The 288,358-nt window shown below is 36.5% G+C and overlaps 1 protein-coding gene and 1 non-coding gene across 2 annotated transcripts; both read left to right on the forward strand.

Annotated features, from left to right (window-relative positions):
* Positions 1-21,765: 21,765 nt before the first annotated feature.
* On the forward strand, positions 21,766-21,884 carry LOC112048086 (5S ribosomal RNA). Its single transcript, XR_008250938.1, has one exon. It is a non-coding gene; the product is annotated as a 5S ribosomal RNA (ribosomal RNA).
* Positions 21,885-50,173: 28,289 nt separating this feature from the next.
* LOC112048076 (uncharacterized) lies at positions 50,174-184,084 on the forward strand. Its single transcript, XM_024085445.2, has 7 exons — positions 50,174-50,394; positions 143,347-143,709; positions 152,718-152,835; positions 158,368-158,537; positions 173,343-173,414; positions 178,563-178,656; positions 179,467-184,084. Exons 1-6 carry the CDS (start codon positions 50,325-50,327, stop codon positions 178,628-178,630), a joined length of 861 nt encoding a protein of 286 aa, XP_023941213.1. The 5' UTR covers positions 50,174-50,324; the 3' UTR covers positions 178,631-178,656; positions 179,467-184,084.
* Positions 184,085-288,358: the final 104,274 nt, after the last annotated feature.

The raw sequence follows: 288,358 nt of genomic DNA on the forward strand, positions 1-288,358 counted from the left end.
GATTTCCATGGTTTTGCATTCGTTGGAAAGGTCTCGGGCTCCGGGAGTTTTATAGCTCAGAAAAATCAGGATAAATTTCAACGTAGGGTAGGGGTAGGGTAGGGGTAGGGTAGGGGTAGGGTAGGGGTAGGGTAGGGGTAGGGTAGGGGTAGGGTAGGGGTAGGGTAGGGGTAGGGTAGGGGTAGGGTAGGGGTAGGGTAGGGGTAGGGTAGGGGTAGGGTAGGGGTAGGGTAGGGGTAGGGTAGGGGTAGGGTAGGGGTAGGGGTAGGTAGTTGAAAGTTTACATCGATTTTTAAACGCGGACGAAGTCGCGGGCGTCCGCTAGTGCGTTATGAATGTATTGTATACCTACCTTTAGTTATTCCATTTCAGGAAAAGGGTTTGATTTTGGATACCAATTACATTATTGAAAGCCAGTTTCAAACACATTATTTTGTGTGATGAGTAGGTAGTAGAGTACAGTGAGTAAGTTACTTTAATTCGATTCGAATTTTGAGTTTGACGACAATATTTGAGCGTCTGTGATAAACATGTCTTTCCGATGAGAACCGAATAATACTAAGAAAAGAAGGACTTTGATTTTGAATTATGTATGTCATTATATTAGAGAAAAACCTTTACAATATCAACTATTAGCAACTAAAAAAAAATAAAGGAAATGAAGTGGAATCGCTTATATAAGCAATCAAACAAGGAGAAATGGTTCTCCTGAAAAACAAAATACGAACTATATTTCAGTAAAAAAATGTAGATCGATGTAAAAAGTTTTCCATGTAACGGAAAACGTAATAACTACTTACACTGGCATGGTGTCAGTCACCGTCACTCATCGCACACTGAAAATATAGAATTATTTACAGTGAGTCGCTATTAATTTTGTATCAAATAATGTATTGTGAATTTTACCTTTAAATTATTATAATGACTTTAATAGCGTTTCGTAGTTATTAATTTCAGACAACTAATAATTATTTCTTTTAATTACTAAATTACTTTGTGTCCATTTAATTATTATCAATTGTAGTAAAACGTTGGGTGTAAATATTTTCCTTTCCCTCAAACTAATGACTTGTGCCAGAATGTACGACAAAAGTCTAGCATTATGGTGCAGTTTTTTTTTTTATATAAAGGCTAACGTTTCTTAACTAGGTATAATATAGCCAGTCTGTAGATAACGGAGTTTTTCTAGTATGACATAAAGCATATATACTAATATTATGAAGCTGAAGAGTTTGTTTGTTTGTTTGCTTAAACAAACTTATCTCAGGGACTACTGGTCCGATTTGAAAAATTGTTTCAATTTTAGATGACCTATTTATCGAGGAAGGCTATATATACTCACGTTAGGGCCAATCAGAGCGAAGCAGCAATGACGAATGTTTCAAAATCGGGGGATTTTTCCTATCGAAAACTGACGCTGCGTGCGCTGCGTAAATGGTTAAAGTTTCGCAAAAATCATGTCTGACAGAATTGTTCCCCTTTCAAAGTTCTGAAAAAAAATCCGCGACAGTTCCTCCGGGATTCGTGATAAACTGAAATCCAGCTGAAGAGTTTGTTTGTTTGATCGAACGCGCTCAATCTCAGGAAATACTGGTCCGATTTGAAAAATTCTTTCAGTGTTCGATAGCCCATTTTTCGAGGAAGGCTATAATTATCTCCGTAGCGTAGGCTTATATATTATCTCCGTATTCCTACGGGAACAGGAAACACGGGATCTCCGTATTCCTACGGGTGTAAAACCGCGCGGTGTCAGCTAGTCATCCATAACCATGTAATACCAACCTACTGCGCTAATGAAACGGTAGAACAAAATTTATAATTTCCATAAGCGCGCTATGCAATGTGAAACCAATTAAAATTACACGCAACCCGTAGAAGTTTTGCAATCGTTCGCTGAAAACTTAGAAATATATGGCTCTTGTGTTCGGTTTTTGTAATTTCCGGGAGCTCCGAGATATTTGAACAATTCATTTACATTCCCCACCGATGTTTTTACTTGATTTATTTGTACAACGTTTTGATATTGTCGTTGAAATGAAAACAAATGGAGTACCTTGTCAATCGATACTAATATTATAAAGCTGAAGAGTTTGTTTGTTCGTTCGTGCCTTTTGTATGTTAGTTTGTTTGTTTGAACGTGCTAATCTCAGGGACTACTGGTCCGATTTGAAAAATTCTTTCAGTGTTAGATAGCCTATTTATCGAGAAAGGCTATAAGGCCGTATATATATATTATCCATATATTCCTACGAGAACGGAACAATACGGGTGAAACCGCGCGGCGTCAGTTAGTTAACATGGCATAAGAAAATGTCGCATTCCAGTTTCCCCAAAGTCACGGGGATCAGTATATCTTTAAAAAAGTTAAGAAATGTACTATTATAATTATGCTTTGTAATAAAATATATTATTCAATAGAAAAAAATCTTTTGTGTTATTGTAAAACCATCACAAAGATTGTATTATCTATGTTTGCATAAAAAAATCGATTGACAACCTCATTAGGCTCAATAGTAGTTTATTAAATAAATAAAATTAAAAGCTACTAAAGTAATATTAATTTACTCCAGTTGCATTAATCAGAGCGTATTTTTTATCTTACATTATTTGCAAAAAATCAAGTAGGTACCAGGCTATCATGGCCGTCTGGATATTACGTTTATTACAAAACCAGCGTCGAACTATGAATAATAATCAGCTTTAAACAATAAATATCGAGCGCTACTGTATTATAAATCAAACAACACTTAACCGCTGCACTGAATTCCGGGAGTAAAGTTGGGACAATCGGCCCTGGAGTAAGTTGTGAGATGTGAGCGGAAACATGTATTATGAAACATCTCTGGGGGCAGTACCAATTCACTGACCGACGGACAACATTATCTACACAAATATCTGTATTTATTTATAAAGAGCTTTTTATTAAATTAAATTTAATGAAAGTAAACATCATTGTTTTAACGTCCGTTTTTTCCGGCGTGAAACATCTGGACTGAGTTTCACTGCTAGATACCTTATGTTGTAAGGAGTTACAGGCTATATTTAACCCTCGTATGTCCGAAACTACGACAGTGTAATCGCCCGGATGGAACCCATAGAAGAAGTCCATCGGCCGATTTATCTATCATTAGAACTTGATTGATTTCCCAATGCTCAAGACGTGTACTCAAAAATGCATTAATAAGTAGGATGATTATTATGATCTAGGTAGAGCTGAATATTGTGTATTAATAAACATAAAACATCGTGATTTAATTAAAAGTTTTTCAAATTTGTATGCTATTTTGTGGCGAATTGTATGCTTATTTCAGCATTTTGCATCAATAACTATATATTTACAATTTGCAAATAAATAAATATGAATTTGAACTGATTCGACGACGACTTTATTATCTTTAATTAACTTCCCACACACTCGTCAGTATCTGTTAGTATTTGAATCAATTAATAGATCTACATCTCAATATCTCAACTATAACAGTCCAAGCCAATGTTCCAGCAATGTCTATCGCGTCTGCCTCCAACAAAACAAAAAAGCGCCAACAGTCATAAATCTCAGTCGAATATAGGAGTTGTATCTTGAAGTATAAGTACAATTAACGAAATTCCCGCATACAAATTAAAAGTTGGCATCCACCAAAACGCTATACTTTGCCTTTTCGCATGTGGTTGCTAGCGTGTGGCTAAATTCCCACTTATTTTCACTTGCGCCGCAACGATCCGGATTCCTCCGCTCGAAACTGGTTTAAACCGGCGCCAACTATTTCGAAAACTACCCCTTTGATCGGGCATTTGGTGGCCACAATCCTCGCTTTATGTCTAACAATTTATATAGTTTTATATGGCGTATTCTATAGTTGAGCAAAGTTAAGGGTTTTAATCATTTCGCCGGTAACTTGCTAGGAAGCCAAATTCGAAAACCGCATTGATATTTGTGAATTGTTACGTGAAGTTTTGAGGTTTAACTTTTAACAACTTTAAATTTATATAAAAGGCTGTATTTTTTAAATTGTCTTGTCTCAAACGGTGATGGAAAACATCGTGAGGAAACCTGCATACCAGGGAGTTTTCTTAATTCTCTGAGTGTGTGAAGTCTGTCAATCCGCATTGGGCCAGCGTGGTGGACTATTGGCCTAACCCCTCGCATTCTAAGAGGAGACTTGAGCTCAGCAGTGGACTGTTGGACATAGGCCTTTCCTAGAGTGTGCCACCACACACGATCCTCCGCCTTTGTCATCGTGCCACTAACTTCTTAATGTTGTGGGACCGTCAAGCTTGAGGTCGTCCTACAGTGCACTTGCTGGTACGTGGTCTCCACTCCGTTTGCCCCAGCGACCATCTGTATTCAACCTTAAATGTAATAACATTTTAGTAATACTTTGAACAGATTGCACTTCGATGAAAGCATGTTCCAATCCAATCAACGCAATTAGCTGAGAGCTAGGTATTGAAGATGACAGCATTATTGACTTTGCAGTAACATTAAAGGACGTTCAATGTCTTAATATCTCTTGGGGAGCTTTTGGAGATGTGTTAAGAGAATATAACTTTAGTTTTAGTTGAAGATAAAGTGTGTAGCTCGCATAAAATACATTTATTTTCTTTTACTTACTTATTTTATCTCACTGATTTGGTCACTTTCTCAAAAGTTTCTATAGATTACTTTAGGTACTTTCAAAATAGTTTGCGAATTAAAAATCAATAATCTTCCAATATGGCCATTATGTAAGTCTATTAGGGTAAAACAAAGCCTCGTTTGCCCTCCCCCCTTTCTAGTTACGAGAATAGCATGAAGCTTAAAATACTCTTCTTTCATACCGTAAATATATATTTTTTTTTAATTTTTGTTCAAGTCAATTTGATAAATGGTTTCTACTCTACGTATATAGAGTAAACTAAAAGAAGATTACAATATATAATGACTAGCGGGCGCCCGCGACTTCGTCCGCGTGGAAATTAGTTTTTCACAAACCCCTCAGGAACCATGAATTTTTCCGGGATAAAAAGTAGCCTATGTGTTGTGGCTATAATATATCTTATTACCAAATTTCAGCTAATTCGGTTCATTAGTCAAGGCGTGAAACAGTAACAAACATTCATATCATCAAAATCGTCAGTTTACGCAAATCTCGGGAAGCCATGGAATTTTTCGGGATAAAAAGTAGCCTATGTGTTAATCCAGAATAAAATCTATTTCCATTCCAAATTTCAAACAAATTGCTTCAGTAGTAGCGGCTTTATAGAGTAACAAACATCCAAACACTCATACAAACTTTCGCGTTTATATAATTAGAAGGATAAGATTATGTCGTAAAATTATGTGTTTACGTGTTTCATTATTGTGCCAATAAGAAAAAATAAACCTCCTATTTTACTACAAGAAAGCCAACAACAATGAAAAACAAAAAACAAGCATGTTAATAAAAAAAATTCAACCGACTTCCAACTCAAAAATTAACCTAAACTAAAAAGCAAAAAATAACATCTTACTTATGTGCTACCTTCTGATCAGTTTGAAGGCGGTGCCAAGCCAGTGATGTTTTTACACAATTTCTGTGGTTCTTTCAGAAACAGCTTTAATTAAAACATGACACTGGATTGGCACCGCCTTCAAACTGATCAGAAGGTAGCACATAAGTAAGATGTTATTTTTTGCTTTTTAGTTTAGGTTAATTTTTGAGTTGGAAGTCGGTTGAATTTTTTTTATTAAAATTTTTACTTTTTAATTTTTAGTGTTAGCACACCTACTGAGTGTGAACAAACCTACTGACTGTCTGACTGTCCTCCGTCTTGATCACCAAACCCCCTATGCAGTCACAATCCATATGGGTGGAAAGTTCTCATCAATATAAAATTTATCAAGTCCAAACACAAGGTAGCTACTGTGAACCGTCGAGGAGTTCCCTTAACTCTCCTTCATCTTCATCACCAGACCTCTAATACAGTCACAACCTATCCAGGTGGAAAGTTCTCATCAATACAAAATTATCAAGTCAAAACACAAGGTAGCTACTGTGAACCGTCGAGGAGTTCCCTTAACTATCCTTCGTCTTCATCACCAGACCCCTAATACAGTCACAACCCATCTAGGTGGAAAGTTCTCATCAATACAAATTTATCAAGTCCAAACACAAGGTAGCTACAGTGAACCGTCGAGGAGTTCTCTTCATTGTCCTTCGTCTTCATCATCAGACCCTTAATACAGTCACAACCCATCTAGGTGGAAAGTTCTCATCAATACAAATAAATGAAGCCCAAACAAAAGGTACCTGCTGTAAATCGTTGACGAGTTCCATCGTCTGTGCATCGGCTCCATCATCAGACCAACTCCAGACCTTCATAAAATTGTAGTGGTTTAAAATATCTTATGGAAACACTAACAAACGCACTAGCCGTCTCTACGATTTTCGAAAGTTCCCCTCGATTTCTCCAGGATGCCATCATCAGATCCTGACATGAAAAAAATGGGACCACCCTGGAATCAAACCCTTAAAAACAAAAAAAGAATTTTCAAAATCGGTCCACAAATGACGGAATTATCGCTGGACATACATAAAAAAAAAAAAAAAAAAAACATACAGCCGAACGTAGAACCTCCTTTTTGGAAGTCGGTTAAAAACAATGAATGGGAAACATAATGTCTAAAGTCGCTGACTAACTCAACCTAGGTTTCCGACTAAGCCATGTTTACAAAAAAAAACAATTTTCCTTTAAAATTTACATTGATTATCGCCAAGAAATGAAACCATCAAGGCTCGTAAGCCCGATAATTGGGTAAGTGGACTGAATTGGGTACTAGTTGTGGTCACGCGATACGTAGCCCGTTAAAGTCGCCTTTACACGACCCGATTTGCACTACTGAATAGATAGTTCGATTTTGAGTAGTGAGGCATTTGAAATAGGCACACTCCATAGACGCAAATTGACTAGGTTATTATGTATTAAGATAATTATTATGATAATGATGGATTCGTGTGAACTCTTGTGTCTTGAATTGCCTTTGGGTTTTCTTTTCGATTTAATAATTTTTGGGCCAGGTAACTACTTTTTGTTTTCGCGTTGACCATATTTAATAAAAGAACGCTACATAATAATCGTAATTTTGTGACATAGTATAATGTCATGTTGATACTTGAATCTACTAGAATGCCATTAAAAGCCGCACAGTTCACTATTCTTGAAATAATATTTTTTTCAAAGAATAATGTAAAATTACACAAATATCTACTAAACTAACTAATAATCAAAGAAAAAATACAAATAACAATAAGCATTTCGGATCTAAAATCTATATTCCCTCTCCTATAAGGAGGGAGGCCTGCAGACTAATTCACTAACTTTGTTAGTTGACATACACGAAATTTAGATACTATGTAACAAAATGTCATCCGGTGCCTCGGTGCGGTGCGGTGGATATCTTACAGTATGACATGACATTTCTCAATTGATTTGATGTTTATTTTAGCAGGTTGATAATAAAGACCAAAATAGTGCACAGCTGGTTCTGAAGTAGGCTTTTAAAATATGCTTTGTGTTTTTTTTAAAGTATTTAAAATGTGTGTAAATTTTACAAGTCGAAAACAGAACCCGTTTTGAAGTCGGTGAAAAAGTAGTGTGTGACCCACTTAACTCGTAAAATATTCAAAATTTCACAACCCAAAGGAATTCGGACAAGCTATACGTGGCAGATAACGTACGTAGTTTAATTTATAAGCAATTAAATTGAACACGCCACAATATTTACATACAAAATTGCATGTCATAGTGTCGTTCGGTAGCCGAGCTGAGGGCTATGTTGACTTTGCTCTGTATTTAGTAATTTAGATACAATTTAATCATAATTAATGTTTAAGTTACGTTCAAGTTTACATGAAAAAGGGCATGGTCAATTTTCGTCTATTTGTTGAAATAACTAGGTAATTTTTTTTAATCAAAAAAAAAATAATTTTTAAATCCTCTTATCAAGATCTTTCATTTGATGTATCACACAGTGAAGTTAGTAAAAGTTTTTTTTTCAACTTTCCATCTTACCCACCATAAGTGCCCCCCCCCCCCCCCCCCATATTCAAATTTTATCTAATCACGATACATCCCTGTATTTGGGTCACTAAAATTGATATGTGTACCAAATTTCAACTGGATTGGTCCAGTACATTAGGAGAAGACAGACAGACCTGAAAATGTGCGCGAGGCGGATTATAAGGGTTCCGTTTTTGTACTACGTACGTTCGGAACCCTAACAAACATTCTAAATATTTGTATTATTAAAAATATACTTATACTTTTTAACTGACTTCAATAAAATAAGTTTTGTATATTTCGTTGATTTTTCAAAAACCACTGATCCGATTTAGATGAAATGTTTTTGTTAATAATGCAATCTTAATTTTGAAGGAAGAGTTACTTTTTCTTTGAAAGAAAATATTTTAATTCTACTTCTTGTGTGATGATGGAAATGATTAGTTGCACCCAAGCGTCTTTGTCATTAATAAATGCATCAATTGTATGATAAATTGTTTGTGAGCTTTATTTTAATTCTTTCTTTCATTCTTCTTTCTTTCCTTCTTTCATCTTTCTCCGTCTCTGGATAAGCTCAATCACAGAGCAGTAAGACTACTATTATCGAGGCTTTGAAGGTATTAAAGAAACTCTAAATTATTATCATTAATTATTGTCATCAGTGACTTTGGTTCGTCTGCGGATCTCCTCATTTCTGATTCGATCACGCAGAGAAACTCCAAGCATAGCTCACTCCATCGGCTGCCTTCTAATAAGGCCCATAGTTAGCGACCAAGTCTCGGATCCGTAGGTCATCACTGGCAACACGCACTGTTCGAAGACTTTCGTCTTCAGGCATTGAGGAATTTTGGACGAAAAAGTTAGATAGCCCATTCATCGAGAGAGGTTATACATTATTCCCGTATACCTAAAGGAGCGGAAAACACGCGGGTAAAACCGCGCGGCGTTAGCAAATTACTATATAAAATTGTTGTTGATTGTATTCACCTGACTGGCGAGCTGTAACTCCGGCCACTTAATTACTGCGAAGTGAGAAGGTAACGAAACACAATTTATATCGTACTCAACAGACGTTAATTTTTGATATGTAAATGTGGGGAACAATTTACTATTAAATAACCGCGTCTGAAAAAGAGGGTAGTTGCGTGACCCTTGTATGGTCTGGTAGATGGCTCAAAGTATAGGAAAAAGCGGTTTTAAAAAAGTTTAAAAAGTACGTCTACATTCAGACTTGCGATAAATGCTATTATTATTAGAACGCTAGGTAAATTACAAAAATAGCAGTAGAAAGAAGTTGCGTATGTTTTTATTTCTGAAAATAATGATTTAGTACAATATTATTTAGTAAAATTCTGAATAGTATTTATTGAAACTAAACTATGCCGTGAGAGCCCAGTGGATATGACCTCTGCCTCCGATTCCGGAGGGTGTGGGTTCGAATTCAATCCGGGGCATGCACCTCCAACTTTACAGTTGTGTGCATTTTAAGAAATTAAATATCACGGTGAAGGAAAACATCGTGAGGAACATCAAACCTGCATACCAGTGAATTATCTTAATTCTCTGCGTGTGTGAAGTCTGCTAATCCGCATTGGGCCAGCGTGGTGGACTATTGGCCTAACCCCTCTCATTCTGAAAGGAGACTCGAGCTCAGCAGTGAGCCGAATATGAGTTGATAATGATGATGATGATGAAACTAAAATTAACTCATACTATATTAGGTACATCGTAAAATTAACTGGATACCATAAAGATGGTGGTAGAATGTAGGCAAAATTTGAATACCTAATGAATGTTTATCATGTTTATTGTTTCCAATTGGGATTATTTTCATTATTTTTATCAAATTCGCTTTCGCTTAATTCATAAGATCCTTACTTAAGCTCCACCCGTACTTTATCTTTGAAAGTGCTTCAAATAATTATGCTGTGAGTAAAAAGTTTCGAGTTTCTTCTAACTTGGGCCAGTAACGGTGGCTCGTGACCGAACCTCTAGATTGGCTCTAAAAATTCCCGATAAACTACAGCTCTTATTAACTAATTATTGTACGTGATGTGGATTTTTGAGGTGGTAGTGTTTGGTTTGAGGTCGATGTGCTTTTATTAATTCTGATTTAATGTTGATAGATTTCAAATCGTCTAGATTCGCTAATGGGAGCTGGTTACCCTTTTTAGGTGGTGTCGCTTTGTATTTCTAATGTTCATGACCATTATTGTTTGTATCACCATCATTATAATCATCATGTTAGACGATGAACGTCTATTGTCAGACAATTTGAGACTTTATCTTACAGAGAATGTCATACACTACATATTTTGAGACTCTTAAATTCTGCGATTAATGTAAGTATTTGTTTAATACTACTTAGTATATGATTGTAATATTTCCTTAATTAAACAAAATAAAAATATAAACTCTAGAGTTTCTTTTCTAGATAGAGTTACTCAACGGCAAAGCAGAATTGACATAGTCACTCTAAAACAAAAAAGTTACTATTTTACCGGAATATCAAGCCTTCAATTAATATTAAAAAAACACTTCTTTTTCTGGAATCTACAGAGAGACATAAAAGTTAATATCCGCCAATTCAACCTTAAAAGCGTGTAAAATAAAGAAGTAATGTTTGAAACACAGGACACTAACCGGGGAGGAGAAAATTAAATGGCGGCCGGACAATAATAAAAATGAGTGTTTGGGCCAATGGGGGCACTGTCAATTTGTCGGACCGGTCCATTGACGTAGATATTCCAAGATACACAATTCTCTCAAAGTATGTAATTCAAATGTACCTACCAATATGTTTTCATTTGTCGTCTATTCCTTCCTATTTACTCGTAAGTAACTATTTATAAGACTTTGGTGAAGTCCATGCTGGATATGAATGGATGGTTTTAGTTACACAAAGATAATAGATAGCTAAAAATAAAGCGTATGAAATTATGTAACGTTGCAATGCTAACTGGATAGCTGATAAATATTTAAAAATTACGAATGAAAATCCTTGACAGTTAATAATTTAATTAAAATAAAATACTATTATTACCTTGCATAAATTGCTTATATTATTATCTTACCTTCACATCGTCATGGAATTGAACGATTTTTTTTACTAATAAAAATAAAGTGTTCAAGTTGAAATGATATTAATTGATTATGAAACACGGCTAAAACTCACGTGATATAAAATTGGAGTATGCCCGACTAGTTTCGAACCCATACGGGGCCCTTAGTCATGGGCTGGTTCTTGCATCGCGGCACGATCCAAACTGATTTTGTTTGGATCTTGCCGCGATGCTATATCTCTCGATCTCGATCTTATATCACGTGAGTTTTAGCCGTGTTTCATAATCAATTAATATGAATAACACTCACGATAGTTTAAATTCTAAAAAAGTTGAAATGAATCTATCAGTTTTTGAACCTCGACGCTCAAACACAGAAAGACAATGTAATTTGGAACAGCCCTCTTTTTCATCGGAGGTTAAGAAGAGAAGTTTGTTATAAATTAAAAAAATCATAACAACGCCGTCTTCACGCATCAACAAATCGTTTCTTGTATCGGATCGTGTTTAATTTTATGCAGTGATACTACAAATTATATGGCCATATTCACAGGCTTAGCGAATCGTGTAATTTTTAGTGATTTTAAACTTATTTCGTGGTTGTTCATTACGAATATTATTTAAACGGGTACATACCACGGATAAAACGACGAGATTTATAATGTCGATATTTCGAACCAGTTGCATGGATAGTGGTCACAACGGGACTGAATATCGACATTAAAAATTTCGTCGTTTTATCGTGGTATGTACCTGTTTAAATAATATTCGTGTAATTTTTGACGAAAATAATGACACGTAGAGTGAACTCGCCGAACTCGGTTTTGTTACCTGCGCAGTGATATCACCGATGTCATGTCTTCGGTTTTATATGTCAACGGGTCGGTCGATATGAACACTGTCGTTATTAACGAACGTGCGCCATACGAGGCTCTGAATAAAACGCTTTCCAATGCACTTTTTTTTTGTTATTGTTCATCTCCTATTCCTTTCAACGATGGGGCGTTTGTGTGGGCTATCACGTTCATAAAGTTAATAACATTTTTTCTTAGGTACTTATCACTATAGTGAAAAATTCTTTGAGATATTGTCGACTAAGGTAGACTTGGATGATCTAAAATTTAGTAGGTAGATTAAGTGTCAGATTAAAAAAAAAATAGTCGTTCAGTACTGCACTTTATTGAGTTATTATTGCGTTGAATATATCTTTTATTAAATAGTAATTCAATAAGTACTCTTAATACTATGCTAAAATTAATCCTTAAAATATAGCTCCGGTTAAATTATACCATTATTAATACAAGGCCTAATTAAGTTTTATTATTAATTTAAAAAAAAAGCGTTAAGTACATTAAATATATCAATAATTTAGTATTCGAATACGTTTAATTTCAACATCATTTTAATTCAGGGACCAATGAGATGATAGTATTATGTTCTACTGATGATCTACCTAATTATTAGATACTTTTACCGTTTAATCCTAGAATGAAACTATTTAAAGGTATTAACTTGTGTTAATTGGCTCACTCTAGGTGTCCAATTTCATTCAAATCCAATAATTAAATTATTCTTGAACACAAAATAGGAATTATTTTAAGCATAATTGAATTACTATTAAAATATAGTATAGTATATTAGTAGTATATTAGTATCATTGTCATAGTAAATCTCTTTGTAACAGAGCTCGTCATGGGAAGTACCACAGCCATTCGCATGCTAGCCATTCACGGTCCGACATGCCCACATGCGCTGCTGGCATGACGTCCGGTAGAACTCGTCGCGTCGCGTCGATCGCGATATGCATGAAGGCTCGACTTAAAGCAACAAGTCTATAAATAAAAAAATAAAAATAAACCCGACTGCCTAACGCGATTAATAAATAACATTTTCCTAATTGTAGTTTTTTTTCAATATGGCTATGATATACCATTTTGAAATCATCTTGATGAGCCCTTAAATTTGATATCCTTACAGCAATATTCGTAATTTTTTTTCACCTCTAGTCTATACCGCCTCACAGTCGTATTGGGTTTTTTTTTAAAGTCACTTTCTACTCACTTCACAATCTAAGAATACTCGGGTTATTAAGACAAATGTAACGATATCTTAATTACGTAAATCTATTCAGCGGTTTGGAATATATGAGGTAATAAAGAATATTATATACATACATACATACTTACATACATACAAGATACGCGCAAAAAACATAACCCTTTTTGCAGTCGGGTAAAAATCGCGACAACACACGGTGAGTTTTACCGTACGTCATGACAGCAGCGCTGCAGGCATGTAGGTATATCAGGCCGTGGGTGTCCAGCATTATTGATGCTGCCAAATATCATTTCTTTGTCCCGGTTTGAAGGGCATGGTTGCCATTGTAATGACAGGCACACGAGACTTATAACTAGGAGTACGTCTCAGGATTTTTTTAAAAACAACAACTGATGAGTTGTTGTTGTTCAAAAGTGCTTGTAAACTGAGACTAGATTTATTTCAATAAATTAATTTTGATTTTTGTTTTGTTTTTGGATTACTTTGAAATGATTTTTTGATTTGGAGGACGATTCTACACTTACCATCTGGTTGGTACAATAAGGAATAATATTTTTCTCATTTCCCGAAATTCTTATATTAATAAAAAAAGTGTGATATTAACCGATATTGCTCCGTGATAAAATGTGGGTAGATAAAAAATAAACGTAATATGAATATGAATTTCCTTGGAAAATTACGTAGGCACTCCGACATCCACGGAGAGAGATCGTGTTTATTCCGGCGAGTTCTTACTTATTGAAGATGCCAGCACGTAATCCAGCCAAACAATTTGGCAGGGGAACTGGCGTACTAAAAAATAAGTAAAATTATTTGTCTCCACTTGAGACCGAATTCCGTTCGACAGGCTATTGGCAACTAGTCACATCGACTCGGCTATAGCTAAGGAGCTGGTGGCGGTTTCTATGAGATTAGTATTACTGTCCCGATGTACTCAGCAGAATATAGGGGTGAGGATTTTCACCCTCCTCCTAATAAGTTAGTCCGCTTTCATATTAGATGCATCATCACTTACCAGCAGGTAGTCAAGGGCTATCTTGTAGAGAATAAAAAAATATAGAAACAAACTAAAGTTTGTTTTAATACTGTCAAAATTATCAGTTGTTGGGCCACAAATTACATTAGAAAAAACCTTTTTAAGCTTTTCTCCAAGAAATTACAAGTAGCAAACGTAACTTTAAATTACAAGTCTTTGTAATAAAAAAAAAACAATTGCAAGTGAGTGTTTATGGACTTCGCAAAAATACTGGACATGGTTCACACAGCTTCAGAACTGATAACAAAAAATAACCAAAGCTTCTGATATTTTAAAATCCATCACACCAAATCAGTAATACAAATGAATGTTTATTTTCCGATAGCTCTCTATCTATAATTCTCCTATCCTTGTAGAAAATTAAAAAAGAGCTAGTTGGAATACTTTTGGAAACATTATTCGTCGTTTTATTGAGAAAAACTGGTGAAATTTCTATTAAAACTTCAGATCCTTGTCTTTGATCTGGCAAAACTTTTGGATCTTCTAATTTGTATACATTTTATATACAAATTAGAAGGCATCTTACTCATAACTTTACTTGTCCCGATCATTGACCCTTTCACAGATTCAGTAAAAAGGCAGCTTAACTGTGCAGGGGATCTGTTTTTTGCGAACCGGCTTTAATATCGAGTTTTATTACTTCATCCAGCGATCTGATCCGTAATTTCGATTAATTAAGTTCCAAAAAGCCTAATTACAGTCTGCATTTTATTAAAATTGCAGTCAAGTTATAATAAAATACATTATTATTTTAAAATATTGGGACATCTATAATATGCCCCATAATTATATAGCCTCAGTAGCTCAACGGTAAGAGCGGTCGGACTCATCACCGAGGGTGGTAGTTCGTCGCCGCCCCGTTGGTCTTGCTAGGAGTGGGTCTATTGTCGTACCCACTCCTAGCAAAGTCTTTCCCGACTAGTTGGAGGGGAATGGGAATATTGGTCATATTTAAAAGATATGCAAATATCTTTAAAAAAAAATAAAAAAAAAATAAAAAAAAATATCTGAATTATTTGTTAAATATCCTTGAAGCTCATAAATAAGGCTCCTTTTAGGCTCCACGAGCCAGGACTACCGCTTTACGTGCGTTACGTTCCCTACGTTACTGCGATACACTCAAGTATAACGCAGTCTACATTGTACTCTGCGATACACGTGAGTGTAGCACCACCTTATTTCCAAAGTTGCTTCTTAAACAGCCTCAATAATTATCGGAGCCTTATTGAGGCCTTAAACCCAGGAACTCGTAATTCAAAGCCGCATAGGCTAACCGAATCGAACTGCCTCGTTGTTCCAGTGGTTAGCTTATGTCCAGGAAGTCCTGGGTCCGAACCCTGTGTCGAATTATATGAGACGCTAAGTTTTTCTTTCTGCTAAGAAATTTTCAGCTGAAATTGTCAGTGTCAGAGAATATGTTAAATCTTCGGTTCCAGTCACTATGATTAACATCTGTGAGTGGTCGTCAATGAAATTGACATTATCACCCTAAGCAGCGCGGTGGGTTTTAGTTCCATATCCTCTCTTTTATAAGGAAGGAGGCCTGGCTCTATAATAGACTATTAAAATAGGCTGATAATGATGATGATAGGCTCACTGCAGTTTAATCTATATTAATTATTTAAGAGGGTTTGTAAGGTTGTAGGGGGTATTATCTGGATCTACTGAACCGATTTTGCAAAGTCTTTCACCAATAGAAAGTCACGTCATTAGTGAAAGTCATGGGCTACCTTTTATCCCCGTATTCCTACGGGAAAGGAAACAAATTTTTGACTTGTTGGAGGCTTCAGCCGTGGCTGGTTACCACCCTACTGGCAAAGACGTATCGCCAAGCGGTTTAGCGTTCCCGTACGATGTCAGCTAGAAATCGCAAGCAGTATTTCATCCTCCTCCTAACAAGTTAGCCTGCTTCCTTCTTAGATTGCATCATCACTGCAGTTAGCGCTTGACTGCAATCAGGCGAGATTGTCAAGGGCTAACTTGTAAAGAAGAAAAAAAAAATCAACGAGATGAAACCGCGGGGCATCTGCCAGTAAATCAAAATGATGATCATTCATTTCTAAGGTTCTGTATCATACAGCAATCTTTGTTCAGCCGCCTCGGGTGAGAGTGGATTCACTGTTAATACATGTGCTTGTTTACCCAAACGTTAATTGGGTCAGTCCTTGACTGGGGCGTACTTGTACTCGCAGCTATCACGTGACGGAAATGATCCCGGGACATTACGCGTCGGCACGCGCGGTTTGAACTCCGTAATTAATGCCGACGCAGCGAGCGTTCAGTTGACTTTCGAGGATCCTTTTGGATATTTTTTGATACTGAATATCTAATATGCGAACATTAAAAAATTCGCATATTTTAATAGTTTTATTCAATATTTCTATATTTGAAGCTGGTTAAATATTTCTAGAAAATAAGTTCTTTAAAATGGCTCATGTTTTGTGTTTATAAAATCGGGCGAATTCGCGCGAGGTGGGCAGTTTGTGCACTTTTGGCGTTATTTCTTGGGCAGTTGTGCAGACCAATGGTTATAGAAGAAATTTTAATAGTCAAAACAATTTTTTGCTGACAACCTTATTATATTGCTTAGAAATTTTATATACTATTTTTCATATAAAACAGTTAAAAATAAATTGCATTTTAAAATACGTAAAACTTGGATAAGTATACATAATCTAAGGGACACATTTAAAGATCTATTTACAAAAAAAAAAATATTATTTACCCCAAAAACAACTATTTTATTTAGAACACATGTTCCTTGAATTTATAATTAATTTTTGGTAAGAGTTATGGAAAATACTTCCCAGAATCCTGTAAGGTTAACAGACCCAAAGGAGATGGTCCTAAATTGTATGGAGTCCAGGTACAGTCATTATACCCTAGCGGAAATAAAAGAAAACATTTTTTTTTAACTATTTTTGACTATACAAATCTACGAATTTACTTTAATTCTTTCGAAATAATATTCATTATCTCCCAAGAAATGCAACACTATTAAGGGTAATAATGGCGGATTGATGACGTTTTCAATGCAGTAATCGATTTGACGTTTGCTGTCAATTGTCATATCATTATTGCTCTAAGGGCGCCATCCTGATATAACTCAAAAACTTGGGTTTTAATTTTATTTATTTCTTTTTATTTAGTTACATTTATTCACTTTAATAAATTTTAATAAGATCCTTGTATTTTTTAAACTTTAATGATACGGGGTACAAGAGTGGACCTTAAATGGACTATCTCCTTTGACTTATTACAAGAAAAACAAGAAACTGAACATTAATCCGAAATTGAAACTTTACAGAGACCCCACACCAGAACTATCAGAGCTTATATCGACAAAATGGCTTCCTGTATCCGTGGATGGGATGCATTATTTAGATATCGGCGATCAACTAACTGCGGGCACCCGGCCAGTTCATCAGTGAATGGCTTTTTGGGATCTGTTATAAACAACTCAGCAAAAATACATCATTTGATATTCTTTTTACTTTTTGCTACATTGTTACTTACTTGTATACTGAATATATTTTTGCCATACAATTTTGGTGTAATCATTATGTTACACAAAAAAATTTAACCGACTTCAGAATCACAAAAAAAACTAAAAAGCGAAAAATAACATCATATGTGCTACCTTCTCATCACTTTGAAGGCGGTGCAAAGCCAGTGACGTATTAATTAAAGCCGTTTCTAAAAAGAAAAACGGGATAGAACTGTCTTTAAATCCTAAAAGTTAACGATTTTATCGGATTTAGTTAATGCATCACTGTTTCATCACATGCATTTAATTTTCATAAAAATAACCAAATTTCCGTACTGCGGCGCTGTAATTTCAACACAAAATTACTAAACCGATTTCTATGAAAAACAAAATTTCTGCTCCGATTTTCATGAAAATTAAATGGGACTAATCTGGAAGTAAACTCTTTCAATCAAAAAAATAAAATAAAATTGCTGAAGAAATGACGAAGTTATGCGGTAACAAACAAAAAAAACATACGCGTCGAATTGAGAACCTTGTCCTTTTTTTGAAGTCGGTTAAAAATGTTAAAAAATTCAACAACTACCTACCTGATTTAACGCTTTACTGTTCAGTTTTGTTAAAAATTGTAATACCCGCAGTCATATCGATGTCCCTGATAGAATCCTACAGGGAGAAGAACAACAACAGTAAGAAATGTTTAAAGAAGCATCCTCCGCCCTCCTTAAGTCGTGTTCCTCACATACGAGGCTCGTTACCACCTCTATCCTTAACTTTGAGATTTACTGTGTCACGCCATCCTGTCCTACCTTTGGGTACCCGGAGAGATTGTAGACCGTGAAGTCAATTGTGGTACGGATCTGATCAAACCAACGCATCAGGCTGCAGCCTCGCAGCCGCTTATATTATATTGGATTTGAGGAATGTGCATCAACTATAGAAGTCTATACCAATTAAACAGTCGTGATAGCCCAGTGGATATGATCTATGCCTCCGATTCCGAAGGGTGTGGGTTCGAATCCGATCTGGGTCTTGCACCTCCAACTTTTCAGTTGTGTGTATTTTAAGAAATTAAATATCACGTGTCTCAAACGGTGAAAGAAAACATACTATATTTCAATAATCAAATTCAAAATTCATTTATTTTAATTAGACTTAGTTTATTTTTGAAACATCAAGTAATGTGATGATTTAATGGTGGTAATTAAAGTCGAAAATATGAGGATAGAAATATCCTCATATATGTTTTCGACTTTAATCAGGGATATATCTTTAAGAAAAGCTCAGACATTCTATCAAGGTATAACTTTATTAAATTGGTCCATAAAATTTTATCAAAAATTCTAGAGAACGAGGTATATTTTTCAATCTATAACTTTCAAAATTTATCGTAAATTTGATTGTTTACTTCTTAAAAATCTAGATTGGCCCCATGCCAATAAGATGCTTGCCATCCGTTACTTCCCTAATTACGGGTATATTTCACATCCTGGCCCGCGGTGGGGTCATAAAACTGTCAATGATATTTAAGGTAAAAATTTATGACAACATTCGATTTATTTGTTATTCTCAATTTAGTAGGTTAATGGAATAACTATAAAATAAGTTATCATAGCAAAAATCTAAAACTATATTTGAATTATAAGGAAAGAGATTGCATCAATATATATATTTGCCGTATGACTAACTTCTACTCAGTGGCGGATTAAAGGTCCAGAGCGCCCTAGGCAATCACTTTATCGGTGCCCCTGTACCGGCCATAAATGGCCATCAAAATACTATAAATTTTAACTAGTAGTTCTTGCAATTACGATGACATTGTATCATCAAACCCTAGACTTTAGTAGATCAGGACCCGTGTACTTACGCTAATGTGCGAATGAAATATGACGTTATTACTGTGAAGAAATCAAGAGGGACGACAGAACGAACATCGAAATTCATGATTCCTCTCTGCTCTGGCAAATAGGCCTTAAAGTGTTTTGACAGATGATGGTGTGTTATGAATATATCATTACAGATTTAGATTATAGATCAGCATTTAGTTCTTAATCGTCGATATGTCATTTTCTTTATTTGTTCAAAAATTCTGGGCTCGCGCGCCCCTTGTAACTACACGCCCCTAGGCACGTGCCTAGTTTGCCTTACGGATAATCCGCCTCTGCTTCTACTTCTGATTAACGGAGAACAGACTAATCACGCGGGTTAAATATCGAGATATCGTGGTATGTCTCAACTAGGTTCTACGCTTTATGTCAGGGATGACAAAATATATAAAGTAACACTATCAATCAATACCGTTGACTTACTTCTACAGGTCTACTAATTACAATATTGATTAAGTATAGCGCTGATACAATCAGATGTTAACCAGGATTAACTATCGTATAGCAGGGTACCCACGAGCGAAATCACGGACTTGCAACCACTAGTAGTAGGGTTAAAGACGTCTTTTATAGGTAACCAATACTCCCCTGAATAGGCAAGCTTAATGCGCAAAAGTTTAGTCCATATTTCTCCCAATTAAACAAATAGATTGTTTTGGCACAGAAACTAAATCTAAAAACCTTTGTCTGTTATTTAATCCGTAATGTTTAATAATTTAAAAAACCAGACCTTTGAAATCTTAATTACCGCACCAACACAGCATTAAATAAAAACTGATTAAAGATATAAATTTTGAAAAATCCGAAAATACAATATAACTTGGTCACGCTAGGTATTTTTGGAAAATTATTCCAATTAGTTTTAGATAGTTAAGTGGTGTATCTACCATTTGCGTTTTATCCATTAATTACGTGACACTCTGTATATAGGGGAAAAAAGATACAGCTTAAAAACGAAGATATCTCACTTTTGTTGCGAAGTAAATGCAGTAACAAGTTAATAGAGCTCTATATTTGGCACGGAGCTCTATCTTCGAGCAATATCTCCGCTCAAGGGTTATACGTTCGAGTCCCGAGTGGGCCAAACTTTAATTAAAGTTTTAATGAGCCGCGCGCCGCGTTCGTTTGTATTTGTACAGTGATGTTCTTGAAGAGACGCAGTTTCATATTTTGTGACATAATAACTGGCACTCCAGTTTTTATTTTTCACTTCAATTGCAAAATTTGTAGCAAATCAAAAATTATTATGGAATAATAAAGTTGTTTGCAGTTTTGGCATGTAATAAGAATTTAATTATTCATTAAAAACTTTTAGCATTTATCACATTTCACGATTGGATGTGAAACTTAGGACCCACTGTTATTAATTAATTGAATTTTTATTGATAATTTTCTAGAGGAAAGAAGAGCTAGAAGAAGAGCTCAGTACGTACTTCAGCCCTATCTCAGACTCGAAACCAAGATCTCATGATCCACAGCCACCTAGACTACTAGGCTACTAGACTACTCGGCTACTACTGGGCTAGGCAAATAGGCTACATCGGTAACCACGTTTATCTTTGGTTTGACTTGCTTCAATAGACTTAAAAATTAGTAGTCATGAATAAAATATATTGAATTTTCAATCGAAATGCATCAGGGCAAAAGCCAGTCAGGATTTAATAAATCTAGGCTTACGTTTCTCAGACTGCGTCTCCCATACATCATTCACATTCGAGCGAGTTCTCATTCAAGCGTAAATCTGACGTCATAGAAAAAAAATACAACAAAAGAAACTCCTTCAAATAATCCTTCTTTTTAATTCAACTCAAACCGAACTTCATTATTTCTTACAAAAACGTCTGTCGTGTTTTTACTATAAGCTGATTACGTAATAAGCCGATTAGCCTGAAAATACTCTGTCACGCTTCAAGAAGCGAAAATTACTGTATCCAATTGTAGGCCTTGATGTATTTAGAATAGGATATGAAATGCAATGGCAGTTCTGGTATTCAAATTTAGTGGTACTAAAAGTGAAGTGTTGCTACTTTGTGATAAGGTTCAGTGTGAAATCACACTTTCACAGATTTTAGTGAATAATCGTTTATCAAATATTGCTTATGTCGTCTGAAGTTCATGTTCGAGATACATTTACCTGAGAAGATCTTTACAGCTGGGATGGCAGTTTTTTGGATTCTGTAAAACTTTATACTGTTCGTTACTTTCAACAGACAGCTCGCCAACGTTCATACCACGTTGAACGCACCGGTTCTCGTCCGATCACCGAAGTTAAGCAACGTCGGGCGCGGTCAGTACTTGGATGGGTGACCGCCTGGGAACACCGTGTGATGTTTTGCTATAACTACAATTTTGTTCCACGGATCCTTTTTTTTTTTTTTTTTTTTTTTTATCGTGGGGAAATCCTCATGGATACCTTCTCGCCACGGTGAGGCAAGAAGGTTATGTCGGACTTCAACCGACTAAAACCCCACGGTGTTCCGACTCACCGCCTGATGACTGAGCCGCGGGAACATTTCATAAACTACCGCAACTCAGCCAGCGGCACTCGTAATCAAGCTCTCCTGTTGTGTCATTCAAATCGCTTCGGGAACACTAAAAACGTCCACAACTCGAGGATTTATATCCAGCGGGCGACAGATTCCCCGTATCTGTCACCCGGACGTCCTCGTCAAGGAGGCAAATGACGGTCGTGAGCGAGCCGCCTTCGTCCTGCTCTTCTACGGCGGATAGGATGACACGCCAAGTCAACCTCTCTTAACCTTTCCGCCGCCTCCTTCTGTGACATTACAATTTCACAGAATGAGGCTACAGCTTCCCAGGATTTGTCATTATTTGTCATGGCTTTTATGACGCCTGACAGAGATAAGTCTTGACCGATTACAGCCACGAGTGCCTCGCGTGGCTCTATCCAATTGGGACATTCAGCCAGAGTATGCTGTGCGGTATCAGAGGCACAGCCACACTCATGACACTCCTCGGTAGGCTCTCTACCGGCCACCCTCCACAGGTATCTACCGAAGCAGCCGTGCCCCGAAAGAACCTGTGTAAGGTGGAAGGTGACAATTCCGTGCCTTCTTTGTACCCACTGTTGGAGTACAGGTCGAATAGCGTCAATAGTCGATCGACCAGCACTTGGCGACATTAACCTTTCTTGCCACTGCTGAATAATTTTGGCGTGCGCTGTGCGCCTCCAATTGGTAACTGTTTGCGGGGAAACGTGTTCACCTCGTGATCGGGCATCCACCCTGAGAAGGTGTATCGACGCCAACGCACCTGCATCCAGATCCCACGGTGGCGTGCCAGCCAAAACGCAGGCAGCCTCGTAAGAAATGGTGCGATACGCCCTGATTACTCTGGACGCCATGACCCGCTGCGGCCTCTGCAACAGCATTCGGCTTTGAGCTGTCAGAGAGTAAACCCATATTGGTGCCCCATACATTGCCATCGATCGCACTACACCAGTGTAAAGGCGACGGCAGGCAACATTGGGCCCACCCACATTTGGGAGAAGCCGGCTTAAAGCCCCGGTGGTACTTATTAACTTTGGGACCAGGCGTCGAAAATGTTCCTCAAATTTCCATCGACTGTCAAGGACGAGTCCAAGATACTTCATCGTCGACTCAACAGTGATTGATACACCTCCAACGATGAGGTCAGACTCCACTGGAAGTGCCATCCTTGACCCATGAAAACATAGGGCCTCGGATTTGTTAAGGGCTACCTCCAACCCCAGTCGTCTGATTCTGGCGACTATCTGGGCCACACCAGCCGTCGCCAGTATGCGTGCTTTTCTAAATGTGCTGCCCCGGGCAGTAACCAGCGTGTCATCTGCATAGCACGTAACGTCGACACCCTGCATGTCAATATCCCGCAACACCCAGTCATACCCGATATTCCACAGAAGTGGACCAAGGACCGAACCCTGTGGAACACCGCATGACATCTCCCTTCGCATCCATCCACCGTCAGCTGGGTAGACCACTGCTCTTTTAGAGAGGTAATTCTCCACGATTCGCTGTAGATACCTTGGTATCGCGTGGTACCTTAAAGCTTCCCTGATGCAGCTCCATGGTAGGCTGTTAAAAGCATTAGCGATATCAAGAGATACAGCCAATACGACTTCACCATGGGAAAGTGCGTCTTCTGTCAAAGCCCTCACCCGAGCAATAGCATCGATGGTGGATCTACCTCGACGGAATCCAAACTGGTGCTCGCTGAGGTCAGGCCCCACCTCCTCTAAGTGCTTAACAAGCCGAGCTGATATTATTCGCTCAAAGAGTTTATTAACCTCATTCAGCAAGACTATCGGCCTATACGCTGAAGGTGAGTTAGCAGGACGACCTTCCTTTCGGAGCAGAACTAGTTTTCCTGTCTTCCAAGTCCGTGGGTACTGGCCATGCTCCAGACATGCGTTAAAGAGAGCTCTCACTCTAGGTTCCAGAGGACCCAAGGCCAATACCCACGCCTTGCCAGGAACGCCATCGGGACCAGGAGCAGTGTTTTTTGATCTAAGCCTATTTACCGCTACTTGAAACTCTGCCTCGGACACTTCTGAGAAGGATATTTCTCCCTCACTGGTATAGGATGTCAAGCGAGGCAGTTCTACTTCACCCCTATTAGGGAATAGCGTGTCCACTACTAACTCCAACTGCTGCGGCTGGAGAGTTTCTGTTAGTGGTGGTGCCCTTGGGCGTAGCTTACGTCTTATCATTTTATAGGGCCTACCCCAGGGATCGGCATCGAGACAGGCTAGCATTTCTTCCTTGGCTAAGTTTTTAGCTGTTTTAATAGCCACCTGGAAAGTAATGACAGCCTCCCGATAAACTGCATAAAGGCGATCTTCGTGAGCTTGATTACGTGTTCGCCGTCTCCTGCTCCTAGTGTATTGGCGTCTAGTTGCCACGCAGGATCTACGCAAGTTAGTCAGTTCCTCAGACCACCAGTATACCGCATCTCTCGGGGGAATAAACCCTGTCCGTGGCATAGCTACATCACAAACTTGCGTAATAGCTTGACCGAGCCACTCAGTTTCCTCCTCAACTGCTATTATTCTTGTAGGTGCAGGTAGCCATGCTTGTATCAATGCCGCCTCAACCAACGCATCACGATTGAGACGCTTCATAGACCAGCGAGGGCCATAACTCCGCAAGGTTTGAGTTCGAGTTCTTAATGAATCCGAATGGGAAAACACATCATACCTAATGTATCTGTGATCTGAGAGGGATACCACATCTTTAAAAACCCTCCACCCACTAATACAACGCGCCAAGTCTGCATCAGCAAACGAAACATCTACAATAGAGCCGCCATTTCGTCGCACGCACGTGAATGTTGACCCTCTGTTCAGCACATTCAAGCCTGTCAAAATTGCCCAGTCTTCGAGAGTTTCGCCAGATGCATCGGTTACCGGGGATCCCCACGCTACCGACTTAGCATTGAAATCTCCAGCAACAAGCACACGACTAGGACGGCTATTATTGATCGTTGTTCCGATCTCAAGCAGAAACTGCTCAAATTCGGCCAAAGTGCGGTTTGGAGAGAAGTACGCCCCGATCACAGACACACCACCAATTAGTGCCAAAACATACCCTCGACCTCTTACCACCCTTTCTATTGCTGGGGAACCGACAGCAGACCGACTCACGATTGCTACCAAGCCGTCTTTGTCACCTACCCAATCATCACCAGTTGGTACAAACAGTGGTTCTGAAACGACAGCAACGTCTATGAACCACTCTGCCATAGTCTGGAACAGAAGATCCTGAGCTGCGGCACAGTGGTTGATATTAGCCTGTAAAAATTTGAGAGCCATATCAAAACTATCCCACAGACATCGTAAAATCTTCGGCCGCACTTGTGGATGGACGGGCAGATTGCGAGGAGGCCCGGGTGCCATCGTCAGTCTTTCTACTCTTCTTTTTTGTGATAGTGCGCTGGTTGCAAGCACTACTGCCTCCCAAATGATTTGCGGGTCTGCCAGCATCTCCACACACTCTGCAATGTGGCGCAGCTAAACACCCCCTCGCTTTATGGCCCGCTTGACCGCAGCGATAACAAGTATCGCTACGGTCAATCTCGGCTGTGCATTGCACTTTTAAATGTCCTACTTCTAAGCATCTGTAGCAACGGCGGGGCCGTTCATCCAGGATCTTTATTTGGGCTGAAACCCAGCCTACCAATAGTCTGCCACCATCTGTCACTTTTTTTGCAGCTGACACTGGACAGCGCAACCAAAGCGTCCCTGAACCCGAGAAGCTCCTTTTTATTTCCCCAAACCGAATTTGTGTGACGGGACAACCTCCTCGTAATGCTATGGCATTTACCACATCATCGCTGGATACGGAGTCGTCCAGACCCGAAACGCGCATGTCAACGCATTTTATGGGTCTGGAGACTCGCAGGAATTCCTCGCTGATGACTTCCCTCAGTTTGTGTGCAAGAGAGTCTGCCAACAATTCACTCGAGGCTCCCGGAAGCTCTAGGATGCGCCCTCCAGTTGCCGCTTTCTTAAATCGCAGAGCAGTTATTCCGAGATCAGACAGGGCTATTTTTTCTTTAGCTTCCTTTAGCACTGTCGCATATGTAGCGCCTTTCTCCTCAGCCCCTGGTTGCAGTGTTATAACAACAGCTGCTGAACGCGGGGTGCGCAGCTTACGAGGCTTGTTAGCGGGCTGCTTGAATTCTTCGTTCATCTGCATTGATGGACTTTCTGGTGAACCACTTTGCTTCTTCTTCTTTTTTTTCCGTGTTACTTTCTCCCACTGTTCCTCATCACGTGAAGAAGATTTATCCGGTTGTCCTTCTTCAGTAGGAGGCATCTCCTGTGTGAGCTTCTGGCTACTGCTTGCTGTTTGTTCCGTCGCACCCTGAGCTCGTCTTTTTTTATCTCCGGCCAAAGGTGGACGCAAACGCTTCTCTGGAAGAAGTCTATCTTCTAAGGACGCCAGGCGGGCGTTAACCATATCTCCGACCTGAACCATTACAGTGTGACAGATTTCCTCCATTGTGGGCTGCGTCGATGTCCGTGCGGTACGACGGCCCTTTTCTTTCTTTTGCGAATGTGGTACGTGTTGCGGCTCCTCAGCTACATCGATAGAAGAGTGCGTAGTCTCCTGTTTGCGTACCTTATCCATTTCGACTTTGAGTAGAGTTAACTCCTTACGGAGTTCGACCATTTCAGCTTGCAGACGAACATTGTCAGCCTGCAGCTGGTGAGTTTCTTCTGTGATGGTGCGTGAGCTTAGGACTTCCACAGCCTCCTGAATAGAGGCGGCAGCATCCCTAAGATCACGCACAAATGTTCCCTTAAGGTTGGAGGACCTTCTGGCGATTTTATTTATCAATGCCACATCCTCCGTAACTCGCTTCTGGATTTGAGCTGCGGTCTTATTTTTGCACTGCAATCCATCTTCAGACCTTATTCGTCTGAACTCCTCGCGCTGAAATTCATCCACGACTGAAGCCTTCAAGCGCTCTTCTTCAACTTTCTTTTTTTTGTCTTCCTTTTTTTTCTTGAGGGCCTCCTTAGCTTTGGCCCAGTCATAATTTAATATAGTAGACTGGTTTCCTCTTCCTTTGGGCATTGGTGTCCCCAGCCTATCCTCGTCGGAAGATGCAGACTTATCATCGTCTTCTATACGAGGCCTTTTTACACCTTGCCATAAGCGGCTAGAGCCCGACGCAACCGCTGAAGAATCAGAGTCTGATCTGAGTCTACAGTTCATCATTATGATGCTGCAGTCTGACTCCATCATAACCTCAGACTCTTCCTTATCCTCTCTTATTTCTTTTGCTCCGTCCATCTCTTTCATATTCCTTACTTCTAAACCTAAATCCATTTCAACCACTCCCTCTCCCCCCTGCGCATTTTCAGTTTCAATCCCCCCCCTATTCTCCTCCTCTGTGTTGCGACAGTTGGCCCCCCCGTATACGATGGAGCCGATGCACTGGCTTTCCGGTGCACCAAGGGATTCCCCGCAAGCGGGACCCTCCCGGGTAGAATTTTTATCTGATCGCAATTTCATTTTGGTTTTTTTTTTCTTGTTTTTGGACGCCCTAGCGACTGAACTCCCATCAGCCATTCATCTCATCGGCGGGCGACAAACCTTGAGATTGGGGTAATTTTTTAAAGAGGTTGTCTTCCTCGCAGCCCCACGCTCCATGCGCGAGGCCCCCGGTTCTGCTCAGTGCAGGTTACGGGTTGCCCGACGGTGGCCACAGCCAACGCTCACGGACCTTGAAGGCCCGCAAGCCCGCCGCGCTGGGCGTTTCCGCCCATACTGGTATTTTTAACGAGGTTTCTTTCCTCGGGACTCTAAAGCCTCCCTCCTTATGTTGCCGTCTATCGCAGATAAGAACTAGGAGCCAGACGACAACCTACCAGCTCATAAAAGCGCCGCACCCCCATGCTAGTTTTGGTTCGCGCCGGGTTTCTCCGGTACCTCCCAGGCGTGGGAGGCGTTCCCCTATCCACCACCCGGGGACGCGCCCGATGGGGGACAAGCAACCCCACACGGGTGTTCCACGGATCCTGGGCTAATACGCAGACATTTAAGAAAATTCTCAGTGATATTTAAATATCGGTAAATACTTGTAAAAAGTAAAAAGTCCCGAAAACCTTTTTTGAAAATTAGAAGTTGAAAAGTCTGAACGTACGACCTGCGTCAGCATTCATTATGGAGTTCAAAACGCGCGTGCCTCCGCATAATGTGGGAACGTTTACAGTTGATTATAATTATAGGAATACGTATACCAAATTAAACGGCAACCCGAAAATGTAGCGATGTTTCTCTGTCATATTGTCTTTAACGACGCTCCGCGGTTTCGCCCGCAGAAGTCCCGATTCCTTAGGAATTCTTCTCAGTTGTGGGAACGTTTAAATATCAGCTGATTATACTCGTATTTGTAGGGCTAGGAAATACGTATACCAAATTAAATGGCAACCCGAAAATTAAGCAATTTTTCTCTGTCATATTACAGACACCACGATTACACCTGCCAAGTTCCCGATTCATTGGGAATTCTTCTTTGTAGTACACTCTTGGCAGAGTAGTCGAGGTTGCTACCATGCGTGCTATTTTCCCCACTTTTGACAGTTGGTTTTTTGCTCTCCGGCAATCCAAAACTCGGCAATCCAAAACTCTTTGCTAGTGAGTTTTGGATTGCCGCCTTCACTAGATCCCTCCATCGAATGGGAGATCTCCCTCTGGACCTTTCTATAACGAGTATACGGGGATAAAATATAGTCTGTTACTCGATGAAGATGTAGTTTAATGATGGTGAAATATTTTTTAAAATTGATTTAGTAGTTTTTGAGCTAAATCGTATATTAGTTAGGTAGAGTGCTTGCTCCTTGCTCTCCGAATTACGGTGTAGTAAACACCACATATTTCTCCCTAGGATAAAAAAAAACCATTATTTGGTACATAGGTACCTCTAATCCTTAACCTTACAGATTAATCGATTAACGAATGAGGCTTTTATAGGAGAATATAGTACATACACAAAAAGATAAAATACAGAACTCCATTTTTTGTGTCCGGCTAGAATAACCTACAAATAACTTATACAGAACACAGACCTCATCTCTAGTGTGAGTTTAGCTTATATTTTTTACAAGATCTTTGACTCAAGGAGGCCTTTTGTGAAATACGAGCCAGTTCGAACGCCTTTCGTGTTTTATGTTATTCTTAAAACAACATCAAAGTGAATAAACACCCTCCAAAAAATATAAAATTTAATTTACGTCTTTACAGCACATTCAACTTGCAAATTGAGTTATTATTTTGCAAGCTTTTTATTACATTTCAGTCCATCAAAATTTTTGCGTCTATTCGGTATTTTGGATTTTATGAAGTGAATATTTTTAGGGTGAACGACTTGATAATAGAACTTCCATCAAAGTTTACGATACTGAAGTCTATACCCAGTGGCGTGCATACGGTTTTTGATCAGGGTATGCACTAGTAAGACAGTTTAACCAAAGTTGGATAATGAGTATTGGATAAGCATTTATAAAACATTTGTTAGGATATGCAGTGATTTAGTGCTTGTATGATGTGCCCCGCCGCTGAACAACAAGACAGTTATAAATAGCGTTACAAATGCTTTTATTTAGACTCGGCAAGCTGCAGAGAGGTCTTCAACTTGCATTAGAGAAACTAATTAATCTAAATTACAGTTCACAATGGATCGATGTCGTATTGAAACCCAATAGCGAAGCCGCGCGAGCTGGAGGGATTATCCCTCGCTAATGACGCCTCGGCCCCACGTTCACACGGTGTTCAGGGACTGGGCTATTTGGGTAATGCCTTATTAAGTGGTACTGCGACACTATAGAATGGGAAGCGACAGAAGCGTGGCTTAACTTTGGCTAAATTGAAGTTGGTAATATGATTATCTTTAGTAAACTTAACACATATGGCTAAATATAATAGATCTATTAATAGAATAGAATATACGGGCAGGACTCAGTCTTTGTATCCATATCTATACTAATATATAAAGCTGAAGAGTTTGTTTGTTTGTTTGATTGAAAGCGCTAATCTCAGGAACTCAGGAAAAATTCTTTCAGTGTTAGATAGCCCATTTAGCGAGGAAGGAGGAGAATATATTATCCCAGTATTCCTACGGGAACGAGAACCATGCGGGTGAAACTGCGTGGCGTCAGCTAGTTTCCTATAAATGTACTTTTTAATTGTTCACTCCGTATAATATAAGTCATCAAGTCGCTATTCACTTAACTTCGCGGCAAACCTTCAAAAAATACTGTTCATGATCATCAGAGGATCAGATCAGAGAAATCAAGAGGATCAGACATTCTGTTTGGCGACTGAAGATACGAGTATGGTTCCTCATAATATCCCGTAGAAAATTTCAAAAAATTAAGTTCTTATTTGAACGTTTGAATCTTTGAAATCTTCCAAAGACACTACGGTTCAAATTTCATAGTCCATTTTTAGGATAGGGTTGTACCCTAGTAGGGAAGAGGTACATAGGGGTAGGGTTGAGGCAGTGTAGGGTAGGAGTAAGGTAGGATAGGAGTAGGGTAGGCGTAGGGTAGGTTGTTTTTTCTCCAACTATTAAATATTAGTAACTTATTCACCACTACGCGGACGCCCGCGGCTTCGTCCGCGTGAAAGTCGATGTAAACTACTTTCAACTACCCCTACCCTACCCTTCCCTACTAATCACCCACTGATAGTTATTTTGGAAATATATTTCATGTACAGAATTGACCTCTCTACAGATTTATTATAAGTATAGATAAACTTATTCAAAGTAGCAAAAATAAAATTATTGGATTAACTCCATTTAGCCATTAAGTACTCTCAAGCAATTTGCTTATAGCTGCTGCAAAAAAAAATTAAATTAACTCAACACCTCAAATTGTGCTGACCTTCAATTCAATTACTCTACCTACCTACACATAAAATACCGACCGAACGTAGCTGTCATTACCATTTGCACATTGTTTTCCTTTACGCGTACCCACCTCCAGGCATTGTCCCATGGTGACCTATAAAAGTTAATTTCGACCGGTGTTGCTAAAAAAACACGTAGAATAACTGAAACACTGCCCTGTTTTGGGACAAAATTGAATACCGGGCGTATGGTATTTTGGTTTCGCTGTTCATGTACGAGCCTTTCGGTAAGATAGTACTGGGAATGTTATACTTGTGATACTAACTTCTGTCACCAGAATGGATTCCTGCGATGTCAGCATTGCTCTGTTTCCATGCCTAAAGAAAATATTACCTATATGTTATTAACCAAAAAGCAACAGCTTTCCTCGACCTTGCATTGAACATATAAAAAGTGAAAGGTGGTTGATTGTTTTTCTCCGATTTCCTCTTTGTATGTAACACTCAATAAGAATTCCTCCAATTCAAGGTTGCAAGGTTAGAAAAGTTGGTAGGAATCGTTTACTATGTACAAAATAAATTGATGGCCAGACTCTTAGGGTGGTAAATTCATAAATTTGCTTAGAAAAAAAAACATACATTCAGCCGAACTTACTCCATTTTGGCAAGCTTGTATATTATTGTACATTTAACAGCTATGAGATTGCAGACAGACACGCGTCAAACTAATACCCACTCTTTGAGGGGTATAATTGACCGCTGACGCTTCCAAAGACCTGCGGCAATCTGCAATCAACTTAGCCTTGTTGCCTTTCTTTCAAAGTAAGTTGATTTTAAATGAGAGAATTTATACCGTTCCGAGCAACAAAAGGGTGTAGCGGGTTTTAAACCTTTCTTTATGAGTTGTTCCAACAACGTTTTATTCGATGCTCATCGTAAATCCCCGGTTTAGGTTTACTTAGAGAGAAATTAAAGGATTGAGGTGTTCGTTACAACGATTGCATTAAACAACAAACTCTTTGCGATACGATTTTATTGGCAGAAGTAAAAAAAGGTTTTTATATTCGAGACTTGCTGTGTGCCGAATGCCAAGGCTTCGGGCGCCATTTATATAAAAATATATAAAATAATATAGAATTTTCTGTAGTCCATGCTAAGTTTTGCCCAGTACTGACCACGCTGGGCATGCGGGTTGGTCAGCGCAGTGCTAGATTACTCGCGCCGGTGTCGCTGCTGCCCGACACCGGCCTGAGGCATTTCGTAATCTAGCCTGTGGGAATGGATATACCGCCATTCGTCGGTCGTGATATCGTGATGTTTGGAAGTCCCTACAAAAGGCCTATGTCCTGCAGTGGACGTCCATCGGCTGATATGGTGGTGGTGGCGGATATAATTTTCGACATTTTCGGTCGGCATGACCCAATGGTCTGACCATAACAATGACAAACAATTAGACCAGTAATACTATTAAACTAATCATTAATCCAGTTTTATAGAATCTATATTTAACGAAAACTAAATCCAACGTAAAGTGATTAAATCATAGTACTTCTAAGGACTACAGTTTCCAAGTGGGTCTTAGTCCCTTATTCCCTCTACTGTGATGAAATCCTCGGTTTTTAGAAGTGACAAAATCATAGTAGCTACGCAAGGTATTTACCTACTTCCGTGGACTACCACAGACATGGAAACAATCAGTAAATGCTAAGAGCTAATACAAGAACTCCTGAATAACACAGAGAAGGGATCATTTACATTCAGTGTGTAACCGCATAGGTGTGCCCGGTAACCGTCGGCACGCTCCCGTCGCCAGGCGCTGGCAGCCGGCCAAGTGGCCCAATCTTCCAATGGCGGCTCCCTCAAGCGATTATAGCGTTTTAAACGGCACGTTTAAAACTTCAGAAGCTGGTTATGGCGGCATTTTCAAATGTCAGACGTGTTTATCTATGCTGTGTAAGAGAGTCACTTTTATTTAGAAAAGGAAAATCGTTTTGTGGATAGCAATAAACTAGAGACGTGATAGCCTTGGATATGACATTTGCCTTCGATTTGGAAGGTAGGTTCGAGTCCGGGACATGCACCTCCAACTTTTCAGTTATGTAAACTTAAGAAATTAAATATGTGTCTTAAACGGTGAAGGAAAAACATCGTTAGGTACCCTGCATACCTGAGAACTTTCCCAATGTGTGTGAAGTCCGCCAATCTGCATTTGGCCAGCGTGCTGGACTAAGGCCTAACCCCTCTTATCCTGAGAGGAGGGCTCGTGCTCAATAGTGTCAACAATCGGCAAAATTCAGTTATTATTTTTCCTGAAAAATTAACTTTTTACAATCACAATTGTATTCTCAGGGAACGGCGTTATGTGGCTTAACTTGCCTTCTACCTACGTGATACATGATAATTATAGGCAGTTTCTATATGAATGAAGGGTTCTCTATAAGAATTGGATTACCCTTAGTATTAATCGAGAGCTACACTTGATAATGTGTTTTGACATGGTGATAAAGGTTGACTTTAACGATCACCAAGGTCAGTAATTTATAACATAGGCTTAATTGTTATTTATCAATATATCACAGACACTACAGAAACCTTTGAATTTTTCAGTATTCAATCAGATTTTATATTCCCCATGGCATTCTAAGTGTTTCATACTTAAGTATACTTTGTTCAATATGGAACTTTAGTATGGAGTATACTTGGTCTAAGGGAGTATAAGATCACAACTAAAGCCCAAAGACAACAGCACTTTTGTAGAGACTCGGCCACTAATGCGGAACGTAGGCACTAGGCAGTTATCACTAACGTTTTTTTTTATTCTCAAATTAGCCCTTGACTATAATCTCACTTGATGGTAAGTGGTCATGCAATATAAGATGGAAGTGGACTAATTTGTTAGAAAACGACGAACGAACGAACGAACGTTGGACGACACCACCCTTTGGTTTCTAAGCGACATCTGTCACAAACAAAACAAAATAATATCAACGCAAAACTTATTAAAAGCTTTTTGTGATACCAATTACCTATAGATCAAAATATTCAGAGATGGGTATATAATTTTAATTTTCTCTTCAGTAATTATGATTCCGAAAATACCTTCCCATAGAACGACCTTTGAGTGAATAATTACGCAAATGACCCGGCCCTTAGATTTTAATGGTTGGGGTTAATAATAAGATTCGGCTCCTTATCTTTTCGGGACTTGTTAAAATGTGAAATATGACTTTATTACAGTCGGAAGTAAATTGTGTTATGTTGAATTGATAAGTATTTTAAATGTGAAAGTGTGTTATAAATGGGTATGGAGAATTCCGCAATTTTCAAGGTAGAAAGCTAAAAGGGGATGTCCACAGATATAAGAGGTAACTAGATTTATAAAGTGTCAATTTTTTGTATAGAAACCAGCGTACCCAGGGGTGTGGCCTAAATGGCTGTTTAATATTTACTGAAAAATGAAATATGTCCCCCTTACTTTAGAGTTCAATAATATTTATTTCTTTTGTCACAGAACAAAACTATACTACTAGTTCAAGCGCGGAGACGCTTGCGATGTTCCGCACACCCGGCTGTACGCGGGCCACGCCCCCTTGCTACTTCTATTGCTAAAAGCGTTAGCTTTTAGCGTTGTCCGTTCTGTGGGAGTGAAAATCCCCGGCCCAGACCTACCCTAACCACCCGACAATTTATTATATTTAAAAATTTTTGATAATTCTACTGTCATAATGAATCTTTAATTTGTTTACACAAGCTTAGATCGTTGACCATACAGACCGAGTTTTACGATATTTTTTGAAGACTTATAATTGGTTTGTTTTTAAACTAGTTGGTAACAGAAAAAAATAATACAGCTTCAAATGTTTCTTCGCCACTTTGGTACACCAGCGAGCATTTCGCACTATAAAAATGATAAAAAAATGTATTTTACTTCAAGAAACATACTTTTATTAAATCAATTATTTAACCAGATCCATATTTATACATCACATTGCCATCTCCATATACTTTTAAAAGGGGGTATACCTGGGTTCCCTGGGCCGACATTGTATGGGCCGGCGGGCATTTCCCTTTGGTGTGCAGCCTGTTAGCATAAAAACTAATAAAGGAATCGTTATTTTTTTTTAATTCACCGTCACTGTCACATAGTTCAGCGAGTCGCGAGGCTGAAGTGGCAATGGTCAGGGCACATAATTCGAAGAGTCGATGTTCGTTGGGGTCTTAAGGTGCTGGAGACGACCCTGCACTGAAACCCACCCTGCGAAAGTGCAGTGTTGGTTTGAGGACATCAAACGGGTTGCAGGATGCCGCTTGATGCTGGCTTAAGACCGTTTTGTTTGGATGGTCCATACAAGAGGCCTATGTCTAGCAGTAGACGTCCATCGGCTATTAATGATGAAGAAAACGTAATCAGTGTTTGTAAGAAACGGGGGAAAATAGGTTTCTCTAATGATGAACAATAGTAATTTTCCTTTTCTGACGTGTAAATGTGCCTGGCAGCACTTGAGTGACAGTAGTTTGAGGACGGTATCCGACAGATGAATCTAACACGGAAAATATTATAGTTACGTATTTTACAGGTGTTTTGTTATCTTTTTTTTTTTTTTATTCTTTACAAGTTAGCCCTTGACTACAATCTCACCTGATGGTAAGTGATGATGTAATCTAAGATGGAAGCGGGCTAACTTGTTAGGAGGAGGATGAAAATCCACACTCCTTTCGGTTTCTACACGACATCGTACCGGAACGCTAAATCGCTTGGCGGTACGTCTTTGTCGGTAGGGCGGTAACTAGCCACGGCCGAAGCCTCCCACCAGCTAGACCTAGACCAATTAAATTATCTACTTCTGTTTACTTTGTTTTATTATAGTAATTATGTGTTGATATTTTAATTGAACTATAATAATTTAGTAGCTCCGTGGTTAGAGACCAAACTTAAAACAAACTACGAGCTTGTAGGTCCCATTCCCGTAAAAAAAATATAGCCTATGTGACTCGCTGATCATATAACTTTCCATTAGCCATTAGTACGCCCATGATATCAACTAGATATATAGATAAACGCGCCGATAAGCCCTGCCGCCCAAAAATCCTCAAAAATTACCAAAATTCGACAGATGCCGACCTACTAAAAACGTTACGACGATTTAAGTATCGCACGTATTTGTAAATAAAAAACCACGTCGTACAGGGGAGAATATAGAGAATAACTTTACCGTTGTATTTAAACCGCCAAAAAATATCTACTTAATAAAAAATGTTAAACTTTGACTTTTATTGAACGAATTTTTCAATCGGCTCCGTAGTTTCTGAGCCGATTCGTAGCAAACAAACAATCGAATCTTACCTTTTTATGATATAAGTTTAGATACCCTTTAGATAGACTAATTTAGATTACGCATCCAATTACAGGGCTAGCAATAAAATCTCTTAGAATAGACTCAGTAACAGATGCTATACTGTGTCCCGGACCTTTCTGGATGAAATGAAAACCCGTATTTTCGCGTAATAGGCCCACGCATAAGCGGAAACGTTCGGCTATTGTCGGGACTTGTCGGGACCGTTCGGGATTCAAATAATGAAGGGCGAGAATGGACGTTGAATCGAGAATAGGTTATTGTACTGCTTGAACAATCTCGCCCGAGTATTGGCCGGGTTTGGTTGTAACAATTAGGTCCAATTGTGCATATTGTAGCCCCTTTAAATTCTAGGTCGCTTTGGAATTTGTCAAAGGGTTAAACTCTAGGAGAACATAGGGAGAATGCTGTTCATTTGGAAGTATTTAAATACAATGCTTGTTTTAAAGCGTTATTGCAGTGTTTTTGGGTTCTGTAGTCCACAAGAAACCGTTATAGTTACGCCATGTCCGTCTGTCTGTCCGTCCGTGCGTCTGTCCGTGGTTTAGCGCAGAGACTAAAATAGAAGAAAGAAATTTCTTTTATTTTAAGTATTTGTTGTCTTTTGTGTATTATGTGTGTGTGTGTTTCCAAATAAAATACTTTTTTTCTTTCTTTCTTTCTAGACTATGACTACTAGAAAGCTGAAATTTTCATGGGTATATTAATTACGACTCAATAGTGATTAAAAAAAATGTTTTACATATAAAAAGTGAGAATGATTTTTCTCGCATATCACATAGTGTTTGGTACCGCTATTGGTATTTTATTGTGCAATATTAAGGGTTTAAAGTGGTAATTTAATTTACGGAACCCTACTCTGGGCGTGGACACGCACTTGGCCGGTTGTTATAATCTGTTTATAAGAAAATAAATAAAATATACAATACAATAATAGTGAAGGTAAGGCAACATCCGCTATGTTCAACAAAGCCAAGTTAACGCGATACCATACTAAACTACTTCATCGATTAACATTAAATGAAATAGCAGTCACATGTCGATGATAAAAAAAAAATAAGTCATCGGCTCCTACACTATATCTCAGAGCGTGAAATTCCGTCGCGAGCATCATACAGCAAGTGGGGCGAAAGTCAAACTTTGCGACTTTCTTGTTTGTCACTTCCAGCCTTAAGTTTCGCAGACTTGATTCCACGATAAATTCTTTTCTGAACTTGCGCCTTTTTATCACGTACGAACTTTTCCAGCAGCTAAGCTCATAAAAAACGAAAAAAAATATATTTTTTTCTTAAACAAATTGTTGCTTATTCATCATCATCATCATCATTATCAACCCATATTCGGTTTACTGAGCTCGAGTCTCCTCTCAGAATGAGAGGGGTTAGGCCAATAGTCAACCACGGTGGCCCATTGCGGATTGGCAGACTTCACACTCGCAGAGAATTCAGAAAATTCTCTGGTATGCAGGTTTCCGTTTGAGACACGAGATATTTAATTTTTTAAAATGCACACAACTGAAATGTTGGAGGTGCACGCCCCGGACCTGATTCGTACCCACATCCTCCGGAATCGGAGGCAAAGGTCATATCCACTGGGTTATCACGGCTCTTAAAAATGTTGCTTAAACCTATACTAATATTATAAAGCTGAAGTGTTTGTTTGTTTGTTTAATTCGGGAACTACTGGTCCGATTTGAAAAATTCTTTCAGTGTTAGATAGCCTATTTATCGAGGAAGGCTATAGCAATAGGCTATATATTAACCCCGTATATTAACTCCTACGTGAACGGGAACCACGCGAGTGAAACCGCGTGGCGTCAGCTAGTTTTATATATTTAAAAATTTTCATTTCTCACAAGTAGCAATACTGTTTTGTCAGACATCGAACTTGACTACAATCTCACCTGATGGTAAGCAATGATGCAATTTTAGATGGAAGTCGGTTAACTTGTAAGGAGTAGTATGAAAAACCACACGCCTTTCAATTTTCTACACGACATCGCACACTAGAACGCTAAATCGCTTTGCCGCCAGGGTGGTAACTAGCCACGGCCTCTCAAGCCTCCCACCAGCCAGACAGCCAATCAAAAAACCTCAGGCGAGGATCGAACCCAGGACCTCCGTCTTGTGAATCTACCGCGAATACCACTGCGCCACGGAGGTCATTAAAACTCTACGGAGAGGAGCTATTAGCTATTAGCTCTTCTTTCTTTCAATTGCAATAATTTCACGGAGCAAGGCTATACATAATTCCACGACTGGGCTATAAATATCCGACGGTCCTCCACTCTGTTAGTCCACCTAATTCAAAGTCACACAGTTTGCCGTCCGCTTGTTTGTTTGTGTTTGTAATTTACACCACCAACGCCCTCTATCGATATATCTTTGCAAGTTACACACAACTACCTACCAAATACCTAACTAGTGTGATGACTTATGTCTTCGAAAACAATCGTTGTTGTGAGATAGAGTAATGAAAGGTTGTTGTATTATATCCAGTGGTGCATAAGGTACTCGATCAGGGTGTGCTAGTAAGACAAATTAAGAAAACCGGAAAAATCTGCGCTTGTTAAGCTTTAAGAAAAAAAAATATTTACGAAAATAATATACAGGATGCTCGGGAATATTTCCCATAACTTCAAAGTCGAGTCCACTAAGCCGAACTGCATACCTAACATTTTTTTTTATGTTTTCATACAAACTAACTCAAATAATTCCGACTATCCATGTAACACACGCCTTTATCTATCCTTGCATTTTAAAATTCGTTATCGTAGTGGTAAGACTGACGATATCGATGAGATATTGCAACCACACTTCACTAGTAAGCTACTTCATGTTATTTATTAATGACTAAGTTTGGCTAGGTTATAACATAAGGATGCTATAGGACACAATTTAAGATCTATTTACAAAAGAAATATTTTTTACTCCGAAAATATTCATTTTAGAAAACATGTTCCTTGGGCATTTTTAATTATTTTTCCTTAAAAAATACAACCCTACAGTTATGGGAAATACTCCCAAGCATCCTGTATAATATAATAATTACTATTAGGTATACTATAGATTGAACTCGTAACTTACGAGCAAAGTTTTATGAACCACAGCCGCAACTTTTTAATCTTACCTTAACAGGAGTTTTTAAATGATAAACTAATTAATTATATCATAACCTCATAAAATCTCCTTCTTACTCCGCAATTTCAAGTTGGCATAATTCATAAAGTTAAGCGCTTCAAAAGACAGCCAGAAAATTTTAGTTTTAATTAATTTCGAAATAAAAGCACCTCGCCTGCAGTTATTCAACGTTTTAAATATTTTAAGTATAGATATTACTAGCTTTAGCATTGCTGGTGTATATTACACATTTTAGTGTAAAAATAGTAACAAATGTAACTTGAAAAATGAAGGGCTTTCCATACAAACTTTCTACACCTATTCTGATTTTATTTTCGCGACAAGAAGTATATATTTAGTATAGATTTAAAATCAACTAATGTCCATTAATGCCCGTGACTTTGTTCGCGATGTAATCGGTAAGTTGGTATAAACTTTCTTCTTTCTAATACGCATTACGCGTATTAGAGAGAATTTTACTTTGGTAGAAGAGCTTTTTGTGACAGCTATAGACTTAAACAAGGAAAGTTCTTTAAAATCTTTCCATGTAAAATGTATAAAATACTGATTTTTTTACGTACATTTTAATCCTTGATTTTTCCAATGTTCGTATTTATTATTCTTCTATCAGGCCTTTTTCTAACAGCGCTCGTCATCTATACGTATTATAAAATATAGTCCTGCTGCGTATGTCTATCTTTAGCGATAAACTCAAAGACTTTCCTCGAGAGACTTTCTTAAGAGGGTGAACTCTATGCTTACTTCAAATTTGCCAAACAGCATTGCTATCAGCCTGTTCGCTTTCCGGTGAGGAGTTGCCATCCCTGCAACTTGGTCCATCAGTTCTTCAAACTATTACCATAATATACTGTCAACTCCCACCACCACCAGCAACCACCAATGGACCAATTAAGAAAACCTCAAACGGCCCAGCCGAGAATCGAACCCAGGACCTCCGTCTTGTAAATCCACCGCGCAGACTATTGCGCCACGGAAACTATCAAAACTGTCATTTTATATTCAAGCCTCAATAGCTCAGTGGTAATGGGGCCGGACTTATCACCGAGAAGTCGAGGATCGATCCCCGCTCGCTGGACTGTTGTAATACCCACTACTAACATGTTTTTTTCCGACTAATTGGAAATATTAAAAATTATATATATTACGCTGAAAACATCATATATATTTGTAATTATATGTCTGTTGTATTTTGGTCTGAATTTTTGGTGGAATTTCAATCGGAATTTTGACATAAAATTTCTTATTTCATTATTAATAATTTCGCAATGGAATACGTTCTGCAGCCGTCAGATATCGCTCGCGGCGCCCTCTGCATATATTTCTCGGCTTTGATCGTTCCCTGCCCGTGATCTCACATACGTCGGGAAACTTTGCCGTTTTCGCACCGCATTACAATATTCTGGAATTATTCGATCAATGTTATGCTAAAGTAAAATGTTATAACACGAGAGCCTGTGACTGCCTGAACCAATGATCATTTTATACTTTATATACAGTGTGTCCTGTAAATATTAAGACATACTTTACTCGTACAATGCGTTATGTTAGCCAAAATTTTACGGTTTTTAAGTTATATTAATTTTTGTACAAAATACCAAAATCCCTACCTACAGTACAGTTGAGTCATACCATGTGCTGAAAAATTACTTAAGCGTTGTTTTTATACAACGCCACAGACCCCATTTCTAGTATAAAATATCATTGGCCAACGCGCGTTAGAACAGCGTGGCGGCTCTAAGCTCTAGGCCTTGTAGCTGACCGTTAACCATTTGACTCCTAAATGGACGACCGGTCACCCATCGTATCCGTTACGTGACATGTAAAAAAATATAACGTAAACTAAGGGCAATAGGCGAGCACAGTATCATGCTCCGCGCGATAGAGGAATATAAAGATTTTTTAAATGGCTCACACCGTGTAGATTAAAACCGCATTCCCTGACTGTCAGCTTCTTCAACGCAGACGGGCTCACCGATAAAATACTCGCGGGCCGCGAATGGTTAAAATAGGCTCGTCATAAAGAGAGCCTGTGATAACCAGACTCTCGTTTTTCTGTAAGTGTTCATTTACACGAGCGGCAGCTGCTACCGACGACTGCAGTCGACTGCGGTCGTCGGTATAGTTGCCACTCGTGTAAATTAACCCTAAGAGCTAGAAGTTTGAAAAGCATATGCTTCCATTATAAGTAAGTAACTACTTACACTAAGTATGTACTATAAAGGTAGTTAATATTATAAAACGGTAGATCTACCGCCAAATTCGCTTATAACTGGCGTAATTTCTAGAAGTATATAATACAGCCTACACCAAAGGCACTGCCTATTTAAAAAGAAGTAGTTACGGAAATTGACCGCAATTCGAACTCGGAATATCCTGTTAGCGAGGCGGTCGTTAAAAAATCATAAAATTCAATTATTCCCTTTTACACAACCGTAAAAGTGTATAAAGTTCCATTAAAAGCGATGTAATCATAAAACACTTTCTATTAACAAACAAAAGCTAAGCGCTGAAGCGGCTGCGCGGGACACACTTCCCTCAAGTCATTAACTCGACAATAAATGGTATTGTTGCCTCGTATATTATTTTCTTGTTGTTTCTAGTATTATAACCCATTTTGGTGACATTATTTTTCACTATTTCTTACGCCTTGTTCGCGTATTAATCTTCGATTAATTTTAACGCTTGCATCTGTAAGTCCAGACTTAGCGCACAATTAATCTACAACAATTTTGTGTGTTTGTCTCTAACACGCAGTTCCCAAGTGGATGGACCGATTTTGAAGGCGATGCTGTTTGGAGGGCGTAGGTTCGAATCCGGTCCGGGGAATACATATTTTTTAGTTATGTGCATTTTAAGAAATTAAATATCATGCGTCTCATACGGTGAAGGATAAACATCTTGATGGAGTTTTCTGATTTCTAATGTCGGACCATCTCATTCTGAAAGGAGACTAGTGCTCAACAGTGATCCAAATATGGGTAGTTATTGATGATGATAATTATGATATAAGTTACTAAAATTATTTGTAGCATTTATTTTTTGTTCACCGTACCTAACCATGCAATGTACCAGAGCATGATATAGGTAGACATGTTGTCTTTTACGAGGAAATAGCTTTTAGATTTAAATCATTCTCTATTATTTTTAACTTTGTAAAGGCTTTTGCATTTGGGTAATATCACGAGGTACAGGCATTGCCTCGAATAATATAAACAGACGCCATTTTAAGCATGAAGCACCACGAAACACATGGCCGACATAATCGCGTTTTACGGTAACATTTATAGGTACAATTGGAAACAACAAATATTGTATCCAATGCTCGTTTATTTCGTCAACGACGTGTTTGGTTTTCATTGTTACACGTTAATGTATGTTGAAGTAGCAAAGTTTTGTTGTGTGGAATACAAAATATTTTTTATAATACCGGGTGTAAAATTCAAGGGATTTGGCTCCATACCATAGGGTTTGCGTGATTGCGGGTTCAACTTTACTAACAAGCATCTAAACTATCCCATGTAGCTTAGGAGCTTAACGAATTTTCCGTAGAACTGGTTAGCAGAAATGGAGGTGTAGTAATAATGTATAATTTCGCGAACAACATTGTTTCGCATTAAGTTAAAAGTTTTGAATGTATAACGATTTATAATGAACTAGCGGACGCCTGCGACTTCGTCCGCGTGAAATTCGGTTTTTCACATATCCCGCGAGAACCGTGGATTTTCCGGGATCAAAGTAGTTTATGTATTAATCCAGTATACAATTTAATTCCATTTCAAATTTCAACCAAATCGCTTCAGTAGTAGCGGCATTAAAGAGTAAAAAACAGCCAAACATACAAACATCCATACAAACTTTCGTGTTTATAATATTAGTAGCATTTTTAGTCCTCATACAATTTACAAGTAGCTTGGATAATTGCACTTTTATAATCAAGTGGGTTTAAATTAATCAATAACTCTGTTGATTCATCATCATTATTTAGTAGAATTTTAATGGCTAGGCCTCCAACATTATCATAGTATTTGGTGCTTATGCTTGTACATATGTTTTCTGTGCTTATGTCCATCACGTTGCTCAAATGAAGATTGACTTAAAGATACTGTAACGATTACTATCAGATGGTATAATGACTGGGATTGATGGCTCAAAATGTAACAGAGTTGTAATAATACCACCAACTTTCCAACTACATGTTGCTAATTAAAATTTTTTAGAAGAAAGAAAAATTATCAATCTATACTTATATTATAAAGAGGAAAGTTTAATTGATTGTTTATTTGTTGTTTAATAATTAATTGAATAAGCTCTGAAACTACTGAACCAAATTAAAAAAATATTCACTTTTGCGAAGCTACACTATCACCGAGTGTAGACTATATCTTTCCCCGTATTCCTACGGAAACGAGAACCACGCGGGTGAAACCGATAATCATTAGAATATGCATCTGGGGTCACTCACTGACCATCAAAACTGTAAGGAAATTTCTCGAACTCATAAGAAATATGAGATTTAATGTGAAAGTTTTTTAAGATATGAGCATGTGAAACTAATGTCAATTTTCAAGGTAAGTTTAGTATTAAGAGTTTGACTATCTATAAAATCTAATAACAAATTTAAATTGCATTATGCATTCGTATTACCTACTTCACTTGAAAATGTTTTTGGTGGGATTTGTTTATAATATCTGCCACTAGCTCCTTGACTATTAGCTAGTACTAGTAATTCGGAATGTAGGAATGGCGCACGCAAATCGAACGCTACGTAGATTGGATACGGCGTATTAGTTCTTTGTAGTTTGTAGTGAAGTTATAGAATGAACTATTTTGATAGAGTTTGCCATTGCAGGAATTCGCGTAGTCTCGTTGAGTTTAATAGCACACTTTTATTTGCTTTGGAAACTAACAATGGAAGTATGGAACTATGTAAACAGTTTTACCAAATCGGTTTCCAACCAGCCATAATAGTTGTTTGATGCAAAGTTGTAAAATTATGGTCTGGAAGCGACCGTTAGTGCTTAGGTTTCATGTTGGTAATGTTTTCTTGTCTCTAAACTATTTGAATGAATTCTAATTGAAAGAGATATACGAGAACTGGTATTTCTCTTTGGAATTCTCTTTAGAATTAGAATTTCATGTATGATCTTAGACTAATAACCTATAGACCCGCACACCTAACAATTTTTCACTCCAAACGTACGCCACTTTTGTGACGATTTGAGCGTAAGATCTTTCACTCGCCGACACGCACACAAGCTTACTAATCGTAGCGTAGCGATGCGTTAAGGGCTCCCATTTCGGGGCACATAAAACGGCTTACGCAATCCTGCGACTGCACACTATCTATGTGTTACAAAAGCTAACCAAGCACTGGTCCAATGAGGCAGTTCTAAAATTCTTTATCATCTTTTGACTTAATATTTTTTGTGTAGACTTGTGCTTGACTTTATTAATGATTCATTCAAATATGGTTTTAATAAGGTTTTCGTTTGACTTGAAAAATTTTAATAATAAAAATACAACCGACTCGAAAAACATATAACGTTTATTGACTAAAACAAAAAGCGCTTCGCTTTTTAGTTTAGTCAAATATGAATAATAATAATAAGATGTTCTGATAATAAGATGTACCTACTGATCAGCAGGTAATCCCATCATCAGACCCTAACATAAAAAAATGGGACCACCTCGGGAGTATACCCTTGCAAAAAAAAAATATATATATTCAAATCGGTCCTGTAGTGTTCGAGTAATCGAGTAACATACATACAAAAAAAACATAGACTCCAATTGAGGTCCTCCTTTTAAGTCGGTTCCAAAATAGAATGTTTACCGTGATCTCTATTTAAATATTTTTAAATATTGTATTCACGAGAAAAAAAAATACAAAAAAAAAACCAAACATACAGCCGAACGTAGAACCTCCTCCTTTTTGGAAGTCGGTTAAAAATAGAAACAGCTTTGTAATTTATTCCCAAGTTGCTGTTAATACACAATAAGGTACAGAATGTCCATTTCTCACACTAAAAATGTTTAAGTTTAAACTTTTAAAAGCAGACTGTGAAGAGTGAACACAATTTATACTTACGCCACAACCGCCAGCAAAGAAAGTCGTTTAGAAGATATATTAACTGAGAAAATGCAAGCGAATATCGGACCCCTGTACCACATCCAACCACCCTTGATTTAGAGGGTACACTTGGTCATTATTTTGCGCTAGAATTACTAGCGGAAATAACATATAAAATTGCCTTTAGGAGAAGATGCGTAGAGATACTAATAAGACAAGGCCGCATTTTCAATGGAAAATTGTCGGGCAATACGTCGATTATGAGTAATAAATACCTCATCCGTTTAATTGATACACCCATGCGATCAGCAGGGTTATTATGTAACTCGGTGTAGCACTCAAATAATGAGTCACTACATCGTTTTTCATCGTATTTTCAGAATCGTGATCATATAACATAATTATTTCATTGAAATGGTCTTAACTACATCAAATGGCAATGATTATTTCAACAAAATTACGTAAATAACGGTTTTTCGTTGAAATAATCTTAATAACTTCCTACTACCACTTCTATACAACTGCCACTTTATGTTAAATGAAGATACTTATGTCATTTCATTGAAAATACAATGTTAGATGATTGCATAAACGAAAATATGTTGAAAACCGTTATAGTCACTCATTATTTGAATGGTACACCGAAATACTTAATAACCTTGCAGACTTTATTCAATTAGTAAACTTCTCAACGGGTTAACTGTTAAAGTTAATGATCCATCTCTATGTGAAATGTTGGTTTTTTAAATCTATACTAATGTTATAAAGTTGAAGAGTTTGTTTGTTTGTTTGATTGAACGCGGTAATCTCAGTAACTACTGGTCCGGTTTGAAAAAATCTTTCAGTGTTAGATAGCTCATTTATCGAGGAAGGCTATAGGCTTGTATTATTGTTGTATTCCTATGGGAACGGGAACCACGCGGGTGATACCGCGTGGCGTCTACTAGTAAATAAATAAATGTTAAAGGTGTAGCCATCGCAGACATATCCAGTATCCGCACATACAGACACACGGACGTCCAAGACAGTGAATTTTTTCAATAGTTTTTTAATTAGTTTAACTGTGTGTAATGAAACACATAAGTGTTAAGAATTGTATTGTTTCATAATAATTAATTATGTGCGTATTAACTTTTTTGTAAGTTCAGTACCTATATGATAAATTAATAGAGACATTGATTTCTGTCGAGCTTAATTTGTAAAATCGTGTTTTGAAATTTTCTACCAGGTCAGAATTGATCGTCTATTACAATCATAATTGAATTAAAAACGATATGAGTTATAGCTTTTACAGAAAACTTTATTCCGCATAATAAGCTATTCACAGTGCCTTTGCGAAAAATCACTCGTTTTGCGTGAGATGTGCAAAAACAAAAAAAATACATTAAAACATTAGAGATAACAAATCATATGCCCAGTTCTACCGACGCAGAGACTCTGTTTCCTTTTGGAAATCGCTCCGTGATATTAGCCGGAAACCTTTTATTGCTCTATAACTTAATGGGGGTCCAACAATAACTCAGTCGCACGTATAAATGTCGCACATGCCATTTAGTTGTGTCGAATTTATATGAACAGGGAGTTTCTTTCAACTGACCGTAATAAAATTGTGACCTGTCCTATTTAGAGTATTGCTTGACGAGTAAACGCTCCTGACTACGCCTGACCAGTACTCATACTTGAGTAATTCACAATTTTAATTAATAAAATAACTATCAACAAGGTATGCACCTCCAACTTTTCAGTTATGTGCATTTTAAGAAATATCACGTGTCTTAAATGGCGAAGGAAAAAGATCGTGAGGAAACCTGCATACCTGAGAATTTTCTTAATTCTCTAGGTGTTTGAAGTCTGCCGATTTGCTTTGGGACGGCGGACTATTTAGCCTAACCCCTCTCACTTAGAGAGGAGACTCGTGTACACCAGTGAGCCGAACATGGGTTGTTATAGATGAAAGTACCTATCTTGTAAACATACATATTATAATTATACAAAATTCCAATTTATCTCTACGTTCTATACTTAGTATATTATAAAGAGGTAAAGTTTGTGGTGTTATAGGGGTAGTCTCTGGATACGCTGAACTGATTTTTTTAAATAGAAATATTTTTTTAAATAGGCTATATTTTGTTCCTATATTTCCACGGGAACGGGAACAATGCGGGCGAAACTTTAAGGCGTCTGATAGTTTAAAAAACAGACATACATCAAAATGTGCGTGAATGATATTATAAGGGTTCCGTTTTTGTACTACGTACGTTCGGAACCCTAAAAAAACAAGTTTCGGTACTTCGGAAAATACTTTAGAAAACCAAATCAGCTTGCACAGTGCCTTCGTTATCGAAAATCGATATCTTTAGCTCTCTGCAGTACTTAGTTTTAAAAACCTAAAGATAAAAAATCCCACGTGTGAAACAAGTTTCACGAGTTTCACAAACGATGACTGAAAAACTGAAAGCTGTTCATAAAAGTTCACAAATCGCGCAGTAAAGCCTCAAAGTTTGGGACTTCACTTGGCTTTGAGGCCGCCGATATCGCGGCCCTTACATGGCGAACTTCGAGCGATGCCGGCAACTTTGATACGAGTTTCAGTTGAATTCCGAATAATCGTTATAAAATTATAATACCTACATCTCGTGTATTTGTGATGAACTTTGTAACTCTTGATTGACAGACAGACGGTTTTTCCTTTGTAAAAGTATGCGTTAGGTAAGTGACGTCACAACAATGACGACAATTACTATTTTTTCTTGGTTTGTCAGGTCTTTGGTTAGTGTGAATATAAAATATAAATTACTTCTTTCATCCGAAAAATGTCCTGATTATTTTCATTATTCATATGACCAATATTCCCATCACCTCCAACTAGTCCTTTTTTTTTTATTCTTTACAAGGTAGCCCTTGACTACAATCACACCTGATGGATGCAGTCTAAGATGGAAGCGGGCTAACATGTTAGGAGGATGAATATCCACACCCCTTTCGGTTTCTACACGACATCGTACCGGAACGCTAAATCGCTTGGCGGTGCGTCTTTGTCGGTAGGGTGGTAACTAGCCACGGCCGAAGCCTCCCACCAGCCAGACCTGGACCAATTAAGAAAACCTCAATCGGCCCAACCGGGCATCGAACCCAGGACCCCCGTCTTGTAAATCCACCGCGCATACCACTGCGCCACGGAGGCCGTCGAGTCCGGAAACTACTTCTACTGTATTAGGAGTGGGTGAGTGAGTGATTGTGCCCATAGCTTGCCAACTTCGTTTGTAACACTCCCGATGGGCCGCGCGGGCCGGGGAGCGTGTTGCAATGAATGAAAAACCCACGGCTAATGCATCTCACTTCCCCGCACGCGATTTTCCACCCGCGCAGTCTTTCCCCCCGTCGCCCGCATATCATGGAAGTGTCATCAACTTGCCAAGCTATAGTTAGAATTACCCTACCGGTTTACTGTTTAGGACTAACTTGTCGATGACTAAATTGACAGACAGATAGACGGACAACCAAGTAATATAATGGGTCCGTTTTGAGGTACGAAAAAAGCTCAAGTCTCTTTCGTTGTATCCACACAAATCTATATGAATCTTTCGAATTGGAATATATACCTATAAGAGCTATTTGGAAAAAATTAAGGAATCTCATAGCAACCATACTTTTCATCATGACCATCATCATCATCCATCATTACCATACTTTTGCATGAAAATATTTACAGCGTAGGTAGGTTCCAAATAGTCTAACTTATGGGCGATATTAGATTAAGAGTACCTACAATGTAGAATCTAGTGTTTACTAGACCACGAGGTTAAAGCTTTGCCGAAAATTTAAAAAAATACTCTCGTTCTTAATTACTTAATGAGAAGTAAAAATTTGGCTACACCCTCGCAGCTGATAATAATGGGACAAGGTCACATATTAATAAACCTTCTTCCGCCCAATAAGCCATAATTGGAACAGACCCTTTGCTTCTCTCTGAGGAGTCTTTATTTTATCAAATTATATTAAATGACAGGAAGTCTCCCTGCGACTGTCAAAAATTAATTACAATAAAGTTTTTGGGAACTTCTCTGAGTATTTTTATTCTTTACAAGTTAGCCCTTGACTACAATCTCACCTGATGGTAAGTGATGATGCAGTCTAAGATAGAAGCGGGCTAACTTGTTAGGAGGAGGATGAAAATCCACATCCACACCCCTTTTCGGTTTCCACACGAAATCGTACCGGAACGCTAAATCGCTCGGTGGTACGTATTTGTCGGTAGGGTAACTAGCCACGGCCGAAGTCTCTCACCAGCCAAAAAGCGGTAGCGCTGGTTCTCAACTGAGAGCTCCTGGGTTCGATTCCCAGTTCCAATGCCTACAAAGTTAGCCCGCTTTCATCTTAGATGGTGAGATTGCAGTCAAGGTCTTACTTGTAAAGAATAAAAAGTAAAAAAAGAATAAAAATACCTAGTACTTATACGTATATACATATAGGACTACACAAAATTACATAAATAAAACTAAAGCTACTAAAAGTCTATGCTTAATTACATGTGAATGCTCACCAAAGATCCATTTTCAGGCTATTTAAGCAATAACAATAATGAAAAGGCACTCCATTGATGACTATAATTGACAAGGACACGTGGTCCCATCCTAAATATCTCCACGGGGATACAAAACATTATACCCTGCCCCCTGCGAAGCCTTGCCTGCACTTCAGTCGACCGCGAGCCTCCGTCGCGAGCGGGTGTCCAAAGCTTTCGTTACTAACGAACCCTGTGTCTCGTAATACGGCCTGCGACGAACTTTACGTTACGTCATTTGGTTACAGTGATGGTATAGTGTTGTGTTTCGATGATTTTGTTACAATGGTGTGCAAGGAGAAACGTTTTCGGCAAATGTGCGCGGTGTTTTTTTGGTTGTTCACCTGTTTTAACGGTAAGTTTAGTACAAGTTTAGGGTCAATTGGGGCTGTGTTATGGTCCGTTGGTTACGGTTTCCTGTTTATTTAGGTTGTCGGTTGTTCGTTGGTATATTATTTTGCTTGAATTACAAAATTAATAGAAAAAAGAAATACTATTATTTAATCATTTTCTTGTATTAGGTTTTGGGTTACATCGGTTTTCTAACCGATGTAACCCATTTCTTGTATATTTAAGTAAACCCCCTACAGCTCTTAAAGCCCAATTAGAATTTTATTTCGTGGGTAGGCAAAAAAAATATTAAATCCGAATTGCGACTCCCATGAAATGGATAAAGTACTAAGCGATTAAATCTTAATTAGAGAATAACAAAATTCCAAGGTACTTTTAATTTAATTAATATTTTTATGTAACTTACCAGACTTACCAATTATTATCATTATCTTCTAACTACCCACTTACTTATTTAAACCAAAGCTTGATGATCGTAAACCTTTAATTTTAAGGTTGTAGTACTATTCTACAGATAACTAGCTATTAGCTAGGATAACGAAGAAAATTTAAAAATTCTAAGTGTAAAGTTTAAACAATCGTACACAGTGATGGACACTTGTAGGTAGATAATTATTTAAGTAAGTAAAGTTGTAATAAGTAGTTACCTGAAAATGGGTTTAAAATATATTTTAAAGTCTTTGTACGTATACCTATTAAGTACCTAGTTGGTAGTACCTACGTATAAGTATTTAAATATTAAATTCAGTTATTCTGCGTCTCTTAACAATGAGTGATGTTGTGGTTTACGTTTTAATTTTTGTGAATGAACATGTCGTAGACCTTGTAGCGATTGTAGCCACAATACGGAAAACGTATCATTGTATCATTGTATCATTGAATTTTTAAAAAGTAAAGGTATTTTTTAAATTGTCGTAGAAGTAGACCTTATAGCGATTGTAGCCCAATACGGAAAACGTATGCTTCATTGAAGTTTTTAAAAACTAAAGGTATTATTATAGCCTAGTGGATATGACCTCTGCCTGCAATTCCGGAGGGTATGGGTTCGAATCCGGTCCGGGGCATGCACCAACAACTTTTCAGTTATGTGCATTTTAAGAAATTAAATAGGTATCACGTGTCTCAATCGGTGAAGGAAAAACATCGTGAGGAAACCTGCACGCCAGAGAATATAACATAATTCTCTGCGTGTGTGAAGTCTGCCAATCAGCATTGGGCCAGCACGGTGGACTATTGGCCTAACCCCTCTTATTCTGAGAGGAGACTCGAGCTCAGCAGTGAGCCGTATATGGGTTGATAACGACGAAAGGTACTTTTTAAATTGCCGTAGGCCTACCTACTTAGACAATGCAGTCTAACATAGTATCAGGCTTACTTGGAAAGAGAATAGTTTTTTATTGTACGTATATGTAGGTACGAACAAAGCTCGTTTAACTCAAGTTAAACTGGCATGCATCTGAGTTGTAAGTGTGCGTAATAGACACAAACTTAGACTAAGAAGACAAGGATTCGATCAAACGGTATTCTAAAGGTGTAAAATAATTTCAACACTATTTATAGATAAATAATAATCTTTAGTCTGTGAAGACTCAATAAGTACTTACTGGTAACTGACAAAGCTGACTATTGAGTTCTTAACCCTACCTCTTACTGATTTCTACATGCATTGTCCTCGGCAATAGCACTAACATATTAGGGTTGGCCACGTTGACAGGGAGGTAGTTTATATTTAATAGGTATCCGCTAAGAACGGATTTTGCGAGAGGGCCGGATTAAGGAGGTCTAAGGGCGGACGAAGTCGTGGGCATCCATTAATTTTCAATAAATGCTAGGCATCGAACCCAGGATATCACATTGACAGCACTACAGAGAATTTTGTGAAGTAACTTCAACACATTCTTTATCAAGAGCACGTCTCATAGTATTACGTGGTTTCACCATTACCACTCCGCCCTTTCCGCCGGATAAGTAAGTAGTTACCTACCAACATGTCTATAAAATGTTTTTGAAGTCGAGCGAAAATGAACTATTTTGTTTCAAATTAATAATTACTTATACCTACTGAGTGCCGTGATAGCTCAGTGGATATGACCTTTGCCTCCGATTCCGGAGGGCGTGGGTTCGAATCCGGTCCGGGGCATGCACCTCCAACTTTTCAGTTATGTGCATTTTAAGAAATTAAATAACACGTATCTCAAAAACGGTGAAGGAAAACATCGTGAGGAAACCGGCATATAATTCTCTGAGTGTGTGACGTCTGCCAATCCGCATTGGGCCAGCGTGGTGGACTATTGGCCTAACCCCTCTCAGTCTGAGAGGAGACTCGAACTCAGCAGTGAGCCGAATATGGAATGAGAATGATGATACCCACTGCCTGTAAAATTCAGTTTTTGTTGTCGTTAAGTATTTGATTATCAGATTTCGTTGTCAACAGTTATCAACGGCTTACTAGGTATGTGGTTTTCCATTTTCCACATCAATAGTTATTTATAATCTGTAGGTAAAATATCTATTAATCTTTTATTAATCTCTCCTATTGTTATTTGCTGAACCATGTAGGTATTAAAAAAGCTCATTTTTCATTCCCGTAATAAAACAGTCCATTGTTTTATAAACAAAACAACGTAAGACAAAATAGACATTATAAACTCATCAATTTCAATTAAGACCAGCTAAACACTTATAAAACGTGGAGTTGTGCAAGGTTCCGCTAATCACTTTGCGATACAGTTTTAAATGATTGATTGCCGATAAGGGCAAGCACACACGATGCATTTAAACGTTATTGTAGGAAATAGTAGTCTCAGATGGATATGACGATGGCGCGACTTGTTTCCGGAAAGAGTAGGGAGTTAGAGAGTGGTAGCCATCAGGCGGGAATGACTGGCGATATTAAGCGCTCGCCGTACGGTAGGTATACGGTCGATAGGTCCACACCTTTTGTTGTATAATCCTTCATGGGTGATTTTGGGATAGGCAGGGAGAGTGACTTGAGTAGAAAACGGAAGTGTTAGTTAACTGTAAAGGACGTCCTTAACCCTGCACACAACGGCCACAAGTCCGCGACTCCATTCAAGGTTTGTTTAGCATTCTCTTCCATTCTAGGGTTTATTTTGGTTACAGTTTGTTTGGTTAATTAAGTTGTTGTGAATCCTTTGTTCGACATTGGTTTTCTTATTTTTGTAATCCACTTCCGAGTCTGCTAAAAGTGGATTATTATTCCAAAAGGTAGACTAAGTTATATAATATTGTCGAAAATATTTAAGACGCACTGGAGTAGCAGTAAAGTATTTACAGCTGTGCAAAATCGCAGATCTATTGTATTGGCAAAAAGAAGGTAGGTATCAAAAAGCCGTGATAGCCCAGAGGCTATGACGGATCCGGAAGGGAGGGAAGTGTGGGTTCGAATCCGGTCCGAGGCATGAACCTCCAACTTTTCTGTGGTGTGCATTTTAAGAAATTAAAACGTGTCTCAAACGCTGAAGGATATATATTGTGAGGAAACCTGCATACCAGAAAATATTCTTAATTCTCTGTGTATGTGTGAACTACTCAGTAAAAAGTTACATGTGTTCATACATAAAAAAAATATGTACGTCGAATTGTTAACCTTCTTGTTGTTTTACGTCGGTTAAAAATAAAAACACTGCATGGCGTAGGATTAGATTTCAGGGCCCTACCTGCACGCTACCATAAGATACAGCGCCGAATATTACCTGCCATTGTGAACATTAAAATGGCTACAGAATAAGTGCCGGCAAAATTACCTTGCCGCTAAATAAACTCCACTGTTACTGTGAAGAGCATTACGAGTACATCAGTGCTTTTACCGACGCAGCATTTTTAACATTTTGTCTTTTAAAGTGACGTAGCAAAGTGCTTTTGTTCACTATAGCAGAAATTCAAAGCTTGTTATTACTCTTTCGTGTCCGTGTTTTATTTTGTTGAGAAAATCTTTTTTTATTGTTTTTCCATCAAAAGTCTTACAAATTAAACATTACAATGCTCTAAAAAACAATTTCGTCGACTTATTACACTTGGTATTACAGCTGTGAGAGCTTCAAGACAAAGGCTAGACTTATGCCTGAAAGGCATAGTTGCTGGTCTAATTACAGGCACATGAGAATCAACACTGCCACGTTAGTCGAGTGGTTTTGGATCACGAGTTCATAGGATCGAATCTTGGGTCAGGCTATGAGATGCTGAGTTTTGCTCCTCTGATAACCGGTCATCATCATTAACATCTGATAGTGGTCTTAAGGAATTTAATGTTATAACCCTAAGCCTGGCTTTATAGCCATCAAAAAGTGAACTTTCAATTATTGAAAATTAAAAGAAAAAGGTCATCTAGCCTGCTAGCAGAACTGCTTTCTTGCGTGCCGGCAGTTATTTCTCTGATTATGAGCGATGGTTTTCCACTTACCATCAGGCGAGCCATCTGCTTGGTTTCTCAATTCTTATGTATACTAAAAGTTTGTGAGGGTAGCCTCTACCGAATCTATTTTGAAAATTCTTTTACCAATCGAAAGCCACATTACTATTGTTGTTGCCAGTGTTATGGGCTATATTTAATTCCCGTATTGCCATGGGCTATATTTAATTCCCGTATTGCCATGGGAATGGGAGCTACGCGGGTGAAACCACGGGTGGTCTAAAAGTAACTAATCCTGAGACAACTCCTAGGGGCACTATTTGCTAGCAAACTTCTCATGCAGTATTGGAGGGGAAGAGAGATTTAAAAAAAAAAATGAAGTAACAAAAAAAGAAAAAATAGTGGTACAAAGGAGGTAGTATTATATCGTGTTTCAGATCCCATATAACTGAGCTGTGAAACGCCGAAAATTCGTGGCCAAAAATGTACCTACAAAATAAAAATGATATTTTTACTTTTGACGTTTACTTTGTTAGGACATAGGATTTTTAAACAAAAATAATATCTTATTATTAATATCTTTGCTTATCTATCTTTTTCTACCTTACAAAACCAGATTCATAAATATTTTATATTAAAAATGTATTAGAAATTCTTCGTATAAAGGCTTTGACTAGATCCTGATATAAATCTTAATCGTTATAGCGACCATAATCCTTTGAAACTGACGGCTCTATCAGGCTTTACTGAAAGCATGTCATCGATAATCTTATTGAGAATCTCATTTTACCTTTTAGAAAATTTCTATTCTATACAGGAGCCATTAAAAACGTAAATTATGACATGCATTGTTATACCTACATATTAAAGAAAATGGTAATTTCTTCATATTATACATATTTTTTTAGATTGCTTTTTATTATTCACTAGCACACGCCACGCGGTTCTTTCCGCGTAGTTCTCGTTACCGGGAATAAAATTTTGCCTAAGCACCCGGAGGTAGTGTAGCTTCGCAACAGCGAACAATTTTTTCAAATCGGTTCAGTTGTTTCGGAGTATATTCAATTCAAACAAACATACAAACAATCAAATCTTTGGCGGAAAATTACCTCGGATCACTAGGTTCTGCTTTCGAATACTATGCTCGGTCGGGTTATGAAATACCTAATATATGCTTACGCTATATAGGCTTTTTTTCTTCTAAGAAATGTTCAGTAAAAATTTTCATCCTGAAGTTCGAAAGGGAAATTCCTCGGAGAACACGTTAAGCCAAAAAAATTTTACATTATCAACCTGAGCTCGCCAAGCCGCATTGGAGCGTCATGGCAGGTCCAAGCTCCATATCCTTGCTCCAATAGGGAGTCTGGGAAAATTAAAAGATAAGTGTTCCAACCGCACAAGATTTTGTTAAGTTCCATAAAGTTAAAGTAGTCTGGCTCTACGGTGTTAGTACTTGAAATAAATGAATTATATTTTTTTATTTTTACCACGTACAAAGAATATGAAAATAACACTTCCTTTTGTTGACGTCGGATAATAAAAGCTTGTTGTCGTCACTATAGCTACATTAACGTTCTATTTATAATTTTCTTCGGAATTTCGTACGTTACGAAAAGTTTTCAGACTATCATAAATCAATCGAAAGCACTTACATTAAAAATGTACACTCACGAGAAATGTAATATTCATAACGATCATATTATCTATGTGCTTTTCTTAGTGAATATAAATGTATATTTTGAGAAAATATGTACTTATTGGGATATGATGTCTTTTTAAGGGTCCGTAGTCACAAGGAACCCTTATAGTTTCGCCATGTCCGTCCGTCCGACTGTCCGTGCGCGGTTTAGTACAGAGTTTTTTTTTATAGTTTTTATGTCCTTGCGTAATAGCCATTATTTGATTTGATTTGATTTTATTTCGCCGAGTAAAAAAGTAAGTTAAAAATGTTAAATTTAAATCTGATTTAACCGCCAAATCATGAGGACTTGAATTTGAGTTGGGCTATAAAGTAACAAGGTGGGTTTAAGCTCCAGAACCACGTCATATGTTGTTGGTGATGATGGTAGATCTAATTCTCAAGTAATTATTATTTGCTGATTACCTAATACTATACTAAAAACATAACAATGGTTGAATACGAATGTAAGGAATATTCGCTATTTCAGGAAATTCCAACAACACAAGTACAGACTAAACAAACAGTTTCAAACACGAACAATAGCTAAAACAAACATTCCCTTATTTTAAATTTGCGACGTGTCCAAAGTTTTCCGAGTCAAGACAAAATGTAGCAAGTTATCTTCCAAAATCAAATAGCAGTTTGGGGTCCCAACACAAAAGGTGCCTAAAACAAACAAGGCTCTCAAGAAAATTGTTACAATAACAACCTTTTAAGGTCAGAAAATTTAAACCCTCAATTGTTAGCTGAAAGGTTTAGAGGTAAGCTAAAATCCATAAATATTTAAGGTGAAGAAAGGTTTTTATATCCTAATTAAATGAAAGAGAGTATTATATTGCCTATTGCTTCTCTTATAAGTTGCGAGATCTAGCCCTTTATAGAGCCGTTAAAATAAGCTGATAATAATGATAAAACAAAAAATCTATAGGTACTAAATTATTAAAGAGCCGTGATAGCCCAGTGGATATGACCTCTGCCTCCGATTCCGGGGGGTGTAGGTCTGAATCCGGTCCAGGGCATGCACCTCCAACTTTTCAGTTGAGTGCATTTTAAGAACTTAAATATCACGTGTCTCAAACGGTAAAGAAAAACATCGTGAAGAAACTTTTCTTAATTCTCTGCGTGTGTAAAGTCCTCCAATTCGCATTGGGCCAGCGTGGAGGACTATTGGCCTAATCCCTCTCATTCTGAGAGGAGACTCAAGCTCAAGAATGAGCCTTATGGGTTGATAATGATGGTGATGACTAAATTATATTTTTTTTTAGTAATGGATAACAAAACAATTTGTTTTATTTTTATTTTTTTTACTAAATTATTATAAAGAGGTAGGATAGCTTAGAGTTTGTTAGTTTGTGAGGTTGTAAGAATAAACTGTGGATTTACTGAACCGATTTTGAAAATTGCTTTACCACCAAGCTACGTAGTAGAAAACCACGTTATTTGTGAGTCTTATTATCCAATATTTTATATCCGTATTCCTATGGGAATGTATTCCTATACAGATTAAACCGCGGAGTGCCTGTAGAGCTGTTAGCGCTAATTTCACCGTACTGTTTTTTTATTGATTATAAATTACTGTTTTTATTAATTCCGCGGGAACTGTGAATTTACCGGAATAGTTAGTAACCTATATTTTGCTCCAAATTTCATTCAAATCGATCCAGTGGTTTAGCTGTGAAAGGTAACAAACAAACAGACTAACTTTCGAATTTATATTAGTGTGGAAATATAGTTGAATAGTTGCTCACTTCAAAATGGAATTTTCCGCGAACTTGCTTAAGTCCTGACACGTAGCTACTCGTAAAATATAATCGGATTATAATATTTTCGCCTATTTTTCTTGTTTTCCAGGTAAACGGTGGCGTGTTTGTTCGGATAAGCGCTTTTGGAAAATCAATTGCTCGCCTACGCGTTCTTACTTCTACCTACAATGTTCATTTAGTTTTACATGTTTATTTGCTTTATTACTTTAACAGAATGTCTTTGAAGTCAATGTAATGATCTAATAATAATAAAGCCTCAATAGCTCAGCGGTACAGAGCGATTGGACTCATCACCGAGGGGTAGTGGTTTAATCCCCGCTTCGTTGGTCTATTGTCATACTCACTCCTAGCACAGTCTTTCCCGACTAGTTGGGAGGGAATGGGAAAATTGGTCATATTATAAATGTGGCAAATATTCTTTAAAAAAATAATAATAATGGTTGCTTAAACCAGTATATCTTCTTAAGTGAGACGGGAACAAGGGGATGAGGATGTGAGTTCGTACCGGAACGCTAAATCGCTTTGCGGTACGTCTTTGTCGGTAGGGTGGTAATTAGCCACGGTAAAAGCCTCCCACCAGCCAGACCTGGACCAATTAAGAAAGCCGGGGATCGAACCTAGGACCTCCGTCTTATAAATCCACCGCGCATACCACTGCGCCACAGAGGCCGAAATGATCTAATGCATACTATCTACACCTACTAATATTGTAAAGCTGAAGAGTTTGTTTAATTGTTTGCTTGAAAGCGCTAATCTCAGAAACTTCTGGTCCGATTTGAAAAAGTTCTCTCAGTGTTAGATAGCCCATTTATTGAGGAAGGCTATATGATATAAACTATCATCATATTCCTACGGGAACGGGAACCACGCAGGTGAAATTTGTATCCGCGGGATTTGTAAAAACGGAATATCATGCGACTAACACAAAGAACGAAGTCGCAATCATCCGCTAGTGTATGTAGCACAAGAGTACTTGCCCGATTTCAATGGGATTTCAATAAAAATTCTCAGCCCGGAAAAGCTGGTAGTGCCACGATCGTGATGTGCCGTCGATCCTGGTCATTATAGTCATTAACACCTGATAGTGATTATTATTTTGGGTGGTGGGACGCTTCGGTCGTGGCTAGTTACCACCAAACGATTTAGCATTCCGGCACGATGTCGTGTAGAAACTGAAAAGGGGTGTGGATTTTTATCTTCCTCCTAACATGTTAGACCGCTGCCATCTTAGATTGCATCATTACTTATCATCCGTTGAAATTTGTAGTCAAGGGCTAACTTGTAAAGAATAAAAAAAAAACACATGATGAGTCTAAGCTGCATATCCCTGTCCCACAAGATGTCAATGTAGTAATTGGCGTGTATTTTACGCATGCAACAATGCACTGCTTATCCTGTGGACTTACAAAACTGTATTTCAGAAGGAATTTTATATTTTGTACAATTTGTTCGTATAGTGCATACCCTAGCTGAAAACCTTGTGAACTAATTAATGTAAGACTAACAGGGCAAGTTAAATAAAAACATGTAATAGTAATTAATTTTCCGCATACTTTATAGTGTAGCTGAAGCCATAAACTCACATAGATCGAATTTAGGCGATAACGTTGCCCAAACTAGAATAATTTCCCATTTTTTAGGGAGAAATAAAGCGATTTCCTGTTTATTGTCGCATAAATTTGCCGTCGTGAAAGAATTAAACGCCATTGTTAGGAACAGTCGACACTCTATTTTGTAGTTCGCGCTTCACATAAATAGTTTGCCAAACAAGATTAAAAGCATTGTAGTACGGTACGCAGGAGAATGCAGTGTGGGAGGAATATTTTCGTACTAAAAAGAATTTTAAACTTGCTAAGCTATTGAACTGGAAAATAAATTGTGTCGGATTACTTTTTCAACCCCGACAGAATAGTTATAATATTTTGTTCACATTACATGTGTGTGCATGTATTTATAAACTTTTTTTTGTAACAAATGAATTTTATAAAATTGACATATAATTATTATGAAAGTGTTGACATGTAGTTATATTAAATGTTATGTGCGCCTAGCGTTAATATACATGACATAATTTTTGTGCCATACTTATTGTATAGTTTTTTAATGTTTAATATGTGTATTATTGGCGTGCTTTAAAAAATAAATAAATAAATTGATTGATATAGTTTTTTTTTTTAAATAAATGCTTGAAATAGGGAGATTGTTTTATAGTCATTACTTAGTACAGTAGTACTCGTAAGTCAACTACTTTATCTTAATTATATTATAATTACATTGTACTCATGTGTATTTGTAATTCTATTACATTTACATTGTACTTATGTGTTATTTGTAATATGAATTTAAACTCAATATATAGTATTTTGAAAAGGTAATTTGAATGAGACGTCACGGCTTTCGCTTTAAATACTACGACAGTGTGTGGATGTATGTCCAATGCCTATAGCTTCTATCTCTATACATTCTATCTTCTGTTTAAATATAACTAAATAAACATCATTCATCTGAGCCGGAGTCACCAATAATCCCAAAACAAGTAAAGCTTCATTCACATTGGCGCTGAGTAAGTAAAGTGTAAAACATGTTATAGTATAAGTATTTAACTCTATTACTTACTCTACTAACAATTTTTTTTTTCTCTATGTACTAACAATCTTATTTGCTCGATGTAGATGACAAAATTCACGTTGATAATCAAGATATAGTTCAATATAACCCACTATTTGCAATATAGCAATGCTCGCTCCGATGTGAATTATAGGCTTTATCATTTAACATCAATTTAGGACTAACACAGTGAAGCTAATGCCACTTTGTGCGAACAGGATAACATCGGCCCCGGGGACAGCTGTGTATAGTAAATTGTTAATTTGTAAACATACATGTCCTCTGAGACTACGTCACAATAATTAATCTGTATCGGTGTCCATTTGAGCTATTGATTAATCATATTTTGTATAAAAAAACGCGCGGATCAATGATGCAAAATAATAAATGATTTCGCGAAACCAATTTTCAATATCAATCATACTTTCAATATTTATCGATAGTGTAGTGACGTATCCATCGATCATTAGGCTATTTGACAACAATTAAAATATGCTACAAAACGTCATCCTATCAAATTATAGGGTGAAAATGTTAATTTCCAAGTATTTTCATCAAAAATATCAATATTTATAGCAAATTACTCGAAAATGAATTATAATATATTTACCGTCCATTGCGACTGGTTTTCGCGAAACAAAAAATATCAATGACAACTTTCACGGTCCGTTTGGAAATTATGCATCGAATGTCAAATTTCGCAATCGTGCTACGTATGATGCTTGAAAGAAATCAAACTTCTCATTCAGTATACATACATACAACCAAACCCAGAATCTCCTCCAATTGATAGTTCGGTTAATTAAACAGTAGTTAAGTTAATAAACTTACATGATTAATAAATTTTTAAATATACTTATTATAATCCTAAAATTACTTACAGGATACTTAAGAAAATAATTAATATCATTAAATCATACTTAAGAAAATAATTATCATCATTAAATATTATCCTCAGTCATCATCATCAACTTTTTAACTCCTGTCTGCTGAGATTTTTTTGAAAAAATAAAAAAAACATTTTACAAGACCAAAATACCTTGGTGTCGGATAAAATGCTATAAGTATTAATAATAAATGAATGTTATCGTTGATATATATTTTTACAATATATGCTTTTTAATAATAATAAAAATTTCGTACCTTAGACTTATTTAGATTATTGATTCGTATTTACTTCAAATCAAATCATTAGGTCAACTATAGTTAAGATTACTTTATAGAGGCATCACCCTGGGGACTGCTTTGTACAGTAAATAGTTAGTTTGTAAACAAACATCCTCTGAGACCGAATCGCAATTAATCTATATCGGCGAACATATGAGTTGCTTGGCTTACATATTCATATTTGTGCACCGACGTCTATGTGTTGATACGTATGGCTTGAGAATGTAGGTCAATGTGGGTAAACAATGGTACAATGAAGGAATTAAGTAGTAGAGCTTTGAGAAACGAATTTGTTTGGAGAGCTACCTACCAATATGCTTATCAATTATCCATTATCAAGTATCCATGATCAACTATTCATAATCAAGTATCCAATATCAAGTATCCATGATCACGTATCCGTGATCAAGTCTACATGATCAAGTATCCATGATGAAGTAACCATGATCGAGTATCCATAACCAAGTATCCATTATCAAGTATTCATGATCAAGAATTCATTATCAAGTATCCATGATCAAGTATTCATGACCAAGTATTCATGATCAAGTATCCATTATCAATTAGTATACATGATGAAGAAACCATGATCAAGTATTCATAATCAAGTATCCATTATCAAGTATCATGTTCCCGTGAAGCTACTGACTTGACTTGGCTTTACAACTAAGTTTGCGTCTGGTAGATAGGCCCAGGGCACCACATTTTTTACAAAAAGACGATTCTGAATAAAGAAATTTTGACTTGACTTTGACTAAAACCTAGCATTCCTGACTTATTTCCACTTAACACCACCTGCTTGTTTTGTCAAGTATTACTGGAATTTTTTCTATTTTATTTGCCAACTTCATCTTAAGATTCATCAAAAAAAAATGTGCGGTCGGGACCTCTGTCAAGAACAAAACTTTTATTTAAAATTAAATATAAAATAGCGAGTAATAACTTATATGTTCACATTATGTACATAAAAAAATGTAACAATAAAAACAACAAGTGAACCTTGTGAACCCAGCCTTACTCTTAGTTCATTGAAGTTTCTTTCAAAAAAAATAAAAAAAGACTCTTAAAAGTTCCTATTAGCCTGGTACTTGAAAATTTTGTAACTTGTTTAACTCTTTTTCGTTGAAGTTAAAAAAACAACCTTACATAGAAAAGTTTAAAGCTAATAATACTTAATACTCTTTGTTAGGTACTTTGTTACATCGTTCGTTTTTTTCTTTCCAAAAACCCTAGATTTTACCCTATTCTATATCTCAAGATTTCTAAAATAAAACCACCATAAGTCATGAATAACTAAACGAACGGTCAGGGCCACGTCCAAGTCGCTGATAATAAATTTACAAAGATTAATCCCTCGTGTAACAAAGTGCTAAAGAAGCTCCAAGTCACTCATCCCTTACACTCATTTACCACTCTTCCCAGTTCAAGCGTAAGTACACTCAATTATACACTCCAACTGAGAGGCTCTTATGTTCCAACACGAGTTCCTAAGCTTCCGTGGCCAGAGACTCATTGCTGATAATGCGCAAGTTTCACCTAAACTTCGGTAGAAAAGGTAGTATTATTTTGCTAGCAACTATTGCTTTTGTATCGTAGGAATGCTTTCATTAAAACTCTTGTGTATTTTCTGCAGGGTTCTGTTATTTGATCTTGTATTTTAAGTTTACTCAATTTTCGTTATGGTTTTGTTATGTTATTTGGCAATGATGAAACAAATATAGTGTAATGTCACGTTATATAGGTAAGTATGTATCTTTTTAAATATAACCGATATTTCCGTTCCCCTCCAATAAGTCAGAAATCTGTCTTAGGAGTGGGTATAACGATATACAAACGAACCCCTGCTCTGTCTATATTGATTCTGCCCCTTTTACTATGGAGCTAATGATGCTAATGTTATATAGTAAAAGCCTTATTGGTGTTTTCACTTTTCACGGATTAAAAAATTGCGACCCAATTCCTTTATTCGCGGCTAAAGATTTCGTTATTTGCTGATTTGACTGCCGAAAATGACGTAAAATCTGCCTTGAACTTTAATCCAAGAACGTGTCGTATAATTCCATATAAAATACCATTCCATATTCGCGGTTTTTGTATTCGCGGCACATTTACAGAACGAATGCCCCGCGAATAAAGAACTTTTACTGTAAGTATATATAAATTAATATTAGGTATAAAGAGGTAAGATTAACTTTTTTGTGTGTTTGATTGTTCCCAAATTACGAGGCCGATTTAGAAAAAATAATGGAAAGCTAAAAATAAATGATCAATCCATTCATTCATAATACATCTAACTGCCAGTCCGTATTCAATATACCTCACTAGATCTTCGGTTAACGGACCAGTTAAATACAAGAAGGACAGAAAAAGACTTAAAATGTGTAGGAGTAAAAAAGTATTACTTGTTTCTAATAATAGCGAGGATAACAAAAAAACATCATGATTACTGTTTCACTGAAAAATGTTTCCAAGAGCTTTAATTAGTGCATTCCGAGCAAACAAAGCAAATAACAAAAAGTCCCGCATAAACAGAGGATAGAGAGCTGTTCTTTGTCGATCAGAGACCTGATTTTCACTTAAAATAGACCCTAATATTATAAAGAGGAAAGATTTGATTGTTTGTCTGAATTGAATAGACTCTGAAACTACAGAACCGATTTCAAAAAATATTTCACTATTGGGAAGCTACACTATCCACGAGTGCTATAGGCTAAACTTCTGAACCGATCAAGATGAATTTTAGTACAATGGTAAATGTGACCTTGCAGTAAAACATACCGTACTTTTTGACCATAAATAACAATAGAAGGGGGTGAAATAGGGAATGAAAGTTTGTATTTAAAGTCCTACATTTTTAATGTTACAGTTTTAAAAATTTGTTTATACTTAAATCATAAAAAAATACGAAATACATACATATAATTATAATAGTAAAAAAAAGAAATATGTAAATACTTCGATCGGCAAAATCAGCAAGGCAAAACTGTCGGAAAAAGTGTTTTTACCTTTGAGAACTTTGCGTTTTTCCTATAATCTTCATATTATGATAATCAGTTGAGTTTGAAAATGGTGTCATATTAAAGAAATGATAGATAGATAGAACATTATATAACGTGCTAACTTACTTACGTACTAGCTTACTTACTTAAATACAATATTATGGTACACATTCTACCAATCAGCGGCTAGTTTATACAAGTAAAAATATATTTCATGAACAGTTCTTTGTTTGCACACTAAAAAATGATAAAGCATTGGTAGCGTTGGTATAAAATATATTTTATGGCCGATGTGCGTCATAAAAAATGAAAAGAAAACAAGTTGAGTTGATAAATTTGATTTATAAAGCGTTATCACCAACACTGGGCCGGACGTCAGCGCGCCTTCCGGCCCGCGTCCGGCCAAACATATCGGGTTTGGGTTAATCGGTGCCGCACTGTATTCGCAACTGTAGGCAATAGGCAGTATAATATTATTATGATTGCAAACTTATTTCGTGTATGAGTTACGTTTGGGACAGCCACGAGTTGAAGAAATAATGCTGAATGAATGAACGAATAATTATTTATTCAAGAAATAATTCTTATAGGCCAATGTTAGATAGCTAGTTATCCTCGTGCTTTGGAAAGCACGTCAAAAAATTCGCAACTGTAGGCAATAGGCAGTATAATATTATGATTGCAAACTTATTTCGTGGATGAGTTACGTTTGGGGCAGCTACGAGTTGAAGAAATAATGCTGAAAGCATGAACAAATAATTATTTATTCATATCTTATAGCCCAATGTTAGATAGTTAGTTATCCTTATGCCTTGGAAAGCACGTCAAACAGCAAACCGGTATTTAGCAAATCTGATACAGATATCAGAGTAAAACATTATTACCCTAAACCAATCACATTTTACGATATCCGATATTTATACAGATATTGTGAAACGTGATATATTTTTTCCAAGGTTCCTCGATGGGCTCCCATATCCAATATATCAGCTGGGGTTAATGGAGCGAGCGTTGCGTTCAGCTTTTAGCTAGATTACTACAGGTTGGTACTGTAAGTGCCGTTGTCATTCCATCGGACATAATCGTGTCAGTCATTTTGCTGACACGGCACACTCTGTGACCACGCACTGGATAACTATGTAAAGAATTTTCATACTTAGTACCAAATACTGTCAAAACTGACTAATTTGACAAAAGTTACTGAAAAAGTAAAATTTAAAATTGGGAATTTTGACTAGGTTGGAATATATTGATTTTTATAATAAATTCGGATAAATAAGGTCAATGTTAACTAATTTATACATAAAAAGCAAAGATTGACTGGATATTTGCAAAATAATTAAGATTATAAAATTTTAAAATCTAATAAAAATCTTTTATCGTAATTAGATAAAAATTCATACAGTTTTAGCTTCCTTACATTAAATGTGACATTTTTCAATAAATGAACTATAAACATAAACGCACAAATAACAAAGATATTAGTAATTTTGTTTGAACGCCCATACAAATCTAACGATCAGCGAGCCAACGACGTCACTAACTCGTGCCATTTTGTATGGGGCGTTTTTCATGGATCCGCGGCAGCGCCGCAAATCTGACCCTTTAAATCCCTGTAGCTCCGAAAGTAATGATCGCAGATACCCTGTTACTTTGACAAAATTGCTTTACTATTAGCATACTCTTAATTTATATACAATTTAAAAAACTGTCATCATCCCTATTGTATACAATAGAATAATGTTGTTTTTAATAAAATATAGTCTATTTTACTCGCTGATATTATAGCGTAAGAATTATTGAAATAGTTAATGTAATGCGGTAGCCTATTTGTAACAAACAAAAAATCAAATCTTACCTCTTTAAAAAGATAGTTTAGAAATAAGATTTGTTGAATAGTGTATTTTAAAGGGTATGTGTATTAAATCGTATTCATACTTTACCATTAAATGCTGAAATTATGCATGATTTTAATAAACCTGTCAAATAACATGCATATGTAATTTCAGGCAAGCAAGATAAGACAAGCGTAGTGAGAACGATATGAGTGAATTCAGACTAGCGTATTTTTTGCGTGTATACGGTCGTTTCAGCACACGCGCTTACACGCGCGATACATTACGCGCTTTAAAATGCCGGACTCGCGTAAACGAGCATATTTCGGCATGTTCGCTCGAACCGGTGGTGGTGTCGGGTCATTATCATGGATTCTCACGAAGAAACATACAAGCGGCTCGCGCTTGTACGAGCTTAGAAGCGCGTCAACGCTCGTACGAGTTGAGCGTCTGCCAAAAGGCGCGCCTATACGCGCCTACATGCCTCTTTGCCTCCGTGGCGCAATGGTATGCGCGGTGAATTTACAAGACAGAGGTCCTACCCGCCTAGGTACCGCTTGGGTTCGATCTCCGGCTGGGCTGATTGAGGTTTTCTTAATTGGTCTAGGTTTGGGTGGTGGGAGGCTTCGGCCGTGACTAGTTACCACTCTACCGACAAAGACGTACCGCCAAGCGATTTAGCGTTCCGGTACGATGTCGTGTAGTAACAGCAAGGAGTGTGGATTTCATCCTCGTCCTAACTAGTTAGCCCGCTTCCATCTTAGATTGCATCATCACTTACCATCAGGTGTGATTGTAGTCAAGGGCTTACTTGTAAATAATAATAAAAAAAAACATCCAAAAACGAGCTCATACGCGCGAATAAAACGCTAGTCCGAAACCGGTCTAATAGTCCAACGAAGAAATAATCCTGTCAAATTCAGCGCCATAATTGTGGATCTATGACTGGACTATAAAAAGAAATAATCATCAACATCGTATAAGACGTGTTGGCTATATCGGTCATAGCTAATGGGGTGGACGTTATGTCGGAACGTTCAGCTGCTTTTAGCTAGATTGCTATCCGTCGTTCCGCAGGTTGACGATATTACGAGCGGTATATCGCTGACTTGCTCGCCGGCGTTTGTTGACAAAACGATTTTTATTGAAACTTGAGACGGATTAATATCGCTGTCGGGACAGGTGAATGTTTGATATTTTTTGGAAACACGATATTTTTAGTTAAGTCTTAATAAAAAGATGAGATGGCTGATTTTAGCGAGAAGAGTTTTCTAGAAAACTAAGCAGCTAAGAAAATAAATACATGAGATTGTAGCTCCTAAAATTAAAAATATAATCTCAGAAGAAACAACGATAACCTTTTCAACATGAAAATGGAACCGACTTAAAAGACGTATTTCAGTTATTTTGATTTTAGCAAATAAATACTTAACCGATTTTCATGAAAATAAAATGGGACCAATCTGGGAGTATTAGTTATAAGGTAAAAAACAATAAAAAAAATACGCAGCGAATTGAGAAGCTCCTCCTTTTTTGAAGTCGGTTAAAAAACAATAATAAATAAATAAAATTTAATCCATGGAGCCATAACCCAAAAAAAGAACTTCATCTCAGTAGCATCATCAAAATCATTAAAATCGGAAATGATGGTTTGACAATATTTATCCTTGAAAGTCAACAACTTCTGACTTTTACAAGACTTTTAAATCGGATAAGTTTTAAAACTAGAAGTCAAACTAATACAGAAAATGTTTTAACATACAAGAAATAAATCCCAACTGTGCAATAAATTCAACCGTAATGTCCCTACATACATTATTTCAATTTTGTTTTCCTTGTTTCAAGAAGCGTAGCTTTTACCTTATACAATATATTTTTTGCTTTCAAATTTAAAATAATTCCCAAGTTTCATGTACATTATATGTATATAACAAGCATAATATAGCATGATAGCCCAGTGGATATGACCTCTGAATCCGATTCCGGAGGGTGTGGTTTCGAATCCGGTCCGGGGCATGCACCTCCAACTTCTCAGTTGTGTGCATTTTAAGAAATTAATGATGATGATGATGATGATTGTTCTCAGACTAATTACATATGGACCTGCCGCGCTAGACGTTACTTTTCTTTGAAAGTATATGATGAACGTACGTAGTACAAAAACGGAACCCTTATTAGACTTTAGTTTATTCTTTTCCTTCCCTTTCCTAAAAATATGTTCATAAATATCTACATTACTTTATATTTTATTTTAGAATAAATACCGCAAACAAGGACGATGTTAATAGAAACCCAAAAGGTACTGCTTCTGCAAACAATATTACAAGCGAAAAAAAAAAACGGTTTTTTATTTGCTACGAATAATATAACTATGTTAAACATCATAAGATATTTGGGCAAACACGACCGCTTCGCCACAGGCTATGACTATATTTAATATTTAGGCAACGTAAGGTTAATGCGTAGATTATATCTGAAGCAAACACGCTTAAATATTTATGACATTTTGCTTGTTACCTACCTGCTTATTTTTGGTCTGCTTTTTACTACGGGGAGATCTTAACGTATGAAAATAGTGTAACGTTTGGGAATTAAACCATCGAGTAAAAAATATTTTCAAATTCAGTCCTTTCCAATTACAGTCAACTATTATTTAGACAGGGCAGGATGCACAAAGTTAGAAAAGCCGATGGACGTGAAGGCATGTTTTTAGAATGTTTGTAGCATATTTCTAGGCATGTTTTTTAGGAGTTAGTCCATGGTTTTGAAATGGCGCAATGTTAATCGAACCCACTACTAAGTGGACGGACGATATCAATCGGATTTCAGGGAGCCGTTGAAATGTTCGATACCGTGGTGTTTGAATGTCCATTACTTAATAACTCAGACTAATTACATACGTATCACACCCAAATTCACGAACTAAATTGTCTGTCATTTATTGAGGAAAGCGAGCTTAGATTAGATATATATATCTTATCTTCTATCTATACATATAATAAATCTGTAGAGACGTCAATTCTGTACATAAAATATATTTCCAAAATAACTATCAGATGATCAGGATTAGTAATCGATACTGATGCCAAAAATGCAATCAGTAATATTTTTGTCTGTCTGTCTGTCTCTATGTTCGTTATAGAAACAGAAACTACTCGACGGATTTTAAACTTGGTACAATTATTCTTCATACTCCTGGGCAGGTTATAGTATACTTTTCATCACCGACGATTAATAGTAGCAGAGCAGTGAAGGGAAATGTTGAGAAAACGGGAGAAGTCATTTTTACAGCGATACTACTGTAAGGGCTGGATTAAAGAGGTCTAAGGGCGGACGAAGTCGCGGGCGGGCGGGTTATAGTATATTTACGAGTATATAATATATTTCTACAAGCGAGCGAACAAAATCCAATCGATAGTCTGGTAAGAATATTCATTATTTACTTTATACAGTTGTTTACCATGTTTTTATAACCAAACCACGTCTATCGACAATAAATAATAACCTTGTGTTCAAGTGTAAAATGCATTCGGAACGAAAAAAAAAAAAAACATTAACCCAAAGAACATCATACATTTCCATTATAAGATTCGCATAAAATTAGCATAATAAAAGCAATTTATATATAGCCCGCCCTCCCTTTTATATTATTTTAATATAAAACGCGCGGAAACATGGAAAATTTGTTGCGTTGCATGCCGGACGTTTCACAAAACATCATTTGAGAACAGCCTCATATTTATTACGCCATTATCACGAAACACATTTTAATGTACAGGCTTAATAACATGTGAGCCATTCAATGTACGGAACACTGCGATAAAGTGCCAGGCCACGGTCTCTGTGACAAGCGATTAGTTTGTTTTAACCAATATTTTTTTCATATTAAGTATTAGCCATTTTTTTATGTAGGCTGACTCTGCAATAATTTCGTCGCAATTCTTGCAAATATATATTTTGTAACAGGGGAAAGAAGAATAATTTACTACCGAAAACGTCTCTTATTTAAAGGAGGTTAGTCACTTCCAAACAAGCTATGTTTTGACATTAAAGTGCCGTGTTCAAAAATGGTGTTATCAATAGCTTTTATTGCTGCAAATTATACCTAAATAAACTTTTTTTAAAGCTGGAGAATGTCGGTATAGTTCATCTTTTATTTTAATTTTAAGGTTAAGAGCGAATTTGACATTAGCACTAAGTTCGCATTATTGAAATAAAACTGGTCTTGTCTATTATAATATAGCTTTTATTTTAATTTACCTTTATTGCATTCAATTCACGTGCATTTTTACGCAAATAATGAAGTTATTAGTTATAACATTAATCCTGTTATTTTAAATTTACAGTGCATCGTACGAGTAAAGGTTTCCAAGAAGATATTTTTTGCAGACGCAATTTTGATTTTTTGTGGAATATAGAAAAAGTGATTGTATATTTTTATGCTCTAAGGATAAAATCACTCATTCGCTCAGTTGCTAAACAGTATCTACGTTGGTTGAAAATCGCTCGTCACTTGAACCATACGCAAAGTATATGGGGTTAAAGGGTGAGTGCACATTAAATATTACTTTTTACAAAGTATTAAAAGATTAAAACGTTTGTTTATGGTTGTTAACAAAGGGTGTGCATGTGTAAAGTGGCTTACACTGATTCGCATTGACTGAATGGTGCTTGTTTATGATACTATTGAAACATACAACTATGTTTGTGTTATAGAAATTTAATGGTATATGGAAGCGAACTCGTTCACTTTAAATTGTTTGAAGTAGTAAATAATTAAGTGGTAGGTGTTTTTATAAAATTTTATTCGAAGTATAAGCTTAAAGGGTTCGGAAAGCAAGTTTACCAAGACCTCAGCAATTACTCTTTTCTTAAATATTCTTCTTGTGTATCCGAAGAAAACAGAACCGAATATTTGTATGAGAAAGTCACTAAAAATTGTTCTCTTCTTTAAATGTTTTCTTGGATATTTAATATTTTTTTTATATTTATTTACATATTGTCGCTGCCTGGTACAAACACAACAAGCAGATAAGAAAACTTTTCAAAAAGTCGCTAAAAATATTTCTCAGCAAACGTAATAAACTGATTGTTGACTATGAAAACAAAACAAAACTTCACCAAATCTGTTACCAGATTAGTTTAATCTCATTTCATTCCGTCCAGAAAAGTAAAAAAAAAGTGAAATTCCGCAACGCAAAACCCCGTTTCCGGAAACAAGAACGGAATATTGTAAACATTTACGGTAACGGGATGACGGATGTGGCGGTCATTAGTACAATATAAAACCCCAAAGCCAGACCTTTTGTTTGGGCCGAGCTCATTAAAACCTTCCCGTCACGCTTTGTCCTATGTAAACAGATTGCTGGTTTTTGCAAAGTAGCTTTTTCGGGTTCGTTGAAGTCGGATATTCTTCTTTTCTTTTTCTCTTTGATGTATTCTTTGCGAGTGGACACGGGGCCTTATTAGCCGGACATGATGGAATCAAAGGGTCGTGGACATTTTTTTAAAATCCTTTTTTTTTAATGCTTGTGGACTGAAAGCGTCCGATAGCTAGACAATTAGACGTCATTTTATGAAATCAGAACGTTTGTCATCCTCCAACCTACCATAGATAAGTACAGACACATCTACTATATGTATTTTAATAACTCAAAGGTGACTGACTGACATAGTGATCTATCAACGCACAGTCCAAACCAATGGACGGATCGGAAATTTGGCATGCAGGTAGATGTTATGACGTAGGAAACCGCTAAGAAAGAATTTTGATCAATTCTATTCCCAAGGGGATGAAATAGGTTGAAAGTTTGTATGGAAAGTCATCACTTTTAGAACACTTTTTTTTTAAAACGTGATTAAATTTTTGAAATTCAACCCTTGAAGTGGTGAAATAGGGGTTGAAGTCGCGGGCGTCCGCTAGTTAAAAAATAAATTAAGAACGATCGTTTAAATGTTTCATTTACTCAAAGGTGATAATGTGTTAATCTAACCTCTACACCTTTAAACATCTCGACCACATTAGACTGAATCATCACTTAACATCAAGTGAGATCGCATTCAAGTGGTACCTACCAGCACGGCTATTCTCTAACGATGTTTTTTATAACTCGCAAGTGCGAGTTACGAATTCACTGCTATATTTCTCATTCTAAAGTATCCTGTTAAACAGAGAGAGATAGAGGTGAATTCGAAACTCACTCTTGCGAGTCATAAAAAAATCGTTACAGAATAGCCCAGCTGTTTTGAACAATTACGTACTAGTTTATTTTTTTCTTTATCATATTACTGTGAAAATTCCGATGCTTTTTTTTCGGTTTGTAATAAAACATGCTCGCCTGTTATGACTTTACTATGAAAAGACCAACTGAGTTTCGTTCGCAAATCTGGTAAAATAAGTGGTGTTTCAGGCATTTTCAGTTCAGTTTTGTAGGGGAGCTCTTGTTTTCATAACGGTTTATATAAATGGTCGACACTCGCCGTTTGAAGTGCTGACCCAGTTCCCTGTGTACCGTTTCGTATTATTTCATCCACTTTCGTCTAGTTCTATCATTTTATATGTTTTGTGGGGATTTGTTTGTGTTTTGTGTGGATGACTTTTTTAATATATTGCATAAACATTATACTTACATTGAAATCTTACTAAAATAATGCAAAGCTTTTAATCGGTGGAAAAAAAAGTTTGAGCTTTTTAATTTTTGGTTTATTATAGTGCAAATCCGCTAATAAAAAACCGTGTTTAAGTCTAAATCATCAATATTAGTCCTTTTTTATTCTACTTAAGGGATATGCCTCCATCTTTATAAAGTCAAAATTCATTTAGTCAAAATTCATAGAGGCACAATTAGCCGCCCACTTTAATATGACGCGAGTGTATTAAAGTGGGCGGATAATTGTGCCTCTGAGTATATTTTGACACACATAGTAGGTCTAATGCTAGCCACATATCATCCGATAAGCCCACATGCCTGTAGCGGTATCAGCTTGACATCAAAAGTCGGACTCATCACCTTCGTGTGTAGGGTTCGATCCCCGCCCCGTTGGTCTAATGTCATACCCATTCCTAATACAGTATTTCACGACTACTTGGGAATGTTGGCCATATTTAAAAGATATGGCAAAAATCCTTTTTTTTTAAAAAAGCTATGCCTGTGTCCTGGAGTAAACCATCAACATATTTACTCGCATTACGATATTACCCGTTTAGAAGGCGTCCATGCTTAAGGAATATCAATAGGCTGCCGTCACAGTGAAATTGTCTTAATTGCCTTAATATTAAAGTTGAAATTCCTTTAGCGCTGTATTTTAAACATTAGAAGAAATTTTATTGATCGGAATGTAATCTTTAATACGAGCATCGTTAGATCCATTATGCTCTTACACTAATGTATTTCGATACTTGAACACGACCGACGCTTGCAAACACGTACTAAATGCACTGATAGTAATCTTCAGGCCATTAATCTACGTATGTCAGGTTCTGTTTACCGTTGATGGATTTTAAAGCTTAGATAGCGATCAGACCTAGTTCAGGTCACCTAATGTAGGTTACATAGATAACTAGTCCAATCATAAATCATCGATAGCCTAATTAAAGGGAGGAGGGTTAAAATCCATAAATCTGACGTTATGTGCCTTCAAGGAACTAGATGATTATCGTGTTACGCTAGAAGTGATAGTCAAACACAAAGTTTTATAGTTTGAAGTAATCATAAAAAAAAGTTAGTAATAGTAGAATTAAGAACCTAATGTTTAAATGTGTGACTTTATAACCAATGGGTATTTTTTCTTAGTAAGATCTAAATTTTGTTTAGAAAATGCCAAGTAGGTACCTTCTATAATTGATGATAAACACCTGGGTGGATCCTAATGGCACTTTGTTTAATAATAATAAATGTTATTATCATTTTTAAGTGTGTCATCATACCCTCTGTTAGACATGTGCTTTTTGTAGGGACTTCCAAAAACTACAGTCCTGCGTTACCCGGGCCTAAGTTATCTATAACCAGCGCCTTCCTGCGTTCATCGGCTCTTGGAAGTACGTGCCCTATCCGTTGCCAATACAATTTAACGGCTTGTTAACATATGTCCATAGCTTTGGTTCTTCTGCGGATCGCCTCAGTTTCTGGTTCGAACTTAATACTCCGAGCTCCGAGCGTAGCTTGCTCCATCGACCACTAAGTGACTAAGCGTTATGACACCCATATTATTTTCAACCTAGTCTCAGCCCTCATTCGCACGAGAGCTTTTTTAACGGACGTGAAAAAACGTTCAAATACAACAAATGCATTCCCAAGTATACGTTTACACGACAGCATTTTAAAAACACAACGCTTTTTTCGAGCTATATTGCATTTTCATTTGGGCGTTAGAAATAGACCTTCATTGAACTTCATACTATATTTGAACGCTTTTTTAGCGTCCGTTAAAAAGCTCTCTAGCAAATAAGGGCTCAGATCCGTAAGTCGTTATTGACAACACGCAATGTATGAAAACTTTCGTCGTTAAAGAATTTTGAAGGATGAAAAGATATCCCGAACGATGAAATGTATTGTGAGCTTTTATATTGTTTTTCAGTATTAACAAAAGGTTTATTATTAAGTTTATTTTAACAGTAGCACTGTATGCGAAATGTCGGCCTACTTTTAGCGGCAACCACAAAGGGGTATTACGAGAGTCGTCTGTATTGTTTGTTGGGCCGAGAACAATATGCCTATATTGTTCTATAGTGTTAAGCTGGTAATAAGAAAAGCGTGAAAGAAAAATATTAATTTTCATCAACTTATGAAAACCTTGGTCAGTAAGTATAGATATGTTGGCATAGTCTAGTATTTTTTTTTATGAAGAAAAAAATAATCTTTTATTTCCATTTGATGTTAAATTACGTTCTACTTGAAAGTTCGTAGCGCGTTGACTATTGCCTGGCTCTTCGCAACGTCGATATCTCGTGATTGATCATCATTAAGAAATCCTTAATTGTCTCACTGTTGAGTACGAGTCTCTTTCACGAAAATGAGAAGGGTAAGCTAATAGTCCACCAGCTGGCCAAATGCGGTTTGGCAGACTTCTTAATTAATAGAATTGAGAAATTCTCAGGTATGCAAGTTAAAGGTTTCCTCAATACGTTTTCTCTTCACCGTCTGAGACATGTAATGTTTATTTTTTTCATGTAACTTAAACTGGCAATTCGAAGGCAAAAGTCATATCTTAAAAAAAGTCAACTTATGTCGCGTGAATTCAATGACACAGTTCCTTTGTTTTATAGCTTTATCGTATATCTCTCGCATGTATAAAACTTTAGCTAGAGCACGCTTCATATGACTTTCAATAACATCGAACAACATTACATATCCGCTGTTATAGTCCATTATGTCTGTCCTGTTGTAAAATACACGAGCAAGCATTACGTGCGAATAATGCTGATCCTACATTAGACAGTGAAAGTTTTATAACTCAATCAGTATCAAATACTTCACTTAATGCATATCACATCACTGCAAACGCCAATCACGCTGTTATCTCTATGAATGACGTTACTTGCTAATGTGTTGTGTTTCGGCGGCAAAAATTTTTCATTTATATTAAATTTTTTACTGGTTATTATTGACAGGACAAAATAAAATATAGCTTATAGTACTTCCATAATTCAGTTTAAACACTGTTTATAAAAGAGGCAAATAGTCTATTATGTACTACAACACATGATTGTACCTACATGTTGTATGAACAAATAATACCTCATCATCATCATCATTAATAGCTGATGGACTTCCACTGCAGGACATCTCTTGCATGGACTTCCAAATACAACGGTCTAGAGCCGCCAGCATCCAGCGGCTCCCTGCAACTCGCGTGATATCTTCGCGACTTGCTGAATAATCCTTAATCGTTGTTAATATACGTAGGAGTTAGTTTTTCTTCTCTTTTATTTCTAGCTATCCCATAAGCTTTTAGTGCTATCATTATTTGAATGACATACATCAACTAGTTCTACCTGACTCCACAATCCTACTGAGATAAAGAATAACAGTTACACACATATTGCATCTAGCCTCAATGGAACCGAAATAAAGATACTGGAATCAACATCGTAAGACTCATGGGTTCCAAATCTGCCCAATAAACTTTTGTCATACCTAACATGGCTCTAACACGAGAAAATCAGTCTATGTGTTAATTCAGAGTAGGAGCTCTATTTCCATTCCAAATTTCAGCCAAATCGCTTCAGTAGTCGCAGCGCAAAAAAGGGAACAAACATACACACTTACACGCAAATTTTCTCCTTTGTAATATTAGTATGATAGTGTGAAATAGCAACCATATAAAATAATGATATTCAATCTGCGGATAATGTGCGAGCCCCATTATATCTGTTCAGCTGTAAAACAGGAGCAAGTATTACGGGCGGATAAATAACACCTCTCACGTGTCGACCGAATCTGGGTATAACTTGTTATATATCGTACTTGGTATAACTTGTTATATATCGCACGGTACGCACGCACTGCTCGCCGGATCGTAAACTAACATTATTGCGGCGGCTTTGCTCGCTCTCGCGGAAATTTTAACTCTCACGCGACGCAAGTGATCTGGATCGTAAATTTCGTACTAGATTATGTGTAACTAGCAGACGCCCGCGACTTCGTCCGCGTGGAATTTAGTTTTTCACAAATCCCTAGGGAACCATGGATTTAAAAAGTAGCCTATGGTATTAATCCAGGCTATAATATATCTTAATACCAAATTTTAGCCAATTCGGTTCAGTAGTCGAGGCTTGAAAGAGTAACAAACATTCATATCATCAAAATCATCAGTTTCCGTAAATCTCGGGAAACAATGGATTTTTTCGGGATATAAAGTAGCCTATGTGTCAATCCAGAGTAAAATCTATTTCCATTCCAAATTTAAGCCAAATCGCTTCAATAGCGCCGTTAAAGAGTAACAAACATCCAAACATACATACAAACTTTCGCGTTTATAATATTAGTAAGATAGTAAGATTCTATTTATTGGTATAGGCAAATGTGAAATGCTTCGATACAATATCAAACTCTGGCTTTATTACCAAGTTGTCAGCTGGCGCTTTAGATTTGATGTCAGCAAATATGTGAACATTTAATACATTGCTACTGGATATATGTTCTATATCATTGATGTTTTATTATTTTGTTACTTTGGACGAAGGCAAATCTTACGTGGTAAGGGGTGTGGATTTTTATCCTCCTCCTAATAAGTTAGGTTGCTTCCATCTTAGATTGCATCATCATTTACCATCAGGTAAAATTGGTTGTCAGGGCTGTAAAGAATAAAAAAAAACCTCACGTTCTTTGGTTAAAGTAACTCATGTTTTACTTGTTATTATTCCATAAATTTACATTAGTTTTTTTAATAAATAAAAAAATTAACTTATTAACAATAAATGTTTTCAAATATAAATATATGTTACTGTTAATATAATAATGCTTATGAAATAATAATCAAACTCTTATATCAAATATAATAATCAGGACCCATATTAAAACTTCCAAATGCTCTGTATGAAAAACATCTGTTGGAGAAACTAACAATTTTTATACAAAGCGATTTCCATCATCTATCTCTCAAAAGCGAACAAGTAAAATAATCTCGTAAAAGAAGCATGAATTTGCAGTAAAATATACTAAAAAAACTATCTACTAAAAATGTATTAATATCATTCTACTCTGAACTTTAGCGGACATTCCATCATAAATTATTTTATACGAACAGGAAGATGGTACTTATAAAAAATGGATATTGGAAAATGGAATGCTTTTTAGAGCCAAAGGTGTGGAAGAGAAAAGTATGTAGAGTCGTTAAGGTTTCTTTCCACCGGGGGTGGTAAATGAGGCGATGCTAGAGATGTCTTTTTAATCAAGTAATGTTAACTTTGGCAATAACACGTTACGACCTTTTAGGAGCGGTGTGAGATAAAGTCAAAACTTTCTTCTGGACACTGATCATAGGAGTATAAAACGGGCATAAAATTATATTATATAATTATTGAAAAGGTGACTACATTCTGAATTATTATCATTAGAAAATAACTTGTTAACTAAAAAGAAACTTTTACATGAGCATTGAGCATATAAAAAGATTAACCTTTAAACTTTTTTATATGCTCACGTTAAAGTTACCTTATTTGTATAGTTAGACTAGTTAAGTCTAGTATGGGTGGACAACTTTTCGAGAAACTTCTTTATTATTCGAATAATAGTTGTACGTTATAAAGTGTTTTAATTATCTTGTAAGCTTGTAAGCTTGCACATTCAATAACTATTACTATTAATTAGTAATAGATAGATAGATAGATATATTCTTTATTGCACATAAAAAAAACAAATATAAATAGTAATATAGCGTTGGTAAAATAGAACATAAAGTACAATATTTAGAACTTAATAATTTTACAGTTTAGCTTCATAATCTCTCTCACATTGCTAGAGGAATGGGGTCTTTATAGTTCGAATTTTAATGCACGTCTGAAATTATTAAGTGGCAATGTTCCCATTATGCGATTTAAAAATGCTATTTTACTTGAAACAAAGAAAGTTATTATTTCTTTTGAAAGAATGACTTTCTATATTCGACATCGTTTAGCCAGCGCTGACCGCTAGATCTTTTGAAAGATAACCGCTATGGGGGTTAACCCTATATTTATGGTCTTATTAGACCAACCTGCAATTATGCTAAGATTTACATTCACCGATAACCATCTGACCTTCATTATATTATGTAAACTAGTAACACTGTGCTTGGGGGTGATAGTTATCAAATATTTTTGCAAAAAGAGGGGTGTTGTAAGTTTTATGTGTCAGTCTATCTGTCTGTCTGTTGCTCCCAATTGGATGAAGCGATTTCGAAGTGAGTTTGTTTTGTATGAAAGGTAATTTATGTGCGAGGGTTCCAGACATGATTATATTAGGTTGAGCCGTTTAAAAAAAGTTAAAGTGGGGAAGGATAACCGAATACGACAAATATACTCACGTGGGGTCTCAAATGAAAGAGTACTGATAAAGAATATTGGTGACTTGATCAAGAGTATAATTTATAATTTCATCGCCTACGGGTTTTTTTTTCAAAATTTTCAATGTAAAGGTAAATTCCTATGAATATTTATTAAATGTAGTTATTGTTTAAAGTTGTGAAAAATATCACAGGCCTATCTTTACTAATATTATAAAGTTATGATTGGTTGATCACACTGAAAATAATAATCAGTCGTGGATAGCCCACTGATTGAGAAGGGATAGAGGCTATATAACATACCCTTGCTAAACTTTGCATGCCCGGACCGGATACGAACCGACGCGCTCCGATTGGAAGGCAGAGGTCATATCCACAAGGCTATCACGGCTCTGAGCTTTGACTAATCAAATGAAAAATGGTTCAACCAGCCCCGCCCAAACGTGTGGTTTTTTTTTGGCCAGAAGTTCAAAACGCACTACGTATAGTATCGATAGAACATTCAAATTGGTCAAAGAAAGTAAAATTAATTAAATACAGCATCAGCCTTTACAAACTTGCTGATACGTCAGCTCTTAGCTTCCAACCGTATTCCCAGGAATAACAATTATCGAATTTGCTAACCTAATCCGGTAACTCTAACGCTAACATCGTGAACTTTGCACCGAGAACATACTAAGATAACGTAAACAGTTCTACAGAACTTAGTTTTAGCTGTGCTGTAAGATACTCGTATCTTACTATATTAGTAAGTACATTATGATATAAGAGCGGTAAGTTGAAAATTACAGCCTGGGCGATATTGCTGGCCCGAGCCGTAGGCGAGGTATACAAGTAAGCAGAGGCTGTAATTATCAAAGCGCACTTCATAAGACGTTTTATAACATATTTGCGAGGAAATAATTTGAACACACTTTCGGAAAGTGAATTTGAATCTTTGCCATACGATGAAATTTTGATATGCTTGACGCTATCGGTCGGATTTTCGAGCGCGAGGCTTAGAGAGTTTAAAAATCCCTATCTTCTTTCTAAGATACCTAAACTTTTCTTTAGATAAGGCCTTTGTAAACAAATCTGCATTTATTTCACTAGTGAAAGTAGTAGTGCCTTTTTACGCTACTTTTGGAACTACTAGCGGTTTAGAATTAATAAATAACTTCTTAATTTTTTAAACAGCTAAAAAAGAAGCTTGCGGAATAGTTTTTACTTTTTCACAAATAGCGTAGTGCGCGTACCAGCGCCTTATAAATCCTTCCTAAGTTTTCGGGTAAAATTATTTAGGCTAGGTATACAGTAAACGTCATGCCTTTGTTTATATTATAAGACAAGAGATTGAGTTCCTAAATTTAATAAAATTACTACACACTGGCCTATATCTTGGCAAGTTCGTTGATGACATTCCCATGATATGCGGGCGACGGGAGGAAAGACTGCGCGGATGTGAAATGTGCATGCAGGGAAGTGAGGCGCATCAGTAGTGAGTCTTTCATTCATCGCTACACGCCCCCTCGGCCCGCACGGATTATTGGGAGTGTTACGAACGAATCTGCCAAGATATAGTGCGGATTGGCCATAAAACATAGAACGCTTAATCTAACGCTTTAGCAATTGGCAGACTTCACATACGTAGAGAGATACGTTAAGAAGTCTCAGATATGCTGGTTTGCGTATACGAAGGTACCTGTTTAGTATTCAAATAAGTAGTATTGATGCACTTTGTCATTGTTTTACAGTTCTACCCTCGCAGCTTATCTACAGACAGACTTCCACGTCAAAGCAAAATCCTTTGTAATGTAAATGTAATTTGTGATGTCTCTCTTCTGTAGGCTTTTGGTATAAGTAAGTTATGTGATACTGTAAAAGTTAGGCTGTGACACTGTCTACGTTATCAATCCTGAATAGTTATTCAATTATAGTGTTTTTCAGATAGAATGGGTACGGTGACAATTCGTTTCACTACTGAAAGTTTGCCGCGATTCACGATAATAGTTAAGTATTTTGGACGTTATAAGGCAACTGTCACTGAAAAACACTATAGTAGAACTTTTGGACTGACACAGGTAAATAAATGAGACAGATAATTAAATAAATGAACGAAGTTTTTATAGGTGTTTAAAAAATTATAAATTTATGTATGTATCTTTATATGTATTTTTGATTTTTCATCAAAACACATAGATAGAAATTCATTAACAGTGCATGTAAAGGAAAGATTAAATGGAATGAAATGATGGAATTAAAGATTGTGTAATTTTAGTAACAGTAATTAGATCGCCAGTTGAAGCAGAGCGGACATTATCCGTGGAATTTGAAGTAGCCATTAAAGAAATAACTTAGAAGACCCACTTAACTAAAGTACGGTCATGCGTGCCTCTAAGCAAAATATTATGTAAATGCTCACTATCCATACACTCAACTTAACGTCTCCAGATATCTGATTTATAATATTTTGACCATTATCCCCAAAAATCAACCTCAACCAAGAATTATAATGTCTTAATGTCGATATTTAGCTTATTTAAATCATAAAGAACGAAAAAACCTATAATTATTTTTTATACAATATTAATAACTAGCGGACGACCGAGATTTCGTCCTAAATTCAGTTTTTAACAAATCCCGCGGGATAAATGGATTTAACCGGGAAAAAAGTAGCCTATGTGTTAATCCAAAGTAAAATCTATTTCCATTCCAAATTTCAGCCAAATTGCTTCAGTAGTAGCGGTATTAGAGAGTAACAAACATCCATACAAACTTTCACGTTTATAATATTAGTAAAATTAAATACACAATTTTTTATTGTATTTTCTTAAGTCAAATCCGTTTCTGATAACACAAAATATACCTACGAGTACATGCACGTTTTAATTCTAGTATATGTCAGAGATAGAGATACATTGTCGACATTTTAACTGATAAGACGAGCAAAAAGTTCTCTCATTAAGTACAAAATGTAGGTTAATAATTTCAACCCCTTTTAAAGGCAATCAGAATTAATCTGAATTTTGATAGCGACATTAATATAGAATTGTTTCCGCGGATCCCGAATCAGCGATAAAGATAACACAACTCCAGTTTTAATGTGGTAATATGGACACGTCCGGGCTTTTTCCGGCATTGTCGGTGTTTACGGCTGGGTGCTCCCAGCTTACAGTGTTTCGATTTTTGTGGCTACCGTTTTATATTTTCTGGTACAGTTTTGAGTGTTGAATCGTTTGATAGTGAATATACGAGTAAAAGACTATGCTATATTTGATGGCCAATTGGTGGATTGGACAGTGACAATTTCACTGCCTATCCGAGCTCGTGGATTCGAATCTCACAACTTTTCTTGGTATCCACCGGAGTGCATAAATCTAGCTCTGCGCTTAGCAACCCGCATGCTCAGCATGGTCAGCACTGAGCATAACTTTATTATGGACCGTGCCAGTGGTGGATTTACCAGTAGGCTAATTAGGCTGGCGCCTAGGGCGGCAAATTTTCCAAAAGCTCTCTTCTACAGAAATAAAGAAAATGTAACGATAATTTCAATATTTTAGGACTAAAATACGTCTTGTACAGTCCTACTAAAATATTAAAACTTGCAATATTACTCGTATTAACACAATTTAAGGTAACTGTATTGTGTTAATACCTTTCGAGTTTCAGATTTTAGTAGGGGCTGCAAAAATTCAATAGCCTACTGGCGGCAAATTTGTGAATCCGTCACTGGACCGTAATCGTGGTGTTTGGAAGTCCCTCAAAAGGTCTCAAAAGAAAGTAGTCTCACATTATGAATTTTATAGCATTATGTATATTTAGAATGTTATAGCATAACATTCTAGACACAGAGTCTAGAATGTTATGCTACTTTTTAAGAAGCAGTATTGTATATTTTGGACGGTTTAGTTATCGAAGCTGAAATGTATCATTGATCCAATAAATTGTATTGTTTTAAAAGTGATCGAGCGATCGTCTAATAGAGAATACTGCTACAGTATTTTTACTGTAAGCATAAGCAGTAGGTAATCTCTATTCTAGAATGATAAGTCGTTTGAATTTGAACGTAATTAAGAGGTTACAAATGCCCATTCAGCATTATTCTCTAATCTAGAATTGAAGGCCTCCGTGGCGCAGTGGTATGCGCGGTGGATTTACATGACGGAGGTCCTGGGTTCGATCCCCGGCTGGACCGATTGAGGTTTTCTGAATAGGTCCAGGTCTGGCTGGGAGGCTTCGGCCGGCTAAAGACGTACCGTCAAGCAATTTGTTCAGCAAGCAAAAGTTCCGGTACGATGTCGTGTAGAAACCGAAAGGGGTGTGGATTTTCATCCTCCTCCTAACAAGTTAGCCCGCTTCCATCTTAGATTCTTTACAAGGGCTAACTTGTAAAGAATAAAAAAAAATATTTAGTTACCAACATGAAATCTATTAATGACACAATAGAACAGTATTGTTCAAAAAATGATAGAGAGATCGTGAGCCCATTTTTACTGTAGCGCTGGGAATGGTTGGGTTTCGCCGGCAGCTGCATTCACGGCTGGATGCGCCAAACTCTCACTATACCGGGTTTTCGTCCAAACGTTTTACATTTACCGCTGTACTGTTTTTTCGAGTCAATGTCGAGTGTCTTTTTTTTTTGCTTTGTGAATGTATGAACAGTTCAACACACGAGCACAAAGGTTGGTTGGGTCTAAACTTTATTAGCTACACAGCGTGGTGACTTCAAACCATTAACCATGTATAATCATCAATACAGTGGCCACGGCCCATGGCCGAAACCACCAGTGTCCCTCCATTAAATTTCTCCATTTCAAAAGTGTCTGTGATTATAAAATAACTGTTTCTTAACAAGTGCTCAATAAACAGCCGTGATAGCCTAGTGTATATGACCTCTTGCTGCGATTCCGGAGGATGTGGGTTCGAATCCGGTCCGGGGCATGCACCTCCAACTTTTCAGTTGTGTGCATGTTAAGAAATTAAATATCACGTGTCTCGAACGGTGAAAACGGAAAACATCGTGAGGAAACCTGAATACCAGAGAGTTTTCTTAATTCTCTGCGTGTGTGAAGTCTGCCAATCCGAATTGGGCCAGCGTGGTGGACTATCGGCCTAACCCCTCTCATTCTGAGAGAATGGTTATGGATGTATGATAGCTATCATTTAAAGTATACTTGTTACTTTGTCCTTCCGGAACGACGGAGTGGATTTCAATGAATTTTAAACATATAAAAGGTAACACATCTAGACAAAATTTAGCATTAAATACACCGATCTTAGAGTGCCGGGTCCATCGAGGGCAGAGAGAAAAACTCCGAGCAAAGTCCAGGACTTGTGATCAATGGATGTAGGCTATAACAAAATATAGGATAACTGTGATGAACCTGCCAATACATAGCTTTAAGCAATGTGTTACAAACATTTACTTAGTCGAGGTTACTACACCATGATGAGTTCCATAGTGATAAAGATGCTTGGAGGCCGTTGGATCAGCTTCCACCTTCGCACAGGAAGTAAAACTATAAGAAATTGTAATGTTGTCATCAATTGTAAATTATAATATCGTATGATTTTTTTAACTGTTGAGTTTCTTGCCGGTTTCTTCTCAGTAGGACCTGCCTTCCGAACTGGCGGTAGAATAGTCAACTGACGTATTAAGAGTGCTTGTAAACTGAGCCTACTTGAAATAAATGAATTTTAAATTTTTTACTAGTTCTAGAATTTTCAATATAAGTGAATAAATAACTACAATCCATTCAGGCACTAAAAGCCTATTATTATAATAACTACGTTACAACCTATACTCAAGGAATGGCCCGCTATCTGCCCTTGGTAATGCCGTGAATGAGTAATGTGCATTAGGTGGAATAAATCAAAAATTTAATTACCTGTCCAAAGTTCAACCGATGCCACAGCGTAGCAAACTTCACCAGTAGTCAAACTTTATAAGAGACACGACTTATCAATTTAATGTGTTCTTTATTGCATATCAGCATATTAGGGTGAACTGCCTAACCAAAAAAACGGAAAAGGTTTTCTATTTGAAGCGTAGGTTTCTTTTTTCCTCGTAACTTCGTCATTTATCAACCAATTTTGATAATTCTTATTTCGTTTGAAAGAGTAAACTTCCAAATTGGTCCCATTTCATTTTCATGAAAATCAGTTTAGTAATTTTGTGTTTTCACGTATTTCAAAAAAAAATTGAAGTACGTCTTTCAAGTCGGTTTCATTTTTATTATAAAACGGTTATAATAGAATCTCAGAAGCGTGATTCCATAATACTCAACAGCTAAAATGCACCTGATTTTATCGAAATAGACCAGACTTATTTTGGAAATCGCTACGTAAAGATAAGGCCGTCTTTTGTATCCTACTTCTGTGCTATACTTTTTTTCTCTCTCTTGTTATTTGTTTTTTCTTATGTTGTGGTGTACAAATGAAGTATAAATAAATAAATAAACTTATCTAAGAGTTTTATTAATTAAGTCAGAGTGTGTTCACGCATCATAACGAAAGCATAACTTATCCGCAAATGGGTTTTGCAGTAGTAGGCATTCCAATGAATTCGTCTAGTTAAGCTTTAAAAGGAACATTAAGGGCAATAAAATATTTTGGCTACTTTAGGGAGTAGTAGGCTATTTTAGGGAGACTTCGGCCGTGGCTAATTAGTGGCTAATGTCGAGAAAGACGTACCGGCAAGCGACTTAGCGATCCGGTGCAACGATGTCGTGTAGAAACCTAAAGGGGAGTGGATTTTCATCCTACTCCTAACAAATTAGGAGTAGGATGTCACTTACCATAAGGTGAGATTGTAGTTGTAAGGAATAAAAAAAATACAGGAATCATTCTGATACAGTTAGAAGGGAAGTAATGAAAAGGTAAAGTTTTAATAATATTCGAGCAAAAAAAATAATTCTAAGCGGTCGAAATCACGGGTGTGTAATAGTTTTTTTTATTTAATAAAATTTCTTTATTTAAGTAAATGCCTTTGCAGTTATTTGTCGATAAATAATTGCTGTCTATTAGCTGGTCGTTTTTTACTCTGTGGTCACATGTGCAATAGATTTTCTCATTAATGTGTACTAATTGGTAAGTCCCGCCGGGCTAATTGTGTTTAAACATCAGCTTCAGCGGCGTAATTGCAAGCTTGAAGCCGTTGTAGTGGAATTTACCAGATTTTACTAAATATAGCTTCATTTGTATTAACATAGATTAAAACGCATTTCCAATGGCTAATTAATGGTTATTTATCTCCAATAGTCTATTCGCTTAATAACTAGCACGTCAGCTTTCATTCAAAAACCGCATATGGGATTTTGCATAATAATCTTTAGTTTAAATTGTAAATTGTTGTAATTGTAAATAATACATTCTAAATTGTTTATCAACCAATTATTGTAGCATTGAAAATGGGAAGAAACTGCCTTTTGTAACACAGTAATTACTAGTACAGGAGGTAGGGCTTCAAACTAATTGTTATAATGTAGTTTTGATAAATAAAGATTTATTATTATTATTTCCATAAATTTACAAGATCGAAAGGAAAATAAATAAACTTATTTAAATACGCAAAATAAATAAACATAAGCTACATAAATAGATATAATTATGCACCGGGCGCAGGATTCATTATATTATTATTATTAATCTACGATGCCCCGGACAGACATGTCAAACTTATAACCGTTTTTACGTCATCGGTTTATAAAATAAATAAACAATCTTAACTTCTGAAATTGTATCTGTGACCGTTAAATTGTAAAATACGTTAGCATAAAATCTCACTCGCGATATTGTAATCTGTCGATATATTGTGAACTGAACATACTGATTACAATTTAATGTGTTATTTTTCTGTATATTATAATCTATCGAGAGATTATTGGAGATTACAATATCGCGAGAGAGATTGTAAACTAACGTATTTTACAATTTAACGATAACATATACATTTGCAAGGGGACTTGACACTATCACAAGCTGAAATTTAATACCATTATCCGGCGTCCTAAAACTTTGATGTAAATAAAAAAAGAATATTTCTCGGATTTACGACTTTATCCAAGCATATGGTTTGAAACATTAAATATTATCATTATTATCATTAAAAAGAGAGTAAACAGGGCAACCTAATAATCATTATTTAATTTAAATATTTAAATTAATTAATTCAAGAATAATTAGGAATCAATAAAAGCAACAACACCTCGTAGCACGATGGTCGACCAAAGAATGTCCCATTTCGTCACCATGTTGTCAATTTAATGGTGGATAGTTCAATTATTCTAACAATATATTATTGTAAATGGCGGCAAATTATTTCTATAATATGCGAAAGTCTCATGGAAAGTGCCTACTAAACCATAACATTATCTTAGTTGGATGTAAGCCAAACTAAGTCACTAGTGGTAAGTGTTACACCTTGCTGAATAATGGATGAGGCGCTGATAAATGTGCTCTAAGAGCAGACGGTGTTTATGCTGAGATTTTTTGTCATTTTCACAGCATTACTTCGAGGATATAAAATAAACATTAAACAAATTGTTAACTTCAGTCTGAAGAACCATATTAAAACTATCCTATACATCGATTCAAAGAGTATCTATATTTTTCATTACCACTTCGGCGTCGATTAATGATTGGCCTAAACAAACGAGATTTTACTGTGAGTGTCTTAGAGTTTTTTTTCTATTTTTAGGGTTCCGTAGCTCACAAGGAACCCATATAGTTACTTCATGTCCGTCTGTCCGTCCGTCCGCGGTTTTGCGCTATTACTACTAGAAAGCTGTAAATTGGCATGAATATGTACATTAAAAATGTGAACAAAGTCGTAAAACAAAATCTTGACAAATATTTTTTTTAGGGTGCCTACCCTACTTGTAAAGTGGGGTTGAATTTTTTTTATTCGGTTATTTTATAGAGTGGGGTATTTGTTGGATAAAACCAAGATGATGATCGTTGATCGGGCCAACAACAACTCGCCAAAAGTTACTCACATAGCGAATTGCGAGGTCGTTCCGTCTTACATATATCTAGGAGCTTTAATCACAAACAGTGGCGGTTGCGTAGACGAAGTTAAGCGACGTATGGCAATCACAAGAACCGCAATGGTCAGGCTGAAGAAAATATGGCGGAACAAGAAGGTCACCAAAGCCACCAAGATCCGGCTCGTAAAAACTCTTGTTTTCCCCATTTTCCTATACGCAGCAGAGACATGGACTTTGCGACAAGTCGAGAAAAAAAAGATAGATGCTCTGGAGATGTGGTGTTGGAGACGAATGCTGGGAATCTCCTGGACTGAGTTCCGCACTAACGTCTCTATACTCCAAGAACTCGACATAAAACAACGTCTCTCGACTTTAGTACACAGTCGCATTCTTCAGTTTTTTGGACATGTCTCCCGGCGAGGGAATGATTGTATCGAACGCCTTGTTGTGCAAGGGAAGGTGGAGGGAACTAGGCCACGCGGAAGGTCACCCATGAGATGGGCCGACCAGATTAAATCTGCTGTAGGCGGTCCCTTGCATGAATGTACGCGACTCACTACACAAAGGGAGAAGTGGCGAATGCTCGTGAGGCGTATTACATCTGCCTCCAACACGTCCTAAAGACCACGACCGCGCTGTCAAGAGCGCAGCGACAAAGAAGAAGATTGTTGGATAGGTTTTTAAAAGGTATGAGGGGTTTTCTTTCAATACATTTCGATTTATGGATCCGTTTGTAAAAAAATAAGTTTTTAAGAGCTAATTTTTGTTAGAGTCAAGTGTACAAAAGTAGAAAAAAAAAATGAAATTACAAGGAAAACTATAACAATCGCTATTTAAAGAGTAATAGTCGACTAACTTAATAAACGTAGTCGTAATCGAAATTTGCATACTAATTCTGTTGTTAAATAAAAAGATAAAGTTGTCAGTAAGATAACTCAGAGTTTCTTAAAACTAAAAAGATGAAATTTGGTATGGGTATGTTTATTAATTTCGTCTATAAAATGGTAAAAAGGTAGATAAAAAAAAATTTTTGGGGTTCCTTACATGCAAAATGAGGATGTATTTTTTATCGTCTATCCCATTGTGTGGGGTATGGTTATCGGTATTTTTGTGCATTGCGTATGGGATTAAAGCTAACTTATCTACAAAACCCTACACTGCGCGTGGCCCGACACGCACTTGGCCGGTTTTTTGAATGTTTCTTTTATAGTACAGCCCTGGTCATTTTGATATAAGTAACAAAATATTCTTAATACTAGTCCGGCAAAACGAAACATTAAAGTATATAATAAAACAGTTTCCAAGATAAAACAGTTTTTGCCTAAAGCCCCTAATAATACAGTCTTCTGTGCCGTAGTACAGATAACTTCTTATCACCCGGTTTTAGCGTTTATAGCGAACAAGTTTTGTAACTTAGTTTAGCATTCCGTTTGCGTAAGCCGAAATACATAAGGTCGAGGTCTGTGAAGTTGTGTGCAGAGTTTAGCGGAATTTAGTTTGCAAGATAAGAGCAATTTGGCGATATTTTGATGTAAATTATCGTCTCGTATCTTGTTTCTTGGAGTATCAGAAAGATGAGATATTGGTGTGCTTTACCACCAATATCTCAGTTATCGATATGGCTCAATAAGTTAAGAACTTTAGAGTTTAGAAGCAATGGACGAAGTATGGTAAGCACTGCAATTTTAAGTACCGACAAAGACGTACCTACTGCCAAGCGATTTAGCGTTCCGGTACGATGTCGTGTAGAAACCAAAACTAGTTAGCCCGCTTTCATCTTAGATTGCATCATCACTTATCAAGTGAGATTGTGGTCAAGGGCTTGTAGAGATAATAAAAAAAGGTCAACCCGTGTTACAAGTGTTTTACCTAATACGTTTTTTTAATTACACGAAAAAAAATCCTATTCCTCTACACTTCCCACTATCATTAAATATTAAAAAAAAATAATCATAATTTCTTAAATAAATAAAAAAGGTTGATAAATAATAGCCCTGACAGGTATGTTGGGTTTCTAATCAAAAAGTTCTATCCTTCAATATTTTAATAATTGAAAAAAGAAATAATCATAGTAAACAGATGTCTTGTCTGTTGCGTTTCTAGTCAAAAAGTATGACGCGTGGCAGCCTGATATTGCTCCATAAATTAAAACACGTACGCAAGGGAAGTAAAATCAACTTTTATGGCACTAGAGCGATAAAATGGATCCACATTAACTTTTCACCAAAAGCGTCCGATATCCGAACGATAAGACACATTAACGCCAAGAAGATGATAAATTAAACGACTAATAACAAGTTAAGTACCCATAATGAACTGTGATATCGACAGATCTGCGATTGACACGTCCGATACGAAACTTTGATTTTCTACCCAACAAAGTGCCTCTTTTGATTTACTAATTAAACTTCCTTGAAAATTGCTTCTATATTCATCATTATTAGTAGAAAATCAGCATTAGAAACGATCTTCACTCATCTGTTTATTGGACTGTTTTGACGGCCTCCGTGGCGCAGTGGTATACGCAGTGGATTTACAACACCGAGGTCCTGGGTTCGATCCCCGGCTGGGCTATTTGGCAATTGAGGTTTTCTTAAATTATTGGTCCAGGTCTAGCTTCGGCCGTGGCTAGTTACCACCCTACCGACAAAGACGTCAATCCATTTGGCGATCCGGTACGATGTCGTGGAAACCAAAAGGGTTGTGGATTTTCATTCTCCTCCTAACAAGTTAGCCCGCTTCCATTTAAGATTGCATCATCACTTACCATCAGGTGAGATTGTAGCCAAGAGCTAGCTTGTAATAAATTAAAAAAAAACTTATCGTGTGTTGGTCGCGATGTGCATATCATCATGCAGATCCCGACCAACATCGGATGTCCTGCCGTTAACGCTGCAAGCACATGGACTTATTGGATGGTGAGTGGCGGCGGTGAGTGGTTACGTATATTAAACGTGTACATATAATACGATTCCTAAGCGTCTTTATAAAATCTTAGAGCATTCACGACTCGGTCATCGATTGATAAGCATAAAGTAATTTGATAGCGAAAGTTAAATAATTTGTTTGACCCAAAATCGGCTCGACAAAGTTTGGGATGCTTTAAGGAAAAGCTTCCTGGAAGATAAACTTTGGAAATCGTTCTCGTGTTCTTCTAAAACGTATTTCTTGAAGACTTTTCCATTGTGTGATGGAAATACAATTTTGTGAATAAAATCAGACCTTACTTTGCGAGGTGTAAAAACTTAATAGTAAATTTGTTATGAATCATCAATACAACAATACAATATCATCAATCAATACATATTTAAATAATTGAACATGACTCCAAAACACAAACAATATTTTTTTAATGTTTTTCTGTCTTTCTGTTTGTCCGGGCTAAAATTTGGAACTTCGGAATTGATTCTAATAGAACTTTCACTGGAAGATAGATGAGGTTAATAAGCTGGAAGGTTCTGATTTTTTTTTAATTTAGGAATTGGCGAAAAACTGAATTTCACATGGAGGCGTCGCTAGTGGTAAATAAAAGTGTTTATTATAGTTAAATGCGTGCCTGTTGAAGATTTTCAAAATTTATAGTTTTTACTTGTGAGCTATTGCCGACACAAATACATAACATAAATGAAAATGATAGAAACCATAATAATGTATAGTTAGCATCAAAATCAATAAAAATTAGTCCGCAAATATGAATAAGACATTTTTATGTTATTTCTGTATACAACCATATACTAGAGTTATATACTACAATACATTTTATCGACTGCTACAGAAATTTTCAAAATTAGTAGCGATTGAGTTCCTGATTTCAGTAGTTATAAGGCACTCAGTTGGGCAGATGAATGGACAGAGTGGAAATTCACTCAAGTAAATTGGGCTATTCCATTTGACCGAGCGATGTAAGGTCTTTGTAGTGAAGTAAAATGTACCCAACTCTGTTCCTATAATAGGCTTCCCAATCAAATTGTACGTCGTTTGCTGAAAACTTGCGTGTCCGCTTTATTAAAAGATTAAATGAAAGGAGATAAAATAGATTGATTAGCTTTTGCGTGTTGTGTATTGTGTCTTCTATCTTGAGTTTACTGGGCGTAATGTTGAAGCGCTTTTTGAACTGCAGGGTAGGTATCTAAACTAGGAAGGCGTTTGAGAATAAAAATGCGTAGTGAATTGATTTTTTTCTTACAACAAATAATCTGATCGGTATGGATCAGCCTCAATTGTACCTACTACTACCAAATGTATCCATTCAGTAAGGGTTCATTTACACGAGCAGCAACTGCTACCGACTAACTGAACCCTAACACAACTACAACCTGCATGGCATAAGTTTTTAGGTAGACATGGTTAACGATCGGTTGATGTAGATCTCGAATCATCTTGATGATGTTATGATAAAACATTATTCTATACAATGTAGGCAGAGGATAGGCGGATAGTCCATTATCGAGAAAGGCTACAGGCTAACGTCACGCTACGACCAATAGTAGTGGATTAGTAAAACGTGTGGCATAAACGAGAAAACTTTTTCATAGTAAGATCTTACGTTTCGGTGATGCATCATTAGTTCGTAGCGTTGAGTCGTTGCAACGGATCAACGCAAGAAGATGCACGCACTTAGTCAGTCTCCACAATGCATACGAAACAATTATTTTTCATTGAACACTGTCGTCGCGTCACTCGTCCCTCCCCGCTTCGTCTCTCGTCCGATAATCCGTTGAAGCGTCGCCGTCGACGACTACCAATGATTTAATGTGGCATGTGATCTATACTTATAATAAATCTGTAGAAAGGTCAATTCTGTACATGAAATATATTTCCAAAAAAACTATCAGCGGGTGATTAGTAATCGATATTGATCCAAAAATCCATGAGTAAAATTTTTGTCTCTGTCTATATGTTCGTCGTAGAAATAAAAACTTCTCGACAGATTTTAATGAAACTTAGTACAATTCTTCATATTTTATGGCAGGTTATAGTTTACTTTTAATCACGCTACGATTAATAGGAGCAGAGCATTGAAGGGAAATGTTGGGAAAGCGGGAGAAGTTACTCCATTTTTACAGCGATACTACTGAAAGGGCTGGATTAAAAAGGTTTAAGGTTGGACGAAGTTGCGGGCGTCCCCAAGTTAAAAATATATAGAAAGCGACAAAGTATCGACGCTGTGACGACGTAACCTAGCCCAACGCACCAATGGGGCTGAAGTCTAAGCGGATGAAGTTACGAATAAAACATGTATCACGGAATTATTACCCTTTACTTTTCTAAAAGCTACGCGATCGAAGTCACGGGCGTCCACTAGAGTAAAATGATTTTGAAATCACAAAATCCGTCACCAGCCGTCACAATACCAACTCGGACGTTTTAAAACAAAATCGTGGATGAAGTTAAAACGGGTATGTCTGTGTAATCGACAATCAATACGAAGGGAGAGCGATTCATCACGCACTGACGCCGCTTTTATATTGCGACGGCTTTGGCCATTGTGTACCACACGTGTACCAGTTCATACTGATGTACCATTTTACACTATCGCGATTAATTTATGACTTTTCGTTATTTCACGATGGTTGACAGTAATTTACAAACTATTTAACGAATACATTAATTTCATGATGTTAAAAGGTACTTTTGGGTTTTGAGAGCTGTTTGATAATATTTCTATAGTTTTTGTCTCTCATTTATTTATTACTTCTTTTTTTTTAAATTTTTAACAATATAAGTATAAAATACAAAACATTATTAAAAATTTATAAAAAAAAAAATCACCCTCCCGCTGCGGGACATTTGAGTGCCCAAGCAACCGGTGGTCAGGGCTCCAGAGTGAGGAACCTCCTCACAATACGCGCCGTCTCAAGAATCACTGCCTTTTGTATCCGACTCTTGATCCAACAGTTAAGCTTCTTAGCTTCTTTCTATAAATTATTAGGAGATTAAGATTTACATAACTAACTTAAAATTAAAATAAAAGTGGTCGATTCGAGACCAACTTATATTATAAAGCTTTACTAACACGGTGACGTTCTTACATAGCTGGAGGCATCGATCGTAGATCGTTAGATGGGCCCCGAAGCGTCGCGGAATTGTCATTGGTTTCTCAAATAAATGAAAAAGTAATATATTTCTCTATATTCGTGTTGCGGCTTCTGTTTTTACACTTCCAAAATGAACACGAAGGCATAATCAAGAGATTAAACAAGAAAAAACAGTATTTTTTTAGGTCCAAGTCCACTCACAGTATGCGCTTGTTGCGTACTAAGATAAGATGTGCGTGCACGTCTTTGAGTAATGACATAACATTGAGCGTTCTTTAATATGGAGGAGCCCATCTAACGATTTATATCGATGGCTACAGGGAGATAGCACTAGTCCCGTGCAGAGTCATAGTATACTTACTCGTATCTTCAGTTCAAACAATATGACTTAAATTAACTATTGTGAGTGTTCACACATCAGAAGCCATCACGACATGTCAAAACACCTAAGTGTAAACGTTGCCGTTACGTCACGTTACGTCAGACAAATATAAATTCGGCTTTATTCATCGATACAAACTGATCAGTTTGGATCATGCCGCGTTGCAGCTTATGACTAAGGACCCCAAATGGATTCGAAACTAGTCGGGCATCCTCCGACGTTGTATCACGTGAGTTGTAGCTGTGTTTCATAATCAATTACTTAATATGATTTAAATGTATAATAATACAGTAATAAATGATTATCATTTGTCAATGATGACCTATGACCACCAAAAATTATATCTAAACCGCTATAGAAAAAGCTTGTATGGCCTGGCCTATTCAGTAATTTGGCCTTTATTAACAACCTATTAAAATAAATGAGATAAAAATCAAATTAACTGAGAAATGTAATCTACCTACAGTATGATATCCACTGGTCTTCAATTGTCCAACTATATGTATAGCGATTTTTTAAATATTTACAACTGGATATTTACCAGTGGACCCTTGTCTTCGTTGCGATTCTATGCAAGACCCCCTTAACCGAAGGCACTAGGTTTACACAAGCTATTTTTTTGTCATTTCCAACCAAGATGTTCTTCTATAAATATATATATTTTTTATTTTTTATAACAATTCGATTTGTCCAATTTCGGGAAAAAAAATCCTTGGTAGGTTTCTTTTCATTCCTAGTCTTATATCGACGTCTTTCCAGAGACGTTTCATTTCGCCTCGTCTTTTTATATTTTGTAAGGAATTCCTTACATCATGGTAGGCCTCGCAATAAAAGCTTATTAAATTCCCGAACGGAATAGAACTAGTAACTGTGAAGAAGGGGAGGGGGAGTGAAAATATAAGGGACGCTTTTGTTCATCCTCACCCAAGAAGAAAACTTAGGAGAAATGTAAAGATTTTTTTTTTATTCAACAACTATCAGGCCCCGACGGCTTAATCCGCATAGTTCTATTTCCGTGGGAATCGGGAATAAAACATAGACAATATTACTCGCTGATAATGTAGCGTGTAAATGTAGTTACGGAGCGTATTCGTGACAAAAATCAAACAAAATCTTACTACTATATTAGCTTAGATAAGTTGCGCTTGATTCACTTGATGTTAAGTGACAATGCCCTTTACAATGAAAGCGCTTACTTAGAAAAGGTATCAAGTTTGTTTTACCCATGCCAGTACCTCTGATGATAAACAAGTATCTCTGATGGTTAGTTATCACCCTACCGACAAACCGCTAAGCGATGTAGCGTTCCGGTGATTAGTCGTGTAGTAGGTAACCGAAAGGGGTGTGGATTTTCATCCTCCTCCTAATAAGTTAACCCGCTTCCATCTTAGATTGCATCATCACTTACCATCAGGTGAGATTGTAGTCAAGGGCTAACGTGTATATAATTAAAAAAAAATAGGCGATGCGGTACGTCTTTGTGGATTTTGGGTGATGCGTACCACCCACTAAATCTGGACCGACATAGAAAATATAGAATCCTTAATTGACCTGAGTAGGAAATCGAACCCAGGACCTCTCTATTAAAAACCAAAGCATCACAATCTTCGCCAGAGAGGTCGTCAAAACTATGTAGGGTTTATACTAATTCAAAAGTCGAAATTCAAAATTCATTCAAAGTATTCCATTATAAGTTACAGTACAAGCGCTAAGTTGTACCGTGATATAAATCCATCAAGAAGTTTCCACATAAATTCAGACTACAAATCTAAGCAGTCTCTCTTGACGAAATTTCCTAGAAACCTTATAATAGGATTCTCTAAACGCTTTAGAATTGCATCTCCATTCAGAATTCTATCCTCTAAAGAAATACCTGTCGGAAAATTGAAAAATATTACCCTTTTAGTTTGAAATGATCATTATCGTCCAATTTATTTGCAGGATTTTGAGATAAACGTCAAAATATTTATTATACAATAATTAATTATAATAATTTACAATAAATGTACTTAACCGCCAGTGGATATGACCTCTGCCTCCGATTCCGGAGGGTGTGGGTTCGAATCCGGTCCGGGGCATGCACCTCCAACTTTTCAGTTGTGTGCATTTTAAGAAATTAAATATCACGTGTCTCAATCGGTGAAGGAAAACATCGTGAGGAAACCTGCATAGTTGCATACCAGAGAATTATCTTAATTCTCTGCGTGTGTGAAGTCTGCCAATCCGCATTGGGCCAGCGTGGTGGACTATTGGCCTTACCCCTCTCATTCTGAGAGGAGACTCGAGCTCAGCAGTGAGCCGAATATGGGTTGATGACGACGTACTTAACCGACATCGAAAAGGGAAGTTTTTTTGACACATTTTTTAGTACTACCAAAACAAATATTTGTAAACATAGAAATATGTATGTAGGTCAAAGATTTTATACTATTAAATATGTCAATAGCGTGTCGAAACTGAGGCGAACAAAGGTGGCTAATTGTCTTAATTTCATTTAGTCGCATAGTAAACGACAAAAGTTATTTAAATAAATAATACTTAAATACTGTCTACAATGTCAAGTTGTGTTTCAAGGAAGTGTAAAAACTATTTAAACACATAAATATATAATGTGTAATGTATATATATTGTAAACACAAAAATGTGCCTGAGTGTGTGTGGAGTAGCTAAATTCGGATCACTTTTAGCGGTGATGTTGTTGGCACGTAACATATCTAGTATACAATATCGTTGTTGCAGGTACTTTTAACTTTCATGTTTAACTGAAAACATCGCATCGTAGTCATACTTCGCACGCCATTCAAAGCGCTTGAAAGCAAGGAGCCGACTTGTAAATAAAATAATGTAATGAAAAGCATTATTGCGGCGCGAAACGCGCACTGAAATACGTTGAGTTTTAATACGAATTAGTCAAAGAGCTGGTGGATATAATTAAAAGAAGTGCTAGGCTCTGTAGTAGGAATGTAGAAGTAAACTACTTCGTTAGGAAAAGCGCTGTGTTAATCGATCTCCGGTCAAGTTGGACTGACGATATTTAGAGTTACACTAACAAGTGCTCTACGATCGTTGTCCTCACAAAGTCCACTCGTTGTTCATCGGTAAGTCTCGGATAGCTTATTCACAAGTTTTTCCTTTGTCATTTGACATAAAATAAGACAGTGACAAAACTTTCTATCTGCCTCTTATCTTACCTACTTCTTACTTCCTTTGGTGCTACAAACCTTGTGGGTCTTGTTCTCCTCTATCACTTTTCTCCTTTAATTTCTATTCCTTGCACTCAGATATTTTTTCCATTTTTTGCAGGTCCTCTTTAACATAATCTAGCCATCTTTTTTTAGGTCTTCCTTTTAATTTTTTTATCTGTGGTCTCCATTTTGTCATCACTTTAGGCCCTCTAGTATTCGGCATCCTCTCTACGTGCCCTAGCCACTGATGATCTGACTCATCTGATCGACTGATCAGATGGTGATAAAATCTGCCTTTATATATTTAATGTTTATAATTTTTCTAGTCGATGTAATGTGTATTGCGGTGTTACTGTATTTACATTAACATAAGAAACACGTTTCGCACGTGCTTAAATGCCTTTTTAGATTTTTCCACCTGCTCCTTGATTGACTTTTAATACGAATGTAATTTGGTGTCTAGCGACATCTGTTGCGGAGCCGATTATGAATGGGCGTATTGTGATTTAGTGAGAATTTAATTTCCGTAATTACTCTAGTGTTAAGGATTGTGATAAATGGGATTGGAGTGTAATCAGGCTCGACAACCGCTGTTGGGAAGAATTTAATTTTTAATTTCAACCTTGTTTTGCTTAAACGAGTGACTTCATCATCATGATTTCAAGTGAAATATGTTTTTTTACTTAATTAATTTCTCTTTTTTACGTGACGCTGTGTAATTTTTTTTTACCTGATTGTGTAAGTGCCGTAGGCTCCTTATGGGACCTCAGCGGCGTCACCGGGGGGTTTGGGCGAGCGCAGAAGCATCGCCTGATGGGGCTCGAAGGCTGAAGCAGAGTAGATGGGCGGAACGACTCTCTCCTCTGAGACTCGGACCTCGATCGGTATATGACAAAGGAGTTTTAGTATTTCTACGGTTAAGTCTCTGAACTCAAGACCAGTTGGAGTATTGTCGCTTAGTTTGAGTAGAAAATTTAATTGGTCCAGGTCTGGCTGGTGGTAGGCTGCGGCCGTGGCTAATTACCACCCTACTGGCAAAGTCGTACCGCGAAGCGATTTAGCGTTCCGGTACGATGTCGTGTAGAAACCGAAAAGGGTGTGGATTTTCATCTAATTTCTAACAAGTTAGCCCGCTTCCATCTTAGATTGCATCATCAACTTACCATCAGGTGAGATTTTAGTCAAGGGCTAACTTCTAAAGAATAAACGGAAATATTGAAAATGCATGGAATGGAATTGAAATAAAGACCGTTTTGAAAAAAAATCTCAAGTTCGTTAATCGAATAGAGGTACGGTTTATACAAACCATTTCTGATTGTTTTCTGTGCAGCGTAATACTAGAATGTTAAATCGTTAAGTGGTAAAAATTTTTGGGGTCTTTCGCCATGCCTAACCTACACCATAAGAAAACCTAGATACTAAAAATAAAAGTGACTAAAGTAACCGTCAGTGTACGTCAATACAGTGTATAATGATATCTTGCGACCACAAAAAATGAATTCCATTCACGAAGCTCGCACTACGAAAATCTTTTATTACGTCATAAGGCTATATACAACACAATGGAATTATTGCTGAGCTAATAATAGTCAATATCGGAACCAATAATAACTGTGTATAAATAGAACCATTATAACATTATTTAATAACATCTTGCATTGAAAAGCCTTGAAAGCCGTGTAAAATAGTGCGGCCATATTGTTTATGTTCTTGCGGACAGCGTGAAATATGAGTGCACAGTTTTTTATTCTCAGCTGTTGCCTGCAATGCTGGTATATTGAACCATGGCTCGGTGACATTGCGAAATGTAGCGATATATGCGCGCGTTAATTACATGTGGTTTATTTACATTAACATTTGCCAGGCTTTAGTGGAAGGCCTATGGTGTTATATTAGACCTAGTAGTGCTTACGGAGACCTTTTTTATTTTTGGATAAGGGGTGTGTTGACATGTTTTAAAGGAATACTCTAATATTACACTCGTTCGGAGTTCTTTTCTTTGCCATACGATAGACCTGGTACCTTCACAGTGAATCCATGGAATGCGAAGATATTTGTCACATTAATAGCATACCATTCTTTTGCACCTTGCAGTTGGAAGAGTGTAGAAATAAACTTGCGTGCGAAGTCGAGATGACTCAGATACCTCTGAATGGGAAAAAAATATTTCCCTCGAATACACAAATTTACCTCTTATTTTTTAAAACACTTTCATAGCATCTAGCAAAAGCATAGTTGACATTTCGAAAGATGTCCATTGTATCGAATGTCGAAGGTAAAGCTAAATTAGCCTAAAAAACTTGGGGTGCTTATCAAGGCCATAATTTTTTTTACGTCAAAACACAGTCTATTTGGATCTTAGGCTTACCACATTGCTTTAATAAATGTTGACTAAATGTAATTGACTCTGTAACGGTGATTTCCATAAATGAATGTAAACGACTGGGAATGACGGTGTATGTGCTCTTCAAGCAAAACCACCAACTTCTTGGCTCTTAACCAAGTAGTCCTGATATTCTAGTAGTTTCTATAAAAGAGGAAAATCTTGTTTGAAAAACTTGAGGTCAATGGCTCGTCACGGAACCTAAAAGGTTACTTAACTTATTAAAATTAGATTTATTTGACTTTATTTTTTACATTTATATTTTTTTTTTAATTCAAATCTTTAAATTTCATATCAATTATTTCCTTCATATATTTAACAAATTGTTTCTATAAAGATATCCGACGGTGGACTTTTTCATATCATCAACTTCAATTCATTAAGAGCACCTTATGTATCAATCCGTCAGAAAAAACATGACGTTGAAAATGTTTTGTCCTAAAGTGGCTCATGGTAAGTATCAGAAAAATCGCTACATTTTATTTTTAGGAAACGACAAACGCTCGGTCAAGGTTGAACGTGACAGGCTGCCATTTCATATACACGAGTGACAGACAAAAATTATTTGTCCCGAATATCGCGGACACATTGTCACCCTGGACGTGAAGTGTACGCGGTGTGTACAATAACGTGTTCGTAATTACTTAGCGACCTATCGCACTGTCATGCCCTGTCATTTGCGCAAACAAAATCTGTTGAGAATTTTGTCTTTGTTGTTTTATGGTCTGTGTTTAACTGAGATAATTGACGCTTTGATATGACTGAAGACGAATGAGAGGGATGTTAGCGGGAGCTTAAGAGGATATTAGGGAAGCTATTGGGACCTAACTGAGATAACTGAAGATAAGAAAAAATTGGTGGTAAATGCTTCAATATTATACTCTCAGTTTAAGGGCTAAAATTAAATCAAAAGATTTCTGGTATAATTCACAAAGTTGAAGAACACATCACACATACACACATGACACATAAGTCATGTCCGCATGCTACAGTACATGAATAAAATTAAAACAATCTTTTTTATAAAATATTATAAGTAGTTAGAATTTATACCCGTGATTTTTTTAATTGGTTCTAGTGAAAAATTAAAAATGTGTGGTAGCAATAAACTGTATTTACATTGAGGATAATTTGTCTATTTTTGATTAGAGATCAATGCGTTTAATTAAATTGTCAATCGTTTTACCATATTATCTAGTTATCATTTACTGTAATTTATATGAAAAGAATCTTTTTTTATAAACTATTATAAGTAGTTAGACTTTATTACCGTGAATTTTTTAATAGGTTCTAGCGAAATATGAAAATGTGGTGGTAGCTGTATTTACATTGAGGATAATTTGTCTAATTTTGTCCATCGATCAATGCGTTTAATTAAATTGTTAATAATTTTATCATATCATCATCATCATCGTTATTATTTATTGTAATTTCTGCAACGCGATATTTCGCTATGAAGAACATTACTTTTTAACCGACTTAAAAAAAAGGAGGAAGTTCTACGTTCGGCTGTATGTATGTTTTTTAGTAATAGTAATCATGATTTTATATTTATTAATCAAGTAGTAGTACTTTTCTTGTTTCGGAAACCAAAAATAAATATTATAATTGTGAAATTTGACGTAACTCTTCCATGTTCTGTATCCAGAAATTAACGAATATACGAGCTCATTCATCGTAAAGTTTACCGTGATAAATGCTACGTTTTACAAACGCGTCTTATGCACCTCAATTTATCCAAATCCATAAAACTGTCTTACCGTGCTTGAGTAACAAACATACAAGCATTGACATTTATTAGTAGGATTGTCCCGCATGTCAAACCAGCCATGACACCGCGACGTGAAGTTTGTTCAACGTGGACGTGGAGTATCAAGTGAAAGTAATTGTCATAATGGTTCTAGTTATAGGCAGTTATTATTAATTTCGATATTGACTATTAATAGTTCAATAATAATTCTATTCATCCAAATCCATTCAACCGTATTACCGTGCGTGAGTTACAAACAAATACACACACAAACATACAAGCTTTGACATTTATTAGTAGGATTGTCCCGCATGTCACCATAGCCTTGTCACCGCGACGTGAAGTGTGTTCAACGTGGAGTATGACGTGAACGTAATTACTTAGCGACGTATCGCACAGTCATGCCCTGTCATTTGCGCCACTACCAAGTCAGTTAAGGAGGGGGAAATGGATCGTTCGAAATTTAAGGTGATTCTTGAAACGGGATTAGGGTCGGTGCAGACAGGGACTTCATTTTGTAATTTTTTTTATCCACGCCACAAGATACCTATAGGTTAATAGTTTTGTTTATATAAGTTTTTCCTTTTATTAAATCGTGGCACACTATATGATAAATAGTCTATTGCAATAGTTGTTTATTGTAAATGCTCTACTTTTCTTGCAATGTTTTTTTTTTTTTTTATTCTTTACAAGTTTACCCTTGACTACAATCTCACCTGATGGTAAGTGATGATGCAGTCTAAGATGGAAGCGGGCTAACTTGTTAGGAGGAGCATGAAAATCCACACCCCTTTCGGTTTCTACACGGCATCGTACCGGAACGCTAAATCGCTTGGCGGTACGTCTTTGCCGGTAGGGTGGTAACTAGCCACGGCCGAAGCCTCCCACCAGCCAAAATGTTTTCAACGATTTATTTTATGTTTAAAATATAATGTTTAAATGCATAATCTATACCTATATTATAAAGAAGTAAATATTAAGAGGTTGTAAGGGGGTAACTTTGGATCTACTGTACCGATTTGAAAATTATTCTACCAATAGAAGGCCACGTTATTTGCGAGTGTCATAAGCTATATTTTAGTATCATATTCCAACGGGATGGGAAATTACATAAGTAAAACCGCGGGGCATCTGCTATTTCGGTATATGTAGACGGTATGTCTGTACAAACCATCTGTAGGTATAGATTTTCGAATATTGTGCAGAATATTTCTTACTTACAAATTTAATATATCAGATGATCAAAGGCAACATTGGAAGTAAAGCCGAAAACAATATCGGAATCATTCGGCTCTCGTGAAAAGACAAGTATTGAAAGGAAGCCTTAAGCTATCTGGAGCCGTAATCTTGAAACCATTTCAACCCTTATTCTCACACTTTTTCCACCTTGTTTGTTTCTCCGCTACTTTTATAAATCAGCTGCTATATTTTTCTGTATACTCAATTACTAGCTTTTGCCTGTGGCTTTGCTCGCGTTATTACAGATTTTGTTAATTAATATTGTCCCGGATGACCGCATAAAAGTTACTTTTCAGTTTGTCTTTTGCTATCTTATCCTTTAACATATCTCTTCATATCTCTATTCTCTTCATATCTCTGACAATGTGTTACATGTGGCAAAAAAAATCATGATGGTCTTGTTAACTACTATTAAGTGTAGATAGATGTACACAAACAACATGTTATAATAGTCGTTAGGGTTTATTATACTTCTTCAAGTTACTATCTCTTCATTTCTATTTTAAAACTTAGTTGAAAAAAATGCGTTTGAAAGAAAAATTTAATGAAAACACAAATAAATGACTAATGTGTCCGTACCTTTAGCCATCAAAAGCCCCGGAAATGTATAAATGGAATTCAGAAAATGGGCCGTGATTAGAGATTTCCATGGAATTATTGTGGTTTCGAAGGCATTTATTTACTTTATTAGGTGTGCTTTATTTTCCACACAACTCAAAATCTAACATATTTTCATTAGAAATTCGTAATAGCTTTCTTGTAATGTTCCTTTCATCGTGTAGATATATCGGATAACAGTGTAATGATTCGTGGTGAGAAACTTAACTTAACTTTTAAGAAATTTTTTAAATATCACATGTCTCAAACGGTGAAGAAAAAACATCTTGAGGAAACCTGCACTTCAGAGAATTTTCTTAATTCTCTGCGTGTGTGAAATCTGCCAATCTGCATTGGGCCAGCGTAGTGGACTATTGGCCTAAACCCTTTCATTCTGAGAGGAGACTCGAGCTCAGCAGTGAGCCGAATATTTGTTGATGATGATGATGAGAAACCCCACGGATTGGTCATTTCCATCAACGACTATAATAAAAAGATGCCCGTCGTACCTTTTACTGTGCCGTATATTGGGGATTACTTGCAATGGGGTTGATCATGATCCTTAGTCATAAAGGACTGACTGGAGCGACAGACAACTTTAACAACGCCATCTCAAAGCCTTATAGGTAATATGAAGACAAGATAAAAGGAAAATATTATAGAAACGATGAGGAAAGAAAAGAACAATGGGAGTAAAAGTGGGTGAGATTGTTAGAAAGGAAGAAACAGAAACGATTTGAAGGTTTCTTTGCAAGAGTTTGACATTTAAACACTGTGGCAAAGTATAAGAAGACATACAGCGCGTTTATTTCTACCGATCAGTATCGCTGTTTCGATCTGAAGCTTCTAATTATATCTGCAACGATATCCTTGTCGGTGTAATTGGAGGCTGTATTATACGAAGCTTTGCAGGGCAGTCTGTTGTAGTAAGTATGGATAGGAAATAGGAAAGAAAGAAATAAAGCAACGAAAGAAAAGTAAGAAAATATAAGCACAAAGAACATAATACCAAAAATTACAATAAGAACAATAGAAATGTTAGTAAGTGACCTACAATTTTCCAATCAGGCAGAAAATGCTTTCAGGAATCTTTGTACATTCACAATTATTCTTAGTGATATAAAGCATAAAAAAAACCATATCAGGCGGGCCAATTGCTTGTCAACTAAAAATGCATAAGGATTTGCCAAATTATAGCGTAATATCTTCTTTCTAAGAAGTTCATTTTAAAATGCGTCTATTATCATTTAAAATTTAAAGAATCACCAGCGGTCTTCCTTACAAACTGTATAAAAGCCTTAAGAGCTGAAACAATGTAGCGCCAACCCTATTCACTTACGAGCACATTATATAATGTGACGTAACAGCCTATTAATGTCCCGCTGCAGAGAATGGGGCCCGTCTGAAAAAGGAAAGGTCTTGAGTTTATACTGCACTAAGAGGTTTTGGCCAGAATGTATTATATATTAAAATCGCTTTAAGACACTGTCAGGGAGTCAAAAAAGTTTGATGTTATCGTTTGCCTTAGCGACTTCGCTATTAACACTATACACACATAATTTCAGCACAGTGAAAACTAAACAAAGAAATGTAAGAAATGTTAGAATATTCTTATCATCATAATATTAAATTTTGTTTCAAATATATTCAATTGCATAGTCTTTGTTAAGCTAACAGAAAACGTGTGCACTGCTGCCGTATGCGTGAGAGAAAGGGAAGCTTTGTAACGCGTTACGTTACAAAGCGGTTTACCCTCTCATATGAAGATAAGCTTTCGGTTTTATATTAAAAGATTCAATTTGCATAAATCAATGTCCTATACTCTCTGTTGCCCTGGTACTTTGTCGTTTTTGCATTACGTGACGATTTCTGCTAGTTCACTTTAATATAAGCCACATAAAAGGTTCCAAAAGCTCAGAATAATGACTCATAAAAACTTTAAAAAGCCCTCTTGTTTCAACGTAGGTTCTCTTTTATTGTTTTCAAGCTTTCGCGTCGCGACTGGCTAAACATGGAAAAACTATTCATTGTTACAAAGTGAATGGGAGGGAGGTCAGCTGTCAACGTTTTACTAAAAATTCCCTTTGCCGTCACAGATCCCGCCGATAGTGGAAAACGCTTCGGACGGTGGGCGGAGTGTTATACTAACACGAAAATATTGAGCTGACGGAAAATTGTTCATGGGTGATATAATATGAAATATAATTTTAAAAATATTTTTTAAAGACAAGCTTTGGTATTACTGGACTTTGTAAAAAAAGCAATGTCATTGCCATATTGTTTTTGTTATGACCTATATTTCTCATCCCATGTAATTAATCGTAAAGACTGTTTGGAGTGTAATGCTATAGAGCAACCTGCGAGAATCGACCCTTTGATTTCTCGTTGATAGTTTTTACGCCTATCTTTAGAGTTATTTTTGAAGACCTACTTCGTAGGACTTCGTAATAGTCTTAGTAAAATAAAACTGAATTAAAAGCAAGCCCTCATTCGCACGAGATTTTTTAACGGATGCATTATTTAATCGTTCAAATATAGTTAATATACTTAAATGAAGTTAAATGAAGGTCTATTTCCAAAGCAAAAAAATGCTCGAAAAAAAGCGTCGTGTTGTAAGAACGTCGTAGTTGAACATATACTAGGGAATGCATTTGTTGTATTTGACCGCTTTATTACCGTCCGTTAAAAACACTCGTGCGAATGGGCCCCCACGCTAAAATATACCTATGCTAAAAATTTAAATAAAACCACTGACAATTTGCCTGTTTAGAGAGGGTACGTCTGCGTCCTCATTTGCACGAGAGTTAAAAAAACGATACGTCTAAACCCAGCTTTCGCGTTTTTATTACCGTTCTTAATTTAATTCATGGTTTATTACTAACGCCCTAAATTGAAAATGCAACATTGCTTGATAAAAAAGCGTTGTGTTTTAAAAACGCTGTCGCGTGAATCTATTCGTATACATGGGAATGCATTTGTCGTATTTGAATGCTTTTGTAACGTCCGTTAAAAACTCTTGTGCCTGCTTATGAGCCCGATTCAAGAATCGAACCCAGGATCTAATGAACTGGTTTTACGACGCTGTCAAAACCAAAAGTTCTCAACGAAAATACATTAAAAATCAACGCGAATTACATAAATAACGTACTAGGTGGACAAAGTAAATAATTTCAGTGTCAAAAGCTACACGCACACACTTCACCGCGTTGTACACAACACAATTTTGTTTTGCATAATGTGTAATGTGTATGCTAAACTGAATTTGTTATAAACACTACACATTTTAGATTTTGTACTATGTAAGTTTGGGGCTGTTGTATGTGGGTACTTTGATAATAAATCCAGGTCGCGTGGTCTTTGATTGTGACTCCTGTAATCACGTTATAATATATCTATATAATATATCATATAATATACTATCGTAATTTCTAACGAGGAAAATTATATCTAGTGCATGTGCTATTAGAACGTTACACTTTGAACTTTTTCAGAGACATAAAGGCAAGCTTCTAGTAACGTCTTATTATAGTATTAACTAGCTGACAACGTTGATAGGGGGTAGGTAGTCTCTTGTTCAGTAGATCCAGAGACTACTATCCCCTACAACACCACAAACCTTTTAATATTCGTTATCAACCCATATTCGGCTCACTGCTGAGTTCGAATTTCTTCTAAGAATGAGTGGGGTTAGGCCAATAGTTCACCAATCTGGCCCAATGCGGATTAGCAGACTTCACACACACGCAGAGAATTAAGAAAATTCTCCTTTTTTTTTGGTTGGTTAATTTCCTCACGATGTTTTTCCTTCACCGTTTGAGACACGTAATATTTAATTTCTTAAAAAAATATATAAAGTGAAGTGAATACGCACCGTCTCAAGAATAACTGCTTTCTGTATCCGACCCTTGATCCAGCGGTTAAGCGAAAGCTTCCTAAGGTGTTGGTCGAAGCTTTGCGCTATAAGACCTTTGACTGAAACGACTATCTGAGTGACTCAGGTCTATCTAGGATCACTAGGCCAACAAGGCATGTCAAAATATTTAAATTCATTTACTCCGACTTACTTAATATGATGGCAAAATGATGCAGCCATTTCGAACACACCGCTACAAAGTAATTTCAATTGTTTTATTAAGCGCCTGTAATAACATCATCATGTATAATGATACTCGGAACGAGCGAGGAAATGATGCAGTAAACAACCGATTAACGTAAAACCGGATTAGTGCCCTATAACCCCTTTCGAACGCTGCGGAAACGTCACGTAGAGTGTGGTTCAAGTTAGGGCTGTCAACTGCTGATTTTGTAAAATCTAGAACATCATAAGTACGTCTAGATTCAAGACTATTAACTAGGCTCGTTAATACATTCATAATAAATGACGTGCTTGTGTGGCGTTTATAAATTACTAGCTGACGCCGCGCGATTTCACTCGCGTTGTTCCCGTTCCCGTAGAAATATGAGGATAATACATAGCCTCTAGCCTTCCTCGATAGATGGGCTATCTAAGACTAAAGGAATTTTTCAAATCGGACCTGTAGTTCCAGCGATTAGCGCGTTCAATCAAACAAACTCTTCAGCTTTATAATATTAGTATAGATTTTAACTATCTTCAATTTTAAAGACTTGTGCTTCAGTGGCGATAGCATGCGACCAACGAGATAATCTCGTGATGAGAAATAGACAAATTTCAACTTGGCAATGAAGTGGTGGACCTGATTTTCCGTCTTACCCGCGGTTACTTGGCTAGTTTTTATGTTAGCAGACAAAGGAACAAGCAATGGTTTACCATATCCATCTATGGTAGTCCATCACTAGTTCCTTTCACAGATAAAACAGCGATTATTACAGAGTAACATTTTGCAAGAACACGGCGTACTACTATTCAGGTGAAATGATTTTAGAATTCAGAATAGAGACAATTCGAGACCAACACTGCCGACTTGTGAAAACATTGTAACAGAATAAACCTACTGTTCCTGTCAAAACTCAGACATTCGAATTAAAAAAACATAGTTACAGTACAGTCTATGGCCCATTGATGTTAATGTTTAGATAAGCAATCCGGAACTAATATTGAATTGAGCTCATTTATGTCTTGATCGGCTAGCACATGGCGTCTAGTCTGCCATGGACAATGCTATTATATCGCAGGGTGTGGCAAAGACCATCATAATATTACTGGAAGAAAGTGTATTTTTTCACATCGAAACTACCTAAACATGGAATGGAGATAGATTATTTTCGGGTGCAACACATATGCTTCTATGTTCCCGAAAAATCCATGGCTCCCATAGGATTTGTTGAAAACTGATTAGTATTAGCATCAAACTTAGTATTTGCAGTAATCGCGAGCATCCGCTATTAAAGTATAAAATAATTGTCATTACCTATTTATCATCTAATCATAAATATTGTTTTTAATTTTACCTCGTAAAATAAAATTAAATAAATGGCTTATTGATAAAGGCTACTACGACATTAAGGAATATTTGACTTAATTTTTAATGACATAGTCGTACCATAATTGTAACTTTTTTCTTTTCTTTTTTTCTTCATTTAATTTGGTAATTATGACTATTTGTGTTATTTTTCTTTTGTAATATTATTTAATTTAATTTAGTAATGGTGACTATTTGTTGCACTAGAAATGATATTTATATTTTTCTTAATTTTATTTCACTGTTTGTATTTTTTCTTTTTCATCATGTACAATTTGCACACTATTAATTTAGTTGAATGTTGTAAAGAACAATAATTCTTGCAAATAAACGATATTATTATTATTATTATTAGTAGTAGTAGTATCAACTATACCTCCAAGGGATGAGCTTGCATAACTTAATTCTAAAATCGCAAAATACCCACCCAACTTTGATATGCTAATTTGCACCTCTCACATCAACGAAGCAGTATATCTCGGGTGATACAATCCAAGGTTGCCCTTTATAACGCCTTTGAGCCGTGTCGGAAGCTATCACGTAGACGGGTAATAACTGAGATTTCTTGTTAGAACAAGTAGGGTTTTGGTAGAACATGTATTGTAAAATGTATATATTATTGTGTGAGAAATGTTATTCATTTTATCTGTATAATATAAATACATATACTTAAACAATACAAACATCACTATCTAGCCCAAAGGAAGCTTACAACGTAGCTTGTGTTAAAGGTAGTTAAGGTTGTGTAAAGGTATAGCTGATTTTATACACAGACCCTGGAAAACACCCATGCTCTACACATAAATGTTTTCCAGTTGTGGGAAACAAACCCATTGTCGTGGATGCAAAACGCAGGTTCACTGTCAGTGTAGAATGAATTGCGCCACGCGGCCGTCTTAGACTATGCCCTGCAGTATACCAATTATACGTTCAATGATTTAATCATTTTACTCAGGTGGTTATTTGGTGTATGTGACATATAATAAATGTATGCACCTTACTAGCACTGATTCTGCGTGATCGAATCAGAAATGACGAGATCCGCAGAAGAACCAAAGTTACATAGCTCAGCGATTTGCGAAGCTGAAGTGGCAATGACGGCCTTCGTGGCGCAGTGGAATGCGCGGTGGATTTTTAAGACGTAGTTCCTGGGTTCGATCCCCAGCTGGGGCGATTGAGCCGATTTTCTTAATTGGTCCAGGTCTGACTGGTGGGAGGCTTCGTAGCTAGTTATCACCCTACCGGCAAAGACGTACCGCCAAGCGTTCCGGTTCGATGCCGTGTAGAAACAAGTTAGCCCGCTTCCATCTAAGATTGCATCATCACTTACCATCAGGTGAGATTGTAGTCAAGGGCTAACTTGTAAAGAATAAAAAAAAAACAGCCGCTAGCAAGGCTGTATATCAGCACTACGGCAAAGTTGTTATTACTTCAAAAACATAACTTTTTCACCTATTAAAAATTTTCCCAAACCGGCAATAGGTTTTCGTACACCTTTAACTCTACAAAGGGGTTCTTTTAACTAAGTCATGGAGCCCATTAAAACTTTGAGATGGAGACGTGAAAAATGAAAATACTTTCAGCTTTCTCCGTCGCGATCTCTCTGCCTTATAATGCATATGACTTGCTTAAAATAAATTAAATTTACTCTGAAACAAGGATTAACAAATTTATATCACTTATATATTTTTTTTATTTTGCTTATTTTTATTTTGTATACAAACTCTTTATGCTGAGTTTGTCCTTACACATCCCACCAAATCTATAACTTAATATAAATTTAACTCAACAAAAAAACATTATTTTTTTGTGTGTCTGTTACGCCATTACAATCTCCAGAATCACTCTTCAGATTTTCATGTTCTTTCAACGAATATAGGTAGATTAAGCGATGTCTGGTGCAACAAATAGTCTTTGATTAAAAATTTAATGTAATGGCGCTATAATGTAACAAAATTGCCTAAAGTGGACTGATTTTAATTGCCCATGTACTGCACTTTAAGAGCGCGCAGCGCGTCGGTACGATATGGATAAAATTCGAAGCGCAAGCGAGACGCCGAATTATGACTTTCACTTGAGTGAAAAGCACGGAGTGATTGACGCGCGACGCAAGTTTTATGACGTGAGCGCCAAAACCATTTTTACCTAATTGCAAGTAAATTAAACAACATAACGAAAAACAATGTTCAAGATATATACCTAATTTTCTATACAAAAAAAAAAATAAGAAAATAAGTTTGCTTTCCCTGAGATTGAAAGCAAAATGTGAGCAAAACATGTATTTATCAAAAAAATAAACTATCGAGAAAAGTTTTACAAATTGTGTATTAAGTATAGTCATAACGAAGCTAACACTTTGAAATATCATTAACCCAAATATCAGGCTCCTAACTTTTCCAGAATCTGAGATTCAGAACCATTTGTAACCACCAAATTACATATTGCACACTCTTAATATAAAATACTTACTTTAACCTAAAAGGACTTAAATTTTTATACTTTACTATATTAAACTCTCTATAAAAGAATGTAACTTGCGCAAACGAAGCACGCTTACGCCATTTACCGAGCGAATTCAACATAATCTGACGTACATTTTTACAATTGTTACAAATTCTACATAATCTTATAAAACGTTCTCACGCGATACGGAACCGTGTGCATGAAAATAATCATGCATGCAACGCTAAATAACGTTAAGAGGTTAATTTAAATGCGGCTTAACTGTTGAACGTTACTTTACATTTGGCTTGCAATTCAAAATGAACGGTTTATATTTTTTTTATTTCATAAAGCTCGTTTCGTATCATATCAGAGTTTTATTTGAATCGGTGTAAGTCTTGGCTTTATTTGATAACTTGGCTCACTTACTTGATGGCTGTATTACGGTCGGCCAAGAAGGTATTCGAGCACTAGTGCCTGATTTGCATAAAGGACTGTTTCCAAAGGAAATACATTACATTTTACATTGGCTTTAGAGAACGGTTTTAAGAATATATTTCATATAAAGTTTTATATATATATTATGGAACCGTTTTATATACGTTTAACATAATATTCGGTGTTAAATTTTATTTCTTGTTTTTCTATGATCTTGTAACTTTCTAAAATAGCTTTAACGAAAATTGTATAAATGTATCAACCGCCCTAACCATACTTTTACGTAACAATACTTTCAAACTTTACAAAATTGCGTAAGAATTAAGTTTGTTTTAAAAAATACGCCTGTTTTCTTCGCCGAGTTTTTTTGACGAATTGAAATTACTACTGTTACTAGTACTAATTAAACCCTTAAAATCACAAAATTATAATATGCACAATAACACTTGCATACCTTCTCATTCATAACACGACTCTCTAAAATTCCCTTTTCACTTAAACAGAAACTTGGATCTGAGCTCTCTTCGTTGTAGCATCTCTGTAGCATCATTGTAGCACCTTCGTAGCAATGTAGCACCACATGGCACCGTAGCAGCACATCACCGAAGTTTTTACCGGTTCTAAACTGTTATAAACCATCACGTATATAACAGTTTAGAATCGAAATGCGTAGACTACCGATTCTCCGTAAACAAGTGGTGATCCTGAAAATTAAAAAACAACTACAGGTTAAAATTCTTGCTAGGCACACGTTTTTTAACTTATGTAATTATGCCTGTAATTTTTCCGGTATGTTTGATTGAAACATTTGTTGACAATTTGAAACACACCTAAGCTATTTTAGGGTAAAAATACGAGTATAAGCGGTAGTAAATATAATGGCGGTATTTGCTGGCGAAGCGCAGTCAATAAGACCTCTACTGCTACAAAGCAATAAAACAATCATAAAATCTGTTGTTACAAAGCAAATTCACAAACATGCATTATCAGAAAATGTGAACAAAAATATTCCTAAATTACTGTTCTTCAGCGTATGTAGATTTTTTCAGCCCCATCGTAACAATTGTGCACCGCACAGTCTTACAAATATGTAACGGTCGGAAAATTGTCCGACGAAATTTTCCAGAGGACATTCGCCCGGTGAATTTAACGAGTTCCCATCCGTTTGAGACTACTGCCTGAGGGCCGAGGTCGCCCATTGAAATCTTTTGTCTGATATTGCGAATTCTATTTCAAATTAGTTTGTCTTTCTGGACAGTCTTCTGTTAATCTAAGCTGGTGATTAATAAAAAATGAATACTAAAGATATTGTCATTTGTCAATGCCTACTTAATATTTGGAGTTGCAAGCCTTGTGACTCTAAATATGAAGTAGTAACGGGCGGGAAATATAGTTCGAAGAGTCGACAGTTTAGATTTCAAGGTGCTAAAATGGAAAGTGAAAAAAGAAAGAAAGTGCAGTGTTGGTCGTACCCCCAGTGTCCTTTGGAATTTGGAAGCCTCTACAGATCTCTACTGAAGCCGATTAAATCACGAACTTTTATGATTTAAAAACAGTTCTTTCCCGTGGTTCTTTCAGAAACGACTTTAATTAATACGTCACTGGCTTGGCACCGCCTTCAAAGTGATCAGAAGGTAGCACATACGATGTTATTTTTCGCTTTTTATTTTATTTTTGTGATTTTGAAGTCGGCTCAATTTTTTGTTAAAAATATTTTATTTTGAATATTGTGGACGTCAAGAGATACCTACTGTTCACTTATTCACATAAAAATTTACAAGCTTCTATTCCATGTACAATAATCCCAAATACCAAACATTATATTTCGTAGAAGTTACCTAAATAAAATTGTCGTAGTTTGGCAGCCAATTTCTAGGCGGCAACTCTGACATTTTGTTATGATTGAGGTCAGGCTAGTCGCTACACGTCTGTATAGCTAAATTGTATTTTAACCCGACGTGTGTGTACACATTCATACATTGTGCTTTTCTAGGATCTATTAAGCTGTACGCTGTAAGCCCACCAAACCGCATTAGAGCATCCTGGGTCTTAGCTTCATGTCCCCTCTCGTGTAAGGAGGGGCGCCTCTTTAGTGGGCTGTTAAAATAAGCTACTAATAAATGATGATTTTTAAATCATCCATATGAATTGTTAAAATTAGAATCAATATTCATCGTCCAATGCAACAGACAATCTGTGATAATAGAACATAAATCATTCAATATTCGTCATTTATCACAATATATTCCTCGCTATAAAAGTCACTTTCCATGTCCAACCATCTTTTATCCCTCAAATTGGACTGCATAATCAAACGATTGGCATACGAATCACCCAGTGTCCCTCAGCCGGAGCCTCGGCTCGTATACGCGACAGGTTTATACGCATTAGCTATTGTGACCACACTAATGTACTACAACTTTATCTTGTTTATTATTCGTGATCAAAATGGACACATAATATGTGTATTCTTTTTGTAGAGTTGGCAATCTGAGACCAAATTATACTCATCATTATCAGCCGATCGACATCCATAGCTGGATATAGGCCTCTTGTATAGACTTCCAAACATCGCGGTCTTGCGGCTCCCTCCAATCCCGCTTGATGTCCTCGGTCCATCTAGTGGGGTGTAACATAATTATTGTGTAACATGAACTTGATATAAAATTGATTTGTCTTTTTTATTTTTACAATAACAAGTGACAAGACCTTAGTTCAAACATGATAACATCATGTGAGATTGAACAAACGTCTGAATGGTGATAGATTACTTGAAAGAGGTACAAGTTTATTTTACCCACACCTATTATGGTTTCTACCAAAAATTGTACCAGAATGTTTGGCGGAATGATCGCTTGTCGGAATGTCTTTGCGACACCTAACACCAAACCAGAACTGAGCAAATTATTTTTTCCTACAATTTTTTTTTTTCGGTAAATAAGTCTTGGCTGTCCCGAGCATGGAATCGAACTCAATACCTTTCTATTGAACACCAACTGCGCCTGAGTTTGTCAGAATACCAAAAAGGTGTGTCCTGTTGTTATTTTATTTTGGGCATGGTAACCCTACTCGGTTGTTACACGAATCGACTAAGCACACTACATAAAATATTTTAAGCGACTTTTCGTCTTATCCCTTTACGATTGGGGCTATATCCGCTCAGCACGTTTCAGGTATCGAACAGGTAGTGCCTACATCTGTAATAGCTTTGACTTCCAGCGACTGGCAGCCAAGACAAATTTATTTATTTAGCTCCTCCGAAATGGTGTTTATTGTAGTCTAATAACAAATGAAAAATGAGTTCTTGGGCAACTTGATAGCGTTTGAAATTAAGCAAATTCTCTGGCATGCAGATTTCCTCACGATGTTTTTCCTTCACCGTTTGAGACACGTAATCTTTAATTTCTTAAAATGCACATAACTGAAAAGTTGGTTGTTTGGAATGCATGCCCCGACCGGTTTCGAACCCACACCCTCCAGAATCGGAGGCACATATCTACTGGGCTATCACGGCATATTATTTAGAAGAAAGCTTAATATTTCACAGCTCGACCAAGAATACAAATCAGGACCTCGTAATTCGAAGACACATTGGCTAATCATTGGACCGTTGGTCCAATCGGACAGTTTCATCATGTATTTGTATTTATCTAAAGTTCTAAAGAATTTATTAACTTTAAAATACCAAAATGTAATAAAATTTCTATTAAAAATTAATTGTGGTATCCCATTATTTATGTAATATATAATAGATTCCTCTGTCTTCTATGCCGTGGAAAAAATATTTATTATCTATACTAATATTATAAAGAGGTAAAGTTTGTGTTGTGGTATTGTAGGGGGCAATCTCTGGATCTACTGAGCCGATTGTGAAAATTCTCCTATCACTAGAAAGCCACGTTATCTGTAAGTGTCATAGGCTATATTTTATCTCCGTATTATCACTTCATATTTATTAATGTGGTTCAATTATATATTTTATTAAAATTACGAATACAAATTTTATTATTTGATAAAATACAGTATTAAATATTAATCAGTATGTGAAAACACAAAATGTTAATTCAAACGTAACGTACTGTAAATTAATGGAATTATCTGGTCGCAGTAATTTATGGCAAAATGTTCCAATATTTATGCTCATGGCGGCATGTTTTCACATTGTATTTTTACCTTGGGGGCAATTGCTCGACGCGGTACTAATCAGAATGTTTAAAAGCAAAAGAGTAATGACTATAAATTTAATTTAATTAAAGACTACCGGTAAAGACAAAGACGTACCGCCAAGCGATTTAGCGTTGCGGTATGATGTCGTGTAGAAACCGAAAGGAGTGTGGATTTTCATCCTCCTCCTAACTAGTTAGCCCGTTTCCATCATAGACTGCATCATCACTAACCATCAGGTGAGATTGTAGTCAAGGGCTTACTTGTAAAGAATAATAAAAAAAAGACTAAAGGTTTTAGTTTGTAATATTATTACACTAATATTATAAAGGCGAAAGTTTGTGTGTAAGTGTGTATGTTTGTTCCTCCTTTACGCTGCGGCTACTGAAGCGATTTGGCTGGAATTTGGAATTGGAATAGATTTTACTCTGGATCACCACATTTTGTTCTGTCAGCGGGATTTGTAAAAAACTGAATTCCACGCGTACGAAGTCGCGGGCGTCCGTTAGATGAACGAATATTTTTTCAACGCCGTTACAACCAGCTCCGATTTGATTCAGAAAATACTTTGATTAATTCCTAAGTGAGAGCAGTGATAGCCCAGTGGATATGACCTCTGCCTCCGATTTCGGAAGGTGTGGGTTCGTTTCACTCTTGAAAGTTTGCCGTGATTCACGATAAAAGTACTCATGCTACCTGAAAAACACTTTATGCAATTTAACAACTCGATATATATTGGTAACTCGGTATATTTTCATTTCGCATTTTCATATTTTTTGATTCCTTGATGAGTTTCCTCTTAAGCATACCGTTTTCCTTTTCCTTAAGTACCGTTTTTAATGAGTAAGGAATATTATGATGCTCATAAATATTATCTCACTTCATAATATTGATATTTAATGTTTATAAGAGAAATATTAAGATTCTCTTCAAAGTACGACGAAAACATTTTTCTTGTTTCAAAATTTTCATTTTCATTATTACCATGGAAAATTGTAATAAAGCAGAAATTTAATGAGTCTTTAGATCTACAGGGGAATATTAATATTTAGGACTCGTTGATATAAAAAATCCAAGATATAATATTTAGACGTTAGTTGTGAATTTTAAAAATACAGGATTCATTATACTAAATAATCATCAAGATTTCAGAAAATATCTACAGAGACATCCATGTTAATTATTATGACCCTCGAAGCATGGGGTGTACCGTCTAACAACGATTTCATTTCTAATTGTTTTTATGGGAATTAAAAAAAAAACAATCTTTTTTTTCTTTTTCTCTTTCTCTATTTTCAAAGCACGTCCCACGTCCCAGAACCCAGAACTTCTTTGTCGCAAGTAATAACATTAATTGACATAATTATTAAGAGATATTGGTACCGATTTTTTTTTAAAGTTGTTACGGAATGGTTTTGGAAGAAAAAAGGTCCAATTAACCAAGGTTTATCAATGTACGAAAACGTGATAATTTTTGGTTCCCAACAAAAAGGTTTGTTATTTAATTAGGCAAAAAGTGCAAATAGATAATAACAAAGTCAAATGCAAACGGAACGGGGCCGAGGGCATTTGGTGTTTACAAGAAAATTACACGCCGCGTAGTTCGCTCTTATAGGTCTAAGTTACAAGCAGAAAAGACAATATTTAGCGCTAGTGATACAAAGTGTGCATACATACGTGTCCAAGTTATGATATTATGCGTATTTAAAATTATTTCTAAAATGGAAGAAATTTATAATTCGGAACGTACAATTTTTGTATTCATGTTATGTACGTGTACTGTACTCTGAGTATTTAGAAATATAAAAAAAAAAACTAGGACTATCACACTAATATTATAAAGGACAAAGTTTGTGTGTAAGTGTGTATGTTTGTTCCTCCTTTGCTGCGGCTACTGAAGCGATTTGGCTGAAATTTGGAATGGAAATAGATTTTACTCTGGATGTACTCATAGGCTACTTTCATCCCGGAACAATCCATGGTCCCCGCGGGATTTGTGAAAAACTGAATTTCACGCAGACGAAGTCGCGGGCGTCCGCTAGTTTAAAATGTATCTAAAAAAAAGAAAAAAATAATACTTTTCTCACTCTTTCTCGCAATAGGTGTTAGATGAAAATACCGTGGCCGTTCGCTCTGGGATCTTGGTTTTAGTTTTTGGTATTTTTTAAAGCCATTTGATTTCTACCCTCGTATAAAAACGTATAGAACCGTGATATTAAGTAGTATTTTGTTTGCATTCATAAATTCATGATTTTAATTTGTAAATTAAACACCAGACATTACTCTTAAAGTTTAATTTTTAATAGTGATTTAAAAAGGATTGGCCACAAAGATATGTGATTTATTTTATTATACCGTTAAAAAATTACAGATATCAGGCTTCATACTTGATATCGCCCAAAAACGAATGAACTTTTATTGAATGTAGAAGATTTGACTATCACTCTGGTTCGTCGCTTTCGGCATAAGGATCGACGACAGTGTAAAGTGTATGCTATTGAAACTCGGCAGCACGCACGCAGTGTGCCGAACACTTATGCCTTGCGCCAGTTCGCTAGATCTTTGCAACTCACTCCAGGACGGAATGACCTACATTCGCTCGTTTTCATCTCACAGAAACAACGATATTTTTGTGTAGTAAAGCGCTACTTTGTTTTCCATCCGCGTTCGCGCTTTTAATTAATTAAAAACTGAAATCGTTTCATGGAACGTTAGCGTTTCATATGTTGAAACTAAACGATTTTTGAATGTATTCGTATATAATTATTACGTTTCTGTAATTTGTATTGTAGTGGAATATTTAAATTAGCGTCTGATGCATTTTCACGGATTCTAAATTCAATTTTTTTTTTTAAGTAGACTCAATACATTTTTGAAAGTAGCTTTGCTTATTATGTTAAGTTGAACCTAAACGTTTTTTGAATGCACCCAATTGGACTTAATTATATGTCGGAAACGGCTTGACATTTGACGGATTAAGTCTCACAATTCCCACTAACAGCCGTTTTCCATAACCTACCCAAGATTACGGATAGATAGCTATCCTCGATTATTATCAGTAACAGTCAATCTATCTTTGCATAGTCAAACTATCTGTCAGTAGGTTATTGAAAAGCAGTTAAGAACAGAAAGATAGATTTTCTTAACTTTAGTAAGCGAAATAGCGGATGGATAGGTTATTAAAAACGGCCGTAAGTATGTAACCGATAAACTCTTGAATAGTAGAGAATAATCTTGAACAGTCCCAGAGGCTTGTGACTCCGGGGTGCAGGTTCAAGTTTACCCTTAGGACTAGCCAACGCTCACCTTCACTGCTCAAGATATTCTCCCCGCCAATCCTAAAATAATCCATGAAGGATTATCCAATAAAAAGTGAGGGGACAAAAGTTCATTTCAAATAGGCTGTATTGCGTTTCTTGTGGTAGGTTTTCATCATGAGCAAATTTGCCTTTCTTGTATGAAATTTTGTTAGATTATACAATTTTGCAGTGAACATAGGCTGGTTTCCTACAGAAATATAACTTTACCATACCAATAATTCGAGAATGAGTAGGCTAAGCGCATTCCCCTAAAGTCAGCATCTCCACCATCAGGTGGGATCGTAGCCAAGCGCTAGCTTTTATACCACAAAAAAACAATATTCTATTGTAATTCAGAATACCGCCCAAAGTAATGGATCCATTTTAGTTTGCAAAAAACATTTTACAGCAAACCATAAACCATAAATTACAACAAAAACTGGTTTCGCACAGTAAAAAAAAGAACGAGCAAAATTAATAAACGACAAAGTGAAACGGCCAAGGATTTACGAGCCAACTCTCAAAAACGAGTTCAAAACAACTTTCGGAACTAAATTTCTGTAAATCGAACACTCAGATATAGCAGTATAATAACAACAGTATCCAATACTGAAGTTGCTCTGTCGGATTTATTGAATTGAAAACTATTTGTGGGGAATTCAAATAGTTCAATTGGTTGAAAACTCTATAGAGGATTGCATGAGTTTGATGCTACTGGACTATTATCAGACTATATCAAAGGATACGAGATATTATAGTAAATATTCCCTGTATTAAGTTAAAGAGATTTTCAACTAAGATAAAGAGAAGGGGAGATAAGATGGTATATAAAACCAATACAAAATATTTTTGTACATACATTCATGACTTGGATATACAATATACATAATTAATTGTGTACTTACCTATCTATATGAATATGATAAAGCTGAAGAGTTTGTTTATTTGTTTGTATTTTGTTTGTTTGTTTGAACGCGCTAATCTCAGGATTCCTGAAAATTAGTTGAAAACTTTCTAATCGGACCTGTAGTTCCTGAGTTAGGAACTACAGGTCCGATTAGAAAAATTCTTTCAGTGTTAGATAGTCCATTTATCGAGGAAGGCTATAGGCTGTTTAATATCCCCGTATTCCCCCGGGAACGGGAACAATGTCGTGTAGAGGCCGAAAGGAGTATAGGTGTGGCGATTGAAAAAAAATCTTGCCAAGACCAGGACTCGAACCCAGGACCTGATCTGAAACCACAGACGTTACTGGACCAACGAAGCACTTAGATACGAGTAGCACATACGCAATCTCACTTAATAAACTTGTTTGATTTGTTCCAATCTACTAAATTGATACCCACAAACCTCGATCGTGCAGCATCGCAAAATAACATCTATTTTTGCTTCCTTTCGCTCCCCAACGCGCGATAAAAGGAGCAGAGATAATAAAATAACGCCAAGGAAACGGCGTTCATTATGAGATGGGCATAATTTCTTGTGTGGCGTTTCCTTGTTGTCTTGACTCCATTATACGTCGAGATAAATACCACGGTAATGAGGAAAATTCTTTTATGGCCATTCCATAATTAAAAACAGTGGGGATGCCTTACTTTTATTGCTTTAATAGGTTTTTTTCGGAGATAATATAATGGTATAATAGCGTATTTTAAAACGGGCTTCCATTTTTAGGTTTCTTGACTTATAGAATGTCGGGAACATTCATTTCTCTCTCTTCATTTTCTCTTTTATAAAAATCTCAATTTTATTTTTTTTTAATTTTCTCTATTAGCTATGGAACGTATATTTCATCAGTTATTTTCTCTTAAACTAATGTATATTGTCCTAACATATTTTGAAAATCATATTCTGTTTTAGTTGTAAATAATCATTTTACTTTTTAATTACTTAATGTTTTGTAAAATGATAATTAGGGACTTTAATAAGAAAGAACAATTGGACTGGTGAGTGTTTTGATGGCTCTACCTACCTAATTGAAAATGCCTTCGTACTGAGTAACTAAGTAGTTGAAAAAATTAAAATTTGACGTTTCAATAGTTCTTGTAAATTAATTGTAATTCAAATTATCGAAACTGAATTGAATTAAATTGCTTAATAATAAAATAATTCCAAATTATTGAAATACGTCCAATTGAAATACAAATAATTACAATACTCGTGCGATAATCAAAGAGCAATTTGAATGGCTAACTAACCGATTTTGTTGCGTGTTACCTGATGGATATTCATAATGGAAAATTTTAAAACTTGTGTTTCAAGGCTGTATATTGTATATACAGCCTTGAAACTTGTTTAAATCCAGGGCTTAAACCACGCCCTTGGTTTTAAAGTAGCTTATTATCGCAGTTTGTTTGTAATAATCGTTATATCCAGATGAAAGTTGTTTAAAACTATAGTGTTTTTCAGATAGCATGGATACGGTGACAGTTGCCTTATGATGTTCATAATACGTAGCATTATCGTAAATCGCGGCAAACTTTCAAGAGTGAAATGAACTGTCACCGTACCTGTAAGGTCCCTTGTCCTTACCGTAATAGCAGTAAGTCACCGTCTCACCACTACACTATAATGGCCAGCGGCACACGTCCGCCTCCTCTCGATGCCAGCGATAGACCACTCGCCCTCTCCCACTACCGGTGTATATATACACAAACACTACAGTACCCATGCTATCTGAAAAGCACTATAGCGTCGACTTAATTACCTAAACAAAAAAATATGTGCCTGCGTACGTACGCATACTTTACTATGCTAGAATTTCTTAATACAACGAGAAATAGCCGATAACTCCTACTCTTAAATGAAATTTGTGTTTCTCAAACAGAGCGTTTCATTATAATCCATTTACCTATCAACTTTGCAGAGGATTTTCGTAAATTAACTCAATACCGAAAAAAAGGAAACAAGAAAAAAGTATTTCTTTAATAAACAAAATTACGAAAGCCAGCGTCGTAAGTAAAAACTGCCTATTTGCATGATTCAGTTAATTGATGCGTAAAACAAAAAGGGAAACTACGTTCGAAAATTTAAATTTTCGTGTAAAAATTGGGGCGAAATTTAAATAATAATGGCGGGCGACACGATAAATGACAGAGTAAAAGTGCGATCGTTACTGTCAGATGCATGTAGCCCTGGGAAAGAAAACCCGTTATTAATAGCCGGGGGGAGGGGGGAGCACCTCGGGACTTCCTCTGGGAAATAATATATCGTGACCTTTTGCTGCTATGGCCACTTGAAAATGTGGGGCGGCTGCATTGACATATTTAAAGGACCTGAGAGCACGACTGTCTAGCGCACTTGAGAATTTTACTGTACCCAGTGACTTGCACAAGGTTTATAACTAGGGTAGGCTCCATTGTACAAAATGTAAAGTTCCTCCTCCAATGCAGGTACGTAATGAATCCTCATATGTATTTATACATCTATGAAATGTACGTTCCAGGTATTTCTAAATTCATTAATTTCATTTATCATCTCAATCCATTCAGATTTGGTCTGGTGGTAAGTTTCCATTAGTTAGTGTTTTTCTGGTAAGGACAGCGTTGATACATGATTAGATCGACAACGTTGACATGTTGTTAAATAAAAAGTAGCATTTGATTAAAAATCGACTAAAAATATGAATGTAAAAAGCAAAAGAAAAATCGATATTCTATAATATTATAAAGATGTAAAGGTTATGGCCACGTTATTTGTAAATATCATAGACATATTGTATCCCCTTATTCTCTCAGGAACGGGAACTACGCAGGCGTTAGGCTAGTTACTAATTAGGCTAGTTACTAGTTAGGCTAGTTACTAATTAAAGACCTTACTATAGAGTAATTAAAATAACTGCCACTTCTTTTTTGTACATTAGCAAAAACGATTTACTTGAACGTTTTGTGTGCTATAATATCTTGAAATACTTATCGTATACCTATATATCTAAGAGCGGCAGGGTCATAGGCGGAATTGCGGTGCTCTAAAATCTCTCGTTAATAAGAAGGCACGGACTTCTGATCGTCGAAATTGCTACGTTCTTTGTTCGTGGCTAAGTCGCCAAATGCTCAACGTTTCTACAAGGATCCTTATTTTATATACTGTAGGTAGTGTTATTTTTTATTCTGAGTTGTGGTAAAGTAAACTATTTTGTTGCAGGTCAACTATTAAGTTATGGAGAAATGTTTGCGTGTTAATCTGCAAAATTTACCGTTTCATATTCAACATTATCTATACTAATATTATAAAGCTGAAGAGTTTGTTTGTTTGTTTGAACGCGCTAATTTTAGGAACTACTGGTCCGATTAGTAAAATTATTTCTAGTGTTAAATAGCCCATTTTTCTAGGAAGGCGGCTATATATTATTCCCGTGTTCATCCCCGGAACCACGTGGGTGAAACTGCGCGGCATCAGCTAGTGTACAAAAATTAGTATTACCCTTCTGGATGCCAGAATGGATGGATTCTGGATGGCTAAATGAGTGCCAGTTCTTGGGTCACCTGACGCAGGAATGTGTCAGACATTTTTTTTGGTGTCCGATGACCAGCCTAAGTGCAATGCTTACGCCGCAAATAGATAAGTCCTTAGCCACAACCGAGTATTTCCGACGCTAAAGAGTAATAAGCATGTTTAGCAGCTGCTCCAGCCGTTTGGAAATCATGCGATAGATCACACTTTGCATAGGCAGGTTAAGTCCCAGATTAAAGCACGCGTCATAGACCATTGTACTATGGTCATGATGATCCCATTAGTTTATATTATCTAAGTAAATCATTGTTTATTGATTTACATGGAAATTCTGAGCTGTCGTGGCAGTTTATTCAAGCGAATTGGAATATGTGAAAGCATCGTCGAGCTTCGGTATGCTTTGTGAAGCATGCCCGTCGAGTGTCATAGGTGATCGAGAGGGTCTGGCGAGGTATTTGTTACGCATTGAGACTTCGATAGGATCCCGATACCGAACTGCTCTAGTCATATTTACTTTACTGTTTTATCAAGTTTTATTTCGTGTTGTTTATCATGAATAACCCATATTCGGCTTACTGTTGAGCATGGGTCTCCTCTCAGATTGAGAGCGGTCGGAGCGGCCCAATGCGAATTGGCAGACTTCGTACAGGTCTTCAATTAAGAAATTTCTCAGGTATGCAGGTTTTTACGATGTTTCTCCTTCACCGTTTGAGACACGTGATATTTAAATTAAAATACACATAACTGAATAGTTGGAGGTGCATTCCCCGGATTAAATTAGTACCTACACTCTCTGAATCGAAGGCAGAGGTGATATCCACAGGACTATCATGGCTCTATCTCTCTATCATAATCATATCATGTTATTAAGTGTCAACATTACAACTAATGTAGACGCTAATACACCATCATTCGAGATTAGTGTCTCGAAACTACGAGAGAAAATATTAAATATGGATTTACAAAAAAGAAAAACACCACAGTAATATAACTTTATTCAAATTCTTATTTCGCAAATAACTGGACAACAACCGATAAATCCGTTAAAAATATACATAATCTGTAAGAGTTCCTAGTATTATTGGATTTGTCGTACTTGTAGCTAGCGGCTCTAAAACAGTTATAGTTACATCTATAAATATTTATTATTAATGTTGTTGTTCTGATCAAGTTTCAAGACAATAACGATCGTGTAAACAACTGAAGTATTTCACCACAATGAAGAGTATAAAAATGTTTTCTTGATCATAAATACTGGCTACAGCAATAAATCAATCAATCGCAGTGTTGTTCGTCATTGTAGATTATAGACTAGCAAACTCCATAGACTTTTTTTTTTATTTTTAAGTGATGATGCAATCTAATATGGAAGCGGGCTGCCTTATTAGGAGTAGGATGATCTGAATGAATGAATTTACATCCCTTTCGTTTTCTACATGACACCGTACCGGAACGCTAAATCACTTGGCTGTTCGTCTTTGCCGGTAGAGTGGTAGAAGCCTCCTATCAGCCAGACCTGGAAATTAGAGACGAGTGAACATATGTTATTCTTCCGGTAGGTTTACAATGCACTTAAGCATTTTATCTATGTTAGTAAGCACTATGACACAAACAGACAAACATTATAGCCGTAAAATTTGTCCCACATTTTCCTCGAGAGTTAAAAAACACGTCGTCGTTTGACATTTACTTCATCGTAATAGTACGCCTGGAACAAAAAAGCTTACGCTTCTTGATGGCCTATTTACTGTTGGCGTTCGAAGTTTATTGACTCTAAACGGACATACGGCGATCGCCGGCTGTGGTCGCAGATCGATGCTAATGAAATCTCGTTTTGTAAAGCGGCAAATGGGTCAGGGTAAATAAGGGTAGGCTTTACAACAAGCGTTTCGGAAGACCTAGAGTTAGATAGGTAAATAACAATCTAAATTAAATTTTACTGCTACGTTACACGATTGTAACGGTACAGTATGACCTCTGTCTCCAATCCTGGAGGGTGTAGGTTCGAAATCCGGTCAGGGTGCACCAACTTTTCATATAAGTGTATTTTAAGAAATTAAATATCACGTGTCTCAAACGGTGAGGGAAAACATTGTGAGGTGCATACTAGAGAATTTTCTTAATTCTCTGCGTGTGTGAAGTCTGCCAATCCGCATTGGGCCAGCGTTGTGGACTATTTGGCCTAACCCCACATTCTGAGAGAAAACTCGAGCTTAGCAGTGAGCCGAATATGGGTTGATAATGATGAAATCATTAAGCAAGCTATTTCCTCCTTCTTAGAACTTGAAATAAGATCGCCGACATCTTCATAATCTACTATGCTTTGGTTGTTTGCTTTGAGTAGATTGTTTTCTAACATGTCCGCTACACGGAGTAATGAAAAATTAGGTATTTATTCTGCAAATGCAAGAAAATAGGACAGCCGTTTCTCTAGCCAACAATCCGTGTAACATGCAAAGTTCTTCTATTTTTCGTACTAGTTAGATCTCTGAATGCATCTTCTTCATAGCGAGTGTGTATGCATTTTATTGGTACTTTAATAATATATTTCCTCATTAAAAACCCATATTCACCTCACGTTTAATCAAGTCTCCTCTCAAAATGAGAGGGGATAGGCCTTAGTCCACCACGCTGGCCAAATTGGCAGACTTCACACATGTAGAGAATTAAAATTCTCAGGTATGCAGATCACGATGTTTTCCTTCACCGTTTGAGAAGCTTGATATTTAATTTCTTAAAATGCACATACTTAACTGAAAAGTTGGAGGTACAAGCCCCGAATTGGATTCGCTATGCCCTCCGAATCGAATGCAGATGTCATATCCACTGGGCTATCACCACACTACGATAATATATTTAGTTAAAAATAAAAAAGTAAACAAATTCCGGGTTTGTAAAATGTTTTCTTACATGAGTACTCTACACAATAATGAAACTTTAGGTATTTATTCTCCAAATGCAAGAAAATAGGACAGCCGGTCGTTACTCCATCCGATGATCCGATTTCCGAGCGGAACGTGCGTCGAGGGTTTAATAGTTAGCGATTTATACACTAGCGTGTGGACATTGGCAACTGTATTTCCTGATTGTGGATTTGTAGCTGAATACAAATTATGTGTGCTGTGTGCGCTAGTGTAATACTACGACTTAGGGCGCTTAGTGTTGGCTATACTCGAACTGAAACGAGGTTTATTAAACTGTTTTGTTTAGGACATAATTTCAGAGTGTGAGCATAGAGATTACTATTTCGTACATAATTCACACGCAGAGAATTGAGAAAATTATCTGGTATGCAGGTTTCCTCACGATGTTTTTCCTTCACCGTTTGAGAGACATGATATTTAATTTCTTAAAATGCACATGTAATAGTTAGTAATTTAAATTCTATATGGCTAAAACCATTATCATCATCATGATTACCAGCCGATTACGTCTGTGATTGGACCTCTTGCATGAACTTCCAAAAACTAGGGTCACAAGCCGCATCCAGCGGCTTTTTGTAACCTGCTTAAGTCTTCGGTCTATTTAGTGTTTTTTTTTCATTATTATTTACAAGTTATCCCTTGACTACAATCTCACCTAATGATGATGATGCAGTCTAAGATGGAAGCGGGCTAACTTGTTAGGAGGAGGATGAAAATCCACACCCGTTTTCGGTTTCTACATGACATCCTACCAGACTAAATCGTTTGGCGGTACGTCTTTGTCGGTAGGGTGGTAACTAGCCACAGCCGAAGCCTTTCACCAGCCAAAATGTGTAGTGGAGGGATGACAAACCCTGCACTCTCTGAGTAGTATAAAATCACGATATAATGCAACATATTCCAAGGAAATGTTAAGTTACACAACACAATACGAAAGAAAAACCGCTCGCATACGGTATTTACTTAGTCAGCGCGCACCGAGAAACGGAAATTAAGTACTCATCGCAGTATGTTGGAATGCCTTTGAGAAGATACAGTTTTACTTTGCTACGTAACTCGAATGAATGTAGAACTAACAAATTGTTTTTTATTAGTTCTATCCTTTATTCTAGTTGCAAGTGCGAATGTGAACCTATTCATTGTACGTGTTATACGATTTCAGAATGGAAAAGACTGTGAATTAATACTTAACTAAATTTCTGCATATATAATAATAATTACCTATGTAGGAACCTTCTTGCGACTAAACTCTGCATCACACTTATGAGTCGTCGTTATCAACCCATATTCGGCTCCCTGCTGAGCTCGAGTCTCCTCTCAGAATGAGAGGGGTTAGGCCAATAGTCCACCACGCTGGCCCAATGCGGATTGGCAGACTTCACACACGCAGAGAATTAAGAAAATTCTCTGGTATGCAGGTTTCCTCACGATGTTTTCCTTCACCGTTTCGAGACACGTGATATCTAATTTCTTAAAATGCACACAACTGAAAAGTTGGAGGTGCTTGCTGCCCCGGACTGGATTCGAACCCACACCCTCCGGAATCGGAAGCAGGGGTCATATCCACTGGGATATCACGACTCACACACTTATGAGATTTAGATAAAAACATTCGATTAAATATATTAAAATTAATACAACATAGCGGGATTACATCATCGACTTTGTAACTCCAAATTGCTGTTATCAACATTATTGAAACACTAGCAGACGCCCGCGACTTCCTCCGCCTGGAATTTAGTTTTGCACAAATCCTTCGGGAATCATGGATTTTTAGGGATAAAAGTAGCCTATGTGTTAATCCAGAGTAAAACCTATTTTCATTCCAAATTTCAGCCAAATCGGTGTAGGAGTTGCAGCGTTAAAGAGTAACAAACATCCATACAAACTTTAGCGTTTTCTTTTTTTTTATTCTTTACAAATTAGCCCTTGACTACAGTCTCACCTGATGGTAAGTGATGGTGTAATCTAAGATGGAAGCGGACTAAGTTGTTAGGAGGAGGATAAAAATCCACACTCCTTTCAGTTTCTACGCGACATCGTACCGAAACGCTAAATCGCATGGCGGTACGTCTTAGTCGGTAAGGTAGTAACTAGCCACGGCCAAAGCCTCCCACCAGCTAAATTAATGTTAGTAGGATAATAACTAAATACTAATCCAACCAAAGATTCGAACCTAGGGCCTCATGCCACAGAGCGGCTCTGCTTCGTTGGTCTATTAGAACACAGAGGTATTCGTAGTTTTATGCAATTCAGAGAAAACAGACATACAAAAGTACGTAAGTACATAGGAACCTATATGTTGGTACTACCTTAGTACCTTACCTCGGCATGCCCTTCGGCGCTGACAAAATTAAATATAAATAGCATCGGAGGGTTCGCTAGGGTTACTGTATCGAATTAAAAAATAATATGCCTCCTGGGACTTCTACTGCGTGTCTGTATTGGTAGCAATTTTAGGCGTAATCATTTTTCCTATATTCAATTATAAAGTTCCAAGGTAAAGGTTAGGTACTCTACACTAAGAGGTCATAGATTCGATCCTCGCCCTATTAATTACCTTACCCCTACCACAGTCTTCACGGCTAACTGGAGTGTAAGGTGAATTGATCTGATTAAAAGACATTCTTTAAAAAAATAAAAATCAGTGGTGGTTTGCCACCGAACTGGTATGGCATTTAGTGGTTTTAATAGAAGATAATATAATCAGGCTGTCAATCAGAGTATGCACTACTAAGACAATTTAACCAAATTGGAAAAATTGTGCAATGGATAAGCATTAACAAAACATTTGTTAGGATATGCAGTGCTTTAATGCATGTATGAAGTGCACGCTATTGAATATAATGCTACGAAAAGTAGTTTCAATGTAATAGAGTAACAATCATGTTATATCTTTACCTGTTTTCTATTTTCATCTTACTATAAAATAATAAAATAATTCATAATGCAATACTTTTCTCTATCAATAAGTTTTACTTTAAATTTCCAGCACAATCAATGTCGATGATCGGTTTTTTGTCAAAGAATAAAAAGCCACCAATCATCTACATAGCCAATCCTAGACTCAAAAAAAACATACTAATGAATGTGGACACACAAATATTTAATATGACTTTTTTTTTAATGTTTTGTAAAATTACAACAACTTTGTTCACAAAACGGGCGGCATACATTCACGTTTAGCTACCGAAGGGTCGTATTCTTCATTTCCTCCTCGAGAACGCAATCCTCTCTATAGTCGCAGTAAAACCCATACTCGTAGCTTCAAGGGTTTATATGCATGCCTTATCTCCGACAACAGCCGTTGTAATCTTAACCCGGCCCTTTACTACCAGATTTGCCGCGGCACCGATACCGTTAAATTGCCAGTAAACATACCCATTGCGTGTTGTAAACCACTTTGATAACACATGCAACGTGCATAGCGAGTAATGTATACGCTCTGCCATCTAGAGGAAATATTACAGACGCCGGGTCCCATATTAAACAGAGCTAGCGTTGTCTACCTTGAATATTATGGTGAGGGGTGTATTTGGCACAATTGTGTAATTTCAAACTGTTAGAGCCGGTAATGTTTCAGAGCATATTATTCCTGAAAGTCTTAATCTATAAGTGCTTATGCGATGGTTCTGTGCATTATAATAATACAAGGTAAAATTCGAAATATTCGTATCAGTCGTTTAATTTAGCAAAATCTAGGTACCAAAACTATGGACCGATTTGGACACCAATTGATTCTTTTATTTTAAGGATAAGGTTTTTAAGTATGTTTCATATAGACCGGAATCGAAGACAATAGGGTTTATAATTGTATGATGAAAAGAATTTGATGGATAGCGCAGTGGTATGCGTGTGGATTTACAAGACGGAGGTCCTGGGTTCAATTATTAATAATTGTATGACGAAAATAATTTCTTGACAGCCTCCGTGGCGCAGTGGTATGTGCGGTGGATTTACAAGACTGAGGTCCTGGGTTCGATCCCCGACTGGGCCAATTGAAGTTTTCTTAATTGGTCCAGGTCTGGCTGGTGGGAGGCTTCGACCGTGGCTAGTTACAACCCTACTGACAAACCGTACCGCAAAACCGTACCGGGTAAAAGGATTTTTAAAAAAAAAGTTGTCTCAGCAAGTAAACTTACATAAATACTATAAGTTGGGGCTATTTAATATTATTTTCTTACACTTCTATATACTTTATAGAGGTGGATAGATATTGGAGTGCCTTTACAAAAAACAGTTTAGACATACCTCGTTTAAAGATGTCCACGGCAGTATTTACCTTCTGCACTAAAGCGTTAAAGAGCTCGATTTCCGCTTTCATTTTGTATCGGGCAAGAATTTCTGAAGATTTTGGTAGCTGCATGTGGTCTGATGACTTTTGATTTCCGTGTTCTGAAAATGCAATTTTTCTTTACATTCTATCCATCATATTAACTTACGCCCTCAACTTCATCCGCGTGCATTCAGTTTTCACAAATACCATAAAATATAAAAAATAGCTTATTGTGGTAAAAGAAAAGTATTTTTCAACCCTCTTGCCCTATCCTTCATTTTTAGGGTTCCGTAGTCAACAAGTAATCCTTATTAAATCACAATAATAGTGCCGTTATCATATTAAAAACATTTTGTTTTAATTCTCATTTGATGGTAAGTGATGATGCAATCTAAGATAGAAGCGGGCTAACTTGCAAGGAGGAGGATGAAAATCCCCACCCCTTTCGGTTTCTACACGACATCGTACTGGAACGCTAAATCGCTTGGCAGTATGTCTTTGTCGGTAGGGTGGTAACTAGCCATAGCCAAAGCCTACCAGCCAGACCTAGACCAATTAAGAAAACCTTAATCGGCCCAGCCTAGGATCGAACCCAGAACCTCATTCTTGTAAATCCACCGCGCATACCACAGCGCCACGGAGGCCGTCAAGAACATTTACCACTGAAATCAAATGCAATCCGAAAAACAACAAAGAGCAAAATAATATTCACAGAACGGACACTCAGTCAAAAGGCGAACAATTATTCTTCCTAGAAAATAACAGCAGCGGTTTCCTGAGTATTTTTCTGAGCACTTGACACGCAAGACAATCAGCCCTCATTCGCACGAGAGTTTGTTTAACGTCCGCTAAAAAAACGTTCCAATATAGTATAAAGTTAAATAAAGGTCTATTTCCAACACCCAACATTAAAAACGCAACAATACTCGAAAAAAGCGTCTTATTCTAAAAACGCTGTCGTGTAAACATATACTTGCAAACAATGATATTAAATACTGTTAAATGTGTTATTAGGTCATGAAAAATGAGGCGCTCAGAAGAGGAAATTTTCACATCTCAATGTTAGTTGTGGTCAACAACGAAACGAAATAAATAATGGAATTGAAAGACAAAATTGTACATGTGTGCGCTCAGTTTTGTAGCATATTATTCGGATCACTTTTTGCGGTGATTTTGTAGGGTCTATAAAATAATCTTTGATGAAATTATCATTGCTTGGAAATGCATTTGTTGTATTTGAACGCTTTTTTACCGTCCGTTAAAAAAGCTCTCGTGCGAATGAGGGCTCACGCTCCGACAATGGTTCATACAAGCCGACTATTCTCGACTGCTGACCGGAAGACTTTATCAAATGTACCTCGCGTTCACCTCGTTAGGGAAGATGGAGCTGACAGTGCTCTTGAAGACTTGAATCCCCTTTCAGAGACTTCAATGGGCGACATGATGTTTGAAATGAGAAAATTATGCAGCTTTTGTAATGTTTGACTTGTCATTCCACTCATGTAGTATTATGCTGCGATATTTTTATAAGTCAACTATAGCAGACGTCTCGCTGTTTTATCCGTTTTATTATATGTTAATCCGTGAAGATGTAACGTCAAATTTAATAAGGTCAAAGTTTTTAAAAATTCTTTTTTTTTTTTAATAAAAGAATATTTGCAATATATTTTAATATGACTAATATTCCTATTTCCCTCCAACTAGTCGGGAAAGTCTGTGCTAGGAGTGGGTACGACATTGACCGAAGCACTATCCCCGGGTGCTATGGGCTTTACTTTATCCCCGTATTCCTACGGGAACGGGAACTATATAAGTGAAACCGCGTGGCGTCGCTGCTAGTAAAGAATAATAATAATTGATGTGCTGCCAACAACGTTTCCCAGATCTGACAGAAAATTCGCTAAAGGAGGAGGAATTTTAATTATCTTCTAATTAATCGATTTTAATTTTAATTGTCACGTATTAAAAAAGCGACATTTTAGGAAAATCTTTTAATTTTTCTATTTTAATCTTACCTCAACGTGGTGACTATATTTGCTAAAACAAAGCGTCCAACTTTACTCATTCAGAAGTTCATTAAACTCGACAACATTAAATTCCCAGCTGTCTTCTATATATTATTTAGATGAATCCGAGTTAAGTAAACATACCTGACTGCGAGTTACTTTTACGTTGTTTCAGAACACCAGACATAATAACAGCAAAGTATATACTTATGATATCAGAGGACAACACTACAGAAGTTAGTTTGTTCATATTATATTATTCCTACGAGTAAATCCTTATTTTATAGGATTACTAGCTGACGCCGCACGGTTTCACCCGCGTGGTTTCCGTTCCCGTAAGAAAGTGGGCAAGACATATAGCCAATAGCCTTCCTCGATAAATGGGCTATCTAACACTGAAAGAATTTTTCAAATCGGACCAGTAGTTCTTGAGATTAGCGTTCAATCAAACAAACTATAGACTAGCAGACGCTTTGAAACATGCCCTTGGTTGTAGTCTTGGGTTGGACAATGCAATACTTAGCCTTTCTTTCTTAAAACATTTTGCAGTAATAATTCACAGTCTTGATTTGGAAAGTTGGTAGTGCCAGGGCCATTTATATCCACAGACACAGTGCGTCACAGACAAGTAACGTAACAGACACCCAGAAATACCGTCTATTCACACTGCCTAGCAGATAGCTAGAGACACTTACAGTCCTTTTCACGAAAGAAGTCTCCCAAGCGCGGCGCTAATGTCTTAATGGTCTTATTGTCATTTGTGTAAGGCGCTGTCATTTTAGTTCAGGTTTCATGAAAAGGACTCTTCTGACACAGACAAAATATTCTTCCCGCGAATACTGGCCGGGTGCGGCCCGTGTCTGTCAACGTCTGCGCGGCCGCGTTACGGTATGATTACAGATTGTCAGACTGTAGATATACGTCATCAACCCATATTCGGCTCACTGCTGAGCTCGAGTCTCCTCTCAGAATGAGAGGGGTAAGGCCATTAGTCCACCACGCTGGCCCAATGCGGATTGGCAGACTTCACACTCGCAGTGAATTAAGATAATTCTCTGGTATGCAGGTTTCCTCACGATGTTTTCCTTCACCGATTGAGACACGCGATATTTAATTTCTTAAAATGCACACAACTGAAAAGTTGGAGGTGCATGCCCCGTACCGAATTCGAACCCACACCCTACATAATCGGAGGCAGAGGTCATATCCACTGGGTTAGCACGGCTTCTGTAGATATAATTCGTTAATAAACACTGTATAGAAGAATATTATTTTGTCTTCCACGGCACGTGTCTGGCACGCTAAATGTCTTTAGATATAAACGGACCTTTACCCGTGTTTCAGAGTGACGTTAAGCACAGTATCTCAAACATTATATACTATTTGATATTTTATAGTTATAGAGTTAAAAGTAAATGTTTTTTAACACATTGCTTAAAGCCAATGCATAGCTTTAAGCAATGTGTTAAAAAACATTTACTTAGTCGAGGTTACTACAACATTGATTTCCTTAAAGATAAAAGCGCTTGGAGGCCATTGGATCAGCTTCCACCTTCAAACAAAAAGTAAAACTATGAGAAATTGTAAAATTGTCATCAATTGTAAATTATAATACTGTATGATTTTTTAAAAAGAGCAACTGTTGAGTTTCTTGCCGGTTTTTTCTCAGCAGAATCTGCCTTCCAAACCGGTGGTAGAATCTTTACAAATAGTCAACTAACGTGTCAAAAGTGCTTGTAAACTGAACCTACTTGAAATAAATGATTTTTATATTTTTTTTAAATCACTCTAAACTCACCAACCCACATTGGAACAGCGTGGTGGATTGAACCTCGAAATAAGGAGGGTCGCTTGATTTGTAGTGCGCCATTCAAAATACAAACGACGTCTATTGTACAAAGATATCGCAACAAAGAATATAAAAGCAATTTTCATACACGCCCCACTTAAATCTGTCAAAGAGGATCCCAAAAGCCTTCGCAACTGTACTAACGAGGTAAGCGTCACATTTGGATAAATCTTCCGGTCAGCAGTTGAGTGTAGTCAGATTGTGTGTGGTTTGTATGAGCCATTGTCAGAACGTGATTGTGTCTCGAGTGTCAAGTGCTCGCTGGAATATAACGGGAATTTCTTATTCTTCAGCAAGAATTGTCCACTATTCCCGAATAATACGAGTATGTTGTATGGAACATCCTTTACAAATCGTATTTTATTTTCTCGGAATGTCCATTTATTTGTCGGTGTTTGACGTCAGTGGAAATAATTGAGAATGTCACTGTAAAAGCCTGCATTACCCGGACAAACCACTTTTTTATTTTTTACTAGTTACTAGGTAAGTGAGGATGCAACCTAAGATGTGGGCTAACTTGTTAGGAGTAGGACGAAAATCCACACTTCTTACGGTTTCTACACGACATCGTACCGAAACGCTTGGCGGTACGTATTTGAAGGTAGGGGGTAACTAGCCACCCTCCAGCCAGACCTGGATCAATTCAACCCAAGACCTCCGTCTTGTAAATCTAACACGCGGGTGAAAGCGCGCGTAAGCGCTTCTAGTAAAATTATAAGAGACTAGTTGACGCCGCGCGGTTTTACGCGCGTGGTTCCCGTTCTTGTAAGAATACGGGGATAATATATATCCTATAGCCTTCCTCGGTAAATGGGCTATCTAACACTGAAAAAAAATTTCAAATCGGACCAGTAGTTTCTGAGACTAGCGCGTCCAATCAAACAAACAAACAAACTCTTCAGCTTTAAAATATTAGTATAGATACAAGTGGCACATTAAAAGTACTAAGTAAGTGCCATCTCAGCTATGGTTAATTTTATTCGAGTAGTTGTTGTATCAAAAGTCAAAATTCATTTATTTCAATTAGGCTTAGTTTACAAGCACTTTTGAAAGGTCAAGATTATGTCATAATTTAATTTAATCTAATGGTGGTAATAATAGTCGAAAACTTAAAACTAAAGTTACGAGGGTTCCAAACGCTTATATATCGTTTAGGATTAGCAAATTCAGTGTCAGCAAAATATCGATGATATTTATTTCCAAGTAATTAATATAAAGTTATCTACAAATTATTGTAATTGATTTCTAAGCGGTCTACAAGTTGCCTAAACCGTATCGTCGTACCAAACCGAACTAGGTAAAACAAACAGTATTTGACGTTAATTTAGTTGTGTTGTTTATAATTACCGAATTCAGTAGGTAATATATTTAGTGCTGAGTAAGTAATACTCAGCAAAATATCGATAGTAATAATTATTATTATAACATGATACAACAACCTAATGCTTGCCTCGGGGCAGACCTTGTTTATTATAAACACGAGGACGCTCAACTTAAACATGTCGATACACGTTTTGGCATGCCAGTATATAACGTTTTCTATTTGCACCTAATAGGCATTATTTAATATTTAACTAGTAGTTCAAAATTCATTTATTTCAAGTAGGCTCAGTTTACAAGCACTTTTAATACGTCAGTTGACCATTTGTAAAGATTCGGATGGTAGGTTCTGCTGAGAAACTGGGAAGAAACTCAACAGTTGCTCTTTTAAAGAAAATCATACAATATTATATTTTACAATTGATGACAAAATCACAATTTCTTATAATTTTACGTCCTGTGTGAAGGTCCAACGGCCTCCAAGCATCTTTATCATAAAGGAACTCATCAATAGATAGTAGTAGGTAGTAGGTAATATTGTACATGTTAACTGCCTTATTGGTTCCGTGGTTAATTATATCAGCTTGGAAATATGACGTCCAGGATTTGTAAGCTGTCTCAAAACCAATTAGAAGTAGGTATTCATTTTTCCTTGAAACCTGCTACCTTCCCAATTCACCACGTTCCAAACTCCATAATATTTGGTTACACTTACCTATAGCACAGAACACATACTATTAGGTCAACAAGAACTTAGGAAACTTTTCAGCCTAAATAATGAAGATTTCAGCCTAAAGAAAGCCTTAGTTTACCAGCTATACCGATAGCTATTTTATTTTTATTTTTTACAAGTTAGCCCTTTACTACAATCTCATCTGATGGTAAGTGATGATACAATCTAAGATGGAATCTGACTAACTTGTTAGGAGGATGAAATGACATGACATGACTTTGTATCGGAACGCTAAATCGTTTGGCGGTACGTCTTTGCCGTTAGGGTGCTAGCCACGGTCAAAGTCCACCAGCCAAACCTGGACCAATTAAGATTAATTGAAATAAATAAATCTAAGTCAAAGTCTAATATAAAGTCAAATTCCAAGTTTTGACTTTGACTTTATATCATACCAGACTTGATTGTAGAGATATGCAAACGGCATAGATTATGAAATAGCATCAAAACGATGGAAATTGTAAAATGCTTTCACTTTTTTCATGTTTATTTAAAAATTCATCGTCATCCATTTGTTGATTCTATTTTATATTTTCGAATGATGGACGAAATTTTATTTCTGAATCGAGATTTAATATTTTATCGTGACTTTGACGAATCGTCATCGTCAGTTCAATCACGTCAGTTGACAAACGCGACTAAAATACACTTTTATTTTATCAAATCTACTTTTGCTTTATCAATGTCAGCTGATGAAAATTTAAGTGGGACTCCGATTTTTAGGATGAGCTTTTTAAGCAGCGCTCAGGATGAATTTAAATCAGCTCTCAACAACATCGACTCTCGGGTATTACATAAATAGTAATGGCGACGAAAGTCTTACTGTGGATTAGATGTTCCGCAGCAAAGGAGACAACTACGAGTACCTATTTCTGACTGTAAAGTAAATATTTTAGTTGGTAACCTAATATTTTGTATAAAAAAAATTAAATGAATATTATTTTAACAAGGCCACCACACAATATAATCCGCTGCCTTCCTCTTCTCACTCTCTCACTAACTTGAATTTTCACAAGTTTTCAAATAAACTTATGTAAATCTGTTCCATTAGAATAGAATCCGATCGAAGTCGGATCCGTTTTATTGGCACAACATATGTAATTCTAAGTATTAGTATAAAATAGTTTAAAGTTTCAAGTATTTTAGTTTTAAGTCTTCAATGTGTTGATCAAACAAATAAAGTATTTTCTATTTTCATTTCTATTTCTAGAATGAAAATATCATGTCAAATCAATTTCGTACCACATTATTGCATCGGACACATTTTTAGCCTAAAAAAAATTTTAGTTCCAAGCAATTTAATTGACTTTTAGATAACTGAAATTTCAAAACACAAATTGATTATTTTAGCAAAATGAAATATTGCTCAATTTATTCCATGATTCTGATGAATATTAATGTATTTTAAATATCAGGAAAAGTTTTGTCGTGTTCATGAAGTCGCAAATGAAGTCCATTATTCAATTTTTGTATAATAATGATTAAATTAATTTATTGAAATCCATGGTAGTACCTTAGATCCAACGTTTTTAGCCTATGGATCATAGGACCCAGGTTCGGAATTTATTTAAAACATTAAATTAAATATTTCTTTCTTCGGGTTGAAAGTTTGCTAACGATACCTCAAATAGGTAGGTAAATAGGCCTGTCCTCAATAAAGTCTTTGCAGAGTCTAATTATAATCACCGTAATCACGCCATCTGGATAAGAATAACAACGTGATGCACATGTGCTGCAAATCACACTCCATCTATATAAGTACTAATATTATAAACAGAAAATATTTGATTATTTACTGAATTGAATAGACTCTGAAACAACTGGACCGATTTGTAAAATTCTTATCCAATGGAGAGCTACGTTTTATTTTATTTATTTAATACTCTTTATTTGTACACGTTATCAGGGAGTGATATAATATAACGTGACGGGCTGTAGCGACAGTGGTTGACATCGTTTAGTGGTAGAGAAAACGCCTCGAGCAGGTCCCAGGACTTGTGACCTTGGGTGTAGGTTTGGAGGATCCTTTCAGATTGAACTAACACTCACCTCCCCTGCCCGATGTGTTTTCTATGTCCACCTTCATAAAATGAGGTTTGTCTGGATGTCCGCAGGCTCTCACTATATACTTCAATCGTGTGATATTCTCAATCATGTTCACTGTCGTCAAACACCGGCCAATAAATAGACATCCCGAGAACGACTGGCTATATTTTATCCCTGTATCTCTAAAGGTGGTGTAGACTTGAGCATTCACTTGTAACAGAACATCGAGCTACGCCGTTTTTATATTTGTCCAACTGAACAACAAGCCGAGCCAAGCATAGAGCCAAATATTGCTACGAACATCTTGATATAATTCTAGCGAACTCTCTATCCGTTGCTTCCATTCATAGCAAAACTGATCGCTAAAATGTTCTCGTATTTTTCTGTGATGTAACATTCGCACGAATGCTCATTATAAGTTACTAGCGGACGCCCGCGACTTCGTCCGCGTAAATTTCGATGTCAACTTTACTACTACCCCTACCCTACCCAACCCCTACATATACCCTACCCCTACCCTACCCTACCCCTACCCCCACCCTACCCCTACTCCTACCCTACCCCAAACCTACCCTTACCTTACCTACACCCTACCCCCATCCTACCCCTACCCTCCCCGTACCCTATCCCTTTCCTACCCCTATCTCACGCCTATCCTACCCCTACCCTACCACTTCCCTATCCTACCCGTACCTCTACCCTACCACTACCCTAAACCCGGCCATAAACCTACCCTTCCCCTACACTACCCCTACGCTTCCCTACCCGTACCCTACCCTACCCTGTAATTTCTCTATCTTACTCCTACCCTTAGTAAAATCGGTCCAGTCCTTCGAGAGTAGTGGTATGAACAAGAGAAATAGAAACTTCTATGCTAATAATATAAAGAGGTAAAGTTTGTGTGGTTGTAGGAGGTAATCTCTGGATCTACTGGACCGATTTGGAAAATTGTTTTACCAATAGAAAGCTACGTTATTTGCGAGTGTCATAGGCTATGTTTGATCCCCATATTCACACGGGAACGGGAACTACGTAAATGAAAGCGCCGGGCGTCATATAGCGGAATTTCTGCGTCTTTTAGAAATTTTGTATTATCTCCGAAACTATTTAAGTAATTAACATACTGTAAAGGGCAAATCTTATCTCCATAATATCCTTGTGATTATTAAATAATTTATTTTAATAAGGACTAAAGTTTAGTTGTATAAATAATGACGTGAACCTAAGTATATAAAATTAATAATTTTTTAAACACAAAAGGTACTATATCTGCTAACATATAGAAGATAGATATATGGTGTCGCGGACTTTTTTGTAGAACTTTTAAAGGGTCATAAAGCCTCCATACATTAATTTCAATTTTACACAATAGTTAAGGCAGCGCATGCGAATAAGTCTGTTTAAGAGAATTTTCAGTCCGACCTGTATGACAAAAACTGTGATAACTCGGCTAATATATATAATATCTATATAAAATATAGCCTATAGCACTCTCCGATAATGTAGCATTCTACTGGTGAAAGAATTTTTAAAATCGGACCAGTAGTTCCGAAGATTACCCCATTTAAAAAATGTGACAAACTTACAAACTTACAAACTTTACCTCTTTATAATATTAGTATAGATTGCTCAAGTCTATCAGCACCATATGAGAACCGGAACTGCGCGGGTAAAACCGCGAGGTCTGCAGTCACTTATAAAACCATTGTTATTTTACTGACCTCAACATCGGATTGGCCTATTTATTGACGCATCCATTAATGTGCTGTCAGTCAAGTGGAATTGTTTTTGTTTACTAAAGTAAAAAGAACATAATAAATCAATGTTGTTTACAATATAAACTCGCCGACCAACCAACCTGACGTCTATTTCGTAATGCCTTTGAAGGTTAATGGGCAGTACATAGATTATGGGTAAAACATAGATAGATTAGGAGACCTTTTATTATTATTAATCTGAAGCTTAGTGGATCATATCCGTGCCTTCGATTCCGAGGGCGCAGGTTCGAATCCGGTCCAAAGCATGCACGTCCAACTTTTTAGGAAGGAAGGAAAAAATATCGTGAGAAAACCTGCATACCAGATATTTTTGTTATTTCTCTTCCAATGTGAAGTCTGCCCATCGGCATTGGGCCAGCGTGGTAGATTTAGCCCAATCCTCGTTCTGAGAGGAGACTCGTGCTCGACAGTGAGTCGAATAAGGGTTGTTAAAGATGATTATGATGAACCTGAAGATCCATTGCATCCTCGTGACATGACATAACAATCGTCGCCGAAATTTTTATCTTCATGAACTTCTTTCTCGTGTGATAACTTACTATTGCTGTAATGTAATTTAAGCCAATTATAATTAGAACTGGACTATCACGGCATAATGCGAATGCCTTGATAGCCCAGTGGATATGACCTCTGCCTCCGACTCCGGAGGGTGTGGGTTTGAATCCGGTCCGGGCACCTCCAACTTTTCAATTGTTTGCATTTTAAGAAATTAAATATCACGTGTATCAAACGGTGAAGGAAAAACATCGTGAGGAAACCTGCATACCAGAGAATTTTCTTAATTCTCTGCGTGTGCCAAGTCTGCCAATCCGCATTGGGCCAGTATGGTAGACTATTGGCCTAACCCCTCTAATTCTGAGAGGAGACTCGAGCTCAGCAGTGAGCCGAATATAAATTGATAATAATGATGATGTTAATTATAATATCCCGACTCTCTTATATCTGAAAATTGATAATGAGATCGCGAAGGTCAAAGTAAGAAATTTCCTCTTCTTCTCCATTAATCTTTGGCTTAGGAAATCACCGTCCTATTAAAACACAAAAGTTTATTTATCGCTGTTATTATTACCAGTCAGTTACTTGTAATTATTTAGATTGCTCGCTCGCTTAAATACAAACATTTTGGACCAAAAACGCTAGAGGGCAACAGAGTACAATGAAATATTCTTGTTATTGTTATAAAGATAACCAAAGTTTCGCGGGTCAAAGTATTCATCAACATTGTAACAAAGTTCGGAATAAACAGTGTAGAATTAACAAAGTGAATAAGTTATGACCTAACAAATGAACTAATTAAATATTGCTATGCGGTTAGATTATTATGCCGTAGAAGTTTACTAACAGAATTTCTTTATAAACTGTTTAATGACCTTAACCTTACTAGAACTACTGCAAGTTCTACTTGGAATTTTGGATATCTAATTTAATTTTATTGTATCAGGTATCCAAAACTCTAGTAGGCTCTTGCCAAACTTTTCTAGGCAGGTAGAACAATGTAAACCGAGCAGAGGAGTGTTATGATAAGAAGGAATTTCTTAACCCTTACTCGTTGTTTTAAATCCCGTGTAGGTACTAGGCCAAAGTTGCGCGCTACAATATATCTCGTGACGAGAAAAATACAGTCGACCAATAGCGGCCGAAGCGGAAATACTACTATCTCTTTCGTTGCGATGATGTCAAAAGAGACAGCAATATTTTCGATCCGCCGCTATTGGTCGACAATATGTAATTTTATCGTTACAAGGTATGTCACATCTATCTATTTCTCTGTCCGCTACATGATGGTCCCAACAAGCGCATGGTGAATTCATGGAATACTCAGATATTTGTCTCTTTGTTACAGGACTATACGCTGTGAAGATAGTGAAAGTGGATGTGCCGGAGACGATACAATACGGAGTGCAGGACGCGGTGGTGTTAGACTGTGATTACACGTATGGGAACGATACCTCAGGGTTAATGGTGAAGTGGTTCTTTAAGACCAAAACGCGGCTGGTGTACCAGTGGATAGCGACGAAGAAGCCGCAGGACATGGGGATATTGAGGGGTCGCGTAGACCTGACGTACAGAGCGAGCAATGATTCGTTAAAAATGCATAGGGCACTGCGTATAGTGAAACCGAATACGGACATTTCGGGCGACTACACTTGTGTTGTGTCCACGTTTATGGAAGAGGATTCTAGGACGAAACAAATGATTGTTTTCGGTGAGTGGCTTTTTTACGTAAATCCATACAAGTGACAGAAGGGCTGGCTCATTTTTTGCGCAAAGGAGCCTGGCTGTCCAGCGCGGAAATGCAGCCAGTATTCTTGCCACCATTCCACGTGGGCAAGATTTGTATAGTTATTAGGATAAGTTAGCATAAGTTCCATATTGTATTATTTTTCATACAAGTTATAAATGAGAAAGTTTATCTCTCTGTCTATCGGTTTGTCCGCCTGTCTGTCTTTTTGTTCCTTTTCTAAAAATCACTGAAGCGATTTAGATGGGCAGGTATATAGATAAATTGGAACTAGGAGCATAACAAAAGCTACTTTTTATCACTGAAAAAATAACGATTTCCGTGGGATTTGTAAATAAAAATAGCATGGTCTAGTATAATATACTAGTGGATGCCGCGCGGTTTCTTCCGTGTGCTTCCCGTTCCCGTAGGAATACAGAGATAAAATATAGCCTATAGCCTTCCTCGATAAATGGGCAATCTAACACTTAATGAATTTTTCAAATCGGACCAGTAGTTCCTGAGATTAGCGGGTTCAATCAAACAAAAAAACAAACTCTTTAGCTTTATAATATTAGTATAGATTATAGTAGGAGGCAGAAAACATATAATATCTATTTCAAATATAAGTAGTAAATTCACTCAGGTCGCGTTAGCCAGAGACCGCTATTGGTCGATATTTGTCAATTTCTCTTCACGAGATAATATGTCGTTGGACGCATGTAAGGCCTATTGAGAGTGTAAAATTTCAAAGTCTGCGAGTATGTAGATACATACACGTAAACAATAGTCGTATCCACACCACGCAGAGCCAAAGTTCAATTATTTTTATTGCTTGGCAATATTTTATGCTTTAGTGTTACGAATAACTGATATGGGTGTCGTAAATGTGAATCGCTCTACGTTTTGTTCGATGCTGTTGCGATACCGCTTTTGTTACAGCACTTAGATATATATTGAAACTGTACCGAAGTATAAATTTATCTTTGCAAAATAGCTGCTTAAGGCTAATTGTAACCACAAAATTCAAAATTCATTTATTTCAATTAGGTTTAGTTTACAAGCACTTTTGAAAAGTCAAGATTATGTCATAATTTAATTTAATCTAATGGTGGTAATAATAGTCGAAAATTATATAATGATTTATTTATTTTGCTATCATCCGCGAAAAGTCGACGAACCCATTCGACAACGTCACCCAGGTCCGACAAAATACTCACTACGTGCCACGTTGTAGAGTCAACATCTCCTGAGGATGCTCCGGTTTCGGGGTGAAACGTACGTAGAGAGTATTTTGTCGGACCTGGGTGACGTTGTCGAATGGGTTCGTCGACTTTTCGCGGATGATAGCAAAATAAATAAATCATTATATAATCATGATGAACTTCCGCAAAGTAACGCCTGCTTCTATCCAATAGTCGAAAACTTAAAATTAAAGTTACGAGGGTTCCAAGCGCGCCTTGGTCTGAGAAGAGCCCACAACAAACTCAGCCAAGGTTTATTTTTTTTGTTTACCACCATTTTACAAACTTATTTAAAACTAAGCACACAGTCGTATAATACAGTTTAACACCAACCTTTTGTTATCATTTATATACTCATTAACATTATAATAAGACTTTCCTAAAAGCTTGCGTTTAATACCATCGTAAACATTTACTTACTTTTAACTTTTCAATTGTACATTATCTTTATTAACCTACTAGCTGACTAGGTTCTCGTTCCCGCAGGAATACGGGGAAATTATATAACCTATATAGCCTTCCTCGATAAATGGGCTATCTAACACTGAAAGAATATTTCAAATCGGACCAGTAGTTCCTGAGATTATCGCGTTCAACCAAACAAACAGCTTTATAATATTACTTTGTATAGATATTTGTCTCACTGTTGAGCACGAGTCTCCTCTCAGAATGAGTGGGATTAGGCTGATAGTAGCTGGTAGTCATCACGCTGACCCAATGCGGATTGGCAGACTTCACACACGTAAATAATTAAGAAAACTCCCAAGTATGCAGGCAGGTTTCCTTCCGTTTGTGACATGTGATATTTAATTTCTTAAAAAAGCATCTTACCCAAAAGTTAGAGGTGTATGCCCTGGATTAGATTCGAACCTACACCTTCCAAATCAAAGGCATATGTCATATCCAATGGACTATAACGTACTATGCTGTGATTGTTCACAGGTAGATAAATTAGCTCTACTTAGCGTGGTGACAGATGTGCTTCCCCGTCTTATCTAAGTATTATCACCTTATTATCTAAGTATACTTATATTATAAAGCTGAAGAGTTTGTTTGTTTGCTTGAACGTGCTAATATTAAAAACTACTGGTCCGATTTGAAAAATTCTTTCAATGTTAGATAGTCCATTCATCGTGGAAGGCTATATGTGTGTATAATCCCCGTATTCCTACGAAAACGGGAACCGAGCGGGTGGAATCGCGCGACGTAAGCTAGCTATTTATATTAGTAACTTTTCATATAATATCTTCAAAATACAACTAAATTAACCTGAATAATCTGCAGATTTTAAACAGGTTAATCTGCAATCTGACTATTTTATGCATATTAGCGGAAATAGATAGGATCAGTCATTTACGCTAAAATTATTAGTTCCAATATTTAATGAAGGTTTCAATTTAGTATCAAACTTAATTATTAAATTTTGACAACCCGACAAACAATGGAAATTGGATTTTCAATATCATTTTACTAATATTAAGGCCATTTAATTAGTGCCTACTTACCTACTACATTTTAACTGGGAATTTGATTGGAATTACGTTTGTGCGTAATTAATACTTTTGGCTGGTGGTTTCCTTAACATATAGGGTACTTTTTTATCCCGGAATAATTCATGGTTCCCGCGGGATTTGTGAAAAACTAAATTCCACGCGGATGAAGTCGTGGGCGTCCGCTAGTATTTTACAATCTAACTATCTGACGCCGCGCGGTTTCACCCGCGTGGTTCTCGTTCCCGTAGCAGTATGGGGATAATATATAGCCTATAGCCTTCTTCGATAAATTAACTATCTAATACTGATAGAATTTTTCAAATTCGACCAGTAGTTCCTGAGATTAGCGCGTTCAATCAAACAAACAAACTCTTCAGCTTTATAATATTAGTATAGATAATAAATTTGCAAAACCAAAAACCACATTTAATTTTAAGTCTTCACTTTTGTTGGCAGACTGCACATTTTTTGCCAGAACTCTACAAACAGGAGGATGTGAGAAAAAGTGGCTAAAAATGAACCTTAAAAAATTCATAAGAAAGCAAACTATCGTGAAGGCCGAAGTTCAAACGATAACCCGTTTTGTTCCGTTCGGAAGCCTTACTGCTTCGGGCGCAAAAAGATGCGGAACGGATAACAGATGCTGGCATAAATACAAGTTGTTTACTTGCCCAAGATATAAGCTTACGCGTTTTAGTTAGCTATATTTGAAGAGTATTTATTAATTAAGGAAATAAAAATTACAGAACTGTTTGATATTGATTAGTAATTATATAATATACTAGCTGACGCCTCGCGGTTTTACCCGCGTGGTTCCCGTTCCCGTATGAATACGAGGATAATATATAGCCTATAGCCTTCCTCGATAAATGGGCTATCTAATACTGAAAGAATTTTTCAAATCGGACCAGTAGTTCCTGAGATTAGTGCGTTCAATCAAACAAACAAACTCTTCAGCTTTATAATATTAGTATAGACTAGCTGACCCGGTCAAACTTCGCTTTGACTTACGTGCACTTTTTCCCTATCTCTACCCTACATTGCCCTACTGCTATTCCTACCGTCCCCCTTACCCTACCCCTACCCTACACTACCCCTGAATTCATTTATTACAAAAATTGGGATAAATGAAGAACTGATCGACCGATTTTGTGCAAACTTCACACAAACCATCTACTAAATAGTCCGAACAAAACAAAAAATTGGTAAAAAAATTTGGTTTGGATATGTTAGCCCATCCTTGAGTTATAAAATTACAACGAAAAGTGACATTGATTTTTATTGTTTCACTCAGTGATGATGCAATGCAAGATATATGCATACGAATGTCTCTGTATTTTTGCTCTGTTTAACTGAAAGATAGCAAATAAGCATATAACCTAGAAGGCCACTCGTGAATAGAAAAAGATATAATATATTGTGGCAGTGGTATACGTACTTTTGTATATTGTATGTGTAATAATATTGCAAACTTCAAGTATGCTATGAACAAAGGGCATTGTGGTGGTTTATGGTTTATAGCGCAGTAAACGAAAAATATACCAGCTTGGCAATAGCTACGCAGTTAGGCATGTTGTAATGTAACGGCAGACTCGATGTTTGGGGAATTCTATGCCTATTTTTCTATCTATGCAATTACACGGCGAGTAATTGAACTAAGCTTGATATTTAGACCACCTTTATTTTTCTTTCCATCAACAACTATCAGGTGATAGCATCCTTGACTACAATCTCACCTGATAGTAAATGATTGTGCAATCTAAGATGGAAACTGGCTTTTTAGGAAGATGAAAATCCACAAACCTTTCGTTTTCCACACCACATCGTACCGGAACGCTAAATCGCTTGGCGGGTCTTTGCCTGTAGGGTAGTAACTAGTCACCGCCAAAGCCTCCCACCAGCCTATTTGTTACAGAAAGTTAAACTCGCTCTAAGTATATTACTTGGACCGTAAGGCGTTTGTAGATGACGGTCGTAGTGGATACGTGTCATGTGGGGAGTAGGTAAACGTTTTACGAGCAGCTAGCCGGCGAAATATGAAATTCGCGTTACGTATACTTACTGTCTACATGTGTGAGAGATGTTATTAGTATGAGTGATCTTGAGTTTCTTGATGATTTTTATCACACGTAAGGTAGATATATGCCTTTTTTTTCTTTTTTATTCTTTAAAAGTTAGCCCTTCAGTGGACGTCCATCAGCTGATATGACGATGACGAGTACAGGGACAATGCTATATAGACATAGAGGGAAATTAGAGCTCAGATCTTCCACAATACTCCAACACGGGTTCACGGTATAGTGGTGACAATGTCTGTAATGACCACTATCTTGATAATAATAACAAATTGAATTGGCGCTGTATTTAAATTTATGATATAAAATCAGCTAGCTATCTTAGTACCCGTAATACAAGCTACGCTGTATGCTTACTTTGGGGCTAGATAGTGATGAGTGTATTGTTTAAGTAAGTATTTCTCTCTCTCTTCTTTTTAAACCAAAACACAAAAGCTTTCTGAACAGGAGCTCAGTCGCAAAGAATACTTCCTCTCTCTCCTTCTTGGACGACTTAACTTCGTAACACCACCAACTTCCTATCTTTTGACGGCCTCCGTGGCGCAATGGTATGCGCGGTAGATTTACAAAACGGAGGTTCTGGGTTCGATCCCCGGCTGGGCAGATTCAGATTTTCTTAATTTGTCCAGGTCTGGCTGTTGGGAGGCTTCGGCCGTACCGCCAAGCGATTTAGCGTTCCGGTACGATGTCGTGTAGAAACCGAAAGGGGTGTGGATTTTCATCCTCCTCCTGGCAAGAGTAAGGCAAGTTAGCCCGCTTCCATCTTAGACTGCATCATCAATTACCATCAGGTGAGATTGTAGTCAAGGGCTAACTTGTGAAGAATAAAAAAAAAAAATCTTAAAACGTCAAACAATACACACATTCTTATACAAACGTAATCAGGTATATTACGTAGGTGTTATTACAGTCATAAAGTTATCGGTAATCTATAAAATACGACTACGTAGATGGGAATATTGTGTACGCTCGACTCCCACCTTGCAGAAAGTTAGCGACAGTTTGCAGATTTATGTCGGTATTTTTACGGGAAAGGTAATATTGCCCGCGGCAGATAGCAACAAATCAAGAACACATTGTGGAGAAAAATATCGTTATCTTCATCATGGGTGTTTATCGGGGAAGATATATGTCACTGACAAATTGTATTTTCCAATTATGAAAATTGTTATTTGTTATTTATTTTGGTCTGCTGTTGTTTAACTTTTTATTTTTGACGTGACAACGTCTTATAATTCAATGGAGCTGCAAACTCAAAAAAAGATGACGTCATGCGTCGTTCCCTCGCTCTAGGGTTGCCAATTTTTTTTACTAGAAATAAAGTATGTTCTGGTCTATGAAGATTATTAAACAGTATTTTAGAAAAACGAACATTTTCTTTTGACGTTGTCACGTTCAACTATGTCGGTAAACCGACTTTACAGACAACCGATTTTTGTAATTTCGTTTGAAATTCAAGAGTACGTAATTGCCATATATTTTAAAAATTACCAAAAAATTCTTGTATTGATATAACTGCCATGGTCCGGAATCCGTGGAACAAATTTCTAAGTAATTACTATCAAGTTAATTTTCCGTGAGTAGCTTCATCTTGATTAGACAGTTAACTTTTTTATTGACGAAAATTCTTGATTCTGGTAGCTAACAGGTAATGAAAATTTCTGAGCGTCGGAATGTACCACGCAATTTGTAGGACATTGTGGCTGTTAAGTTGTATAACTACTAATTAAGCAACAGGTAAAAGAACATGGTTAGTGACAACTTTTAGCAAACTCCCCCAACTTGTATCAATAATGAGATTATTATAAGTTGTTATTTTTATAAAAATAAATAAACAAACACTCCTAAACTTAAAACACTTACTCCATTAGTCCGTACCTCAATAAAGTTTCAAACTTATATTACACTTGAGAATTAAATTCTCCAACGGGAACGTAAAAGTAAACATAGCAAGAAACAAGACCAGATGTTCACAAGCAAGAGCAAGCAAAGAAATTGCAATTTTATAAAACAAAACCGTTGTACCACTGCACACGACCACGGAATGTTAACAGCTCGTTACTTACAACTTCAAGCTGTTATTTACTGGGCCAGCTGTTACAAGCAGGCTATAATGATTTTCATTTATTTTTTTTCATAACAGCCACAGAATAAAGATGATCCAGAATAAGTCTTTACAACGTGGTGAAGCCGAAAAAAAAACAAACGTAACGCGTCTCCTTGACATCCGCATACACAAACTTTTATCATAATTTGTATTTCAAAATTTAACACTAATAACAATTATGTAAATTAATATAGTAATCAATAATTACCAATTAATTGATTATGAAACACGGCTAAAACTCACGTGATATTACGTCGGAGTATGCCCGACTAGTTTCGAACCCATACGGGGCCCTTAGTCATGAGCTGGTTCTTGCATCGCGGCACGATCCAAACTGCGAAGCGGCTGCGCGACGCGCTGCTGCACGCATTGCGCGCGCGGAGAGGGGTTGAGTGGTGGGGAGTGAAGGTTCCGTTACACTCTCCGACGGTTCATTAATGTCATCTTCATTAGACTCGTCTTCTTGTAAGCAAACCGAACTAATGCTATCTTGTTCCAAGTTTGTTGTATGTGACAATGAAAGAAATAGCGGTTTCCACGCTGTGGGCAGTAGTTCCAAACAAACAAACTCTTCCGCTTTATAATATTATTATAGATGAGGGGTAGGGTAGGAGTAGGGTAGGGGTAGGGTAAGCTAGGTGTAGGGTGAGAGTAGAGGTAGGGAAGAAGTGTACATAAGTCAAAGCGAATCTTGACTGGGTCCGCTAGTAATAAATTAAAAAAATAATTACATTTAATACAATAACTATTAGTAAAATAAGTTTGTTTTGTTCCAAAGTATAAGTACGTTAAATAATTATAATCGTTTTAACATCAAACCGGCGAAGTGAAACGGCAGAAGGAAACAGGATAAGAGTAAGTTATTTGGGAACATTACATCTAATGAGGAAATTTGGGAAAATGTGACTTCTAAATGCCCACCGTAACTTATGTTAATGATGTCGTTTAGACCTCGTATTTTGTGGTGAAGTGACGAAATATTGTTTAGAATGTCTTTGTTAGACTATTCGTCTATGGTACAATATTGAATGATTGATTTATCTACCTACACGTATTCAACGGTGTTATTAGATAAGTCATAGTTGAGCCATGAAGTGTGTCCAGGATTTTATGATACTTTTTATATTGAAGAAGAAGAAGAAATACTTTATTGCACACAAAAATACAATTATAAATTAAAACAATAAAAAGATAAATTAAACTTAACATGCAAAGGATAAATTGAATTGTTTTCTTTTTAAATATTGTAACTACAGTATGTTTCCGTAATAGTAACGCTATTTCGTTTATTTTAATACTTGCTATTAAATTGTAATAAAACATAATTTGTAATAAATCCTATATTACAGTAGTAGGTACCTAAAAACTGTTAGGTAAAATATTTTCATAAAAAGGTAATTTTCATATAATAATACATAAGGCCAGCCACACACGGTCAATTATAAATTAAAATAATATCCAAAAGTTTACTTGAGTTTTAGTCTTGCCTTACCCTGTGGTTCAAGCGTCGTATATAACAATAGTGCTCAATAGTCAGGAATCCGTAGAACATTTTGTACAACTCATTACTATCAAGTTATTTTTTCGTGAGTAGCCTCCTCTCGATGAGACGATCAACTTTTATATTTACGAAAACTCTCAATTCTGGTAGCTAACTGAGTTACCAGGAAATAAAAATTTTTTGTGCGTCGAAACGAGATAATGTACCACGCTGGTAACTCAATAAGCTACCAGAATCAAGAATATTCGAAAATAAAAAGTTGATTGTCTCATCGAGATGAAGTTACTCACGAATAATTAACTTGATAGTAATCAGAGGGCCTAGTGGCAGTTTGATACTGTTACTGTCACGTAACGTAAACGCGATTTTCTAAGAAATTGAAACAACGCCATCTAGTGGCACTAATGCACAACTGTTTCAATTCCATAATAAATTTGCGTTTACGTCAACGTGATAGTAACGTGATAGTTCTGATATCATCTGCTGTATAAATGCGAGCTGCAGACTTGATGGGTTACTTGACCGTGTGTGACGTAACCACAACATGGCGTATAACGGCGTGTCGTGTTTCAGTGCCGGAGACCAACTTCCGTCTGATCCAGAACAAGACGGACGATGACACCGTCAACGTCATCTGCGCGGCAGACGGCGCCTTCCCCGCGCCCAACCTCACGCTCGCCACGCCTAACAGGTGAGCTCAACCTTTTTATTTTTTTTCAAGTGATAACTTCATATAGGAAGGTAAGCCGCTTCGCAAGTAACGTGTCTCCTTCCCTTTCGAGAAACACACGTTCCTTTTTTTTTCAGAATATTCGACATTTTTTTTATGACAAGTTGCTTGATTGCGATCTCTCCCGATGATAATCGACATTCCAGTCCAGCTGGCCTATTTCCTATTTTGGTTTTTATTATCAACCCATCAAAATAAAAAACAAATTAATTATTAATGGTCTAAGTGTATATCATATAGGTAGTATGTAGATGACACTTCGTTGTCCACTTCAATAAATTGATAATAAAGACCAATATAGTGAATTAGACCACTGGTTAAGCAAGAGTTTTTTAAACGGACGTTAAAAAAGCGTTCAAAAATGCATTCCCAAGTATTTGTGCACACGTTTTTGAAACACGACGCTTTTTTTCGTGCAGTGTTGCATTTTCAATTTTCGGCGTTGTAAATAGATCTTCATTTAACGCTGTTTTAACGTACGAAAAAAATCTCTCGTGCGAATGAGGGTTAAGATGGCAAATAGGTACTTGGATGAGATACAACTTTATTCTACCTTCTTCCATGTATGGATGACACCGTCAGAGGTAGGAACCTCTGACGGTGCCTACGCGGCATGGTACCGGAACGCTAGACGTCATATAGTAGTAGGGTGGTAACTAGCGACAGCCGAAACCTACCACCACACCAGACCTGAACCAATTTATTTAAAATATTAATATTAAATCTTAAGTTGACCCTGATGGGATACGAACCCAGGACCTCTTTGTCGAGATCCACAACACTGCCATATTAATATGCCAAAATATTCCCATTCCCCACCAACTAATCAGAAAATAGTGTGTTAGGAGTGGGTACGACAATAGTCCACCAGGCCAGGGATCGAACCACGACCCCTCGATTACAAGTCCGGCCCCTTTACCATTGAGCTTTGAGGCTTAAATAATCAATACAAATAAATAAAATTTAAGTGTTTGTCTGTGATTTCAAAATATCAGTGTTTTGTCAAATGCTTAGAGTTATTTACAGAATCAACCTTTTTTAATTTTTTGTCTGCCTATCTGTTTATTCGGGCTAGTATTTGGAATAGCTAAACGGATTTTTAAAGTTAAAATTATGACAAGATATTAAAGAAAAGAAAAAAATCTCAGAAAAGTATGCCTGTCAAATAATATTGAAATTATTCTTAAAATTCGTTGCTATTTAATAATTATTATTTTTGGAATTTGACTTTAATGAGATTATTATGAGTAAAATTCGTTATTAACATAATTATTATTACTTTGCGATTAACAGTAAAATAATCCCCCATTAATTAACCATAACTTTAAAATTAAACTCGTTTAATGAATAAAATGTGTACACGCCAAAGTTAATTTCGATAAAACCGACCGCATAATGCACTATAATTCGAATTAAACTGCATTAACAGACAGTATTTAGTCGTAAATTGACGATTAAAGCAAAATCTCCAAATAGCGAGCAAAATTGATAATACAGTGTTGAAACAAAAAGCCTTTGGACAGTCAAAATTGAGTGGATAACTTTGCTAAAGTATGACCTATTTAATTTGCGTTATACTATTTTACAATAGGCTAGTTGACACTTTTTTTTAAATGCTCTTAAATTGGTCTTTATCAATTTATTTAATAAACAAAATAACATAATTTTTTGAAACTTGAAAAATTTAAATTTTTAAATATTTTTTTGACAATACAGGCCAAAACGCCTGTCGGCCATGATATATTTGTTTTTCGGCTTCGGCCGTGGCTAGTTACCACCATACCGTACAAGACGTACTGCCACGCGATTTAGCGTTCCGGTACGATGTCGTGTAGAAACCAAAATGATTTCTAAGATTACCATCGTCACTTACCATCGGGAGATTATAGTCAAGGGCGAACTTGTAAAAATAAAAAAATATGTTCTAGTTATTATTATTATTATTTATTATTTATTATTATTTAACAAACAACACATTGAAATTAAGCCTAACCATAGTGCAACACAAACCACAGTTAGTTTTACTGTGCACTGGTTATTATTGCATACAATAAATACAATATTTAGGAACAAACAGAACATTATTAACAAACAGAAAAGGATAAATACCAAATGTAAATAGGATCCTAATTTAAAGAATTTCTTTTTATGTAAGTAAAACTAAAAAGAGGATATTGAAGAAGATATTTGTCGTACTAATTTCATTCATTATCTGAAAGCTAAGAGGAATAAAGTCTTCAAACAAATCGTTATTCAGCTCTTAAATTCATGGAATGGTTGATATCCATATTACTTCGACCTCCCTTCCCCCTTTTATTAGTCCGATACAAGGAAATGTCTGGGGGTGGAACTGGCAAAGCCACGTGTCAATCTAAGATAGTTAATGCTAGATGTATGAACTTCATAGATAGTAGCTGCATTGCGGCATTGTATTGGTTGAATGCTCAAAAATTTCAAATTGTATTGCGTATTTTTCGCCATTTTTATTTTGTTATTACCAGTGTATTTTAGCGCGTTCCGTTTGATTCTATTTCCTTTATTTACAGCCATATGATTGGGGTAATAAAGAAAACAATGCACTTCCAATAACTTCAAAACGAGGGTAGTTATGAAGTAAAATATTTCTTAAGATAATCGTCGTGAAATCCCAATCAATTTGTCAATACACCGGTTGGATTGATATTGGATATCATAACCTTAATGCACGCTATTGACAATCAATTATTCTCACGTTTCTGCAGCACCCACGACTATAACTGATCGTGTATTGGTCGCTGCGTGCATGACAGCTCGACTTATGAAACGTCTTCATTGCCGGTTGCGCTGCAGATACGTGAGAATAATTGACCGTCAATGGCTGACTTTAAACAAAAAAGGGCATTAAATCTAAACTAGTCTATCCTACATTTAATGCCGTTATTAAAGTTTTTAATATTGAAATAAAGATTTGTAAGTTTAATGACGAAATTAAATGATGAAATATTTCTGTTTATCTTTCATTTTTATTATACTCGGAGCTAATATAGTTCTACTAATTATATTTTAAAATACCATAATTGTAAGCAGACTGTATAATTTTATTCATGTTATTATTCAATATTACAGTAATTGTGTAAAAAGTATAGAGCGACTCGCTTCGATGTAATAATTTTTCCCTGTAAAATTGTATTAATAAAACGAATTATTTTTTCTTCATTTTATATGTTATTGCGAACAGCGTAAAACATAAATGTAATTGTAGCGTAATTTAAAAATACATGTTTCCTTTTTTATATTTTCTATTCGCAATAAAAATTCAAAGTTCTTTTCCGCTTCTCACAAAACATCGTGTAATTTTCCAATTCGGCATCAATGTAATAAATTATACCGAACATATTTTGCATGGTGTGATTCGCAATAAAAATTTGAATGAACTATAAATTTTTGAAGAACTTGGCAACATTCGGAAGGCAGAGATTAAATCCGGTCGCTTTCACCACCTGGTGCTACCTGCCAACTTTCTTGTACCTTTAAAATATGCTTGCTCCGCTCCCCGGGACCCTCTAGCTTTAATAAAATATCTTAAATGCGCCGTTTCGCAAAAGAAAGAAGGGAAATAAAATTCTGTTAAATCGACCCTAACCGCCGTGTTTTTTTGTAAATTAATGATAAGATCTCCTGGAGTGGAACGCGGTGCGGAAAAATGAATTTTTCGAAATGAATTTTGTTTATCGACGACCCACGGGAGAGTGGGTTCTCTGAGCTCTCAAAATCAATGCCCCGCATTAATCGTGGATCTTTTTAGGAATAGCCGAAAAAACAATTTTTAGAATTGTTAGGCTGGAGTGTTTTATAAAAAGACCTCGAGCACGGGCAATCAACTCCGTTCCAAGCACGGCTGCATGGCCGAAAATACTTCGCTCAGGCTTATTGCTCTAAATCGTGAGTGGTTTTATTGCGAAGGCCCTTATCGCTGGAGGATTTCCATAATCGTAGTCAAAATTCATGCCAAATTTCATTGCCTATAAATCCATATACTTATGTCTGTTCAAAGGGATTTTATGACAGTACTGTTTTCCGAGGCGTAAGCCGTGCTCACCACTGGCAACCATATTTCGTTGATTTATTATTCATTCGGCATTACAAAGTTTGTGATTCGTTTGAGTCAGACGCTTAGGGAAAATATTTTCTTTTACTGTTTATTAATCTGAGTACTTTATCGTTTCATCGTTTATCATTGTCAATCTTTTGCCGAATTTTGCCAGTTTTACGCTCTTTTCAGGTTAGCGTCTAGGTTTAGCGAGTTTTACTGAGAACAGTCCCAAATAAGTTTCATAAAGAAAGCTTATATACCATTTTTTGCAAAGTATTACCCTGCTTATAGTCTAGCTCTAGCTTATATTTGAGTAAATGGATGTATGTTTTTTATTTATCTCTTTGATCTAGTTGTTAGTCTGTGATGTGGTTTTACATCATCGTGGTCCAAAACCATAAAATGTTCTACGGTCGGGCTACGAAATAATAAGCTTTTCTTTATTCTAAGATAATTATTGTTATTAAAAATTCTCAGCCCAGAGTTGGGAAGTTCGTAGTGATACATCCCCATGCCTCGGAGAGCACGTAAAGCAGTCGGTATCATTAACATCTGACAGTAGTTTTCAAATAAAATTATCACCCTAAGCCCGCCAACCGACATTGTAGCAGCGTGGTGGATCTAAGCTCCATATCCCTTCAACCATAAGGAGGAAAACATGGTCCTGTATTGGGCCGTTAAAAATGTTGATAATAATTAATTTAAGTAAATAAATGTTAAGAAATTAAATTTAACTTGTCTCAAACGGTGAATTTTCTGAATTCTCTGTATGTGTGAAGTCTACCAATCCGCATTAAGTCAGCGCGGTCGATTGGCCTAACCCCTCTCATTCTGAGAGGAGACCCGAGCTCAGCAGTGAGGCAAATATGGGTTGATAACGTTGATACACTAATGCACTACCTGTCGTAACTAAACAAATAATACGCCAAATATGGGTTGATAATAATGATACACTAATACCTGACCTGTAACTAACCAAATTATTACTATCCACACAGATATGAAATTTCAAAATTATGTTTTTTGTATTCTGAGAGTTCTATATTTTCCAGTCTCAATGTTTAATGGTTTTATTCTAAGTACATATAATTAACATCATTGGTTTTTTACAGATGTAACAAACTATATAATACTATAATCTGTCGAACAAGTTTCAAATGACAATACACTAATACACTACCTATCGTAACTAAACAAATAATTATATACATAATTATATTAATAATTATATACACAGATACGAAATTTAAGAATTTGGTTTTTTATATTTTGTGTACTCTGCTTATATATTTCCCAGTCTCAATGTTTAATGATTTCATTCTAAGTACATATAATTTGTGCGCATTATCTTGACACCTGGGTACCAAACAAACAGTACAAACATAATCATCGGGTTGATAACGACGATGTTTTTTCCGCAGGAGGCTCGACGGCGTGTCGCACAAGCTGAAGTTCGTGAACGGCAGGTATTCCGCCGTGGCGTCCGTCACGCTGCTCGACGCGGACTTGCCGTCGCCGGCGGAATTCATTTGCACTTTGTGGATACCGCTGGCAAAGTACACGGTGCGCAAAGAGGCTATTTACTATCCAGGTGAGGTTCTATTGTATGATATGATATTTGATAAAATATAAAAATGAATTGCTGTTCGTTAGTCTCTCTAAAACTCGAGAACGGCTGAGCTGATTTATCTCATCTTGGTCTTGAAATGTTGGTCGAGGTATAGAGAAGGTCTAAAAAGTGAGAAAAACTAGAATAATTGCCGGGAAAACCATAAAACCAACCGTTTTCTATTTCTCATACAAATGTTTAAGAGTCAAGCAGAGGAAGTAGGGGTAGGGAGGGGTAGGGTAGGGTTAGAGTAGGGATAGGGAAGAAGTGCAAATAAGACAAAGCGAAGCTTGACCGGGTCCGCTAGTATTTGATAAAATAAATTGGGTTTTTACAGATCTAAGGACAAAACTTATTAACTAACAAGTTATTAATCTGTCATACAAATTTCATAATGACAATATACTAATGGACTACCTATCGTAACGATATGAAATTTAAAAATTGTAATAGTGATATCTATATAATATTATCAATAATAAAGAGCACACAGAGTACAAAGACCTAATTCTTGTATTCTGTGTACTGTGCTTCTATATTTACTAGTCTCATTATTTAATGATTAATTATAAGTAGATATAACTCGTGCGCATTAACTTGACACCTGGCTACCAAACTCAAGAATACACAAACATCATTCAAGCCAGGTGTCAAGTTAATTATCGCACTGTACATTCAACTTTCTCTTAGTCTCTGTAGTCAATCAATAGTCAATAGATAAGGTCTGGTCTAGTAGTACCTTCGATTCTACTACCCAGCTACTGATCAGACTACTGGTAAAGACGTACTTAGATCTTCTACTTTTAGAAAAACTTTTGGCTTTCGTAGGCGTTTGACATCCAGTTCATTCAAAGTCAAAAGGACTTTGAAAGTACCTAACTATATCGCCAAAAAATCGTTTCAATAAATGATAAGGTATACTAGAAAGCACAACCAGTCAGACGTATGCGCAAAATCAATATTCTTACAAATTTAAAGCGATACCAAGTTACACTGCATCGTCACTCAACATCAAAAGAGATCGCAATCAAGTGTTAACATGTCGACGAATAGCAGAAAAATCTCCCAAAGGAATACCAAAAGTAGACACTCGTTAGAGCATGTATAATAGTTTCACACTGTAGAATCACTCGCTGGTTTTTGTAAGGGAATAAATGAACAAACGGTGTGACGTAGCTCCTGTCACAGTAAAACTCGAATTTTCCGTCACCGACGAAGTTTATTTGCACTTTGCGGACGCCACTCCCAGAGTGCGCAGTGCGGAAAAAGGCTATTTACTATCCAGGTCAGTTATTTTACATCTCATTATAATAAAGTGTATTTAGTTTCGCAAGTTATTATGTCCGCTTTTCCTTCTCGAGACTCAGTGTGCGATGTAACGTTGGGAAATTACTAATTAGCGTTGGCAAGTGTTAATAGGACTATGTAAACTGGTGGTAGGTACCGACGAATTTTCACACTCTATTTTCAATTTACTCGTATATCTCCCATACAGTAAATTGTTGAAATTTCATATCAAAACAAACTCCGGTTTTTTATTATACTCGTACTCGTATTATTACAGTAAACTAGCGGTGAAATTTAGTTTTTCACAGAAATCCCTTGGGAACCATGGATTTTTCCGGGATGAAATGTAGCCTATGTGTTAATCCAGAGTAAAATCTATTTCCATTCCCAATTTCAGCCAAATCGGTTCTGTAGTTGCGGCGTTAAGAGTAACAAACATCCAAATAATCATCCATACAAACTTTCGCGTTTATAGTTTTTGTAGAAAAACAAAATTAATATTTTGTCGTAATACTGGAAGTGCATAGTGATAGTGCACCCACAATAACTCGATGATGAGCGATGATTAAACCTTAGACTTTCCAGGTCTGAATTCAGACCTCAGCCTCCCTAAGGCTTATTTTAGTCGATTTTTCGTTTTACCGCCCAAAAATCTTTTGGACTCGCCAAAATAATAAAGTAGTCCGAAATAAGCATAACAGTAGAGCGATTAATGTTTAGTAGACCTATTTTTTAATCTTGAAAAATTTGTGAATTTTCTGTGTAAAATTTTCTACTAATACATAATTGAAAAGACTCGAGAGCTCATAATCTCAACATCTTAAGAATTGTAAAATCAGTGATTCATTTCAATTTGAAATAAAAGTAATTCAAGATTTACAAGAAATGATGAATAAAATAAGAGTATTCCGAAATGTTCACCGCTTTATCTCTCGACTGCGAATAGATTCGATTCAATTCAAAAGAAATATAAAAGTCCTTCCGGGCACAATTTCAACCCATTTCTTTTTAAATAGGGATATTTTCGTGCAAAATAACAGGCGGTGGGTATTCATAACTTTTTTTTTTATCATAATTAAAAACAAGATGTTAAAAAGAATTGTGGGCATTATATTAACTGCGCAACATTACGTTTAACTGTAGGAATTGCACCCGTGGCTATAATTTCCCTCTTTTTTTTGTTAACACCAGATTTCACCTCACCAAGCGGGGGGATAAAGCGCCGACATAAACAGAAAGCTGTTTATTTATTTAAAACAAGCAATTTAACCGTTTTGGTTGGAGAGCGAGTGAACGATTTGGTGATTCAGTCCGGAATAACGATAATGTGGAATTATCTGATTATAAGAGGAGAATCTATACTAATATTATAATTATAAAGCTGATGAGTTTGTTTGTTTGTTTGTTTAATTGAACGCGCTAATATCAGGCTACTGGTCCGATTTGAAAAATTCCCCCCCCCCCCCCCCCCCCCCCGTAGAAGTATGGAGATAAGATAGATATAGACTAAAGCCTTCCTCGATAAATGGGCTATCTAACACTGAAAGAATTTTTCAAATCGGACCAGTAGTTCCTGAGATTAACGCGTTCAATCAAACAAACAAACTCTTCAACTTTATACATTAGTATAGATTTTCATCAAAAACTTATATACTTACTGCTTAATGTACAATTGTCTGCCGATTGATTGAGAAAATCATGTTCTACTAATACTGTAAAGTTTTAATTTATCAAAATATTCTAATGACTTGGTAGGCCATCAGCATAATAATCCAAAAATGCATTTTTGTTTAAATGAATACGAATCACAATTGTACAAATCCTATAACGATTCGCAACTTCCTCAATAATTATGGCAAACAACATAAAATTCGCTTACACTCTTGCCAATACAACATACAAAGAAGTCACTTTCTATTGTAGAAAATAAGTTGTCACTTAAGCAAACTGAGTAAAAGATTAAGTAAATCCTTTAATCAGTCAAACAAAAACTTTCAGGACTACACCTCAAAGTTATGAGTGTTAAATAATGATTTAATACAAAACTTTGAGCAAATAGTTCGCCAGCTCTTTGTCTATTTTATAAGTCCGCGAATGTCGTTAAAGCGGCCGCGGGCCTGAAAAGAATAAGGGAATGGAAATATATTTTAAGGTAGGCGGGAGAAATAACAATTTTGCGGTATAATTTTCGGGACGGGCCATTTAAGCTTTTTATCAGCGGAAAGTTTGTGTGCACAGCTATCTAAACTGTGAGGATGGGAAACATTCCCCGCAGCGGACCTCTTGAATAATTTTGCGCTTCGTTACCTCTATTGTTGAAAAAATCTCTAATGGTGTCTATAGTCCTTTAATACTAACGTTAAGGCGGTTATGTGTTAGCAAAACGCTCTGCCGTAGAGTTAGATAGAAATATCTTTATTTTTAGGTAGTGCCACATATTATGATACTAGCGGACGCCCGCGATTCTGTCCGCGTGAAACCCAACTACTACCCCTACCTCCTACCCTACCCCTACTCTACCCCTATCCTACCGCTACCCTACCCTACCCCTACCCAACCCTACCCTTACTCTACCCCTACCCTACGGACGGACGGAAGCTTAAAAAAATGGAGTAACTTTTCCCGTTTTCTCAACATTTCCCTTCACTGCTCTGCTCCTATTAATTGTAGCGTGATGAAAAGTATACTATAACCTGCCCAGGAGTATGTAGAATAATTGTACCAAGTTTCGTTAAAATCCGTCGAGTAGTTTTTGTTTCTATAAAGAACATACAGACAGACAAAAATTTTACTGATTGCATTTTTGGTATCAGTATCGACCACTAATCACCCCCTGATACTTATTTTGATACTATATTTCATGTACAGAATTGACCTCTCTACAGATTTATTATAAGTATAGATTAAATTCTAATTAAATAGCTTATAGCTAGAGCAATTAAAGAAGAACGCCCAACATATGACATAACCTAGAAAAAGGCCCCAACATTTTGCCACATACTTCCTATACAAAAAAAGTATGCAGCACTGATTTTCAGTTAGGACCCAGTTATGATGCCGTCACGTACACAGTTCAACATCCTATAGTTATATCCGATTGTTATTGTTGAGGAGAATGTGATTTTTTATTCTTGTTGGTTGAATTTGTGTAATTTCAATAAAATTTCAGGATTATCTTCAGTGATTTTAATTTTGAAGCGTACATTTCTTTTCAGTTAGTGAAAATTAATTACAGATACAGAGTAGTGAATGACAGTTGACGGTTGACGTTGAATTGACTTGCACTTGATAGACAGATGACATTGACGTTATTGTGTTCGGTGTTGCGCATTAACATGCCCCCGGCCTTGGAAGAACTCTTCCAATGTCTTCTTCTTCAGGGTCCTCGTCCTCTGGAAAGATGGGGCATATTTTCGAACAAGCCCTTTGAATTATGCCTTCAGATGTGCGAATATAGGCAACTCGAGCTACTCCATCTTTGCCTCTTGAGACTTCAGTGACTCTTCCAAGACGCCATTTTAAGGGTGGAGAATTATCTTCTTTTATAAGGACTAACATGTCTTCGGTGATATCTCGACTTGGACTCTTCCATTTAGTTCTAGTTTGGAGTTCAGAGACATACTCCTTAGACCAACGTTGCCAGAAATGTTGTCTGAGTTGTTCAATTCTGTAATAGCGTGTCAACCGATGTGATGGTGTAGTAGTCAGATCTTCAGAAGCTGGTGCTGTCAGTGGGCGGCCAATGAGGAAGTGAGCGGAGGTAAGAGGTAAAAGGTCTGAGGAATTAGAGGACAAAGGGGAAATGGGACGAGAATTTAGAATAGCCTCAATTTGGGCTAAAACCGTGCTAAATTCTTCATAAGTTAAATGGGCATTGCCTACCACGCGTTTTAAGTGAAATTTACAGGATTTGATGCCTGCCTCCCATAAACCTCCAAAATGAGGCGCATAAGGTGGAATAAATTTAAATTTGATATGATTATCATGTGCATACTCTACTATTGCATCTGAATTGTTGTCTATGAAATCGGAAAACTCTTTCATAGCACCAATAAACGTTTTGGCATTATCTGAGTGAATTTCTAATGGTTTTCCACGCCTAGATATAAATTTTTTCAGAGCCTGTAAATATCCATCAGTTGTTAAACTAGTGACTAATTCCAAATGCACCGCACGAGTACTAAAACAAACAAATAAGCAAATATAACTCTTTTCCAATCGCGCACCCCTACCTCGTCGATTAAGTATCAAAATTGGGCCTCCATAATCCACTCCGCAGCGCATGAAGGGAAAACCTGATTGAAAACGTTCTGAGGGTAGATTTCCCATAATGGGTGTCAAGGTTTGACCTTTGAAGCGTGTGCAAGTAACACATCTATGAACTGTTTGTCTAGCCAAATTTCTACCTTTTAAAGGCCACCATTCATCTCTAATGTGATATAAAAGTAATTGAGGTCCTGCGTGGAATAATCTTTTATGTTCAAATGCAAATAACAAACGAGTGAAACAATGTTTGCTATCGAGTAAAACAGGATGCTTTTTATTGTAAGAAAAATTGTCATAATTTGCAAGTCTACCACCTATGCGTATTAACCCATCTTTATCCAGAAAAATAGATAAACCGGTAATACTTTTAGTAGATTTTAGTTTTAAATTTTTCGTTAAACAGTTGTACTCTAAAGGAAAAGATTGTATTTGTGATATTCGCGTCAATAATGTACTGGAAGTATTCAGCTCTTCAACCGAGAGCGGACCAACCAAACGATTATTGCGTTTTGTACGTGAATTTTGAATAAATCGTAGTACGTAGGCTGCACTGCGCTTTAAGCGATTAAATGATGAAAACCGATTGAAATCAAATAACCCACTATATAAATTTAAATGTAGTGACATCTCAGTTACACTTGCAGATTTTAATTCTGGTAAATCTGAAGGAACTTCTTTTGTAAAATGCCTTTGTGGCCATTCTGAATGATGATTGTGTAAAAAAGCAGGACCATTCCACCATAATTGACATTTATCAAGCGCATCAAAACTCATGCCTCGAGATAACAAATCAGCAGGGTTGTCCCCACTGCTAACGTGTCTCCAACAAGCTTCACTTGCAATATCATTAATCTCAGTAACTCGGTTTTGTACAAATGATTTTAAAAGATGTGGTGACATGCGAAGCCATCCAAGCACTATGGTGGAGTCCGTCCAAAAATATACTTTATGAATTTACTTATTTTTGCAAACAATTTGGCACCCACTAAAGATCCACATAGTTCTAATCGAGGAATACTTATAGCTTTTAATGGAGCTGTTTTACTTTTTGAACATAACAATTTGATAAACACTGGTGAATTGTCTGAATAAGAACGTATATAACTACAAGCACCATAAGCACTTTGTGAAGCATCACTGAAAATGTGAAGTTCAATGTATTGATTATGTGAACCTATAACATGTCGAGGAATGCGAATATCCTTTAAACAGTCAAATGATTTAATAAACTTTTCCCAAGACTGAACCACATCATGAGGAACGGGGTCATCCCAGTCAAGTTTGGAAAGCCATAATTTTTGCAATAAGATTTTGGCACATATGATTGTTGGTGATAACAACCCAAGTGGATCATAAATCTGAGCAATTACAGATAACATTGAACGTTTAGTAACAGTGTGTGTGTTTACCTTAAGTTTGGTAGTGAAATATAATTCATCACTTTGAGTGAACCAACCCAAACCGAGAGTTTTATTTGAACAATCATCTCCTAAAGATAAATGTCTTGATTCATTAGGTGTGTTTAAGCAAGTATTAAATAACCATTTATGTAATGGAAAACATCCTGAGGCTAAAACTGATGTGATGTGATCACAAATTTGCATGAGGGTATCATGATTGTCATGGCCAGTGATTAGATCATCAACAAAAAAATCTTCATTGATTATTTTAGACACATAATTGTTATCCTCTCCTGGGACAGTGTACTTATTTTCACATTCCTGTGCAAGTTGCTTTAAACATCTAATACTCAAATAAGGAGCCGATGCAGTACCATATGTAACCGTATTGAGCCTAAATATTTTCAAAGAGTCAGAAGGATTCTCTCGCCATAAAATTAACTGTAAAGTGCGTTGATCAGTCTGTACATTAATTTGTCGGTACATTTTCTCTATGTCAGCACATGCAACATATTTGTATTGACGAAAACGAAGAAGAATAGAAAAATTATCATTGTGTAAAGTAGGCCCAGTATGTTGTATACTATTTAAGGATTTTCCTGTACTGGTGACAGCACTTGCATCAAACACGGTACGTAGTTTTGTTGTTTTTGAATTTTCATTAATAACACCATGATGTGGTAACATATAATAAGGATAACTATAAGTATCAATTTGTGTCATATGCCCCAATTGTTCATATGTGCACATAAATTCACAATACTTTTCTTTAAGATCAGGTGAATTTCTAAACTTGCGTTCCAATGAATAAAATCTCTTCTCGGCTAATGAATAGCTGTCCCCTAAAACATCAGCGGGTTCTTTTAGAGGAATTCTAACAGAAAACCTACCATCAGGTTCTCGGTGGTGAGTTGATAAGAAATTTTGTTCACAAGTGAGTTCATCTGCTGTGAGCATTTTGCTCCCCGAGGAAGGAATTTCTTCCAACTCCCAGAATCTTTTTAATTGACTATCTAAACTACTAGTTAGGTTACAACTAACTTGATTATTGATGCGCAAGTTAGCACTTGTGTGTATTGGTCCAGATATGACCCAACCTAGTTTGGTTTCATGTAAATATGGCCCTGTTGATAGCTTTATGAAACCCTTGTTGTGAAATTCCCAAAATTTATCAACACCTATTAAAATATCAATATCAGAAGGATGATGAAAATTAGGATCTGCAAGTTTAATGTTGTTTGGAATACAAATTTTACTAATGTCTAACTGGCATGGTGGCATACTGGCTGTGATGCGAGGTAAAACCAAACATTGTATGTGTGTATGAAAATTGTTTACTCTTGAGTGTATTTTAACAGTACACTTATGTGCGCTTTGAGTGACTGCATGACCTACTCCCATAACTTGAACAGAGGACTGTATAAGTTGTGCGTTTATTTTGTGTGCAAATGATTGGTTAATAAGGCATATTTGACTGCCAGTGTCCAGCAAAACCCGTGCTGTATGTAATTTATTATCACTAGCTACTACGTCTACCAAGGCAGTAGATAGCAAAACTAAGTTGTGTGAATTATAATTATTTAAAGTAATCTCCTTTGTGTGTGACTTAGAGGGATATTCGGTACAGTTCAAGGCAGTTGAGTGAGATGAAGGGCTCATATCAACTGGCAAAGATGTATTTGTGTGTACATATGATGTTGATGCGTTTACATTTTCAATAACTACATGACTATGCAGAAGTGTATTATGTTTGGATGAGCACTTCTTACACGGACCAAATAGGCAGTCCGAACTAGTGTGATTTCTGCGAAGACAGTTCCTGCATAACTTCTTGGAATCCACTAATTTAATTCTATCATTAATTGATAAATCTAGAAACTTAGTACATGAATAAATTGGATGTGAATCATCACACATAGGGCAAGCTTGAGTGTATTTGGAATGTGAATTGTTTTTGTTAACTTGTGAAGTAACATGACTGTGCGACTGATGTTGATTGAAGGATACTTTCCTAATTGATTGATGATTATTATTAGCGTTATTAATGATATTGTGTCTAGAGTCACTCTTACTGCAATTAGTTTTTAAAACATCCAAAACATCTGCCCTATCCCTTAAAAATTGTATTAAATGATCTAGCTTAACTGGGTTTGATTCTTGGTGTGAATTTAAATTATAAGACCCTTTATGTTGTTCCCATTTGCGCTCAGTGGATAGGTCGAGTTTACTTACAACTAAGTATATAATTAATGTGTCCCATGATTCAGTAGGCTCACCTAGTGTACTCAGAGCCCTAAGATTTCTAAGAATAGTATCAATTAACTTCCTAATTAGTGGGGCAGATTCTTTATTTAAGGATGTAATGGAAAACAAAGCTTTGACATGGTTATATATTAGCAAACGATTATTATTATACCTATTTTGAAGTAAATCCCACGCATGTGCATAATTCTCTGCAGTGAACTCTAATGCGCTGATGACCTGCAATGCTGCCGCATTGAGCGAGGACTTCAGGTAATGAAATTTTTGTATGGGGTCTAAATCTGTGCGTGAGTGGATCATAGTTATGTAGGAGTTTTTATATTCTAGCCAATGGTCATATGACCCATCAAACGTCGGTAATTTGATGTCCGGTAACTTAATAGATAGTGGCTTATTTGAGTGTTCCCCACATGGGGTGCACTTAGAACTAGAAGCAGCGTCATTAAGTTTGATTAAGCACTCTGCGGAGGCTAAAGCTCTGTAATACTGTTCTTCAAACACTTCTCTTTCTTCATATTGTTTTGTTAAATCTACATCCCGGCACGCTTCTTCGATTTGTGTTTGTAAGTCATTAAATACATTATATAAACTACTGATGGATTTAAATCTCAAGTTAATTTCTGACATTTGAATTGGTGATAATGGAGTATTAGTTAAGTCGAATTTAGATATGAATTTTTCAAAAATAGTAAGACGCCCTTTGTACGTGCCACGTTTTCTAATTAGTTCCGCCATTTTGACGTTATGTGGCGATCGTGGAATATTCACATTTTGTTCGTCACTAATCATTTTTATGGAGGTTTATAAAAGTACTTACAGTAAAGAAGCGAAGTCCAGTATATTTTAATAAGAATTTAACACGGAAAAAGGGTAAACGAGAACGGTAAAGGGAGGGAATTAGTGAATTGTGAACAAAGGATTTGCCCGACTCGATCTTCTTTTCTTGATCTTGATCGTGACGCCGACGAATCCAGCTCGTTAGGTCCAAAAATGTTGAGGAGAATGTGATTTTTTATTCTTGTTGGTTGAATTTGTGTAATTTCAATAAAATTTCAGGATTATCTTCAGTGATTTTAATTTTGAAGCGTACATTTCTTTTCAGTTAGTGAAAATTAATTACAGATACAGAGTAGTGAATGACAGTTGACGGTTGACGTTGAATTGACTTGCACTTGATAGACAGATGACATTGACGTTATTGTGTTCGGTGTTGCGCATTAACAGTTATATAGACGTTTGACGGCCTCCGTGGCGCAGTGGTATGCGCGGTGGATTTACAAGACGGAGGTCTTGGGTTCGATCCCCGGCTGGGCAGATTGAGATTTTCTTAATTTGTCCAAGTCTGGCTGGTGGGAGGCTTCGGCCGTGGCTAGTTACTATACCCTACCTACCCTACCGGCAAAGACGTACCGCCAAGCGATTTAGCGTTCCGGTACGATTCTGTGTAGAAACCGAAAGGGCTGTGGATTTTCATCCTCCTCCTAACAAGTTAGCCCGCTTCCATCTTAGACTGTATCATCACTTACCATCAGGTGAGATTGTAGTCAAGGGCTAACTTGTCAAGAATAAAAAAAAAATAGTTCTGACCAAAATATGGGCTACGGCGGTTAGCCTCACTAAACATCAACCTCGTACTTAAACATATATGTAAACTTGTACGAGTGCATTCTTTACTCTCACAAACACCCATTTTTAGGGTTCCGCTCGTACGTAATACAAAAACGAAACCCTTATATTATAGCATTCAAGTTATTTATACAAATAGCCGAAAAATGACCATTCCCTTTTTCTCCGACACTACTGTATCTGAAATTTTGAAAATATACTTTCTACTTGATTTCTGGAAAATTTTGAAATTTTATTTAATTTAAAGATCATTTACCGGATCTGTTACCGGATTCGAACCTACGCCCTCCGAATCAAAAGCAGAGGTACGTCGTTGCGGGTGGTAGCTAACCACGGGCGAAGCCTCCCACCAACCAAAATGCTTTAACCATTCGCTGCCCGCGAGTATTTTATCGAAAAGCCCGTCTGCGTTGAAGAAGCCGACAGTCAGGGAATGCGGTTTTAATCTACCGTTGTGAGCCATTTAAAAAAATGTTTATATTCCTCTATCGCGCGGAGCATGATACTGTGCTCGCCTATTGCCCTAAGTTTACTTTATATTTTTTTACATGTCACGTAACGGATACGATTTATTTAGGAGTCAAGTGGTTAAAATATACCCATGCCTTTTTTATTTTATTGTCTGGTTTCTATACAATATCAAATGGAACGCAACGGTACATAGCTAGAGCCGAAAACTACGACTAGACAGGCTTGCCATAATCACCCAATAAAATTGTCAATAGGGTAAGATTGCTTAAGCTTAAGGAAATAGTATTGTAATATTTTCAGGTTACGACTTTTGAACCTTACATTATTATTGTGTGTATGGTGGACCTTGGAAAACATAATATAATAAATTGCCTGAATGCACTACAGAATGAATAGAAATTAAATATATTTGCAATTGAGTTATCTAAATAACAACAAATTTATATTGTGTATGCAAGAAATGACAACAGTAGTTATTATGTTAATTAATGGAGTGGGCTTGAGTTAAATTAATTAGGATTATATATTATGTCGCTCTATGATATGCATTATATAATATTAATAATACCGTTTGTACTAAGGCTTCATACAATAGTAGGTATTACTCGACTATTTCAATTCAAGGTTTAGAACAAAGATGTGCAATTTTCAAGATCAAATTATTATACAACAGTATTTTATTGCATCTACTATGGTATTTATGTTGTAAATAATGTAGCAAAATTTACTGGTCCATAGATGAGCCAGCTCCATAGCATATCACAAAACTTTTAGCAAAGACGTCCAAGTAATGCAGGACTTATTTATTTATTTTATAATCAAGCCATACCACACATTACATTATACAATATAATAATAATTATACAAGTTACATTTTATTATATAATGCAAGTTATGGATACCCAGTTTGGGCGACTTATAGATACCTATACTTATACACGCATTAGGTTTACCCTGTAATGTTTATAAATTTATGTATCATCATATCAGTCGATGGACGTCCGTCCACTTCACTACTTATCGCTAACTTACCACTCCAGGAGAGATTTCCTGGAAAAATCCTTAATAACTCATTATTTTACTAGACTCGACTATATTATATTTTACTGATTATACTACAGTCGAAATCTGTACCTACCTCATCACGCGTATCCGATCCAGCTAACGAAGTGGCAAATAAGGCACTTATAGTTTAGATTTTATTAATTTAGGGTAAATTTTATAACGAGTTTTATTTCGCAGTTTATTTGATTGCTTGCGGGTTATTTAATGATGCGAAACGCCGTTATATTTTTTCCTTTATCAAAGAATCCTCATCTTCACAATCCTGGAGGTTTTTCAATTCTCAAGGAATTGGGAAATCATCTGTTCCCTGCAAACTTTCTGTAGACATTAACTCCCTAAATAAACACTTTTCCACCCCTCCAATCAAAATCCCTTCCACAACTAAATCCCAAACTCTTCAAAATTTGGCTAGTGTCATTCACAATTGCGATGATTTCGTCTTTCAGGATATCACAGTTGATGAAGTTAAGAAAGCAATTCGCAACATCTCCACAAAAGCCGTTGGGTGTGATGGCATAAGCCGATACATGCTTAGCCTCATCAGTGAGGCTATAGCACCAATTATCAGCCATGTGCTAAATTTTTCCCTGACCTCTAAATGTTTTCCTACCGCGTGGAAGCTAGCCCATGTTATCCCTTTACCTAAAATATCTAACCCTTCCTCTTTCTCGGACTATCGACCTATTTCTATATTGCCCATTATCTCAAAAATCTTAGAAAATGCCGTTTTTAGACAACTCTCCTTCTTCCTCTGTCACAATAATCTTCTGAGTTCATACCAGTCTGGTTTTCGTCCAATGCACAGCACCACCACCGCACTTCTCAAGGTCACCGAGGACATTCGCATTGCTATGGACAACAAGAATCTGACTGTACTTATACTTCTTGATTTTAGCAATGCGTTTAACTCGGTGGATTTTGATGTTCTCCTCGGCATTCTCCACTCTTTAAACCTTTCACCGCCTGTAATTGAATGGTTCAGGTCTTATCTTTTTGGCCGACGGCAGAGAGTCAGCTTTGATGAAACTCTTTCTGAGTGGGCAGACATCTCGGCTGGCGTACCCCAAGGTGGAGTCCTGTCTCCTCTCTTATTCTCCATTTTTATAAATGAAATCACCAAAGTAATATCCTCTCACTATCACCTCTATGCAGACGATTTGCAACTATATAGGCATGCTTCTGTCACGGATCTTGTTTCGGCAGTGGATATTGTTAATGTGGATTTGGAAAATGTGAAGAAATGGGCTGATGCACATGGCCTACTTGTAAATCCTGGAAAGTCACAGGCCATGATTGTAGGAGGTCGACAATTACGGAGTCGTATTGATTTTAAAAATTTATCTCCTATAGTATATGACGGCACACCAATACCCTTGTCAAATACAGCAAAAAATCTTGGGCTGAAAATTGACTGTAACTTATCGTGGTCTGGCCACATAAATGAGGTTAGTAGGCGGATCCATTTTTCGCTTCATTCCCTTAAGCGTTTGCAAAATTTTCTTCCTTTACGTACTAAAATCTTACTTGCCCAATCCCTTCTCCTTCCTATTCTTGACTACGCTGACGTTTGTTATTTAGATGCGACAGAGGAGCTACTCGACAAACTCGATCGACTTCAGAATTTGTGCATCCGATTTATATACGGATTGCGCAAATTCGACCGTATTTCTTATTTCCGTAATAAACTGAAGTGGCTCCCTATTCGTCATCGCCGGAATATTCATATACTCACGACGCTGTTCAAAATCTTAAATACCTCTTCTCCTTCCTACTTGCGGGAGCTCTTCCGCGAATCCCCACGCCGTCTAAGACCGGTGCGTTCGTGTGTAAAATTAAAATCTCTATCTGTGCCTCCCTATAACACCGTTTTTTGTGCTAAATCTTTTTCAGTTATCGCAGCGCGTCTGTGGAACTCACTACCAGATACCATTTTCAAAAAAAACCCATCTGTTGATACCTTCAAACATCGACTTCATGAACATTATCTTTCTTTATCATCATAGATCGTTATATTATATGTATGTATGTATATATGTATTTATTTAGTTATTATTTATATATAGTATTGATATGTACTGTTATAATTTATATATTTATTTTGATATATTTATTAGTGTTATTTTTAATGTATTTAATATTATTTACTTTTATTATTTATGTATAAAGTATAATATGTTTCCTCACTTTTTTTCTGTTGTACCTATCCATTTCTTTTGTTTAATATCTCTCCCACTGCCAAGGGTCACTGGCAGAGATCTCTTATAGAGATAAGTGTTTCCTTGTCCACTGTTTTTCTTTTTACTTTTGTGTGTTACTAATATTGGTACAAAATAAATTAAAAAAAAAAAAAATTAATTATTAATTTAATTTAATTTTTGTTTGTATATATAGCACTTTATTCTGATTCCAGGGCCCATGAGCACCACGCCAGAAATGCCGACTGCAGCGGACATGCAGCTAGCAGCGGCTGTAGGATCTAAAGGTAATTTACATATTTTTAGCAGAAGCTTCAACAGTGGATTACAAAAATAAGAAAACCAATGTCGAACAAATTCACAATATTTGTTAGGGCAACTTAATTAATAAATCAAATTGTAACCAAAATATGACCGTAGAATGGCAGATAATACCTTGAGTGGAGTCACGCACTTGTGAACGTTGTGTGTAGGGTTAAAGGCGCCTTTGACAGTTAACTAACACTCCCCCTTTCCACTCAAGTCACTCTCCTTAGTCCGGCATGCACCTCCAACTTTTCAATTGTGTGCATTTTAAGAAATTAAATATCTTCTGAAATTAAATATCTTCTGAAATTAAATATCTTCTGGAATCTCAGATTCTGAGAGGAGACTCGAGCTCAGCAGCGAGCCGAATATGGATTGATATCGATCGAATATAACCAAAATCTTAATGATGCCGTCCTGCGATGAAAATGACGTTATAGATTAAATTTAAATTTTGTACCACATTTTGTAGTTTCACTTTCTCATCTACCTGTTGTCTTTTTTAGTTACATTAAAAAAGTTCAGCTTATTAAAGAGTACTTAATATTTTTAGTTTTTTTATTTCTTAGTTATTAGTACATTAATATACCTACTGTTGCTTGGCATCTAAAAAAAATGTGTTAGTTTTCCACTACCATTGTTTTTTATATTAAGTTCAAACAAAGTAATGAAACGAAGTAATTGAAAATAATATGAGACGAGACAGTCAGTTCTATTGACTCAGTTTTTTACTAATAAAGTTTAATTACTGCGCTAATTGGTAAAATAAAGTCGGCTCAGTTTGGCAACGTTCTGAGAAAACAGAGGGTAAGCGTTGAATTCAATATCAAATATTTACGAAGAGTTTTGAAACCACTTCGTCTACGGTTATGATAGGGGGCAAATTTGATGAATAAATAATAGTAACTACTGAATGTGTGCCGCAGCTATGCCATCCGCTTCCTCATTACACTCAATGTTACAATAATATTTATATTTCAAGAGAGCAGTGATAGCCCAGTGGATATGACCTCTGCCTCCGATTCCGGAGGGTGTGGGTTCGAATCCTGTCCGGGGCATGCACCTTCAACTTTTCAGTTGTGTGCATTTTAAGAAATTAAATATCACGTGTCTCAATCGGTGAAGGAAAACATCGTGAGGAAACCTGCATACCAGAGAATTATCTTCATTCTCTGCGTGTGTGAAGTTTGCCAATCCGCATTGGGCCAGCGTGGTGGACTATTGGCCTAACCCCTCTCATTCTGAGAGGAGACTCGAGCTCAGCAGTGAGCCGAATATGGGTTGATGACGACGACGACGACGATACGTTAGTGTTTGATTTATGGTAATGTAAAACAATTAATGTTCGTATATTTAAATTTTTAATTATTAATAGGGTACACTCGCGATTTCGTGCGCGTAAAATCACAAATCCCGCGGACACCATGTTCTTTTTGAATATGAGTAATAAGTAACCTATATGTTGCTCCATAACCTCTTTTATCTTCCAGCGAAAATCCCATTGCTTCAGTCGTTCCAGAGATTAGCCCGGACCAACAGACAGATAGACAAATAAAAATTTTAATAAACTTGATTGTGTTTTAGTATCGTGTACTTGAAAATATACAGTTTAAATCACTGACACAGTTTTTAAATCAATTTTATTTATATGTATTGATTGTTAAAGGGAAAGTTGGTAGCGTAACTTAATTGTAGGTTGTAGGGGAAACAGAAGCGGGCGGGGTATTCCATGTTTTTGAAGGGTGGCAACTAGCCACATCCGAAGCCTCCCACTTCAATGAAGAGAATGAAGAAAACCTCAATCGGCCCAGAATCGATCGATCGAACGTCTTGTAAATTCATCGCGCATACCACTGCGCCACGGAAGCCAAGTACAAGGATTAACGAAATAAACAAAGTATCCATATAATTATCATTATCAACCCATATTCGGCTCACTGCTGAGCTCGAGTCTCCTCTCAGAATGAGAGGGGTTAGGCCAATAATCCACCACGCTGGCCCAATGCGGATTGGCAGACTTCACACGCTCAGAGAATTAAGAAAATTCTCTGGTATACAGGTTTCCTCACGATGTTTTCCTTCATCGTTACGTCAAGTATATACATATACTTATACTTACCATACCATATACTTGACCATAACTACGCAGCTGTGTAAATCTCTACGATATCTAGATGTCGTATAGAATCTTGAAGGGTAAACGGGATCAAACAGTTCATGAGAACACTCCGAAATATATATTGTAAAATATCGATCGATAGACAACCTAACGGCAATGCTCCAAGCTTTGAAGCTTAGATTGTCAGAACTTTGCCTATAAGCCTTCTATCTTGCCCTATGTAGTCTACGAACTCTTATCTTAATGATGAAGCCAATCTACGATTAAAGGGAACAAACATGGAAGAATCCCGACAGGATTTTAAAATAGACCCACACTTTTCTCTAATTGGGCTTTTACAACATCGCACCAGAGCACGTACTTAACCCATTAAAAATCAAAACCGAATATCGAAGCCTATGTGCAAACACGACGGTATGAAGGGAATAATTTAGCGTACACATTTAATACGGGAGATATTTATTCATCAAACATGCTCCCAATCATTACCAAGTAAATACGAAACGCTGGTTTTGAAATTCTCTATAAATATTTGATATTGAACTCGGCGCGTCCCTCTTTTCGGACGGTGCTGGTAGTAATTTTAAAATTAGCATTATTTATTGTTCAGAAATCCTTAAACTGCGCAAATAAAAGGACCATATTTTTATTGCGATTGTTAGTTGTATTACCCCATTTAAGTTGCGTTTTTAATTGGTTAATTTAGTAATAGAAATAGACACAGTCTATCAGTACACAATATCTCTAGTTCCTCTCTCTCGTCATTATAATATTATAGACAAAGACACATAGGGACGAACACGAAACATTAATAATATGATCCCGACCGAATTTTTCGGCCACGGCAGCCAATCTCATGTTAACAGATTAACCACATATTATATGCCGGAGATTTTTTTTTTTTATATTCTCTACAAGTTAGCCCTTGACTACAATCTCACCTGATGATGCAATCTAAAATGGAAGCGGGCTTACTTGTTCGGAGTATAATGAAATCCACACTCCTTTCAGTTTCTACGCGACATCGTACCGGAACGCTTAATCGCTTGGCGGTACGTCTTTGTCGGTAGGGTGGTAACTAGCCACGGCCGAAACTTCCCAGCAGCCAAAATATGCACAGATGTGTGTGCATACACAAGTGCATTCTCTATACCCTCATTCTCATAGTCCGATGGGACAGCAGACCGACACGACCGGTGAGATATCAGGCGCAGGACCGACGGCTTTACGTACCTACTATCCGAAGCACGGTGGTGTGCTAACACTGCCAACTTCTTAACGTAGATAACGTAACGTATGCTATGTAACAGTGTTACGAGTATTATAACGTTACAGGATAGCGCGGAAATTCATTTTATATATTATTTTATAACACATTTGCTCGTAAAGTATTATATTTTACCAATTTTAATATCGTAATGTATCTCATTACATGTACCGAGATAAAATATAATAAATAAATATTTAATTCTTTAATTTTAATAATTTTGACAATTAATGACAACCACTTATAATTAACAGAAACACAAAAATATTAAATTACTTTATTAGTATTCGTAATACTGGCTGTTTTGGTGTATTTGCCTAAAAAAATGCACGCACTTCGCTATCTATGCAAAAATGACAAACGTATCAAAATGTCATCTTATGATAAACAGGCAAAGATGCAAATTAATTTTCAGAAAGTGTGTTAACTCGCAAATGTGTTATAAAACGTCGTATGACATACGTGTGCTTTGATAATTACAGCCTCTGTTTCCTTACTATAGCTCTCGCCTTCGGCTCGAGCTGCAATATCGCCTCGGCTGTAATTTTTAACTTACCGCACTTATATTATATAATACTATTACTTGTATATTATATAAAAAAGTATATAATTAACTGTCTGTATTGAAATAAGTTAACAAAAAAAAAACAATGTAACATAATAAGACGATTAATCTGTTGTTAAATTAATGAATCTCGATGGTAATATATTTCGCTATTGAACTCGACACTTACCCTCTATTTACTCCGACCCTTCAGACGCCGTCGATTTTATTTTACCAATTAGTTCAGTAATTAAGGACAAGCTGGAAGATTAAATTTCACTGTCGAAGCTCTGGGGGGAATATTTAATTAGATTTCTTAAGTAAACAGAAGTAGTTTATTTAGCAAATACGAATAACATCATTATCGGTCGCTTGCGATTTCGTCGGTTTATAAATTCTGAATCTGTTCTGACTGAAGTTATTGTAATTGCGTTGGCAACTGAGTCGTGAAGCCACACATGTATAGAATGATAGATATAGGAAAATTATCAATGCACCGACTACCCAGTTGATAACGCGCGTGCTATAATTACTAATTGAATCATTCGTATGGGTAATACGAGGTATTTACCTGGACATTTGGAGTGCGGCACGACATAATTCTCGTGAACAGAAAAATACATGGTCGACCAATGGTGGCTTAAACGGGAATCTATACTAATACTAATATCGGACCAGTAATCTCAGGAATTACTGGTCCGATTTGAAAAATTATTTCAGTGTTATAAAGCCCATTTATCGAGGAAGGCTATAGCTTATATATTATCCCCGTTAACGGGAACCACACGGATGAAACCGCGCGGAGTTTGCTAATATCGCTATAAAGCGAAACAATTTCCGGTTGGGCACTATTGGTCGACAATATGTCATTTTGTCTTTACAAAATATGTCATAGCATCTTGGGCCTTCTAGACGGCAGGCGAAGGCATGGTAGGTCATACGCAATTTGAAAGCATTATAACATTGAAACAGAGATTAAGGCTGCTGAACGTCTGATCGAAAATATCGCTCTCTTTCCTCCTATCGCAACGAAAAAGAGAAATATTCAATTCGGCCGCTATTGGTCGACCATAATGTCTTTTACTCTTCACAAAATATGTGGTTGTTGTAACACTTGTATATTAATTTTGGGTAGTAATACAATAAAATAATTAATCAAATTTATAAAGAAAATTAAATTTTCCTAATCTTTTCCACAGGATCAAGATTTTACACTGCACTGACTACGATATTGCTGCCTGCTTTAGCTCAATTATTGGTATCATAATCATCGATGGAAATATTATTATTAAGGTATGGTATATTAAGTACCTATATTAGTAATTAACTCATAAATGAGGCTTTATGATACTTTCTAACTCCTCAATAATGAACTCAAAAAATATTAGATTATATCTGGATGCATGATATTTAAGCTCTATGACAGTTAATGTAATCCCTTATAAGACCTGTTTTCTCGTGTTATCTTGTATCTCATAAATAATGGACCAAACTCAAGTGGAAGGTTCATCACCTAATAATCTAATACTTATTTGGTGTGTTTAAGATTATGATTAGGCGATGTGTCCTTGTGTTTGATCCAACTTGTGTTTGATTCAATTATAAATGATACATCCTATTATACAAGAAATGCTTATTCAAGTACTGGAATGTAATAGTTAGATTATGAAACGGCTCCATAATGACGCTCACGAAAGCACAAGTTGCATTTTATAAAACGAACGAAGTGAGTTTTATAATTGAGACACAAGTACACTCTCCATACAAAGAGCAGTGTTCTACAATTTTTTGAATTTATTACAATACTAGCTGACGCTGCGCGGTTTCACCCGCGTAGTGCCCGTTCCCGTAGGGATACGGCTAGACCTAATATATAGCCTTTCTCGATAAATGGGCTATCTTACAGTCAAAGAATTTTTCAAGTCGGCCCAGTAGTTCCCGAGAATAGCGTGTTCAAATAAACAAACAAATTAACTCTTCAGCTTTATAATATTATGGTATATAGGTATGTGAATAATTTATGCTATTATAATACATTTTCAATTTCATAATTGGAATATTATGACACGAGATGAGATAAAAGAATATTTTCTTTTGTTCCAGATTTTCAACCCGCAAGAATCAATTTGTAATTATGTGCGTCGTGACCTAGACCTCTAGTCATTACTGTCCAAAAATTACACCAAAGACGCGCGCACTCGGAGTGTTCAACATAATATTTTCCCTCACTTGAAGTTTAGCTTATATGTGTAATACCCGCTAAGATCCGTTAATAATAATAAATATAAATTGGTGTTGATTGGGTTGTAAATAAATCTCTTAATTGGTTTAACCACAGAAAACAGATGAAGTGATTATGCTAGAGGGCTCATATTATTATAATTATTAACGTCAACATATTATATATATATTGTTATGAATTACTTTGCAAATGTGATTTTTTTCAATAAACCATCAAACCTCAGATGACTTCAAAAATAACAGTTATCAGTGACCATAACAGATGAGTTTTTTTTTGCAACCTGTTTGAAAGTATTTATTTATAAATTAAAAATATATCCGCCCCTATGTCGTGAGTATATTATAGTGGGCGGATAATTGTGCCTCTGCGTATATTTTAATTTAGTAAAGAATTGCCTTCGTAGCAATATTGCCGCGCAGTTACCATTCCTGTTAGAATTGGGGATAAATTATAGCCTGTGTTATTGGCTGATAATCACGCTTTTCATTGGTGAGAAATTAAAATTTTTTAGTTTAGTTTAGTTTAGGTTTAATAGATTTCATGTACGTATTTATATTATAAATTCGGTTTGGATAAAAACATAAAGAAACGAAGTTAAGTGCAGACCTTTTTATGGATAATATTTTGAAGCTTTGGTATTTACAAACATTAATTAAGAGATTTACTTACGACACTAATAGCACTTTAGGTAAAAAATAAAACAAATTGTACAGCTCTATGACGTGAATTTTCATTAAATATTTTTCTTAACAAAGAATAACGATTGTAAATAGCGATTTCTATTTAATTAAAATTGTATAAATGATGTAGATAGTTCATTGTCGGGCCTAAGGTTGGACGTTTTTTCATTAGACATTTTTATTGAGTAATAACTTTATTGTATCTAAAAGATATAGTATAGTTTTTATGTTGACAAGTTGAGGTATAATTTTGTCTAATTAATAGCTTATTTCAATTTCTTACTGTAATTATAGTACGGTGGTTTACCTGGAAGCAAATAATAACAAACCATAAATGTGTTGGATAGAGACTTGTTAATTATCTCTCATTTATTTATTTCTCCTTTTTTTTAAATCTCTAACAATGTAAAAACTTATAAAAAAAAAATATTACTTTTCACTCGTGTTCACTTCTACAGACGCTTGTAATGTCTATGGTTCAATTATTGACTCAGGATTAATAAGAGTTATGAAAATTGGGTAGGGTCTAGGACTCTAGGTTTCGTGACTTTAGCAGTGGCTAGTGACTATCTTACTGACAAAGTTATATTCCCAAATGGTTTAATGGTTTAGTGTTTCGGTATAGTGAATATACTTTAAGTGGTATGGAAAAATAAACCATACCCCCTTTAGTTTAGAAAAGGGTACGTAAAGGTGGGATTTGTTTTGTAGAAACTTTATCTGTGATTCAATAGTATCCTGAGTGAACAGAATCATTGCATTTTTCTGGAATTAAAAAATGAAAATAGTCCTGAAACGAATCAACAGAAGGGAGTGTTTTAATCTTCAGAATGGGAAATGAGGTGTTCAGCAATCAATACGTCTGTCACAAGTGGGTCATACCCACCCGACACTGTCGATCGCTTCATTACCAATGGGCATGAGATTTGTATGCTCGGAATAGCAGAGCCGTTTTCGTATCGAGTATCTAACGTCAATGTAAAATCGATCTACTGTACCTCGTTTTAAAGACTATATTCAGTATTAACAATTTTTATTTTACAGTAGACAAGTACAGTATTTTAACACTTCATTACCCGTACCACGAAAACGGGATTTGCACGTACATAAACAAACCTTCGAGTGTTCAAACACTGTATTGTCCAATTAAAATTGACCTTACGTAATTTGTTATAAGGTTGTAAATTCTGCATTATTTTTTATATATTTTACTCATTCACCTGGAAGCGCTTTTTGTAGGTACTTACAAATAACTTGGGCTTTAAGTCAAGGCTTAAGTCTATTTTATTCTGAAATCACTGTGTATTGAAAACTGGTTGGTAATAGTGTTTATCTAATTGAAAGGTTTGTGAGTGGAAGTCCAAAAGATCAAAAATTATATACAATTTTACTCTTCATAAAATTTCTTTATATATTTCTTATTCTTTATTAATGGAAATACATATATAAATGGAAATAAAAGTATATACTTTTTAATATTATTCAATATATTGGTAACCATAATGTGTATAACACATTTTAATATTATGTCTAATTAAAAAACGTTCATGATTATTATGAAATTGTTGTTAGATAGTTTCGTTAGTTGTAACTTAAAATTCACCAAAGTTATACCAAATTTTGAAAGCTATTAAAATTGTGAATTCTCTATGAATTATGTCTGACATTTAATGTATTTTTGTTTAAGGAAGTTATCTATGTGTAATATTAATATATGAAAAAATGCCTGTGCTGATTAAAAAATATAAGTCGTAAAATATCACATGTACGGGACTGCAACGCATCGTTTTATAAAAATAAAGAATATTTTTTGTGTTAGTAACCACGTTTTTTAAAAAAAATATTGGCAATAGATGGTTACTATAAAGAATCTCATGTTTTTTGTTCCATTGAATTAATTTAATAAATTAATATTTGGTTATTAGTTCATTCACCACTTTGTTGAACCTGTACCTGTTGTAATAAATAATAAATTATTAACGAAATGACTTTATTTTAATCATTACAATGAGTTAGTATATAAAATCTATTAATTGATTTACGAAATAATTGCTAATTATACAAAATATTTTGCAATTAGGTTTATTAGGCATTAGATATTGTTTCCTCTGTCCGTGGGTAAAACAAATTTCAATATATCAACGCCTGGGGATCCAACTCTAGACCTTTCTGGTTTGAATCTGGATCCTTAGCCGTGGAGTTATTGAGGCTTATGTTACTTATAATAAAAACAAATTAAATAATTCAATTATTACTTAATTTCACTGCATAGTAAATTAAAATGTATCACATTTCATCGATGCCGCTTGCCGCAGTTTGCGCTTAGCTATGAAATTGTAACGATTTTAATTGTATAATATAAACGATACCACCGCTGTAAATAATGTAAGGGTACCGTACAAAGGGTGATTTCATTTAATATTATTTGAAATAATTCAATTGAATACTTTACGTCGTGGTAATAATGGTTTTCAAATTAATTTTTCATGTATGAAATAAATACTCCAGCTTACCACAAGATGTACTGGGTATATTTTTAATACATTTAAAAGTACTTTACCTTGTATGAGATGACAAAAAGTTCGTCTTGTGAATTCATTGCTCACAGCCAACTGTATGTTTATATTCACATCGTATATTTTCAAAATTTTAAGAACAATTCAGTTGTGTGCATTTTAAGAAATTAAATGTTATTTTCTCAGAGGGTGAAGGAAAAATATCGTGTTTACGTGTGTGAAGTCTGCCAATCCGCATTTGGCATGGTGGACTATTTGCCTAACCCCTCTCATTTTGAGAGCAGACTAGTGCTCAATAGTGAGCGAATATGGGTTGTTGATGATGATGATGATGTTGCAGTACAACAATTGATCTATAATATACAAATTTTAATTTGTATATTTCTCATAAAGTATTTTGTTGAGGTTTGCACTATTTGATAGATTGAGAGTTGAGATAAAACGTCGTGCGAAACAGTCCTATTTGGAGGCAATATCATTAAGAAAATGTTTAATATTACTTTTTTTAACCGAGTTCCAAAAAGGAGGATGTTCTACGTTCGGCGATATGTATGTTTTTTTTTTAATTTTTAAAATCAATAAAACAATAACTTGTTACACTTAACTTCATTTGTAACTATATATGTAAAGGTTATACTTTATACTTATCAAATATGTTATTTACAATATATATTGATAAACGTCCTATATGTACGGCACCCTACAAATTATAATATTGTACGATATACGTATTTATGTACAAACTATATAATTATAATCACTTCTGTTACTTTATATTAAGGAAGGATAAGTAACCTTCTTGGACAGGGTATCGTTTTTATTTATTAAATTTATTTATTTTTAACGTGAATACGATTTTATAATTATGAATTTATGGACAATATTATCATTATATCTATGTGAAACTGAATATAGATTTAGCCCTTATTCATTATTCATTACATTTTATTTGAAAGCATTTAGAAAAAACCAAAAAAATACATTTTATTTGTAGTGAACCAAAGATTTAAATACGTTTACACCTTTGATGTTAGCCTATTTAAAGTAATACGTAAATTAATTAACATTTAATTAAAATAAACAATTTGAGATACTTTTTTATTTCACGAGTAAGGGCCCTTTGTAAATATTTGTACGGAATTCTATTAGTGTAAGGATGTATTGTTTTATTTTTTAATTTAAGTGAAAATAAACACATTCGCTGTGCATATTGCTGTTTATGGATAAGATCCAGAGGAGACATTTGTGAGGTTTCTTAAAATAAATGAAACAGTCGTTGTGAATGTGGTCTTTTATTTCATCGTCATTTTGTAAACAATTATCAATAATCATGACATTGAGTACTTAATCCATCCAGCCGTAATTGGATCCGTATTTCATGAAACGTGATAGCTCAGTGGATACGACCGGATCGGAGAGCGTAGGTTGGAATCCGGTCCGGGGCATGCACCTCCAACTTTTCAGTAATGTGCATTTTAAGAAGTTAAACACCACGTGTCACAAACGGTGAAGGAAAAATATCGTGAGAAAACTTGCATACCTGAGAATTTTCTTATTTCTCTACTTTTGTGAAAATTAATACGCATTGGGCCAGCGTGGTGGACTAACCCCTAACCCCTCTCATTCTGTGAGGAACTTCGTGCTCAACAGTGAGTCGAATATGGATTGTTAATGATGATGATGAGACCATGAGATTCTGAGATATGAGCGTAAGTAGGGCTATACATAATTGGGTTTTTCTTCTGGCTTACGCCCCTGACTCTGTCACTAAAATGCTATTATAATCTCTACTACTACCTACCAGCATCTTTATCTTTTAATCGATATCTTATGGGTATGGATGCAGTTCAAATTACAGACACATGAGGCTTGACATGTAGTCATGAAAAGTAGCCTATGTGTTAATTTAAAGTTAAATCTATTTTTATTCCAAATTTCAGCTGAATCGCTTCAGTAGCCGCAGAGTAAAAGAGGAACAAACATACACACACACACAAACTTTCGCCTTCATAATATTAGTGTGATATTATTTTTTAGAGGGTATCACTTAGTAAAACATTTTTATTTCACGAATATAAATGATAAGCGCTGTAAGGCAAAGAAATCGTCCTCGTGAATAAAGAGGAAAAGGGACTTAGTATAAGTGTCTACAAAAAGAAAAGATAGAAACCCTCGAAAGAGATAAGCGACCCTAAATCAATTCTGAAGGGTATCTTTGATCTAATTGCTAGACAATGATCTCCGAGCGGCACGGGGCATCCGAGGCTTAACTCCGTGAATTAAGTGCTTAGGACTACTAAAACTATCTCGAACCATTTTTTCCCGGACCGGATAAGACCAAACTAGAGAAAAGTAAGTATTTACATCTACACTATCTATACTAATATTATAAAGAGGAAATATTTAATTGTTTTGTTTGTTTGCATTGAGCTCCGAAATATCTGAACCGATTTGAAAAAATATTTAATTAATGGGAAGCTACAATATCCCTGAGTGAGTAGATTATTGTTAGAGTAGGGGTAGGATAGAGGTTGATCTGGGTATATGGTAGGGAAGAAGTGCATTCGTGTCAAAGCGAAGCTTGACTGGATCCGCTAGTAATATTAAAAAAAGAAAGCTTTGTATTTTTGCATCCAATGGATACATGCAAAAATACAAAGCTTCAGTGATGGACGTTGGGGTCCCAAAGTGCTGGACTGGCGACCCCGCACTAGTAAGCGCAGTGTTGGCCGACCCCCCACCAGGTGGACTGACGACATCAAGCGAGTCGCAGGGATTCGCTGGATGCAGGTGGCTCAGTATCGTGATGTTTGGAAGTCCTTACAAAAGGCCTATGTCCTGCAGTGGACGTCCATCGGCTGATATGATGATGATGATGTATCCAATAAACTTAAAAACTACTGGACCTATTTGAAAAAAATCTTTCACCAATTAGGAAGCTTCATTATCAAGAATGAACAAAGGCTATGTTGTATCGCCGTATTGATACAGGAATGGAAAATACGCGGGTGAAACCGTGAGATTCTACTAGTAAAAGATATCACACTAATATTATGAAGGCAAAAGTTTGTGTGTAAGTGTGTATGTTTGTCCCTCCTTTGCGCTGCAGCTACTGAAGCGATTCGGCTGAAATTTGAAATGGAAATAGATTTTACTATGAATAAACACATACATACATATCCCGGAAAAAATCACGGTTCCCGCGGAAGTTATGAAAAACTGAATTCCACTTGGACGAAGTCGCGGGTGTTCGCTAGTAATTCTATGTTCGATTCAGACCGGGACATGAGCAACGTTGCTTGGCGAAACAAGCAGTTATTCATAGCCCATAGGTATTGCAGGCTTTTGGCCTTACTGGAGTGGAAAACGAGTAAAAAGTAATATACAAACATGGCCTAATAAAGCCTGAAAGGTCCCAAACGCGCCCATTCTCAGAAGAAGCGCGCTACAAACCCAGCTAGGGAATTATAAAATATTATTTTGTCGCGAAAATGGTTTTCCTTTGAAATCCACGTCCGCTGAAGTAAAACTCATTCGAGTGCTGCCGAGAATGCAATTTACTAGTATTGTGGTTCGTTAGGCTCAAGTAGAAAACGCTAAATGGACTACGAGTCTGGAGTAGTCAGACAAGCCGCAAGTTATGATGAAACTTTGCAAGAATATGCTCCTAACATGTATAAAGTTTTTTAATCGAACATTTAGAGTTTTTTTTTTATTCTTTACAAGTTAGCCCTTGACTACAATCTCACCTGATGGTGAGATGGAGGTGGTGATGATGCAGTCTAAAATGGAAGCGGGCTAACTTGTTAGGAGGAGGATGAAAATCCACACCCGGTTTCTACACGGCATCGTACCGGAACGCTAAATCGCTTGGCGGTACGTCTTTGCCGGTAGGGTGGTAACTAGCCACGGCCGAAGCCTCCCACCAGCCAGACCTGGACAAATTAAGAAAATCTCAATCTGCCCAGCCGGGGATCGAACCCAGGATCTCCGTCTTGTAAATCCACCGCGCATACCACTGCGCCACGGAGGCCGTCAAAAATTTATTAGTATTACTATTTAGTATGTTATGTTGCCCATACCTCTATTAATTAAAAAAAAAATTATATTTTTTAAAGAGTATCTGGCGAAGGGTTGCCACACAGCTAAGGATCTCGCAAATGGAGATATGATTCCTCATGATATTTCATAGAAAATAATCATTAATATATGTAGGAAGTAATAGTAGTCTATCAATCCGCATTGGGCCATCATGGAGGACTATTGGCCTAACCCCTCTCATTCTGAGAGGAGGCTCGAGCTCAGCAGTGAGAAGAATTTGGATTGATAACGATACAAAACGATATGTAGGATATTTCCTCTGCCTTCGATTTCAGTTATGGGCATATTGAGAAATTAAATATCACGTGTCTTAAGCGGTAAAGGAAAAACTTTGTGAGTAAACCTGCATAATGTGTATTAAAGTAAACATCAAATCAATTGACAAAATGTCATCTACCTACTGTGTGATATCCACCAGTAAGCACCGAATGACATTTGTTACATGTAATCTCAATTTCGTATATGTCAACTAGCATACGTCAAAGATAGTGAATAAGCCTGCTGGATCCATGAAACTTTACAAAGCAACCACTGTCTAAACTCCATAATTAGCTACCGCACTTACCTTTGGTGGGAGCTTACAATCTATCTGTCATAAAATGTGGAATGTCTGGCTAATGCATGCTCTCGTTCTAAAGTCCTTTCAAGTGCCGAAAAATCAGTGTCAAGTAGCACACAACCAGCGCTCACACTTAACCGGTTCCGTCTAAATTGAATTGTCTTTGCCAACCTCAATAATGAATCTAATGCGATCGTAAAAGCTGCCAAATCTCCGGATAAAGTGTTAGTTTTGCCAAATGCGGTAGTACGTGGTAACATTTACAACGTAGCATTGCTTGCCAAATAATACCATACTACAAAAACAAAATCGAATTTGTTTATTTTGCTATAGTTTACAAGCACTTTTGAAACTTGCTTGTATTGATCTTGATGAAAGTATCTAGGTCGCTAAAAATCGATTTTTTAAAATTCTTGTTTTATTCTAAGAACAGATATTCAATTTCTATTTATCGGTAGGTACCAGCGGCGAAGAGTCCATACAAGCCGATTCAGCCCGTGTTACCTTTTAAAAATCCACGCATACGTATTCATTATTGTAAGTATTATAAAAGACAAATCTGAGTTTGTTAGAAAGGACGGCTTGCCTTCGCCAAAATTCCATCCTTCGCCACTGGCAACCTATATTTAAATTATTACCATTGATGTAACTTGAGTTTACAAATAACCTATTTATTATGAGATGAAAGCCAACACTAAAACCTCCAAGGATCTTTGACTTTAATAAATTTATCAATAGCAGATAATATAGTACAAACCTCGATGTAGCAAGTCCAAAATATTAGGCAATTGTATTTTACTTAGGGTCAGATGGACCATTTGTCTGTTTCATGAGGCAAGAGGCAAAACGGAAAGTTATTTTATTAAAAAAACCTTCAATATAAACACAAAAATGTATTACTATATGTACTTAAATTATATTGACCGTACAGCCGTACTTTGTCTGTATCGGCTTTTGTATGCCCAACATTACGAGTCATAAAAGTGCCAGTAGGGAGGAGGTTCCCTGGAATAATGAGGCGAATAGGCAACAAAACAGATTTATTCCTTTAGCCTAGGGGTGTGCTCAATAATTTAGTTTGGTAATTCGACGGAGGCAAGCCGGTGTATCTATTATTCAAGCTGAAGCCGAAATGTTTTGAGCAACGCAGCTAGGAGATGGCATAAAACTCTTCCATGAACTATGAATGAAGCATGGCATGATTCATATTATTTGTAATATGAAGCATGCCATGCCTATTATTTGTATTTAACAAGATTGTCTACTATCAATTTCTCTTTCGTTGCGATAGAAATAAGGGTCTATGTAATGATCGCGTTAATAGCTATATCAGTTAGAGGACCATTTACCAGGTTTATCTAAGGAATCACAACTATATTTTGAACATATTTATTTGTCTATAGGACAAGCAAAAATGCAATTATAAATAAGTATTATTAAATTTAATAGTCCATATAGAAAGAAACTGTAAATAACATGTTCATAAAAATACCAATAACTTTAATTTAAATTGGTGATTTTCGTTTTTTGCAGTACGCGTTTATTTTTCATATTTCTTTTAGTAAATTTGTTCCAACTGCGAGTTAGTATTACGTCGTATCTTACGACTAGACATATTAGTAAGTCACGTTCGTGTTCACGCACGGCCCAACGGTCTTGTACTTTGTTAAAAGGAGCTTTCGTGCAGTATCTCCTTCCCAAGGTAGCTTAGGCATTGCCAAAAAAGGGGAATAATGCATCGAAAATTGTTTTCTAATCCCTAAGAATTACAGTCGACGATTGGTTGCGATCGTTGAATTGCTTATTTCACTTTTGGCTTCTTTTACTTTATTGATAGTTGTGTGAATACTTCTCAATGTTTCTCCTGATTAGATAATAAAATATAAAATTGTGTATGTATTGCTGAGTGAGTTTGCAAACTTTATTGGAAAATTTGAAGTAAATTTACATGCACAATAGGTAGAAAATGGAAAATGTTTACCTACTAAGTACGTATTGTGTCTTTAATTATTCACTGACCAGTTCAACCTTGATAGTTGAATTAAAAGCAAAGGAATAAATTTTTGAGGGAATACATTTAGAAGGAATACGCTTTATCTACCAGTAGCCCAGAATGGCTTCTGTTTCTTAACAGCTTCGTAACGGAACGCTAAATCGCTTGGCGGTAGGTACTTCTTACTTAGATTTAAGATTGGTATTAAGTAATGTAAGATATTATCTTTATTAGTATAGGTGTTGTAAGTTTAAAGAATTACCCAAAAAATCTAAGTTATAATAAACGAACCTTAAGGCTGCCAGTCCACCGAAGCGGAACCAAGAAACTGAGCAATATTAACCAATAGGATTGCACAAAATCTCCGCTCATATTAATTTGATAGAGACTTGCGAGCTAGTTAAAAAATTCATATACTCGTAAAATCGGTAAGCGGAGCGGGACAACGGAGCGGGGATTCATGTGCGGGGAAGTTTCTTCGGGGAAGTCATTTACTAGTCATACTACGCAATTCCGCTCCGCAATAGTCCGTTTCTCCGCTACGCTACCTAGCTCCGCTCTGGTGGACAGGCAGCCTTAGTGTAGGTAATAACTAATTATATATTCTATGCCTTAAATAGGTAACCTATTTATATAAGCTAGAACCAACCTAAGAACTGGTAGAGATTACTTATAGTAATAAGGCCGCCTTTGCATGCTAAGTTTAATTTATGTTTTTAATGTTTCAATTTATAATTGTATTTTTGTGTGCAATAAAGTATTTCTTCTTCTTCTTCTTCTTAAGAACATATATAAATAAGGCTAGAAATTAAAGAACAGAATTTCATTTTAATTTTTGTCCGTTTGTCAGGACAAATACCAAAATTAAATTAGATCAACATGTTCTAATATACTATTAAGTAACCATCAATGATAATTTTATACTATAGATAGGTTACGTCCCTACAAAATCATCGCAAAAAGTGGTCAGAATTTAGCGACTCCACTGAGCTTTGTCTTTAATTCTATTATACTATATAACGGACCAGGAGTTTCCGAGGTGTTTTTAAAAAGAGTGACGTCAGCATTGGTGACGTCACAATTGTCGGCCTTTTGACCATTGCTCATACTAGTATTAGATTCTTGCAAAGAAAACTTCACTAGTGCTTGGTAAGCTTCGTTTAATTATCCAGCAGCGTAACGATGTCACAGAGAGGTCCATGATGTACGACAGCTCGACTACGAATGCCCCTGCCGCTGCAGCGCGTGCCTTTAAGTCACGTGTTTACGCCGTTCGGAATCGTTCGGCGATGACGTAGTTCGTTGCATGTTATTTTGCGCCGACATATATATCGTTTTCACACTTCCTGAAGACACAACTCGACATTGTAGACGATATTTAGGTATTATTTGTTAAAATAACGCTCGTTTTTTAATAAGTGACTAAATGAAATTAGTAAGTTTTCCACATTTTTTCGCCTCAGTTTTGATGCGCCAGTGCCCCATCTCTAGTATAAAATATCATTAATAATTTTACTATGCGTAAATAAAAAAATAATAAAATAGCAGTATGTTATTGAAAATAGTCTTAGTAAATAAGTGAAAACAATATACAGAACCAAAGCATATTTATGTTTCTAAATGCACATCATTTTAAAGTAGTACTTAAATTGTTTTTGTATCTATTTTATTTACGTATCTACTAGAGGCACTGGTTGTAATAGTGTACACAAACTTGAATCTTAATGCATTAAAACTTAAGTCCATTTTCCTACATCGCTATGTTTTTCGAAAACGACGTTCCAACTCGCAAATATCATACTAATATCAGATCGATTGTGAAGGCCTCGATTTCAATAGTACTCAGCGAACGTAGATTGCTGTTGGATTAATATTAAAAGCCCTTTGAATATTATGATTAAAAGCTTTATATAAAATCAAATCTAACCATCGTCACTTAGTTTGATACAAGAGCGTCTACTTGAGATTCTGGGAGGCATTTACTAAAACGTGAGCGAGGCTTACGCACTCACCTGGCTACAAAGATGTAGAGAAATTGGTACGCTAGTAGAATACCTTTTTTTATTTACTTAGTCGAGGTTATTACACCATTGATGAGTTCCTTAATAATAAAGGTGCTTGGAGGTCAATGGATCAGCTTCCACCTTCACACAGGAAGTAAAACTATAAAAAATCGTAATGTTGTTATACCTACTGTCACAATCGTTTTTAAAACTTTGGAAAATTTTAACCTCGGCCAGAGGCGGATTATCCGTAAGGCAAACTAGGCACGTGCCTAGGGCGTGTACATACAAGGGGCGCGCGAGTTCAGAATTTCTAAATAAATAATGAAAATAATATATCGACGATTAATAAATAAATGCTGATCTATAATCTAAATCACTAGTGATATATTCATAACACACCATAATCTGTCAACACACATAAAGGCCTATTTCCCAGAGCAGAGAGGAATCATGAATTTCGATATTCGTTCTGTCGTCCCTCTTGATTAATTCACACTTCTAACGTCATATTTCAATTGCGCATTAGCGTGGGTCCTGGTCTACTAAAGTCTAGGGTTTGATTATACAACGTCATCGTAATTACATAAACAACTAGTTTTATGATGATGACTATTATGATAGCCATGTACAGGGGCGCCGATAAAGTGATTGCCTAGGGCGCTCTGGACCTTTAATCCGCCACTGACCTCGGCGCAAGAAATTTTACAATGATGCTCCGCTCTGAAAGTCAAAGATTATTCATTTCAAATATGGCTTACTTAACAAACACTTCTGATACGTCAAGCTATGTCATGATTTGATGGTGATAATTAAAGTCGAAATCTTAAAATTCAAGTTACGAGAGTTCCAAACATGTCTTGGTCCAAAATATCATATTTCTATAGTTCAAGTTTTGTCAATAAATGAACTTTCATAAAAAAAAGTCAGTAATTCCTCAAAAACAAATTATGAATGAATAAATTATAGTCTTTTATTTTTTACCCTTTGGAAAATTTGCCACATCTAGACAAGAAAGGGTCCTTGTCCGGACGTCTCATTTGTTTTGCAGGGCGCACATAATAACACGATCAAAACGTATGAGAATTTTGACAGAGCGACGTGATGAGAAACCTTAAAAGGAATGAATTCAGGAGCGATTCGCTTCGTACACTGCGCTCTGTGAGATCTTAAGTAGGTAGACCAGAGATAAGGGTATGCATACCTCGATTTGAAATTTCCTAGAAATGTCTTTGAGGATTGCTTCTACTAACTGCTAGAATACTATTCTGATGTTTGAGTTCACAGCCATCTTCAATTATCAATATGAGTACTAACCGAATATTAGTACTCGTATTGATAATTGAAGATGACTGTGAAATATTTCTGAAAAAAGAATTACATAAAATTCGCTTATTATGAGAAATACAATTAACAAAACTAAGATAATTCTTTACGAGTGTAAACATCTAATTAGATTTCAATAATTCATTGGTACAAATAATTAAGTAACTGTTATAAAAGCGGATAGTTAAAAAATATATGCTTATTACGTAGAATACACGACCAGTTTTAATAAAACAAAGATTAGAGCTTACTGGATGCGACTTACATGTGTTACAATGTCATGTTAATTCAATAAGTAAAATTTTAATTTTATTTGAAACTAAACATAGATTTAGTGAAAGTAAACCTGAGTGCCTAGTGGGAGTTTTGAATATTTTCCTACTATTACTATCGCGTTGACGTACATGCTAATTTATATGGAATTAAAACAGTTGTGCAGTAGTGCCACTAGATAGCACTGTTTCAATTCCTTAGAAATTCGCGTTTATGTTAACGCGATGTATCAATATCAAACTGCCACTAGGCCCTCTGTTCGTAGCAGCGCCCTCTCTCACCAGTTTACGTCTGTAAACTGAGTAGTAATGACGTTTCGTGACAATAAACGGCTCCATGGATAATGGACTGGTTCACTTTATGACAGTTCTTGAACGTTATCCTATACAAATGTATGAAATGAAATGTTGAAATTCTACTTAATTGATTTTAACCGACTTCAAAAAAAGGAGGAGGTTCTCAATTCGACGCGTAAGGGTTTTTTTTAATGTTTGTTACCTCAAAACCTCGTTATTATTAACCAATTTAATTTTTTTTTTTTGTTTGAAACAGTATACTTCCAGATTGGTCCCATTTCATTTTCATGAAAATCGGTTTAGTAATTTTGTGTTAAAATCAAAATAATTGAATTAAACACGTCTATAAAGTCGGTTTAATTTTTATGTCAAAAAAGATTATTTCTTTGAGTTTTTCAATATTTTGATAGACATTGTGTTATTCGGGGTGGAGACAAATCTAACAAGTCACAAAGGTCACAAAAATCAGTTCAGCCGTTCTTGAATTATAAATGGCCTAACTAAGCCCACTTTGTTGTATGTAGTTATTGGTATACCCACAGAACATGGAAAACACTACAGCTAACTGGTATACGAGTAGGTAGAAATACTTCGGCGTATTTCGGCAAGACTACTAAATTTGTGTACGGAGTTTGAAGACAAAGACACTGTGACATGCAGTGACATTTTGAGGCCCGCGCCTAAATTGCTGTATAACCCCTTTCAGAAAGGTCACGAGATAAAGGACAGTTGTTTATTATTACGCATTGGGTTGTGTGAAAACAATGTTTAATCTTTGGCAAGTACATTATCACACTTGTACTTTTAAAACAGGATAAAGCTACTGTTACACATGCTCATTTCAAGCACGAAAGCATGCTACTATTGAGCAGTTGCTACTTATTAGCATGTGTATCGCAACATTGCTATTAATGAGCATGCTTATTTCGAGCTTGCTCAAGAATCAACAGTCGTGCGATTTATGAGCATGCTATTTGCTGCGTGGCGTCTGAACAGGTTTGCTTATTGAGTATGCTAGTCAATCAGCATTGCTATTTTGTATTCTCTTCACCTTCATCTCTCCCTGTCTAACACGATACTATAGACAGAGAGCGATAGATACAAATTTGCATGTGTAATTGGAATGTTTGATTTAAGCATGCTTATTCAGGAGCATGCTTATTGCTAGCAAACGTAAACTGATGATAAGCATGCTCGTATGGACCATACTTAATAGCACGTTTTTGGCTTGCTATTTAAGAGCATGTGTAACATGCTGTGTACCTTAAGTCTTTGCCATTTTTCCGAGTAAACTTTACAATCTCTCCACTATCAGGAACGATGACAACAATCAGTAGTGCTGTTCTGTAAAGATGTTTTTCGACAGTGAGAGTTGAATTCGTCTCTACATTTCTCTGTTTTTAGTATTATGTTAGAATGAGACAGATATAATTGGATTCACGTTGTAAAAACTTTAGAAACTTTTGAAAAAACTTAAGCCTCAATAACTCAGTGATAAAAAGGCCGGACTAAACACCGAGAGGTTTTAGTTCAATCCTTGCCCGTTGGACTATAATCGTACGCGCTCTTTACACAGTCTTTTCCGACTAAATGGAGGGAAACGGGATTATTAGGAGTGGGTACGACAATAGTCCGACGGGGCGGGGATCGAACCACCACCCCTCGGTCATGACCGCTTTTACCGTTGAGCTATTGAGGCTTATAAATTGCATGAAGTTCAAGGAAGTTGTAAACATTGAAATTGTGCTATAAAGTTCCCTTTAATAAAAAGCCAAGTAATTGTTGTTCCAATATAAAACAACGAGTTGTCATATAACTGGTCATCAATCAGGCATCGACCCCATACTCTCGCGAGGCCGATATGTGCTTAAGCGGCTCATTAACATAAAAGCACACCATTACTATTATTACAGTAATCGACATTCACGAAGAGCGATTGTTTTACGCTCTTGTCACAGTAGATATATTACAAGCAGTAGTTGGACTTCATACTAAAGGTCGAAACGCGAGCTATACCTACGCAGCTCGTACGTGGGGTGATCGTGGGGTGAAGACCGTTGCGACTGTGCCGCGGTGACGAACGCAGTGTATTGGATTTTTTAATTATGACGACTAGGAAAAAAGTTATTATTTTTATAAAGTTTGATTAATATTTTGTATTCTAAAGGCATAATTTAATAAATATATATATAAATAAATGCTTAAATGATAAAATTGTGTAAATAGGTAAATGACGTAAACGTTAATATGATATTATTAAATAATTATTTATTAACTTCTTCATTTAGGTTGTTTTCTTTGATTATTATGTAATACATAGATTTAAATCTTATGACATGTATGTTTTGTATACCTGTATTTTAAGGTAATAAAGAAGTTACGTAAAGAAGTTGTTTGAATTTAACAACATTATTGTGTTGCTCATACTTTAATGTATTTGAATAAAAAAAGTAAAGAGCCAGCTCATATCAATATACCTATCCAGATTTTTTTATTAAACTACTAGCGAACCCGGTCAATCTCAATTTGTTTTTTGTAGTTCCTTCCCTACATGCCAAGTCAGGGTCAATTTTTTATCGTCTATTCTATAGTGTGGGGGTATCGTTATCGGTATTTTTGTACATTACATAAGGGGTTAAAGTGCTAACATAATCTACGGAACCCTACACTGCGCGTGGCCCGACACGCACTTGACCGATTTTTTATTATTTGGTCACCTAGTGTGGTGGTAATAGATAGATGGCATCACCAAAATAAATATATGAAGGTCCTTCAAGATCATTGATTAGTATCAGCCTTATTTAAATCTACCAATCAAAAAACAACACGCATTTTATTGATCACTTCCTATTTTACTACAATTTACAAAGTATTTTATTTGTTTATTTAAAAAACAGTATATTTACAATCACATAACTAAATGGAAACACAAAGTTGGCAAATGTAATTAAAATGCTGGAGACAGGCAGCCCTATCACATGTTTACGGAGCGCGCGGCTGTAGGTATTTATTTCAAAAATATGGCCGAGTTATTATACTGCTTGTAATATATCTACTGTGCTCTTGTACTATTAAACACTATCGTGGGAGTTACGATGATCCTATGTTGCGAAAGATTTATTCAGCGTACAAGTTTTATCACCACTTCATCATTATCAGCCGATGGACGCCAACTGCTGGAAAAAGGCCTCTTGCATGGACCTCCAAGCACAATGGTCTCGAGCCGCTAGCATCCAGCGGCTTCCTGCAAGAGGCACTGAGGAATTTCGGACGAAAAGGTGCATAAATACACCCAAGGTGCTGGAATGCCGAACCAGCAGCGGGAAGCGCAGTGTTGGTCGACCTCCTAGGTGGACCAACGACATCAAGCGGGTTGTAGGGAGCTGCTGGATGCTGGCGCCTCGAGACCGTGATGTTTGGTAGTTCATTCATTGGCTAATCTAACATTTTTATTAATGTACCTATAAATACAAGCAAGGTGCTGGAAAGCTAAACCCGCAGCGGAAAGTTCAGTATTAGTCGACCTCCTAGGTGGACCAATGTCATCAAGCGGGTTGTAGGGAGCTGCTGGATGCTGGCGCCTCGAGACCGTGATGTTTGGTAGTTCATTCATTGGCTAATCTAACATTTTTATTAATGTACCTATAAATACACCCAAGGTGCTAGAAGGAAAAAACCTGCAGCGGAAAGCGCAGTGTTGGTCGACTCCTAGGTGGACCGACGACGACCGATAACCGGCTGGAAACTGTGGTGTTTCGTAGTTCATTTATTGGCATTCTGTTACAGGCCCTTGCTTTCTACTGTTATACTAAATATGATTAGGTAGGAGAACTATCTGCATGCTTCAAAAAAGTATCGCTAGCTTAAATAATATGTTCAAAATTTATTAAATAAAAATATTCACGAGTAGTGAACGAAATAAGGTAAACATCCCAATGTTTACCTACCGTAGGTATAACAATTTTCTAGTAAAACGAGTGAGCGAAATAATAATAAAACAAAATATAATTGTATTTTCAGTAAACCATAGTTTTATATGTAGGCTGGAATTCTAGTTTTAAGAAAAATATAAAAGGTTACTATCATAATATTTTTTAAATTTCTCACATTTTGAAGATTAAAATTAAAGATTTTTAACCGACTTTAAAAAAAAAGAGAAGGTTTCTCAAGTCGACCGTATATATTTTTTCTTTTATTAGGTAATGAGATCACGACGGGATAGCATAGGTACTGTTGCGGGACAAAGTTGACAATGTCAAGAGCAAAATCGATCTACTCTCTACGATCTTTGCAAATGAATTTATATAATATGGGGCATAACTGGACGGCAAAAGCTTTGACACTCGCGCAGGAACGTTCTTGCTGGAAAAGACCGGCTGGTGGGAGGATTCGGCCGTGGCTAATTACCACCCTACCGGCAAAGACGTACCGCCAAGCGATTTAGCGTTCCGGTATCGCCAATCTTTAGTATTAGAATGCACTTGAAGCACGTATTAGTGTGTAACTTGCTTGTTCAAGTTTACAATGACTGTATTCTTTAAAATTACTCATCAATCCAAATTGATACCTCATCAGTGAAATAATGAGATGTCATGTCGGTTGTCAAGCAAGCCATCGATCACCGCTCGCGGGCCGACATGATAAACGCGCCTCATTAACATAAAAGCTTGCCGTTATTGTTATTTATGTAATGGAAATATTATATTTCATGAAAATTTTTAATGTACAATTTCAGGTCATTACGCTTTGTCGATAATATATATAGATTTGCTCTACAAAACAGTTTGTTTTACAGACAAATATTAATTATTTAAATTGACTCTAAGTCTTCGGCCAAGTGGTAAATATGTAGATGCGACGAGGTTCTAGTGTCGAGTTAATGGTCGGTTTGTAAAATATTGAACTTTTTTTTCTTCCAAGAAATTTTCAGTAAGATATCTCAGCCCAGAGTGGAGTAATTTGTAGTGCTATAGCCCCGTTTCTGGTAGAAATCAATACTAATATTATAAAGAGGTAAACTTTGGTAGTAGTAGGAATTTCATTAGGTACCACAAGAAAGCCATGTTACTAGGAAGTGTCATAGGCTTTATTTTATCCCCACATCCTTACAGGTACTAACGAGTGAAACGCGCGGTTTCATTCGTGAGAGAACGGTGTAAAATTCAAGGAAAATTCCTAACTGAAACAAAAACCTTCAGTATTTACTCGTACACACAAACGCGCTTCGTCTGTTGTCTCTACATTCAAAGCCAAACGTACTTTCCAAAATAGATTGACTATGCCATTTATCATCAGCATAATTATCGACCCATATTCGACTCACTGTTGAGCTCGAGTCTCCTTTCAGAATGAGAGGGGTTAGGCCAATAATCAAACACGCTGGCTCAATGCGGATTGGCAGACTTCACTCACGCAGAGAATTAAGAAAATTCTCTGGTATGCAGGTTTCCTCACGATGTTTTTCCTTCATTTCTTAAAATGCAACTGAAAAGTTAGAACCCGGACCGGATTCGAACTCAAACCCTCCGGAATTGGATGCAGAGGTCATATCTACATTCATAAAAACAATGAACAACGTAAATCCTTTGATACCGACCACACAACTCCAAAGTATCATTTAAACGGGAAGCGCACCAATTATAACTTGAAATTACTTTTAACAAAGGAGGTAATTCCGGAAAAGTCGTTAACGTGTGAGTAATTTGTTTTAACAACATCACACGACGGCGCGTGAAAGCTATTGAGTGTGCTTCGAGGATATTGTGCGTTGTCGCTCTTGTAACTGTTTCAAAATGCCTCATATAAATATAAGAGCATAAAACATACACTTTATCAAGTGTTAATCTTCCAAAGGTTAAAATATTTTAATTGGCATGTGATCGTCTATTGATTAGAACCCAGTAATCAACGTTATGTCCATAATAACACAAATACTTTAAAGTCTCAGAGGTACAGTTCTCGTATCACGGATTCCCTAAAATATAATTGATACACGAACTCTTCGTGGTTTATCAATACACGAACTCTTCGTGGTATATCGATACACGAACTCTTCGTGGTTTATCAAAACACGAACGATGAGTACGTTGATAAGGTCGTTTAAATAGTTACGCCTTCGTGAATCATATAAGACCACATTGACAGCGAGTGGCAACACAACATTCAGGTTTACCCTGAACATCAGTATTACTCTCATTGCTGGTTCTGTAGTTCTAACAAACTCACAGAAGGTAATATAGTGCTTTGGGTGAGCGAGTGAGTCTGGGTGAGCAAGTGAGATTAGGTGTGGCATCTTTTATTATAAAAGATGGTCATTGGCTCCCAACTCCCGCACAACGACGGTGGTCCTCTCCCTGAATTTGGTGAGATTAGGTTTATTTAAGAACCAGGACCCCTCCTTTTCGTGAGGGTTATCGTTTTTGGTACATAAGTGTTTATGGGTGAGTTCCACATAGTGGATTGATAACTGATTGTCAGACGACTAGTAGAGCAAAGCACACTGTAAACACCGTATAAATACAGGCCTAGCTTCCACTATCATCTTTATATCAAGCAGAACAAAGCATCACTGTATAACTAATGTAACAGGCCTAGCCTCTAGCTGGTATTCTTAACTTTCAGAGTATCCATTACTCTCAAGAGAGTGTAATGCGTTCGAAAGAAATCTAAAAGATTTCACACCATAGGCCGCTCGGCCCTGTGTATAATTAATAAGCCATCAGAAGGTAATTAGTATGTAAAGTTTCACATATATGCTCTTAAGCATTAAGGAGTTCCTTCATGCGAAGACACTCCTGGCTGCACATCATCATTTTGACACATAAGTCAAATTTCACACCATAGGCCGCTCGGCCCTGTGTATAAATAATATGCCATTAGAACTCAATAACTATGTAAAGGTTCACATATATGCTCTTAAGCATCAAGGAGTTCCCCTCATGAGAAGACACTCCTGGCTGCAACATCATTTTCCATAAAAGTCCCTACTGGTCGCCCAAACAACCGACTTCGTACTATGCTTCCATCATACGATGGAAAAGCACGGGTAGAATACATCAAGCATTCAGTCAGCTGCTCTAGCTATTCATACTGAAAGCGCCACAGGCGTCAACCCGCATGCTCCCAGTAAAGTAGTAAACATGCTCCCGGCGTCATCTGCCAATGAAAAATGAAAGATTTCCAAATAATATTTTTTCCAGTGATTTATCGTTAATCTCATGTACTGAGCTTATTTTGATGAAAATCTATTTTTTTTTTTTTTCTAAGCACCTATTAAGTTAATAAGTATGCATAATTTGTATTATATCTATATAGTCTGTAAGACTTAGAGTCGTCACACTCTGCAGGCTAATTCACTAACTTTGACGTATGTTAGTTGACATATATACGAAATTAAGATTCTATGTAACAAATATCATCTGGAGCCTACTAACAACCCTTCGTTGATATCACACAGTAGGTAGATAACATTTTTCTCGGTTGATTTGATATTTATATTAATAGGTTGTTAATAAGTGAATAGGCCAGCTGAAAAAGTTTGTAAGTTTATATTACTTGAAAGTGCCTCGTTCGTCCTGAGGTTAGCCAATGTGCCTTCGTATCACAATGTCCTGGGTTCCAGTCCAAGTTCGGACTGTTAAATACTGAGGTCGCGAATCTGAAGTGGCAATGGTCGGGGCATATAGTTCGAAGAGCCAATGGACGTTGGGGCCCGCACTACAAAGCGCAGCGTTGGTCGACCCCTACTAAGTGGACTGACGATATCAAGCGAGTCGCAGGGATTCGCTGGAGCAGGTGGCTCAGTATCGTGATGTTTGGAAGGCACTACAAAAGGCCTTTGTCCTGCAGTGGACGTCCATCGGCTAATATGATGATGATGATGATCAAAGCCATTAAATGTAAACAGAGTAAGTGTTTTTCACCGAGAATAAAATTAACATTCACTGGATGTTTTCAGGTCAAATACGACGTCTAGGAAGTCTATGATCATAGGACCGGAACAAGGCTTCCGTTGAGAATATACCTATAAAATAACCGAAGATACAAATCTATAGATTAATTAAATCCTAGAAACCCTCCAGTATAAACGGACCACCAGTTTCCATTAGGATCAAAGCCAGCGGTTCTCAAAGTTCATTGAACTGAATATCTTTGATGTTTGAATATATGTTTATTTTTAAAACATAATATTACGTGCCTTTCTGACAAAAGTTGTATTGAAATATATTTACACATAAATAATATTTTTTTAAAACAGCCTCTTACTATTCAGTAAATAAATATAATTATTGTTATTATTCTAAGGATGATCGTTTACGAGGATATATTGAGTACTATAAATATGAAATTAAAAAAAAAATAAGGTTTAATTGCGCATTTACCTTGGCGTAAAAAAAAAATATTAAAATTTTGAGAAAACGTTTTTAAAATCAATTCGCATGTTTAAGAAGTTATTTTTTGGTACTTTTGGGTAAATATACATTTTATACCTTTCAAGATTTTGAATTATGCATGCTATTTTGTAGCGAATTGTATGCTTCAACATTTGTATCTACACCTACGAGTATAATATATATAATTACATTTTGCAAATAAAGAAATTTGAAATTTAATAACTATCATAACAGTATGTATCCTTGTAACAATTTTACTAACATTTATACCTTAGAGTACCTAAGTATGTCTAATAATGTCGTCTCCACATTATTATGATAATATTATTATCAACTCTAACAGTATTATTCTGAATAATAAAATTTATATCAATGTATAAAATTCGTTTGAATGTCTTTCTTGGAATATAAAAGGTCACCTGTCTGTATTTTTCTTTAAGGGTGGGTTCGATGTCTCATTTTACTTCATTGTAAGCATGGTAGGGAATTTTATCACAATTCATTTAATAGAGAAAGCAATACGTTTTATCATATAGGTTTAATCTTTTCATCCGATCTAAATAGGTACAAAATTTCAAAGTTACGTTTTTAAATTCAACCAATCCATATTTGGAAATATTATCTTTTAGAAGTTTTGTTTAATTTTCAGACTTCAGTCAGTATAAACTGCATATTTTAATTTAAAAAATTGCTTTAAAACAAAATTAAGTTTAATATTCTTTGCACTACATAACATAATATAGTATTCCATAATTGAAATAATTGAATATTCATATATACAGCTGAGACATTAGCTTAATTATGTTATAAATATACATAATAGTACCTGTTATTTACGGCTGGCCGTAATGTAGGTCAACTAAGATTGACTACTTTATGACTATTGTAAATACTTACCTATTTACTAAAGACGATCAACAACCATTAAAATATCACTAAAGCTCAGGACTATAATAATCTCGCTATTTTAAGCCCTTGTGCAATTTACTTTATGCTTGCAATACTTATAGCCACCCTCAAAAAAGGGATGTGTTTGTATTTACCGCCAACGCACGTATGGGAATGGGGTAACATGAGATAAGGTGATGTCATACGTCATAGAAAGTAACAACCTTTACTTCCGTGTGTAGTGTGAGTATGAATGAAAATGGGGATAAATTTATGTCTATTCTCAACCGGTAGGTGTTTTACGTAGATTGTGTAAATATAAGTTTTTACACCAACTTTTTATGATATGTTTGCAGGAATAGTCTGATAGCCCTTAAAAATGGTGCATACGTGATATGGGGCGTAAGGGGGAGGCTAGTACCAGTCAGTCTCCACAACTGCCAATCTCACCTGCTCGTGGTGCACCCTGCAGATGGACCGACGAGGCTCTGGCGACCGACGAATGGCGGTATATCCATTCCCACAGGCTAGATTACGAAATGCCTCAGGCCGGTGTCGGGCTGCAGCGACATCGGCGCGAGTAATCTAGCACTGCGCTGACCAACCCGCATGCCCAGCGTGGTCAGTACTGGGAAAAACTTTATATGGACGATCGTGATGTTTAGAAGTCCCTACAAAATGCCTATGTCCTGCAGTGGACGTCCATCGGCTGATATGATGATAATGATGATGACAAGTGATATGAAATAGGTGTACCTATGTCTCGGTTTAAATTGTAAATACGGTAGGATGAAAATCCACACCCCTTTCGATATCTACACAACATTCGACATCTAAGCAACATTGTCTTTGCCGGTAGGGTGGTAACTAGCCACGGCCGGCACCTCCCACCAGCCAGAACTGGACCAATTAAGGAAACCTTAATCAGCCCAGCCGGGGGTCGTACCCAGGAAAATTCACCGCGCATACCACAGCGCTTCGGAGGCCGTCAAAGTCGACGATTTCTTCATTTGATGCTTCCACAATATGATTTAAAATTTAAGAATGTTAAAACGCCCTGCGTCTGTTTTTCTTGACACGTATAATTTGTGCAACTTTAAGGCAAGAATGAATAGGCATTTTCTAGGCAAGCGCGCTATATCTTAGACCTCATCATTGCACACCATCAAGCCTGTATAGTGGTCAAGCGTAAACCTATCTATACTAATATTATAAAGCTGACGAGTTTGTTTGTTTGTTTGATTGAACGCGCTAATATCAGGAACCGATCAGGTCCGATTTGAAAAATTCTTTCAGCGTTAGATAGCCCATTTATCGAGGAAGGCTATAGGCTATATATTATCCCCATATTCCTACGGGAACGGGAACCACGCGGGTGAAACCGCGCGCCGTCAGCTAGTATTACATAAAAAAGTCACTTATCAACGTAGTCTGTGTACTCGTACCAACACTTTGCTGGTGTCTCTCACAGACACAATTACATCGCATCCTCCAAACAACCCGTCCTCGCACAACGCCAGCGGAACGAATTATTCACTTGTCCCACTTCATTCGTTTCACTTGACGTACAAATTGTATTCGTGAGCTTGAATTATTGCGTTACGACGCGGCGTCTCGAATACGAATTATAATTGCGCATTTACTCGTACGCCCCTTGATGTTCTTCTCGAAACCGCTCGTTCAGAAATTTAGAAGAATCGTTTATTAATTTAGGCATTAGAACGAGAGCCTGCTATAGCTAGACAAACCTCATAAACGCTGATTGCTCAATTGACAATGCTCCTATAATAAGGCCTAATTCAGACTACTTTAATCGAGTACAAACAATTTTGGGCGGTAAATTCAAAAATTGTTCGTGTTCGACTAAAATACTAAAGTAGTCTGAATTAGGCATAAGTAAGTATGGTAGCGAATAAGCTGGAAGACACTTTTTTTTGAAAGGGTCTTAAATTGTTCATTAGCGCTCTTTAAGATTGAAAAAAATACATTTTTTTGAGACATGTATTAAAACGATATAGGAAAACATTGTGATGAAACCTGCATACCAGAAAATTTTCTTAATTCTCTGCGTGTGTGAAGTCTGCCGATTCGCAATGGGCCAGCGAGCATAACAGTGAGCCGAATGTCGGGTGATAACGACGACTTATAAAGCTAACACAATTAACAATCAACTAAAAACAAACTTTAAGGTCAAAGTACTTAAAGCATTTAAAATCCAATTAAAATAAAGATTGAATCCTTGGTCAGGATATATAAGATACTGATTTCTTTTTTCTTCTAATAAATAATAATCGATTATGTCATAGACAGACACACAGACAACACGTCAAGCTCATATCTCTCTTTTACCCCCCTCTTTTTTTTTGGGTTTAAAATCAAAGTTGTAGCGGGCGACAGATAAGATGTGTGTCTCATAAGATCGTGTAATGGAACAAGGGTGTAAAGCGATCCAAATAAGCCCCTATTCGCACGAGAGTTTTTTTAACAGACGTTAAAAAAGCTTTCAAATACAACAATGCATCTCCAAGTATATTTTCACACGACAACGTTTTTAAAACACACTTTTTTTCGAGCATTTTTAATTTTGGGCGTTGGAAATAGACCTTCATTTAACTTCATACTATATTTGAACGCTTTTTTAACGTCCGTAAAAAAAACTCTCGTGCGAATGAGGGGAAAGAGAACCATGAGTGTAGATAAATTATATTAAATCTTGTCGCTTGCGAGGCGGAAAATTCAGCTGTCTCTTGACGATTTGCTGATGAAATTGGTTGGAGCAAGCAAGGACGGCGCATTAACACCTTTCTTTTTTCCTGACGAATTGTTTCACTTTTATGAATATAAAGTAAACATGAATAATAAACGTTGTTCTTGGTTGAATTCAGAGTTTGTTGTTGTTCTTCTTATGCGGTTTGTTGTACTTTTTATTGACGTAGCGTGGTTTTTTATATAGACGTGGTCAAAGTCGTATGAGTGAGACTCTTATCAAGAATCTACTTAAATTATTTTGCCATCATTAAATATTTTTGGATAACCAAAATTGTACAAATTTTAGCTTATTTTCAATAGCACAAAGTTCAGTTTCGAAATAATATTCACTGTTAATCTTCAATAATATTTATTACTAGCGGACGCCCGCGACTTCGTCCGCGTGAAAGTTGTTGTAAACTTTCAACTACCCCTATCCTACCCTACCCTACCTCTACCATACCCTATCCCAACCCTACCCCTACCCCTACCCTACACTACTCCTACCCTACCCCTACCCTACCTTACCCTACCCCTACCCTACTCATTAAGGCTGCACTTCTTTATTTATTCCCCCCCCCCCCCGCGAGTCGCATCGAGCGCGGCAACCGTTACACAAAAATAATCCATATAGCATGAATTAGTATTCACGCGCGATGGCTTAGCGTATTTCTTGTATAATTCGCTAATTCTTTGATGTTTCTTTACCGATTTTTATGATTCTTTTTTTATTGAATAGGTAATAATGTTAACTTTTTTAGTTAGGGATGAGTGATGAGTGTTATAAACATAAGAGTAGACAAATAAAATTAGAAAGCTCCGAACTGCTAAGCTATAGGGAGTTACACGTGTTATTGTAAGTCAACCATAAAAGATAGACATATATATGCTGTTGTGTTTTTATAGATAATTTTAAGGAGAACATTTCCGTCATACATGATTTCCATGTAGCTTTAACCATTAAGGCTGTACACGCGACGGAAGCTTAAAAAGTTGAGTAACTTCTCCCGTTTTCTCAACATTTCTCTTCACTGCTCTGCTCCTATTGATCGTAGCGTAATGAAAAGTATACTATAACCTGCCCAGGAGTATGTAGAATAACTGTACCAAGTTTCGTTAAAATCCGTCCAGTAGTTTTTGTTTCTATAAAGAACATACAGACAGACAGACAGACAGACAGACAGACAGACAAAAATTTTACTGATTGCATTTTTGGCATCAGTATCGATCACTAATCACCCCCTGATAGTTAATTTGGAAATATATTTCATGTACAGAATTGACCTCTCTACAGATTTATTATAAGTATAGATTCACCAATTCACCAATACGACGTATTGTTATATATTACACTTCACTGCTATCACTTTGTATTAGACATCAATACATCAATACAATACAGATTTAATACATTTCGTCACTTGGCACTTGTCACCTCTGAGATAGCAAACAAACGTCTGACTCGCAAATAAGGAACTGATAGCTTTTATACCTTGTATAATGACAATATCTCAATTTATTATTTACAATTGTCTAGGTCTACTTCCTGTCATGATACGTCAATGTACCGGCGTATCATAACGTAGTATCATGCTTTAGTAGGACCAATATTTAAAATTGCTAACAATAGCAAATTTTATTGAAAACTTCCGGTATTTTTGACTATGATGATGCGGTTACTAAAAATAATCAAGCCGCACCGCAAGGCCTCGTCAGGCCCTTTTAGTGCGAGTCCGTGGGCGGGTGTGCCTCGCCCACGCCTTGCTCCACTGTTCTTTATTTAAATAAATATATATATATTTTTTTTATTCTTTACAAGTTAGCCCTTGACTACAATCTCACCTGATGGTAAGTGATGATGCAGTCTAAGATAGAAGCGGGCTAACTTGTTAGGAGGAGGATGAAAATCCACACCCCTTTCGGTTTCTACACGGCATCGTACCGGAACGCTAAATCGCTTGGCGATATAATATTACAGTCTAAAGGTATTAAAAGGTAAACTAATATTAGCGAATTTAAAAGTCAAAGCTTAGCGAAGTTAAAATGCTTCTAAACTAAGCCTGCGTTCAATGAAATTATTAAATTTAATTTGATTGAAGGCTGAATTCAAATGTCATCGGTTTTTCGATTAAGTACTTCGGAAGTACATGGTTGATAAATTATTATCCTGGAACATCTTTTTAAATATTCAAAATTTTGTTGAAAAAAAAATAGCAAATATTTAAAATTTTGTTTATTAGTCTAAAAATTACCTACACAAACATTACTGAGATATTTAATTTGTTTACCTCACATATTTACTAACGTGTAAATAATGATGTAACGTATTCAATAGAATGAACGCCAATGATTTACTTCTTTCCATAAACCAATTTCTTATTGAGGTCTAAAGTATAAGCTTTAACTACTTTTCTTAAAAAAAATCTTCACAATACTTTTCAAAAGTTTTTCTGTTAAACAAACACGTCATCAACCCATATTCGGCTCACTGCTGAGCTCGAGTCTCCTCTCAGAATGAGAGGGGTTAGGCCAATATTCCACCACGCTGGCCCAATGCGGATTGGCAGACTTCACACACGCAGAGAATTAAGATAATTCTCTGGTATGCAGGTTTCCTCACGATGTTTTCCTTCACCGATTGAGACACGTGATATTTAATTTCTTAAAATGCACACAACAAACTGAAAAGTTGGAGGTGCATGCCCCAGACCAGATTCGAACCCACACCCTCCGGAATCGGAGGCAGAGGTCATGGGCCACTGGGCTATCACGGTATAAACAAACACAACAAGAGGGAACTACTTTCAGTTGGAGTGGACTCTCTAAGTTTTTAGCTTTAAAAAATTATTAACAGACTGTACCAGGATATGGAGAACGGAAAAGGAAGGATTAAAGAAAGACCTGGCTGAGTTAGTTGTGGGCTCTTCTTGGACCAAAGTGAGTTTGGAACCCTCGTAACTTTAATTTTAAGTTTTCGACTAATTATTATCACCATTATCTTAAGTATAGTATTATTACCTGACGTTTCGAAAGAGCTTGTAGACTAAGCCTATTTGAAATAAATGAATTTTGATTGATTTGTAGCGTGCCTTATATTCCATAACCATCACCCATAGATTAATTAATTGATATGATTTATTTATATTTTAACACTAGCTAACGCCGCGCGGTTTTACCCGCGTGGTTCCCCTTCCTGTAGGAAAACGGGGATAATATATAGCTTATAGCCTTTCTCGATAAATGAGCTATCTAACATCGGACCAGTAGTTCCTGAGATTAGCGCGTTCAATCAAACAAACAAACTCGTCAGCTTTTTATATTAGTATCTTATCAACCCATTTTCGGCTCACTGCTGAGCTCGAGTCTCCTCTCAGAATGAGAGGAGTTAGGCCAATAGTCCACCACGCTAGCCCAATGTGGATTGGCAGACTTCACACACGCAAAGAATTGGGAAAATTCTCTGGTGTGCAGGTTTCCTCACGATGTTTTTCCTTCACCGTTTGAGACACGTGATATTTAATTTCTTAAAATGCACACAACTGAAAAGTTGGAGGTGCATGCCTCGGGCCGGATTCGAACCCACACCCTCCGAAATCGGAGGCAGAGGTCATATCCACTGGGCTATCACAGCTCTCTATATATTAGTATATATTCTTAGAAATATATTTATTCATTGTATGAGTACAAAAAATCCAAAGTTAGATTTCATACATAGTTTAGAGAATTATAAATTTAACTTCAGAATTTACCAATATGTTATAAAGTTTAGAAATTGACCAGTATAATTAAATAATGCTAAAACTTTTTCGGACAAAATTCTAATTATAATTTTAATTAAAACGTCAGAACATCGCAACATCTGTCAGTCCTTCATCAGTCCGGTTATCCATCTCTATTATTCATAATTGTTATTAGAAACCCATTTAAAATTTCCAACATATTATTAGTGAGCTAAACAGATATACAAAATATTTTATTATATTATACTTTTGTAGAATACAAAACGAATAATTTATAAACACTTTATGGTTTAACTACCTCGCCTCTGCCTGACGCATACATGGTCCCAGTTTCGATTCCTTTAAATAGTAAATAATTATATTTTGTGCGACGAACAAGGATGTTTTCTAGGGTCTTTATAAGTTTTAAATATTTGTTATCCATAGAAAGCCGTGATACCCCAGTGGATGTGACTTCCGTCTTCGTTATTTAGGGCGTAGGTTCGAACCCGGTCTGGGCATGCATCTCCAACTTTTCAGATAAGTGTATTTTAAGAAATTAAATATCACGTGTCTCTTACGGGCCGTGGAGTTTTATTAATTCTCTACGCGTGTGAAGTCTGTCTACATTGGGCCTGCGTGGAGGACTATTAGATATTAGTGTAACCCCTCCTATTCTGAGAGGAGACTCGTGATCAACAGTGAGCTGAATATGGGTTTATTTTTTTTTTATTATTCTTTACAAGTTAGCCCTTGACTACAATTTCACCTGATGGTAAGTGATGATGCGGTCTAAAATGGAAGCGGGCTAACTTGTTATGAGGAAGATGAAAATCCACATCCCTTTCGGTTTCTACACGGCATCGTACCGGAACGCTAAATAATTTGGCGGTACGTCTTTGCCGGTAGGATAACTAGCCACGGCCGAAGCCTTCCACCAGCCACACTTGGACAAATTAAGAAAATCTCAATCTGCTCAACCGAGGATCGAACCCAGGAAACTTTACCTCCGTCTTGTAAATCCACCGCGCATACTACTGCGCCACGGAGGCTGTCAAAAATAGGTATTGATAATAGTTATTATAATTGTTGTAAGGATTTCAAAACACCATAATATTTCCGCTACCTCTTATGAATTACTCACAAGCGTATCAAATACAGTAACCAACCGATAAGGCTGGAAGCGCGCCGATGAAGCGGCTAATTCAATCAGTGATATCTATTCAAAGATCCAATTTACGTAAGAGACTCCCAGTTGGGATCGCTGCCTCCCTCGGTATTCAAGAATAGTGCGAATGATTGCTATTATAAAGCCCTTATAGCGAAATGGTAATAGGAAAGGTCACAATGACGTGAGAATTTAAGATTCACTGTAATCATCACTATTAAACTCATCATCATTATCAGCATGTTTACGGCCTAGGCCCTATACGGTATACGTATAGGCCCAGGCCTTATTCCATAGAGGAGAGGGGATCCTTATTAGATCTACCAAACTGCAAAGATCTTAGTGATAATAAAAGGAACAGACAACACGACAAGGGAGACAATATTTCCAAGATTTATTGAATCCATTGTAGCACCAACATATTTTCAACTCCGGGTTGAGATTCGTAATGAATATTTCTTAAAAGAAATTCTTGAAAAAAGAATAAAATAATTTATAAACATTATCTTTTGTGCATATACACTAAATGTTGTTTTAAGTCTACAAAAATAAATAAATTAAATATAATTTCTTAGATTTGTCGACTCCAATGCAAAACCTCGTGTTAGTAAAGCCACACAAGACTATCGAGGTAGTTATATATGTCGCCGGGGAAGCTTGGCTCACTGAGGGCTCTATGGCCTCAGACCTAATAGTTGTCATGTTTGCTCTGTGGTTATTTCGAATCGACTTGTTATCTAGTGGTCTGATCATTTTGCAGTCAAAATACTATTCCGTTTTGATTTAATTAATAATTAGTCTCTCAAGTAATGATGACAGTTGACAGAGTAGAAAAGAAACTCTTTAGGTTCTGTGTTGAGATTTTGCTGTCGTAATGGTCAGCAAAATCTACGTTAATTAATTTAATAAATTTAGAATCAAGTTTTCATGTAATTAGGTTTTGATTATTTACTCTTTAAGTAATTAAGATTGTAAAACGTTACCACCATAACGAACGTGGCGGCGATCGACCAATAGCAAATGATCACGTAACCCTCATCCAATGGCATCGCGTCCCAAATGGCGCGTACGCGTGTACCGTCACTGTGTATTCACTCTAGTGAGGCATCCTGCCTTCGTCTGTCTCCGTAGTCTGCTGATTTAGTAATTCAGTTCTAATCGCGCTTTTAAGATGGAATAGTCGTCTTCTATTTGTTAAGTATAGTGAAATAGTGAAGTGTTAAGTAGTGTTTTTAAGAAAAGGAAAGTGATTATTGACTTGGGCTATTAATTGGTTCAATTCTTTGTTGAGCAGCTTGAGGCGTCATGCTGCTTGTCGCGTTAGTGATTTTGTTCGATAATGTTTCGTGATGAAGTAATTATTGATCTTAAATTGTTTACTGTGGGCATGGAGAGCATGTCGGGCAGGGTTGGTGAGTGTTTACTAGTATTAAAAGGCGCCTTTAAACCACAACCTTGGTCACAAGTCCAGGGACTTGCTCGATGTACTTCCTCTACCACAACTACCAGGGTACCATAGTAAAATTAAGAGTAGTTTATTGTGTAAGCGATTAGTGAGGTTAAGCATAGCATACCTATTGTAATTGGCAGAGCCGATGACCAAGGTTAGGTCAGCGGTTCTGTCCATATTTTTATTAATGACTCTACGATTTTTACGACATCAGAAGTGGTATCGCTCCAGCGATCCCTTTCTGCCGGTCAATCTGTACCAAATCCTGACATTGACAATGAAAGTGCAACTTAATTTGAAATTTGTGAAATCCCTGATGAAATTAATTTTATTTTATAACTACCCTCAGTTACCGCTTAATGGTTTTTCTTGTGGTAACTAAGTTGGACTTAAAACCGTAAAATAGTTTTGACAATTTAATATTGATGCGTCATTGAGTTGAATCGGCAATGGTTGCCGTGATGCCCGTGTCGCCATATCGCATCCAAATAAATAATGTAATAACGTAAAAGACAAAGAGAAAAGAAAAGAAAAAGAAAAAGAAAAAAAAAAAAATTGAGAAATGTTCATTACGTTGCAATCTGTATTACTTTTTTAAAATTTATCGTTTGCAAACGTTATGCGTTTGCGAGTCGAGTACTTTTAGTTAAAAGCCGTGACGGTTTGAGCCGAGTGTGCGAATCTTTTACCGATAATTTCAAAACAGATATTGCGTTTACGTGGCGTACGGTATTTTTCTAAGTTAGATTGCGTCTCCTACTTTTCATTTAATTCAGATTGTACCAAGGGTTTACTTTAAGAACTTGTCCGACTCTTTACATCCCCAAAATAAATTATTGATGATGGAAGACAATTCCTCAGAAGCTTCCAAGAGTTATTGTGACAGGCATTGCAACGAACTACACATAGTGACTCCAGGTAACGAAATACTATCTTTGGTTATTTGCAATGCTCTTTTTACTGTGAAGTACATACAATCTTTGGTATAGCTTCGTTAACACTTCTTGTATGTAGTCAAAATTGTGTAGTACCTAAACTTCTTAGTCTAGTTGACTTTGACAGTAGGGTCATCGATATAGAAGCCCTGCATGTTTACATCCAAAGTAGAATGGCCGAGGCGGTTGTAGAAAAAAAAACCACTATTAGTAAGTAGACTACTTGGTTTTAATTAAAAACAACCAAACGTCGCTTCACCTTTGTTTAGCAATCCTTATAGTGAAGTACACAGAGTGCTCAAGAGCGGTATCTGGTCGTCATTGGAGGCCTTGCAGGGTCACAGATAACCAATTGAGGCGACCTGCTCGCCCTGGTGATCTTCTGGCGGCCGTACCGCCTCTGGTATCAACGGTGTCAAACGTCTAACGCCACTACAGCCGCGCAGCCCGCTACTACTTCTGCAGTCGTTGCAGCCTGCGGCTATTGCGACCGCTGGAGCTGGCGTGCTGCCTGTGTCGTCTACTACATCGACCACTGCGTGGACTATTTATTCCCGGTGAATATAGTTTCAATTATTTTAACATTTACACAAACATCATCACAAACACTTTAAAAGAAAGAGTAATGAGAATACTTATAATTTTACTTATTGGCGGCGTGGAGTCGTTTATAACTAATAAAAGATGCCATGTGGCACTCAAAAGATGTCGTTGGCGTATGGAGCCGACCAGCGACCACCAAAAGATGCCACGCGGCACTAAAAATATGTCGTTGGCGTATGGAGCCGACCAGCGACCACCAAAAGATGTCGTTGGCCTGAGGTGCCTTGTATAACGACCAACCTTGTCTATCCCCTGTGGACCACGGCGCTAGATAACCGCTTAGCACCACAGCATCGACCTTCCCAAACTCCCCTAGAGCCTTCGACGTGGATCTATCTCACCTGATTCCCTACCTATACTACACACCACGTTATAACTGTATTCATATGAAAATTATGAGCAGTGTCTACGTGTACACTTAAAACACAACATACTTACTTATTTTATAATTATAATATTTATCTGTTGTCGCGTGTAGCGAGCAGTGTCAATATAAATTATTATTACCTGTTGTCGCGTGGAGCGAGCAGTGTACATTTGAATCATTAGCTGTTGTCGCGTGTAGCAAGCGTCAATATGAAATAAACTTATAAATATTCTCTTTCTCAACATTCATAGCAAGTTTGTGTTGTCACACTTATAGTTCAGCCTTGTCTAAGATAACTAAACATTTTAATTTTTGATACTAAAGTTAAGCCTTGTTTAAGGTAACTAACTATTTGAAAAACACAAGTTTCTAGATTCAAACAAAGCCTAGGTTAATTGTGAAAGTACCTAGCTTCAGAATTTTTTTTTTTTTATTTACAGAAAAGAACTGGAGGCGCTGCAGAGCACGCACCGCACGTCAGTATGGCCGTGTCGCCGGGGAAGCTTGGCTCACTGAGGGCTCTATGGCCTCAGACCTAATAGTTGTCATGTTTGCTCTGTGGTTATTTCGAATCGACTTGTTATCTAGTGGTCTGATCATTTTGCAGTCAAAATACTATTCCGTTTTGATTTAATTAATAATTAGTCTCTCAAGTAATGATGACAGTTGACAGAGTAGAAAAGAAACTCTTTAGGTTCTGTGTTGAGATTTTGCTGTCGTAATGGTCAGCAAAATCTACGTTAATTAATTTAATAAATTTAGAATCAAGTTTTCATGTAATTAGGTTTTGATTATTTACTCTTTAAGTAATTAAGATTGTAAAACGTTACCACCATAACGAACGTGGCGGCGATCGACCAATAGCAAATGATCACGTAACCCTCATCCAATGGCATCGCGTCCCAAATGGCGCGTACGCGTGTACCGTCACTGTGTATTCACTCTACTGAGGCATCCTGCCTTCGTCTGTCTCCGTAGTCTGCTGATTTAGTAATTCAGTTCTAATCGCGCTTTTAAGATGGAATAGTCGTCTTCTATTTGTTAAGTATAGTGAAATAGTGAAGTGTTAAGTAGTGTTTTTAAGAAAAGGAAAGTGATTATTGACTTGGGCTATTAATTGGTTCAATTCTTTGTTGAGCAGCTTGAGGCGTCATGCTGCTTGTCGCGTTAGTGATTTTGTTCGATAATGTTTCGTGATGAAGTAATTATTGATCTTAAATTGTTTACTGTGGGCATGGAGAGCATGTCGGGCAGGGTTGGTGAGTGTTTACTAGTATTAAAAGGCGCCTTTAAACCACAACCTTGGTCACAAGTCCAGGGACTTGCTCGATGTACTTCCTCTACCACAACTACCAGGGTACCATAGTAAAATTAAGAGTAGTTTATTGTGTAAGCGATTAGTGAGGTTAAGCATAGCATACCTATTGTAATTGGCAGAGCCGATGACCAAGGTTAGGTCAGCGGTTCTGTCCATATTTTTATTAATGACTCTACGATTTTTACGACATATACTATTAAAGATAGAACTTCCCACACAAATGCAATATATCCAATTTCAGATTGGCGATCATGAACGAAGTTTGATCGGGGAAGACATTATTAATAAAATTTTACAAAAATTGTGCAGAATTCTTTGCAGATTTTTAAAGTAAGAAGCTAAATTGAAAACAAAAATGCTTATGCCTATAAAACTGTCCACTTGCCAAAATAGTTTTAATTTAACTGAAAGGAAATTTTTCATTTGTTTCAACAACACCATCTTTAGAATGTTAGTTTGCGCCAAAAAACTTTATGCCTTAATGCGTCCATTTCATTGATTTGTTAGTTGAGCTACTTAAGGAATTGAGTCAGATTTAGTGTTGGAACCATGTACCATATATCGATGTTCGAACTGTTTCGTAAATGCAATTTCATTGACATTTTTGTTGCGTGAATATTTTTGTACTACTTACTTTGTCCAATAGAGAAAATCCGTTCTTAGTGCACTTTTACTAAGTAACCTTCTGCCTCCCCGTCAAATTTGGAACTTTTTACATCAAGCGGTTTTCGATATTTCGTGATGATTGTGCCAAAACTATTTTGTTTTTTTTTTCACCTATTTACGGCTTTAACAGCACGGATCATAATAAAATTTGAAACAGTAGTAATAAACTTATCAAACAGTTAATACTAGGTTTAAAACTTTAAATTAATTTGCGCGGGTGAATTGGTCATTTCAAATAATTAAATAACGTTGTTATATTTCAGTAGAATTTGAAACTAAAAGAACCTAAATCTAGGCAAGAAAATAAAAATTTTGCTTAAACTTAAGTGCAACTAAAGAGGAAAGAAGAAGGGGAAGTTGTATCAAGGAATAAAATTACGCAACTATTTTGTTAAAATTAATTGGATATTAGACACAGGTGGAGAACATGGTCATGAAACGCTCAAAAATCCTGCCTAGCGTATCTCATCATAGCAATTGTATAAATTTAAAAAAAATGAAAGGAATAAAATCGATATCGATAAAACGTTAATAAAACAAGCGTAGCCTATAATGACTAGACTAGTATGTACCTACTTGCACAAAATGTAGCTTACACGAGGCGAAGCTTCATTAAATTGAATATTCGGTACTCTCAGTTTCTGTTATCGATATCGATTTCCCAACTCCATAATTCAAACACTAGTCAGATTGCAGATAAATTTTAAAAGAGCATGCTAAGTGCAGAATCCTATAGCAAACTAAGGGTCGTATATTTGAAGATTCGATTGAATAGTCTGAAATACGAGTATTATGTCTACGTTTCATAGCTTCAATCAGCTTGAAAGAGAGTAAGATCGGTGAATTGTTTATTTATTAAAAAAAACTTTCTTGGTTTTAAAGTATTTGGAGCTACTTTAGGAGACCAGTAATTTTAGTAAGTGATATTCGAAACGTATTCATTGAATGAGTGAAATAAACTAGAGGGATACATTTTGATATAATATAAAGGCTCCAATATTATGCCCTCAGATAGATTTATGCACGTAGCCAAATAAGTCAATTTATCGAAGAAAATCAAACTATTTATGAGTTCTTACGCCAGTTAAACTATTATCATAACTTCATCATCATCATTATTAGACGATGGACGTCCACTGCTGGACATAGGCCTCTTGCATGGACTTCCAAACAAAACGGCCTCGAGCCGCTAGCATCCAGCGGCTCCCTGCAACCCGTTCGATGTCCTCGGTGCAGAGTCGCTATTCCAGCACCTTGGTACCCCAACGTCCATCGGCTCTTCGAACAATATGGTCTGCCCATTGCCACTTCTCTCACGACTGGCTAAGCTATGGCTTTAGTGCATCGTCTGCAGATCTCTTAATTTCGGATTCGATCACGCAGAGAAACTCCAAGCATAGCTCGGTCCATCGCCCGCTGAGTGACTTTTTAGCGACCAAGTCTATATATTTTCATATATTCAAGTCATAACTTGAATGGGAACTAAAAAATTGAAAGGGTACATACCTACCTACCTACCTACGTTTTTATATACCTACATTAGGTAGGTATATAAAAAAATCTTTTAAGACGACCATTTTGCGAACACAATAAGTGTGAAAATATGGTTACACCTATTACAATTAAAATACGATTTGTGCTAACAACTTTTGTTACACTAATGCAATAAAAACGTTCATCGTAACGAGAATTATACGGAACCATAATATCTCCAGTCATTCTCCCAGTCGATATATCACGGCTTAATGATCTGGAAGTGAATTATATAGACTGTGTGGTCGCATTGTCCTTATAATTTATTTTTCGGTTGATTTGAACAAATCACCTTCTTTTTAGGTTCGTGTTTTTTTTTAAGATTTTTTTCTAGGTCACTGATTGAATGGGATCGATTTAAGAGGAACAATTTAAACATGTTTTCATACAAATAAATATTATTTTGACTATTATTGTTAACGTAATCGCGTGATGCAAATGTCAGGCACAGATCAGCAATGATCGAAGGTAGCAGTAAAGTAAGACTTGTGTAAGTACTTATTTTTAACCGACTTCAAAAAAAGGAGGAGGTTCTCAATTCAAACTTCGTTATTTCTCAACCAAGTTTGAAAAAATTAATTTTGTTTGAATGTGTATACTTCTAAAATGGTCCCATTGTCACCATATCAGGATCTGATGATGGGATCCTGGAGAAATTGAGGTAAACTTCCAAAAATTGTAAGAATAACTATATATATTATATGTACCTCCCTATTTATAAATAATAAATAATATAGGTGCCAAAGCTAAATTTAAATCGACAAAATTTTTATACTTCAAATTGATTGACGATGTATTTGAAGCCGCATTAAAAACATACGCGTTGAATTTATAAATTCAAAGATATCCCTTTTTTGGAAGTCCTGTATAACGTTTATGAATACATTTTATTAAGCAATGCAATAAAGCTTGCATATGTTACCCACACGAAAGAACATTTTAAAACAAACGAACAAGGATTTAGACAGGCTATTGCATTATTAACCAGCTTTGCGTAGGCTGTAACACCCTTTTTTATACATCCTTGTAAAAGTAAATGCAAAAGGATTCGTACAGAGATCGCTGCGAGGAGTCTGTATAAAGCGTAACTAACAAAAGTACTCCTTTGGCTCACTTGAGAATCTGCTTTGCTTATAAAACAAGATGGCAGCAATCTTGGGTAAATTCCTAAATATAAAAAAAATTAATAATTTTAATATTACCGTAAGTTCACCATGCACCTACATAAAAGCAGTGCGGTGAGTTTTACCTATTTTTTTTTATTCTTTACACGTTAGCATTTGACTGCAATCTCACATGGATGGATGGAAGCGGGCTAACTTGTAAGGCGTAGGATGAAAATTCACACCCATTTAGGTTTCTACGCTACATCGTACCGGAACGCTAAACTGCTACGCCATTGCCCTTATGACGGTAACTAGCCGCGTTCGAAGCCTCCCACCAGCCAGGCCTGGACCAATTAAGAAAACCTCAAGCAGCCCAGCTGGGAATTAAACCCAAGACCTCCGTCTTGTAAATCCACCACACATGCTACTGCGTTATGGAGGCCGTCAAAAAAAAAGTAGTTTTAGATACTCTTTACAGGTATACTCTCATCTGTACACGGTCAATTTATTTTATGTGGAAAACTTCCCCGGTTAGTATGGATCATACAATAAAGTTGTCCCATAACGCACGGGATAAATTGATTAGAAAAAGTTATTATTGGATGGAAGTAACATGGGAGACGGTGAAATAAACTTTTATCTTATCCGGTCCCATTGTTTTTACCTATAACTTACAGCGACCCATATTGCTATAATAATGTTATTTTATGGGCTATGACATGCTATAGCAGCTATTTGTTGCTTTTTAAAAACAACCTCGTATACGCTTATGGGGACCGGAGTGATCGTGGCTTCGATCCCCTTATAGTCAAACGAGTGCAAAGTCTGTGTAAGTATACAATTTTTTAACACGTTCGATGCGTTATGGGGTCGATCGATCCTGTTCCATACCAGGGTACAGAAATATCAGTGCCGCAGCGAACTTGTTAAGTTGAACCTTACAGGGAAGGGACTAAATGTATCTCTGAGGGCGTCTCCTGAGAGACTGGGTTCTTGGCAGACTTATTTTACCTTACTTGATAGGGTTTGCTTATGAAGGAAATCAGAACGTAAGTTAATGTAAGTTAACGTAAGTTATGGTTGAAGGTCAGACCGACCTCAGAATGCTTGCCAACGAAGAAGAACGAGGAGGATGAAACTTTTCTGCGAACGTCTTCTGTGAGTCTCAGACTTCAGCAGAGAAACTTTGAAACCGCTGAGGTTTGCTTTTCAGTGATATTAGAATTCAAGATTCACCGGTCATAATAAAGTTCTGCCACAGCGAGACCTATAGAGCTAGAAGAATTAAGAGGATAAAATTTCGTTCGAATCACATTTTTGCTTAGAAACGGCTTCCGTGGCGCAGTGGTATGCGCGATGGATTTACAAGCACCCCCGTCTTGTAAATCCACCGTGCATACCACTGTATTCGTGGGTTCGATCTCCGGCTGGGCCGATTGAGATTTTGTTAATTGGTCCAGGTCTGGCTGGTGGGAGGCCTCGGCCTTGGCTAGTTACCACCCTACCGGCAAAGACGTATCGCCAAACGATTTAGCATTGGAAGCATTGAAAGGGCTATGGATTGATCATATGAGATTGTAGTCAACTTGTAAAGAATAAAAAAAAGGCCTTGGGACCGCTTGGGTTCGTACTGAAAGTCAGATCAGAGTGTAACCGAGAGGTTAGAGTAGCTCAGAAGTTCTACCTGAACGAGTCCTTCTGACAGTGTCTCCTCTGAGACTCGGATTGACTCGGGAGAACTGAGAGTTGGAACGTTGGGACCAAATGGGTATGTACAATGTACAGTGAGATCGAAACGTAAGTCAAAGTTTCGTTGCTGTATCTCTATTTCACATAGGAGTTGTAAAGTTTGATGTGTGTCGATCGAATTCGGAAACTAAATTTGACTAAAAATGGAGCGAACACGTATGCCCACACACAAGTGTATATACGCGAACCAATGCATGCCAAATGCACTCGTCCTGCAACCGTTTGCATCTGCCTACGTCAATCGAATCGAAAGAGAATTGGAATGAAATTCGTTGTTTATTTCGGTGGTACGAAAACTTATTTATTTTTTATTTTCAACTGACTTCAAAAAGGAGGAGGTTCTCAAGTTGATTGGTATGTTTTTTCTAATATTTTATTTTTTATACTGTTTTGTACAATTAGTTTTATTTTTTACTCTATTGATACAGAGCTAGCGGACGGCCGCGACGTCGTCTGCGTGGAATACAGTTTTTATCAAATCCAGCGGGAACCTATGATTTTTCCGGGATGAAAAGTAGCCTATGTGTAATCCAGAGTAAAATGTATTTGTATTCCAAATTCAAGTCAAATTTGAGGAACAAATATACACACTTACACACAAACATTCACGTTTTTAATGTTAGTGTGATCACACTAATATATATACCAAAAACATATTAGGTTTCACTAAACTAACACATTTAAATAAGTTACTCTATTAGGTAAATGTGACAAAGTCTAGACTTTTAGGACCCATTACATTTCTATATCAAACATTATTGTTTAAACTATCCAATACCATAATAATTTACGCGCAGCATATAAAAAAAATGTCATTGTGTATATAGGTAAGAGTGAGAATCGCGTGACAATCTGTAACGGCTCCCAAGACAATAGACATCCCAATAGTAAATCCAATAAGCGATCGGATGGAATCGTACGCTTTGATAGTAATCGAGATATTGATAAAATTAGCGTTTAGTGGGGCTTGGGATGGTAATAATACCCTTTGGCGTAATAGTGTAATGTAGTTACCTGGCGGCATTTTAGCGTACCGGGGCGAAGCTTTGTATAGATAACTATTCTACTTTCGAATGACAATTTGGCTTTGCTTTAAGTAAGGCGTGGACTGAAGTTGAAAAAGCGTCATGGAAAAAAAATACATGTTTTATAAATTATCATCTCTCAGTATTGAGACAAGGTAATTTTTATACAAAAATTAATGGTTGCTGTTTACTCACTCACTAAAATCACTAAATGATTTGACGATAAATTTCTGATGTTCTTCTAGCTTACACATACTAAAGTGAACTGAATTTACTGAATTTAGTAGATCAAAAGCCAAACATTCTAACAAAAAAAAGCACTACGTGTCACATATTTATTTTCAGACAACGGCTAGCCATTTTACATTTATCGATTCTATTTCTACAAACATTCGTGACGCGAAAATGAATACATGTGATGTGTACATGATATTCATTATCGATATGTCATGTATCAATGTATCTATAAGACACATAGAAAGCGGTTCGATAAGTAACATGGCTAAAGTGGCAGATGTTAACGAATGAAAGCATTGTAAATATAATTTACAATATAAACATTATTTACAATATATTATTTTGACGGCCTTCGTGGCGCAGTGGTATGCGCGGTGGATTTACAAGTCGGAGGTCCTGGGTTCGATCTCCGGCTGGGCCGATTGAGGTTTTCTTAATTGGTCCAGGTCTGACTGGTGGGAGGCTTCGTGGCTAGTTACCACCCTACCGACAAAGACGTACCGCCAAGCGATTTGGCGTTCCGGTACGATGCCGTGTAGAAACCAAAAGGGGTGTGGATTTTCATCCTCCTCCTAACAAGTTAGCCCGTTTCCATCTTAGACTGCATCATCACTTACCATCAGGTGAGATTGTAGTCAAGGGCTAACTTGTAGACAATAAAAAAAAAATACAGTTGATTACAGACATTTTTTAGTTTTGAAAGTCTCAACGTCGCTTGAGTCGTGAAAAATAGTCACATAGCTACACGCTGTGTATTAATTTTTTTTTCGTACCAGATTAAATAGTAGAAATATGGTCACTGATGTATTTTGGCCGCATATCCCATAAATATGACTAAGGTTAACTCAATTACAATTATTATTATTTTCAGCGCCACAAAATACTAATTTTATCGATATCTCGGTTGCTATCAAGGCTCACAATTCCATTCAGTCGTTATTGGATTTACTGTTGGGAAAATTGTCTATTATCTTACGATCTATCATACTTTGTCATGCGATTTTGGACCTTGTGTCGTTTATATTACGGCTTTTCTTATCTTCAAGCCTTGTTCATTTAGTAGCGGTGGGCTATGAAGGCTGAATGGTGAATAAAGGTTAATATCTCAAGTAATGACATCGTAATCTGTATTAAGTAGTGCCTAAAAAGTGCGTAAGTAACTGTTTTATTTAATTAAAATATTTATAAGATTCTTAGTTCAAGATACTTACAGGTATTGTTACTGATTAATTAATAACAAAAGAAGATTATATAAAAGATCTTTAAAATATTTTTTTATATTATTTTTTTTTTTGGTACATTGGATCCTACTTACTCGGAACAAAATAATTTACTTTTTACAAGAACATAAATTGTGAATGTAAACTTAATCTATTCTTTGATTTTGCTTTTGCAAAGAGTCCTTAAGATTATTTTCAATGTTAAAGATTTTTTTTTATTGTCTACAAGTTAGCCCTTGACTACAATCTCACCTTTTTTGTTTATTTTGTACAAGTTAGCTCTTGACTACAATCTCACCTGATGGTAAGTGGTGATGCAATCTAAGATGGAAGCGTGATAACTTGTTAGGAGTAGGATGAAATCCACACTCATTTCGGTTTCTACACGACATCGTACCGGAATGGTAAATCGCTTGGCGGTACGTCTTTGTCGGTAGGGTAACTAGCCACGGTCGAAGCCTCCCACCAGCCAGACCTGGACCAATTAAGAAAATCGGCCCAGCCGGGAATCGAACCCAGGACCTCCATCTTGTAAATCTACCGCACACCCCACTGCGCGATGGAGGCCGTCAAAAATCGTACAAGTAACTTCATATATTTGAGTTTTTTTTTCTTTATAAAGAATATTTGCCATATCTTTTTTTATAACATGACCAATATTCCCATTCCCCTCCAACTAGTCGGGAAAGACTGTGCTAGGAGTGGGTACGACAATAGACCAACGGGGCGGGGATCGAACCACCACCCTTCGGTGATGAGTCCAACCGCTCACCGTTGAGCTATTGAAAATTGAGTTCAGTGATACCAAACCATAACCATGACCAGAACCATAAAAATATTGAACTTCAATTTTCAATTTCATTGTATCTGTTTGACCACGGAACAAATAAAAAATAAAAATACTTTGTAACATAATATTTAAATTATCTAGCCTTCATGCAGCCTGAAATAACAAAGCACGATGTAGCTAACGCATTTATGCCAAGAATATTAAAACATATTCAAACTAATTTCACACTTATGCATGCGCATTAGCGTCTATATTTGCATGCATAAATAACATAACACTAAACGTGTGTTCGTGGCTACAGATAACGTACAGTAATTAGGGAATCTTACCACAGCTAGCTGCGGTCGCCTTTAATTAGGGTTGTATTTAGCCTCCCGTTTCATAAACCAACTGTTTTAATCAATGTTTAACTTTGTTCTCTACAGGCTGAAACCTATACTAACTGTAATAGGAGATTAGAAACCGGGTGTTTGTACTTTAGTATAAAAAAAACAGAATTTAATTTAAGACATCAAAATATATCTCATATTATTACGCTTTTTACATGTAAATTAAGCTGAGTTCAAAGATATTTGTTTGGAGTCCGTTCCTTAGGGCCTTTCGGAAAAGTCTCATTATCATTAACACATATTCGGTTCACTGTTGAGAACAAATGTCCTATCAAATTGAAAGGGGTGAGGCTAAATAGTCCACCACGCTGGCCCCTTGCGGATTGGCTGATTACACACACGTAGAGAATTAAGAAAATTCTCAGTCATACACGATGTTATCCCTTCAACGTTAGAGACATGTGATATTTATTTTTTGTTAATGCATATAACTAAAAAGTTGGAGATGCATACCCCGAACCAGATTAGAAATTACGCTCTCCGAATTGAAAGCAGAGGTTATATCCACTTTCACGGCTCTAAAAACTCTACAAAGACTACAAGTCAGTAACTTAATGTCATGATCATCCAATGTGACCTTGATATCAAAATTAGTAATCCGTATAATAAGCCTATGTTTACAGAATAGGAATATACAACAGGATATACAAATATATAACAAGAATATACGACATTAAACATTACATATTTCTAAAATAATCAAATTCAAAAAAGTTTCACTCCAATAAATCTCCACAAACAGGAGCACCGTAAAAGTATCTACGCTCACCTAATCCTGTATTTCTTTCCTGTTGCGTAAATCTTTTTTGGCGGCAAAATTTCTCACCGACATTTATCGTAAGTTAAAATCAATGGGTATTGGAACCCTTTAAGGTCAGGCGAGACCCAGCGCGGATAAATCGAGTCCCATTAGACTGAATGATGAGGCAAACCAGTTCGGTCCTGTACGTTAATAGTATACCGATACATAAATGTATGGGCACACTTGATGGATATATTAGGGTGCTTAATTTTGGTATTTGAGGTTTCCGAGCTGGGAGCTGCTTTATTGGGGATTTATATTTAGTGGATTCCATGATATTGGCTCTAGTCTGACCTTTTCAAATTAAGAAAAATATCATGCTGAGTGAGAAGTTTCATTCTTATGGTAGGTGTCCACAGATCCGCATCGTATGTATCGGACGCATCGCATCAAACAGTTTTTTAATTTTGCGGTAGACACAGTCTATGACTGACTATGGGCCTTATTAGAAGGCTCAAAGTCACTCAGCGGGCGATGTTGTGAGCTATGCTTGGAGTTTCTCTGCATGATCGAATCAGGAATGAGGAGATCCGCAGACGAATCAAAATCACTGACGTAGCTCAGCGTGGCTCAGCGAGTCGCGAACCTGAAGTGGTAATGGGCACATAGTTCGAAGAGCCGATGGAAGTTGGGGTCCCAAGATGCTGGAATGGCGACCCCGCACCGGAAAGCGCAGTGTTGGTCGACCCCCCACTAGGTGGACCGAGGACATCAAGCGGGTTGCAGGGAGCCGCTGGATGCTGGCGGCTCGATATCGTTGTGTTTGGAGGTCCATTCAAGAGGACTATGTCCAGCAGTGGACGTCTATCGGCTGATAAGGTAAGAAAAATTCCGTTCGATGCGATCCGTACGATGAGGATCAGTGGACGCACTAGTATGACTTCCTATACAAAGAATACTTACTAAAATCTGATCAGATCAGATCTGTGGATGTCTATTCGTTTAGCGGCCCATTTTAATAGCCCACTGCTGGGTCAGGCTTCTTTACGTATAGGAGAGAGGATGTGGAGCTTAGACCCACCATGCTGATCTAATTCGGATTGGCTGGCTTACTATACCTACTAATGTGCAATTCTTTAACGATTACTATATGATGTAAATGACCGGGATCGACAACTTTACGTGCTTTCTACGGGGTCTCATACCCAGTCTGATGATAACTTTCGATGATAATTTTTAACTAGAAAGAATAGCTCAGTATTTCATAACCCGACCCAGGATTTGAACCCAGGACCTCAAAAACCCAAAGGCTTAACTACTGGATAGGCAAATAGAAAAACTTAGAAACCTATTTTGTACGCATTATATTACACTATAATCAAAATTTGTCAAGGTTAGTTCACCAATTTTCTCATTTAACTCTGTAATTAGTCACTAATTAAAACTTCGTTTAGGTGTGTTTATAGTAATTAAACAGTCTTTTTGTCAAACAACAGTGAATGTCGCTTCAGATTACCAGTATAAATCTCACAACTCATTCAACATAACAAATACTAAACTAAAACTGGGCATTAAATCAAAATAATACAAAAAGAACTTAACGAACTTTTTTCAAGTCAATTTAAACGTCCTCGCTAACCCAAAAACTCCGTAAGTACAATAGATTTTATTAAAATAATAACTCGTTTAATAATTATTAAGACATTGTTACTTTGTGAAACTTTGATAAGTTCACCAAACTTCATGAACCCCTTTCTTTTACTTTTAACCTTTTCTGCTTGTTCCCGAGTATCAAGCGTCGTTTGCAGAAAATTAATGGAGTTTTTTTTCTTTGACCTAAACGTTAGGTATTTTCCAAGGGATGAGAATTTGCTGGTTACCTCATTTCAGGATTTTAATACAAGTAATCAATACTAATAGATTTTGTTGTTTGTTTGCTTGAACGCGCTATTCTCAAGAACTACTGGTCCGATTTGAAAAATTATTTCTGTATTAGATAGCCTATTTATAGAGAAAAGCTACATATTTCCACTTATTCCTACGGGAACGGTCCAACCGGGTGAAACAGCGCAGCGTCAACTAGTAAGTAATAAAGGCATTATTTTCGTTTTAATTAAACAACCAACAATGGAACACCAGAATTTATACTTAATTTATACTTCTATATTATTATTATAAAAGGATTAGGTTTATGATGGCCCAGTGGATATGACCTCTTCCTTCGGTTCGGAGGGTGTAGGTTCGAATCCGTTCCTGGACATGCACCTCCAACTTTTTATTAATGTGCATTTCTAGACATTATATATGACTTGTCTCAAACGGCGAAGGAAAAACACCGTGAGGAAACCGGCATACCTGAGAATTTTCTCAATTCTCTACCTGTGTGAAGTCTGCCAATCCGCATTTTGCCAGCGTGGTGGACTATTAGTCTAACCCCTAACCTCTCATTCTGAGAGGAGACTCGTGCTTGACAGTAAGTCGAATATGGGTTTGTAATGATAAAAATTTGCATATTTGTGTATTTCTGAGGCTGTAGGGGATAATCTATGGATCTAATTTTATTTTAAAAATTATTTTATCAATAAAAAGCCAAATAACTTTGCTTAGAGTATTTTAAGCTATAGGCTTTATCTCGCAGGTGAACTACGCAGGCAAAACCACGGGGGATCTGCTAGTTACATATAGACATAGAAGAGTTAATTTATACCATATCTTATGCAAAGGGGTCACCTAGTAGGAGTAATAAATATCCAGGAAAGCTACGTCCACAGTTAAAACTATTCGCAGTGTCTTGCCAGAATAGTTTTAATTTTCGCCGAAAATCTAAAAGGAAACGCTGCATTCTTTGTTACAACAATACCACAGCGTAGCTGCGTCCGTGCCAAAAAACTTCATGGTTTACTGCATCTATTTCATTGGTTCGTTAGGCGGATTGAATTTCTTCAGGAAATTTGATTCGTGCTAACAATGGGTTCAGGTTGTTAAAAGTGCAAAAGTAACACTGAGCTTCACGAGCAAAATTTCAAAATTTATGATGTTTTCGTAACAAAGGAATCGCAAAGGTTTTTGTAATACGAGTATTTTAAACGGCGTTTTTGTATAATAAAATATTTTGTGATCTTGGAAACACGTAACGTGATTTGAAAATAAAACCTTGTTCTTTTTCAATAAAATTATCGCTTACAACATTTGTATTACATTTCCAATAAATGAAAGCTGATCTGATGCCTCAAAGCTTCTTCTTCAATTAGATATTGTAAAACTGTATTTTATTTAGTAACATCGTAACCTACTGTTATTTTTAAGTAGCGGACGCATACTATAGACCTACTAAGCCATGTAAACGTAGGCGTCCACAGATCCGCATCGTGTGTATGGAACGCATCAATTTTACGGTAGATTAAATTCGTTCGATGAGATCCGTTTCATGCTCAGACTAATCACATATGGACTAGTATTGCACCCAAATCACGAACTAAATTGCCCGCCATTTTTTGAGGAAAACTAGCATAGATACTAAGCTAGAAGTTGTTGACCGTTTTTTACACCATTCAATGACACTAAAAGCATTTTTACGAAGCTCTATAACCGACGAACACGATTATAATTATGAAACATTTATTCTATAGAGACAGTTTTTATAATCGCATTAGATCGTTGATTCCTTCGCATATACTTCGAGAGAAAAGTGTCGTCTAGCGAGGCAGGTCCTTATTTAATTAGTCTGTGGTCTGATGCGATGCGTCCGATGCATACGATGCGGATCTGTAGACACCTACCATATACAATACATTCACTGGAGTAAACTCACATCAAGTGGAAGTTAATCTCAAGCCAAATAATTAAATGTCAGTTACTTCCAAGGAGACGTATTTCATTACGTAAGTATTAAATCTAGCAATAAACAATGTAGTTTAGCACTTAAACGTCATCTCGTCGCTGCTATAGCCAGAAACATGAGACTGTCAGTTCATAAATATTCAGCCGTCTAAAGTTAGACTTTGCATCACAATAAGATTGCAATTTATTACTTGGTTTATTTATTTCACTATTGAGATGACCTTGGAACACATTATTTTAATTTTAATATAAATAAAGAAGCATGAAAGCATGCTACATGCCTACAAAATCACCGCAAAAAGTACATGAGTGACCGCACTGAGCGCACACATGCACAATTTTGTGTTTACTTACAGTGTACACTTCCTGAACACACTACTTGACATTGTGGACAATATTTAGATATTATTTGTTTAAGTAAGTTCATCGATTGCGAGTAATGAGCTTCACGAGCGAAATTTCAAAATTTATGATGTTTTCGTAACAAAGGAATCGCAAAGGTTTTTGTAATACGAGTATTTTAAACGGCGTTTTTGTATAATAAAATATTTTGTGATCTTGGAAACACGTAACGTGATTTGAAAATAAAACCTTGTTCTTTTTCAATAAAATTATCGCTTACAACATTTGTATTACATTTCCAATAAATGAAAGCTGATCTGATGCCTCAAAGCTTCTTCTTCAATTAGATATTGTAAAACTGTATTTTATTTAGTAACATCGTAACCTACTGTTATTTTTAAGTAGCGGACGCATACTATAGACCTACTAAGCCATGTAAACGTAGGCGTCCACAGATCCGCATCGTGTGTATGGAACGCATCAATTTTACGGTAGATTAAATTCGTTCGATGAGATCCGTTTCATGCTCAGACTAATCACATATGGACTAGTATTGCACCCAAATCACGAACTAAATTGCCCGCCATTTTTTGAGGAAAACTAGCATAGATACTAAGCTAGAAGTTGTTGACCGTTTTTTACACCATTCAATGACACTAAAAGCATTTTTACGAAGCTCTATAACCGACGAACACGATTATAATTATGAAACATTTATTCTATAGAGACAGTTTTTATAATCGCATTAGATCGTTGATTCCTTCGCATATACTTCGAGAGAAAAGTGTCGTCTAGCGAGGCAGGTCCTTATTTAATTAGTCTGTGGTCTGATGCGATGCGTCCGATGCATACGATGCGGATCTGTAGATACCTACCATATACAATACATTCACTGGAGTAAACTCACATCAAGTGGAAGTTAATCTCAAGCCAAATAATTAAATGTCAGTTACTTCCAAGGAGACGTATTTCATTACGTAAGTATTAAATCTAGCAATAAACAATGTAGTTTAGCACTTAAACGTCATCTCGTCGCTGCTATAGCCAGAAACATGAGACTGTCAGTTCATAAATATTCAGCCGTCTAAAGTTAGACTTTGCATCACAATAAGATTGCAATTTATTACTTGGTTTATTTATTTCACTATTGAGATGACCTTGGAACACATTATTTTAATTTTAATATAAATAAAGAAGCATGAAAGCATGCTACATGCCTACAAAATCACCGCAAAAAGTACATGAGTGACCGCACTGAGCGCACACATGCACAATTTTCTGTTTACTTACATTGTACACTTCCTGAACACACTACTCGAAATTGTGGACAATATTTAGATATTATTTGTTTAAGTAAGTTCATCAATTGCGAGTAATATTAATATTCATTCACAAGCTTTTCGGAGAGGGGAGCTATCAGTGTTGGTATAAATAAGAGGGTATTTGATGACTTGAGCTCGGTTGATTGTTTGGTAGCGTGGACACCGTCATGCTGCCAGTCGCGTTAGTGATTCTGTGCAATATTGTTTTGTGTTGTAATTATTAATAATGTTTTGTGTACAAATTATTGATCATAGGGAAGGTGAGTGTTGATGCATTCTAAAGGAATCCCTTAAGCCTCCCAAAGTCACAAGTCCTGGGACCTGCTCGAGGTGTTTCCTCTGCTACAAAATGATGGCACTTTCACTGTCGCTGCTACTCCTCACCTTAATTTAGCATTTGTTGTTAATTATGCGACTCAATGAAATTAAGACAATAAGTGTCTTTGAACGCCTCAATTTTGTTGCGCTAGTGATATATCCAGTATAAAAATTGTTGCAGCAGACAATATATTTAAAACAAACAAGTGATAATTTTCAGTTATGTGCATTTTAAGAAATTAAATATCACGTGTCTCGAAAGGTGAAGGAAAAACATCGGGAGGAAACCTGAATACCAGAGAACTTTCTTAATACTCTGCGTGTGTGAAGTCTACCAATCCGCCATAAATAAATAAATAAATAAATTGGGCCAGCATTGTGGACTGTTGGCCTAACCCTTGTCATTCTAAGAGGAGACTCGAGCTCAACAGTGAGCCGAATATGGGTTAATAAATGATGAATAAACAAGTGACCAAGAGTTGGACCCGCCCACCGAGGGTACCGTACGTACGATTATTAAAAACAGTTCAGTTAATTGTATTGCGCAGTTTTTGCCGAGCTTCTCCCGAATTTCAGACCCACTGTTTTTCAAAATTTCATTACAAAATGTATAGTTTGAGACTTTTTCTAGAATTTCATAGTCCTAGGTCAACCAGAACCATAATTATTAGATATGATTCCCTTGAGAGTGCCGAAATCTGGAAATGTCAGATATACTTTCATAATGCAAAATTAGGTACGGCCTCTATCGATACATAATGCACGCACGCATAATAATAAACATACAAATTAATGTAGATACTTAATTTAGGAATACTTGAACTAATATCAATAACGAACAGTGTATTCGATGACAAAAGCCTACTTCAGCCCATAATTTAAACATGCAAATGATATTTAGCAAATGAATTCCGTTTAGCCATTGTGTACAATACTGCGTTTATATTTACAAGTCGATTGGTTAGCTCGTTTCCAATATGTTAATAAAATCAACCGCTATGGCACGATGTCATTTTAGTGAACAATATCGGAATTTAATTCAAATTTCAAATCCAATATCGTTTATATCAAGAACAGTATGCCTAGTGGGAGTTTTCAATATTTTCATACTGATACTATCGCGTCAACGTAAACGCGAATTTATATGGAATCGAATCAGTTGTGCAGTAGTGCCATTAGATGGCGCTGTGCAATTACTTAGAAATTCGCGTTTACGTTAGCGCGATAGTCACAGTATCAAACTGCCACTAGACCCTCAGAATATAATAAACGCTAAAGCTAACGTCATTCAAGCACTTTTGTAAAGTCAAGCTTGTTTATTTGCTCGATAAGAAAAGTAGGTATCTAAATTTTCATAAAAAAAATCGCTTTTCTTCAATTTAACCACCACTTGTATTTTTTCATTATTCGATTGTATATTAATATTCAGTTCTCTTCCAATAAACAACGATAAATGTGTGTTTGAATCTAATCCAATGATATTAAATCTGAAGAATTTGTTAGTTTGTTTGTTTGTTAAATGCGTTAATCTCATAAACGAATGGTTTGCATTGAAAACTTATTTTTGTATAAAAATATTTTAGGCCATTTATCCAGGAATTTCCTATATTTCGCTACTAGTTAACTCGCTACAACAATAATAAGCCTTCTAGATATAAAAATAAAGAACAGAGAGAAAGATTTGGGGCGAACCAATGAATAATATCAAAAACAGAGAAAACCATTCCTTTACGACATATATCGTGAATACTATATGTCATTTTGTCTTCACGATATATATCGTGAACACACTAAGTCATTTTGTTTTGACGACATATGACTAACTTGTTAGGTGTTGAACAAAAATCCACACCCCCTTCGGTTTCTACACAACATCGTACTAAATCTCATGGCGGTACGTCTTTGCCGGTAGGGTGGTAACTAGCCACACCCGAAGCCTCCCACCAGCCAAATATGCATAGCCCAATCATAAGGTATGGGTTGAAAAATATCGTTTTAAACTGCATCGTCACCTTCTAAGTTTGTCCGCTTCCAATCGTTAACTTGTTTGAAAAATGGCATTTTTTACTATACTAAGGCCTCATTCGCACGAGAGTTGAAAAAGCGATGCGTTAAAACCCAGAGTTGGCGGGCGTAGCGTATAGTATGAAGTTGAATGAAGATCTATTTCCAACGCCCAAAATTGAAAATGCAACACAGCACGACAAAAAAGCGCTATCAGTAATATACTTGGAAATGCATTTGTTATATTTGAACGCTTTTTTAACGTCCGTTAAAAAACCTCTCGTGCGAATGAGGACTGAAAACAATCATTTCAATTTATAGGTATAGCGGAGAAAAGCAAATTAAATATTTTAATGTTGCGCTTTAGCCGGGATTAAAACACCTTTTAGCCAGATTTTAAAATATTTTTTGTTTCTAGATGCAGAATAATTTCGTATTAAAAATAATGTAACCCTGTACGAGGAATGATACCAAAAATAGAAATTTAAAAACCGCAACGCAGACTGGTCTAAAGATTTTGATTTCTCGCCATGTCCAGGTAGCTTTGCTACAATAATATTATGAATATAAGATCCCTTATACCGCATTGCGACGACTCAGTTATTCGCCCACACCTGCCCACGTTATGGTAATACGCGTGTACAAGGCATAAGCTGAAAGCGATAAAAAGGAAAGTAACTATTTCCCCATATGATGTAAAAATTGCGTGCATTAAGGATACTAAAAGAAACCACAGTTTTTGCGCAGGAACATGCATACATTATAATCGCTAAAAGATATGGTTATTGCTGTGATTTTATGGACATGAAGATTAACGACATCGTCGTCCTGTCGTCATGGTTTTATTAAGAGCAATAGTTGCTGATACGTGAAGGAATTTTTTTTTTATTTCCTACAAGTTAGCCCTTGATCTCACCTGGTGGTAAGTGATGATGCAATCTTAGATGGAAGCGGGCTAACTTGTTAGAAGTAGGATGAAATTCACCCTCCTTTCGGTTTCTAGACGACACCGTACCGGAACGCTAAATCGCTTCGGTACGTTTTTGTCAGTAGGGTGGTAACTAGCCACGGCCGAGGCCTCCCACCACAATAGTTAAGATAGTTTATAGGACATAGTTGAGTATATGAAGAGATTAAAGGTTAAATAAGAAATATATGACTTTGGCTAATGGCTTGACTTGAAACATGACTAGGCTTCGCCCCGGTACAAAGGATATGGATCAGACCACCAAGCTGCTTCATTGCGGGTTGGAAGGCTTTTTTTCAAAACTCTAACTAGACAACCTAACTTTATAGTTAAACTTGGACCGCCCTTATTATCGAAACCGCTTTTCACTTACAAAATGGACTCGATCAAGAAATGCAACCGAGTGTCGGAGGCGGCTAAAGAAATATTCTTATTCAAAAGTCTGCATCAGCGATCCGTGACCAGTTTTCGAGACTATAAAAATGGTTGTTGAAATTGTTTTTTAATGCGAAAGCTTTTAAGAAAATTGTTTGGCGAATGTTTTAAGCATTTTACTTCACCACACGATTTTCATAATAAAAGTAAATAATGAGTAGATACACGCTAGGTCCCCAAGGCTCCATTTAAGATTGAGTAGATAAAACCTTGATCTTTTAATTAAGAAACATAAAGAAATTAATAAATTTAATAAGTCATTATTGGACATACAATGAAAGTACAATGACCCAAGAAAACACAAAAGAAAAGTAAAATGCGTAAATCCAAAGGAATGAATACTTATTTTTTTTTAGAAAAGGAGGCTATATTTATCACGTTACACTTGATTTTTGCAGCGTCGATATTATATGTAAATAAATAGAGCTAATTACAAAAAAATTAAAACGTCAAAGTCAAAGATAAATCAAAACAAAATTTGTTCCTAGAAACAAAATAATTTCGTAATAAAAATAATGTAATCCTGTACGAGGAATGATACCAAAAATAGAAATCTAAAATAAAGTAAATTACTTAATCTTTAGAATTTCATCCACCTAGAGATATAAATAATTGATGGGCAGACAGTACTACGCTAAAGGATTAATCGACTTTATGCCATACACCTCAAGCTTGCAACATTACCGTAGGGATAATATAATGCCTTATTAAAAATTTAACAGCGAGTTTTAATTTTGTATACAAGAGGGTGTTTTAATGAAGCATGGAACGAGACGCGAAGTTTTAATCTCCGGCCTTACCTTTCCTGGTTAAATATTAAACATTATAAGTACACAACTTATATAACAAATTTTAAATTGACTTTCTTGAAAATAATTATTCGAAAACTACTTTATATTTATTACCACGGTGGCTATGGTGGTGGATAACACGTTTCAAGGATTCAGACCTAAATTTGAATCTCTCTAGAATGTATTTTTTAATTATTTATTTAATTACATTATACGTATGACAAATAAATAACCATATTCAATTCTCATAAATAACCGGCCTTTCGATAAATAGGTTGACTGCCATGTTTGACTACATCATTACATCATGTCAGATCGCTATCGCATCTCATAAATCGGTATTGTCTTGACCATGAATAATTATGCTCTGCAAAGTACCCATCACAATTGCACTTGCACTGCTTCGAAACATAATTCAAAAAATTTCAAAAATCAAAATTAATTTATTATTAAGTAGGCTTAGTTTACTAGCACTTTTGATACGTCAGTTGACTATTTGTACCACCGGTGCGGAGGGCAGGGTCCGGTCCTGCTGAGAAGAAATCGGCAAGAAACTTAACCGTTGCTCTGTTAAAAATATATACAATATTATAATGTACAATTGATGACAATATTACAATTTCTTACAGTTTGACTTCCTGTGTGAAGGTGGAAGCTGATCCAACGGCCTTCAAGCATCTTTACTATACTCGTAACAACAAGTGAAATCACAATCGCATCGCATCAATCGTTAACTTAAATGCAATAATAAATAAAACATAATTTACTGAAACTGTAATTAATATAAAGAATTGCAAATTCTCATTATTCGTTTTCCATATGCAAAATTACAACTCGTCAAGAATCTGTAAATTGAATCTCTCGAATACATTTGTTACATTATACGTCCGTAGCACAAAAATTGGATGACAAATATTCAATTCTCATAAATAACCGGCCGAACGCTCAATCGAGATCCGGAGCGAAACAAAAGTATCCCTCCCGGACGTATTACTGTCACAAAGGAAAGGGATTTACGTAAACCTCAAAATAAATTTTTCCTCAATTGTGCCCATTTCTCGATATGGAAATATATTTTTGAGACATATTGGAAATTTAGTAATATATTAAGCCTTACTAATGCCTTTTTTCCTGACAATATTATCAATGCGAATGTTTACTTAAATGGAAGTATATTACTTAATTATTAATACCAGAACGGCCGAACTGATATGGATGGAATATTGCACAAAGATAGATCGTAGTCTGGAAAAGTACATAGACTTTGACACAAAAAAGTGATGTACGTGAGGGCAAAACTGTTTACTAGACAATTTTTTTGTCCTACTCACACACAGTACATTAAATAAATCTATTACCACAGAGATTAATTAGTAAGACTATGTAAGACTTACTAATTAATCTCTGTGTGTGTGTATCAGTGTTACTCTCATTAGTCTGATTTCCACTTACCATTAGATTGGTCATGTTATTCATTCATTAACTATCCCAGCCTTCACAAATAAAGATCTACTGCACGTAAAGCTTAACACAGACCTTTCCACCCTGGACTGCATTGTCACTTAACATCAGGTGAGATCACAGTCAAGGGCAAACTTGTTATTGAATAAAAAAACTTGGACCCACGCGCCCTAAGAAGCATGTGAACCTTAAGTACGGTTGTACTAAAACATATCATAAATTCTACCAAAAATAATTTAATATGATATACCCTACCGATGTCATAACTATCATCATAATTTAGTTCAAATCCAGACATTTTGTAGAGGATATTTTTTAGGGGATTTGGCGCTTAATGCTACCAATGTCCCTGTGCAATATAAACTTTAATCTAAATACCAAAGAAACCTACTAAGAACCAAATTTCAGAACAATTTTAATAATTTTTGGTAAAAGAAAAGTCTCGATACTAAATAGCCCAAAAATTTAACCCAGTTCTCATAAAAGGCACAAAGTGAAGCCAGTGGGTGAGCAAAATATATGCCATTTTCATCCTACGAAAATTAGCTTAGTACCTCACCGAAACTCCAACTAAAAACCGTTTAACGTGTCTGATGAAGTTTCCACTTCAAAAAGTATTTGACGCAAATTACATTTAGCTTACAGAAGCACAAAAGCACTAAGTTAATTCCAGCTCCGTCCGAGATCCAGGTCACTTCCTTCACCTGATAAAACGGGCAGCGCCTTAGAAAGGACTTGGTAATAAAGTTGTGAAATAATGTTGAATATTCGAAGTACTTAGTTAATTGAACTAGTTTGGGTTATTACGAAATATATGTGGGTACTATCATTTAGGACCAGCGATGCGTTTGATTCTCTTTGAGACCTTTGCTTAAGCAATGTGTATTATGTGTCTAAATAATTCTTCTCTCTCTCTCTGTGTGTGTGTGTGTGTGTGTGTGTGTGTGTTAATAATTCAACCAATTAATATTCATTTATTTCAAATAGGCTTAGTATACAAGCTCTTTCGAAACGTCAGGTAATAATATTGGTGATAATAATTAGTCGAAAACTTTAAATTAAAGTTACAAGGGTTCCAAAGCGCCTTGGCCCGAGATGAGCCCACAACAAACTCGGGCAGGCTTTTCCTTTTTTGTTTATCACCATTTAACAGTAGGTGTATATGTAGCCTGTCATTTTATACATTTCATTTTCAAGCAATTTCGTCGTTTACATAATCATTTTAACACTGTATTATGACTTTCCCGTAAGCTTGCGTTTAATAAGAACTTTGAACTTATTGATAGACATGCCAGTGCCATTCATGTGGCATTCTTGTACTTTAATAAATTTGAATTTGTATATAAGAAAACGGAGTTTGTATCACCTTATATGAATTTCCTTTTCTTTGAGACGGCTTACCTTCATCTAAATTCCATCCGCCACTGGTAGATAGATTTCCCTATTTATTTATTAGTACCATTCATAGTGCGGATTACAAAAAGTGCGTAATATTTCCTCTTTTCCTGAAAGTGTTTCCGTGTAATTCAGGCTTAACTTGCATATTTTGCACGTGTCCTACTTTATCCAGGCTTTACGTTTTAATAACTTATAGCCTGTTAACCTTATTATTTTTTTTAGAAAGCTCTGGGCGAGCTTAATAAGCTCGTTTTATTTTGTTACAAGGTTTGCGTTAACTCTTAACGTTTTAATATCATTAGGGCAATATGTGTTTTTGAAATATTTTTTGTTAGAGCACTAATATTTTGTGTAAATAGTTGAAACCGGCGAATATGTCTGAGTTAATTTCTAAATTAGATTCTGATAGTAATTTCTAGTAAGCTAGCAGTTTAGTATTGACAAAGGATAATTTTAATTACTTTTAAATGGTAATTGTATACCGGCGTTAATCAGTCAAACTGTCAACCGTTTTGTCAGTGACATTGATATGTTTTTATCATACACGTATATGAGTACCCGCACTGGTCAATATTATTGACTAAATGACTACACAAGATAACTTTTTATCTGTAACGACCTAGGTTAATCTACATTTAAAAAAAACTAACCAAGTACGTGTCGGACCACGCACAGTGTAGGGTTCCGTAGATTAAATGAGCAGTACAATAAACATTTATTTATTTATTTTTATTTTATTTATTATCATCATAACTTAAAACTAGCCTTACAGGTATCACCTAATTCGCTAGCTAACATGTAATTCATACCGAAAACGATACCCCACACCATGGGATAGACGATAAAAAATTTATCCTCAAAAGTTCCCCAAAAGGGTTCCTTGTGGACTACGAAACACTATAAACACGTTATTGACTGATACGGCGAATAAAAATGTGTGAACCTGTGATAGTCGTGTGACGTCTGAAAAATATGCAAAAATTTGAAATTCAAGTACCTACCCAAGAAACCCAGATAATAGTCTTATGAACCCAGTTAATATTTTATAACCATAAAAAATACCGCACTTTTCGAAAATTATCTCATTTATGTGAAGGATGCAGCTTCAACATTAAGCGCGATTAAGAATCGTCGGAGACGCCGAGTCTTGTTTAGTTCCCGGGCAACTTTCTGAACCAGGTCACTGCCCTCCTCTGTAAATAGTAAAAGAAGCCTTATAAATGGAGCTTAGAGCTGTATTTATCCGGAAAATACCTACTTCTATACAGCATACGTAGTAAAATGACTTTAACCCACTTTTGCGCCCTTTAACATAAAATGCGAATATATTACACACAGGTACTGCATCATTCATTACAAGGACTTTCTCCTCCAAAAGTGGGATTATAGTGCTTGACGCAATAATCGAATCAAATCGCATGTCTCAAACGGTGAAGGAATAAGCATCGTAAGGAAACCTGCATACCTGAGAATTTTCTTAATTCTCTGTGTGAAGTTTGACCAATCCGCATTTATTCTTTTATTCAACCCCTTTTATTCTGAGAGGAGAAACCAATCATAAATCTTCGAAAAATATCGTAAAACTCAGGCTGTATGGTCAACGATCTTAGCTTATAACTGTTTTGGACAAATTAAAGATTAATTAAAAACTGTCTTAAAACGTTGTAGCAAACTTTTTTTGATAAAGTAATAATATCATTATAAAAGTAGAATTATCAAGACTTTTTTAGATATAAGTTAATTGCCGGGTGATTAGAATAGCCCTGGGCCGGGGATGAGCATTCCCCTTTATCATCGTTATCGGATATTTTCAGTAGCCCACTGCAGGGAATTTGTACCTTGCTACAATGCAGCTTTATAAAGCTTAGGGTTATAATTGAAATTACTTTTTTATAATCATAGCGCCACAATGCGAATGATAAAACGCTCTTGGCCTAATTTTATTTGCAAAAGCTGAATATATGCGGAGAGCTGAAAGGATGCAAACGTACGCATATTCATAGAGAACAGTTGTTGTTGTGAACAGATCTGAATAGATTTAAGCCGTACGACTGATCGTATGAATAAAATAAATGAATTCGTACGGTTTACGTGTATATAGTCTTCTATTTAAGTACTATTTAAGTGTATGTTATAATTTATTGTAGCGTTAGTTAGTAAACATTGGCACAAACATCCTCTCACACCAAACGCATATACCATCTCCGTACCGTGAGTAAGAAATAATTATAAAATAAACGACTGAGAGTAGAACAATTATAAAGTAAGGAGAATAGTTATTCATAGACTTATTTAATATACCTCCCAAACTATAATCACAAAGATTAAAATTGGACCGGAATTTCAGAACAATCTCAAATTATCATTAAAGTTCTACGAATATTTATTTCTGGATACACGGTAAGCCCTTCAGAAGAGCCAATCATAGGTTTGATTCGAGCGAGGCACCCGTATAACCTTAGTACAGTTTACGCATCTCGATAACATCGATCGTTTTTGTGTGGAAAAGACATTACTTTTGTACTAATTAAAAATATGTTCGATTTAGTTCCCCATTTTGAGCCCCGTATTATTAACGGTTGAACCTGTTTCAATGAAATATAAAGACTAGCTTTATAATGATCTTCATCTAAATCTACATCTTTTGTTTTTTTTTTTATTTTATTTAAATTTTTTACAAGTTAGCCCTTGACTAACAATCTCACGATGCGATGATGCAATCTAAGATGGAAGCGGACTAACTTATTAGGAGGAGAATGTAAATCCACACCCCTTTCGGTTTCTACACGACATCGTATCGGAACCTTAGATCGCTTGGCAGTACGTCTATCATCTGTTTAGTATCAAGTTCAACATACTGATACATATACCTAGCGATCTATATTTGCATTTATCTAAGAAAAAAAAAAGAAAGAAGTGCTTCGGGATCCTCAAGAAAAGTGGAGTACCCTTGTCACACAATGGTGCCCTCGCAATGGGAGACGGAAAAAGGGACGGCAGCATAGACGGTGGGAAGACGAGCTGAAGCTTACAGCTGGCCCATTCTGGAGAAGAGTAGCTCTGGACAGGAAACACTGGCGGGAGCTGGAGGAGGCCTTTGCCATGAGGCACAATGAGATTAGGGACATAATTTAAATTTACAAAATCTTCATTAATAAAGGCTATTTTATTTTATTTAAGAAAAAAACAGGACAAATAAAGGTTTTTAAGGTTTAAAATATCCCTTATCTTAAGCATCGACTTGTGCACTATATTTAATATCTACTTAGAACTCGTACTTATTCCCTCTATTCAAAAGTATCGGCAAATACAGTTTAAAATGAAATTCGGTACAAGTGGCCGTGTACTGGAATACAATATTTGCTTATTTGCTGAGCTATTCGAACTTTAGTTCATAGTCTATACATTGGGGGAAAACTTTCATCAATCATTTCATTTAAGCTGTTACACTTACTTTTTCTATGCAACAAAATGAATAATAGGACCGAGTATTTGCATGGGCAAACAAACGTTTCGAACTTTAGTCTTTTAAATCTTTGAATATTTGGTTGGAGATTGGGGTTCTATATAATTGTACGAATGCCTGTATTATAAATATGTATATGCTTGTAGTATAACAATATTATATAATATAATTATAATAATAAATCTTTATTTGTCAAAACTACATTATCACAATTAGTTTGAAGCCCTGCCTTCTGTACTAGTTATTACTGTATTACAGGAGGCAGTGTCTTCCCATTTTCAATGCTACAATTGGTTGATAAACAATTAACAATTTAGGTTAAAAAGAACAACAATAAACCGAAAGAAAGCCTTGAAATCTAGGAGACTAGATGAAAGGAGAGGACGAAACGTTTCACTGAGGGTGCCTTTAATGGTCTCCGTAGCGCAGTGGTATTCGTAAGACGGTCCTGGGTTCGATCGCCGGCTATGGCTGTTGCGTACACCAAAATATTAAAGGAAATAAATGTAGTTTGACTTTTCAATGTTCCAGTTGATATTGATATTGACCAGCAATAAAGGATTCCATACTATTTTTTATTTGTAAAATATACGTATTGGTAAAAAATGCAGCTTTTTTTCATTCTTATTATCATTTTCAAAAGGTAAGCATAATTTGCCATTCGGCGAGCTCGATATTTTACCGCCTTCATCAGAATTCCATCGTATTTCCTTTTTGTTGAAATAAAAATTTTTACGAGTGGTTATCGCAAATAAACAGTGAAGCAAATGAAATACGACCGCAAATATATCCGCTACAGTATATCATGTATCGAAAATGTGGGTTACAGGTATAGAGCTTCCCTAGAAACGACACGAGATGAGTATTTTATTAAAATATTATTTTGTCTGTCTTTTACTGACTGACTGACTTATATACTGTAAACTGTGTAGATTATTTATTTTATAAATGGACATTTTGTAAATAGATTTATTTTATCATAATAAATTTATTCGTTACTAGAGGACGCCCGCGACTCCATTCGCGAAAAATTCTGGTTTTCACAATTTCCACGGGACCCCATGGTTTTTTTCGGGATAAATGTAGCCTATGTGTTAATCCAGGGTAAAGTCTATTTCCATTTAAAATTTTAGCCAAATCGGTTAAATAACTGTGGCGTGAAGAAGTAACAATCATACACAAACTTTCGCCTTCATCATTCATAGGAGGATTCCTTACTTAGTACTAAGTATCTAGCGGGAAGTAAAGTATTCAAAGCGGTCTATCTCTAGATATAGCGAGATTCGTTTGATCGATTTGATTTTGATTTTGATTTGGATACAGGTGCCTTGCATACCCTTTGAAGTATAGATAAAAATTCAAAAAAAATTAAATTTAAACTTAAACAACTACTTACCTCTTACTAAAGTCGGGCGAACTAAAAATCCAAAAAACATTTTTGTGATAAAAGTTGCAAAAATGACACATCTAGTAAACAAAAGTAATTCCACGGTGAAATACGACATGGTATTCGTCACGTCCCTCGGTCCATATCCGCAGGGAGCTACGGGAGACATTCTTAAATTTTCATACCGAACACATTCCATTTGCTGTGTGCGGGCGAAAAGTGAAAACACGAAATTGAAAGAATTCCACTCGGAAAGAAAATGTATTTCTTACAATTTCTGTACGGGAAAATGTTTGAACAATAATATAAGTCTGTAATATAGAGAGGGGTTCGGTCTATTTGTGACGGCGGAAATTGGTCTTCTGCGATCGTTAGCATTAATGATTCGAGGCTTTTTTTTAAATGACGCTGAGTAACTTAAATTAATCCGTTAGCTAACTTGATAACACTGTTTGTCCCTACCTTTTTACTTCTTCTTACTTCAGTTAGCCTATACGACTGCAGATCTTTTGGAATCAAGTCCTTTGTCGGACTGTAAAAATGTTTTTCTTCTAAGACGATGTCAGTACCATCTCAGTATTAACAAAATGGTGTTATAGCGTCCGTTCCACCATCAATTTCCTAAGGAATGTAGAAAAGCTTTTCAAGACGCCGATCTCGAGCATTAATTAATAACACCTAATAGAGACTCTTCTATGCCAATCCTCATTAGGTCAGCCTGGTAGGCTAAGGCATATCCCCTCTCATTCTGAAAGGAGACTCAACAGTGTTATCGCCGTTTAGTGTTGGAAATAGTAGTCTGTGACGGATATGACGTCGCTCGATCTCGTGTAGGCTTCAGTGTGCTCGTGGCGTTCGAGCCGTCCACATCTCTTGTTGTGTAATTCTTTATGGGTTATTTGGGATAGGCGGGGAGAGTGACTTGAGTGGAAAAGGGGAGTGTTAGTCGACTGTCAAAGGATCCTTTAACCCTACTCACATCGTTCACAAGTACGTGACTCCACTCAAGGTCATTCTCTGCCATTCTAGGGTCTTATTTTGGTTACAGTTTGATTTGTTAATTAAGTTGTCCTGACAAGTGTTGTGAATCATAACCTTTGTTCGACATTAGTTTTCTTATATTTGTAATCACCTTTTTAGTCCTATTATAACAGTAAGCCGAATAATGTTCATAATGTTAGAGATTCTTAAAGAACCCAACATCCCTTCAATCTGCCAACTTTTATTGAAGCTGCGAGGTGGGCCTCGTTTTAACGTTCTTTTTTACGTTTTTACGTTTTATATACTCGTAACAGGAGTAATTCTAAGTAAGTTCTACTGTTATATAAAAGAAGTGGTCTGTACCCTGTAGTAGACCGTTAGAAATAGCGGATGATGATGATGATGATGATGATGATGAATAGACTCAGCTACTTCTTCATTATCAACCCAAATACGGCTCACTGCTGAGCTCGAGTCTCCTCTCAGAATGAGAGGGGTTAGGCTAATAGTCCACCACGCTGGCCCAATGCCGATTGGCAGACTTCACACACGCAGAGAATTAAGAAATTCTCTAGCGTGCAGGTTTACTCACGATGTTTTTCTTCACCATTTGAGACACGTGAAATTTAATTTCTTAAAATGCACTCAACTGAAAAGTTGGAGGTGCATGCCCCGGACCGGATTCGAACCCACACCCTCCGGAATTGGAGGCAGAGGTCATATCCACTGGGCTATCACGTCTCTCTACGTAGTACGTCTCTAGCTACTTAGCTAAACGAAATGAAAAATAACGCATATCAGAAACAAAACGTCTTCAGAATAATGGTACAACTATAATAATGCTCGCTTAAGTACCTACTCCATTTACCATTCGTCACCACATCAGTTTCACAGCTAATGTATTTCGAAAAGACGTCTAAACACTTGAATAAGAATGCATAATTCAACTTATTATAAAGAAACCTGCCATTCAGTTCCACAAAGGGCACACTCCAGAGGGTTTTGATAGTCCTTCCAGTCACGTAGGAATAAAAGGTGGAGTGTCGTGCCTTTCAGGAGATTTTTTCAAAATTTTAACCGTACTGAGACTTGGAAAAGGGAAAATTGAATTATTGTAAATGGTGGGTCTCTGAAGAAGTGGCTTTTATATCTTGTTGCTCGTTTGTTTTACTTGCTGTATAGACTTCTTAATACATTTATTATTATTTACGAAATTAATTTCAAGGCTTCGTAAAGTTAATGCCATGCATTGATATTTTACGGGATACATCCTCATTTTACGACTTACTACAGAACCAGGTATCTCTCTTTATAAGAGAGGGCATGGAGTTAAGACCCACAATGCTGCTCAATGTGGGTTGACGGGCATATACTAATTTAAATTATTTTGTTAATAAAACGTAAGGCCAATAGGTTCATTTATTTTATTATTAAAGAGCCGTTAATCTTTTCAAAGCCTTTGTCCGTCGGTTAATGACAAAGCCAAAGCAATGAAAACATTTGTTTTCCAAATACACACCGGTACACAGTACATGCCCTTAATTAATAGACTTGTCAAAAGGGCAACGCAATGGGATAACATGACGGAAAAAATATCGGTTCCTAAAATGACAAATGAGTTGAGGTCTTGTTACCGTCAGACCAATATTTTATTTTACGACCAGAGCGGTTTCAGACTAGCGTTTTAAACGCGTGTATGAGCTCGTTTTAGGAAGCGCTTGTAGGCGCGTATAGGCGCGCCTTTTGGCACACGCTCAACTCGTACGAGCGTTGACGCGCTTCTAAGCTCGTATATGCTATATATACTGATACGACACCACCGGTTCGAGAGAAAACGCCGAAATATGTCCTTTTACGCGAGTTCGGCTTTTGAAGCGAGTAATGTAGCGCGCGTTTAAGCGCGTATGTTGAAACGACCAGCAAAAAATACGCTAGTGTGAAATCGTTCTGAATGCACATCAAAGGTCACTGTCCCTGTTCACCAATTAAGGGAATATACCAATGTTTGTCCAAACTTACAGCCATGTAATTGCTTTCTGGAAAGACACCAGAAATAAATAACATGACTGAAGCTATTGAAAACGATACCATTATTATACCGACTCTATGCTTTCTTTTTTACTCTATGACAAGTTAGTCCTTGACTGCGGTTTCATCTGATGATAAGTGACGATGTAGTCTATGATGGAAGCGGGCTTACTTGAGGTAACTCTGACGGTTTCTACGCGACATCCTACTAAATCATTTGGCGGTACGTCCTTGCCCGTAGGGTAGTGACTAGCCACGGCTGAAGCCTGCCACCAGGACCTCTCTGTTGGGAACCATAGCACTACCTGCGCCAGAGAGGTCGACATACATGGCTAGTTACCACCCTACCGACAAAGACGTACCGCCAAGCGATTTAGCGTTCCGGTACTACGTCGCGTAGAAACTAAAAGGGGTGTGGATTTTCATGCTCCTCCTAACTAACAATTAGCCCACTTCCATCCTAAATTGCATCACTTGCCATCAGGTGACATTGTGTTCAATTGTTACCTTGTAAAGAATAAAAATAAAACTATCTATACGTTCACTGTCAAGAAATAATGATTCTAAGTACTTGTTTTCAAAGCTTACTTATATTCTTTCGACGATCTCTCATTTGTAATGCACTGGTTGGTAATGCTCTGGTTTTCAACAGAGGTCCTGCGTACAATTCCCAGTTCGGGTCAATTGAGGAGTTTATCACTCTTCACATCACATTATTTAATATTATAAAGGCGAAAGTTTGTGTGTAAGTGTGTTATGTTTGTTTCTCTTTTACGATGCGGCTACTGAAGCGATTTGGCTGAAATTTGAAATGGAAATAGATTTTACTCTGGATAAACACATTACTACATACACATGCTACATTTCATCACGGAAAATGGTTCCCGCGGGATTTGTGAAAACCGAATTCCACGCGGTCCGCTAGTATTTTCTAAATTGGTTCAGGTTCATGGGTTGCCGTCAGCTGTGGTTACCATACTCGAAGAAAAGTAATGTAACATTCTGTCTGTACTGAAAATGTAAGCAAAATGCAATAATTAATAGACGTTGTCGCAAAGGGACCAAATCGGACGAAAAAATATCCGACCGTGAAATGACAAATGAGTTGGAACTCTTGTTATAACCGAAGCCTTATTTTATTTTTGTATGATTGAATGTGTGGAATCGAAGACCAGTTTGGTGTGGAAAAATAATGTTTTTATTTTCGAAGGACATTACAAAAACTATGCTATATGCAGTATTCTTGTCTTAAAACGACACCTTAAAAGTTTAACTAAATAAAAGTTCGTATTCGTTATCAACCCATATTCGGTTCACTGCTGAGCTCGAGTCTCCTCAGAATGAGAGGGGTTAGTTAGGCCTTAGTCCACCACGCTGACCCAATGCGGATTGGCAGACTTCACACACGCAGAGAATTAAGAAAATTTTCTGGTATGCAGGTTTCCTCACGATGTATTCCTTCACCGTTTGGGACACGTGATATTTAATTTTTTTAAATGTACACAACTGAAAATTTGGAGGTGCTGAACATGAAATATCTACTAATAATTTTACATTAAAGTTGTTTTGGTTACCCGTTTTTTATTATTTTACTACCGAACGACCGGGACTCCGTTCATGTGATATTTTGCTTTTATAAATCCCGATGGAACCATGGATTAATTGATTAATTATTATTATTTTATCGTCATCATCATCATCATCATCATCATTATGAACCCATATTCGGCTCACTGTTGAGCTCAAGTCTCCTCTCAGAATGAGAGGGGTTATGTCACGCTGGCTCAATGAGGATTGACAGACTTCACAAATGCAGAAAATTAAGAAAATTTTCTGGCATGCAGGTTTCAATTTCTTCCCTGCACCATTCGAGACACGTGATATTTAATTTCATACATGCCCTGTACCGGATTTGAACCCACACCCTCCGGAATCGGAGGCAGAGGTCATCACGCTATCACGGCCCTTTTATTATTATTATTTTATAGTAGGTCCAAATTTCAGTCTGAACCATTTGCGGTATAAAGTATAACAAACATACACTCACAAACTTCCACATTTAGGATACCTATAATGTCAAGCTTTATGCATTCCTTTTTTACTTAAGCAAAATCACCGCAATAAGCGTGTCTAGTTAGACAATCACTTGGCTCTACTTTGATATGATCCCTACTGTACTATAATTTCTTTTTGATAACATATGGATTTGATACAACGTCTATAATGGCTTTATGACTTATAACAATAATATGTTTTAATAACTCTGAGCACATTTAACTCAAAATATGGGCAAAGCGAAATTTGTAAAAAAAAAAACAAAAAACTTAAACGTATTTTAATTGTTCGTTTGCAATTATATACCATTCAGTACGAGTGTGATCCCCTATGCAGATCCCTTAGGTATTTGCATGCGACAGATGGACAGACAAAATCCCGTCCGACCCTGTTTCACATTAAAAAAACATCCTGGCTTAGCGTTATTGCGTATTTACAACGGCTTATAAAATGTGAAAACAAATATTATTTTATTTCAAGATAAGAAATAGTCATATTTCAAAGGTCAAAAGTCTATCTTTAAATATCAAAGCAATTACAAGTCTTTGCTCAAGTTTGTCCTGTATTTATGTTTTATAAAAAGATTTACTCATTGTTTTTGTTTTTCTTTTACGTCGTCTTAATAGTCATCCTCAATGGAAACTATTTCAACAAATAAAAAATATTATTATCCTCTGGTAATGGAATGACCTTCGAATTTATCTTTTTCAGATATTCTTTCTATTATAATATTAAAGCTTTTTCCAAATGGTTAAATAATTTTATTTAAAAAAACTGTTATGTTAATTGCCAGCTCTTTTTAGAACCAACCTTTCGATCTGGTAAAATACAAATAGTAAAACTCCAAGTTTTTTTTTGTTTTGTAGTTTAAAAGTGCTTAGGTACTTAAAATAAACAAATTTGGATTTTGTTTTAAGAAAATTCATTTATTTGCAAGTTTCACTATGATGTTTTTTTACGTAATATTTGATTTCTTAAAATGCTCATACCTAAAAAGTAGAAAATGCATGCCCCGGACCGGATTCGAACTGTGGCCCGTTGAGTAGAAGGCAGAGGTCAAATCCACTGGGCTAACATGAGTATCAATAGCACTAAAAATAACGATTGTATAGCTATATATATAAGAAGAGCCGTGATAGCCCAGTAGATATGACCTCTGCCTCCGATTCCGGAGGGCGTAGATTCGAATCCGGTCCGGTTTTCAGTTGTGTGCATTCTAACCCCTCTAATTCTGAGAGGAGACTCGAGCTTAGCAGTGTGTGTGTGTGTGTACGTGTGTGTGGGTTGATAATGATGATATAAGAAGAGCTCAAGAAGACTAATTAACCTAATAATGATTATAATGAATAGCTACTTTACATTTATATCACTAGATATAAACTTTATCTAATATTCATAAAGTTTATCTAATAGTAATAAACTTTATCTAATGAATTAAAAAAAAATGTCTTCACAAAGATACGAGTAGGTATTATAAAAGGTACATACCGTTTCCTTTATTTCTTTTGTAAAGAATAAAATAGATAAATCTACTGTTTGTATTTAATTTCTATTTCACCCTCTTTCCCCTTGTGCTGCAGCTTTTGTTCTGTATGATTTATGAAATAGCCCGTACAAGACATTAAACATTGGACGGTACAAAGTAAATAGGAATAGAGGATTCTGAGTGCAACAACAACAGTGATTCCTGCTTTTAAGGAAACTGAGGTAAGCACAGCTTTTAGCGTTGTACGAATAGATTTAACATTTTGACCAACAAAGTCTTTTATGGACGAGGCTTATAAGATGCGGACATATTACAATATTATTTGGTATTATATAAATAGTTTGTTGCCGCCACGCCGCCACTCTGTTATGAGCCGTGATAGCCCAGTGGATATGACCTCTGCCTCCGATTCCGGAGGGTGTGGGTTCAAATCCGGCCCGGAGCATGCACCTCCTACTTTTCAGTTGTGTGCATTTTAGGAAATAAAATATCACGTGTCTCAATCGGTGAAGGAAAACATCGTGAGGAAACCTGCATACCAGAAAATTAACTTAATTCTCTGCGTGTGTAAAGTCTGCCAATCCGCATTGGGCCAGCGTGGTGGACTATTGGCCTTACCCCTGTCATTCTGAGAGGAGACTCGAGCTCAGCATTGAGCCGAATATGGGTTGATGACGACGACAAAATAGTATGTTAATAAAAGAGCAACTTTGTTAAAATAACAGTGTGTCTCGCCAAGCTATGTCAGTTACTTTGGTTTGTCTGCGGATCTCCTCATTTCTGATTCGATCAATCAGAGATACTCCAAGCATACGGTCCATCGCCCGCTGAGTGACTTTGAGCCTTCTAATAAGGCCTATAGTTAGCGACCAAGTCTCGGATCCGTAGGTCATCACTGGCAACACGCACTGTTCCAAGACTTTTGTCTTCAAGCACTGAGAAATGTCGGACGAAAAGATGTCGCGGAGTTTCCCGAACGCTGCCCAGTCGAGCTGGATTCGGCGATTCACCTCTTTGTCAGCAGTGGACGTCTATCGGCTGATAAGGTAAGGTAATGATTACTTTCGGAGATACAGGGACATCTTTTCGGCGTTGTCGTGGATTGCACTAATACCAAAATACGACCTTCGTGTGACGTCACACTGACATAAAATCTGTAGTTTGTATGGGCATTGAAAAAAAAGGTATCTTTGATATTTGATGTCTAATGATGAAAAATGTCACTAAGTTTTAATTTTTTTTATGTTGAATTAGTTATTTCTTTGTAATTTTCTCGAAAGACTCACATAAACAATATATGTGCAGTATTATACTCGTAGTAGTAGAAATACCCAATTGTTCAAACTTTTTAAACGCAAGTTTATACAAATATCATATTTAAGTGTAAATGATTTATATCTCAGCTCATGTACCACTTATGTGAATCATCATCAACCCATATTCGGCTCACTGCTGAGCTCGAGTCTCCTCTCAGATTGAGAGGGGTTAGGCCAATATTACACCACGCTGGCCCACTGCGGATTGGCAGACGTCACACACGCAGAAAATTAAGAAAATTCTCTAGAATGCCGGTTTCCTCACGATGTTTTCCTTCATCGTTTTTGAGACACGTGATATTTAATTTCTTAAAATGCACACAACTGAAAAGTTGGAGGTGCATGCCCCGGACCGGGTTAGAACCCACGCCCTCCGGAATCGGAGGCAGAGGTCATATCCCTGGGCTATCACGGCTTCCACGGTAGAATGCTCGCCTGCCACTTATGTTACTGGTAGCCATTCTCTTCAGACCGGCACAGCAATGCTGTTTGGTATTCAGCATGGCTGCAGTATATCACATGTTGAGGTGTTACAAGTCTTCAAGTGATTAGGGTGTTAAAGTTTATTTTCAATATATACTCGTATATATCCAATTTGTATTTCAAGATTTTTTAAGTAATTCATCATATTTTCATACATCCCGCCCACTTCCATTTCAGCTTTGTTAATGTAGCCACTACGTGAACCACTTAGAGTTGACATGGTTTAGTAATCATTTGATTGGTAAATAGTTTTCATTGCGGATGATTGAATAATATCATACTCGTAGCCGATAGTTTCCTGGGGACTGAAAACGTGGAGATCCGATGAAAATTTAACTTTAAAAGAACCGGGTTGAAATTAAATAACATCTTCCTTACTTAATACCTACTAATTACTAAGTACTAGCAGAAATTTAATAGTTTATTGACGATTCAAAATAAAACGAAAAGAACTCAACAATCCAAAATTCTATATGATTTGAAAAATATCCAAAAATTTTTTACATTTCAAGATGGCCACTTCTTGTTTATTCATTTGTTTACATTATTTAACGCGCAAAAAAAATGTAGATACAAAGGCGAAACATTACTTTGAGGTATTTTCTCTTTTTATTTCTTTTCAACAACCAAAGATCTGACAAAAGTAAAAATATATTCTCTACTGTATATTTGCTAAACCATACTAATATTAATGGATCTATTGATAACAAACAAAACTTAAAGCTTTCATTTTTAGAGAATAGAAAGAACATTATTGGCTCAACATCTAAAGAAAAATATTAAGAAGGGATGACGAGGCTAATTTGGGAACAGGGTCAAAACAAATGAGTCTATTGCTCAATATACAGTAGTTGTTGTACCTACCTACTTGTTTTGTAAGGCTCGGATAACATAGTAAAAGTCATCAACTCATCATCATTATCAACAGTATATTTGTATGGTTGAAGAGGGGTTTTGATGCTTAGAACAACCAGGCTGCTCAATACGACGGTGTATGGTGATAATTATCACTCTTAAATGTTGATGGCTAATCCATGATGGTGTAAGACTAACTTCTTTCTTAGAAGAAATATTTTTTAAGATTTTATTTTACTACCTACCTCCTTCAATTTTTAACCGATTTCAAAAAAGGAGGAGGTTCTCAATTCGAGTCTGTGTTTTTGCTAGCTTTTATTCCGATTTGTATTGATATTGTACAAAGGCCTGGGAATCGTTAATAAATAAATAGACAAAAACCTAACTATGTATTATTTTTAATTTACTGTTACCAAAAAGAATAATTTTACTTCATTATTAATGATCTCGATAAGATCGATTAAATATTTTTTTTCATTAATTCCTTTTTTTACTACATCACTAAATGTCACCATACCCTCTGTCTGTCTGTCCGCAGTTTAGCGTAGAGATGTAGTGTTTTTCATATCTGAAAAACACTATAGCAATGACACTGCTATAGACGAAAAAACAGACGAATATGGCGAAACTATAAGGGACCCTTGTGGACTACGGATCCCTAAAAAGAAAAGCTTTATCTTTAAGATTCAATAGGCATCTTCTAGACAAGCGCGGTCCACTTTAGTCCTCATCTACACTTACCATTAGATGAGATCATGGTCAAGCGTGATTATATCATTTAAAAATAATAATAATAATGTTTTGTCTTATTCAGACATTTCTGGATTAGACCAATGAACCAACGAGATGCGTAGTGACAATATTGTGTGTGAGATTTTTTTATTTTTTTATTCTTTACCCTTGACTACACACCTGATGATAAGTGATAATGCAATCTAAGATGAAAGCGGGCTAACTTTTTAGGAGGAGGATGAAAATCCATCTATCTTTCGGTTTCTACACGACATCGTACCCGAACGCTAATTCGCTTAGCGGTAGGGTGGTAACCAGTCAGACCTACTAAGAAAACCTCAATCGGTCCAGCCGGGGATCGAACTCCGGGCTTCCGTCATGTTTGCACCTCGAAGGCCGTCAAAAACTACCGCCATCATAAGCGCTATTATTTGAGGAGAAAAGAAGAGTCAGACAAGGTATCTTTGCGATTATTTTTGTCAGCCAACGTTCCTATATCATACTCGTGGGTAAGTAAGGTAAGCAACTATGAAGTTTTAAGATAACTAAGAAGTTATCTTGAAACTTCATAATTTTAGAATGTTAGATAGGAAGGAGGAACAAAATCGGACACGCATACAAAGTGTACCTACTTACAACAAAAACAAAGTGATATATTATTACCCTAATTTAATATATAAAAGGTAAAACTTCTTTGTTATTTTATGCACCCCATCCCGTATTTCATTATTATGAACCTTCTCAACGACCCATTAGGTATTTTACATGGGTTTTCTCTTTGAGAATACAGACTCTTACCTACGTACAAAAATATAGGCTTTTTATTACCTTTTCCGCGGTTTGATATTATACTCGTTTTATATATGATGATCTTAGAACCTATTTTATCTCAGACTAGCAGGAGCCAGGCGGTTTTACCCGCATTGTTCCCTTTCCCGTGAGAATATATGGATAAGAAATAATCTATGGTACTCACAAATCACAAATAATTTTCAAAAAAAATAAAAATAAAAATAAAATTAAAGAAAAAAAGAAAAAATCGGTTTAAGAGATCCAGAGATTACCCCCTACAATTATACCACAAACTTTACTTCTTTATAATATTAGTAAGTATAGATCTACATACTCATACTATCTGTAAAAAAATGCAAGATCAGGTAGTTAACTTGATTGCTTCGACACCGCCTTAAAAACGGTCAGTAGATAGGACATACTCGTAGTACGATTGGACCGAGAGCCTGCGATAACCATACATTGCACATTTTCATTTTAGGAAGACTCAAAGTAAGGCAGTCTTTTACCATTACCATACATACGTTAGCCAATTATGGAGTTTGAACTGTATGTCGTGGCTTTGGAAGCAGGTCTAGATGTTACTTATCAATTTGTAATGTAGTAGGTACATATTCCATCGCCCGCTGAAAGACTCTGAGCCTTCTTATGAGTCCCATTATTAGCGACCAAGTCTCAGATCTGTAGGTCATCACTGGCAACGCGTACTGTTCGTAGACTGTTTTCAGGCACTGAGGAATTTGGGACGAAAAGATGTCGCGAAGTTTCCCGAACGCTGCCCAACCGAATTGGATTCTATGCTATGCTTAGTGTTTCTCTGCGTGATAGAATCAGAAATGAGGATATCCGCAGAAGAACCACAGCCACTGACATAGCTCAGCGAGTCGCAAAGTTTAAGTGGCAATGGGCAAGGCAGCTACTTCGAAGAGCCGGGGACCCAAGGTGCTGGAATGGCGTAGTGTTGGTCCCCATTAGATGGACTGAAGACATCAAGTGGGTTACATGGATGGATGCTGGCGGCTCGAAACCGTGATGTTTAAAAGTTTATACAAGAGGTCTATGTCCAGTGGACGTCCATCGGCTGATAATAACGATTAGGTACATATTTAGTTATTATATTTATATTTTTTTATATAATATTATAAAGCTGAAGAGTTTGTTTGTTTGATTGAACGCACTAATCTCAGGAACTACTGGTCCGTTTTGAAAAATTCTTTCAGTGTTAGATAGCCCATTTATCGAGGAAGGCTATAAGCTATATTCTATCCCCATCTTCCTACGGGAACGGGAACCACGCGGGTAAAACCGCGCGGTGTCAACTGGTTTAGTTATAAGACGTCTTTTTCTATAGATTTTGGAGTCCGGCAAAAAAGCTACAACGAAAATGTAACTCCGCGGAAAAGTATAAAAAAATATATCGTTTTTTTCCGTTTTGTTTCTGTTTCCCGCGCCCCACCCACATTGCTTTTGTTCTGAGTGATTTATGAAGTACCCCGTACAAGACATTAAACATCGGAAGGAATGCAGTAAATAGAAATAAATTTGCACAAATTTTTCGACGGAAACTTATTTTAGGGGTCGTGATTTGTGGTTTTAAGGCTCCCCAAGCGTTGCCTGTTTGTGTATTTTTTCTTTTTAACCGACTTCCAAAAAGGAGGAGGTTCTACGTTCGGCTGTATGTATGTTTTTTTTTTTTTTTTTTTTTTTTTTTTTTATGTATGTCCAGCGATAATTCCGTCAATTATGGACCGATTTTGAAAATTCTTTTTTTGTTTTGTAGGGTTTACTTCCAGGGTGGTCCCATTTTTTTCATGTCAGGATCTGATGATGGCATCCTGGAGAAATTGAGGGGAACTTTCGAAAGTTGTAGAGACGGCTAGTACGTTTATTAGTGTTTCCATAAGGTATTTTAAACCACTACAACTTTATGAAGGTTTGAAGTTGGTCTGATGATGGAGCCGAAACACAGACGATGGAACTCGTCAAAGATTTACAGCAGTCACCTTTTGTTTGGGCTTGATTAATTTGTATTGATGAGTACTTTCCACCTATATGGGTTGTGACTGTATTAAGGGTCTGGTGATGAAGACGAGGGACAGTGAAGAGAACTCCTCGACGGTTCACAGTAGCTACCTTGTGTTTGGACTTGATAAATTTGTATTGATGAGAACTTTCCACCTAGATGGATTGTGACTGTATTAAGGGTCTGATGATGAAGACGAGGGACAGTGAAGAGAACTCCTCGACGGTTCACAGTAGCTACCTTGTGTTTAGACTTGATAAATTTGTATTGATGAGAACTTTCCACCTATATGGATTGCGACTGTATTAAGGGTCTGGTGATGAAGACGAAGCACAGTGAAGAGAACTCCTCGACGGCTCACAGTAGCTACCTTGTGTTTGGACTTGATAATTTTGTATTGATAAGAACTTTCCACTTAGATAGGTTGTGACTGTACACACGCAGTGGGTATGCTAACACTAAAAATAAAAAAATAAAAATTTTAATAAAAAAATTCAACCGACTTCCAACTCAAAAAATAACTTTAACTAAAAAGCAAAAAATAACATCCTACCTATGTGCTACCTTCTGATCAGTTTGAAGGCGGTGCCAAGCCAGTGTCGTGTTTTAATTAAAGCTGTTTCTGGAATAACCACAGAAATTTTGTAGTTTAAACGTATTTAATTAAAACATCACTGGCTTGGCACCGCCTTCAAACTGATCAGAAGGTAGCACATAGGTAGGATGTTATTTTTTGCTTTTTAGTTAAAGTTATTTTTTGAGTTGGAAGTCGGTTGAATTTTTTTATTAAAATTTTTACTCATTATCATTTAAATTCAGTCACAAGTTTCAATAGAGATACTCTTGTATCCAGTGGCGTAGCGAAGTAGGGGCAAGAAGGGTATAGCTTGGCAATTTCGTTCACATTAACACTCCCGAAGGTCCGCGCAGGCCGGGGGGGCATGTAACAATGAATGAAAAACCCACGACTGATGCACCTCACAGCCCCGCACGCCCGATTTCACACCCGCGCAGTCTTTCCCCCCGTCGCCCGCATATCATGGGAGGTATACCGGCCGGCATACGAAAGGAAAAAGAATCTTAAAAAATAAACAACAAATGTGCATGACTCAAAACTCACAAGATAAAATCTAGCAGAAAATATTTTCCCTCTTCAAAGCTAAGTTGGTTGACCGTGAGTTTCTCTGAGTGTAGTAGTCTGTAGTGATCTGTAAGACAGCACCATATTTTAACTTCAAAATTAAAATTGAAATTGGGAGTAGATAGTCCAAAAAGGAGGAGGTTCGATGTTCGGCTGTACGACGTATGTTTTTGTTATGATACGCAAACTGGGAAAAGGCATAGTCAAGTCATCTGATGATAAATAATTACTACTGTTCATAAACATTTCCAACACCAGAGAAGGCACTGTAGGTTTTTAGGGTTTTTATATAAAATGTTTGGTTGCTGCTAACAACGTCAACCCAAAAAATGTCTGCATTATGTTTAATGCCTACAAAATCACCACAAAAAGTGATCCGAATTTAGCGACTCCGCTGAGCGCACACAGGCACAATTTTGTGTTTTCGTTGTTTATAATACGACTAAATGAAATTAAGACAATTAGCCACTTTTGTCCGCCTCAGTTTCGACTCGCTAGTGACATATCTATTGTAAAATATCTTTGCCATTAGTAAACATTATTCTTTCATCATGTATGAAATATTTTACAATTTTATTAATTAACGAAATGTTTTTACGTCAAAGGCTCAGGCGGCATGTTCTCTAGTTTATTATTGAAATAAAAATATGAATATTTTCGGGCCATTTTGGAGATAATCTAGATGATATCCAGTCTCTTTGATGTATGGACATTACAGATGAAATATTAATCCGATGTTCCCGTCGGTGTTTTTCTGAACTTGTTTAAATATTTATGAGAATAAATATTTTATAATATATTTCATCTTTATTGAGCTTCACATTCTATTATTAATTCTAATTCAAGATATTTTAAATATTTTGATATAGGTTATCAAAGCGTCTCAAAGTCTAAAGGTTTTATCCTGAAAAAATCCATCCAATATCACGTGTAAAAAGTCGTAGTAAATTGTAATTGTGTTTGCGATGTTTTTTTTTTATTCATTACAAGTTAGCCCTTGACTAAAATCTCACCTGATGGTAAGTGATGACGCAGACTAAGATGGAAGCGGGCTAACTTGTTAAGAGGAGGATGAAGATCCACACCCCGTTTCTACACGGCATCGTACCGGAACGCTAAATCGCTTGGCGGTACCGGAACGCTAAATCGCTTTGCCGGTAGGGTGGTAACTAGCCACGGCCGAAGCCTCCCAGTCAGACCTAGACTAATTAAGAAAATCTCAATCTGCCCAGCCGGGAATCGAACCCGGGACCTCCGTTTTGTAAATCCACCGCGCATACCACTGCGTCAAATCGATGTGTGTTACTTAATCCAGTAAATGCTAATCGAATTTAAATTAAATAAAGATTGCCTTTGCCTATACTCTAAAAGCATTGCAAGCTATAAGCCAGGCTTTCCTATAATGAAATCTGAAAGTTTTTCAGTCAATATGTAGACTTGTTATAAAATCTTTATAGTATTTTCCAAACAATTTTGAACAACAAATAGCAGAGTTATCCTAAGTAGAGCCTCGGGAAGCTTGTTAGTTAAAATGTATCATGTATAACAGATAGCTTCACACAAAGACCGAACTTTTATAAAACTGGATCGTATCGTATGAATAGTTTTGCATTTGTAGGTTGACAATCATTTCATTAAATAAAACATGGATATTTTTTATTTCTATAATTAAAAAACATACGGATCATTAAAATGTCTCATCTGCTGGTAAGTGGTAGGTACACCATGGCTTATGTCTAAACAGAACAAAACCAGGACAAGCAAGAAGTGCCGTCCCGTCAACCTGAAGTAAGTCTAAATGTGCTTGTACAAAAACCATAACCATTTTTTATTTTATTTGACCATTGTAGTCGTGCAAGTAGCTACTTTATAAAATTATGTTTGATTTATTTGCATCAAAACGTAGGTAAATGTAAACTTCATTAATATTTAACGGATTAATATTCTTGTTTTCTGCAATAGGCATTCTCTGACCAAATTGATACAGAAAATTATAAAATTAATTGAATGACAGTTAGCTACACGGGTTAACTTTAGCTTTATCTGTTATTTAAGCAAATTTCGTAACAAATTAAGTAAATATCAATACATAAAATACATAAAAGCAGTTATATAGAGGTACTAAATAAGCATCAATAGTTTACTTGTAACTTACTGAGAGATTGGACCCAAATATCGAGAAATCTAGTTCGGTCTACTTCTAACCCAAGCTTATTTAGAGGGGAAAGAGAAATTTAAATCACATTGAAAATACATGGTCAAAATGTATCTAAAAAGAATATATAGAATTTATCAAAGCAGTCGAAGAGCCGCGATGGCGTAGAGGGTGAATGACCTCTGCCTTCGATTTGGAGGGTAGGTTTCAATCCGGTCCGGCATACACCTCCAACTTTTCACGTGTCTCAAACGATAAACGAAAAACATCGTGAAGAAACTTGCATACCTGAGAGTTTTCTTAAATCTCCAAGTGTGTGAGATCTGCCAATCCACAAAGGTGCGTGGTGGTATTAGCCTAACCCTTCTCATTTTGAGAGGATACTCGTGGTCAACAGTGAAATGAATATGGGTTGTTGTGATGATATAATGATCTAAGAAGTCAGTTGAAAATAGGAAAGTCCTCACAAAACTAAACGTGTAGTTGCTATATAACTTGGAAAAGTTAGAATATAATGCATTACCAGGAGACGGCATGTATGTACATTATTGTAATGGTCTGGCTATTTATACTGTTCTATTCCATTATTGGAATAACATTAAACATTCAAATATTCTATTACATTAAGCAAATGTTTCGTACGTGCTTGTATAGGCGAACATACATTAAACATACGTATGAATACAAATAATGAAATATGGAGTATGATCTTAATTGGACTGTGAGTATTTCATGAGATTAATTCAAAATTTAATCATATTATAATACTAGCGGACGCCCGCGACTTTGTCCATGTAAAATTTAGTTTTTCTTGAATCCCGCGAGAACCATAGATTTTCCGGGATAAAAAGTTTGCTGTATGTTTTTCTTTACCCTATTTTCCTTGAAAGTCCCATTAAAATCCGTTCTGCCGTTCCAAAGACCCTGACAAACCGAAAGACAGACATAGAGACAAAATCTTGATTATGTTTTAGTATCGCGTAAATAGTCATTAGCTTATTTTAATAATCCAGTGCAGGTAGCTATTCTGTAAGAGAGGGATTATGAGCGTAGACCCATCACGCTTCTTCAATGTGGATTGTACATTACCTAACATTACCTAACGTTTCAAAAGTGCATGTAAATTTAAGCCTTGAATTTGGAATTTGAATTTATGCTTTTGTTCTAAAACGATTACTTACCTATCATCTGATACCAGTATTACATCGTTTAACTGAATTTGAGTAAGAAAATTAAAGCCATTGAAATCTTTTTGTAGGAAGAGCTTGAAAAAAAGCGAGATGAAACGTTAATTTAAATAATTAAGAATCTGTTAAAGTATTTTCGGGGTAATGAATAACAAAGTCAAATAGCAAAACTTGAAACAAGTTAATTAAACATTAAATATTCCAGTGTTTGCGCGAGAAATTTTCCGCGGGAATTTCCCGTTGAATATCACAGTTGCGTTCATGATAAATGAGGGAAAGGCTTGAAGATTAGCCTCGGAATAGGGGCCATAAGTCACGCGGTCGGAAGCCGGACGGGTAACGCAGGCTCGTGTTGCGAAAATTTCGGCTTTTAGGTAATATTGCTACACTCCATCTATTTTCTTTAGTAATTAATGTGTGCGAACATTTTCGATGAGCTCTTCGGCGCATAAGAGTATTAACTAAACATTATTTTGATCATTTATCTAAATACAATTACTCTAATCAAACTTTTAAACAATTTACTGCAAAAGTAACGGCTCATTCAAATCTTGCGTAATTTTGGGACCCATTGACTACCCATTTTGGCTGGTGGCCTTAGCCGTGGCTAGTTACCACCCTACCGACAAAAACGTACCGCCAAGCAATTTAGCGTTCCGGTGCGATGTCGTGTAGAACCAAAAGGGGTGTGAATTTTCATCCTCGTCCTAACAAGTTAGCCCGCTTCCATCTCAAATTGCATCTTCACTTACCATCAGGTGAGATTGTAGTCAAGGGCTAACTTGTATAGAATAAAAAAAGGGTTTTTTTTCAAGTTGAATGGCCTGCGTTGGGCTAATATAACTTGAAAATTTAACTTGGACTTTCAAATAATCTTCTTGGCCCCTGTCAATATCTCAAAATATCGTACTTTAAAAAAAGACTTTAGTCCTTTTTTCATCGCCGTTAAATTTTATTTTCGAAAAAAGTAGCACTTGTCAATCATACAGTATGTATTATGGTTGTAGTATTTTAAGTATAAAAATATAAAATGTCGAAATTTGCTCAGTATTTTTAGCATAAAAACTTAACACAAGGACTGACATCTAATATTCTGAACATAATGTAATAGATTCAGCGACAGAGCTCAACTGGACGTCGTGCAAAGAACGTCCGTCAGCGGCAACGACAAAATACGTTCTGAATTTTTAGCAACCAGCTGCACTAAGAGGCTTACCTCCAAATTCAAAAGGTTTAAATAATTAAGCACTACCTACAGCACTAGCTCGACTTGCGCTACTTACGAAATTGTGAAGCCAAGATGTCATTTAGTACTAACACCACATTAGGCGGAAACTTAACTACAGTATCGCATGGAGAAACCCTTGCAAAATGTGAAGTTTACCTGACAAGGGCGAAGCTAAGAGGTAGGCTGGCTAATTTGTACTAAGCTGAAGAGTTTGTTTGTTTGAGCGCGCTAAACTCAGGAGCTACTGGTCCGATTTGAAAAATTATTTTAGTGTTAGATAGTCCATTTATTGAGGAAGGCTATAGGCTATATATTATCCCCATATTCCTACGGGAACGGAAACGCGGGTGAAACCGTGCTGCGTCAGCTAGTGCAGTATAAAAACAGAATATACTGTATTTGTTTAAGCAGAGCGCATAAGCTACTGAGCATGTTTCGACGAATGATGTGTCGACTTCTTATATGCCCAATATTAGATCCATCAAAGTAGGTTTTATAAGCAAATTTTTTGCTATTTATCTGTATAAACATTAAAAATCGGTAAAGTTTGAGAGTTTTCAGGGATTATCTCTAGATCAACTGAACGGATTTTCAAAATTCTTTTAGATAGCCACGTTATTTAAAAGTGTCTTATGTTTTATTTTATTTTCACGGGAACGGGACCTACGAGAGTGAAATCGCAGGGCGTTTGATAGTAAGTTCAAAAATGAATCGTAGCACGTGTTCTATATATTATTACGTATTTTGTGTTGCTATGGTTTTGACGGCCTCCATGGGGCAGTGGTATGCGCGGTGGATTTACAAGACGGAGGTCCTGGATTCGGTCCCCGGCTGGGCCGATTGAGGTTTTCTGAAATGGTCCAGGTCTGCTACCACCCCATCGGTAAAGACGGACCGCCAAGCGATTTAGTGTTCCGGTACGCTGTCATGTAGAAACCGAAAGGGGTGTGAACTTTCATCCTCCTAATAAGTTAGCCCGCTTCCATCTTAGATTGCATCATTACTTACCATTGGGTGAGAAAGTCAAGGGCTAACTTGTATAGAAAAAAACACCTAAATTAAATGCGATGCACTTCAAATAAAATGTGTTATTGGCATGTTCTACCGACCTACGTTCTGAGAGGTACTATTAAAAAAATTAAGTTCAGTAAAAATGTCAACTGCAAATTAAAAGTAAATTGAAAGTTTGTACCTCCTCCCAAGTGTGCCTAGTAGGAGTTTTCAATATTTTCATACTGTTACTATCGCGTTAACGTAAACGCAAATTTATGCCATATATTTATGTGCCACGAGATGGCGCTGTTTCAATTCCTTAGAAATTCACGTTGACGTTAACGTGATCGTCACAGTATCAAACTGCCACTAGGCCCTCAGAACTGGCACTGCCTTGTAGTGTGGCGCTGCCTTTGTAGGACTAAATCCACAGTTACGAAACATTTGGCATCAAAAATTCCGTGTAATCACGTCTAGCTGAGATTTATCTATCTTCATAGTTGAGTAGTTATATAACAACAAAACAACAACAAAATAGATATCCTACTTTAATCATAACAGATTTTTTTGTTTTAGAAACAAGTGATCTCAGTTTTAAAACAGTACTGTTATAATGTGCAGTGGTGCATTGTTATAAATAACAAATAAATATGAGGTAGTCTTAATTCCAAGCATAACTGTACCTAATAGGTTTTCATCATCTTTAACTGCTTCGTCATTAAAGACTTTATGAAATCTCAGTAAAATATTAACTTGTTGTTATACAAAAGTATATTGAAGTAGGAGTAAGTACGTCCTATTATCTTGTACTAATTCGTGGGAACACAACGAATCCAAGGTTCAAAGCATCCTATATCCGACAAGGTAGGTATATTTTTTAGAATTTAAACTATCGTGAGTTTTATTCATATTAAACACATACGGCATACTCCGACGTTGTGCTACGTGAGTTTAGCCGTATTTTGTATTTTTTTTTATTTTTTGTATTTTTTTTTTTTAATAAAAAATATTTGCCATATTTTTTATAATATGACCAATATTCTTATTCCCCTCCAACTAGTCGGAAAAGACTGTGCTAGGAGTGGGTACGACAATAGACCAACGGGGGCGGGGATCGAACCACCACCCCTCGGTGATGAGTCCGACCGCTCTTACCGTTATTAAACATAAGGTCTATATAATTATTCCCAAAATATGATATAAAAAATATTATAAAACACTGAAATAATCTAGTAACAGAACTCATAGCACGGTCTATAGAGACGGGCTGAAGTTCCTCCCGACGTACTCCGCGCTTGAATGGAGCTTGTTAGGGATGCATTTATTTGCGTCCTCACAAAATCTGCATTTTGCGCGCGGAATAACAACATTTAACTCGATGGCGCTAATTTTGTCGCTTTTCTTTCACAAAACGGTATGAATTCTGTATTTCCATCGCTTGCAATATAATTACTTTATAAATAATATAATTAATTGCTTTTGCTTCAGCAAAAGTCTTACGTTTCACTTATTCAATGTTTGTAACGGATCATAGAGCCAAACCTCACTCTTTATAGACGGTTTATGGAGTTGTGTAAAACTAAGCCTGGTTTTGTAGTTGGCTGACAATATTATTATTATAAATGATATAAACAGACATATAAGCATTTCTAAAGTAAATGGTGGGATGGAACAAACATATCAGCGATGTGCATAGGGTGGCCAGGTCTAGTTTCATGGAATGGGTGATGTGTGGTAAGCCTAAATCTGGCCTCATATATCACGAAATGTGTGAAAGCAGAAGAGCATTTAAATCCCGTCTAAAATGGTGCCAAAATCATCAGGAGCAGATAAGAATGGACGCTCTGGCGGAAAAACACAGTAAAGGTGATTTCCGTGGTTTTTGGAAAGAAACACGCAAGGCAAATATACGGCCTGGCCTCCCAGTGAGCATCGATGGTGTGATGGATCCTAAAGACATTGCGAATATCTTTAGGAGCCATTTTATTGTAAAATCTTCTTTAGGGCCGGCGTCGGAGGTGCTTAATGCTGGTGTGAACGGTCAAAAGGTAGAGATGTATTTCCGAGCGAAAGACGTTAGTAACATCATAAAGCAAATTGGTAGGGGCAAGTCTCCGGGCCATGACGGACTCAGCATTGAGCACCTTCAATACGCTGGACCTCATATTTCTAGGGTTTTGGCGGTGTTCTTTTCACTGTGCGTGAGTCATTGCTACTTACCGGATGATCTTATGAAAACAGTGGTAGTACCTGTAGTCAAAAACAAAACCGGAGATCTGGCAGACAAAAATAACTACAGACCAATTTCCCTTGCCACTGTTACGGCAAAGATTTTTGACGGTTTGCTTAATATACAGTTAAATAAACATGTAAAACTGCACGATAATCAGTTCGGTTTTCGTCCTCAATTGTCTACAGAAAGTGCAATACTGTCTCTTAAGCAAACCGTGAAATACTACACAAGCCGCAAGACCCCTGTGTTTGCGTGCTTCCTAGATCTATCTAAAGCGTTTGATCTGGTGGCGTATGACCTGCTTTGGAAAAAGCTTAAATGTACAGGAACACCTCAGGAATTGCTCAACATTTTCCAGTACTGGTATGCCCACCAGTCTAATAATGTTCGATGGGCGGGAACAATGTCGGATTCGTATCAGCTTGAGTGCGGCGTCAGACAAGGCGGAATATCTTCAACTACTCTATTCAACTTGTACATGAACGAGTTGATCGTCACGCTCAGCAGCCTACATGTCGGCTGCCATGTTGATGGAATTTGTATTAACAACCTGAGTTACGCAGACGACATGGTGCTGCTGAGTGCGTCGATTTGTGGACTAAGGACGCTCATGCTGACGTGTGAAGAGTATGCTTGTCGTCATGGCTTAAAATATAATGTCGCGAAGAGCAAGTGCATGGTCTTTGAGGCGGTTGGTGGAACATGTCATCGGAATGTGCCACCAGTGTTACTTTCTCATGTTCCTTTGAGTATAGTGAGCCAGTTTAAATACCTAGGGCATGTGATTACCAGCGACCTCAGGGATGATGCCGATATCGAGAGGGAGCGGAGGTCTCTATCTATAAGAGCTAACATGATAGCTCGCAGGTTTGCGCGTTGCTCAGCAGAGGTTAAAATTACACTTTTTAAAGCTTACTGTACATCCCTCTACACGTGCAGCCTGTGGGCTAACTATAAAAAGAAAAAGTATAGCGACCTCCGTGTCTTATATAATAATGCTTTTAGGATGTTGTTGGGGCTGCCCCGATTCTGTAGTGCATCAGGCATGTTCGCCGACGCGCGAACAGACTGTTTTAACACTGTTATAAGAAAAAGAGGCGTGTCGATGGTCCGCAGGGTGAGGGGCAGTTCCAACAGCATTCTTAGAGCTATCGCGGCAAGGCTCGACTGTATTTATGTCCGTCACTGCTGTAACAGACATATTACAGTGCCCATGCCGATACGGAAATTGTAAGTTAACCTGACAGACTTTAATAATATTGACCATACTGCTTTTCTACTGACATTTCTTATTATTCTGACATTTTAACAACAGTATTTAGACTTCTTAATTTTATTTTTGTTTTATATCTTTCCTAATATGGGTGTATGCCTGAAATAAATGAATTTTATTTTTATTTTTATTTTATTTTTTATTTTATTTTATTTTTTTATTTTTTTTTTTTTTATATTAAAGTTTTTTTATGTTGTAATTTTGTTTTTTTTTGTGCATTAAATAACTTTTGCAATCTTTTGCTAAATCTTTTCACGCACGAGATTTTTTAACGGAGGTTAAAAAAAGCGTTCAAATATAGTATGAAGTTAAATGAAGTTCTACTTCCAACGCCCAAAATTGAAAATACAACACAGTTAAAAAAAGGCCGTCGTGTTTTAAAAACTTTGTCGTGTACATGACGTATGCATGTTCTTGGAAATGCATTTGTTGTATTTGTACGCTTTTTAACGGTGAAGCGTACGGGATATGATCCGAAACCGTATAGATATCTTCAGTGACTCAATTATCAGCATTAAGACTAAGCTTATCCATAGCTCAATTCACTTTTGTTTTGCTCTATCTTTTTGTTAGATTGTTGTTTTTTTCAAGTAAATTAATATTTTGTACCTACCTAATGTAAGCATGTTGTGTTTACATCGAGTATGTATGTTTTTAATAAATTAGCCTAAGCGATGATTGTGCCAATTTTGTAAACAAATAAAAAAAAGTTTAAGTTCTCTTTAAGTGCAATCATAAAAGAGTCTAACTTCCAGTACCGTACTTACATTTTATATACTAGTTCTCTTACCCCATGCACGTTAACGATGGTGTTCCACTGCGCCGGTACAAAAGCCTTTTGTAAGACAGTGAAATAGGTTGCGTTTTATACTCGACCGACGAGTTCACGTAAGAGGTATTAAACGCTTCAGCACTGCTGTTTCACTTGAGCGGGATATTTAACTTTACATATTGCTTTGTAGCCCTTGTGATATTTTCTAGTATTTCACCCATGAAATGTCCATTATATCTTGAGTTTGTATTGTTATAATTAATTGAAAGAACAAGCAATTGGTCCACCAGCATTGTTATTGTGTAATAAGCTATATGATTTTTCGTTTTTATTTTTACGATTAGTTAAAAAAAATCACGTAAATAACGTGTTTTTGTTAAAATAACGTTACGTTTTTGACGGCCTCCGTGGCGCAGTGGTATGCGCGGTGGATATACAAGACGGAGGTCCTGGGTTCGATCTCCGGCTGGGCAGAATGAGATTTTCTTAATTTGTCCAGGTCTGGCTGTTGGGAGGCTTCGGCCGTGGCTAGTTACCACCCTACCGGCAAAGACGTACCGCCAAGCGATTTAGCGTTCCGGTACGATGCCGTGTAGAAACCAAAAGGGGTGTGGATTTTCATCCTTCTCCTAACAAGTTAGCCCGCTTCCATCTTAGACTGCATCATCACTTACCATCAGGTGAGATTGTAGTCAAGGGCTAACTTGTAAAGAATAAAAAAAAAAAAAAAATACTACTTGCTACGTAGTAGTAGGTAATGCTACGTAGTAGTGTTATCGCTGCGTTGGCCGCTTTTAAATTTACATGTTTTTAAAAAATAGTGTAGGAAATAGTAGTCTGTGACGGATATAACGTCGCTCGATCTCGTGTTGACTTCAGTGTGCTCATGGCGATCGAGCCATCCACATCTCTTGCTGTGTAATTCTTTATGGATTACTTGGGATATGCGGGGAGAGTGACTTGAGTGGAAAAGGGGAGTGTTTGATATCAGTCAAAGGATCCTTTAACCCTACACACATCGTTCACAAGTGCGTGACTTCACTCAAGGTCATTCTCTGCCATTCTAGGGTATTAGTTTGGTTACAGTTTGATTTGTTAATTAAGTGGTCCTGTCAAGTGTTGTGAATCATAACCTTTGTTCGACATTAGTGTTCTTATATTTGTAATCACTTTTGAGTCCTATAATAGTCGTAGGTAGTAATAATGCCACTATACGCCAAATGATGATAACTATGCCATTTCGTTGAAAAGCCTTAGACGATGAATAAACGAAAATACAATGAAAACCGACGTAGTTTTGTTGAATAAGATACTTAAGGCACGTGTAAATATAAGAAAAGAATAGATATAAGAAAAGCTTATATGGACGATATTAAAAGTTAACTCAAATCCGTTGCCAAAAAATGATCTTTTAATACACAAAAACGGATCCCTTTCCTCGAATCAAACCTCTGTATAGATACACCGTATATTTTGTTATTGAACGCAGGTAAATCTATTAGAAGATTACGTCCCTTTCGAATGGAGAGGGCATATTCATCACAGGTATTACTTTTACGTGCTTAGAGCAGATTTTTTTCCATCCCCTTTTATAGATAATACTTTAGTGATTGGATGTTACCTTTTTTGCGGTGGACTTGTATTGGAATACCTTTTATGGGTACAGAAAGTTATTTCCCTTAATTTTATTGTAACATTTTTATTATATTGTCATTGTTATTTATTTATATGTTACCATAAAGATGTTATTGGGTCTTGGGTTTGCTTATATGAAAACTGGCGAATGAAAGAGCTTATAAATATAATAGAAGATTAAGATTTAATATGAGATTATAATAATAGGTACAAGACCAAAATTTGCTTCAAATATAATATAGTAAATTAAATATTGGCTATTAATGGCGTAATAGCCGAGTGGATATGACCTCTGCCTCCGATTCCGGAGGGTGTGGGTTCTAGTCCGGTCATTCCGGTGTGCATTCTAAGAAATTAAATATCACATGTCTCAAACGGTGAAGGTCTCTCCCGGCATAATCTTTGTGCCTTGCATAAAAAACTGTCAAATAATTTATCCTACTAATATTACAATCGCGAATGTTTGTACAGATGTTTGTTTGGATGTTTGTTACTCTTTGACGTCACTACTACTGAAGCGAAAATGTTTGATTTTACTCTGATTAACACAAATAGGCTACTTTCTATCCCGAAAAAATCCATGGTTTCCCGACATTTGCGAAAACTGATGATTTTGATGATACGAGTGTTTGTTACCTACTCTTTCACGCTTCGACTACTGAACCGAATAAGCTAAAATTTGGTATTAAGATATATTATAGCCTGGATTATATAATTCAGGCTATAATATATATAGGCTACTTTTTATCCCAATAGTAATCAATCATAGTAGTCAATCGTCCATAGTAGTAATAAAGCGGAATTTCCAATGACTACGCGTTCGCATCTAGGACATAGCGTTTTAATTTACCTGTTTACATTAAGTAATCACCGGGGGATTCAATCGAACAGAAACAACTATCCAGTTCATCTCCTTTGAATGCGCTCTTAATCACATTGAAAGGTTTTCTGAATGTATTGGAAATCTTGTACACTCTCTTCTAAACTGGGGCTGTAACCATTTGGCACGACGGCGTCGAATCTCTTTCTACAAACGCTAACACTTCGAAAACTAAACGAATGTATGGGGATGACAGATCTGATCGATAACTTGATCACGTGACGAATAACAAATGTAATTTTGATGCATTTTTAATTTTCGAAGCGTTTGCAATTGTAGTCATGAATACTTTCTTTCGTAAAAAAGACAAACGGAAATGGACGTGGCGATCACCGGACGGTCGGACTCTAAATGAGATTGATTTCTTTATAACGAAAAGAAGAGACATTTCGCTTATAAAAAATTTAGAGATCATTGGTACTTCCCACCCGACTGATCACAGAATGGTGAGAGCAACATTTACCATTAATATGAAAAATAAAAAATCAAGAAAATTGTTTACTAAAACACAATCTGGATACCCACCAATTGAAAAGGAGAATTTAAAAAATAATTTTATAGAGCTCTCAAAATCTCTTCAGAATTCAGAGAATATACAAAAATCTTATACAGATCTTATTCGCACTGTTCAAGAAAGCGTAAATAAATTGCCAAAAACGAACAGTAATAAATCGTTAAGTGCAGTAACAGATAGGGTAAGACAGTTAATAACCGAAAGAACAACACTCAAAGAAAAGTCATTCAGAACGGACTCTGAAAGAAAGCGACTTAAATACCTCTACAAGAAGATAAGAAAGTGTCTAAAAATTAACAAAGAAAGATATAAAATAAAGGTACTTGAAGAAGAAATAGAAAAACGTAGATCAGTCAAAAGAGGTCATAGACGCCTTAATACTACTAAGGAATGGATACCAACGCTAAAAAGCACAACCGGTACAGCCTCTACAAATAGAAATACTATTTTAGAAGTAGCTACCAATTTCTTTCAAAACTTGTACAGCATGTCCCAGCCAACTAAAATGGACTCGATGATTCAAGATACAAGTGTGGAAGAAATTCCAGTCTTTCTAGAAAGTGAAATAAGGCATGCTATCAACTCATTGAAGCCAATGAAGAGCCCAGGTCATGATAATATAACGAACGATACTATAAAAATAATCATAGAGCCATTAACTCCCATTTTAACTGAAATATTTAATAACATTGTTATCCAAGAAAAAATACCGAGTGAATGGGAAACCGCTATTATAACTCTACTATATAAAAAGGGTAATCCACAAGATATAAATAATTACCGGCCTATTAGCTTACTACAGACAACTTATAAATTATTCACAAAAGTAATTTTGAATAGATTAAAAAGAGATTTTGACATGCAACAACCCAGAGAACAAGCCGGCTTCCGTAGCAACTACTCAACATTGGATCACATTTTCACACTAAATCAAATCATAGAGAAATATGTTGAATATGGCAAAACACTCTACATAGCATTTATAGACTACACAAAGGCTTTTGACTCTATCTTTTATGAGGCGCTATGGCTAGCACTTAGAGAACAACACATTGGTACGAAATATATAAATATTATAAGAACAATATATTTATCAAGTAAAGCCATAGTAAAACTAGAAAAGAAAGGTAGAGCATTCAATGTGGAACGAGGAGTAAAACAAGGAGACCCAATCTCTCCGAACCTCTTCACTGCTCTATTAGAACATATATTTCGAAAACTAAATTGGCCTGGCATGGGGATAAACATTAATGGCGAATTTTTGAACCATCTTCGATTCGCTGACGATATTGTTATTTTAGCAGAAAACCACGAGAATTTGATATATATGTTAGAAACCTTAAACCTATTTAGTAGTGAGTGTGGTTTGGAAATGAACCCTGCAAAAACATGCGTAATGACAAATGGAGACCAAAAAACTATCCTAATAAAAGGTATCAACATAAAATACGTAGATGAATATGTTTATTTAGGGCAAAACATGACGTTCAAAGGACATTATGTTGAAGAAATACAAAGGAGAATCAAAAAAGCTTGGTCTTCTTATTGGTCCATGAAACATATTTTTAAATCAAAAATGGACATAAAACTTAAAAAGAAAGTAATGGATTCGGTAGTGACACCTACGTTACTCTATGGCTGTCAAACCTGGCCGATCACTAGGGAAATAATCAATAAAATACAAGTAACCCAAAGAACAATGGAAAGGAGCATGCTAGGCCTAAAGCTGAAAGATAAAATTAAAAACAAATGTATTCGACGTAAGACAAAAATAATTGACGCGGCAAAACTAGCATGTCTCCTTAAATGGCGTTGGGCAGGCCATATCGCAAGAGTTACGGATGGACGATGGACGGAAAAGCTGCTTCACTGGTACCCACGCGATAAGCGCCGACCGAGAGGCAGACCGCGGCGCCGCTGGCGCGACGACCTCACTGACACGGCGGGTATAAATTGGACTAGACTTGCGAGAGATAAAGTTGAATGGAAAGGGATGGAGGAGGCCTATACCCAAAACTGGGTGCTCCAATAACAACATAAAAACACTGACATACTTATAATCGTAAATTATTAAATTGACATCATAATATAATATAGACAAAGAAAATAGAATAAAATACGAGTATTACCAAATTGACGTTAATAATAATTTGATTTTATATTGACATTTGTTTATTGAATATTGACATATTTGTATCATTTGTATTGTAATTTGTATTGTAATTTGTATTATTATGTATTTGTAATTTGTATTTTTGTAATTTGGTTATTGGAATAAAGGCTATTATTATTGCAATTGTAGAAAGAGAATCGATGTGCTATATGGCTACAGTCTATGGAACTGTTTAGCAAAGCATCATTAGACTGTGTTCGAAGTTTTTTTAGTCATATTCGGCGGGAAGTCAATGATGTTAGACGAAAATAGAGGTAGTTAGGTTATACGTGGACCGCAAGTGGCACGTTAAAACTATGCTAATTAACATACCTGAACTCAGTCGCCGCCCTGTCATCGTGCCGTTGAGAACGCCGCTGAAATATTTTTTGTGTGCCAGTTGTAAGCATCGAATGTGGTTTATGTGACTTATCTATCTCTTTTTTTCTTCTGACATCATTGGTTATAGTGAATAACAACGAAATAAGTTTGTCGTTTATTTCGTGTTTCCTCACGATGTTTTTCCTTCGCCGTTTGAGACACGTGAAATTTCTTAAAATGCACATAGCTGAAAAGTTGAAGGTGCATGTCCAGGACCGGATTTGAACCTTCGCCCTCCGAATCGAAGGCAGAAGTCATATCTACTGGGCAATCACGTATCCAAACTACTACGCAAATAAAGAGTATAACATCAAAATTACTAAAGTCTGGATCAGGTTAAAAAAATATTAGAATTCCTTCCAAGGTATTTTTAGTAGCAATCCGTAGATTGACAGTTGGTTTTTTCCACATAAGCCTATTGGAGATACAGTTAAGCCGTCAATTCAGGTTATTAATATTATTCGTTACAGAGTGAGACACTAAAACCCTCATACCGTCACCAGCAACGAATCAGGATAGTGGGTCTAATAAATCCCCTGGGCTGTAAGATTGATTATTAATAACCAATTTATAAAAAGAAGGGTTATTTTATCCTTTAAACACGACACAGCGGAACAAGAGCAAAATGGCCGCGAACATCCATTATGGTAAAAGCCTGGTGTTAGAATACAGTGACTCCTTGTAACGTTTCGCCTCATTTTTCTTTGGTGACCATAGACTACGTTTTAATGGAACCGTCCATGTTGTATTGGACTTTTGTATACATATCTGGTAATATTTTAATTATTTATATGGGCATATAAAAATAAATCCTTATTTTCTATTAAATACTCCAAAGCATAAAAACTACGTACTTCATGGATTTTATTACTTTTTAAATATTCATACGGAACAAAAAGTTGTAAAAATTGAGCAGACAATTGGGAAATTTTAGTAAAGTTAACTACTAGCTAAACAAGGACAACGTGTTATAATTTATAATACAAAAAAAATTAATAACATAAATAAAAAAAAATCCGCTTATATATTCCGTTCCGTCCGGATATAATAATATCCGGAATTCATTCCACGCGGCATTGTGCCATTGTTAAATTAGTAGATAGTGACGTGTCTACTAATTTACTTGTACTATTAGTAGGTATATGACATATCTCCTGAAGACAAAATTACATATTGTCGACCAACAGCACCGAACCGGAAATTATGCTCTCAGTTCAGTAAATTTGTTTAACACAAAATTACTTTGTCTGTGTCTGTCTGTCTGTCTGTCTGGGATGAAACAGGAGTTGAAATTTTGTGTGGTATGTATGATTAGTAGGTATATAAAACATGCGAAAATATTAATAGAAGGGGTTAAACAGGGGTTGAAAGTGTACATCGAATTTCACGTCTAGTGTCATATCAAACTTTCTCAAACGGTAAATTTTAATGCATTTTTAGTATCGAAGACTACTGTAATTATATAGACAATACCTGAATAGTAAGACAGATGAAAGTTACATATTGCATTACAATATAAATACAATTGCATATATATTTTTTTTTACAGATTTCAAAATGGCTTTAATTATGGTCAAGCTAAATTTCGAGTGATTGCATTCTACGCTATTTATTGTCTCTTTCTTTGACTATTTTCAATTTACAATTGAAAATAGTCGAAGACAGCATTGACTATTTCCAAGTTGAGGGAAATGGGGAACGTTTAAAAAAAAAGACAATATGAACTTACAGTTACACCCACGTGGTTTTCGTCCCCGTAGAATTACTGAGACAATATATAGCCTAGCCTTTCTCGATAAATGGGCTATCTAACACTGATAGAATTTTTCATATCGGACCAGTTGTTCCTGAGATTAGCGCGTTCAAACAAATAAACTCCTTAGCTTTATAATATTAGTATAGATATTAAACCTCACGGACTTGAACGGTTGCAAGACCACTGTCATAACATGAACTTTACCTATACTACAGGTTCTTTACAATTTACGGGGTAATTTCATATTCGACGTGGTAGTTTAATAATATCCGTCCGCGTATAATAATAACACGTTGGCCGGTATGAATATTGTTCGCTCTATTAAAGGGGTACTTTAAAAAAAGACTGCAAGTTCAAAAACATCGCGAGGAAACCTGCATACTAAAGAATTTTCTTAATTATCTGCGTGTGTTAAGTCCGCCAATCCGCATTGGGCCAGCATGGTGGACTAACCTAACCTAACCCCTCTCATTCTGAGAGGAGTCTCGAGCTCAGCAGTGAGCCGAATATGGGTCGATAATGAACGATACAGTATCAGAATACTGTGTGCCTAGTGGGAGTTTTCCACTGATGAGTTCCACGGAGTGCCACTAGATGGCTCTGTTTTAATTCCTTAGAAATTCGCGTTTACGTTACGTGACAGTAACAGTATCAAACGGCCACTAGGCCCTCTGTACAAAATATCCTGGTACTGTCACATCTAGTCTCACTATGACTTCACTATGGCGTGCAACTGCAAGTAACAGCGCGAAACATTACACAACGCGTGTGTTGTGTACTCATTTTTCTTTCCCTTATAACATGGAACATTTGACTTCAATGAAAATAAAAACAAATATGCTACTTGATTAATCGATGCGGAAGTGTTTAAGTTATTCTCTAAAGATTTTCTTCAAGTTCAATACATTTTCTTTTTATTGAGAAGAAAATATTGCTGGACTAAACAACTTCCTCTCCTTGCCTTCTGTGAATTAAAACACCCAAAAGTGTCTGCTAGTTGATAGTGTGGTCGATTGACATGGACTAAAAAAACGGACTAATCAGCAAGAGACTGTATAGCATTTCTTCGTGCTCTTTTTCTTCTCTATCCTCTGTTCTCATAATTATTTTTCGGAATATTTGATATCTACTAAGTGTCGCCGCACGCGACAACCACAAACACCGCTACAAGAAGCAAGAAGGGGCAACAAATTAGCTGACGCGCGACAGCCACATGTGGCCGGTGGTCGACACTTGCGGTCGATGGCTGCTACTTTTTTAACCCATACGTGTAGTATCGTAATCGCGCGAGTGGCATGTTATGGCGTTTAGTGGCCAGTGCGGGCCACAAGAAGCGAGCAGCGACGATTGTAGCGTGTGGCGGCCACCGGCTTCAATCTTGTGCGGCGAGTTCATTTAAAAGGAATGAAAACTACAGGAAATGTGCCGGTAACGGCGTTTTTTAGTGGCCCGTGTGCTCTCATGTCACGGCTCCACCGATTTTAATGTTTTTTTATATACTAGGACGATAAGAGAAAAGGTTGTAAAGTATTTTATGCCCTCCGCTTCCCATTTCTTAATCGCGATTTTAGTATTTTCGTATGAAAAATTTAAAAAGCTACGTTTGTTAGGTCAGCTACTAATAAAAAATCTTTGTATGAGGAGCAAAGTGCCTTAATGACCGGCTAATGATGCAAGTTATGAACATCTCAATTTTGAATTCTGATATAAAGCCTGCATAAGTTTGCGTAACATTTGTGATAGCGCGTATATATTCATACTTTTCCGTATAACGCAAAGTCAAGGCCTTTGATGTTTTGAGTGGTACTCCGACAGTGCGTCTGGCGGAGATGAAAGTTCTTGCCCTTACACTTCAAACGTTCTGATTCGCCTTTACACCTTGGAGTAGGCAGTTGGGTAGATTTAGACGATCCGCCGACAAAGTCTAATTTTCTTAGGGGTTTTCTTAATTAAAAAATATATCGTCAGCTCCAAATTGGTGCTTATTTTTAATTAAGCTTTTAAATGCTACGTTTGAAGACGGCGGGCCTGCGATGCAGTGTAGCTACGACATTTCACTAAACGTTTTTTACATAAACGCTAATCATAAACGTACGCACAGCGTTGAAACATAACGTCATGTCTAAATTAAAAAAAATAATCATTGATTGCTCAGTTACTTCCTAAGTTATTTATACGCAATTGGGTAACTGATTTCAAGTTACCTTATCGATCGAGTAGAAATTACTTACATTTTCAAAAGATCTATAAAAAAGTACGACTCCTGGTATTTATCTCCACCATATCATATCGACCTATCATCGGTTTATTACGGATTGAAATACACGAAAATTACTTATATTTATATTAATTATAACTGATAAGTGATTAGTAACTAAATACTTTCATTACTATATTTTTTACATTACACCGTGTTCCAGTTTCTAAGATTTTGATCAAGTCCACGGTTGGTAAATAAGCTGTTGGAGGTCAAACGATCAACCAGAGAATGTTAACGAATAATTGATGGTGTGATTACCACATTAAGCTTTTAAGAATCCACGATTACTGCTCATTTCATATTAATTCCAATTGCAAATGTAGTTTACATTACATACATTACATTTTAATTTCCTTTAAGTAAAATAACTGGGTGACTAAATATTTTTGACTAGATTAAATATTAGCATCTTTGGTAAGTGCATATTTTAAACTTTTGTAATAATATTGTTGTTGCAAGTTCACAATATTAATATTTGAAGCAGCACTAGTAATAAGATTATGTATCTAATAGATCATGACTTGTAGTAAAAGGATTATTGCTCATATTGAATTTAATATTTCACATAAAACAATCTAACTCTTTATTTCTTGATTCCACTGAAATTAAATTTGGAAATGTTATTTTATTTTTGTTTATATTCTAGTGAAATAAAATGTGACTAATAAAATTCACTAGCTTGATACCGAAGATACTCATAATAGCATCTTGCTAATTTTACCGCTAACTCTTTCGAAGAATAAAGTTAATGGAGCAGTTTGACATTAGCACGTTTGACATTTTGCTTTCATCAATTAATACAAAGAAAATATTTCTTATTAGTTAACAAACAAACAAAGCCCTCTAAATGTCAAACTATCATTAGCAAGCTTCTCAGTTAGCGATTATAGGTACTCATATATTAATTTCAATGGAGACAATAGGGATGATGACTAGGTTTGAATATATTGATTTTTATGATTATGATACATTTGGCTAAATATGGTCAATGTTAACTAATTTATACATGAAAAGCAAAGATTGACTAAATATTTCAAAATAAATAAGATTACAAATTTTCAAAATCTATTAAAAAACGTATATCGTAATTAGATGAAAATTTATACAGTTTTAGCTTTCATACAGTTTTAGCTTCCTTACAGTAAATGTGAAAATTCCTTACAAATCTAACGATCATTATGAACATACGACGTCATTAAATCGTACTATTTTGTATGGGACGTTTCTCAGGGATCCGCGGCAGCGCCGCAATTCTGACCCTTTAAATCCCTGTAGCTCCGAAAGTAATGATCGCAGATACCTTGTTACTTTTACAAAATTGCTTAACTATTAGCATACTCCTAATTTATATATAACTAGCGGACGCCCGCGACTTCGTCCGCGTGAAAGTCGTTGTAAACTTTCAACTACCCCTATCCTACCCTACCCTACCTCTACCCTACCCTATCCCAACCCTACCCTACAACTACCCTACCCCTACCCTACCCTACCTTCTTTATTTATTCCCCCCCCCCCCGCGAGTCGCATCGAGCGCACAAAAACCATATAGCATGAGTATTCACGCGCGATGGCTTAGCGTATTTCTTGTATAACTTTGGTGTTTCTTTACCGATTTTTATGATTCTTTTTTTATTGAATAGGTAATAATGTTAACTTTTTTAGTTAGGGATGAGTGATGAGTGTTATAAACATAAGAGTAGACAAATATAATTAGAAAGCTCCGAACTGCTAAGCTATCGGGAGTTACACGTGTTATTGTGAGTCAACCATAAAAGATAGACATATATATGCTGTTATGTTTTTATAGATAATTTTAAGGAGAACATTTCCGTCATATATGATTTCCATGTAGCTTTAACCATTAAAGCTGTACACGCGACGGAAGCTTAAAAAATTGAGTAACTTCTCTCGTTTTCTCAACATTTCTCTTCACTGCTCTGCTCCTATTGATCGTAGCGTAATGAAAAGTATACTATAACCTGCCCAGGAGTATGTAGAATAATTGTACCAAGTTTCGTTAAAATCCGTCCAGTAGTTTTTGTTTCTATAAAGAACATACAGACAGACAGACAGACAGACAGACAGACAGACAGACAGACAGACAGACAGACAGACAGACAGACAGACAGACAAAAATTTTACTGATTGCATTTTTGGCATCAGTATCGATCACTAATCACCCCCTGATAGTTATTTTGGAAATATATTTCATGTACAGAATTGACCTCTCTACAGATTTATTATAAGTATAGATTTAAAAACTGTCATCTTCCCTATTCTATGCTAATTGCTAATTTTACCAGTAATAATAATCAACATTTCAGAACCTAGGCATAGGCAAGGAGGATTTTATTTCACATATAAAATTGACTTTACCTCGTATCCTCGTGCCTACGGGATGAGTTATAGCGACAGTGACGTATTGCGTGCCAAAGTGTGAACGGTTCACGAAACTTGTGCACACTTCGTGTCACATCACCACCAACGAAATTATCCCAAATAAAGATCGATGGGTGTTATAAAAACGCTGATTGCTTCTACCGCAGGCCTGTAATCTTGAAAAAAACTTTGTAAAGGACAACTTGGATTCTAATGTTATAGAATAAGCAGTTTTGCTCAGTGATCTAGTCATCATTGACAACCCATATTCGGCTTACTGTTGAGCACGAGTCTCATAACAATGCCCAATGCGAATTAACAGACCTCACACGCGTAGAGAATTAAGTTAATTCTAAGGTATGCAGGTTTCCTCGCGATGTTTTCCCTTCACCGTTTGAAGCACGTGATATTTGACGGCCTCCGTGGCGCAGTGGTAAGCGCGGTGAATTTACAAGACGGAGGACCTGGGTTCGATCCCCTACTGGGCCGATTGAGGTTTCCTTAAATGGTCCAGGTCTGGCTGGTGGGAAGCTTCGGCCGTGGCTAGTTACCACTCTACCGACAAAGACGTACCGCCAAGCGATTTAGCGTTCCGGTACGACATCGAGTAGAAACCGAAAGGAGTATGGATTACATCCTCCTCCTAACAAGCTAGCCCGATTTCATCTTAGATTGCATCATCACTTACCATCAGGTGAGATTATAGTCAAGGGCTAACTTGTAAAGAATAATAAAAATAAGAATAATAAATATTTACTTTCTTACAAAGCGTATAACTGTTGTTATAAGTTGGCGGTGCATGTCCCGGACTGGATTCGCACCTACACCCTCTGAACTCAAGGTAGAGGTCATATCCACTGGGATATCACGGCTTCCCGTGATCTAGTCAGATAATTGCATAATAATAACAGTTTTCAACATTAAACGGAGAATTTATTTTGAAATGGAAAAAAATGTATCCTACATGAAATATGGCGAATACTCTTAGATAATAAAATTAGCTCAAATCCCTGCCGTTACTTAAGAGTGCGCAACGCGTCGGTACGATATGGATAAAATTCGGAGCGCGAACGAGACGCCGAATTATGACTTTCACGCGAGTGAAAAGCACGGAGCGATTGACGCGCGACGCAAATTTTATGACGTGAGCGCCAAAACCGTTTTTACCTAATTGCAAGTAAATTAAACAACATAACGAAAAACAAAATGGCCATGTTCAAAATATATACCTAATTTTCTATACAAAACAAAAATTTAAGAAAATAAGTTTGCTTTTCCTGAGATTGAAACCAAAATGTGAGTTAAACGTGTATTTTTCAAAAAAATAAACTATCGAGAAAAGTTTTACAAATTGTGTATTTTGAATAGTCATAACGAAGCTAACACTTTGAAATATCATTTACCCAAATATCAGGCTCCTAACTTTTCCAGAATCTGAGATCCAGAACCATTTGTAACCACCAAATTACATATTGCACACTCTTAATTAAGGAGAACACAATCAAAATATGTTTTCTTTAAATTAACTCGTATCTCATTTCAATAATTCATCCTAATACCTGATTATTTTTACAACAAAAGATCTTTTTATATTTTTGATTACAAAACGAACGACCGATGACATCAAAATATAAATCTTTGTTCATTTTTATCTTGTTTATTTTCAAAGCTTGATTAAAGATCAGAGATCTCTTTGAACTTGCACAAGACGTTAGTATATTCTAAAATAAGCCGCTTATTTGCGTTATGACTTAATAAAACATTGCCTTTCATTTTCAGAATTCTATTATTTTAAATTGACATCTGCTTTGCTGGACATCAAAGAGGAGAATTAGATTAATATATTTTCTTAATTCACATTTATTTAAGTGGAAGTTTTCAAAACAAGACTATTAGCATAGATTAATAATAGATAGATAGTGTGTAGTCGGAGGATTCGTAAGCCGTTTTATGTACCCCGAAATGGGAGCCCTTGACGCATCGCTACTTTATGTTAAGTACGCTTGTGTGCGTGTTGGCGAGTGTAATTGGCTTAGCTCTCACGCTTACATAACACACATGTGAAAAATTGTTAGATTTGCTGGTTATAGGTAAACTAGCAGTGCCCCGCAGTTTCATCTGTGTATAAATAACTAAACTAAACTTTAGTATGTAAATAATCTTAATATGTTACATAGTCACTTCTCATGAGTTTAGTTATCCTAATACAAAAATAATTCATACAATAGGTGCGACTTGTAGTCCTGAGATGAAAACGTTCGACGAAACAGACCTGTCAGATTTATGTAGGTTTAAAAGAGTGAAAAGGACTGAAGTGAAGGTTGATTTATATAATTTTTTTTTAAATAAAATAACACGTAAGATGCACAGATATAATTGCCAGATATATTAGTTTTGACCTAGCCCACGATTTCGTTCGCTTGAAATTCGGTTTCTCACAAATCCGAACGATAGGTTTTCCGGGATAAAAATAATGTACCTATGTGTTAATCCAAAGTTAATCTATCTCCATTCCAAATTTCAGCAAAATCGGTTCAGTATTTGCGGCAGTAAACGGCGGAGTAGCAAACTTACCTAGAGCTTAAATATTTGCACACAAATTTAAATTCGCCATTTTAATAGTTATTATATACACGCTGACAAACTTAGACACAAACTTTATCTATACTTCTATACTAATATATAAAGCTGAAGAGTTTGTTTGTTTGATTAAACGAGCCAATATCAGGAACTAGTAGTCCGATTTGAAAAATTCTTTCAGTGTTAGATAGCCCATTTATCGACGAAGGCTACAGGCTATATATTATCCCCGTGCTCCTACGGGAACGAGAACCACGCGGATGAAACCGCGCGGCGTCAACTAGTAGCTAATAATTTTAGCGTAATATTGTACATTATTTAGCTACGCTGGAGGGCGTCCTACACTGCGCTTGCTGGTACGCAGTCTCCACTCCAGAACAAGTTAAAGTCTACATTAGACATTAAATAAAAACGAAAGTGGAGCGCGTCCTAAACTGGCATTGTGTAACTAGACGCCGTACAAGCGCCGCTTAACATCAAAGCGATTCTGAAGGCGTGAAAGTGCGATGCATATCTGCGAAACTGATTCATCTCCACACTTCCAGTTCGCACGTTAAGGGGTCACGCTCGCAGCTTTCAGACCTGCAATCTGTATGCCTCTTTCATAAAGCACCCCTTTTTAGAAATTGTTGACAAGATATTGTTGGTACACAACTGGGAGAGTTAAAAATAAGTGTGAAAACGCTGTTAGAGTTATAATAGCTCTAGCAATATATCTTGTATCTTGTATTGCAGAATGACTCCAAAATTTTGATGGCCTTCGTGGCGCAGTCACTTACAAGACGGAGGTCCTGGGTTCGATCCCCGGCTGGGCTGATTGAGGTTTTAGCGTTCGGGTACAAAGTCGTGTAGAAACCTTACAAGTCAGCCCGCTTCCATCTTAGATTGCATCAACACTTACCAGGTGAGATTGTATTCAAGGGTTAACTTGTAAAGAAATTAATGCACAGTTGAAATTGTCGCTTACAACACACCAGGAGTTTGTATTGTGAGGAAACCTGCATACCTAAGAAAATACTCAATTCTCTAGGCGTGTAAAGTCTCCCAACCCGCCTTAGACCAGCGTGGTGTACTAGCCTAACCCCTCTCATTAAGAGGAGACTCATGCTCTATAGTTAGCCCAATAAGGGTTGATAATGATGAAGGAAAATAAAAAGCATTTATTATTTTACTTCGTTTAATTACATGTACCTATTCTAGCTATTCTACTATGCATTCAAAAGTCAAGGAAGTTAGAAAACATTACCAAGAAGCACTTACAGAAAATAGAACTTATCTTTTCAAAACCGCAGACTGCAAGCATCAAAGGTATCCGCTTTGTAAGCTACTTGTAGATGTAAGGGAGTGTTCACACTCAGCGTCAAATCGGCCGCTAATTCTGCCATTATGATTATTGTTTTTCCATACCTGAATACTAGAAGTCTTACGTTATTTACATCCCTCGATGAAGAGCTTGCGAAAATATAAAAAATACCCTCTAAATGTATATGACGGTTGCAGGAATGGATTCTGGAAGTCTGCTTGCTTCCTTCCAAAGCAACCAAAAATCAAACTTCATAATTAGCTACCATATTTACTTATAGTAAGTGTATATTTTGCCAAACTTTCAGTCGTCATGATGAAACGTCAATCACAGGTTCTTAGTTCGATTATTTATTACTTACTGAAAAATCTCAACTAATTTAAAAATCTGTCCCAAAGATTAGCTTCTCCTAGCTTCATCATAGGTTTGTAGGAAAGAGACAGGAAAATAGATATTTCATATGGAGTATATAAGCATGTAGTGTGACCATTTAATAAAGTTAAAGTGACGTAATTTCAATTTGTAAGGAATTACATGAATGAATTTCTGTCACGTAAGTATGAACGTACCCTAAAGTATTGTTGCATCACATGCTCGCGTACTTCCCAAGACGTTTATACAAAGAATATTCGCTTGTGTTTGTATGTCTTGTCCGTACTCGTATGTTGTATGTTGTATGTTGTAAATATTTTTCGATTGTGTAAAAAAATGTGTTTAAAAAATCTCAAGTCTGGTGTCACAAGTGATTTGTGAGTCAAAAAAATGGTTACAAATCTACCATCTTTTTCAAACATCTAATCGACGATACTCTTCACTATGGGACAAACGAGTAAAAAAAATAATATATTTACTGGATTTAATTTTAGAACATTGTCACAAGCTAAATCTCAGATATCTAGTAATAATAGTTTCTAAGCTAAACCGCAGACAGACCGAAGCACATGGCGAAATTATGAGGAGTCTCGTCATTTATTCGTATGAAGATCGTGATCCTGGAAAGATCCACTCTTGCTCTTGCGGGTCCACGTTTTCCTCCGGCTTCTGTTGGTCGCCATTATTCCTAGCATGTAGAAATTAATCTTATTATCTCTTTCAGCTGGTCAGCCCATCGTGTTGATGAGCTTTTCCCGTCAGTGATGCCTGTTTTTATCAACTTCTCTAAGGTGCAGTCACCACGCATAATGTGCCAAAAATACCCCAGTATACGTTGGTAACATAAGGAGGAAAGCCTAACCTTGATTCCGAGCCATGATAGAATAGTGACGTATTTGAGCTTGGCTGTACAAAGTATTCTTAACATGCGCCTCACCACATCTAATCGAAAGCGTCTATTCTATGCCTTTCTCTTGCTTTTATGGTCTTTGTAGTCTACAAAGAGGTACCCGGTACCCTAAAAAGAGAGTCTATAATCAGTATTTTATTTTGACACCGCAAGATCCGTTGGATCTGAAGAGATCCCAAGATCAATATGAAAGTTAATTGGAATGGATGGTTCTTGAATTCGTAATTGAAAGATTATGTCAGTCGAACGTCGACGGCTTGATGAGATTTGGATCTCAGGTTTACATTTGATAGAGTGCGATGATCCATAAACTCTATGATGGGAACTCGGTGAATATAAATTCTTTTTAATTTTCCATTTGTTTGATTAGGTCGTTACCTTATTGGATCAATTAATTGTCCACCTTACTTAGACATAATACGTCGCTGCAAACCCTTACAGCCAATATGAAGCGCAATTTTTAGTGTTCCGCAGTCCACAAGGATCCCTTACAGTTTTGCCATGCTCTTCTGTCTGTCCTTCCGTCTTTCCGTAGTTTAAAGCAGATACTGTTAATACTAGAAAGCTGTAACTAGCACGAGTATGTGTATTATATTGTAAGCAAACTCGTACAATAAATCTTGAAAAATATATATAAATAATATATAAATATTTTTTTTAGGGTACCTCTCCTGCAAAGTAAGGATGAATTTTTCATCGTCTATCCTATAGTGTGGGGTATTCGATATTTTGTGCATTACAGAAGGGTTAGTTCTAAATTAATCTAAGGAACCCTACTGCGCTTGGCTTAACACGCTCTTGGCCGGTTTTTTATATTAGGTATTTTCGAGTTCACTCAGCTTCATGGTAATCCTACGCCGGACGTCTTTTAAATATATGAACATAAATATTTTATTACTTAAAAACTGACTGAAAAAGGAAACCCGGAAAGGATTTCCTTTTCCTTTGACGATGACGATGAATGTATACGAGTATCTTTGTTGCTTTCCTTTCTTCTAAGAAATTTTCAGTAAAAATACTCTGGTTTAGGAAAGTTGGTGGTGTTACACACCCGTGCCTTGTAGAGCACATTGAGCCGTCATTACTGGACCTTATCCTTATCATCAAATATATTTCAGTGATAATTAGATAAATAAGTGAGAATTAGATAAAATAGTGTCAAATATTATCACCCTAAGCCCGCCAACTCGCTTTGGTGCTGTGTGGTAAAGTCTAATCTCCATATCCCCTCTCTTATAAAGACGAAGAACTGGTTCTGAATAGGCCGTCATAAAAGGCTGAAAATGAACATGTTTTATGCAAACATAACATATCAGTGTAAATTCAAATTAAATTCCTTGCAGCGCCGACACTAAGGGTCTGCGTGTGATATTTTATTTCATCGCTGCATCAGCGTTGAAAGCGAGGATGCGAACGGCACCGCACGCTGTTCTAACAAGCAAATGTATCGTGTTATCAGTCAGCGCACTATTCGCCTCGTTACGCTGCAGTCAACTGCACGCGACAAGGATATAGTGTGACTGAATGTTTTCAAAGGCCACGTTTTGCGAAAGAAATGGCTGCAATGGAAAACGTTGGTTAGAGAATTCACAAGAATATCAAATTATAAGCAGTTACTAGGTCTTCATGGAATAACAGCAAATGTTAATCCACCAGTCTCTACAAAATATTCAAATATCAGATAAAGAAACACTTCAGAAACGTCAAGTGTGACTCAGTTGACGTATAGTGCTTGTAATACAACCCTATTTGAAAAATACGAAAATTTAGTATTTACGGACGCCCGCGACTTCGTCCACGTGAAATTCAGATTTTCACAAATCCCACGGGAACCATAGAATTTTCCGGGATAAAAGCAACCTATTATGTTGCTCAATAACCTCCGCTATTTTTCAGTGAATGTTTCAGTAATATTAGTTAAATTGTTCCAAATTTTATCCCGGAAAAACAGAAAGACAGGCAGAAAACAATATTGACACTTCATTGTGTTTTAGTAACTTGTAAATAAATATCAGCACTCAAGAAAACATAGTGAACTGAACACAGACAGATAAGCACTTGAGAAAACATAGTTAATTTTAAAATCACAGACAGATAACTCAACTTTATTTTAATGTATTGACTATTGATTTTATTATTACAAATAGATGTATCTAGAATTTCAATTATAACTTTAAAAAACAATGTTTTTAATGCTTCACAAAATTTTAAACAGTGGCATAACGTTAAAAACTAGCACCACATTAAATTGCGCGAAACTCGGCTCCATCGAATAGCAACTTTTCGCTCAGCGATTCCATTAAAACTTTATCTGTGTGTTGCCCAAGAAAAATGAGGTGAAACACTGCAAGAAGTCACTGTATTCTAACACCAGGCTTTTACCATAATGGATGTTCGTCGCCATTAACGGTGCGACCGTGTTTCAGAGTGCCGTGTAACGGTAATTTTTCAAATTAGTCAATTACGGCTGGCACTCTACCATTGAGCATGCGAGTAAATATAGCGTGTTGTATGGGCTGGTATTAATTTATGGACGTCTACGTTGTATTGTTTGTATTTCTTGGTAGGTACTTTTGAGTTTGATTTGAAATACTATGTTTCCTAAATTATTTAGTGTTTTCAAATTGGTTTTGGCTGTGGCTATTTTACTGACATACCTACTTACCTTACCTTATCAGCCGATAGACTTCCACTGCTGGACAAGGCCTCTTGCATGGACCTCCAAGCACAACGATCTCGAGCCGCCAGCATCCAGCGGCTCCCTGCAACCCGCTTGATATCCTCGGTCCACCTAGTGGGAGTCGCCCAACACTGTGCTTTCCGGTGCGGGGTCGCCATTCCAGCACCTTGGGACCCCAACGTCCATCGGCTCTTCAAACTATGTGGCCCGCTCATTGCCACTTCAGCTTCGCGACTCGCTGAGCTATGTTAGTGACTTTGGTTCTCTGCGGATCTCCTCATTCCTGATTCGATCAGTGCTTGAAGACGAAAGTCTTCGATCAGTGCGTATTGCCAGTGATGACATGAGGATCCGAGACTTGGTCGCTGACTATGGGCCTTATTAGAAGGCTCAAAGTCACTCAGCGGGCGATGGAGCGAGCTATGCTTGGAGTTTCTCTGCGTGATACCTACTTAACGCCAAGCAATTTCGAGAAAATAAAAATTACAATATCATTCACAAGTTTTATATTATTTCTAAGGGAAAGTTAACATTTATTTACATATTATTTCTTAACTCTAAAAGAAACGTTAAACAGTTTAAACATGTAAACGACAATACTATCTACGAATACACACACACGAAAATAATGATGTCACAAAATACAAAAACATAAATTAAACAAAAATACAAAAGATAATCACCATAATAATTAAAAACTTGCTTGCAGTGGAAAAAAAAATATTCTTCGTCAGAAATTTACTACGGGTCGAATGAGCTAGTTTAGAATTTAACGAAATTTCACAAGTTTCAGAACTCTCGACCCTTAACGATACTTACTCTTGATAATAATGACATACAGACGGCTTAACAAGTTTTCCGTAGCGCTGAGGAAAGGTGAGGGTCAAGTTCAGTCTCACTTAGTTGCTACTTGTGTCAAGGTTGCTATAGATTTATGATATAAGGCATACCACCCTCCACTCAATCAATAGGTAGTACATACCTACATATAAATAAAATTATATTCAAATGTACATTTTTAAATTCATAACATTGTAGCCCTAGACTACAATCTCATCTGATGGTAATGATGCAATCTCTGATGGAAGCAAGCTAACTTGTTAAAAGTTGGATGAAAATTCACAACCGTTTTTCGGTTTCTACAGAACATCGTACCGGAACGCTAAATCACTTGGCGGCACTTCTTTGCCGGTATGGTGGTAACTAGCCACGGCCGAAACCTCCCACCAGCCAGACCTGGACCAATTACGAATACCTCAATCGGCCCAGTCGGGGATCGCACCCAGGACCTCCGTCTTGTATATGTACGGCTCATACCACTGCACTACGGAGGCTTAACACCTTCACCTCAGTTTGATGGACTGATGATACAGGGCGACACTCTAAATGATATATTTTTTGCATGACATGCGAAGTGCTATCTTGTTTTTATTTTTGAGCAATGGCATTCATATACCATCGGGTGATCAATTATAAAAAGGCGAATACCACTTTTTTCAGACACATGAATTCAGGGAATTCTCGACTCGACTCGAATAGGATCCCACCATATTAACTGACTTGGGAGATCTCGTCACACGCAAAATTGTCAAAGTAACGTCCACTTAAAATACCAATTTCAATATACTAGCCGATGATTTTTAGGGAGAGTAACAAACAGTGATTAATTTATTTTGTGTGTGAGATATATTATATCTATCTCTCGGTTATATAAACTTATATCTCCATGGGCCTATGTAAGCGGGAACCTTTGCCGAGCGCCATACGTCAATGTCAACATTATTCATTATTCAACGCGTCAGTTCAGAAATCTGAGGTAGCTACAGTGAATCTTTTATGTCGTAAAATGTATGGTTTCACTGAGATTTTGTAACGTATCAACATTATCCGCAAATTGTGTGTTTGTAACCGCTAATCTCTGGAACTGACAAAATACTCATATCAAAGTTACTGAGAAAGCTCAAGTAGGTGTAACTATTATGGAAATTACAGGCGGCAAGGAGTTATATACAAAAATTTTGATTCATATAAACCGGTAAAAAGCGACCCATTATCTATAACAACGGCAAAAACAAACATACTCACACACACACACACAAACTTTCGCCTTTATAATATTTGTGTGATTTGTTTAGTATTTGTCGTTACAGCAGTATATTTTATATATTCAACTGTCTATATATTATCACAGTTAATGAGATAAAACCTGGTAACTGACATACAGACGGACATCACAGATTATTAGAGTCCAGTTTTATCCTTTGGGTATGGAACTTTGATAAGCAGGCGCATGGCGGGCAATAAAACTTCATAGGGCATTCTCGGTGGTTTTTCTAGGTGATAATTTTCTAGAAAACTATATACTAGGAAATAAATAAATATAGATACTTATATAATGCACACATCACTACTTAGCGCCAAAGTATTTTACCTTAATATAATATTACCTTTTGGGTAGTTACTACAAAAATCCCTACGTCTATATTTGCGTAGATTTAAAATTACGAATAATGTAATGTAACAACCTGTTACATTAAATTTAGACGTTTTTTAAATAATCAATTTCAATACTTCCTTCATAGTAGATATATTTTTTTGCATCATTAAGAGCCCAAAGTTTTAATCCTCTCTGCATCTTCTTAACTTCTGTTTTTGTTAAACAGAACTTAATTTAGCGTTCGGGGTAAAACTAAC

This window comes from Bicyclus anynana, chromosome 6 (assembly GCF_947172395.1).
Source record: "Bicyclus anynana chromosome 6, ilBicAnyn1.1, whole genome shotgun sequence".
NCBI lineage: Eukaryota > Metazoa > Arthropoda > Insecta > Lepidoptera > Nymphalidae > Bicyclus > Bicyclus anynana.

Bases quoted from the DNA above. Each gene is read 5' to 3' on its own strand.
- LOC112048076 (XM_024085445.2), top strand. From the start codon at position 50,325: ATGGTGTGCAAGGAGAAACGTTTTCGGCAAATGTGCGCGGTGTTTTTT. The intron at 143,710-152,717 runs GTGAGTGGCTTT...GTCGTGTTTCAG, and splicing joins GAAACAAATGATTGTTTTCG to TGCCGGAGACCAACTTCCGT. The intron at 158,538-173,342 runs GTGAGGTTCTAT...TTCTGATTCCAG, and splicing joins AGAGGCTATTTACTATCCAG to GGCCCATGAGCACCACGCCA.